General features: G+C 41.7%; 15 protein-coding genes and 1 long non-coding RNA gene across 49 annotated transcripts; 5 read left to right on the top strand and 11 right to left on the bottom strand.

The window, feature by feature from the left end:
- Positions 1–2,329: 2,329 nt before the first annotated feature.
- mapk8ip3 (mitogen-activated protein kinase 8 interacting protein 3) lies at positions 2,330–34,399 on the top strand. Of its 24 annotated transcripts, none has more exons than XM_082529913.1 (34): positions 2,330–3,345; positions 7,524–7,644; positions 8,392–8,462; positions 10,226–10,317; positions 12,091–12,114; positions 13,697–13,799; positions 14,552–14,780; positions 14,908–15,010; positions 15,222–15,340; positions 16,142–16,153; positions 16,668–16,685; positions 18,735–18,792; positions 19,024–19,176; positions 19,482–19,539; positions 20,264–20,415; positions 20,720–20,776; positions 20,866–21,036; positions 21,452–21,611; positions 22,915–22,965; positions 24,263–24,352; positions 25,663–25,815; positions 27,036–27,201; positions 27,350–27,547; positions 27,632–27,815; positions 27,971–28,090; positions 28,373–28,453; positions 28,575–28,642; positions 29,131–29,279; positions 29,404–29,575; positions 29,675–29,788; positions 31,185–31,223; positions 31,665–31,829; positions 32,179–32,325; positions 33,216–34,399. In XM_082529913.1, exons 1-34 carry the CDS (start codon positions 3,040–3,042, stop codon positions 33,344–33,346), a joined length of 4,035 nt encoding a protein of 1,344 aa, XP_082386039.1. In that variant the 5' UTR covers positions 2,330–3,039; the 3' UTR covers positions 33,347–34,399. The 24 variants fall into 24 exon arrangements, with proteins under 24 accessions (XP_082386039.1, XP_082386056.1, XP_082386061.1 ...); XM_082529930.1 differs by having other exon boundaries at positions 29,407–29,575; XM_082529935.1 differs by having other exon boundaries at positions 21,485–21,611.
- A 63-nt stretch (positions 34,400–34,462) lies between these two features.
- Positions 34,463–41,171, bottom strand: nme3 (NME/NM23 nucleoside diphosphate kinase 3). Of its 4 annotated transcripts, none has more exons than XM_082531472.1 (5): positions 41,012–41,171; positions 39,095–39,225; positions 38,893–38,994; positions 38,675–38,779; positions 34,463–35,239 (listed from the first exon to the last, which is right to left on the bottom strand). In XM_082531472.1, the coding sequence occupies exons 1-5, from the start codon at positions 41,055–41,057 to the stop codon at positions 35,093–35,095; spliced, it is 531 nt and encodes a 176-aa protein (XP_082387598.1). In that variant the 5' UTR covers positions 41,058–41,171; the 3' UTR covers positions 34,463–35,092. The 4 variants fall into 4 exon arrangements, with proteins under 4 accessions (XP_082387598.1, XP_082387599.1, XP_082387600.1 ...); XM_082531473.1 differs by having other exon boundaries at positions 38,667–38,779; XM_082531474.1 differs by lacking the exon at positions 41,012–41,171 and adding an exon at positions 40,535–40,866.
- A 3,773-nt stretch (positions 41,172–44,944) lies between these two features.
- mrps34 (mitochondrial ribosomal protein S34) lies at positions 44,945–46,433 on the bottom strand. The gene is made up of 4 exons (XM_082531476.1): positions 46,325–46,433; positions 45,733–46,100; positions 45,600–45,642; positions 44,945–45,423 (listed from the first exon to the last, which is right to left on the bottom strand). Exons 2-4 carry the CDS (start codon positions 46,048–46,050, stop codon positions 45,125–45,127), a joined length of 660 nt encoding a protein of 219 aa, XP_082387602.1. The 5' UTR covers positions 46,051–46,100; positions 46,325–46,433; the 3' UTR covers positions 44,945–45,124.
- A 1,079-nt stretch (positions 46,434–47,512) lies between these two features.
- On the bottom strand, positions 47,513–54,923 carry spsb3a (splA/ryanodine receptor domain and SOCS box containing 3a). Its single transcript, XM_082529455.1, has 7 exons — positions 54,671–54,923; positions 53,726–53,935; positions 52,196–52,379; positions 51,925–52,112; positions 51,726–51,828; positions 51,510–51,635; positions 47,513–50,937 (listed from the first exon to the last, which is right to left on the bottom strand). The coding sequence occupies exons 2-7, from the start codon at positions 53,849–53,851 to the stop codon at positions 50,546–50,548; spliced, it is 1,119 nt and encodes a 372-aa protein (XP_082385581.1). The 5' UTR covers positions 53,852–53,935; positions 54,671–54,923; the 3' UTR covers positions 47,513–50,545.
- Positions 54,924–56,351: 1,428 nt separating this feature from the next.
- On the bottom strand, positions 56,352–61,306 carry atp6v0ca (ATPase H+ transporting V0 subunit ca). The gene is made up of 3 exons (XM_082530284.1): positions 61,050–61,306; positions 58,201–58,384; positions 56,352–57,514 (listed from the first exon to the last, which is right to left on the bottom strand). Exons 1-3 carry the CDS (start codon positions 61,123–61,125, stop codon positions 57,310–57,312), a joined length of 465 nt encoding a protein of 154 aa, XP_082386410.1. The 5' UTR covers positions 61,126–61,306; the 3' UTR covers positions 56,352–57,309.
- A 2,772-nt stretch (positions 61,307–64,078) lies between these two features.
- On the top strand, positions 64,079–67,063 carry LOC309704216. Of its 3 annotated transcripts, XR_014276171.1 has the most exons (6): positions 64,087–64,126; positions 64,248–64,379; positions 64,796–64,859; positions 65,218–65,370; positions 65,735–65,825; positions 66,429–67,063. It is a non-coding gene; the product is annotated as an uncharacterized lncRNA (long non-coding RNA). The 3 variants fall into 3 exon arrangements; XR_014276169.1 differs by having other exon boundaries at positions 64,079–64,379; XR_014276170.1 differs by having other exon boundaries at positions 64,079–64,379; positions 64,824–64,859.
- A 2,287-nt stretch (positions 67,064–69,350) lies between these two features.
- On the bottom strand, positions 69,351–73,875 carry ypel3 (yippee-like 3). Of its 2 annotated transcripts, XM_082531063.1 has the most exons (6): positions 73,595–73,875; positions 73,415–73,476; positions 71,957–72,075; positions 71,763–71,806; positions 71,137–71,245; positions 69,351–70,469 (listed from the first exon to the last, which is right to left on the bottom strand). In XM_082531063.1, the coding sequence occupies exons 3-6, from the start codon at positions 72,071–72,073 to the stop codon at positions 70,380–70,382; spliced, it is 360 nt and encodes a 119-aa protein (XP_082387189.1). In that variant the 5' UTR covers positions 72,074–72,075; positions 73,415–73,476; positions 73,595–73,875; the 3' UTR covers positions 69,351–70,379. The 2 variants fall into 2 exon arrangements, with proteins under 2 accessions (XP_082387189.1, XP_082387188.1); XM_082531062.1 differs by having other exon boundaries at positions 73,415–73,871.
- A 1,676-nt stretch (positions 73,876–75,551) lies between these two features.
- Positions 75,552–84,230, bottom strand: gdpd3a (glycerophosphodiester phosphodiesterase domain containing 3a). The gene is made up of 10 exons (XM_082529241.1): positions 83,781–84,230; positions 83,179–83,221; positions 82,838–82,973; positions 80,923–80,968; positions 79,991–80,109; positions 79,543–79,632; positions 79,182–79,315; positions 78,571–78,630; positions 78,305–78,356; positions 75,552–76,045 (listed from the first exon to the last, which is right to left on the bottom strand). The coding sequence occupies exons 1-10, from the start codon at positions 83,935–83,937 to the stop codon at positions 75,917–75,919; spliced, it is 966 nt and encodes a 321-aa protein (XP_082385367.1). The 5' UTR covers positions 83,938–84,230; the 3' UTR covers positions 75,552–75,916.
- Positions 84,231–86,086: 1,856 nt separating this feature from the next.
- On the bottom strand, positions 86,087–98,994 carry mapk3 (mitogen-activated protein kinase 3). The gene is made up of 9 exons (XM_082530366.1): positions 98,501–98,994; positions 97,121–97,303; positions 95,104–95,293; positions 93,541–93,657; positions 93,309–93,423; positions 93,089–93,220; positions 91,197–91,306; positions 90,596–90,731; positions 86,087–89,253 (listed from the first exon to the last, which is right to left on the bottom strand). Exons 1-8 carry the CDS (start codon positions 98,698–98,700, stop codon positions 90,603–90,605), a joined length of 1,176 nt encoding a protein of 391 aa, XP_082386492.1. The 5' UTR covers positions 98,701–98,994; the 3' UTR covers positions 86,087–89,253; positions 90,596–90,602.
- A 1,534-nt stretch (positions 98,995–100,528) lies between these two features.
- On the top strand, positions 100,529–105,800 carry nudt9 (nudix (nucleoside diphosphate linked moiety X)-type motif 9). The gene is made up of 8 exons (XM_082530877.1): positions 100,529–100,698; positions 101,125–101,400; positions 101,516–101,602; positions 101,786–101,872; positions 102,086–102,197; positions 102,368–102,514; positions 102,630–102,714; positions 103,621–105,800. Exons 1-8 carry the CDS (start codon positions 100,601–100,603, stop codon positions 103,764–103,766), a joined length of 1,038 nt encoding a protein of 345 aa, XP_082387003.1. The 5' UTR covers positions 100,529–100,600; the 3' UTR covers positions 103,767–105,800.
- A 1,641-nt stretch (positions 105,801–107,441) lies between these two features.
- Positions 107,442–113,766, top strand: LOC309704211 (uncharacterized protein). Its single transcript, XM_082529257.1, has 12 exons — positions 107,442–107,720; positions 108,405–108,516; positions 109,401–109,494; positions 109,746–109,800; positions 110,015–110,155; positions 110,565–110,725; positions 111,569–111,667; positions 111,795–111,940; positions 112,279–112,450; positions 112,533–112,645; positions 112,776–112,860; positions 113,067–113,766. Exons 1-12 carry the CDS (start codon positions 107,603–107,605, stop codon positions 113,124–113,126), a joined length of 1,356 nt encoding a protein of 451 aa, XP_082385383.1. The 5' UTR covers positions 107,442–107,602; the 3' UTR covers positions 113,127–113,766.
- Positions 113,767–115,531: 1,765 nt separating this feature from the next.
- On the top strand, positions 115,532–126,205 carry rabep2 (rabaptin, RAB GTPase binding effector protein 2). 2 transcript variants are annotated; one of them, XM_082530810.1, is made up of 12 exons: positions 115,535–115,864; positions 119,170–119,325; positions 119,712–119,794; positions 119,867–120,217; positions 120,388–120,483; positions 122,394–122,492; positions 122,810–122,923; positions 123,362–123,440; positions 123,552–123,563; positions 123,643–123,797; positions 123,964–124,080; positions 124,837–126,205. In XM_082530810.1, the coding sequence occupies exons 1-12, from the start codon at positions 115,816–115,818 to the stop codon at positions 124,939–124,941; spliced, it is 1,416 nt and encodes a 471-aa protein (XP_082386936.1). In that variant the 5' UTR covers positions 115,535–115,815; the 3' UTR covers positions 124,942–126,205. The 2 variants fall into 2 exon arrangements, with proteins under 2 accessions (XP_082386935.1, XP_082386936.1); XM_082530809.1 differs by having other exon boundaries at positions 115,532–115,864; positions 123,362–123,563.
- An 829-nt stretch (positions 126,206–127,034) lies between these two features.
- Positions 127,035–147,085, bottom strand: atp2a1 (ATPase sarcoplasmic/endoplasmic reticulum Ca2+ transporting 1). Of its 2 annotated transcripts, XM_082530808.1 has the most exons (26): positions 146,936–147,085; positions 146,707–146,843; positions 145,704–145,721; positions 145,182–145,264; positions 142,087–142,191; positions 139,836–139,974; positions 139,160–139,240; positions 138,984–139,069; positions 135,935–136,090; positions 135,663–135,804; positions 134,339–134,505; positions 134,161–134,249; positions 133,976–134,078; positions 133,753–133,884; positions 132,465–132,590; positions 132,123–132,341; positions 131,892–132,003; positions 131,574–131,797; positions 131,255–131,475; positions 130,941–131,143; positions 130,701–130,786; positions 130,399–130,532; positions 129,043–129,160; positions 128,708–128,825; positions 128,179–128,226; positions 127,035–127,328 (listed from the first exon to the last, which is right to left on the bottom strand). In XM_082530808.1, the coding sequence occupies exons 2-25, from the start codon at positions 146,822–146,824 to the stop codon at positions 128,222–128,224; spliced, it is 2,985 nt and encodes a 994-aa protein (XP_082386934.1). In that variant the 5' UTR covers positions 146,825–146,843; positions 146,936–147,085; the 3' UTR covers positions 127,035–127,328; positions 128,179–128,221. The 2 variants fall into 2 exon arrangements, with proteins under 2 accessions (XP_082386934.1, XP_082386933.1); XM_082530807.1 differs by lacking the exon at positions 128,179–128,226.
- A 15,584-nt stretch (positions 147,086–162,669) lies between these two features.
- nherf1b (NHERF family PDZ scaffold protein 1b) lies at positions 162,670–193,302 on the bottom strand. Its single transcript, XM_082531240.1, has 7 exons — positions 193,234–193,302; positions 191,988–193,072; positions 174,719–174,895; positions 168,732–168,885; positions 166,792–166,835; positions 164,005–164,124; positions 162,670–163,915 (listed from the first exon to the last, which is right to left on the bottom strand). Exons 2-7 carry the CDS (start codon positions 192,669–192,671, stop codon positions 163,778–163,780), a joined length of 1,317 nt encoding a protein of 438 aa, XP_082387366.1. The 5' UTR covers positions 192,672–193,072; positions 193,234–193,302; the 3' UTR covers positions 162,670–163,777.
- Positions 193,303–195,430: 2,128 nt separating this feature from the next.
- Positions 195,431–217,327, bottom strand: LOC309705310 (ras-related protein Rab-37). 2 transcript variants are annotated; one of them, XM_082531050.1, is made up of 10 exons: positions 217,172–217,327; positions 212,490–212,600; positions 204,690–204,800; positions 202,200–202,241; positions 200,495–200,561; positions 200,303–200,355; positions 199,825–199,890; positions 199,028–199,084; positions 198,870–198,946; positions 195,431–196,133 (listed from the first exon to the last, which is right to left on the bottom strand). In XM_082531050.1, the coding sequence occupies exons 1-10, from the start codon at positions 217,310–217,312 to the stop codon at positions 196,031–196,033; spliced, it is 828 nt and encodes a 275-aa protein (XP_082387176.1). In that variant the 5' UTR covers positions 217,313–217,327; the 3' UTR covers positions 195,431–196,030. The 2 variants fall into 2 exon arrangements, with proteins under 2 accessions (XP_082387176.1, XP_082387175.1); XM_082531049.1 differs by lacking the exons at positions 212,490–212,600; positions 217,172–217,327 and adding an exon at positions 205,757–206,442.
- Positions 217,328–217,876: 549 nt separating this feature from the next.
- On the bottom strand, positions 217,877–234,662 carry xylt2 (xylosyltransferase II). 2 transcript variants are annotated; one of them, XM_082529435.1, is made up of 11 exons: positions 234,454–234,662; positions 229,716–230,211; positions 228,800–228,975; positions 227,201–227,403; positions 225,647–225,727; positions 225,085–225,301; positions 224,524–224,700; positions 223,835–224,091; positions 223,540–223,735; positions 221,702–222,035; positions 217,877–220,328 (listed from the first exon to the last, which is right to left on the bottom strand). In XM_082529435.1, the coding sequence occupies exons 1-11, from the start codon at positions 234,583–234,585 to the stop codon at positions 220,009–220,011; spliced, it is 2,589 nt and encodes an 862-aa protein (XP_082385561.1). In that variant the 5' UTR covers positions 234,586–234,662; the 3' UTR covers positions 217,877–220,008. The 2 variants fall into 2 exon arrangements, with proteins under 2 accessions (XP_082385561.1, XP_082385560.1); XM_082529434.1 differs by having other exon boundaries at positions 217,877–220,331; positions 234,454–234,661.
- Positions 234,663–235,964: the final 1,302 nt, after the last annotated feature.

The following is a 235,964-nucleotide window of genomic DNA, read 5'->3' on the forward strand; positions in this document are numbered from 1 at the left end:
ATGCAAATACATAGGGCAGCAACTGGGGGACCCCAAAGTGCAAGCCCACCCTCAGTATATTGGGGTCTGGAATAAAACTAGAATTAATTAAAAATGTGTAATTAATTATTTAAAAATAGAAATACAGAGCATTTTAAACTAAGTAAATGTATATTTTAATTACTTATTTATATATCTAGTGAACTATTTCCTGACATATTCAGTTATTTTGCTACTTATCAGCAGCAGTGCTGTGCATCCTGCAAATTTCGTTATCGAGTCAATTAAGAGCAGTATTGCAGATACCGATACTTTTAACCTATAAAGGGAGCTTATGTAGGGGAGAGCAGTGTGTTATTATTTATGAGCTGAATCATCGTACATTTGCCAAGTTCAGAACACATTTTCATGAACACCAACACAACAATGTTGTAAGATTAACAATCCACAGTAATATACTAGTTAACACAGTTTTCTTGTGTATTGATACTGTGGATTTTTAGAGACCTGAAATGTAAATGTGCTGTCTTTAAAGGAGTTTGGGTCAGCTTCTGTTGTGTAAGTTTGTTATAGGCTATAAAGACTTGGAATGAAAATATTTTTAATAAAAACAAGCTTTTAAAAATGCACAGTTCAGTGGGATATAGTGGGATTAGATTGGCTGTGTCTCGGTGTAATCTGTAGTCCTGCGACAGACTGGCGGTCTGTCATTGTGCAATTGCAGAATAAATGTATGGATGGATGGACAATGGGATACATGCTGAACTTTGAGGATAGAAACAAAGTATCAATCCAGTTGTGTTCGTATTGATCCAATTATGAAACCATAGATCATATTAAAGGGTTAGAACCTTCCCAGGAGTGTCCAGCCTACTAAAATTACTCCAAGAGTGCAGCAATGACTCATCCAGGAGGCCACAAAAGAACCAGAACAACATCTAAAGAACTGCAGGTCAGTGTTCATGATTCAACAATCAGGTAGAGACTGGGCAAAAATGGCATCCATGGGAGAGTTCAAGGAGAAAACCAAGGTCCCAAAGGCCCTCTCACATTTACCAAAAACATCTTGATGATCCCCAAGACTCTTGGGAAAGGCACTGACATTATAAATTCACTTGTATATAAAATATAAACAGGGTAGAGGTTTTGGGAAGGAGAAAAGTAGTCACACAAAACCAAAAAGATCTCTGTGTCAAGCTGTAAACGTGTTTATTTCTGCTTTACAGTTGCACATTTTAACATGAGAGTCTATGGAGAGACAGACTCAAGTGGCCATTAGAGGAACTGCAGGTCTTGGCACAATAACTCACAGTTATTCATCATTTCATACAGACCGATCAGCTCCCTGAGATGAGCTCGGATCCAGTGAGGTACTGACATAGGATGTGAGCGTCTGTCATATGTTGCCCGCTTTCGGCTCATCCTATTGGCTCGTTCCTCGAGCTCCTCCAGCTGTTTTGAGCTGCTGCAGAAGGCCACTGCCATTGAGGGAACACTTTTGCCACAGTTGTACACACACAAAAAGATTCTAGGTCTGACCAATGTCGCAGCCATAGGCAAAAAGATGACAGTCAATAAAATTCTAAAAGGTAATTTATTAACACAATGATCAAAAAGTAAAAGATAAAACAGTCCAGTGTCCAATTTGCCTGTGAAGTAAAAACACACAGTCCAAGGCCAGAGCCAGCTATGCCACAAAGCCAGGTGATCACTCTGGCCTCTGCAACTCAGCTGCCTTTAGGCTGCGGCATATAATTGGCCCTGGCCTGCACAGAGACACAAAGTAACATGTTTCATGTCTCTCTGTGCAAAATGGGTTCAAAAACATAAACAACTGTGGTATACTGTTTGTCCGTGATTTGTGGCAGGATCAGCCTGATATTATTTGTGTCCCACTGTAACTTTACTGTATAAAGAGCTAAGATCTCCAAAATGTCTGTAGTCATTGGTCAGGAGTAGTTTATAAGAAGTATTTGTGAACTAAAAATCAAGAATGTGGGATACTGTTTGTACGTGATTTGGACAGCCCAGCGCGTGCTCCCGACGCAGGGGGAACTAATTCTGTTGGGGAGACCTACCTTGGCACTTGTGCAGGTGAAGCCAAAAGCAAGATAAGATATGCCTCATCATATTTTCTAGTATTTGGCTTGGAAGGAAGTTAGTTTGGAAACATATTTGCTTCATCTTCTGCTTTGCGTTTGTGTGGAAGCCCTGTCAAAAACCTGCCCATTATATGCTAGCACTCTGCTCTAACCTATGCAGCTTATTGTGAAATTTTGCAGCCAACTTCCGGTTTTGCCTCGCTGACTTGACGCACTGCCTCTGCTTGCTCTATGCAGACGGTGTGACGTCAGCCAGAGTCGGTCAGCTGGCTCCTCCATCTGAGCAGCACAGAGAGCCTCTCCCACAGGGAGACATCACCAAAAAACGCCCGAGTCTGGCCAGCAGCATCGGCGGCCTGCCGGAAGAGGAAAAGATATGGATAAAACGAGACTATAGTGGGGGATCGGCCATCGGCGATTATCGGGAAGACTAACTAGAATATTTATTTACCTATTTATTAATTATTTATTTTCCCTGCCAGCAATGGCTGGGGTCCATGGCTGCGGCTGCTGAGAGGCAGGTGCAATACCATCGACGAAGGCGTTTCGCTTCTCGGCATGGACGATCTACAGGCTGGCCCAGTGCCCATCCACAGCGCCCAGGATCTGATGCTTTCTGCCGGAGGACAGGGATAACAGGGCCGCGACTGGAGGAGATAGCCCGTAACTGGCTGGAGGAGCGGGAGGAGGAGGAGGAGGGGGTCTATTCATATCAGTTTATTAGAACCGATATTTTCAGCAGGGGAATCAAGGTTATGCGCACACAACAGTCTGCCTCCGTTCTGTAAACCTGCTGCAAAATGGCATGACTGTTCTCCTTTTTGAAGGCAGACTGTGATTGAATGTGCCCCTTCCCCCGTGCTGAGCGCATTCAAAAGCGGTGACACCCTCGCCTTTTAGGAGGGCCTGAAAAACTGTTGAGAGGAGGCGCAGCTTCATCTGGACCACAGCTGCCAAGATGATGGAGCTGCAGATAGACGAGGTGGTCTACCAGGACGACTACGGCTCCGGCTCCGTGATGTCGGAGCGGGTGTCGGGCCTGGCAAACAGCATCTACCGGGAGTTCGAGCGGCTGATACACAGCTACGATGAGGAGGTGGTGAAGGAGCTGATGCCGCTTGTGGTAAACGTCCTGGAAAACCTCGACGCGGTGCTGACGGAGAACCAGGAGCACGAGGTGGAGCTGGAGCTGCTGAAGGAGGACAACGAGCAGCTCATCACCCAGTATGAGAGGGAGAAAGCGCTGCGCAAGCAGGCGGAGGAGGTGCGTTAAAAGAGCTCCCCACACAGCACCACCGGCCACCGCAGGCCCGTCATTATCATCACTTCCAGCCGTCCTGTTCTGTAGGCACATGTGACTCATGTTTAGGCCCGTGACAGGGATTGCTAAACGTATTATTAGTGTCAATGCACTGCAGTCACTCGTAAACACACTGCTTACATTACTTAGGGATATTTAAATCAGTATAGAGACACCACTGGAAGTTTCTTTTTCTTTTAAAGAGGGTCAACCAGGTAAACAACAGGGACGTTTCCGGGATTTCTGAAATCAGGGGGCCCAGGGATGGGCAGACCAAGGCAGGGGTGCACAGCAATGTTGAAAACACTAGGCACAATTATCATAATTATCAATTACGAGTCCACATGCAGATGGTGTTATTATAAAGGTAAACCATTGTTTTGGTTTAAAACAATGTTTTTGCAACATGATAAATAAGTATTTAGATACTTTAGGTGAGTAAAAGTTGTAATCCTGCATCCAAATATGGGTTTATGGCAGAATCCTAAGCATTGCATTACCGGATCATAGTTATTGGTCCATTTATATCTTTATCACTTTAATCTTACGACTGGAGACAATTTTAATCATGTTAATCATGTTGCTACGGGGAGTTTTATGAATAATGTTAATAATAATAATAATATAGATTTTTAGATCCATAGATTTAAATTTTAAAATCTGCTAAATTAGAGTAAATTAAATGGTATGGAGTACAAGGATAATAACTGTACTGAAAATATAGTGAAGTGGAAATAGAAACCAGGAAAACTTCAGTAACATACTTGAGTAAATGTGCTACAAGTAATACACCATCACTCATTATACTCCAGCTCGCATCTGTACTGTAAGAACTGTCTGAGACAATCATATTTCTGGGGGTGGGCAGTGCCACCCTGTGCCCCCCTTCTGACCTTTGAAGTTAAGCACATGCATTGAAACAAAAGACATCTTACAGTTTTACCCTCGTTGTCTGTTTATCAACATCAGATTCTTTATGAAATGAAGTTAAAATCTAACATCGATTAATTCTGTTACTACAAGTTTTCCAAATATTGCTGTTTAACTTTAAAGTTAAAGTTAATAGCTTTGTCACTATTACAGATTTTTATTATCACTTTTTTCCTGCCAGTACTCCAGCTAACCGTTAACAGTGCTGCTACCACCATCATCACACATGGAATTTTAAGTGCTCCTTTCTTAAACTTTAACACAACACAGCAGAAGTATATGCAAATATAACACAAACACAGTATGCAAACACAAAGTGAGGGAGGACATGTTAGCAGGACATGCATGAAGATAAAGGCACAGTCAGCGTGACTCTCTGTGTGGGCGTTTGCACTCGAAAACAGTGAAAGAACAGGAACACAAACAACAAAAAGTGTGTTTCAATACGGGGCTATTAAATTACAGACTGAACTCCACCTGCAGCCACTTTTATCTCCTCTGTTTTTACCTGAGTGGTGTCATAACAGCAGTGAGATCCTGCAGGCAGACATCATAAAGCAACTTTAATCCTCCTCCCATCCAAAGAGGCCTCAGAGTATCACTGGCAGCCTTGCTGGTGTCAGCTTAGCTCAGCTTTTAGCCCACTTTGTCATCTGCTCTCCCCAGCGCCGTCCCCTCTGTTAGTTATCTAGTTTGTTTTCACTTTAAGCTGCCTTGTATTTAAGCTTCGGTTTAATATCATTACAGACTGAAAATGCTTATTGTGAAAATGAGATTTTGTAGGGCCAGTACTTGAAAATGAACATGTGCTGCAGGTTAAAGTAGGTGCTGAGCCATCAGTCGTGCCTCTGCAGAAACTGAAAAGGAAAACTGTAACAACAATGCATGCCTTTACATGCTATTTATATGTGTGCCAAAAACCCCCAAAACACTGTATAGAACTCAGATCTTCTCTTTGTCGTCAGCAGGGACTCTTTTCTTGCCTAGATTTTTGTCACGCACATGCAAATCTCTCTTTGCACTTCTGGCACAAGCTGTCTCGAAGACATTGCATATTTAAGATTTGAAGTTTTGTGCAGGGCTGCCCACACTTTTGCACAAACTTGTACTTGTTTGATGACCTTAGATGACAAATAAACAGACAGTTTTCTCCATCACTGGGGTGCAGAGGGGGATGGGATGATGTGCAAATGGGTAGAAGTCACAGGAAATCAATAGCACACAGAGCTCACTGGGGGAGTCTGGGACTGTAATCTGATTTGTGCTCATGAGAAGCAGAGAGAGAGTGAGAATAACAAAAGCAGAGAGAAAGAAACAGACTGAGGGTTTTATGAAGCTACGGCAGAGGCGAGGCAGCCCAGGCCAGATCGGAAAGAGTCTAAGGATAATAAGAGGAAAAAGAAGCAAACAGAGTCTGAGGAAAACAATAATGCCTCCTCCTGCAAGACATGGACAACAACAAGCAGAAAAGGCAGCTCACATTACAAAGTTATTAGAGCTAATGGTAAACAAAGACAACAGCCGCATCTTTTTACTCATGAAGCGTTCGACCGAGATACCCACAAGCACAAATTTAACCATTTTGTAGCATCTCCTGCTAAAACATCCTGTGTTTGTCTCCAGCCATCTTTTCCCCATCTCTCTTAATGTGATTTACATACAAAGGATTAACGAGCTATGCTCCACATGTTATCTTAACCTCTAGATTTTATAATAATTTCAAAGATTTCAGATTTTCCTCTGCTCCTCCTAATGCTGTTGTGACTTCACACCCTCCTCAGATATCACTCAGATATAACTCCTCAGATATCAGTGTGGTCACAGTTGAGCGTGTGACCACACTGCAGTCACACTTAGAGTCAGTTTGTCAGGAAAGCTCCTTAGTTTCACTTGTCACACATCGCAGGATTGCTTAATGAGAATTATTCCGACTGGACCGCGCAAACGTTCATTCCTACGCTGTGTCACGTTACCTGTCTGAGTGCTGTTCGCACAGTTTAAAGTTATTTATGAGAATGCACCGTGTTTTTCTTGCTTCTGTAGTTACACCAGTGCACACTGCAAGCTGTGCCTCACTAACACTGCATTTTAATGGAAAGCGATGTGCCTTTACTTGCACGGGTTTAGGAGCCTCGTGCAGATAAAGGCATGGGGGATAGAGGGATGGACTTGAAGGGCACCTTCCCAGTCTGAGGGGGGCAGGACGAAAGATATTGCTGTGTTTTGTTTCAGCGAAAAACAAAGACATCTAGTGTGTCACAAAGACAGTGTTTTGATGCGTAAACTCGGTCGTTTATCATTGAATCTATAGTATGTTAATGCTGTGGATGTTCAGCAGTGACAAGGCTGGAGGTTCGCTCTTCCTGCACCATGAGTACAGTGCAAAAACTGCAGCAGCTACAAGAATGCTGCAGCAATCACTCTGCAATTTCTCCAAGAATTTCACATTCTCCTTCTGCTAAAGCTGCAAGGAGACCACAGCATTAGTGTTGTTTACTGTGCTGCATGGGTCAGGGTGTGTTTTGCCACATTTTCGGTAACTCATTAAACTTGGTTAAATTCTTTAGTGACCTTTTCCCTGTAGCCGTGGAGATATTTCTACATGTGTCAATGACAAGTGTTGTTCATTCCCTGCAATTAATGCTTTAGGTACAGCATCAGCACTGGTTGTATTTTCAGAGTGCTGTTGTGTTGCAGTGCTTGCTATTTTGTGTAGCGTGTATCTGCTGCACGTTGGTGTTTCCAAGGTCTGTCTGCAGTCAGAGGATTACCGTATTAAGACTTTGTGGACTTGCGGAAAAAAGGACGTCATTGTGAGCAGCTTTATTTAAAAAAATGGAACAGGCAGCATGGCGGGGGGAGTAGGCAGCTCTGTGTTTCTGCCTGTATTGTGAGATAAATCTATTACAGACAAACTGTGAAATACTTTTACCATAATACACAGATACTACTGGCACATATAACCACATGTAAAGTGAGTTCAGTTTTCATTTTTTGACATGTGCACAAAAGCCCCGATGTATCCTGAAAACACACTGCTCTGAAGCTGATATGAACAATTATGTAATTCATAGACAATATGAAGTAAAATGATATGCTGTTTCCCTTCATATGAATTATAACAAAAATGCAAATTTTATGTGACCTTTCGCTTTTAGAGTCTGTAAATTAATTTCTCAGTCTATTTTTTTCTCTTGTTTGCCTTTTATCAGAAATTTATTGAATTTGAGGATTCGCTGGAGGCCGAGAAGAAGGACCTGCAGATACAGGTGGAGTTTTTGGAGCTACAGGGGAAACAGCTGGAGCTGAAGGCAAAGAACTATTCTGACCAGAGTGAGTGCATAGATGTCATGTTATATGCAGTGCATGTAGGACACCTGGCTCAAAGGGTGACCCTTATACCGAAGGTTGTACTGCTTACTGCAGGGTCCTGGGTTTGAGTCCGCCCCAGGCTGTCCTCTGAAGGTCATCGTGCTCCCGCTTTTCTCCACTGCCTTCCTGTCTACACTACACTGTCCTGTCTAATAGAATATGCTGTACATGTGGCTGCTGAGGCTCATTCAAAACACTGGAAATAGTGTTTAACAGCTGTGTGTGTGTGTAAGAAGGAGGACAGCAGGAGAGATAACACAGAGGCTCCAGGATACATTTCCACTGTAGTTTTGAAGGGAAGGCAGAAAGAGAAGTAGACACGCTCAGGATGTATTTTTAGACTTTGGTTGATTTTGAAATGAAACACTGATTTTCTTTGCTGTACATTATAAATACAGGCATCCAGTTAGCTTTGGGATTTATTTATTTGTATGTTTGCGGGGATCCACTGTACCCTTAATGTTTCTTTGTTTCTCCCCCAATGATTACTATATTAAATAGTGCAGCAATTTAAATACAAGCAGGCAAACATAAATTTGCAATCATTTCAATTTCATAACTTTGCACTCCTACTATGCAATCCAAAATGATACTTCATGTCCATTTAATTGGTGAAAGGTTATAAAGTGAGCTGGACGTCACTGCTGTTTAAATGTACTTTTGTTCTTGTTGCTGCTGAAGTTGATGTTGTGTCCGTCTGCTTCACAGTCACTCGGCTGGAAGAGCGAGAGTCAGACATGAAGAAAGAGTACAACGCTCTGCATCAGCGCCACACTGAGGTGAGCAAACCTTGGGCCCTCCTGTGAAATCACAAGAGTTAGATATTCTGCTGAACACCTACTCTTTTCTTTTTGATTTCTAGCTAGGATTTATTACACATTAGGCCCCATATCGGCATAATCCACCAAACATGCTCACAGTCATTTCAAATATTCATGATACTAAGCTTGAATGATACAGCCATCATGAGCGATGTTTCAGTAAAAGAAGCAGAATGGTGTTTTTTTGTTTTCTACAACTCAGAGTATCTAAATATGTGTGATATATGTGAAGTATTCAAAGCACTTTTGACCCCCATCAGTCTGGTTATCCATTAATTCACAAAACACAGTGTGTAGTAGATTATAGGTCAATCATGAAATAACTCTAATCTTTTATATTGTCAATGTATTTATTTAAAGAGGACGATGTGGTTCAACATACACTATATTGCCCAAAGTATTTGCTCATCTGTCTTCGCACGCATTTGAACTTGAGTAACATCCTGTTCTTAATCAATAGGGTTTAATATGATGTTGGCCCACCCTTTGCAGCTATAACAGGTTCACCTCTTCTGGGAAGAAGACTTCCACAAGTTTAGGAGTGTTTATGGGAATTTTTGACCATTGTTCCCGAAGCACATTTGTGAGTTCAGACACTGACAAGGTCTGGCTCACAATCTCCGCTCTAATTCATCCCAAAGATTTTCTGTTGAGTTGAGGTCAGGACTCTGTGCATCCTAGTTGAGTTCTTCCACACCTAACTTCCTCATCTACAACTTTATGGAGCTTGCTTTGTGCAATGGTGCACAGTCATGTTGGACCATCTGGGACCCAAAACTGTTCCCTTAAAGTCGTTAGCATGAAGTTGGCCAAAATGTCTTGGTATGCTGAAGCATTAAGAGTTCGTTTCACTGGAACTAAGGGCCTGAGCCCAACTCCTGAAAAACATCCCCACACCTTTATCCTCACTCCACCAAGGTTTACGCTTGGTACAGTGCAGTCAGACAAGTACCGTTGTCCTGGCAACCACCAAACCAAGACTCATCCATTGAATTGTCAGACAGTGAAGCGTGATTCGTCACTTCGGCTTGGATGCAGCTGTTTTCATGGAACTGTTAAACTCTCCACACATTGCTCTGAGCTAATCTGAAGGCCACATGAAGTCTGGAGTTCTTTAACGATTGAATCTGCAGAAAGTTGGCGACCTCTGCACACTATCCGCCTCTGCATCGGCTGACCCTGCTCTCAGTTCCTGTCATTCCCAATCGCTTCCACTTTGTTATAATACCACTAACAGCTGACTGTGGAATATTTAGTAGTGAGGAAATTTCATGTGTGAACAGGTGGCATCCTATCACAGTACCACGCTGGATTTTACTGAGCCCGTGAGAACGACAGATTCTTTCACAAATATTTGTAGAAGCAGCCTGCATGCCTGGGTGCTTGATTTTTATACACCTGTGAACATGGAAGTGATTGGAACACCTGAATTCAACAGTCTGGAAGGTTGACTGAATACTTAGCATTAGCACTATAGCATGCTACCAATATGGAGCATGAAACTGACATTTATAGCTATTGCTAATTTTTAACTCTTATTCCTTGCTGGGCTTTTACATTCATAATGCACAACATTCAGTTACATAACACCACAAGATACTATAAGCAAAAGTACAATAAATAAATAAATAGTGTAAAATATAGTGTAAGAAAGATAGATATTGCCCTGCTCTCCGGTTGTTCTCAAAACGATTTTTTGTTCTTGATTTCTTGGATCACAGATGATCCAGACGTACGTCGAGCACATAGAGCGGTCCAAAATGCAGCAGGCGGGGAGTAACAGCCAATCAGAAGGCACCGGCTGTGGACGATCGTGAGTGTTTTGTTTTTTCTTTCATTTATATTCTGTGTGTGTGTAATTGTCTGTTTCTGTGGATCTGAACTATCATGTTTTGCACAGATCTATCAGGCTTTTCGTGTTGCAGCACATTTCTTGTGTTGAAGCCGGCGCCGTTTGTCATCAGCCACACTGAACAGCTGCCGTGTCCCGCTAACAGAGAGGAGAGGCGATGTGCAAACAGACACAACAGTCATTATAAACCTCTGTGGAAAATAATTAGAAAAACGAAGGAAGTTTGACTTTAATGTGCCAGCTTGTTGTGTTGAGCCAGGGCCAATCCCATGGGCTCGACAGCTAGAAGAGGAGCGGGACATCTGGTGTAGCTGCCTACCTAGGCTCCAGATTAGTCACTTTTAGCAATATGTCCACTAACTCATAAAATACCCACAGTGAAAGGCATGCAAGAAGTTTGCTCCAGACTTCTGATACTGTAAATAATCAATTGAGTAAATGATGAGCATGCTTTCAGCAGTACCTATCTTTTAGTTTTAGTTTCGATTTTTTTAGCCTATTTTTCCTGTAAAAGGTGTCAAACTGTGAGATTCTTGCATGCAGGTTCTCTTGAAGTCTACCGAAAGACTGTGACCGACTATGTTTAGGTTACAGATGACCATAAAAGTCGTAGCAAAACCTTCAGCTTGCGGTTTTTCTTCTTTCTTTTTTTAAACAGTGATATATTTGCAGGTTTTTAATTGAATCCATTTGTCCTTCTACGAGTGGATGTCCAATGTCAGTGGCTGCAAAATGAATCCAAAACATTATTGATTCAACCCCGAACAGTTGCAGAGATGGTCTCATGGTGATAATCTGCACCCTTTTTTCCCCCTTTCCTTTTTTGGCATTTGCAAAGTTTTGATGCAACTTTGTGTTAAGTATGCAGGAAAGATTTCCCTTCAATAACTTCCCTGTGATGATTATATCTGTGCTCCAGAGTCTCCTAAATCTTGTTGAAGGGTTGAAGTGAGAGAAGGGTTTGATTTGTAATTGTTCCAGTAAGTTTTCTTTTTCTTTCTGAACTAAACAAAACCTCCAGTATTGTCACTAGCTGCCATTTCTCCGAGGCTCTGATTGAGTTTGCTGTATTTTTGTTGACTTTTCGTCCTTTTTGGACATCAATTACTTTAATCGTCTTGCTGCCATTAAGCTGCTGGGACAGGACTTTGCTTCCGCTGGCCTTTCTTAACCATGACTGTGAACAAGCCAGAGCCCCAAAAAACTGAGACACTAGAAAAAGTTAAACACCAAAAAGTTAAAACACCAGATTTTAAACGTTAAAGAGAATATTTCATCTTCACCTCAGCTCATTTTTTCCTCACTAAGTAATGCAGTTACAGAACTTTTGACCAGTCGTGCTCAAAGCTTTCCATGCCACTGTGTATCGTGTATCTCTAAAGTCAATTCGGCTACAGCGTCTAATGAAATGCATCTCAATCCTGCAAGTCTTCATCAACTGTGCTTATTACTGGAGAATGCATGAGGACAGTGTTATAGGTGGTTATGGGAGTCCTGCTGGGGTGTTCAGAATTAATAAAGTGAACATTTGATTATCCGAAGCAGTTTTAAAGACAAGACAGTGAAGATGTGCAGAAAAAACGAAACAAACTGTAGTTTAACTAAATGTGTAAAAGTGCGTGTTTGTTTGTGCGGTGTTATGCGTCATGGCATGTTCCTGTCTCCTGTCCTTCTCTAATCAGTGTCTGTCTTGTCTGTCTTGCTGGCTTGCTCTCTGTGCTGCTGTTTGCACAGTCAACGACACACATGGAGGAAAAGGTAAATCCAACATGATTCCTCGACTGCCTCGCTCCGCTTCCCTCGAGTCTGAATTAAAAATATCCCTCCCCTTATATTTGCTGCGCTTCCACACTTTATGGATGAAAGTATTCCCTAATGCACTTAATTTGCTAGTTACCGATGCTTTAAACATCTATTTATTATGTTGGATGCATCAGTGATGTTGTACTTCAATCTTAAATTAAGGACTAAGGAATGGATCAAGGGTCATGTTAAGCATATTTTCCCGATATCTCCCCCTACCTTCTCCTCTTTCTCCCTCATGTGTTTCTGCCAGTCAGTTTGTCCCCCGTCTGTCTGTCTGCCTGTCCTGCTTGTCTTTTGCTTTGTTATATATAATTTTAAACATCAGGATCTGAGGTTGTTTTTTCTTTGGATGCTTTTTGTTGGGATTAGTGAGATCAATGCTGTCATGTCTGGGCAGTAATTGTGATGTTTAAACCAAAGGTTAGTGTAGCTTCACACAAACACATGGTGCAGCTAGTCTGGACATTTCCAAAGGCAGCAACAAAGCCATAGCACATCTAAAACTCATTAGTTTACATGTACGGGGTTAAATCTATAAAAAAGCCAAGTGTTAAACCATCAGTCTGTTGTTTTAGCAGTTTTTGGAGGTCATGATGTGGAGCCTCTGCTGCTAGCTAAAACAGTTGGTGGATCTTTTTGCCTGTGGACTGAAACAAAATAGCACTCTAAGCTAAGCTAACTGACAGCTTCACCTTTATTGTACAGAGACAGCAACAAAGAGTCATGAATGAGAGTGTGAGTGACTGTCTATAGCGGGGGTGTCAAACATAAGATACCGGGGCCAGAATTGGCCCAACAAAAACTCCAGTCTGGCCCATTGGATACAAACTGTGGAGGGGGGAAAGATTTTGGACTAACTATACATTCATAGAGCTTTTTGTAGGGCTTTTCCTACTGATAAAGACCTCCCCAAATGCCATTCATACTATTCTAAAGCAGACAAGTAAGAGTTAAGCTATTAAAAGACAGAAACGTGTTAGCGCGGTTAGCTTGTTAATGCGTTGACGCTGTCCAGCCCCATGCACGGGGCGATCCGCGGTAACTCGTTAACGGAGATTTGCCGCGTTAATGCAGTCATGGCGTTAACGCCATTTTAAAGAGATTAACGCTGACAGCACTAGTTTTTTGTTTTTTTCAATGTTAATGATAGAAAAGCATTTATGTTTAGGCATTTTAGCATTTCATCCTGTAGAAAAACTGAATTGAACTGTTGAAGTGCACTTCTTTTTCCTATATTTAAGATATCTCTGGATTTTTAAAGGTGCAGTAAAAAGGCTTTAAATTGACAAAGGGTTGAGTTTTCAATAGTATGATCAAAGTGAATTGCATGTGGCCACGGTGTAAAGTGAGTTTGACATTCTTGGGCTATAGTTTAACCCAGGCACAGACTTAAAAAACTGGTTTTGCTTTGCATTATATGCCTGCCAGAGTGAGCTCCAGCACCCCGGGGGGGAAGGGCACTGAATATGATACACTGAAATAACCAAGAGGCAGTCTCACCTAATCTCCACCACCTCTGTGTCTCCTCCTCCAGCAGCAAAGCAGAGCGCCCACCATCGTTGAGCCTGTACCCTGATGGCATGGTACGTGGGGGACTCGGGGGGGCTAGGATGATTCCCGGGAAAGACATCTGGCAGGTCAGCGAGCTCGGCCACTCTACCTTCAGCTCTGCCTACCAGGTGGGACAGAAAATGGCCCTGTCCTCCTCCCTCGGCCATAACAGCAGCCTGGGGAGTGGAAAGGGGGAGAGGCTGGCATTACTGCTGCCGGCCACACCCACACGGACCACCTCCCCTCCCACGCCTGCTTGTGTCACTTTTGAGGAAATTAATTTTGCATTGGAAATCTCAGTTGTTGTTTTTTAATCTAATTAGTTAGGTATAAACGATATGTTGACCCAAGCAAGCAGGGACCGCCGTTAGATGTTTGTTTTTGGCTTCATGCAGTTTTTTCTTGTGTCCTTATTTTACTGTGGCGTTGTGAAGCTGCTTTTTGTGTCGTGTTTTAGTTTACGCTTTTACGCAAAGTTTAAGCTCATGTTTATTAATGTTCATATAAACTGACAGCATACAGTGCTTCATATGTTATCCAAGGAAACCCCATTTCCTTGAACTCAGTCTGAAACACACAATTTAGAATTTTAATATACTCAATACAATTTAAATGACTCAGCATAATTTTTTTTATCCACAAGAGTCTAATGTGTTTTGCCTTACATATTTAGCCCCGTCACTTTACCTATTTGTTATCTAAGATAAATGTTTAAACCCATTCCCAAAATAAAACAGCAGAAAATTCCCAACTTTACAATCAGTGAGCAAAGTAAGAGACATCCCCGGCCTTCTTTCATTGCACGATGCTCATATAATGTCATTTGTGTCTCACCAAGGAGGACGGATCAGAGTCGGACTCGGTGGCGGCCACACCCAGCAGCACAGGAAGTAAGTCCAACACACCCACCTCCTCTGTCCCGTCCGCCACAGTCACCCCCATCAACGAGAGCTTCCACGGGCACGACTTTGACGTCACGCGGCCTGGAAACCGCAGGAAAAGCGCTAAGCGTCTCAGCCGGAATATGGAGGTGCAGGTTTCCCAGGAAACCAGGAATGTCAGCATCGGTAAGAGGATGTCACTGAGCGTGTCCTCACTTCAGAGGTTTGAAGTTACGCTGCATAAAATGTCAGTAGATTGCAGAGTTGCTCACAAAACGTTCAGACAGCCACACTCGGTACTCTGCTCTTCCAGGTATGGGAAGCAGCGACGAGTGGTCGGAGTTTCAGGAGCTCATCGATTCTACACCAGAGCTGGATATGTGTCTGGACCCCCGTATTTATGGAGGAGGAAACAGGTACAAGCAACAGTGTAGCTGCTTTAAGCACACAGTGTAAAAGGATATCAACATCCATGTTTTCCTGTCAAAACAAAGACAGAAACAGGTCTAGAAATCCTTTAGGTGGTCAGAGCTTTGATGGATTAGTCCTGCGTGTCAACAGCATTATATTATATATTTATTAAATAAATAAATATATGAAAAATAAATGTGTTTTCATGTGTTTCAGCCCCTCCCAGGGCATAGTTAACGAGGCCTTCGGCATCAACACAGACTCTCTCTACCACGAGATCAAAGACGCCAAGTCGGACATCATTGGGGATGTGGATGCAGGTGCTGAGCTGCTGGGTAAGAACAGGATTCTGGTTTCAGTATGTTTTGATGTATTCATTATTGACACCCTAATCCAAGAGCCCCAAAGCCTGAAAGATAAATCATTTTCCCATGAAAGTGCAATGCTGGTCAGCAGCACATGATTTACTTCAGAGGAGATACTTGAAAACAAATAAAAGCGCCATCTTTACCTCGTCCTCCCAGGGTGACTTTTACTATAAGCTAACAGGCCAATATGCCATGTTATTGCACTCTAAATAGAGAAAATAAGGGCAGATGCATGTGCTGTGTGCGCGTGTTACACAGAGCCAGCATTTGTATTTTCTTTGCACTGCAGGCTCCGAGCTCCATGCGAGGCTGTGCGAATCTGCCGCTGCACTAACTTTACATTCTTTGTCTTGCATGGGGCGCTGCAGCGCACGTCTGCATCACCACACAGTCATCCTAAAAAACACACAATCTCACACATCCATGCACTTTTTCTTTCATTGTTTGTCTTTGTTATACTTTGCTCTTGTTTTTACAGCAGTTTTAGGGGCAGAGGAACAGTAAATGGAGCAGATTTGAACAGATGTTTTTGTCACTTATGTTCACATTACTCAGTTTAGATGCCCACTATCGCACACACCCCGTTTTGGGCTTATTCACACTGGGAGATTCTGGGAGATTTTGTGTATCAGTATTGACTCACTATCCCTGAGTTTTATGTTACAGAAGCAGGAAGCGCACTCTGACCCCGTCTCCTTGTCCATCTGTTAACCTCTCACCCATTTCCTTTTTTCCCCTTTTATGTGCTTCTGCCGGTGACACCCATAGGCGAGTTCTCAGGTGTGTATCTGAACACACGTTGGTTGGTATTGTTTTCTCTTAACTCTCTCAACTCCTCTCTACTTTCCAAAATCCACTTTTAAAAGTAGATGCTAATCAGTGGATATAATTGATAACAAAGTAACTTTGGAGTTATTGTGATGCTATGCTAGTAGATGACAAGTGTCAATTAGCAAGCAGTGCAGTGGTTTAGTTCCAGTCCTTTGAGGTAGCGGTGAAGTAGCAGTTAATATTTTATTTTTATAATATTTTATTACTAGAAGCCATCCCTGTTTAATTTTCAGTGAGGATTTCAGTGGTGGGTCCTTTCAGTGGGTCTTTCTAATAGATTTGATGATATAAAGGTCAGATTGTCCTTTGGTTCTGTAGCCATGCCTAAAAACCAAATCAATAAATGCTTATCAGCGTCTTCTCTCCTCTCTTCCCGTTCTTCCTTTTCTTTTTTCCATCTCTAATCTTCACCCTTTCCTCTTTTCTCTCGTCTCCTTTTCTTCTCTCCTTGTTTTGCTTCCAGTCCCTGATGATTTCTTAGGTAAGGCGCCCCATGCCTGCGCTCACATTTGCTTTAGCTTTCACATCCCTCTGTTTGTTTATGTTATGTGGCTTCTTATTTATATTTTCTGTCATTTTTTTTATTCCTCATATGCCTGAAATGTTATCATCCTTCGGTAATTGCAGTAAATCTTTCGGACATTATAGAACATTAAAATAATCCAGTGTTAAAGAGATGTTGCAGAGCTCTTATTCAAACAAATACTAAATGTATATATAGTGGAAGATATAATAACAAAAGAGAGTCAGGCAATGATAACAAATTAAGAAATGCATGAGCTCAAAAGCGGTCATGTGATAAAGAAAGTTTTCATATGACTGTGTGCAGTTCAAGAACTATGTGATTCAATCACCCTGTGATTCAGTGGGAATTAAGAGGGTCAGTAGCTGCCAAGCAAATGCACTTGACTAACTGATCATCGGCGAATGTGAGCACCTCCATCAAAGCAGAGGTTTTGGCAGTTTGCTGGTCTGGAGGAACGCTAAGGAGGAAAGACATCAGCGATGATCTTCGAGGAGTAAATGTTGATGCCCAACAATCTGGGAAAGGTTAAAAGGTCATTTCCAAACAACTTAATTCTACAGTGAGAAAGATGAAAACATTCAAGACAGATGCCAATCTTCCCATGAGTGAATGTCTCAGGAAATTCTATAGGCGTCTATAGGCATGTTAAATGTTACTGATAATGACAGTACAATTAGAAAAAGACTGAACAAGTATGGAGATACTTTCTCATATTGCACAGCACCAACAACTCATACCAGCTGTCAAGCACGGTGGTGGAGGGGTGATGTTTTGGGCTTGTTTCTCAGCCTGGACACCTTAAAGTCATTGAGTCAACCAAAATATTCTACAGTCAAGTGTGAAGCATCTGTCAGACGGCTCAAACTGGGTCATGGCACAGTGATTCCAAGCGCAGCAGCAAATCTATAACAGAATGGCTGAAAAAGTAAAGAATGAAGGTGTTGCAATGAACCAGTCCAGTCCAGACTCAAGGTTTTGACTGAAATGCTGTGGTGGGACCATAAGAGAGCTGTGCATAAACAAATGCTCACAAATTTCGATGACCTGAAGCAACATTGTAAAAAAGAGTAGGCCAGACTGTCATACAGAAACCAATTAATTCAAGTTATTGCTGTTAAAGGTTTTTCTACTGAATCATGGGGTCTGCTTAGTTTTTTCACAGGTCTGCATCGAATGATGTGAAAACTTTCTTTTTATTTCTTCAGGATGAAATTCTTTAATTAATTTGAGCTCATTTTAAATTTGCTGTCAGAAGTGTTAAAACATGACATCCTGATACTGAGGAGTTATTTTTCCATCCCTGCAGTGACATCACACACCACAACATAAACTTACACTTTTAATCCAGCGTATAATATAATCCACTAAATGTAACACCTATAAAGACCCATTGGCGTTTTTGTTTTGCTTGTTTTTGATGCGTTCTCATGTCTCAGAGTTTCTCTGAGTCGATGTGAGCTTTGCTTTTGCTTTTGCTTCCATGTTTGGGTTTTTTTGGAGGGGGGGGTTTTCAGTTCAGTTTGGGCAATAACGTCGATAAATAGAATTGAATTTTCAACACGATGACATGTTTATGCATGATAACGCTAATACTATAATCATTAAAAGATGAACCCTGAATTTTAAAAATTTTGCAACTAGTTTGGATTTTGTGTTTAAGGTGAAAATAACCTACTTTACTCTGTCTACATTCAAGACATAAATGATAAGAGCAATGAGTTATTTTTAAGATTTCTCAGTATGTTTCCAACATTTTACAGATAAGTTCTTTGTTAGCTTGACTTCTCCTTGTTGTGAATAGTAGAACTTCAATCATTAATAACTTATTAAACCTCTTATATGAAAACTCATCCTTTGTCCCACACTTACTTTGGTTTGCCTTGAAAGCAGCGTTAACACATAAATGGTTTTCTCATCAATCAGTCGATTGAATAGATCGGCTTATAAATAAATTATGATTTTTGTTGTGGGGGAGTAACAGTGATGTGAATGTGATTGTTTCAGGGATGAGCAAGGAGTGGGAGAACATGCTGGCAGAGAACAAACAGCTCTTACAGACCAAGTAAGAGACTCGGTGAAGCCTAATATGCGCCTGATGATGCTAACGTCACACCCTTTCTGCATTTCATTCAAAGGAAACGCTGAAAGATTTGTTTTTAGTATTGAGACACTTGATCATGGTTACCTCCTGTTTTCTTATACAACATGTTCTTAGACCAAAACCCTACATGTGAATGTGAAATTGCAGCTGGTAGTTTCCCACTATATCCCCTTTCTGTCCTTTGCTTGGCAGAAATGCTCTAAATATTGTCAAAAATGACCTTATTGCCAAAGTGGACGAGCTGTCGGGGGAGAGGGAGGTACTGAGGGAGGAGCTGGAGGCGGTGAGACAGTCAAAGAACAAGGTGGATGCCAGAATCAAGGAACTCGAAGAAGAACTCAAGAGGTAAAAAATAGCAACGAATGTTTGAGTCCTTGCACAGACGCAGGATGCTGTGCTTGCTTTTGTGTAATTTAGACTTTAATAGGTTTTTTCACATGACACCCACCTTTAAGATCATCAGTAAAACAATCAAATCAACCCGCAGCAACATAAATGATTAAAATGATCTTAATGAGACATGCCGACATCTAACTGTTCTATTTCTGTTAGCTAATAAGCATCTTTAGCACTTTATTGAGTTCAAATGTTATTGTTTAGTAGTTGCTTTGGAGGAGTATGTAATCTGTGTTTTTGTTTGTTGGCTGCAGGTTGCGAGCAGAGGCTCTGGGGGCTTCTCGGGACTCCAAGGATGAAGTTGGTGATGATGTGAGTAGAACTGTGCCTGCCTCAGGCTGAACTACTGATGCGTTCATGTCTCTATACAAATATGAGAAGCAGAATAGAAAGTCTTCAGTTAGCTTTCAGACTGAAATGTCTAGTATTGGTTTGGACATCTTATCCTCTCAGATCTGTCTCATTACTTTGTGGCACAGATTCACCAAAGTGCTGGGAACATTCCTTAGAGATTTTGCTCCATATTGAAGTGACAACATCACACAGTTGCTGCAGATTTGTCGGCTGCACCACCAGCACCAGCGTTACCCAGGATGGATCCATGCTTTCATGTTGTTTACACCAAATTCTAACCCCACCATCCAAATGTTTCAGGACAAATTGACACAGTGGACCAGTCAAAGTTTTTCCAATAGTAGCACACGTAGGCTTTTCTGCTCTACTCGAGTACTCTGTACAACAATCCTCATTCACCCATATATACAAGCACTTTTTGAAGTACTGTTCCTATCACCTTCTCTTTTTTGGACCATTCTCTGTAAAACTTGGAGATGATCATGTGAGAAAATCCCAGTAGATCACCGCTTTCTCAAATACAGCAACGCGATTGGTTGAATAGATATTTGTGTTAACAACCAGTTGATTGGGTGTACCTAATAAAGTGGCCAGTGCATGCATATGCCACAGGCTAGTTTTAGGCTGATGTAGAGAGGGATTTCCAAATTAACACCAGGTCTCTGTTCTTTCATGTGACCAGTTTTCATCGCCGATGCAAGACGGCGACATGACAATGACCCAGCGGCGGCGATTTACCCGGATGGAGATGGCCCGGGTGCTGATGGAGAGAAACCAGTACAAAGAGAGACTGATGGAGCTGCAGGAGGCCGTACGGTGGACAGAGATGATCAGGTAGACTTGAGAGAACAGGAAGTGAAATGCTTCTGGGCTTAAAGTCAACACAGAGTTTTCCTTAAATGTGAACCCATATTCTGTGTCAGTATCTTGTTGTTCTGAGGTGGTTTTTCTGAGTGGCATCATATTTTTTACGGCATTTTTAACTGTTTTTATTCAATTTTTGTCATTTTCTTATACTTTCCAGTTGTTTTCACTTCATGTGCCCTATTTATAATGTTAAAAGTGTTATATTATAGTACTATAAATAACTTTTATAAGTAGTCTTATTATTTTAATTTCATCTCTCTTTCCCCCTCAGAGCATCCCGTGAGAATCCTCCCATCCAAGAGAAGAAGAAGTCTACCATCTGGCAATTGTGAGATTCTGCTTTTAATCAGCTTTCTATAGTGATATAAAAGAAAAAGAAATATCCTAAGCAAATTTCTCTTTCTGTCCATCTTCTAGCTTCGCACGTCTCTTCAGCTCATCATCCAGCCCGCCGCCCGTCAAGCGGCCGTTCTGCAACGTCAACATCCATTACAAATCTCCCTCACCGGCCGGTTTCCCTCAGAGACGCAGCCACACCATGTGTCAGATCTCCACCTCCAACCGTACCCTGGAGTTCTTCCCTGAAGAGTGAGCGGCGGCTGAACTTCCCCACATCACGCATCACTCTAAACTCCCACACTTGTCTGCTAAACAGCTCGCTGCTCGCTCGCTTGTGGCCACTCAGACCTCTTTTATTTCCCCTTAAACGCAGTTTTTTGACCACAAATGTTTGTCTGGTAAAGACACAAAAGCCACAAAAACACCAACCTCCCAATCACACAGACACAGAGGCCTCCAATTTTCTTCTTTTATGTCTTAAAACACTAAACTGCACGTTACTTTTAGTCATTTTAGAAGATTGCTTGGCGGTAGTTATTGCACTTGCTTTTACTTGCCTTCTCTTCTTCATCTCTCTTCTCTTTGTCTCCTGCTGCTGGCTGGCCAGGCTGCTAACGCTTCGCTTTTTTCTTCTCTTCCCTTCCCTGCCTCCCGCTTCTTCCAGACTGGCCAGTAACGGTGTTGCGTCTCTCCTCAGTGACTCGGCGATGTTGGCCCGCCGAGAGCAACGCCGTGAACAGTACCGGCAGGTTCGTGAGCACGTGCGCCGTGATGACGGCATCATGCAGACCTGCGGCTGGAGCGTGCCATCTCGATTCAAACAGGTACCCAGAGTGCTGCCTGTGCGAACGAGAAAACACACATGAGGAGAAACATAAGATTTTAACAAAGCATTGACTGGCAAGAGGGTGAATACTTAAGTGCGTTCAAAATAATTTTTAAAAATCTTTTGTAAAGTTGTGAAAAACTCCAGGTTCCACATTATCTCCATATTAAATGAGAGTGCCAATTACTTGGGTTTGAATGAATTTCTTAGTAGTTCTCAATTACGTTTGCTACTAAAAGTTCAGTAAAACCAATATTCAAAATCCCAGAAGTTTGATTCTGTTCATCTGGACGCAGCGTCTTTAGTCGGAGAAACGTTTTGTCACTTGGATGTGTGAACAGAATCAACTTTCTGGGATCCTTACCTGGATGACTGATGACTGAGCATGCATCAAGACAGTCTATGAAGTCATTTCTGAACCTTTGAACAGCTACTGGATCTTATTTAAAACTATACATGCCTCTTTTTTTAATGCTAATTCTTATATGTGAAAGTTGAGGGCATTGAGCATTATTCTGCAGCACACTGTCAGTGAGAGAAGATTTCATTCAGTGATTTTAAATTTGCTTACCCAAGCTTCAAAGTGAAATTATCACTAGTTGGCCCTGCGGGGCATTTGTATAAACAGGAAATAAAAGTACGCAAAAGCCAGTGAGAACATGTGGTCTTTTTGAAGTTTGTCTGCTAATGCATGCAGAGCTGTTTAAAGTTACCCAACAGAAGTAAACGAGACGGTTGGAAATATTTTCAGCTGTGGTTTAAACGCATTTGGTACTTTAGTGAGCATTTGCTTGACATGCTGGACAGCATGACTGACTCTGAACTAGCTAACAAACTTCCTGTTTACTGACATGATGGAAAAATATCTGATCACTGGATATTTCCTCTTTTTAGGGCCACACTCTGTAAACCTTAGAGTTGGTTGTGTGGGAAAATCCCAGTAGATCATCAATTTGTGAAACACTCAGATCAGCTCGTCTGTCTAAATGCATAAATGTACAAAGATCCCGCCATGTGGAAACAGGTGTACCTAATAAAGTGGCCAGTGAGAGTATCAGGATATACATAATTGTTAGAGGAATCCGTTTATTCTGGGTTCTGGCTTTTATGAGGTTTGCTGATTTTAAAACTGATCAGCACGGAGACGAGCCGACAACCCTCAGTGTTTGATTTTAAGCTCGCAGCATAGAAGCGTGCTTTCAATTTCGGCCAGCGGACTTTAAGGTTGGCTCTGTGCAGCTTGAAGGCCAGAGTGCAGAAGGTGCTGGTAGGCAGGTGGCTCTAACTCTGGTCTCCCACAGACTGGTGGTCAGACGGACAGCGCTCAGGACAGCCCGCTGAAGAGGCAGCAGGCAAGTGAGACCGACAGAGTGCCAGCATGCGCCTTTATGGCTCCCTCTCCCTTTTAACCTTCCAACCAAAGCTCTGACCCCTAGACAGCAGCGGACAGCTAATAGCAGAGGAAAGACGTGCAGATGCTTAAGGAAGACTTTTATTTTGAGCACTTCAAGTGAAGGCTTTTAACAAAAAGACTATTCTGTGAGGAAAAGGTTGCCACTGTACAGTACATTCACTGTTCCTCTGGAAATGCATGAATAGTTTTGTTTTTCAGCATGATGCAAATCAGAAAAGGCTGTATTTCGAAAACATACATGTGTTACACACCTTGCTCTTTGATGAAGGCCTTCCTGTGGAGTTTATTCCATCTGATCTCCTCTCCCTCTGCTAGTGGTGTTGCAACCTTTTAACCTCTAACCTCTGTCTGTCTCAACCTGCCCTACTTAACATATGGATGTTACTCCTGTGCATTATCTCAATATCTTAAAGGAAAAATCCACTTGGAAAAATACTCACAGTCACCAAGTCATTAGGCAGAGTTTTGTCAACCCGAGATGTTTAGATGTCTCATTTTACTCCTTTTGCTAACAGAATTCTATCAATATATTACGATTTTTCAAGTAGAGCTACAAATGTTAGCAGCCGTGTAAAGATTATACTTCGGTTAGAGAGCTGCACTGTTTTGCACCTGTGTATATTTACTGTGCCAGTCATTTCACCTCCTTATAAAGGTGCTTTAACTAAGTGGTAAAATGCTTTTACCCTAAAATTATGTGTCTCACCTCATGCATAATGCACACGCTCTCTGGGGACAGCCCTGCGGCATCCTGGGAAAAACAGGGAACTGAAAAAGGAGTTGAGATTGTGTTAGCCCCCTGTAATGCCAAGTGTTTTATTTTATACATTAGATTTTTTAGACATCTACATCATCATTGTGATTTTTTTTAACAAACTTTGAGAAATAAATTGCACAAAAATGCCAGATGTAGCAAGATTTATACAACTTAAAAGTCATGTATGCAAACTGATATTTCATATATTTTAAAAAAAATTCTATAGGTTAAAAAAAACCTCCCATTTTTAAAAAATGTAAATTGTGTGGCAATTATTTCATGGTTCAGGCTTTACAGGGTTGCAGATAGGAGAGAAGCAGTGGAGTTTTCCTTTAATGCTTGCTGTGTATGTGCTGTTTACAGCACATTCACATACTGGGAATGTTTTCATTTTCTTCAGTGTCCAGTAAAACTGGAGACCAGATGATAATTCACTGCTTTTGCTTTTCTGCTGACAAATTCCCACCTGTGCTTTTAGACAACCAACGAGAAAGAGGATAACCGCATGAAGAATGTCCCCGTCCCAGTTTACTGTCGCCCTCTGGTGGAGAAGGATCCCAACAGGAAGGTGGGAGAAAATCAGGAGGGATGAGGGTTTTCTGTGAAAAAACAAAAACACCTCAGATCTGTCGTTAAATGTCTTTTTGTTTAGGTTTTGTAGAATTATTACCACTAACCATGTGACATTAACTTGCCTGCCATTTCGGACATATGGCAACCATGGTGAATAAGACCCCAGTCACACGGGCCCTGAGACTGCTCTGTGACCATCTGGCAACCATTTGTAAAGGAACAATGATTGTTGGTTGCTGGAGGTTGATGGCATTCTTGGGGAAAGTTATTTTCTAGTGACTTGCCCATGAAGCACACAGGTCACACAAACCAAGAATAGACTTTTCAGTAAAGGAGATCTCGAGACATGTTGTATCCCGTAATTAACCGTTTGTAATGATCAATACTGGGGGGAAAAAAACTTCAAATGTCAAAGTCTAGCTGTGCAAAAGCAGAAAGTGGACTCCAGAGACATAATGTGAACTTAAAATCAACTTTTAATGCTGATCATTCAGAGGAATAACAAAAAACTTCAGAAACTAGGTAAGTATTTGAGTTGAACAGAAGGCAGAGAGACACACAGCTATGGTGGAGGACACGACAAAGAGCTGAGGAAAACTGAGGACTTAAATACACACGAGGTAAAAGAGAGAGCGGAAACAGCCGGGGGGAAATAAAACACAGGTGAACAGAATCTAACTAAGGAGATGAGAGACTAGCAAAACTAAACAGGAAACATAAACACTGACACTCAGAATAGGACATATGAGCATTAAACAGACATCATCTAAGGAAGAACCGAGAACTAAGAAAGAATATAACAGAACTAGGAAATAATATTGTACATAATAGACATCTAAGACTCAAAAGAACACATCATGAACTCCACATCACTCAAAAGCCTGGCTCATGACCCAAAGTCACATGACTATACAGATTATTTTGCCCTGAAAACATTTGTTTGTGTTTCTTTTCTGCTATCTCACTGCAAGCGACATTTTCATGAGGATCTGGTGACAGCTGGTGTTCAGTCACTGCTAATCAAATATGATCAGCCCACACTCACAGAGTCATCATAAAGCACTTGAGCTGAATGTCTCTGTGCTAAACTCTGTTATTTAGCTATAAATAATTATTCTATCTGAAGGCGACATTATAAGACCCAAATTATGACTCTTGCACCGGGAGCCACATTAAGCCTCCAAATCATTTTTAAAAAGGTCACTATTGCAGGCATCTGCTTGCTTTTAGAAAACACATATATTAATATAATATGTATATATGTATTTATTATGCCTGTGTGTCTGTGTGTGCACATGTGTGTAGCTGTGGTGTGCAGCAGGAGTGGATTTGACAGGATGGAGAGTCAGCAGCCAGGAGACATCAGAGAAAGCACCAGCGTGCAGCACCGACCCTCTGCACGCTGAGGAGGACGGAGCTGATAAGAAGAAGAACCACACGTCTCCCGAGAAGAGGAAGGTGATTACAGCTCGCTTTCAAAACAGGCATTCATGTTGGCTAACGCAGAACATTATAAGTTAATATGTGCAAGAATTATCCTCAGTCGATTAGAGTATGTCTAAAAATACTTCTGCTGGTGCTGGTTTCACTCACCGAGTAGACAAGGGTGCAAATGTGCAGTGAGGCCATTTACTGGATGTCTTTCGCCACGTTTCCTGTCTTCTTGTCTAAAAAAAAATCTTTAGATGCATTTAACGGCTCAAAACGATTCTAGATAGCATACACGAGTCATGGCTGTGTGCAAATTAAATCTGCTTAGAAGGATTAAGTGAAGATCTGTCCAGGAGCCATTGTAGGAGCAGGCTGAGTTATCCAAATACTAATGAATGGTGCTTCGGTGCTTCCTTTACTGACCCATCGATTATGAAACAAAAAGAAATAAAAGCATCTCAAAGCCTCAGATCTGGCCCACTGCTCAGCTTTGGAAAATGTGGAAAACTATTTAACTTGGGTCTTTTAACTGTTTTACATCTTTTTCTACTGATACAGACCTGAGACCATAAGTACTTAAGTAATACAAAAACAGTTAAATGACAGAAAAGTTCCTATTTTTTCACCGCATGCTATAGAAATATTTGTGTTTTTTACAATAAGTTAAAAAAAGGGTGGTGTATGCGACTCACATCCCTGTCCTAAGGGCTTCTTAGAGCACTGAGACAATGGGCACATGTGCTGCTGTTTGGAAACAAGCCACACCTCCTCTTCGGGGTGGAGAGGACTTTCCCCCTTTGAACACCTACTTGGTGTAACTGAGTGATTTCTATCATATTTCATCTCTGCTGTATTTGAAGAATCCAAATCTGTTCTAATTATCATTAAGGGTCCAGGGGCGGTCGTCACATGTCGTCTTTACGAGAGTTAAACCAGAGCTTGTTGTTTCATGTTGCTACTCTAGGAAAATGTGTAACGCAGCTGGTCGGCAATGAAGTGATATTTTCTGCTGGGTTTTCCATGTTTATCTAATGTGCAGAGTAGAGAAGGAAAGTGTCTAAGATGCCATTTTTGTTGTCAGGTATTGAGACGTAGTTTAACAACAGCAGGTCCACATTATCCACATCTCACTTCTGTGAGATTTCCTCGTCACGTTTTCCACAATAATCAGGGAGCAGTGATCATTTAAAGACATCTGTGCTCTTTCTCTTTGTCATCTTTGTCTCCTCTTTCCTTTGCTCCCTCAGTCAAAGGAGCTCCAGGAAACAGACACAATGAGCAGTCGAGTGTGGATCCTCACCAGCACCCACTCTGCCAGCAAGGTGGTCATCATCGATGCCAACCAGCCCGGCTCACTGGTTGACCAGTTCAATGTCTGCAATGCCCATGTACTCTGCATCTCCAGCGTGCCAGGTGAGAGTGGAAGTGCTGCTTTGTTAGATGTTCGAACATGTGACTGCCTTCAACTTCTTGTTGCTTTGCGGTAAATGTTGGGTTTCTTGCATTTTCATATGTTAAAGTGCGTCTGTGTGTCTGTCTGTGGGTGTGTGCCTGTGCACAGCTGCCAGCGAGAACGACTATCCAGCCGGAGAGATCGTGTTGGATCCAGGTGAAGGTGGAGCAGGGGGAGGAGAGGACACCGGCAGCGTGGAGGGCATGTTGGCCGGCATCACTCTAGTCGGCTGCGCCACCAACTGCAGCGTTGCACGTAGCAACTGTTCCTCTCGCACAGATACGCCAATTATGGACAAAGGACAAGGTGGGCGCATGATAGATACTCCTTCACTCATGTACTTTTAAGGAAAGTGAGAGGTGTGGATGTCATAGTGTCATTTTGCTTTAGCTCCCATTGCTCCACCGATGAATGGGAAGATTCACCCAGCCCAATCAGCCGAGGAAGCCACGGAGGCCACAGAAGTTCCCGAGTCAACGGCCAGCAACACAGAAATGAGATCTGGACCTCCGGGACCGTTTACTGAGCACGTCTTCACTGATCCTCAGCCTCGTCCAGCAGATGCCTCTGATAGGTAGGAGGTCAAAGTCTGACAAGTCCTCAGGATTGTCTAGGATAAATTAAATAGCACGTTATCAGACAAGGGAAGGAAACAGTTACTGTAAGCATGCCATCAAAAGTGGATCAACTTCCCTGTTTGGAACCTGAAACTCTGAATTTTCCACACAGGAGCTCAGGCCAGTCCAAGGAGGAAACATCACACCCTCCAGAGTCAGAGGATGGAGGTGATGAGACCAAAAACTACACCAGCGTGGCCCCCACCATGTGGCTCGGGGCCCAGAATGGCTGGTGAGTCACTCACAACGTCTGCTGAAGCCTCACAGTGTCCACTATCACAGCAGTTTATGGCGTTTTTCAGCATTTTTAACCCTGAGTCATTAGAGTCATTAGAGTCAACTAGAGTAAGTTAAAGCTTAAATCAACATTTGATGGATGCTTTTTGATAAACATAACAGCTTTACAGTTACTTTATCCTTATCCTTGTGCCTTCCAGCTAAAACACACATAAATCTTGTGCATCTTATAGTTTCTGTGAGCTCGGGAGTAACCTGATTCTGTTTTTCCTTCCAGGCTTTATGTCCACTCAGCTGTGGGAAACTGGAAGAAGTGTCTCCACTCCATCAAACTTAAAGACTCAGTGCTCAGTCTGGTGTAAGAAGAAGAAAAAGACATCAATGCATCTCTTATTTTTATATATAGTTTTAAGCAGAGTCGAGGATTTTATTTTTATGAGTTTCAGTTTGTCCAGTGATCTCCATCCTTGTAATTGCAGGCATGTGAAAGGCCGCGTGCTGGTTGCCCTCGCCGATGGGACACTCGCGATATTCCACAGATCGGAGGGTAATCGAACTTTAACAGAGACACCAGACGTTAGTCTGTTAGGGGAAGTTATGGTTGCAGGTGGAATTGGAGCGTTGCCACCAGTTCAATGTGCGTGCACAGTCAAAATCAAAGATAGAGAAAGCAGTCGATAAATGACTCCAGTAATATGACACAAAAGGCACAAAAATGCACATTAGAAAGGAATGTAGGGATGATTTCATTTATATGTATGTTTATTTACCTTTGTATTAATTCTTCCATATATTGATTTTATATAAATAAATAGCCTCAACCCACAGTATTATTGTTAGCTAGGTTAGCTCGGCAGCTCAGGTCTTGAGAAATCTCTTGTCTGAGATTCATCAGTTGTCTAACAGGCTGTGATTCAAAGTGTTTCCAGAGGACAGTTACAGGGACAGTCCCTTTATTTACCTCATTTAATGAAGCAGAGATGTGCAAAAACTCACAGAAACACATTTAGCTAATGTGTGTGTTTCTGTCATCAGATGGCCAGTGGGATTTGTCCAACTACCACCTCATGGACCTCGGCCGACCTCATCACTCCATCCGCTGCATGGCCGTCGTCCACGATAAAGTGTGGTGCGGCTACAAGAACAAGATCCACGTCATTCAGCCAAAGAGCATGCAGATAGAGGTGAGGCACGAGCCCGCTGTCGCATCGCTGTGCTGAAGAAACGTCTGCAGCTTCAGTCCTGCAAACGTGTTGTTTTTAGTTGTAATAATATAATAAACACCACTAAATCCTTTCTGTTTGGCAGAAGTCCTTCGATGCCCACCCTCGGAGGGAGAGTCAGGTACGGCAGCTAGCCTGGATCGGTGATGGAGTCTGGGTGTCGATCCGACTGGATTCAACCTTGCGTCTCTATCATGCGCACACGCACCAGCACCTCCAGGATGTAGACATAGAGCCATACGTCAGCAAGATGCTGGGTGAGTTTATCTTAGTTTATTTTGTGAAGTGTGACGTTTCACTTTTGGAGTTGCATGTGATCTGTGCAGCATCCCACTCACTCTGGTTGTGTCTTGTAGGTACCGGCAAGCTGGGATTCTCTTTTGTGCGAATCACAGCGCTTCTGATTGGTGGAAATCGTCTTTGGGTCGGGACTGGAAACGGTGTCATCATCTCCATCCCACTGACAGAGAGTATGAGTCTTTTTTCTTTATTTTTTGGTGCCTAAAGGATCAAAGGTGATTATTTGTCATAAATACTTGAAGTTTTAGGTGGTTTACACAGCAGAATATCTGGATAACCTGTCAGCAAATGTTTGTTACATTTGATGCACGGGACCAGGCTCCCAAAGGATACAGATACAGGTGTACAGTTCATAAAGTTGGCTTTATTTTACCCTCCAAAATGTTAAAAGGTAAATCAAAAACACAACAGCACTTTACAAAATAAAAGAAGAACTTATAAACTGACCAAATGGGCACAACTTGACTTATATTACTCATGGAGCAAGCCATTATAAACACAAAGGGAGGTAATAACCACACTCACTACAAAGAAACCCTGCCCAAGCTATCAAAGCAGATGTTTAATGCACTTGTTAGGCATCTCCATGCAAACCAGCTCCACCCTCAGCTATAAGCAGTATCAAATATTTATGTAGTCACTATGACCTCACCCACTGCTTTTAAACTGCATTTTTAAAATTCAACTTTTAAAGTTTGTTTGTTTTTTTTTTTTTAACCTGATGAGGTTGAAGTGATGGAGTCCTAATTTATCAGCTTCCCCATGGTGTAACACAGACACCCATACTGGATAATTAAACACTAGGACTTTAACTCACCAAAACCTCTGCAATGATCTGAACCACACAGACATGAGTTCAATAATCCATTAGAAAGGGACACTTCCCAATCAATCACACATAACACCATGATCATAATCATCAAAATATACTTTATTTACTTTATAATGAAATTGATTTTGCAAGTTTTAAGTTAAGGACAGCCTCGTGAGATGATGATTTTAAGTAGCAGAATTCCTAAAGTCTGACTTGCATGCGCTCCACAATCTGTGTCCTTTTCAATCATGCTGCTACAATTGGTGGTAAGTGGCTCCTAGAGGAAATGCAGTTTCTGGTCTGAGCTAGTTCTTTTTGTAATAAACAGGCAGGACTGGAGCAGCACAGAGGTTACGCAAAAGACAGAGGAAAAAAGAGTGTAAATGAAATTTAGATGACAGTGAACGAAGACAAACAAACTGAATGTGTGCTGAATCTGAAGCTCAGCAGGTAGGACTACAGTAAACTTAACATGAACCCAATCTTGTCAAATGTCCTCCGTAAAGGAAATTCATTAGGTGGCCGAATTTGGCTCATTTGTCCACACAAACACTCTCCGCTACCGCAGCACTCTCTATCAGTCTCTTTAGTTTCCTTCTTCTTCTCCCCATCAGCTCCCCAACTTTCTCCACCTTCTGTTTTTCTTTGCTTCCCTCTGTGGTTTCACCCCTTTCACAAACTCTCCGTCGTAACTGTTACTGTTGCTGTGCTCTTTCTCCCGCTCTCCCTCCACTCTCCTCTGCCTCCCGTAGCGGTGGTCCTTCACCGAGGACAGCTCCTGGGTTTGAGGGGTAAGTGGGAGCGCTCCTAACCTCCTTTTCACCCGGTCGAGCCTCCGTGTCTCCTGATACAACATGTCACTTGCTGTTAAACTTTGTCTGCTATGTGCTTGTTCTGGGTACGTGTCCAGCTCTTTGAGCAGTGCAACAGTTTAGCTGAAGGTCACAGAGTACACTGTGTGCAAGGATTTCACAGTTTGCTGAACTTTAAAAGCAGCTTTTTACTTGGGATTTGTTTTGCATGTCTATGATTTGTTTATTTTTATGCGTAACAAATCCATTGCATGCAGCGGGCGTCTTTTAGCGAGCTGAGATTTTTTTTTCAAAAATCCTTTGTTTTCAGTTGATCTGTGGAAAGTTAATTTTTATTTGATGATGTCATGCTACCGAATGTGATTTGTTCACAAACACGTGTTACTCGTGTACTCTTACCCTTTACGCTCTCTCTATCAGCCAATAAGGTGTCACCTACATCTTCTGGCGGGGTGATCCATGTGTACGGCGACGATGGCTCTGAGAAGAGCAGCGGCAGCTTCATCCCCTACTGCTCAATGGCACAGGCCCAACTCTGTTTCCATGGACACCGTGATGCTGTCAAGTTCTTCGTCTCTGTGCCGGGTAGGCCTGAATCTCTGCCTGAATCTCTGCTCCCTTTAATTCTGAATTTTAAATGGACTGTGCACTAATAGGCATGTTTAAATTTACACGTCTTGCCTTAAATGTTAAAAGACACATATGTAGACATCACAAATCTGTGATAATACTGTTCCATCGCTCCCAAAATGTTAGTGACTATTTATTATCTAAGCTCTGCTTCTTTCCAAACCTTTCTGATATATTAATCTGACGTTAAAGAAAGATTGTGTTTTGTTACTTTGTGAAGGTGTCATCAGTGACACTTTCAATACGTAAATGTCATTTTCAGTAACATCTTTCTTTCCTGTTTTTCTTTTTCTTTTGGCGACAGGCAATGTCCTGGCTACCCTAAATGGCAGTGTGTTGGACAGTCCATCAGAAGGACAGGGCTCCACCGCTCCCACAGAGACGGAGGCGCAGAGTGTTCAGAACGTGTTGGTGCTGAGTGGAGGCGAGGGTTACATCGACTTCCGCATAGGTGAGCATTCAAACCTGTCCTGAAACCAGTGCGTATATCCGATACTGCATATTTTGGTATCGATCTGATATCGAGTAAATACAGTATTGCCGATACTAATACCGATATTCATACTTTTAACTTATTCAGTTCAATTCAGTTTTATTTACTTAGCACCAAATCACAACAACAGTTTCCTCAAGGCACTTTATATTGTAAGGTAAGTACCCAACACTAATAAAGGTACAACTTTTAAAGCCAGCTTATGTAGGAGAGGGCTAATAAATCACTGTGGTTTTTACTTTCCACAGTAATAATTAACACAACAAAACACACGTTTTATGTTTTTTTTCCATTTTCACAAACTAAATTATCGATCCTGTGGCACTAGTATCGGTCCAATACCAATAAAAGCATTGGTACTTGTGTTTCTGATACCTGGATTGAACCACTCACCCCTAGCAGCCATGGTTTTTTAATTTGAGAAGTTGGAACTTTTTCCGTTTGGTCCTGTAATGGTCTTGGACTTGGATGGTTCATTAGCAAGTAATGAGTAATTAGTTAATTAAAGGTTAAAGAAACCTACTGGAATAGGACATGCCTTTTATAATCCATGTCACCAGCATAGTTATGTACTTTCTCATGCCTGCTTCTTTACCACAGCATCCAGGTAAGTTGGTTAAGTGTAAATAACAGCAGACGGTCTTTGTTTTTGCTTGAACAGCAAAGCTGATTAGCTGTCTGAAAGAGCAACGTGAGTGTATTTAGACTCATGAAAAGTACAATAGTATCACATCAAATTATGATGAATGAAACAGTTTCAAAAAGTACACAAAATGCTTGTAACTATTTGAGCACAAAGTTTGCTTTCATGTTTTCATGGCTCTGCTTTGTTTTTTCTTTCTTCTCAGGCGATGGAGAGGATGATGAGACGGAGGAAGGAGAAAATGGTGGTGGTGGGGCTTCGCAGAACAAACCTACTTTGTGCAAAGCTGAGCGGAGCCACATCATCGTCTGGCAGGTGTCTTATGTACCCGAGTGACACCTGAGATCTGCTTTAACACCTCACGCATCCACCCATCTCCTTAACGAGATCTCTTCTCCTGCCCAGAAGCTTTCAGCCACCCAAACCTTGTAATTTTCCCCCGGTCATGTAAAAGTCCCCCCTTTGGCTCTAAAACGACCATTAAAGCCGTGTATCGTCCCTTGTAACTATTATACCCCCTCCTGTCCCAGACCTTAAAACCTAGAAACCTGCCTGCCATCCTGTTTCTGTCCCACGCAGGGCATTGTAATGATTCATGAGCTTTGTAACCCAGCCTCATAACTACCTCCCTTCTCTGTATCAACCTTATATTCACCCTGTAAGCACACTGTATCTCTTCCTATATTTACCTCAATTGTCCTGCATCTGCCCCAGAGTTATTCCTCATCTTCCTCCATTTAGTTAATCATCAGTGAAAACTCCACCTCATTTTAAAGCAAAGCCCCAAAATGCACAAAAATAAGGAAAAAGAACAGCAGCAGCAGGAAAGGCAACACCGGCATGTAGACATCAGTCCTACCAACGGCCATCTGGCAGACCATTAACAATCAGGGACTCTGCTTTATGCATCTACATATTCTTAGACGGTGTGCGAGGAAGCAGAAAGCTGAGGCCTCGGTTTAAGGTCAAAGTTCACACAAAAGTGTGGCGTTCAAGTCAGGATGAGCATACACGGAACAAATAGGAAGTCAAATTACTTAATTTCCAACCCCCTGCAGAAGCCTGGGTTCTCCCAGCTGCTGATTAAAACATGTTGCTTCACATGTCACAATGAGTCGCCTCCATAAGAGTCCTGATGGGGCTCTAAGGTCAGATTGTGTCCACATACAAAAGGAGTTCCACTGTGTCGAGGGTTCAGTCCAGATCTCATCTCTCTCATTTCTCTGCCTGGCTGTTGATGGGACGGTGAACAGTGGCGTGTTGTCATCGTATGTACAGGGAGTTGTGTAAATCTCCACTGAAACCCATCCTCTTTGTTCAGTATGGAAATTCTCGCATTGATCTCCATCTCTGTGTATTAAATATTAAACATATGTGTGCTCAGAACAATTAACCCGGGTTTGTGTCGTCTGTGTGTGTGTGTCTCACTTCACAACAAGAAGAACATTTTAAAAAGTATGTTAGGTTTATTCTTTTTTTTTTTTGGACAGTGGTAAAATAAAGCTTCTTAACAGCCAATAAAAGCATAAACGTGACCAATCAGGTAAACATTATTTAGTGCAGCATCACTTTAACAGGCTATATGCATTTGGGGAGCTGGAAAGTTTACATTCAAGTACTTTTACATGATCTTTGTACTTGGAAAGTACAAGAAGCTGAACATGTGTGCAAGGCAAAGACAATGTGTTGGTAAACTGCTCCCGTTTAGTTAGAAGTGCCAAAATAAAATATAAAAAAACATTCATCTATGGGACACGCTTCATATAAACATTACATGTTTGTACCATACATGAACTGCTTACATCAGTGCCTCTCAAACTCGTTCTGAGTTTTACTTTTTAATATTGTGGACTGAAAAAACAAGCAAAAGCTGGAAAGAAAGCAGAAGCCAGGTTATTGCTCACTTAGTGCATTTTGCTTGGTAGTGTCGTCTCACCTCCCTTAAGATATAAAATAATGTATGAAAAAGATGAAATACAGGACGGCAGAGATGAGCTTTCAAGTATCTACAAACTACTAAAGCCAAACAGTTCATCTGAGGTATGACGTGATCCACCTTATATGATAAAAACAAAAAAATGTTTACGATCGGACAGTGTTCGTGCAGAAAGTCAGTTGTAGAGCCAGCGGCTGCTGCTGCTCTCCCAGCGGTGAAGCTCGCTCTGACGAAACCACAGAGAGATTTCCTTCTGCGCGCTCTCCACAGAGTCGCTGCCGTGGATCACGTTTCTGCCAACAAACATTTAAAGAACACTGAGACTCGAAATACCATCTGCCCCAAACACAAACTGAGTCATTCATTAATAATAAGCAGGGGTCTGAGGGACAATTCACCTGTTTGTCCTCATCATTGACTTTATTTTTCCAAATAAAGACTTTTTGAAGTTGATGACATCTCAAAAAGTCTGATTTAAGATGTTTACAGTAATTCAATTCAGCTTTATTTATATAGGACCAATTGACAACAACAGGTCATTTTATTTTGCAAAGCAAAGGCCCAACAATCACATGTTCCCTTATGAAAACGAGAGAAAAGGGAAACGGAGCGCACAGGGAAACAAGGACAAAACAGGAGCTTTGTGAGAGGGACGACAAAACTATGACATGCACAGTGTTGGGGAGTAACGGAATACATGTACCGCCGTTACGTATTTAAAATACAAAATATGAGTAACTGTATTCCGTTACAGTTACCGTTTAAACAGGTGGTATTCAGAATACAGTTACTTTGTTGAAATAAATGGATTACACTGCGGTACTTTCCTGTTTCATTTTGTCGCGGGTCAGGACTGTTTGGGTTTTGTTTGACAGCTACGTTCTGTTGTTCCAGGCGGCAGGGTTACGGTTGCCATGGTTACAGGGCGACGCTCTCTCTCTCTCTCTGTGACTGTGTGTTTCCTGGGTGAGAGAGCGCCTTTTCGTTGTTGTTGTTGTTGTTGTGCTAAGCTAACAGGCAGAATGCTACAAGCATAGCTCTAAAGAATGTAGCATCATGGGCAGTGTAGTCCGTGTTGCAGGGAGAATGGACTGCCATACACGTTATGTGTCTGTGAGCGCGAGGAGGGAGAAAAAGGGGAGTGGAAAGGTACGAGTTGTCATCGAGGAAAAACGGGAGCTGGAAGCATGTAAATATAATAATAACCACTTCAGCCAATAAGAGTGCCTGACGAGCCCAGTTGTAAGTAAGCTATTAGGACTCGACTGTACACCGTGTTCGTGTTTTCCTCCGAAAACAATAAGTTCCGTTGGAGCAGTCTTTCAACGCCTCTCTCTGTCTCTCGCAAGAATTGTTGACCCACACAACAAAGTAGAGCTATTTTTCGGCTATGAGCTGACAGGGACCCCGCCGTATTAGTCAGAGGTCCCTTTACTACAGTTCGGAGTCGCGGACCTTCAGTAATAGTAATAAATCACACAGCAATAGTACATTCACGTTGTTGTAAAAAGCACGATAATATATTAAGTAATCCAAAGTATTCAGAATACGTTACTGTCATTGAGTAACGTAACGGAATACGTTACAGAATACATTTTGGGGCATGTATTCTGTATTCTGTAACGGAATACATTTTAAAAGTAACCTTCCCAACACTGGACATGCAGTAGTGAAAAGAGGTGAGTGGAGAAGAAGTTCTCAGTGCATTATGGGAAGTCCTGCAGAAGTCTGAGCCTATAACAAGGGAGGATTCAGGGTCACCTGATCCAGCGTGAACTATAATTTTAACAAAAAGGAAGGCTTAAAGCCTGATGTTATATCAGCGCTTATGCGTCGGCGTTGTCTGAGTGGCGACTATCTTTCTGAGCATGAATAGAAGTGACCGTGTGATGATGTTGTGTCAGTAAGCAAGCCACCAATGAGGAAGGTATACTGGCACCTAGAGCTGGGCGATAGAACGATAACGATATGTATCGCGATATAACTTTTTCTCGATAGAAAAATTAAACTATTGCGATAGACCTCGCAGAGCCGAACCAATCACAGCCGCAGCGTCACGTCACGTGACTTGTTACGTACAGCACAAGTGCCAAGCCGCACATGTGTATTTGTTTGGGAAGCAGCCAGCCACCATACCGCCCGGGTAATGGAGGAAATGAGTGTGCCGACTAGAAAAATCAACCGAGCGTGACCAAAGAGAAAACAGATGATGGTTCCAATGCCGGAGAGATTGTCGAACGGAAGAGCCATAGAAGTTCCGTAGTGTGAAGGTATTTCGGCTATTTCAAGTCTGACAAAAAACAGAGTAGCGTGCACTGTAAATTGTGCCGAAAGCAAGTCTGGAAATACAATAAACTGGTGCATGTTCAGGCTACGTCCACACGTACCCGGGTATTTTTGAAAACGCAGATCTTTCTATGCGTTTGCACCTTTCGTCCACACGTAAACGGCGTTTTTGGTCACTGAAAACGAAGATTTTTAAAAACTCCGGCCAGGGTGGATATTTTTGAAAACTCAGTTTTTGCATTTACGTGTGGACTAGAAAAGGAGAGATTGAGAATTTCCTTTTAGTTCTCAGTTTATTTGATATTGACAAAAGTTAGTCAGTTTTGTCTGTTCTTCTGTAAAACAAACTAAGATTTATTTTTAGAATTAATATTTTGTTTCTAAGTGGAATTGACAATTTAGTCTGTTTCGTTTGTTCTATTTTGAAACTTAAACGCTTTAGCGGCTGCCTTTTGTGTAGTTTGCAATATTTGCCTTTATTTATCTGAAAAAGTCTCATGTTCCTTAAGTACATCTACCCTGTTGAACTTATTATGGGAAATAAATATTTAAATAAAAACAAGCTGCTAATTATTTCACATTTTACTTGTGAGCAACGGCACATTTAAATCTTACAAATATAGTTATTTGGCTTATATCGTGATAGATATCGTTATCGCCTGAAATGAAAAAAACATATCGTGATATGAAAAAATCTTATATCGCCCAGCTCTACTGGCACCCTTAGGATAATAAGGTCCTTTGACATGTTAGCTGTCGGGGCAGCTGCTGCAGCTGCACAGTCAACAGTAGTACCAGCAACAACTAATAACAAGCTCTCGCAGTCACAGGAGGCTGTTGTTGCTAGCACCAGCAGTGCAGAAGTGCAGGAGGAGGGACAGCAGTCCCAACAACAGAGGGAGAAAGAGACAGAGGAAGGTGTAATTAAGGACTCATGTAAAATGAAAGGCTATATAGAGGCTTTCTAGTCTCTGCCAGTGCTCTCAATGCCACATTCGGGATCAACTGCAGGCTTTTCAGGGAGCTTTTAGGACATCCTGATGGTAAGAAATTACAACAGTCTAGCTGTAACAAGTAGTTTTTGAATATCACTCTGAGACAGCATGTTTAAAATGTGAATGGCAGCACCTATCTTGATCAAAAAAGACTCAAAGGTTCCTCACAGACTTACTAGAGGCCATGCAGAACATGTTTCTAAGATTGTTAGCTCCAAAAAAAGCATGAAAGCTTAAAATTTCAATAATTACCATGTATATTGATTAACTAATCATTTGAACTCTGCAATTAATATCAGCAAACTGTCAGTGACAGTTTTTGCCTCTGTGTACCATCACAATGATACAAATCAATTGAGACATTCAGCTTGAATTGAAATAAATAAAAATGCATGGCATAAAAATCTAATTCTCCTTTAAGTAGAGTGAAATCGCTCACCTGCCCACCTCCACACTCAAATCTCCCCGGATGGTTCCAGGCAGCGAGTCTGCAGGGTTGGTCTCTCCCAACATCTTCCGTGCAGTCTTGACCACATCCAAGCCCTGCCACACCTGGAGGAGCACAGAGAGGTACACTACAGCACATCTGTAATCTGAGTGACCCCACAAGCTACTGCGAAAACCTCAGCGTGGAACAATGTGCGCATCACGTCGAGGAGTCTCACCATCGCAACAACTGGTCCCGAGCTCATGTAGGTTACGAGTCCACCGAAGAAGGGCCTGCTCCTCAGGTCCCAGTAGTGTTCCCTAAGAAGCTCCTCTGAGGCCTGGTATACAAACACACACACGACAGATTAATGGATAATACCGTGGTTCATGGGTCACAGATCAAAATATTTTGGAAACACGCAGCTGCTCCAGGCATACCTGCACAAGTTTCAGCCCCACCAGTTTGAAGCCTTTCTTCTCAAAACGACGCACGATTTCGCCCACCAGTCTCCGCTGCACGCCATCTGGTTTTACGGCAACGAAGGTGCGTTCATTCACCCCAGTCCAGCCTAGAGTTGAATAAAACTTGCTTACACTTGAGCTTAAATGAGCAATACAATTACAATTATTCTGCTTGTAGCCACTGCACTCTGCGCATAGACACATTAAAGGGGGCCTGTTGTGCATTTCCTTATTTTATGTCACATATGTACCGTTACAGTGTTGGCTGCTCACATCAAAGCCGGTCAAAATATCAAAGAATGACATCAGCGTGGGCCACATTTGTCCCAGAGATCTCTCAATATAAGAAAAGGAAGTGTGATGGCAACAGTACAGCCCAGTTTTCTCACTGTTGTAGTTAATGAAAGAAAGCTGTCAGCACAACTCTTTGGGCTTAAACTGGAAGAAGTTAATGTGTAAAATTACGGAAAAGGTTCTCATAGCTTGTTGGCCGAACTGTCCTGTAAATATAAGGAGGAAACTTTTTGTTAATTCACAGTAAATACAGTATTTTGTGCATTTATTTGGTAGCACTATATAATGATGTTACACAGATTGGCATTATTAAGGTATTAGCAAGTGCTGAACTCATCATTTACAAAGCATTACTCCTCCTCAGTATGCAATTTTTAAATACAGACATTTTATTATTATGACCATGATTATGATTATTGTTAGCAGTGATAGTAATACAAGGTGAAACAGTAACAGCTGAATAAACATCTGTATTTATAAAACACATGCGAAAGAGGAGTAAAGATATAAATGATGAATTAAACTTTACTAATGCTTAATAGTGGGACATTATTATAAAGTGCTACCACTTATTTTACTGTGGAAACAAAAAACCAGAAATATTTCTGGGGGGGTTTGTGGGGGAGGTCTTAAATACAGTTAAGAGCCCCAAATTTATGTTTATTTATTGCCGGGTGATTCTGGTCCCTGGAGCCTTATGTTTGGCACCCCTGGTTTAAACCTCTTGTTTCCACAGGGATGAACTGAATGGCTACACCCAGATCAGTAAAACGTCTACAATGAATATTTGGAACTGTTAATCGTGCAGACCCCAACAATAGAAATACAGAGTTGAAAATAAGCACAGAAAGCCCCTTTTAAAACTTCGCAAGCAAAAGTGCACACGTCTGAAAGCACTAGGTGCATTTGCTGTTTTAACCACACTACGTCTTGATGCATGCTCAATCATCCAGATAAGTAAATGCCAAAAGGTTGATTCTGTTCATCTGCACGTAGCGTTGTCAGTGGGAGAGACGTTTCGTCACTCATCCACACTACATTTCCCACACCGTGGAGGCCTGTGGAGGATCAAACCTAACGCCCCTAACGCTCAGCTGCTCGTGCCACAAACCTCGCGCTTACAACTTTCTGGGTGTTCCTCACAAAATTCTTCGATTCTCGCGTGTTTAGCCACCAAATCCTCGAGCTCGGACCGGTCTGGCTGTCCCCTCTTTCTCGGCCCCATTGCAAAGCTCTTCCTGCAGCAGCCAATCAGCGCACACACGCGCTATTAATAGGATGATGAATCAACTTTTCTCACGCTGAGGACGACACATGGACCACGCGGCTCTCAGCATAGATTAGTTAACAAGCTGGCCACACTGCAGTATCACCCACGGTCACAGAAAAACTAACCACTAGTCAGTCCGAGTTTCTTCTGTCAAACTAAAGTTAGTAAAGGCAACACAACACCACTGCTGTACCGGTTAACTGTGCCGCTGCCTGCAGCTAGCCGAGGCATCTGTCCGGAGGGTTTCCTGGGAGAAAATGATCCTGTGAAAGTCAGACTGGAGGCCCGTGAGTGACAGAGGAGCAGATACAAGCACGTTTATTACCAACCTGACTGAAAGATCTGAGCAAATATGGACAGAAATAAGCAGATCATTGTCGTCAGCGGACGGGGATCAATGTCGGGTACGATAAAGAGGAGGAAAGAAGGATGCGCGTGCACGTAGCTTAAACGCGGGCTCACGAGGAGCGGCTGAAACTGCAAATCATGTGGCGCAAACGACCAATGGTATGCCGCTCCCAAAATTTGCTCCATCTGATACCAAGTGCCGATACTTTCAACCAATGAAGGTAGCTTATGGAGGGGAGAGCAGCATATCATGACTGCAACATCGCTGTGCTTAATCTGAATACTTTTAATGACAACGAAATGATGTGATTTTTGCTTTCCACTGTTAAAAAGTATCCCTTCATAGTATACTGTTAGCTGAATTCTACTGATATACTCTAAATATAAGTTGCAGTAATTCATGCAGTTTGGTAGCAAAAATCTAATAAGGCATTGCAGTGCAAGCTCAATGTAATTAATCAGTTCAAAGTAGTTTAGTGTTGCTGCAGCAGTCCAGGATGACACTGAACAGATGGCCATGCACGGGTCAGACTATGGGAAGTATCCCTCCTGTCTGTTAAAAACGAAATACATCATCAGTTTGTGCAGCTGGTTTGAAAGCATGGCCCTGCTTGAAAAGGGCCACAGCCCTTGCCAAACAAACAGAATGGTAATGTGTTTGAGGGTATTGTGTGCTCACCATGAGCTGTTCTTGTGTGTGACAAGTTCATTGATCGTGCACAGAGAGTCTCTCCTGTTTGGCATTTGCAGTCTAAGACAAATATTTGTGCGCTTTTATAACTGTAGCTACATTCCTTTATAAACTGACAGGCAGTTCACATGTTCTGCTCCCAGCCCTGATGATACCAGTGCCAAAGTTGTTATCCATACTATCAATTTTGCCAGAGTGAGATGTAGAATAAATACAAATAAGTAAGTAAGTAAAATTTTATTTATATAGCACCTTTCTAGACAGAGAATCACAAGTGCTGCACATAGGATAACAAGTCATAAAACAGGCAAAAATTAACCAAAAGCAATTTTAAAAGGTGAGTTTTGAGTTGTTAAATGTTGGTTTTACATCAAATGACTTCTTTATTGTAACTTTGTGAATGCGATAAGAGTTTGAGTGTAAAAAGTGTGGAGGACAAGGATAGTCAGGCACATCAAGAACATCAAAGCATTTAGGGATTTAATCTTTAATTGTGCAATAAAATGCATATTAGTACATTCATTTACATTATTTATATAGAAATTAATATAACAATTCATTATTAGATAATTTAATGGGCAATAAGAAGAAGAATGAATGAATGAATGAATGAATAAAACATTTTCAGATTCAGAAAACCTTTTTTTTTACCCTTGTTTAAAAAAGGAAAATAAGTAAATTAATTCAAAAATCAAATCACAAATATAAATTATTTCTGACATTTAAAGTGGTGATTCCACAAATTGATTCTTTCATTCATGTTAATACTGAACCAGCAGCATCATGACTGGTTTAGACTTCTGCTGTGGATCTTTGTAGAGTTTAACCTAAACAAGCAGCTGACGTCATTCTTAGCATTTATGCTTGTGCAGGTAAATTATGTGTTCATTACTTTGTGGTTGTGTCCTGGTGTTTTATATGTGGTGCCAAACACAACAGATACATGCTGACATTAACATAAACATAAAAATGTGTCAAATGGAACTAAATTCAGTATTAGCATATACATTTTGAGCTGACATAATCTATATGAAAAAATCCCTAAGGGGTTCATGTATAGCATCCCCAGCTAAAGCTCTACAGCAACATGCAAATAAATGCAGTACAGAGTGAGGTGGAAAATCAAAATATTTGTTTATATCTCATCATCCTGTTTCTTGTCAGGCATGTGGAAAACGTTTCCATCAGGCTGCATCACCCAGCTGATGTCTACAAGCTACAACTACAAGCTGTCCTGACAGCACAAAATCTTCTGTCTGTTTATGTCACAGGTGTTGTAAATGGCCAAATTGTACAATAAGATAGTTGTTGAATGATTATGGTGTGGTTAATGTTTTTTACTACACATCACTGCATCTTACATTAATTTCTGAAGAGTGATAGTCCACAGTATTAGCACGAAACAAAAAGACATCAAAGCCATCGCTTTACTACACCATATGTGCAGTAGTCCACGTTAATTTTGTGTTTGCCAGTTTGCGCTTCACACGAAATTCAGTTGTTCTGCATTGAAGTAGAAACAAGCACTTTGTCAGTATCTGTGTATGCAAAGGTTGTGCTTTCCTATAATGTTATTTTCTGTGAACGACGTCTGTTGTTCTTAAACTGGAAATGTTAACTTTGTTTGTACAACACTATTAAAAACACAAAGTTACAGAGTGCTTCACAGTTTTAAAAACCACATGATAAATATACATGTTCAAACAAAGAGACACATAATCGACCACACAGTCAGACATTCATTCCAACATAAATGCAGACGCACAAACGATCCATGGGCAAAGATAAAGGAAGAAACATTTGGGGAAAGCTAACCTATAATTTATTTTTTTTTTGCAATATTCTGAAGTGAAAATATGATGATAACAGGGTTATGAATAATATGTTTGAGATATGTAAAAAGAAATGAATTATGTATGGAGCAGTAATTCATAATGGTGTGTTGTTATCATTTTAATTTAAAAAAAATTACCTTTTTTGGCCTTTTTGCAAAATAATTTTGTTTCTGTGTGCAAAATAGAATAATATAAGCATCCAAAATAAGACTGTGATGTTTAGAAAATCTGTGTTAAAAAATTTGTATAGTTTAACATTATTTGGGAGATACTTTTTTTCTTTCTTTTTGTAAATGAAATTTAATAGGGGGACTAATATTTCTGTCCTCATTTGTATATAAAATGTAATTAAACAGAACAGCAACACACATTGATGGAGTTGCCCATGGTGAGGCAGCAGGCTGGGGTGGGGGTCGTAGCTTGCTGCCTGATTGACAGGCTTCACCTATTTACCCAATAACGGGGAGAAACACAGACTGTATATGGAAGATGGACACCACCTTAATATCACCTATTTTTTTAAGCTGTGCATTTTTACGGCTCTTTAAGGTGTTTTGCAAACAGGTGTGATGACAGATGGGTAGCTTATGGAAAAATTGTGTTGCACAATTATGATTCAAATTTTCAGATTATCTTGAAATTTTAAATTAGGTATCTCAGCATTTCAACTTTCTTTGTTGAAATTGTTTTTCTAACTAGAGGAGTGTGCCGCCAGCTGGCCATTATACTCATGTAAGACACTGATGTGACTTTTCACACCCAGGAGCTGTACTGACCCCAATCTCCACATTGTTCTCACTTTGGTCCCCAGCAATAGATATGCACATTTTTAAGCAGATCAGATGAATAGTTGTTGAGATAGTTGATGAACAGATGCCTTCATTTATTATTTATGTCTGAATCTGACCAGTGGTACGACACTCTACACTGGATTAAGATCCTTTTCATTAAAATGTACTTTTAATATCCTGGCAAAGGTTTGCCTTCTTAAAACACAAATCATAGGAAATGCAATAAACCAGCAGAATGGCAGCAGTATACTAAAAACTACCAGTGACTCCATGTTTAACATAATTTGCGAAGTGACTATGTAGGTTAGCTTGGTAGCACATGCAGCTTTGGGGTCAAATGTTGAAAAACACTGTATGAACTGCAACATCATGCACATGTCCCCTTCAGTCATTTTAATTGTATTATTATACAAGAAAATGACTAAAGGCTACTGTTTACTTTTATACTCTGATAAAGCAGCTGGGCTTTTTTTTTTTAAGTTCTCAGATCTTAACCAGAATATATCCAAGTCAAAGTTACAAGTTTGCAGTGGACTGTGATGTGATGCAGCTGTAATTACCTGCACATAGAAACAACAGAAATAACTTAAAAGGGGCTACATTTCATCTCAAATTTAATATTCAGCATACAACAATAACACACACACGCACAAGGGCCTGCATCAGACCCACAGAGAAGTATTCTGAGTGGAAGATTCAGCCAGATATTGAGAAGCATTTGTCAACAATGATCTAGTCCAAAAATATCCAGGATCGGTAAACATTCAAGTGAGGCCATTACACCGCAGTCCCCTCTTTCCTCTGTCGCTCTTGTTCCTGCGTGTGGAAATAGTCTTTGTTAAGTAGAACATCCCTCTTTAAAGGCAGGACGGGCTCCTCTGCCGCTCTGCTGCCTCCTACTTTCTTCTGTTGTGCCAGCAGCATTGCGCGGAGCAGGGGAGGGTAGGCGACGTATCGGACGGGCGGCTCGGGCAGAGGCTCAAAGTCCTTAAACTGCTGCTCCATGTGTTTGGGAATCAGGCGCCAGTCATGGTACATCACCTTGTCCATCTCTTTGACCTCGCTCTCCTTTTTCCCTGCAAACGATAGTTTGTTTGGAGAATATTTACCAAATCACACATTTCAGGCAACACAGGTATTCATAAAATACTGATTAAAAATGGCTGTTACAGTAAAAACAAATAAGACAACACAGGCTACAATGACCATAAACAGTGATATTATTATTATTAATAGATAAAACTAATCTTACCTTTATAAGTGAGGATGCCCCACGCTTTGCCGTGATCCATGTTCTACAAAACACAAGGAATAGTTTCCATTCCTTTAGTAACAGGAATCTCCCTTTTATCTAGCATAACAGTGTGCAGGCTCCATGCTCTCACCTCGGATGTGTAGTCCACCTTGACCTTGGTGATCTGCCAGTAGCTGGGCTCGGAGTGGTCCTCCAGCCAGGATTTGCGGGTGAAGAGTCGGCCCACTCCGAACAGCCTCATCCCGGCCAGCAAGGAGAAGAGGCGGCTCTCCCTGCGGACGTCCTGCCATGCTAACACCGGCAGCATCTTCCCCGTGAAGGGCCGTTTCATTGTCTCGTAGTCCAAGGCGTACTTCTGGGACTCCCGGGGCCGGGACTTGAGCTCTCTGTACGCCCGAATCTTCCGAGCCATCTCCGCGATGAGGCGAAGTCTCTTTTTCTTCACCATAACTGCGGTGTCTTCCTCACAGCTACGATAGACACGGGTCAGCGATTATCCTGAAAAATAAAAATAAATCATGTCATAGCTGATCTTGAATTATGTCTTTGACCTGTTAGAGTAACTAAATAAAAATGCAATCAAATGGAGAGCATCCTGTTAGCCGGTGTTCCCGGCTCCGTGCTAAATAACACCAGTTATAAGTCGTTCCAAACATTTGTTACCCATAGCAGTGAGCTACTATCGAAAGTGTTTAAAATCATTAAATATCTACATTAAATACCTGAAAACTCCCCAGAAGAGAACTGCCGCTACTTGACCTCCGCAAGCAAGGTGCAGAGCTTCCGACGCGCTCTTGGTCCGGGCATAAAATGGTCCGTGGGAACAGCCAGCGTGCTTTTGTTCCGTGTAAGGAGAAGTTCCGTCTTCATAAAAAATAATTTAAAAAAAATTAAGAAATGAAAAATTATCATTTTATAAGAGAGCTTAGATTAGCCAATAAAACGTATGCCAGGCAATCACACACGAACACAGTAAATACAAAGTATTTTAAAAGCAAAACCACCAATTAATGTGTTTTTAAGATGCAGTGGGTTTACTCAGTTTCCAAACAAATCCGTTTCATTTAAGTAACTTTATGTATTAATTTATTTGTTATAAATATCGATATTCCTTCCTTCTTATCTCAATAATTCACCGTTTAGTCCCCCTCTATGGAGGACCACAAGAGCCACTAGCCCGTCTGTCTTAGTCCAATTTTGCTTGCTGTATGTCCTTTTCCTTAAACCAAACGCAAAGAAAACTTACAGGCAGTTGAAATGAATGACAGGCGAAAACATATTTTGTGAGTCATTTTCAAAATTAAACCCCCCAAAAGAAAAGAAACTTCTTTTCAACTATATGTAATATTAATTGTTAAGCTTTCTTTATTAATGTGCATTTATAATAATCAATAATCAATATTCTGAAATGCAAATGCATTTAGGCATGTAGACAGAGACCTGCTCAAGTTTAAAGTGAGCATCAACAAAGGTGATTTAAGTGACTCTGAACTTTGGTTCTTAGTGTCAGAGGGGGGAGCTTTGAACATTTCAGAAAATACTCGTCTGCTGAGATTTCTCCAGTCACCACAGAGCACCTTTAGGATGTTAAATGTTGAATCTACGCCACGATGAACTAAGTAGTTCTGCAGGCAACAGAGGGCCAAACTTGGGACCACTAAGGTGTACCTAACAAAGTGTCTGTGAGTGCAGATTAACACCAGACAGTAAACAAAGGACTTATCGTCATTACTAAAGAACACAGGAGGATGGGGAAGATGAGTGTGCTGTGAGAAATGAGACACAAACAGCAACGAGTCGCTGTCAGCTGCAGAAACATTCACAACAAAAACCCGACCTCTTTAACAAGCGCCCAATTGGCCAGCAAAAAACGAATTTGCTGCTACTAAATGAACGAATGGAGCCCATGCTGCATATTTAGCATTCATTTTATTTTCAGCTGAAAATCATGCTGATACAGAGAAAGGCAAGTGAAGGCCCTCACATACAGTATTAATAATATGACACAGTATAGAAGAAACACTTAGAATTTACAGTAAAACAGTAAGAAAAAAGTGCTTTGATGCATCAATGTGAAGACAAATTCATCTGCTGGACCACAATTAACTTCCTGGTGGTTACATTACTCTATATGGAGGACGAGGCGGCTGAAAGACTCAACTAGATGATCTGTGGCTCGTGAGTGATGAGCATGGTCCTCTGGTACTATCCCTGCTGCTCCATAATGACTCCCTAACCTCACCCACTGCCTCAGAGAATGCTTGTGTTGCATAGTACCTTAGGTATTTGTATCACTGTACTGAAACCAGGAACTTTGAGGACATCAGAAACGGGTGTCTGACCTCTGGGCAAAACACTAATGTTTCATTATTATGGTTTGCGACTACAGAGAATCTATTTACATATCTGACCCACATGTCTCACCGTACCCCAGGCTGTCATTCATGAACACTCAAATACTCATCAAGTACTCTCAGCTTCTCTATACTGAAAAACATTTATATACAAAAGTGTTTGTATATATTAGGGCAAGCTGCAAAACACAGCTGCAGCATGCATGTTTACTCTTTTATGGTACGTCCCAGCCATCAACAGTATAAAAGATGGACTAAGTGTCTCAGGTCTGAACAGAAGCCACCAGGGGGCGATACCTGTGGTTCCTAAAAGACTTCTGGTCCCATAGTAATCTCTGGGGAAATGCGCCCCCTGCTGAGAGATCTGTAAACACTTTGCTGCAATAGATTTAATGTTCTAAAGAGCATTAAATCTATTTTGTAAATTTGACTCCTTCCACAGTGCTTAGCAAATTTCTCAGATCACCTCCCAGTGAAAGGTTTACGCCACAGCTGCCCTAAATTATCAGTACTCAGGATTACCAAAATCCTAATGATTGGATTTTTTTAGAATATTTACTGTTTTATTTTTAAAAAATCAGAAAAAAATAGCAAAGCACATAATTAATTTTTAACAATATGCCAAATTACAGTTATTTAAGCTTTAGTGGTTGAATATTATGGTTGACTTTTTTATGACTGGTGGTCTGGTAAATTTGTTAAGCACTGCATGTGTAAGAAAGGTGGACATGCTCACATGCGCTTTTATAGTCAACTCCACCTCCTTCTCATTGCACTGGATACCAAAATGCCAAGACGGCAACAGCAGAAATTCTTGGTGACATCTTTTTTTTTTTACCATTTATGGTCCCAGGAGATTATTGAAACATAACCTTTTCTAAAAGGTATAATGTCCCAATAATCGATGAATCAATCAAAACATGGCTACAGTCAGGTTTTTGGGCAGTGATGCAGTTTAGGTGATGTTGCTCCGTCCACTGCCTGAGTGGAAAATAAGATGTAGGCGAAGACATCTCAGGCCCATCCGTGTTACTTTTAAATGGTAAATGGCCTGTATTTGTATAGCGCTTTACTAGTCCCTAAGGACCCCAAAGCGCTTTACACATTCAGTCATCCACCCATTCACACACTGGTGATGGCAGCTACATTGTAGCCACAGCCACCCTGGGGCGCACTGACTGAGGCGAGGCTGCCGGACACTGGCGCCACCAGGCCCTCTGACCACCACCAGTAGGCAACGGGTGAAGTGTCTCGCCCAAGGACACAACGACCGAGACTGTCGGAGCTCAAACCGGCAACCTTCCAATTACAAGACGAACTGCCAACTCTTGAGCCACGATCGCCATTGAAAATGAGAGAAAAAAAGGATATTAAGTCTCTTGATACGTCTACACTTCAGTCACAGCTTGACTGCTTCACTTCAGATCGACTGTGGTGGTGAACAGAGCCAAAACAATCCTTTTCACAGACTCCCCGACCTCACTGTGCATGGTCTCAGTCTCAATGGTCATTGTAGCAGTAGTAGCACTGAGTCTGTCACAATGATGACACCTTTAGCCATATAAACCCATATTTGGACAAAGTGAACCGTATTCATATTAAACACATAGTGTGGGAGCCGATTACACAGCAGGAGGATGGATATCTTTCTGTACACAATTTCATATTTCCTATTTTCTGCTCATCCACTGCACTGAGTGGATTTAAAACACAGAGCTTGAACTTAATTCGGGGCCAGAAAAGCTGCTTTGACAAAGACTTTTTTTTAAACAGACATACCAAAATAATAGCTTGATGATGGATCTAGAAAGAAAGAAACTTTGACTTTTAAAACATAAAAAGTAACAGCAATGAAAAAGTTAAAATATCAGCATTAAAAGGCTACACTAAATAATGCACACAGCTTTTTAGAAGGAAAAAAAAAGCTGGAAGCTAGATGGATGATGTCTCCGTGAATGTAGCATATAACAGATATTTTTCAAGAAATGACGATTATCTGATGTGTCGTGAGAGGTGCATGCTTTGCTCAAACGTTATCGCTTTTTTTTAAGGCTAAAAGCTGCAAAGTGCACTCAGGTTCATTTACTGTTAACTTTTAGCATTTAAGGAGCGAACAGTAGTTACAAAATATAGAATATCAGCTGATTCTGAGCAACATAGGAGAAACTTGCAGATGCCATTGAAACAAGTAACAAAGTCCTCTGATAACTCACTGACAACATTTAAAATGAGAAAAACAGACATTAAATGCAGGATACGGGATGAAAATACAGAAAATTTCTATACAGTATCTGTTTTTTTTTAACCCTCCCCATATTGATGACCACCACATCCACCCATAACAAAATAACATGGTATATTTTCACCTTTTACTGAAGCTGGCTTTAATACTCGACATGTGATGAGCATGAAGAATGGCATGAGAGAAGATCACAGTTTTCCACCGACGTTTAGTTCCCTCCGCTCGACCGCCCTCGTTACTTTCTCCAGACGACACTAATAAAGAAAGCTTGAGGCAGTTCAGTAACACTACATCAGATGCCAAAGGACACTAATGTCTGCCAGGGAGGTAGGATGCGAGTCGCCCAGTCATGTCCAGCGGCATCTCTTCCTCTGACAGGCCTCCGGATCGGACGAACAACCCTCTGAGTCGCTCTCAGAGGAGGACGGTCCTGCCAAGGCGGGGACAGGCAAACGTGAGGACTGCTCAGCCCCATCTGGGGTTTCTTCCATTGTGCCGCAGTTAAGACTGAGCACCCAACCCAGTTTGTTGTGGAGCAAATGACGCAGGCCAGGTGGTAGGGGCAACACATCTAGGATGTCTATACAGTCTGGCACCAGCTGGCGAAGACGAGCACAGCACAGGTACAGCAGGGAGGTGGGTGCAGAGCAGGATCTGATGACCTTCATGCTGCTCTTTGCCGCTGTGGAGCACGCCATTGGATAAAACTTCTTATTCTGCAGCTCTGTAGCAGCAACTCCTGGATCAAGACAGGCGAGAAACCTGTATTATTGAGTTTCAGGAGCACACTGCAGTTCACATTCTTGTAAGATATTACAAGGTCTCCACTAAACAGCATCTGTTTCTTATGATTATAAAAACTCTTTCGCCTTTGCATACAGTTGACCTATTAGGGCTGAGTCACACAGGCTTACAAGCTGGTCCACAACACACTGGGAACCTGCAGTTAAAATGGAAAAAGGCTTATGAACTTATAGTGGTTGCTGGAGGTTGCCACCAGTTGCTAGGTGAAACTGGCTGCAAAGATTGGTCACCAAAAACCTCCTTATAATTGCTTTGGTTTCTAGCATTTTCAACTTTTCACACTTTCACTACCTCTTGGAAAGTAGTTGGTGAGTTTTTGCAGATAAATCTGCATCGTCTGTGCAAACTACAGGCAAAGGAAGCAATCTGCTATCAAATAAAGCAATTGCAAGGATGTTTGTGGTTCCAAGCCGTTTGCTGCTCATTTTGTAGACCTGTGTGACCAGGGACAAATCAGAAATAAATTAGTATTTATGTAATCTAATCAGTAGAAAATTTTCCACAAACCTATGCACTTTCGATTTTTGAAGAATGTAAGTGTGCCGTGCCACGTGTCCAAATGAACTCCAATGATGGAACCTTGACCAAAACGTGAGGAGAAGTTCATTTTGTCTCCTTTATGATGCAACAACCCTGGAAAATGAACAAAACCAATGATGTCTAAAATATAAAAACCCTTTTGAGCAACTACCGTTATATCAGGGGCACTTGTGTTTAAGTTACCAGTGTAAGAAAGCCCCCAGCTGTCTGCATCTTTTCCCAGCAGGCTGCAGAAGGTATGTCTGTATTTGTCCAGATTGACATCAGATGTACCGATACCAACCATCTGTGCAGAAATAAACATTTAGGCACAAATAAACATTTCTTCTGCTTCTAGGACAATTTTTGGTGACTGTAAGGAAAATACGAAGTCGAGCTTTACCATGTCTGTTCCATACACTGGGGACGTCATCTTAATTTCCCAGAAGTGCTGCCCGTCTGCAAGCTCCTTGGAGCCACGGATTGCAGCTGTACCACAGCTGTATTCAGAGTGGAAGTTCACTTTGCGATTTTCGCAGCTCAGTAATGTTGCCGTTGATCGGCTGTTGGCATCCCAAACCCAATCAAAATCTGAAACATAACGAGTCATTTATTAAATAATAATGAGCATAAAAAAAGATGATGTACTGTGTCATGCCCCAGCTGTCATGTACCTTGGTCATCCTCTCCACAGTGGCAGTCTTTAACCTGGAGAAAGCCTCGCAGACGAGGGTTGTAGCTGGTCTCTGCCTGGGAATCACAACCACAGTAGGACTCTCCGGTGACGGGTACTGCGCTGGGGACCGGTGGGACCATCACTGCTGAAAAGTCTCCCTCAGAGTCTGAATCACTTGCGTACTTTGGAGCAACAACGAAGAAATAAAAAGAGCAAAATGAACTGTCTGCAGTGTTATTTATGCACAGACTTCACTGTCAGCCTACGAAAAAATGCTAAATGGGGATGCTGCATTGGAGGAGGCAAACAATGCTTTCCATCAATATCCTTTCAGCATAGAAACATCTAGAGTAGGGGTGGGCGGTATAAACGGTATACGGTAGAAACTATATAAATTTGGCCAACGGTAGAGATTTTGACTATACCGCTCTACCGTGATAGCGCATGTTGATGGTGTCATCAAGCTGCACCTGTTTTGGTCGAAAGCATTGCAGCGGCTGCAAACAACATCATCTGCAAATTATGCTGGGTGATAGTAATAGCAAAGAGATGAAGCACTTTCCGTACCATTGATTCATTAATGCTGAATTCTCTCGCAGCTGCTCTATTCCCATGTTGTTGCAGTATATTAATGACTAACCTTGTGGATGGATTATCTCAGTTGTTCTCCTGACTGAAGTTTGGTCCGTTTATAGCATCCTGCCATGCAATTGCATTTGTCCCTAACCAGCAGAAACCCTCATGTTAACGTTTATCGAGCGGAAAAAAGTTAGTCCTTCAGCTTCACTGTGCTAATGTTATGCTAACATAGCTGTTTTGCTAGCGATCACGTAGCACATCATTATATACCAGCTAGCTCAACTTCAGTAACCCTACAAACGTCACTGCTGTTTAGTTTTCGGTCTTCATTTATGTTGGAAGTGATAGCAGAGCTGTACATCTTAATTTTTTCAGAAATCTCTCAGTCAGAACATGGCATATCATGTTTAGGTGGAAACTAGCGAGCTAACTTCCTGCTAACTTCTAACTCAGTTGAATTTAATAAATTTTAAGTTTTCATGGATGCCTGGATGTTAAACTTAATTGTTACACCTGGTAAAGCAGCAACACTGATCATTTTATTAAAGATTATTAAAGAATTTAGACAGTTTTTAACTCTCAGTGATGTTGCAGTGTTCGTTTGACTTTGGGACCTGAAGAAGATGGAGTTTTGGAGCCAGATTACTCCGCAAGGTAGCCGTAATGCTCCAGCAATCCATCAAGCCTACCAAAGTCGTACTAAAACATTTTTGACAGATTTCTGCGCCATGTACCACATAAAATCGTTTCGAGGTCAGTAAGCGCAACCAGAATTCATACAAAAGGCGCACTGTCGATTTTTGAGAAAATTAAAGGATTTTAAGTGTGCCTCATAGTGTACAAAATACGTTATACAGAAGAAAAGAATATATCGCGATATATATCGTTACCACACATGTTTCAAATTATACCGTAATATGGATTTTAGGCCATATCGCCCAGCCCTAACCTCAAGGCGATCATAGTTCCATTCTTCACTCTCAGAAGCCAACACAAGGGCCCGGGCATCAGCATCCCTCCGTATGCCTCCCCACACATATCTCCATGCACGACTGTTCCTGCTTCTCCTGGACATGGCAGCAGAGTCTCACTGTAGGAAGAACCTGCCAGTCTGCTGAGGTTTAGTCCAGATGTTGGAAGAACAGCATCAGTCCAGCTGCTGAAAGACAACAATGCAATATGATTATCTTGAAAAAAACAAAAAAACAAGAACTCACATTAACTGAGCTGCTTTTAGTACTGAACGACAGAGGCGTGCATCTGTCTGCAGACCCCGTGTGACGTATAATGTGTATTATTCATATATCCTGGCTTGTCTGTATGGCAACATTTCCTACACCACGCATTTGTAGTACTATATTTTAAATTAATCCTGCAACCCGACCTCGAATCTCATGTTTAATATATGTTATTTAAGACATTTCAGAAAGCATTTTCAGAGCAGCATTAGCCGTATCCCACTGAAACATCCCCTCTACATCGGCTAACGCTTACACACATCACCATTAGCATAGGCTAACTTTGTCCACAAATAAATTATATCACAAGTAAAAATTATTACCCCCTTGTTTATGTAGGAGACTATTTTTCACAAATAGCAATTTTTTTAAACTAACTAACACAAACAGCTAAAGCTAGCTACGTGGCTAGCCAGCAGAGCCGCGCATGTATGAACATGTTAGCTGGTAATAACAAGGTCAGAAGCACTTTACTGGTTATTATCGATACGTATTTACATTGCAACACGGGAAATACATCTAAGGCACATAAGGTCGCAATTTATCTGATGACATGCATCAAGAAATCGGTCAAACCTGTTTAGGCTAGCTAGTTAGCTTTCGTTAGCTAACGCTTCTACCATTGCTGAAAAATAAAAGCGAGACGTTCTTATTACCTGACTGTTGGTCACATTCAGTTTCTACATAAAAACCGCTAAACCCGCAAAGACGTCGTCCCTTGAGTGTCTCGTATTACAAGCTAGTTCAGACAAGACAGCGCGCCGGGCTTCTGTTTTCCATGACCTACTTTTCATGAGTGCGACCGTAAACAATAACAGGCAGGCTGAGGAGGAGCTGCGGCGCAGGAAGTTTTCTGCACACATGACAGACTCCTGTCATCATCTCAGCAGCCAGGAGTGACTGGAGTCATTATACTCAGCCGTAAAAACAGCTATCCACCGCAGTGGAGAACATTTAGGGCATTAACGTGGTAAAATACTGCAAATTTTGGTATCGATCCGACACCAAGTAAATAGAAGGCCCTTATTGCCGATACCAATAACGCCCATAAAGCCAGCTGAAGGCGAATGCATTGTGTCATGATTTATTGGATGAATTATCACTGATTTGCACATTTTGAACAATAAATCACAAGTTTTTAACTTTCTACAACTTATTTACTTATTTGACACAACAAAACACACATTTCAGGTTTTCACATATTTTGAAACTGGGTTTTTTGGAGACTCTGAGTGTAAATGTGCCCGCTTAAAGGACTCTGAGTCAGCCTCTGTTAATGGACTTTATAGGTTATAAATTAAATAGATGTGACAGTCAATACAAAAAGGTTCTGACATTTTTCATGGTGCATGCTTGAGACATGTGCTACATACTGAACTTAGAGGATAGAAACAAACTATTGATCTAATCTGCTAGTATTGATCAATACCAATATCAGTGCTGGTATTGATACAGTCAATAGGATCACTATTTATTCTCGGACTTCATTAAATTAGCTTTGCGTGATAGAAGTTGAACATAATCCTTATTTATTTAATGTTGGGCCTCATCTCAGCTGCTTAGCAAATCCACTGGACTAATAAAGTGTCCGGCTGACTCACTGGACACTTTATTAGAAACCCCCTGTCACCTGCAGAACAGACTTAATTGTTCATGGCATAGATTTTGTCAACAGTCCTCCATATATCCCATATTGACTTGGCAATATCACAGAGTTGTTTGCAGATTTGTTGTGAATCTTCTATTCCACCACCTCCCAAAAGTGCTCTATATGATTGAGGTGACTGTGGAGTTCATTTGAATATAATTATTTCAGTATCACGTAAAAAACCACAAAAAAAACCCCACAAAAAAAACAAAACAGTTTGAGATTATTTGAGCTTAGTGACATAACATCCTGCTGGAGTCTCAGCAGTGCTCAGGTAGGTGTTTTACATGATGCTCAGTTATTACCAAAGGCCTGAAGTGTGCCAATAAAATATCGCCCACATCATTACACCATTAGCAGCAGCCTGAATTGTTGATACAATGCAGGATAGATCCATGCATTCATGTTATTTATGCCAAATTCTGATATTACCACCTGAATGTCAAGACTCGTGAGACCAGGTAATGTTACGGACCAGACAGACATTCTTTCTAAAGACCAAAAGTAAATAACTACTTTTATCAATATAAGAACGTGTAGCTGAAACTGTTTGGGGTAAAAATACCCAACATATTGGCCAGTTTTAGATTGCATTTAAATGTTTAGGTATCCGCTGTCTGCTTTCCTTTTGCAGTGTTTGGACATTTCATTAACAGATACACTTTAAAAATAAATACTGGACAGTGAGATTCTGGAGGAGGTTGAGTTTTATTTGGAAATCTGACAGGCATGGCTGAACAGTGAGCGCTCACCTTCAACAAAATAAAACAAATCAAGACAGCAGCACTACAGGTAAACGATACAAGTGTCTGAGGACGTCATATTAAACATAAATCCACTTGCATACATTATGTACTCAGATCATTCACGCACACGCACACACACTGTCAACTCCATATGAACATGTGGACATCCTCCATTAATATTCACACTACATCCAGAGGAATTCCAAGCACTTATAACAATTACCCACAGTGCAATTAATCTAACTATACACAGATAATTTATATATTTTTTATGTATATAGGGTATTCAATAAACAGTACTCCATTTAGATAGCTTCAAAATCTTCATAACTGTCCATAAATAGTGAAAAAAAAAAGTTTCAAAAATGGTCCCAGAAAAGAACATGAAAAAATAAAATACTGGTGTTCACGATATCTTCAGCAGTCTTAAACAGAGGTTGACAATATAAACCACAACAAAAAACAAAGAAACAAATAAATAAATAAATGAATACATAAATAAACCAAAGGAGGGGAATGGGCAGAGGGGGGTAAATGTTGATACTCACACTCACAGCACAGACTGGTTACTACATTTACTGGGGGGCAGGGGGGCTCTGGATCACTGTACAGTTTAAGATCAGACAATAAATCAGGCAGACTGTCCACACATCATCCCACAACACACAGTACATGTTCATGCCCGTTCTGTACGCACAAGACCTGACACAACTGGATGGCTTTAAACAATATGGATAGAAACCTATCTGAGGACAGAGCTATCAAAGTCGAACGCCAATGTGTTTCTGTCGCCATCCCATCCTGTCAGACCCACCGGCTGTAATGGAAGTAGGTGAAAATCTCCTATTTGTTCTTGCTGCTCTGATGTGGAATGAATGAGATGGTGGCATGATGGAGACACTTATTTTGTAGATAGGATGAGGGCCACAATGAGCCCGTAAAGACCCAGCACCTCGGCAAAGATCAGGATCAGGATCATGCCCACGAACAGCCGAGGCTGCTGAGCGGTCCCTCTCACGCCGGCGTCACCCACGATGCCGATGGCGAACCCGGCCGCCAGGCCGCTCAGGCCAACGCTCAGACCGGCACCGAGATGCAGGAAACTCCTGTTGAAGAGAAGCAGTAGAAAATACTTGTTTTGTGAAGTTAGGAGCATTCACAGCCTGGTTCTGCCACAGGTTTCTTCTGTTAAAAGGGAGTTTTTCCCCTTCCCTCTGTTGCCAAGTGCTTGCTCGTGGCAGTTTGATTGTTGGGGTTTTCTCTGTATTATTGTAGGGTCTTCACCTTAGAATATAAAGGGCCTTGAGGCGACTGTTTTGTGATTTGGTGCTATAGAATTGAACTGAAACATCTTTTTTGTCCATAGGTTAGAAATACTCAGTGAGTTTTATATGTAGCATCAAGTTGTGCACTGAAACTATGTTCACTCCTCTCTCTTGTTCCTCCTTTTAAACTTGCATGAAAAAATATGAAAGAGGGTGCAGAGATGAGCAGTTTCACTCTACATGTTTTTGTTGTTGTATTTGCTGCTTTTTAGCAATTCTAACCAAAGGTCTGAATAAAAGCGCTGAATTCTGAAAAGAACAAGCCCAGTTTCAAATCTGCAATCTTTCTATGCATTATTAATAACTGGACTACATCAAATTGCTCAACAAGTCTTCACAGAAAGTGGCATGTTAAGGACTTGAATGACACGTTAGACACAGACAATGAAATTCAGATTGTTATTTTACTGTAGCATCACTATATGACAAACAAACAAAGATCCTTATGTATGAGAAGTTTAGCTTACTTGTAAAGAGAGACTCTCTCAGATATGTTGTTCGCTATCAGCACAGCCACCACCAGCCCGTAGATGGCAATGATACCTGCCATGACTACAGGAATGATAGACTTCATGATGAGCTCTGGCCGCATCACAGACATGGCAGCGATGCCTGTGCCGCTCTTTGCCGTCCCATACGCTGCTCCTAACGCTGAGAAAGAGAGACGATAAATCTGCGTTAATGAAGCAAAGCTCTGAGCTTTATCTTCTGAGGCACGTTGCAGAGAGGATGAGAAATTCGACTGACAGTTCTCTCTTGCATTTCACCTACTTTTTAGCTTTCCTCACAAACCATCTCAGAAAAACTGCATGGAAAATGTTATAAGTTGTTAGACTGTGAAGTCTCGCTACGCAACACAACACCGCCCACTTCACTACGTTATGACTCTGTTCATGACTAATAATGCCACCGATGGGCGCTCGTCCAGCAATTTTGCCCTCCGCTCTGCTGTCACCTCGCATTTCACTGATGCCCGCTCGGCTCGTCACACTGCCATGAATGCTGCACACACCAAAATATTACTGTGAACACAGTAAACGTTCATTTGCACAGTGCAAATGAAGACCAGAAAAGTGAGCAGCATCATCTAAAAATTATGCTTACTTGTGATGATTGAGAGGTGATAAATGGGCTGTAACTATTGACAGAGCTGTTCTGTATTTTAATAGGTTGTATCTTTAAACTAAAGGGGATTTATGCGTATATTTATTCTGTGCTCAGTATGATTTTTACAATCCCATCACATGCACTTAAACAGCTGCATGAACATTATTATTAAATACAGAGTGGGTGACTTGCAGGTCAGCCCCTCTGATCAGAAGGCGGCAGAGGTTCTGCCACAGAGCGGTGGCGTTCACATTTCAAATGTTTTTAATCCAGTGCATTCAGGCGCTGTTCTTCAACACCTGGAGTGCGCAGATCGGTGCTGGGCAATTCCTCATCATTACATGTGACTTTGCTGGCTGCCGTGTTCACAGCATGTCTGCAAAGACGACTCGCTCAGTGGGGTGGATGAATAAATAATAATGGTACAATAGCACACAGCTTTCCTCACTTCCCACTTGCTTGGCTGTGCAGTCACATTTACAGGCAATGGACCTCTCTGTAATATCCACACGCCTTTTGCAGTGAGATGTGTTGGATATGACGAGGGTGTTCAGCTACACAGGTGAACCATTTTCTTAAAAGTAACACCGGGGCTTCGTGTCTATAAATCGTGGACTGGATAAACAAAGAACAATCATACATCTCAAGTTGGCATTTTACTGAGTGTGACAGTAATCAAACTCAAATAATGAAGCTGTATGAAGGGGCTCCTAAATGCCTGTGGTGTGTAAAATGATGGGTTACTGAAGTGCAACCAATGCACAGTTTGTGCTGAAGTTAGAGGACACCCAAGGTTATTTTTTCCTCCCAAAACACTTAAATATTTTAAGGGTCACTGAGAAAGAGCTAATATTAAACTTGATGTCAGGCTCATTAAACCGAGTTGTGATTAAAAGCAGGCCAAAAAGCATCAAAGGTTGAAGAGCTAATATTTATAAGAAATATTATTTAATTAATAATTTTCCCCATACTGCTCCAAGTTGTCTTTACGCAGCCTGCAGAAAACGTGAAAGCCTAAAAGAGAGCAAAGGTCACACAGGTATGCACAACTTAAGCAGCAGGCACACCTCAATGTGTGAGGAAGTCTGTAAACTAATTTAGATTAGGTGTTGGCCACGACTTCACCAGTCCACATTCATGTTGTTGCCTTCTGAATGTCAATGTAAAATTCAATGCTTACATCAGGAATTAAAACAGGCTGATCATGCTTAAAATGATCCTTTTGGTGGGGTGATTATGAACATAAGCAGGATTTGTTTGCATACAGTTAAGGTAAAGAGAGTGTTACTATACATAACAGGGGTGTATCCTTTCTCCTGCTATTTTTGGATATAACAACCCCCCCCCCCCCCAATTTAAAAATCAGAGTCCCGAAAACCCTATTTGGTGGGTGAGATTTTTTTTTTTTTTTTCTTTAAATACGTCCACACATCCAGGGCCAAACAACACAGTTTGAATGCTACAGCCATTTCTGGGCTAATGTTAAATATATGTTGCTGTTTCATCAGTGCAAAAACCAGTCTGTCACGAACACAGTCGCTTGCATCAGCAAGAATTACCATCACTTGATTGGCTTAACTTGGCCAAAAAAATGTCTCCCACCAAGAGCACACTGTGAACCTTTCGGTGGGTGTGCTCCACACTGCACGACAGGCGGTGCAAATGAATGGGTGGGTTTCCCCCTCTTAATTTCTCCAGTTGATCTTTAGGCCTCCGATGCTGCCTCCCCTCCTGTAACACAGGAGCTCATTTAAACCAATAAAACCTCGGCAACCTTTAGCGAGGATGCCATGTTTCCTCCATCAAGATCTCTGGCCTTCCCGTTTCCGTGAAATAACCCCATTATGGCAGATTACAGATGGCCTGACCAGGTCAGCTGCCACCTCCGTTGATGGGTGTGCGTCACCAACCAGCAGCAACCGGGACACATAGTTACAGCCTGGCTCACGCAGAGGGAGGCAGCCTGCAAGAGCAAGGTGAGGACAGCGGCTTGATGTCGATGGAATCCCTCCCCCTTGCCTCTCCTTCGCAACGCATCCCCTGGCAGGTGTGCGAGTCGAGAAAGCGCCGGGGATTCTCTACGCTCAAACCCTGCCGCTGGTTGATCTCTAACATCACCCACGAACTCAACACCTGGCCGAGCTAACCAGCCGTTAGCGTTATGACAGCGAAAACGAGGATGCCAAGATGAAGAAGCTGGTGTAGTTACCGCTGAAGACCATGGCCGCAGAGGCACCCATCACGGCGAAGAAAGGCGAGTACTCGGGGCTCTCCTCAGAAGACATTCTCGCACTTTTTCCTCAGGGCGATACGGCTACGGAGCAGACGGACTTCTCGTCAGGGTTTCCCCTATCCCACCTTGGGCTTCCGGGCAACTTAGAACACTAGGAGGGGGCGACAACGTAGCGGACAGCAAAAGGACCGGTGTAGAAGAGGGGAAAATGGCGAAACGGAAAAAGTCACGTGGCCAACCACCCAGGAAGGTTCCATTTAGAGATTTTCCCGGGGGGTAAGGGAGTGGGGTGCTCGACACAAACAGACACTAATATAATATAACCAATAATACAACTGCTGATTAATACATACACATTGAAACATATTACATAATAAAATATCGTTTGTAAATTCAAGGCAATTGAAAGTGAATTTCAAATTGATTGTATGTCACATAATGCATTTATTACTACAACATGCTATATGAGTTTTTTTGCCCCGTCCATGAAATATGGTACGCTCTGCTGCTGCTGCTGCTGCAAGCTGCACTGACTGCGGTTGAAACGCTAGTCGTCACTGCAAGCTGGCGTATTAACTATTAGGTTTAAAATAAACAGCAGACTCCACCAAAAGCGGCGTCTGCACCCTATAATTTAAAAATACAACAACAAATAAACAGCTTAATGTGGACACAGCGAGAAAACACAGTAACCCTGAGTCCATATTAACCATTAACGCCATCCATCCATCCTCCAGCACAGGAGCCTACAGGGCATGTCTGTGGTGTGCTGTTTTCTGCAGGGCAATACCTTTCAGGGACATTTGGATTTAAAATAAGAGCAGAAACTCTTTGGAAGACCAAATATCAAATAACTACTCAAGAAACTAAGCAAAGCTTAAAGATGCACCCCGGAGTCGTCATTTCAAGGTGACACCAACATGAAAATGGGTGTTTCTTATATCAGCTAAAGGGGTCTTCCACCCCAAAATATAGACTTACTCAAACTTTGATTTTAGTCATCTTTAAATTTGATCAGATCCTGATTAAATGTATGTTTGCTGTGATTAAAGAGAGATTGTTCTGCAAAATATTTTGTTACTTTGCCATGATGAATAATAAAGTTTGAGCCAAATCAAATCAGCTTAATCACAGTAGCTTGTTTTACTGATTTTACTGCTGTATTCCACTGAAGGGTCAGAGATGAATCTGTGTCGATCACTAGTAAATGTTCACATATTTGAAGCTGAGTTTAAATCCTCATGAATTTCATTCTCTTGAAAGCCATAAGTGTTCTAAAAGCAAGGCATTAAAATTCTCTTCTGACACTTTTGGTTCAACCTTTTTATAAAAACACATTCATCGGTTTAAATGGTGGAACATTTTTAACTCATGGTGTTACATTTTGATTTCCTTCTCATCTAAAAGAGATGTATGACTCAAGCAGCATTCAGCACCAGCTAAAATTCCTTTTAGATACCGTTTGTAAGTTAATTTGCTAAAACAAACAAATAAATAGAAAAAAAAAAAAAAGGAGTAGTGCACATCTTGTAAAGCTGTCAATCCAGCACCTTCCAGCTCCACCCCGACTTTGCTAGGTAGATTTAACGTATTTAGTCTCCCAAAGGATGTATTTTATTTCCTGTATTATTTCCAGATAGGCGAGTGGATTCATATGTGGGCTTACCTCCCACTGCACAGCTTTTCTTTATGGAAACTTGTATGATGCAGTATAACTGAAAATTCAGGAGATCCGTGAATTTGTTCACTTTTCTCACATGAATCAAATTACAAAACACTCACAGGCATGAAAAGGTGAACACATAGCAGCTGAAATTGTACTGCACACACATGACTGTCAGCAGCCTCTCCAGCAAAGGATTAGCTGTTGGAGCCCATTCATGTGACACGTGTGTGTTTAACATATGATCACCGCCTCTTTACATTTTTATTCTCTTTAGGGAAATGTGATCTCCCTGGCAGGTCCAATGCTAGCTCACTGATAGAGTAGATTTCATTTTAATGCTTATTTGTGTAGTCCATCAGGGCTTTTGTACACAATCATTAATCACACAGTTTGTGTCTTAAATTGAGTTCATCTGCTCATTTGTATTCTGTTTTGAGATGTGCAGGTAAACAGTGTGTTACCGCAGCAATTACTCCACTTAATTAGCCCACAGACATGTGTAAATGTCTACAAATATTTTTAGGTATTCTACATCCTTTATGGAATAGATGTCTGAATTCTGCAGCAAAACAATTCAAATTTAAAAATTTTAAACTACAAAACCAGTTGTGTCCACAAATTGATTTATTGCAGAGTTATAACATGCCTTAAAGGTTAGAAGTTAAAGGCACTTAAATACAGTGATGATGCTCTTAGAAATACTTCGTATCATTGTGTTTCTTTATGAATCCCCCTTGCACAAAGGTTAGTGAATAAATCCAGCTGATATTTTATGTCACCAGCTCTCATAGAGGTATATTTTTGGTTTTTTGAGACAGGCGCAGGTTGTTCCAAACACCTCTGTGAGCTCGCCACAGTTCTGCTGTGGATTTACTGTATCCGCGTCTTCTGTGTCTTCATGTAATCCCAGAGATCAGGGCTCTGTGGAGGCCAAGCCATCTGTTGCTGGATGAAGCTACTTGTTCCTCCTCACAGCTGAACACAGTGCTTTATGCCTCTGGCTGTATTTTTGGACTCGCTGTCATGCTGTAAAATAAATCTGGGTCTGATCGGATGGCACTGAAATGAGAGCGGTAAGAATTAAAGGTGATAAAATCTCTGCACAGCACTGGTGTCTAAACATAACTACACTACAGCACCACCTGCTGGCTGACTTCCAGCACCATCTGTTGGCACAGAGTCGGATTTGTTACACAGACGGCGAGAGCTCCGCTGACATGCGTAAAAAGACATTTTCTTAAAAAGCTGCTGTTATGTCATAAAAATGCAGCCACATCTGAACGTTTTCTGAACACAAAGGAATTTGAGCCGTAAATAAAGGCAACACAACTATTATCAGCATCACTAATACACTGAAAAAAAGGGACTGGCCATCTCTTGGATTTATGTAAGCATCTTGCATGTATTTAACACAATTGCCTCATGTTTTAAAGTTAAATGTAACTATATAGTGTAAAAACTACATGATATGCAGAAAGGGTGTATTAAATTGTTCATATCATGTTCAGGTGAAGTAAGTCAATAAGATAGCAACGTTAAATCTCGTGAAACCACGCGTGATTTCATCTCGCGGGCTTTGGATCGTGGTTTAAAAAAGGCATCCATCTCAGTCAAGTCGAGCAGCCAACTCTACGTTTTTGGTATGTCTTGATTTTTTGAATTAATATTTACCATATTTCAGACAAATGTAGTTAAACGTCTAGAGTGTCGCCATGTAACATGCTAAAAAAGAGCCGTTAGCTTATTTGCTGTTTTATCTGTTGTCAAAGAATTGGCGCTTTTTCATTTGAATTTGTCTTTGGCACAAGAGCCGTAATATCACATTAAACCTAATTACGAGGCACTCATAACATAATTTGGTTTTCTGTGTGAATAGATTTGCCAACTGACTCTTCAGTTACATTGTGTATTTACTGCACCATGGTGTTAGTGAGATTTTGGACATTGAACAGCTTTAGCTAATATCATCAGCGGCATTATGCTAGCTTACATCCCTACCCCTCCTGCCCTCACCTGCTGTCCTTTTGTTTTTGTTTTTTTTTTGCTGCACATTGAGAGACGACCTCTATTCTGCATTTCACCAGGAGTCAGCTGATGGATTGTGGGTTCAAGGTGTTATGGTAAGAAAGTATATTCTATTTTCGTTTCTGTAACTTAATTATAATAGGTTTTTTATAATTATTAGGTGCATGCATACTCACCCTATTAATACAACTGAGAAATCCAAAATCTGCCATAGGTTTAACTTATACCTGTATGTATTGCCAGAAAGGTGATTACTGGACTCGCATTAATGCACACTTGAACTGAAATGAGGTTGTAACTTGTGGGTTCTTGGGTTGCAAATCAGAAACAAACATCTTTGGATTTTTTTTAATCCCATAAGATCTGGAAACACAGTTTTTATTCAACAAAACATTACTGATTAACCAAGCACAGTGCCTGCTGTTATTTCAAAATAATTTTATGTCATTTCAGATAAAATGCAGCATTCCAGTGCATCCCAACCATGCCTTTACAGTCAAGGTTTCTGACGGAGCTGAGTTTCTCTCTGACAGTCTGCTGAAAGTGTTTGCAAAGTGATCGGGGGAACAGGGCACAAAGCTAAAGGATGTAGCTGCCATTATGACAGTAAGAACTTTAAAATTCTTTAACTACAAAGTGTATATGTATTGCATTAGGTCAGTAAAATTTTTATGCTACATCCATTGAAACAGTCAACTATTACCTGTGAGTAATGATTCCACTAAAAGGATGCCATAATTTTCGTCATGCATTTACTGGCCCACTGAGAAAAATTTATCTTTTTTTAAAAATAAATGTTCTGGAAACTATATATCCATAAAGTTGATGTCAAACAGGAACTTTTGATATTGCTTTGTAGATGCTGGTGTTGCATGTTGACTGGTTTAAAAAGTCAAGAGTTTTTGTCTGGGATCATTTTCTTCTGTGCTACTGAAAAGTTCACAAATCTCTGTTTTCTTTGTTATAATAGTCAAGGATGACATTAATGCTCGGAGTCCCTCATCAAAGTGCTCCGCATCTGTGTGAAAGACAATTGCAACATCTTGGTGCAGGAGTTCATGGTGAGTGTTTTATGAGTAGATTGTGGATTTGCAACCTTTAAAAATGCATTTAGTTATCCACTTGATCCTCATTGGACTGGTTAGGACCAGTAGTCCTCTTTAATAATTTGAAGTTCACATGAGGCCTGGTAGTGAACTCGGCCGCCGGCCCTTGAGGCCCCACCCCCACCCCTGTATTAGGGGTCACATCAGTGTGAAAAAACTTTAAATTTGTCATTCTAATGAACAAAGGAAAATCCCACCAGTATTTACATTAGCTTTTGTTTGAAAAAAAAAAAAAAAAGACCAACTGACCAACAGCTAACCAAATTGTGGGGCTGAAAGTCTAAATTCTAACATCTTCTGAGTGACATAGCCTGGATTTCTGATGGGCCGGTGTCTTTCTAACAAAAACTAATGTAAAGCATTTGAAATTATTATGTTTTTCACCCTCTCTTAGAAACTCTGTTAGACCATGAATGGCAGCATGGCAGGCCACTCTTTGGCTATAGCTATTTACTATGTTGCTTGCATTGGTTTAAATTACTCTAACATTAGAACTGGTAGATTCAAAAGAGATGAGTTTAAAAAGGAATCTTAAAGAAATGTTTTGTGTTTAACCAGGACTTGCCTGAGGCCACTGCACAGATTGAGAAAACCACAATGAACATCTGTCTCCAGAGATGCGCCAGGCAATGACTTTTCTGATGTTGTTCTTCAAGATCTGGATAACGTGACCTTTGCAGTAGCCATGCTGTTTGGACCTTTTTTATTCCTTCAACATGAGTTACCCATCACAACTCTGCTACACTTTTGAGGTGATTCAATGGGTGGTAATGGAGTTGGATGCAACTCAGCTCTCAAGAAAAGCTCACAACTAAGACAAAACTGCTCCTGCAACGAAGCTCACTGTTATGCATGTGAGGTGACCAGCTCTAGGTGAGAGGACATTTAAATCTCACACTTGTTCTGCTGCATTTTTGAAGCTCAATTCCAGGAACGGATCGCAGGGTTCATTTTTATATACTCTGCAACTGCCATGAGGACGAGCCGTTTTTTGTTGTTGTTTGTTTTTCCTTTTGCTCTGTACAAGTTCTCTGTCTGTTTGGCAGCATTTTTAAATTTCTCTTTGTATTTTTTCTTTCTTTTACTAGTGAAGAGATGTAGCGTGAACAGTTATACAGTCTAAATATCCCATATGGGTCGTGTGAAATGGTATTTTCAGTTTCATTCAGTTGAAGTAAAGAACGTTGAATATTTCTAAGTGTGCTGTTTTGAACCAAGATGTCACAGTATGATCAGTGCTGTAATTTTTGACAGTCACTGTATCAATGTTATTTTTGCGTCTCTTGAATAAAGTTTTTGACCTGCAAGTGCTAATTTCTTTAGTTATTGGGGTAAAATGGGTAGTGTTAATAGGAAGGTGTTTGCCAATTCAGTAACCTAATTTAATGTTAATGGAAACTAACATTACCTCAAATTGTTTAGTTATAATTGTTGTTTAACTGAATCTTGATGTCAGAGGCCTTAAATAGAATGTTTTGTATTGTTCTTTCCCAACATTTTTCAAAAGAAACAGTCTAATTTCTTTGCTGCGATTGATTCCAGAGAACACGGAAGAACTGACATTATTTAACTGTTGATTTATATAGATTCAGTAGAGGAGTAATGTCAGTTTAATTCTTTACCTACTGCAGTGAAATTAGACATGTTGTTTTGAAAGGTTACTGGTGGATGCCAGCAACCATCTTGGAAGAGAACAATACAATCTGTTATAAGGCCTCCATTTGAAAATTGTGTATTTGATACTAGAATATAATAGCAAAATGTAATTTGAAGATAACATGTAGTATTTAAGTGACCAAGTAGTATTGGGTAAAAGTTATTGAATCGTGTTGGGATAACGTGAGAAAATTGTGAAGGATTAAAATATTCCAAGAGCTCAAATTACTTCATCAAAACATGTTTAAGTCACATTTTATCAACACAAATTGCACAGGTTTATTGAACATGAATAAATTGTGTTAATTTAACTCAATGGTTTAAGTTGCTGCCAAAGCAAAACATCTGTGTGCAACAAATGTCCACCATTGAATTAAGTAAATCCAACAACATATTTTTTTCAGTGTAGGTGCAACTATTTAAAGTCTTTTAAATTTGCATTTTCATTTTAATATCACTATTTATGAAATTAAAGTAATGAAAACTGTTGACTTATTATTTACAAAAATGTAGTTTTAAAGCTATGCAGGCCAATCTGAGTCCTACCTGTTTTTATGCAAATAAATCAGATTTAAAGTGATCTGCTTTGATAATAAGCCTGCTGGAAAACCTATTCTCCTGTCCATAAATGGTGCAACATTTGTTTGTGGGTTAAGCAGCAGAGATGAGTATGTGAGCTGGACCAATAAAAAGCCTGCTAAATCTTCTCTGCCAATGCCAAACAGCTCATTCTGCTACTGACTCTGGTTTGGTGTTATTTATTGGATTGGATGATTGAAGTCTGAAGGAACAAAACATGTTAGCAATTTATTAATTTAACAAGCGGGGGAAGAAGTATTAACTGGCAAAAGAGTCTGGCACCTCCTCCCCATGCTGGTCACAAACTGCTGTGGGATGGCATCCCATTCTTCAAGCAGCATTCGTCAGAAGTCAGCCAGTGTGGTTGTGCCAGACCAGACCTTAGATTGGCTGTGTGCAGTCTGTTCCAGGTTGTCTGGGTAAACAGCCATCGGCCAGATCATTTTGCAAACCTTGACTGGACACCTGCTTGAAGTTGTCCTATAGCATAGCTCTATCCAGATCAGTCAAACATGCCATGGTTGGAGCAGACACCAACTGACTGCTGTAGCAGGGTCCCCGCTCACAGTTGCTCCTAATCAAACAGCAATGAGCCACCTGCAGTACCAGAAGCTCAATAGCAGAAAAAGCTGTTTGGCTTTGACGAGAAGATTTGACTATTTTATAATGGGAACAACTCACAAATGTGGCACCATTTAAGGGGCAATAAACAGGCTTGCAAACAATATAAGATTTATTGCAGAGCATTGTTACAAAGAAATAATGGAGCAAACACAAATTTACTTACTTTTTATGCCAAAGTTTGTAAAGAACCACTTATGGAGATGATAAATAAATCAGGTTTGTTCTTAAAGCCACAGGGAGGCACTAGAGATGGATCAAAGAGTCACGAGCTACTCAGTGTAAACTAATCCCTGGTGATTAAAAAAAGGACTGATCTGTCTCTCGCTACCATCAATAATATAAAATGACACCGATACAAGATGTGTGACCTACAGAATATGCCTAAGTGAGTACTTTAATTCTTCCTTTTTATTAGTTTCCCACCAAAACAGACAATCAAAAGCTACTTTTACCTTTGGCTGTTTTATGAATTTGGCCCTCACACTTTTGTGTTGTCTCAGCACTTTGAACAGAAACTTTCTCAGGCTGTGTTTTGTCTGGATTTGACCACAAAGAAGAAATAAGCTTGATGAGAAAATCAGAAGCGAGATAAGATGAAACACCACAGCACAAACAAAAGTCTTACTGGCATACTGTATTTTAATGAAATATCAGGTTAAAATAAAAAACACTTTAATGAAAGAAGCAGACATTAAAAAAAAAAAAAAAAAAAAAAATCACCATAAATATGCTACATTACCCAAATCACACTCTGCTCTAGCACAATCTAGGAAATCTAAGGGCTGCTTTAGTGTTAGGTCACAAACATATGAAGGATCCGCATTAAGAGTGAAGATATCCCGAATGTGCAGTGGAAAATCTAAATGTGAATCAACTCCAGATCAATGCTTCTCAACACTATCCAGCTTAAGACTTATGAGCAAACACTGCACTCATACACATTCCCACCCAAACGCACACTAAAAGGTAGACCTTCAAGCGGAAGACTTACCCCAGATTATGAATTACAAGATGTTTGTGGGCTTTTTAGGCAAAATATGAACAAGTTTTACTAATCTTAAAAACATTAACTCATAAAAAAAAAAGCCCATCCCGCTTCTCTAAGCGTTCCCATACCCTCACATCAAAAAAGAAGGGATCTCTGGATTAAACAAGCCTAAATAATTCACTCAGTTTGGGTCATTTACATCTAAATATGCACCTTAAAGTCAAAAGGAAAACCCAAATACCTGCATCCAGTGTTTAAGATCAGATAATTTGACTTGCACCGGCCTGCCCACCACGGGGCGAGGCCGTTTCAGTGGTTTAATCGCTAATAGGCGTGCTCAAAATGTAACACCAACTGGTGCCCCGTGTGACTACATCTCCAAGTTCTCACGCGCAAACCCCGCACTCATTCAATCCATGTCCTCCTGCACAACTAGCACTTAGGACAGCATTATCAGCAAATGTGTTGTCGTGCTTGCTGGAAAAAAAAGGAAACAAAACACGAAGAACAGATAAAGATAAGGCATCACATGCTATTCTTGGCAAAGCTGTATGAAGTGAAAGTGTGGCACAGCGATGGCTCGAACGTGGGATGAAGAAGCTACACTGGAACCGTTTTCGCAACTTGTGAAAAAGTCATGACGAAAGACGAAGATTTCCCTCTCAGTCCCAACCGTTGTCCTTTATCATGTGGGACAGCTCGATGATGTACTTCCCCTCCTTGTACTTCTGACTCAGTTCAAAGGCCTGTTCCTGCAGGAGGAAGGTGAAAGGAGTTGTTAGAAAGAGAGAAAAAGTTAGATGACAGATGAAAGAAAGCTGTAGCTGACATGATGTCTGATTAGTGGACAACTAATCTGACATCTTGCTACTTCTTAGAGTGACTTTTAGCAAAGCCCAACCCCAAGTGAAAACACTGCACAAACAAACAGTAAGAGTTTGTCAATCAGAGTGAAGCCACACCCCGAAACATACCCCACTTTGCCGTTTACTCCTAATGGAGATAATAATTCACTAAATGAACAGCATGTTGTCTTAATGAAGGCTTTAAAACAGCGACAGAGACCATAAAGTCATCAGGGAAAAGTTTACAGAAGTAATAAATCAAGAGAGAAAACGGGTCATTTTCTCATGTATTTCTTTACAATTTTTGCAGTTCATGCATTAATGCAGACAGTGACATTCACATAACAATCACTGGAAAGTCCAGATGTTCTTGATTACATCATTTCTTTGTTGTTTTTGTGCACATTCTGCGTCTTACAAAAATGTCCCAATTGATTTGTGCGATATGTATAAAATTCGTCATGGCACCAGAAAAGTGTGTGTGGACGTCTCAGTGAATTAAAAAACAAAAAGCCTTTAAGTGATTTAAAGATGAATAATCCTGCACTGTATTTGCTGGAGGACATATACGTACATATTTCCAGCCCAACGTGGTGTGACAGTTTTCGCAGTAGATGTCGGCCACAGCATGAAGTCCCGTGAGCAGCAGTCTCTCCTCAGCAGGGCCGCAGCCGACATTGACCCTGAAGACAAAAGCATGGACACACTGTGATTAAACTGTTCTCTTCAGTAATCACTCAAGGACAGCCTCTCCTGCACAGCTACAACCTCCTTTAGGAGAAAATGTTAATGAAACCCTACTATTCAAAAAGGGCTGCACCTGAACAAATTAAGATTTAAACTGAGTGGAGCTAGTAGGTTAATATTTAAGACGCAAACAGTGTGTACTCCTGACCCACTAACCCCGGAAGAACGTGAGCTCACACACCTTCAAAATCCAAACTAGAGCAAATCAAGTTGTCCGTTCAGTGTGGTTTGATCAAACAAGCGCGATACTAGAAATGTGTTTTCACCGAGAAATAGACTTTTTATAAAACGATTTGCGTGAAAAAATAACATTTTTGCACAAAGTGGCTTTAAAGTTGTTGTGAATACAAGTGAGATGTGAAAAACAACAACAGTTCCCTCTTCTGTCTACAGGAGAAGTGAGACTGGAAACCGAAAACAGGAAAAACCTGCTTTTTAATAGTTGATACTTACACAGAGTTGAAGAGGTAGGCTCGGCCCTGGCTGCCTTGGAAAGACTAGGAGACAGGGAGGAAAAATATAAATTAGAGACAGACTGCAAACCCAACCCTGATATGTCTCAGATGCAACTTTCTAAAATAACCATGAAGCAAATGTGCATGGCATCTGACATGATTATCAACAAAAAAGACAAGCGGCATACAGACCTTGGAGATAAGATCGTCATGATTGGCCAGATGGGCGCGACAGTGCACACAGCTGTAACGGCGGTGGCAGGAGTCCAGATACGCCTGGAACGTCTTGGCTTTTGTCAGCTTCACCATGTCTGAGCAGGACCAAAAACAGAGAGAGACGAGGTTTTTTTATTATTGTTTGTATGATGGGTTAGCGATCTTGGCACACAGTTCTTCCATCTGACTAACCATAAACAGGATGATTTCTTTCTCATTTGAATTAACCTTAGCCCCATCACAAGACTATAAAGCTTCACCCTAACGCAATGTGACACAAAGGTTATTAAAGTTAAGCCAAACTAAAAACCAAAAGCAGGACGTTCCTTCCATCTTCTGTCAGACTGTGTGCAATAGTCTATATTCCATCTTGCTGTTAACCATTGCACTATGCAATGTCTCATGCCATATATATTTCTATATGCACAGTGCACATTTTTCTCTATTGTTGTAGAGTATTATTAATAAAGGTTATGTTATAATGCTGAATCTACTTATTTTGTTCCTGTTCTATTCATTTTGCTGCTATAATAATGTAATAACGTGAATTTTTCAGTTGGGGGTAAAAGTCTATCTTATAAAAAGCCCATTGTCAACACAACCAGCCTGATGAGGTGTTTTGTATTAAGACTTAGGATGCCTACATGACTTTCAACTGCCTTCACAAAGTGCTACTACTGTAATCTCTTCAACCAGGCCCCTGATAAGTAGCCCCAGTATTATAATAACTACAAAGAAAACTAAACTAAAATTGAGCACTGTCAAACTGCAATGAGGCTGGACCCAGAGAAAATCTGTTAATCACCTGATCAGATGTGGTCCAGAAAAATCTATGACCAAAGTCCTACTATTATACACCAAGTGAAAATTGAAAGTCAGCACTATAAAGGTGTGACTTACTCCCTCAAGCCTTTGCATTAGTATTTAACAATTTGGAGTTTGTAACTAACAGTTTGAGCTATCTAACATCAAGGTTTTAAGGTCATTCATCCTTAATGAATGAAAGCTATCTGGGTTGGACTCTTTGTCAGCTTCAATCATGCATCTTCTTTTCAATGATTAAATGTATGATGGCAGAGGGTGACTTTACAAGGTATGGATGCATTGTTAGCTGAGACTAGTCAAAAATAACAGGTTAGTTAACCAGGCAGCTTGCTTCCTGGTTTCTAATAGTTGGCACAAATAACCCTTGCTTAGATAAATGCAGCAGTTAACCCAAATTCAAGGACTGTACAGGCACTGTCAGTCTACCAGTCAACGTAAACGGACTGATGGTGCATCTGCCAGCTGCAGGAGTATATCGGGCCACTAGCTCTGCTTTGACCTAGCTTAGTGTGTTAGCTAGCCCGCTAGCTCCGCACTGTCAACACACAACAGCAGCGGCAGCAGCGCAGATGCGCATTGCAGGACATTTCTCGGTGTCCGTCCACTCACCTAAAAACACCGAAGCTCCCCACAGTCTAGACAGCGGACTGGTGTGGCCGGCAGCTGAAAAACTTCAGGTAAAAGGCAGAAAAACGGTCAGTTTGGTGAGAAACGATCGACCACGCGTTGGCGGTTCGGACACACAAAAAAGGACAGACAGCTCTGGCTGTTGAAGCGGAGCCCGTTTACCCGCGTCTCTCTTTTGTTTTTTGAACCAGAACCAGCGCTCAAAGTTCCGAAACGACCTTCTTTAAAAGTGGAGCTGGACGCCGACAAAGCTGGCAGGCTGACAAGGAGCGAAAGCAGCGACCTCGGCGGGAGGGAAAATGCGATTTGTTTATGAAAACACGCATAGGAGGAAGTCTGGGTAGTGCAAAACAAATCCCCGCTGACCAATCAGAGCCTCCGAGTGACGTTAGAATGTGGGTCAACCAATCAGATTCCATCTTACCGGGGCCTTTTATGGCTATCGATTTGATTGCTGTTTGGTAGCGTTTCATAAATGCTGAAAGTGTGTTATTATCTCCGGCCTGTCGGACTGGGATTAAAAATAATTTCAAAAACGAGCATAGTGCTTCTGTAGAGATCAGACCAATAAGAGCAAGAACAACATGCTAACCTGCTACTGTGACAGTTTCCAGGAGTTCTTGGAATATGAGCCTGAGGGAAGGGTTTTATTTGTTGTGGTTTCTTGACTGCTCCTTTGCCTTTCTTGTGTGTGTGTGTGTGTGTGTGTGTGTGTGTGTGTGTATTTTTATGACACACAGGCAGGCGGTCTATTACACTGATCTCTAGTTTAGTTTTGAAACGTTTGGTTATAATTCCTGCAGTTTCCTTGCTTTGTGGTACAGCAACATGTAACATTAAATGTTGATCAATGACCTAGGCCTAGGGTGAGCAGATCCCAACAAACTAAATGTAGGGCATATGTGGCATTTGTGTGGGAGAAAGTGGGACATGTCAGCAATGATGACTTAAAAATAAAAACAAACAAACAATAAACTAGGCACGTACAGGCTAATTGAACAATATTTCAAACTGTCTTGCTAAGCAAATACAGTAAAGATAAAGGGAAACTGAAGTTTGTTCTTATAGTCATGCATATGGAAAGTCTTTATGTACTTTCACTGTGATTTCTGCATTTTGGGGCCTTCAGTTTGAATCTATCCATAGATTTGCATAGCTTTCTTTTGCCACATCTGAAAAGTTCAGCAATTTTATTTAATTATAACACATATATTGTGTCACTTCACACCACATTATTCAGAATATACTGGAACTTCATTTTCTTCTTCAAGTGTGCAACTTGTTGACTTGTAGCTTTCCCTGATGATTATGGCGTTAAACTGGCTAAGCTTCTTCTCACTATAATAAAAGGCCTACCGTTCGCACTGGCTTAAAACCAGAGTTTAGAAAAGTGCAAAGTGCACAGTGTTTTAGTCCCGTGTCCCTACCATCACTTCCAACCAGCCATGGTGGATGACTGCCCCTCCTTGAGTCTGGTTCTGTTTTGAGGTTTTTTCCTGTTAAAAGGGAGTTTTTCCTTCCCACTCTCACCAAGTGCTTGCTCATACTGGGTTGCTTGATTGTTGTGGCTTTCTCTGTATTGTTGTAGGGTCTCTACCTTACATGTAAAGTTCCTTGAGGCAACTTTCGTTGTGATTTGATGCTATATAAATAAAACTGAGTTGATTTGCATGTCCTCCCGAACCAGTCAAAATATGGGAAATTGTCTCAAGTGTCTCAATACTACCAAGACATCTTATTTTATTGCTACTTTGCTCTCGGTGCCTACTGTTATTATTTTTTTGCATAAATCCAGGTATATCCCATTAACTTGATCGTCGCCAACCTACGCAGAAAAATACCCTCTTTGTTTCACCAACAAACTGGTTGATTATTATCACGACCGGGTGGCTGGACTTTGACCATAGTTGCTTGGGAAAACAAGGACACAGGTGAGGTTTACAGCATGTGTACACTCTCTACAGTCTCTTTTAGGTCAAGAAAATCGGTCAAAGAGATTCGCACTATGCTGCCTAGATTGCTCCGTAACACACTGTACTGTATTCATGTTTGTACTGCCAGTAATTACCTTGTAATCTTCTAATGGCCCAAAAGAATATAAAAGCCAAAATGCAAGTGATTTATTCATAATCATTTATTTCTCAAGCCCTATCTTAAAAGTGGCAGAAAGTAACATTAGAGACATTCAAAATAAAGTCACATTTAATCAGATATACAGTCCAGCTAGTTAAATATTCACTCGTTAGATGTGCTGCAGACCAAATCAATGCCGTGGTTTGTTTGTGGGTGGAGGCTGTAGAGACGATCCCATGACAAACAAGTCATTCCGTCAGCAGCGATTAAAGGTCAGCACTGAAGAGATTAATGATAGTTGTGTTCCCACTGCATGGCGATTATTATGTAGACCAAAGATTCTTCAACAAATGTTGCATTAGCCGTTTTTATCAGTGTCATTGTTGCCATCATGTGATGGTGTGCTTGGATTCAGTCCTGACTTCTGTTTTTGCAGAAGTAGCTGGACAGAAGAGTTGGATAGTCACTCATCACTCCAGTGGCTCCTACTTCTAATGCCGCCTCTATGTCTTCTTCTGTGTTGCAAACAAATAAATGCACCTGCAATTGCAACAGTTATCTTCAGTTAAAAACTGACATTTCACTGCTTTGTTTTTCCTTGTATGGCAGCAGAAAATCTGAAGCACCATGGGACAGTTGTTCAGGCTACAGTGTAGATAAATAACCATTACAAAATGATATTGATAATCAATGCAATGGCAACAAAAGTGTCACATTCATCTTGATTAGAATAATATGTATCCTAGGAAACAGAGAAAACAAGGGAAAAAATTTTCATGGAGCATGTTGCAAAGCTAATCTTATTAGCCGAACGAGCCGGTTAACAGGTGAGCACCGAGACTCACTGGCTATTTTGTTAGGGACACCTGTTCAGCTGCTCGTGGACACAAATATCTAATCAGCCAGTCGAATGGCTGCCTGTAGACGTGGTCAAAATGACCTGCAGAAGTTCAAACCGAGCTTCAGAGTGGGGAAGAAATGTGATTGAAATGACTTTGAAAGTGGCTGTTGGTGCCAAACGGCTGGTATGAGTCTTAAAAAAAAAAAAAAGAATAAACTGCTGATCTACTGGGATTTTCCCACAGAACCATATCCAGGCTTTACAAAGGATGGTCCAAGGAAGAAAATACCCAGTGAGCTGTAGTTCTCTGGTCAGAGGAGAGTGGCCAGGCTGCTTTGCTGACAGGAAGGTAACTGTAACTCAACCATTCCTTAAAACCAAGGCATGCAGAGGAGCATTTGTGAATACAAATAAAAAATGTTGAACCTTGAAGCAGATGGGCTACAGAAGCAGAGGACCACACTGGGTGCCATTCATGTCAGCTACAACCAGGAAACTGAAGCTACAGTTCCCACAGACTCACCAAAATTTGACAACAGAAGACGTTACCTGGTCTTATGAATATTGAATTCTGCAAGATTTGCAAGATTTAGATGATGAATTTGGTATAAACATCATGAAAATGAGCCCACCTTGTATCAACGGTTTGGTCATGGTGAGGGGGATATTTTTTGGCACACTTTAGGCATTTTAGTACCAACTGACCATCAGATAAACACCACAGTCTACCCAAGTATTGTTGCTGACCATGTCCATCCCTTTATGACCAGCGTACCCATCCTTTGGTTCACTAGTTCTTTCCAGCAGGATAATACACCAAGTCACAAAGCTCAACTCATCTTAAACTGGTTTCTTTAACACGACAATGAGTTCATTGTACTTAAATAAACTCCAAGGTTAACAGATCTCAATCCAACAGAGCACCTTTGGGATGTGGTGGAACAGGTGATTCACATTACTGATGTGCAGCTGACAAATCTGCGGCAACTGTGTGATGCCATCATGTCAATATGGACCAAAATATCTGGAGAATGTTTTCAGCACCTTGTTGAATCTGTGCCATGAAGAATTAAGGCAGTTTTGAAGGCAAAAGGACACAAACCTGGTAGTCGGCACCAATTACCTACTAAAGAGTCTAGTGAGGGAATATCAGTAGGACTGATTAGGACATTCAGTGGACTGATAAGCTGTAAATCGTGTGGACATGTTACTGAATCACTGATTAAAATACTTGGATTTTAACATGCCCACAAATTCTCCCCAAAACACTAAAAAACAACATGTAGATGATATAGAAAGAAACATTTCCTGGTTGCTACTTTGGCATTATTTAAAAAAGTGTTGAAATACAACAAGGACAAAATATAAATATCACATAGCTTAAAGAGTGTTACTTTCTCCAGCTATTGAGTGGAGTCATGTCCTGACAACAGGGTTGATCTCATCACATCAGGATAGAGATGATGCATTCAGGACACTCATAGTGGTTGTGTGAGGTCAACTATTTGTCATGCTGAAGTGCTTTCTGTGTTAGATCATAACCTGTTGAGTTTGAATAGCATCATGCAGCTGACCATGCAGTGACTAGTAGGAGAAAAATCAAATCCATTGACTTTAACAGGAATTATATTTTGGGGATTCCCTGTTCATCTTTTCATGGAAGACACAAGAGCAAAGTAAAAGGTGAAGCAAAACTGTTCCAGGAAAGTTTCTGAGCACACTTGTGGTCCCTGCACTGTTTCTATCTAAATGAGAATGAGCAAACAAAACTCTGATAAGACAAAGAGCCTTTGACAAGGTAAACAAACATTTGTGATATTTTTCATATTTGCCTCTCAGTATTTAGCGTTTTATTTTACTCTGATATGTTTATATTCCACAGTTCTGGCTTTCTTTGCATTTCTTTAACTCTTCTTTCAAGCACAGTGCTGTAAACACTTAGAAATGTGATTTCGTACCTGAATTCCACGGGCAGCGAGGTGCCTAAAAAGACTCTTCCTCATAGTTATTCTGCAATGACAGCATGAAAGAAGCAAATTTAAAATAAAACACAAACTGCACACTGTGCTTAAAATGCTAGATTTAAGCTAGCAGTGTAAACAATCTTTCAGTGTAGTGAGGACTGAATGTTTTGTCGATTTTTGGCATTTATAATTTAGATTTCAAGACCAATAAATAAGTGAGTAGGAACAACTACCATAGTCCTTTTTAATACTTCTCTTACTTTTCTATCAAACACACAACGAGCTTGTTCCTCAGGAGAGCTTCATCGGGAATGAATGTCCTTCAGCGCACACAGAGACAGAGTAAGACACAGTTACACTTTTATGAAATAAAAGTATCTGAGAGAATAAAAACCAAGAGGTCGCAGAAAAAGGCTTACAACTACATGATTAAATTGTCATTGCACAGAGAAACTTTCAGTGCTCCCAGAGTTTTATAAATAAAAGTAAATCATAAATCTGAATGTGTTTAACAGAAATGTATGAACCACAGCTGAACAAGCAGAACATAAACATTCACAACTACAACCCCCCCCCCAAAGTAAACGGTCAGAATTTAAAACCAAAGGGAAAATTGCTGGTTTTTCCCCCAAATAAGGCAACACAGACCCAGAGCCTGTACCATACTTAAACCAGTCATGCTTAGCTGTTATTCACCATCATCATTCAAATTCTCATTTTGAACCAGGAAAAATGTTAATGGGCTCCAGACACAGTGAGCATAGATAGCAAGAACATGAAGCGTCACCGTCTTAACAGAAAAAGGACTGTGCATGCACATGAATGGACACAGTTTACTCAGCATGCACTGAACACACTCCTGCAGTCACACCTGTTGAAGATGCGCATTAGGTAGAACTGCAGCAAACTCTCTCCTATTGGCACAAAGGGCAGCAGCCCCGTGTAGAAGAGAAGTAGAAGCAGCAGGCCTCGGCTCATAGTGAAACTGTACGGCATGGAGCCGTTCTACGTGGAAGGAGAGAAAAGAGACACAGACATGCTGGGTGACAACACTGGTACAGAGGTGGTGTTTATGAATCATGCTGAAAACCATACTGAAAAGCTAAGGAAACCCTGTAACGCCATCATATAGCTTCATTTCATGCATTTCCTGCATGCAATTAAAATGTTATAATGAGTAAAGTGTGTTAATGCTATACAGGTAACTCATCTCCTCCAGCTGGTTAATGTACCATTTTCCAGCATTGCTTCATGATCGTGGAGTCTGCGGAAGCCCACACAGTGATCCCCTCCCTGTTGTAGCGTTTAACCAGATCAGACACCTAAAAACATAAAATCAAGTGGGAAACAAATATTAGCATTCAGGACATGATGACACGAAGGTGTAAGAGTGCAAGTGGTGCAGCAGACACAGCAATCACAGAGGCTGCTGTGCTAGACTTGGGCAGTAAACTGTGGACACTGTTTATAAGGTGGACAACATATTTAGAATTGCACAGGAAAAGCTCCCTAGCCTTGTAGTTAGAAAATCACTCATAATTTGTCCACCTTGACTGGAATTTAGACAATGTATCCACCTCAAAGAGGCCTGATTCAATCCTGAAAAGCTGAAGCTTTTTCATATATCAGGAAATTGTGGTAGAAGTTTGGTGTTGGTTTTTCGGGGCGATTAACGTGTACCCTTTTAATGAGCTCGTGGTTGTTCTCTTTGATCTCAATGCTGATCGGCATCTCAGGGAACTTCTTGAACACATCCTCCAGCAGAGCAAACTTCCTGTCCTTGCCAGTGCTGTAACGGCCTAAAGAAAAGGAGGGGTGAAAAGTAAAGTCACATTAGATGCATGAGCATATCAGAAAGAAATTAACTTGTTATGGCAGTTGACTGTGGTGCACCACACTGCTTTACTCATCTGGGATCTGTCTGCTGCTTTTATCACTCTTTTAATATAGTACCTGCGTTTCAGGTTTGCTTTTATATTAGTTTCATCTGTGTCTACACGTGTTCTGATAATCTGTGCAGTCAGCTATAGTGATGCTAAGAAACGGTGTTCCACAAGGTTTCATTGTTGGCCTCCTGCTGTTTCTAACCGATCGCTTATGATTTGGCTATGTAATTAACAAATACAGTGTGAGCTATGATTTCTTTGCAGATAATTGTATTTCTCCTTATGGCAATAACTTTTACAGTGAATTAAACAATAAATTGCAAGAAAATTGCTGGATGTAGCACATATGATACAAAGTAATATTTATTAATTTTATTTTTAATTAGAAGTTTCATAGTCTGGCAATTATTTAATGATTCAGGCTTTAAGGTTACTCCTCAGAGTCCCTCTAATTTTGCCCCCCTCTCTTGGATATGAATTCAGTATCACTAGCCAACTCTGATCCAGAGTATTAATACTGATGTCCTGCTGGAGGAAATTGGGGAAGCTCATTTTTTTTTATTCTGTCACTTTTAAACAGTAGTTGTTTGATTGTTTTGTCTATACATTTTTCAACATACAGTGTTTGATTTATGATTATGATGATGATTATTGTTATAGATGCATTTCTTCTTCAAATGTCTTTTCATTAAAAATGAACAATTAGATATAACAGGAGGAACTCACCTTCATAAAATGTTACCTCCAGTCTCTCCTTATACAAAGGCAAATCCTAAAAGTTTTAAAACAGAGTTGAACAGAGAGATATAAGGTGAATTTACTATGATGTGATTAAGGTGAAAAGAATTTGTGTACGCCATCGGATATTCTTAGTATTGTTGTCCCAGCTGAGTTGGTACATGCAACAAAGCCGGATGCAAACATTCACTTGATGGTAATCTGATGCTTGAACAAACTCTTACTGAGAAATTACAGCTTTGTTTCCGAGGAAACCTCAAGAGTAATGCAAGCAGCGTGCCCTTTTTGAAGATTATGGTGAATTTAAAAGAATTAAAAGATGCCTCCATGCAGCTCTGTAAGTAATGTTGCTACAGTAAATAAGTGTGCTGTTAAATCTGGATGGAAAAACATGTAATAACATGTAAACCCCCATGTAAAGCCCCGTAGCTCACAGTAGCATTACAACCGAATCTGGCAGTCTCATGTGAGCTTAAGGAACTACCAGATTGTTTGGAAGTGAAAACTGACTTTTAAGCAGTTATTCTGCATTTTACAATAAAACTAAATTGAACTCTAGAGCAGCGGTCCCCAACCCCCGGGCCTCGGACCGGTACCGGTCTGTGAGTCGTTTGGTACCGGGCCGCGAGAGTTGAGGCTCAGGTGTGAAATGTATGGTTTTCAGGGTTTTTATCGGTTTTCAGCGTTATTTTGTTATCGTTTTTATCGTTAACTCGGTTTTCCTGGGTCTTTTCACGTGTGTTATGAATAAATCTTTTTTCGGTACCGTTAGTTTTATTTTGTTTTATTATCCGCGACACCTTAAATATTGTCGGGCATAAACCGGTCCGTGGCGCAAAAAAGGTTGGAGACCGCTGCTCTAGAGTATTATACACTCACACTTGTTCAGCTTCCCATAAATGCAAATATCTAATCGGCCAATCACATGGCAGCAATTACATTTAGGTATGCGGACATGGCCAAGACATCCTGTTGAAGTTCAAACTGAGCATCAGGGTGGGGGGGATTTAAGTAGGTAAAAGTACCTTGTTAATGTCAGAAATCAGAGGAGAATAGCATAGCTGCTTCAAGATGAGGCAACAATAAGTGAAATATCCCCGTGTAACAACCAAATTATGAAGAACAGCATTTCTAAACATGTCAAAACTTGAAGCAGGTGGTCTTTAGCAGTAGAAGACCACATCAAGTACCACTTCTGTTAGCTAAGAAAAGGAAACTGAGACTAATATTGCACAAGTTCAATAAAATTGGACAATAGAAGACTGGAAAAAATGTTGTCTGGTGTGAATCTTGATGTTTTTCTGTGCCATTTGAATGTTAGGATCAGAATTATGGTGTAAATAACATGATCCCATCTTGTGCAAGTGTCAGACATTTTCTTAGCACACTTTGGGGCCAAGAAAATATCTTACCCGTGTATTGTTGCTGACATGTCCATCCCTTTATGAACTGTGTACCTATCTTTTCATAACTGATTCCAGCAGGATAGCACACCATGTCACAAAGCTCAAACATCTAGAAAACAAAAATTGAGTTCCCTGTACTCAAATGGCCTCGCTAGATCCCAATCCAATCGAGCACATTTGGGATGTGGTGGAACAGGAGGTTCATTTATATACAGGCAACAAATCTGCAGTAACTGTCTCATGTCATCATGTCAACATGAACTAAAATCCCTGAGTACTGTATCCAGCACCTTGTTGAATCTGTGCCACAAAAAATTGTATATTTGAGACGTAGTGCTCAAGATAAAACTCACATAGTCTCCTCATGTGTAACAATGAATGTAACAAAGCTCATCTATGAAACAGAAACAGAGCAGGTGTCTCTGAAAGATTACCACTTCTTGTCTCAGTACGGCCTTGTGACCTTTGCCCCAGTCTAGCAGGATCCGGCTTCTTACCTGCAGATTGAGCGAGGAGATTGTGACATCATGGCCAGTCTGCCTCAGCAAATTCTCATCATGTGATACCACCACAAAGCCATCATGTGTCAAATGACAATCCATCTCCAGCATCTCAGTGCCCTGCTCCGCCGCACTGACAACAGAGAAAAGATACGAATAATTAAAATGATGACTCCACCGTTTGTCAGGGGTGTGTGCGTCACTTTCACATTTTTAGCAATACACCTTTTTTGGGAATAGGGAGGGTCGGGGGTGTGGTGTCTAAAAAGTCTGCCATCATGTAAAAATTGATGCATTCTTCTTTCACAGCACTTCAAAGAGGGCAGTGTGGTACTTACTGTGTGAATGCCTCCATGGTGCTCTCTATCCTCTCTCCAGATGCTAAAATTCATAGAAATTATGCCAGTAGTCAGAAAATACGAAGTACTCAAAATGTCTCAGAGAGCTGCTAAACTGGTCCTACTAAACATTACAGCAAATCACATCATCAGTTAGAATTGCACATTAACTTTTCAGCTTGAGCTTCGTGGTAGAACAGAAAAAAGTATCTGCACAGTAAAATAAGATTTAGATATAAAAAACAGGCCTTTTGTTCAAAGACTTCATCTTTAAAGCAGTAAGAAAAATCAGGGGCACCCCATGGGAAAGCTTCATACATAAGGCTTTAACCCACAGGACTAAAATCTGCAGCTGCTGAAAGAAATTAGCATTTAAAATGTTGGAAAGTGAAGCAAAAGCATTCTATAACATTCAATAGCATCAGTGTTTTGGGCTTCTCTCCAGTTAAATTACTGACTGACATGCAGCTGCTTTACAGATGGACTTAAGGCAGATTAAAACTCAGACCTCAGGGCTCAGAGACTGCATGCCAAGCCCAGTCCGGTGAGCACTTCCACACATCATGTTCTTTGAGTCCCACACATTGACTGCAGATCCTTACCTCCTCTGTGTGCGATCTTTTTGCAGTAGAAAGCAGGGCGTTTCTTCCTGTGGAGAATCTGTGGGTTCTTTAGCAGGTAAACCGAGGTGAGGGTGTATCCTCCCAACACTGGGAGGAAAAAATATAAAAAGTTGATCATCCTTTCCTGCATGCACATTCAGCGAGTCCCTGAGAGAGTCTCTGCAAGATCTCACAGTTCAGGTTGACCAGAAGCACCAGCAAAAGAAAAAAAACTTGCTCAGCAAGACAATCTCAAAATGACAACTCGATTTCTCCCTCCAATCACAAGTGGCCAGACCCAAAAACTTTTCTGAAGAACCAGCAGCTTGTTGTGGGAAGATAAGAAAAAAATCCAGACAGACTGGTACGACAGAGAAAAAAGTCCCACCCCTGAATTTCAGTCTTACTCTTAGCAGGTACAGCTGAACCCTCAGAGCTGTAAAAGTCAGTTAATGAAGCACCAGCTCACAACCCCACAGGGCTCTCGCTCTGGCCTCTCCCCTTCCAGTGGTAATGCTGTTTTTATGCTTTTGTTCAGGTTTATATCATACCTGTACCTCTGTCTTGCAACACCTTTCTAATGATTACTTTTATTCTGCTACACAGCTGGAGTATTGCTAATATAATACAGAATATCCTAAAACAGCATATGACTACAAATTACCTGCCAGATGAGTGCAATTAGCCATCTATTGCTTTTTCCAGATGTAATGTGCTGCTGGGCTTAAACACAAGCTGATAACTTAGGAAACAAATGCATCGCAGGCAGCGTGGCAAGTTTCTTATCTTGTATTTGACAAAGGGGATGTGGAATGTAGAGTAGGTAAACTTTGCTTTGACCAGGCCAGAAATATGAAAACCATCTATCTGCAAGCAGTGCTCACCACAACATGCCACGTACAGTCCAAAGTCAGCAGGATAAGCAGCAGCATATTGTTCAACTTGAATGGCAAAGCTGGAATGTGACAAACAATTGTGTGACAGGCCGAGCCTGCAGTGATGTGTTACAACAAGCCTGGTTTTCATGAGAACAGAGAAATCCATTCACTGCAGGGCAAATCAGAGCTTCCAGCATTTTCCTACATTTACAGGTGTCTCGTTTTGACGTGCAAATCGCACAGAAGACAGATCACACCCCACGGTTTGCCACTTTTCTGTTTTCCTGCTGTCACACGTGGTAGAGATATATAGAGACATACATGTGTGCATATTAAACTTACAGTCATGCTGAGACATGATATGAAGGAGGATGTGAAAGCTCAAAGGCAGATCAGTGTTACAGCTCCTTTTACACTGCTCAAAAACATTAAAGGAACACTTTGAAAACACATCAGATCTCAATGGGGAAAATATGTTGATATCGACATGGAAATGAAAACACAGAGCTCCATTCAAAGATACTCCCAAAATCAAAGTGGGGGGGGGGAAAAAAAAAAAAAAAAAAAAAAAATAGATGTGGCAGGCTAGTCCATTTTGCCAAAATTTTATTCACTCCTGATTGGTTAAGGACCTTCTACAGCCCTGTCCAGCTCTCAGAGTAACTGTCTGTCTCCTGGGATCTCCTCCGTTCTCTTGAGACTGTGCTAGGAGACATTCTAACCTTCTAGCAATGGTACGTTTTGATATGCAATCCCCATCCCATGCCATGGTAGGGTCCAGGTATCGCCTCATGCTACCTGTAGTGACCCAAGTCAAATGAAAAAACAAAACTAGTGAAAAACAACAACAAGCAGAACAGATGAGGGGAAAAATGTCAGTGGCCTCTACCTGTAAAACAGTGCCTATTTAAGAGGGTGTCTCATTGTTGCCCCTCTGCTGCACCTGCTGATAATTTCATTAACACCAAAGCAGCCGAAACCAATTAACAACCCCCCTCTGCTACTTAAATGTCCAGATCAATCTCCCACAGGTTCTACTGACATGATGCTATACTCTGATTAGCAGTGTACTTGGATTCATCACATAAAAATCCACAAGAAATGGCACAAGAAAAGTCTTGATTATGGAGTTCCACAAGGTTCTGTGGTAGAACCCATAATTTTCACATTATACACACACACAAAATACGGACCACTATTTATAAACCATTACTGGACATTGGTAACCTTTCCCCCACCCTGTAGTTCGACATGTCTTCTTGCCTTGCACTGTTGTCAAAGTGCTTCCTCAAAGGTTACAATATTGGCGATGAATTTCAATATTAAACCTATAAAACTAAATAATATTGACCTTTGAATATAAAGTATCTTTTGATGTTTTTATTAGCTAATAAAAAAACAAAAAGAGAAAACGAGACCACATCACAATTTCAACAGTATCAGGAAATTTTATTCAATTGTATGTATATAACGTGTTTTTGTTAATCGTTTAATTCATAATACCCATAGAATATACAGACTATAACCCTCAACAACTCATATCTCTTTGACAGTCTACTTATATGTTCTTTTAAAATAATTCCTTATAAGATCTTGTAAGGGAAAAAAAAACAAAAAAAACCACAAACAAAACAAACCAAGTTTCCTGACTGAAAACACTGTCAATAATAATCACGCCCATAAAAGAAATAGGAAAAATACAAATTAAAAACATACTAATTAAAAAACAAAAAACAAACAAAAAAAAACAAAAGAAAAAAAACCCTCCAAAAAAACAAAACAAAAACAAACAACAACACCCAACTATAACTCCCTTTTATGTTAAAAAGAACAAAACAAAACAAAACAAAAAAAAACCTACCCCAAACAATATCTCACCAATATAACAACAATAGCAATAATAAGACGACCCATTTAAAATCAATATCTGGAAACAGGCCCTGTGACAGATGGGCCTTTAAACTTGTGTGAATGTAGATGGTGTGTTTAAGTGCAACTTTTCATAAACACACAGATACACCCCCTAAGATAGAGAGTGAGGGGGAGTGTCTGTGTGTGTCAGGAGGATAGCAAAACATGGACCTCTTGGGTTGTTCTCATGATTAACCAGTGAGATGTTTGATTTGATGGCTGAACCACAAAAAAAAGAAAAACAAAGCAACAACAACAAAAACAAAAAACAAAATAAAATAAGAGGGGCAGCCCAAATGTACATATGAAACAAAACATCTGCATGACAGTCATCTCAAAGATCTGAAACTACAGGTAACTGCAGGGAGACGGCCCAGGCGGCAAAGAAACAAGTTCCATCTCTCACACACGCACATGACGAGAGGAGTCTTGGCTTTACGTTACTGATGAGCAGATACACAAACACTTGTACATAGACGAATCACCGCAGACCATCCATGAGTCTGAAAACACGCAACACTTTAAACTTAAAGCTCAACAAGCAGGATGCTAGACAGGGCGGGGAAGGGAAAACAAAACGGGGGCAAGGCTGGAGAGACAAAGTGCAGACGTGCTGATTGAGTCGCGTGATTGGAGCGAGTTTCTCCCTCGTCCATGATGTGGGCGAGACGGACACATGGCTACCAGAGAAGGGAGGCGGAAAGCGGCAGCGGTGGCGCGCAGTGTTCACCAATTCAGCTGTGGGTAAGCAGAAAAGAGGCGGGTACATTTACAAAAAAAAAAAAAAGCAAGGAGTGGAAGGCAGCCCTTTGAGAAAAGCACGGTGAGAGTCGGGTGGCTGAACAACCAGAATGAGCATTACCACATGCACCAAAAAGCCTCACACTGATCCCAGAGTGCTGGCTATGGCTTCAGAGAGCGACACAAATCTGATGTTTGCTGCAAAAAAAACAAACAAAAAAAAAAACAAAGCACAAAACACGAGGCGCAGGTGCATCTGTTAGCATCACTGCTCTGCATGAGAGGGATGACCCAGTGCATGGGTTGGTCTGTTTCTGGAGGGGGAGGGACATCCTATACTGTTCTCAGGTATGTGATCTACCAAACAACAGTTAATACAGTCACATCCAGAGCAAAGACAGGAGGGAGCAGACACCAAACAGATGCAAGGACATAGCTAAGGGAAAACACTCTGGAGAAACCAGAAAAGGAAGCTGGGAAAATTACACACAGGCCCCCCCAAAAAACACACACAAAAAACAACCCAGTAAGGAGTAACTGGAAATATAATATATACAGCACAACCATAGAGCGATGATGGGTGCTTGGCTGTGCGCTGAGCCGACAATTGGTTTCAACAGGAGTCGTAAAAAACAGAAACCCAAAAACAGGTAGTCATTGCCACGTGCAATCAGCTCTCACATTAACCAAAAGCAGGTTTTACTAGTTTCCTAGTAGGAATTTTAATGAGCTTGCTCTCGTCTCCCCGGTGGCTTAAGGTGAGGAGATCCCACTCTGTATTAACGGGTGGCTAGATTTGAGTCTTCGCTCGCAGTTAGGCCTCAATGACAGGCACCCCGGGTCAAACAAAACCAGACCCCATTTTCTAGGATGCATGTTCACCAAAATGGTTACAGAAAATAAGACTGAGAGCGTGTTCAGCGACCCCACCGTTTTACATTTAATAAAGGAAAACGTTTCAACTCAGTTAGGCTGATGGTTTACGTGCAGTTCTCCTAGAGTGGCGATAATTTGGGCGTTTTTGACCCAGCACAAAGCACCATGGGCGTTAGTATGAACGCTATGACTGCACAAACACATAATAAGAGAAACTATTTTTATGCTTTTAGCCCAAGTCATGCACGGCCTCCTGGATACAACCGACTGTCCACATATAAGAAGGAGGGAAAAGTCTGCCTGCTCTTTTATTATTCCCATGTTGCTTGCCAGCCAAGTCCCTTGCATGTCTCGGCCACTTTGGTAAGTTTTCAGGAATGCATGCATTCATATGAACATCATACACTTTTATAAGAAAAAGACCGATAACAAATGAAATCCTGCCAACATGCCAGTAAAAACATCGGTTTGTTTCAAAATCAAGTGTTCAGAAAAAGAAAAAAAAACAACAACCCTTAAACAATGTTGTACAAACAAAAACTGCAACAAGCACAATTAAAAAAAGAAAAGAAAAAACAAGTTTTTTTTGTATGTACATACACACCCGATTTAACATACCCCGTTCTTTTAGCCCTCAGTTTTACAAGGTCGTAATTTACATGGATCATGACAAGAAAGTTATGGTGTTGGTTAATACAGTAGTACGTGTGTATACATGAGAGGAGGCTACACAAAGAGGAGAAACAGGAGAAGCTCAGACAGGTTAGCGACATGAAAGAAAAGGTTTGATGAGGAGGAAAGGGACAGCGTGTTGCTGTAGATGAGGCATAAAAATGGAGAAAGAAAGAAAAAAAGAACTAAAACAGTACGACAGACCCTACCATCCCACCCAAGCACAGAAATCAAATTTAAACTTAGCTCTCTCTTTGCAGTAGAAATGGAAAGATTAGCAATTTAATGCTTGTATTTCTTGGTTTTATCTTTTTGTTGGTTTCTTGATGATGCGTTTTTCTTTTATTTTTAGCAAGTTGTTCCGAGCCTCTGCGCTTCTTTGTCACTCCTCAGGACTAAAGAAAAAAAAGAAAAAGAAACAGAAGACTTTAATAATGACATCATTTAATCCTATTATTAGAATCCTGCCAAGTAACATTTGACCACCGATTCCATGCAGGACGTAGTGCAGCTGAAACCAAATGTGACCTAATATGTAGAATAAAACGGTCAAGGAAAGACGTTTTTCAGTGGACACTTGCACTCACCGGCCACTTTGTTGTTAGGTACATCTGCTTATTAACACAAATATCTACCCATCAAATCACATGACAGCAGGTAAGGGCTGAGCTACTGGGATTTTCCCACAAAACAATCTCTAAAGTTTACAGAGAATGGTCTGAAAGAGAGAAAATGTCTAATGAGCAGCAGTTTTCTGGGTGAATATCCCTTATTGATGTCGGAGGAGAATAGCCAGACTGCTTCAAATTGATTGGAAGGCAACAGTAACTCAAGTAACCACGCCTTACAAGACGGATATGCAGAAGAGCGTCTCTTTAATTTCCTGGTAAGAAGAGGAACCTGAGGCTTAAAAAACAAAAAAACAACAACAGTTTTCAGTTCAGCTGTGACATTTGGTAGGGTAAGAATTTAAGGTAAACTACATAAAAGCACAGATCCTTCTTGCCTCATATCATAGTTGAGGCTTGTGGTGATACTGTAACGCACAATGTCAAAAACCTCAAACTGTACTCAAAGTTAAATCTTCATCAAACGGGAGATTCACATCATGGATGTGCAGCCGACAAATCAGCAACTACTTTGTGAGGTCCTGTCAATGTATACCAAAATTCCCCAATCTGGAAGCAAACTGCTTCTGTACATTTACTGTAGTTTTTTAGATCTGTAACAAGTTTGCACTCTAGGCTGTGGCTTGTCTAAGTGTCTGCATGAGCAGCACTTGACTCCACTGACATCTAGTGGATGCACACCACAACTAAATCTATCCAGAGCTCTTACAGCTTGTTGACTAGATCTGAAAAATCTCACTTTCCTGATTTTCTTTGGCTTATCTCAGCCTGATCTGAAAGGATTTCTCAATGCAAGGCATGTTTGTAATCATCACTAAGATGGTGCGAGATTAGCTCAAGCAATACCAAAACCCCCACTGATTTTAGCCTCAAATAATGCAGAAAAGACTTCAAACTAGAAAGACTAGCTCAAGCTGTAGCTGTGTAGTCCAATGAGGTGAGGAAGAAAGATTTCCAAAAGAACTTAATGTAGAGGTGTTATGAAAAAGTACTAAATCTAGCTAATGTGGGGAAAAGTGTGTGTCTTCTTCCATAATATACTTTGTGTTTTTAACCTTGTGTTGCTGCTTTGAGTTTGGGTGCAAAGAAAGCAGCCTTTTTTGTGTACCTGTGTCTCAAGAGCGAACCGGCGGCTGGTAGTTGTCCTGGAAACGGGCCGTTTCCTCAAAGATCAGCTCCTTCAGCCTCTCTTTGGGAAGGTCGTCCAGTTCCATGGTGAAAGTGAAGGGCTCCTCTGCGACAGGCTGCACGTTTCACACACACACACGCACAGACAGCAGCAGAATGTTACGAGTCATTTCGTGAAAACGCTGCTCTGCATTTGCAAAGTGAGAAGCGCAGTGTGGTGGTGGCTTGCATGAGTTTCACACTGTTGCGACACCACACACCATAACCACGATTATTACACTTACACAAAGCAGCAGTAATCTCACAGGTAAAATAAAGTCTACAGTACAATGAACATGTGTTTACTGCACTGAATCTCTTATAGTTACACAACCTGAGAGGAAACTTAATACTTAATCCAAACACTGCTAAGAGGCTTCACAGCACAGTCCAATATAGCTGCAAATCAAATCAAATCTTAGCTTACGGTAGAAAAATGGCTAAACCCAGCTTCCTTATGTAGCTTGTATGTTGTGTAAAACTCTTTACCACACAAATTTAACACTTTGTGCATTTTGCACATAACAAAGATTGTATTTTACCTCATCTGAAGGATCGTAGTACTGCTCCAGGTAAGGGTGAGCCAGGGCCTCCTCGACGGTGATGCGCTTGATGGGGTTAAAGGTCAACATGCGGCCCAGCAGATCGAGAGCTGCATTAAAGTCACAAGGAGCTTAGTTAGTTCACTCGCCAGGTTATGCAAAAATATAACCTACAGCTTTTCTTTAATTTTCACCCGATAACTGATGACCCGAGCAAACATCACGTGAAACATTTCCAGAAGTTTGATGCGTTTCAGTTTCCAACAGTTTCTTAAATCCTGCCACTCACTCAGAACACACAAACACACAAAATGAGCCATTTTTTAAATATTAGTTGAGACAAATGCATTATAATAATATGGCAATTTCTCTATCCAATATATCACAGCTTATTTAAAGGCGTTGGTGCAGGTTTTTATCATGTGAATCATTTCCTGATGCTGCTGTTTGCTAATTGGTCGCTAACAGGAAATCTCTGTTGCTCACAGCAATCCTGATTTACAGCTGATCTCATTTACATAGACATCTGTTGAAGTGAGGTCACACCCCTGTGCCCTAATAAAGTGTGTACCTTAGAGGCAACTTTCTCCTGACTGGCTGCAAACAATTAACTATTTTAGTGTTTTATGAGCATTAATATAGGATCCTAAAACAGAACACCTGTTTGTATTTGTATACGCCAAGACTGCAAATAAACCACATCAATCGCGTTGGAGTCTGCCTTGTTTTCGGACACTTAAACGTGACAGACTGTGCAGCTGAAACGATAATAACAAACAAAACCTTATTTTAAACATTAATTTATTTGTCGTGTCTTCAACCTCTTTTCCTATGGAACAGTTTTATCTCGGTTTGTAAAAATTCAGCACCACCCTCTTCATCTGAAGGTGCATGGAAAACTCCGGGGTTAACTTGGATACGCATGTCGGTTGAAACTGAAATTTTAGTTCAGTGGCGGCAGCAAGTTGGCAGTTTGCTGGTAGTGCGTGGGCTGCCCATCTACCTGTAGAGAACATCTGCTGTCAGTGGAGGCAGCATACAAAATATGTGGTAGAACAGGCCTGAGGGTTATTCTTACTGGTGCTGCTGGTACAACAGCCAGCCAAGGGGAAGAGAGAAGTTCTAACCCACAAAAAACTGAAGTGAAACAGTGTTACAAACAATGAAATGTTTCCACTGCACAGTGCTTTCCATGCTGCATTTTATGATTTTTGATGATTTCTCTACGCTTATCCCATGCCTCGACAACCCTTTTGTCAAACAATCAGCATTCGACTAACACATAGGTCTTCCCCGACCAGCTACGTGCAGCTGGGATGTTGGAGCACATTTATGGTGGGTGCAAACCCCCCCTCTCTCTCTCTCAATCCATACGCAAACAAAACAGTTTGCGCAAGATCATAAATTAGGCATCGACCTAGTAGCAGACATAAGTTAATCAGATAATAGAAAGACAACCTGGCTATGCTGAACTTGATTTGAAGTACAGGGCTCAGGAAATAGTCTGCCCTAGATGCACTCGCACCAATGAAAACACAGTTAGGTGAGGAAGCTGCCTGAGGCGGCATAAAAAACAACTGATTACTAGTTCAAGATTTTTTTTCTAGATCAGTAAAAACTGTGGGGAACCTTAGCTCATTTGATAATCAAAACTATATCCAGAGAAGAAAACTCAGCAGCTGTGAAATCATGGGGAAATTACCAGTTATATTCTCACATGGGCCTAATCGAGCATGACTTAGTGTCATAAAGAAAGTACGCTTTCTTGTACATTTCTGTTGGGTAACGTCTTGATAAAGTCAGTGAAACACTGCATCTTTAGCAATGCTGAAGTATATAAATGTCCACTCCTTGCTAGTATTCAGGACTGCAAATAAACCATGCCACAGTACCTTTAGGGTCTGCCTTGTAGAACAGCTTTTCCCACGGGATCTTGGGTTTTTCAGGCAGGGACTGCAAGTAGTTCCTCGCCTTCAAGTTAATAATGCAGTTCAGATCTTCTTGAGATGGAGAGCCAAGAATGCCTGTAAAAAAAAAACAAGGAGACTCAAGACGGCTGCTCATTAACATCACTGATCTCTAATGTGGAAATAAGAGAGAAGTATGTCTCACCCAGTATGTGGTTGAGTTGGTCCAAGTAGTGTTTCCCAGGGAAGATGGGTTTGTTGGACAACATCTCAGCCAGGATGCAGCCCACCGACCAGATGTCAATGGACTTTGAGTAGCCCTGAGACACAAACACACGCACTTAGCCCAACTGTGATTTTTATCTTTTATTTATCGAAAACTAAATAAATTAAAAAGGAAAAAAAAAAAAACCCTCATCAGTTACCCACAGTCTTACCTTGGAGTTGAGCATGATTTCTGGAGCCCTGTACCAACGAGTAGCCACATACTCAGTCAAAAAACCAGTGTGGTCGTGCTCTGGGTCGGCTATCCGCGCCAGGCCAAAGTCACAGATCTGACAACAACACAGAGGGTCAGAGGTCAAAAACAGCAGTCTGCCAGCTGGCCCAGAACAAAACTCCAGAGTGTCTGAAAGTAGTGAAGCATGTTCAGAAAGTTATTTTAGATTTAGATGTAGTTTTCTTCTCTGTTTAATATGCATGCAACACAGTTATTTTAAATGATTTTGGTCTTGTTATATGGAAACGTACAGTAAGTAACATTGTTGGGAAACAGATCCAGTATATAGCTGCAGGAACATTCGTTTAGATGCATTTATTCCTCTGGAAGGGAAGGCTTCAGAAAACCACAGCAACACGAGCTGCCTTTGTTCCTTACTCCTCCCACATGATCCAACTAATCCAGGGATTGATGGCTGAAGGTTCATAGTTCACCCGGACTACTCTAAGGCTGTGCAACATTGAAACAAATGGCTCAAAATAACAACAAAAAAAAAAAAAAAAAAAAAAAAAGATTGGAGATGAGATTTTGTTTGCCTTGTATTCAAGTTTTACTGTTTTTTTTTTTTTTAATTATTTTTCATCACTTTTTATGCACTTTCTTACAAAATCTTTATGATTCCTTAAAAGATAAGATATTCCTATCATTTATCTGTAATTCCCAATACACTCGCAGAAACACCGTTTACACTGTGTGGTTGCATCCTTACTTACTTTAGACACCATGAGAGGTGTTTTTAGGATCGTTTTCAGGATTGTTTTCTGCCATAAAATAAGAAGCATGAGCTAGAGAGCCTAGTCATTTCATACTAAAATTCATTGAAAGTGCAAAATTTGACTGAAGCCAGCTGAGGTGAACACTTGTCATTCTCATCAGATGTGCTGCGGTGCGTTTCAGAAGCTTCCAGGTAGATGTTCTCTGCTTAGCTAAAAATATGTGCCCGGTCTATTTCTGACAAGCGCCGCATCACACCGCACAGAGCCGATTGAGCAGGAAGGAAAGTAAGAGAGAAGAATGGCCTTGGGCATCTGGTCAGTTTTCAAAATAAAACACCCGGATGTGGTCCGAAGCCGTGGCCAGGATGGACCAAAACCACACTGCAGCTGGGAAGCGACACAGCCGTCAATTAAGCTCTAAATACAGCATACATTACAAGGCCCAAAGACTGTATCATTAAAACAGTAGCAACCTGGTTTTCCTGGCAGAGCCTTCAAACATTCCTTCGAAGTTTTTTTTTTAATCTTCTTGAGAGCTGGCTGATGTAACCGCTGTTGCCCACAATGCTACTTTTATGTTTAATTACATGGAAATAAATGGCCTAAATGCCACATAACACTGACTTTGCAGCACATAAATGTCAAATGACCAGATTTACACTCAGAGCCTTCATATGCTGTATCAAGTATGTAAAATCCACTATCCCACACCAAGGGGAGGGAAAAAAAATAAATAAATTGTTGTCGTTTTAAATGGTGATTGCGGCATGCACATGTGAGCTAACCTTGAGGTCGCAGGTGGTGTTGATGAGCAGGTTGGAGGGCTTGAGATCCCGGTGCAGCACGTTGGCGGAGTGAATGTACTTGAGGCCTCGCAGGATCTGGTAGAGGAAGTAGCAGACGTGGTCGTTGCTTAGCCTTTGGCTCTTCAGTAGCTTGTACAGGTCGGTCTCCATCAGGGTCTGCACAATGTAGCTAGAAGGATGCACGGGTCAAGGAGGACAACAACAGCTAGTATCTACTGATGCTGGAGGATAGGAACACTTCGTGGATGCTTTCTGCAGCTAAATATGGTTCAAATCCAGTGAAAATCGGCTGAAGCCTTTTTCGTAAACCTTTCAGGTCAGGAGTCATTTTGTTGTGCAAATCAAACAACAGAAAACCTAAATGACTACAGACTCTAGCAGGAGTGTACATAGCCCAAAAGAGCCTACAGGTGGCTTTACCAAATTTAGAATATCCATTATACTTCGGTATCCTTTTGCAGCACTGCATAAATACATATTTCAATCATTCAACTGTTCTAGATCCAGATCAGCAAGTATTGCAAGTATTAACAGTAGGTTTATAGAGGAAAGTCTGACAGGTAGATGTGCGCACAGTCCTGGTTGATTTAAAAAACGCTCCTAAATGATCACAACTGTTACAGTTTGTGATAAAGACAAAAATTGTTTTGGAAAGAAAAGAAGACGAGTTTTACAGCAATATTCGCTGCATCATTGTGACACAAACCATTTGCTATCTGAACACAGACAGAAAAATAGTTCAAACTAGATTTTTATGACAAGTGCTTAATATTACTGTGACTACACGACCATTTTAGAGAACATTTAAATGGTTCCTGAGTCCAAAATGAGTCCACTTAGGCTGAATGACACTTGTTAAAGGGTTAAGAGGCCCACAGTGCACGGTGCACTAACCAGCTGAGCTACACACAGAAAGTAGTAACTAAATGATGATGCCATCAGCGGACAGATTTGATTATCCTTAGCAAACTCAGTCAAGTTTTCACGAGTTCATATAAACACTACGTGACTAAGTAAAGCAAACCAAGCAGATAAAACAACAGGATACACAAAAAATGCGACTCATGCATTTCCTTTCCGTTTCTCAGAAGACAATGCAACTGTTCTCAGTCAGTGCCGAGTTCCGAAGATGCTCGCTACTGCCCAATGTGGCTGAATAACAGAGATCTTAGCAATGATTCAGCAGCTCAAGCCGTTTGAGTAAAGTGGTCAAATGACTGACTCTCGAGGCCATTTGATGAAAATGTTTCGCTCTGTGAAGCAAATCTGATATTATAGATTTGATTGATCTCTACCAGCCACAGCATTAATGTTTCCAGGTTTCCTTTCTTAACCCATCCTACTGACTTTAACTCTATGCACACACAGAGCAAGTAAAAGATGGATTAATAATTTGTGTTTGCTCGTCTGGTCTAAATTCACCACAAGCCACACAATTTTAATAACTGTGCAGTCACAGCTGACTTATCCGAGCCACAAGCTTAGAGAGAAAAACCAGAGGTGGTTGAAGTTCTGCGAGAGTCACAAATGTTACAGGTGAGGGCTAAACCTGTACTTGAGCCCCACCCCCCAAAAACATCTGTAATCAAACAGCCCTACTTTGTCTTTTTAAACACACAAACCTGCAGTTGACTTCAGCATCTGTACCATCATGATGCTGCATGACTTCTTCATTGGCTAAATCCAGTAAAGAATAGTGTGCTACAGTGCGTTTGCATAATAAACTCGCAAATTTCATATTAGTCATTGTTCTCAGCATCTTAAAGATGGCTCACTTCCTTCACAGTAAAAATTTGATCTCACATATTCCCTGAAACAACAACAACCTCGCAGAACTTGCTTCAGGTATTAAACTCTGTTTAGAGTTTATGGACTCTTGAGACAGTTTTAATGTAACCATGTTCTTGTCTCTCCTTTAGTAACATCTCAATCTCAGTGTGACTGCCTGCTTGATTTTTTTAACCATAAATTAACACGTATGGAAAAAGCAGGATACACATCCTTCATGTTGTCGAGCTGCTGTGCCCTGATGATGTCGTTGATGCCGATGATGTTCTCATGGTGGAAACGCAGCAGGATCTTGATTTCCCTCAGCGTGCGCTGGCAGTACGTCTGGTGCTCGAATGGGCTGATTTTCTTGATGGCTACGCGCTGGTTTGTCAAGTTGTCCAGAGCAGAGCTGGGAAGAGGCACAGGACAGGGGTCAGATTACACACTGCATAGATACGGTATTACAAACTGGGCTGACACTGAGCTCCATAAGGGTGCTTCAAACTGTCACTACTAACAACAAGCAATGGGGCTTTTTTTTGGCTGTAATATGTTGAGAAGCACTGTAGCTGTAGGCCGGAGTGTGGGCGCAGTGTCAGCACGATGGAGATGTAGGATGCACGAGGAGCAGGCAGGGCTGGAAAAAAAGGTGAGGATGGTTTCTTTCTTGTGGTGAGTTTTGCATTAAAAAAAGACACTCATCTTTATCAGGAACACTAAGTGAAAGATCATTCTTGGGTTGCACAACACACTGAAATATTGCGAGGATGTATGTAAGTTTTGGAGCTTTCGCATGTTTAACAGACACTCCAAGACCACTTGGATCGCTGTCAGTGTGCCAAACAGTTATTGCTGTCAATGTTTACAAACAGGGAAAGCAGCAGCAGCAAAGTCACGTGACCACGATGGCACAAACAATATAGCACTATGCTATCAGAGCTGGCAGAGAGCCGCACGGTGTGTGCGCCCTGCTGAGGTGGGATGTGTGGGCCCAACATCCATCTCGCTGCTGTGCCATCTGATTGTTCATGAGGCCGAGCTGTGAACGCAGCGACATGACACTGATAATCAAACGCATCTAACATGGTTGGACACGTCCACACGGAAAGGTGCAGCTCTCATACGTCGATAACACGAGGGAGAGGCCTCGGCAAGGCTCACAAATGTCACTCGCATCCTCCGCAGCAGCTCTGTCAGAATTAAAACAGAGATCGGAGCGATTTTGAGGCTGGTTCCGGACGTGGCTACAGCGATAACCAACTTTCCTCTGCGGTCAAACGCCGCCTGCAGAAGAAGATCTGATTGCAGTAGCAAACTACGTCCTGCGCAAACACTCCCCAAATCTTGTTTCCTGTAAAGCTCATAGCCACGCCTGTGGCTGTTCGGCTAACCCGAGTCACCGTAAAGCTAGGCTGCTCAAGAGGTTCAACAGTGTCTTAAGTGCCAATCATCGTGACTGAACACACATTAACTCGACCCCGCTTGTAGAATACAGCCGCTAAAGCGAGCTGGCTCACAGTGTTTGCTAATAAACACATTATGTTAGCTAGCGCGTTCGCTTCGCGCTACGGTAGCCCGACAAGAGATGACAAGCGCTACTACTCACCACACCATTCCGTAAGCACCCTCCCCGATGTACGACAGGTTCGTATAGCGGGGGCCCACGTCAAAAATCTGTCCTTTCACGGACTCGGCTGGAGTCCTGGGCACCGGAGCTACGGGCGGTGCATCGGGCGCAACAGGCGCAGCAGCAGCGCTGTCGGAGGCTTCGGCCGCGACCGCCGCAGTGCTGCTTGTATCCGCCATTCTTCCTCTCCAAACCGCTCCGAGACTGTCAGGGAGTGTCACTAGGCCCCGCCGCCGCTTTCAGCTGCTCTTTAACGGCCGTCTGAGGCTTTAATCGTGCGGACTGTGTGACTGACGGGGCGCAGCAACTGGGCCCTCTCTACTACTGGAGCGTAAATGGATTTCGTGCGCGAGCGGGGATTTGGTCTCAGCAGTCAGCGTAAATGCGCGTGCAAGAGTTGCGTTAGATTTAACTAAAAGGATGGTTCCGTTGGGCGGCAGCGTGTCATTTGGCACCAAACGAAAGGCACCGCCTACTCCGCTGCTGTAGTGAGACAAAACAAGCGGCCATACAAGAATTAAACTTGCAGCAGCCGCGAGTGGGCGTGCCGAAATATGTTGCATGCTGGCTGTTATGGAAAACAAATTAAATAGTTTCTGATGAATTTGAACTTTGGCTTGTTTTGTTTTTTTGTATATTAAATATTTTAGAACAATAAAAATAGTTTTAAATGGTGGTTTGAACACGCCGTGGCAGGATAATGTCACAGGAGAGGCTTTTTTGTTTACATGTACACAGACTTTATTGTATGTCAGGTTTATTACATAAGGCATCACATTATTATTTATACATTACAACAGCAATAATACTACCAGTATATAGCTGGCAACTACTGTTGGTAAATATCAAACATCATTTAAACATATACAAGTGTTAGTGTCAGGATGTTTCTTCTTCCATATACACCAGAATAATAATAATAATAATAATAATAATAATAATAATAATAATAATAATAATAATAATAATAATAATAAAATACAGCATAAAATAATCTATCTATCTATCTATCTATCTATCTATCTATCTATCTATCTATCTATCTATCTATCCATCTATCTATCTATCTATCATAAACATATGTCTCTTTCAAGTACTGTTGCTGCAGTGAGAGTACTAACTGAGATGGGGAAAAGAGATCATATTTCTCCCATGGAGTTGCTGCTCTTCATTGGCCCCCGGTTAAATCCAGAATTGAATTTAAAACTCGTCTACTCACATACAACCACTTATATAGTCAGGCCCCATCATATCGTGCATAGGACCACATTATCCTAACAGAGCACTTTGCTTGCAGACTCTAGGCTTAATTGTGGTTCCAAGAGTATTTACAAGTAGAATAGGAGGCAGAGCCCCAGGATTCTCTCTTCTGTGGAACCAGGACCCAATTTGGATTTGGGAGACAGACACCATATCTACTTCCAAAATTAGACCTAAAAGCCTTCCTTTTTGTTAAAACTTATAGAGCTGGATCACGTGACCCTGAACCACCCCTTAGTTACGCTAAGCTGCATTGTGCTATTGAATTTACTCATCAGTGATTATTAAACCTTGGCTGTGTTGGTTCTCTTCTCTTTCCCTTCACCACCCGGTCGATCTGGTCCTCCCCGAGCCTGACTCTACAGGAGGTTTCTTTCTGTTGAAAGCGAATTTTCCCTACTCACTGTCACCAAGTGCTCACCCAGAGAAGGTCATCAGGTTGTTGTTTGGTCAAACTGACTCCCTTCTCTAATTTTTCTCTTTCCGCGTTTTTAACAATTTACCGACACTTACACGGAAATGTTTTCTAAAAGCTTACAAACGTTCGCACATTATGCAGATATCGATCAAAACATTAAAAAACAACAACACTATTTTCATTTATTTTTTTATGTTGCACTAAGCTATACATGTCAAATACAGGACATTCATTTACCTGTCGGTCATCTTTTTTTTTTAAATCAACTTTAAATGGCCGATCACTATGGAAACGAGCGCCACCGTCGTAGGCGCACCCCTTTGCGGACGTCACCTTGCAGGGCGTTGCACTTCCTGGTTTCCGTTGTGTTGTACTTTCTAGGCTACTGATTGATTGGAGGAATGATACATTTACCCCTGCGGCGACACTTGGTCGGACCGATTCGTTTAGCGTTTACTCTTCTCGGACTCCCGCATACCGTCTGGACCTCCGGAGTAAGGTATGGACGGGAACATTACTTATAAGCCTTTACCTTGAAGCTATCAAGCTAATAAGCGTAGGGAAATATAAAGTCTGACTGAATAGTGCTCACCAGGTAATTTTAGTACTGTACAGTGGCTTGGGTTATATGCACAATCCAATTTATTCACAATGGATATCAAAATAGATGTTAATATGCACGAGATTATAGACATGACCACTGAAGATCAGCTATACAGAATGATCACTGTACAGATTTCAACACGGCAGAAGCAGCTGTGTAACAGCAGCTGTAATCCCGCTGCCCTGCACTGATTAACGGCCTACTCCTATGTGCGTGTGACAGAAGATATTTCTTGTCATCATTGAGGGGCAATGGCATTTTCATAATGTGGAGAGAAAGGAGTGCATGTGGAGTACTTACATTATCTTCTCTCTCCTTTAGGCCTGCTATTTCCTGCCCTTCTTCTTACCCCTTCCCAACCAGTAAAACCATCAGCGCTGACAACACTAGTTACTGCCGCCGGCACTCGACCATGCCATCTTCAGTAGGGCCTCATGTAAAGTCCAGATGCCCACAGTATCCAGGGTCCAATATCAAGCGCTTGTCTGTGCCTGATGACAAGGTGGACTGGACTCAGAAGTGGCCCGAGTATAATCCAGTCAGCTACACGGCCCCTTCAGTTTTAAATAACCCAGCCTGGGCGGATCCTGATATTGGGTGAGCAACAAATAGCACCTTTAATGCTTATCAAGTACATTCTGGTAGCGCCATGCGAGTAATGTAATCTGATCTATGAAGCATTATAGATTTTTTTTCTACACTTGTTTTGTAGCTCCTCTCCAAAGTTTAACACTGTGGATGGTGCTGTGGACAGGACGAGCTTTGAGGGAAGCTATAAAGTGGAAAATGGAAAACCGCTGTAAGTTATACCTCTAAGATGGTTTTTCCGATATTTAATAAAACATCCAGTTTAGTAGAATTTGCCCTGGTAACTGCAGTGTTAGCAAACCTTTCACACTGCAGAGCTGTTTCATTAGCTGTTATTGTTAAAGGCATTGCTTACAAGTCTCAAAACTCCATATAAAAAATTTTACTCCCATAGAAATCCTTGTGGACGCACAGGGTTGGCAGGCAGAGGGTTGCTAGGACGATGGGGACCCAACCATGCAGCAGATCCAATAGTCACCAGGTACCTATTCTTTTGCTTTACACAGTGCAATTATCCACACTCACATACCGCGCATGAATAATTTAAAAGTGGAAATCTCAGTGCACATTAGTGCCAAGTAATTTGATATCCATCTGAAAGCTGACTTCAACTGAAACAGTTTCATATCATAGCTAAAAGTCGATGAATTCAAAGACAACCGGTTGCATTTATGCACATTTCACCATCTGACAGATGGAAGGTAGATGTCAAAGGGGCAAAGATTCACCACTCAGTCTCCCAAAAGCCTGTTCTGCAGTTTGTGTCTATCAAGAGGAAGGACTGTGGGGAGTGGGCCATTCCTGGGGTAAGTGTTTTTTATGTTTCTTCTGTCTATACAGGGGCGTCCCGCCATTCTTGCTTGCCATATGGTGTCTACAAAAATGCTGTAGGGCAGCAAAAACAAGATTTCATTGTCGTGGAAGGGAGGGGTTTGGAGATATGTAAGAAGTTATAGTCCTGTTGTTGTTTTTGCAGGGCATGGTAGATCCAGGCGAGCAGGTTTCTCTCACACTGCAGCGGGAGTTCTCAGAAGAAGCATTGAACTCGCTCTCGAGTTCCCCAGCAGAGAGAGCGGAAATCCATCAGCGCATCACCAATCTCTTCAAATCGTCAGGATTTATGGTTCGTAAAGTGGCTTATGTGTTTGCTGCCATATTTGAATCACCAGGTGGGTCTGTCAGGTCAACTATCAGGCTTTTTCTCTGAGGGCTGACAGCTTGTGATCTTTCTCCTTCAGGTCTATAAGGGCTATGTCGATGATCCCAGAAACACTGACAATTCCTGGATGGAGACGGTTGCTGTCAACTTTCACGATGACTTAGGTATCATTAATTATGAGGAATGCTATTCCTTCTTTTTTCTTTCACCTCTGCTTGTCAGCATTTTTCTAGCGTTTTAAAAAAGTTGATGAATGTATATGAATATAAAACACTGGACCGTAATACTGTATATAAAAGATGAATGTGGCCACTTTTAATGTCACACATTGGTTCGTTAAGTCGTGTTTTGAAGATTCATCCTCAAGATTTTGGCGGTCACTGTCTTGGTTTCCTGACCCTCACACACTGCATATTCAAAAAGTATCAACCTGTCAGTCACAATGTGGCGCAAAGACCTAAAACAACCTAAAACGTCTTTTTGAGTCGCCCCCTGCTGTATATTAGAAAAAAAGAAATGGAGGTTTTAAAGCACTTCCAGATTGGATTTAAGACTTGGTAGTTGGTGGCGCCCAGTGTTGGGTGTAATATGTTACTTAAAACTACAATGACATTAGATTTTTCAGTAATACAACAATTAAAGAACGTGTTACTCCATTAAATTCAGTAATTATATTTAATTTTCAATTATTATTACTCACATTATTTGAGGAGTGAAGTTATGGAGATTAGTTTTGTTTTTATTGCACAAAAGGACAAGAGGATGTTGGTAAAGTTGCAAGAATCTGCACATACATCATGCTGATGCTAAGCTAGTGAAAAAGCCAGAGTTATGTTAAAATTGAGTGAATGCTGACCCCAGCCCAGCAGTCAGACAGTCAGACCCTGAACTTCAACAGTGATGATCAGTCAGCACTGTAGCCTCCATTTCTATCTGTACATGTTTGTAAAGTAGGATCGCTGAAGTCTTCTTGAGGTGGTTTCCATCTTCGTTGTGTGTTACCAGCTTTGTGTTCATATGTAAACACAAGAAAAGATCATACCAAACAAATCTCTTTGTTTTTACATCAGGTAACAGCGTGAGCGAGCTGCCACTGGAAGCTGGTGATGACGCCGGACAGGTCCAGTGGGTTGACCTTGACTCATCTTTCCCCCTTTATGCGAACCACTCCCATTTCCTGGAGATTGTTGCCAAAGAGAGGAAAGCGCACTGGTAGCCAAAAACGAATGAATGCTTTAAGAGAGAAGGAAACTTAAAAGCCTTACAGCCCCTTGGTGTGGTGAGAGGGCTCATCAACTGAAGTAGCATGGCATTTTATGTGAGCCTACTTACACTGATTGATGTACAAAACCCTAACACATATTAATTTATATTAAAACTCCCAAAGATGTACTCTGCAGTTTAAAAGAGATAGCCTGCTAAGCATGCTGTTTGATATACTAAAAGAGAACTATTGTACATTTAGATTAAACCCTTTGACTGACTGCTTCCAAGATAGTAAAAATAAGCCTGTAAGAACAAGAGGAAGCACAGATTATGCTAATGTATTCAATGCTAACAAGTATCACATTAACCAAACACAATGATCTCCCGAACATAACAGTACTACTAAATTAATGGAAGGGGAGAAATCAGAATAAAGAAGTGGAATCTGGCTTTGATCTTTACATGTGAAAAGGATATGATGATGGTGATGCGCAGGAGCAGACATGGTTTCGAGTGGCAACAGACGGTGGATGTAAAACAGCATTTTGCAATCAGCAGGCTGCCTTTCCAAATGTACACATCAAAACGTGTCATCTCACAGGTCGGGATACTTATCAGGGAGGCAGTGATGAATTATGCATGAAAGATCTTGAAATCTGTGTGAGACAAACACTAACACCTCTGTTATTTAAAGGTACTGCAGAATGGAGGGTCCCAAAATGAATCGAATAAATACATAATTAATTATGTCAATAATGGGTTCAAATTGGAAATGCGTTAATTGTTTTTATTACATGTTTTAAATGAAACTCTATTTTGAATGATTATTTTGTAATAAGTTTATTATTTTCAATTTCAAATAATTAATGACAAATGTCAATAATTATTTATTCATCTATTTAGCTCATTCTTTTTGGCACTCATGTCCTCTATTCTCAACAACCAAAAATAATTATTTATAAAATCCCGTTAGGAGTGGCAGCTGCTTTGTCTTCAGATTGATTTTCCAGATAAGATAAGATAAGATAAGATAAGACTTTATTGATCCCACAACGGGGAAATTTTTGCGTTACCTCAGCTCAGGTACAGATATATGAAGGAAATACAAAAATACAATTAAGTACAATCAATGGAAAAAAAGTAAGATAATACACTATATACAATGGTAGCATACACAGTATGTGATTATGGATATAGTTGGAAATATGGAAGACATAAACTATATAGCTTGGAAGGTCATGGAAGGTCCATTATGCATGAAGTGGTGACCGTGGATGTTCACAGTGTCCAGTGACTTATGACATCATGATTGAGGAGTTATAGAGTCTAACTGCTGTTGGGATGAATGATCTACGAAAGCGCTCCTCCCTTATTTTACAAGGTATTGTCAGGCCTGACCGTGACTAAACTGGTGAGGACATCAGTTGGGCTTATCAAGCATTAACCTTAATCAAATTAGGGCCCCAAGAGTTCCAGGAGGCACCACAAATCCTATAAAACTATTTTATTTGCTCTCCGACCACAATGTCACCCATGTAAGGGCCAATTCTGCTGTTTAAATTTCACTTCAGTAAGCATATGATGCACTATAGCCCTAAAATTATGGGCTGGATGACAGCTTTTTGGCAGTAAAATTCTGCACAAACACTTTAATTATTGGTATCATTAATTGCTCGTCTTAAAGCTTTACAGGTTCTGTAAAGTATTTTTTTAATATAAGGTGTAATGTGAAAATTAACAGGGGTTTACTTATGAAACTTGCACTGATTAAAATTATTATTATTTTTCAAATGTTTGTCTGCATAACTTAAAAATGTACATTGTTGTGAAATCGTGAGTTCAATTGTATGGGTTTCCTCATTAAATATGCACCATTATAAAGTAGTTACTGTGTGCGCAACGTCAGCTGGTTTCAGCTCACACAGTCACACCAGAAACAGTTTCCTTATATGTTTTTGTTTGTGCCATTGAGAGCTACACCAATGTTTCATGTGTACTTTGCATTCTATTCATGTGAAAATAAATTCCCACATATATTAAACAAGTTAAATGTGTTTGCCTCACACTGTGTTGCTGTGTGCACTCTATGTTGTATGCGCAGTGATCCCTTTTTCCACCAGCATAGTAGTGCAGGCCCTCACAGCTTCTAGTGGTTAGTACAAACTGATGTTCCAACCATTTTATTAAGCACGTATCCAATTCAGGGGTGGAGCTAGAGCTTAAACCTATAGCCAAATAATGACTCCAATTCTAAAAAACATGGGATGCTGTATAAAATGTAAATAATAACAGAATGCAATGATTTGCAAATCTTATAAACCTGTATTTCATTCACTGTAGAACAGAGAAAACATATCAACGCATCATTTTATTGTTTCATGTAAAATATTGGCTCATTTTGAATTTGATGGCAGCAACATGCCTCTAAAGAAGATAGGGCAACAAAAAGACTGGAAAAGTAAGAGGAACTAAAAAGAAGCAACTGGAGGAACATTTTGCATTTAGGTTGAGTGACAACAGGTTGTGATTGGATATAAAAAGACTGTATTAAGAAAAACATCTTAAAGTTTCACCAATCTATATAAAAACTGCATCTACAAAATTAAGGAGTAATTTAAGAAAAAATGTTCTTCAATGTAAAATTGTGCATTCTTTAATACTGTATCATTGACAGTACATGATATCATCGGAAGATTTTGAAAATCTGGAGAAATCTCTGTGTGCAAGGGACAAGGCCAAAAATCAATATTGGTTGCCTGTGATTTTCAGGCCCTCAGTGCACTAGATTTAAAACAGATATAATTCTTGAATAATTCTTGAATGAAACGGGCTCAGGAACTCGTTCAGAAAGAAATCATCGTCTGTGAACACGGTTCACCAGACTATCCAAAAATTTAGGTTAAAGCTAAAAAGAAGCCATATATGAACATGATCCAGAAATACTGCCTTTTTCTTTGGGCCAATTCTCACTTAAAATGGACTGGGCCAAAGTGGAAAACGCCTTCTGTGTTCGGACTAATTACAGTTTAAAATTCACTTTGAAAACATGGAAACTACATCATTTGGACTAAAAGTAGTAGCTGTACCATCTGGCTTGTAAACAGCACTCAGTTCAAGAGTATATAATTGCTGACAGCTTTCACACTGGAAAGGTCGCATACAGTTTTTTAGAGTAACATGTACTCCCACTCCCACTCAGATGATATCCTTTTCAGAGAAGACCTTGCATAGTTCAGCAAGACAATGCTTTGATTTAATCCAAGGAACTTCTTGGTGTGAGTCGACAGTGTTTTTAAAAATCCAACCAAAATGTCTGGACCACAAATACACTAACATGTCTGCATTAATTTGCACAGAGCCCCACAAAATAGGGATCAGGTATCCTTAAAAGTCTTTTTCTGCTATTACTAACATGATGCTTACAAATTATTTTTACATTCAAGGTGCAGCATGTGTGAACGTAAATGTCCTTGGCTTTGAAATACTCGTTTACTTATGTTTTTAAAATTGCAGATATAACTTGCTGTGATTTTAAACACAAGGGAATCTAGTTTAATTATTAAAGTTTCCCTAATGAAATGTTGTGTTTATTAAAAAACAGCTCTACATATCCAATATGTCTGTCTAACCAGGAAATGTTTGGCGCTTCCCCTCAGACATATTCCAAACTTCATTACCCATAATCCCGTGCAACAAAAGCCGCCCAAGCTGACGACGTGGCCAAGGCACAGACCGGGGCGATTCAAACGAGGCAGACAGGCTTTGTTTGTAGCTAGCTCATTGAGGTGGAATTCATATGCTTGCTGAAGTTTGTGTGAATCTTTTAATTCATCACTGAGTGTAACGATGTCCGGGAAAATCAAGAGCCGAAGTGCTGCAAACTCAGACTCGATAACCGGCGGTGTGTCCTGCGATGAGCGCATCTTGCGGGATTGTCATGAACTGTACACGGATCCTGACAGCGGTGAGTTGGCTGACGTACAACTCGTGGAACTGACAGCATCTCACCTGACGCCTGCACCTTTCACCTGTTTGATATTAAAGTTGATAAAACAAACTCTTTGCTGCACCGCGGGGTAGCTAGCTAACTTTGTACATAACGTTAGCCTTTCCCAAAGCACGGGGAGCTAACCGTTAGCTGAGTTAGCTAGTGAGGATTTTATATTTGCTGACGATGCGACTGTCAACATTAATGCTGGTTAAATCAGTCACCCACTGATGTGACACTCTGTTTGTTATTAATAAGTCAGTTGCATAGTTGTAATGTAACTTCTAATATAGGTTTACAAGGCACACTTCTGGATCTGGATCTATCTCCAGTATTGGCAGCACAGGGTTATCCTGTATATTGAGAACGTGTGCAACATTTCAGCACCAGATCTGCCAGTTGACTCATACATCTCGCTGATATATCTCAAAGATAATGACGAGACAAAATGCCAAGTGAAAAAATGGGAATGATGAGAGAAAGAAGACTATCACCTAGCGAAATGGCTTCCTTTGAGTAGTTGAGAACTTTGATATTGTCCTTTACATGCCAAATGTCACTTATCATTTAGATCTGCTCATCCCAACACAGCACCATGATTTTTCTCCTTTCCTACAGAAGCTAATAAACCATCTGTGTCCTACTCTCTGTTATATTCAGGGTTGATCACAGTGGCCGAATCGGTTAGTGTGAAGTTGCTGCCGCCCAGAAAAAAGATCACAGTGCTGCTGATGGGGAACCACTCTGCTGGGAAAAGCTCCTTCATCAATTGGTAAATATATACTATGGATAAATATTTGCACAAGTGCAAATAGGTGGCAGATTATTAACCACTTATCCAACTGACAAAGTAATGGAAATCTGGTGTCTGGGATGAGGAGACTTCTGTGTTAAATCTATGCCGTAGGTACGCGTAACCGCAAAATCCTTCCGCAACCCTACACCTTCAGGACTCATAGATGTTAGCAATTTCCTGGAAGGAGATTGTCCCAACCATTAAAATAGATATTAGGGAATGTGAAAAAATGGAGGAACTTGACGGGCAAATATGTTTAAAACTGAAAATTGGAAGTAGGACTCAGGAGGGACAAAGTCTCAGGTGTTTCTGTTGTGGCATCCACTGCATATAAAACACCGGGACACAACCGCATAACCTAATATAAAGCATTGCAATCATTACCAATTGTAATGACAGCAATGGATTGCAGAAGTTTTAATCAGCTGTTAGAGGGAACCTGGTGTTCATCCTATTTCTTTCCTGATGGGGATGTTGTGCTTCATGATAACCATGTGCCCATGTATCGGTGCACAACTCAGAGTAAACTCAGTGCCAAGGAACAGGCACTGGAGGCCCTCATCAGACTAAAACCTGACCAAGGTGCCTGTTGGCTTTCCTTTAATTTGTTGCCCAGTTGCACAGCAGTCAGACTGAATAAAGCGCATGTGTGTATCCTCTGAAATTACCAGTATTTAAAGAGTTACAATTACTTCTAAATGTTCTCGGATCTTCATTTGACTCACGTCTGAATCTGAGTTGACTAAATTATCCTGTCCATCTTTATCAGTGTCTTTAGCATTCAGTTGCGCCCATCATTCTGGTTTTTATACACTATTCAGATTAGCAATAATCAAGATCTTTCTGTTCTTATTGTTCAGGTACGTGGAAGAGCACATCCAGCGCACTGGAGTAGCAATTGAGACCCAAGGCTTTAGCTTTGTTACAAGTGGACGCAAGAGAGAGTCTCTCACAGTAAGTGCTGCAGTCCATTTTCTGTTTTTGAGACAGGGCTATGGGTGTTTTCAAAAGGCACGTCTCATTCCCACCGTGAGCCATTTCATCTTTAAAATGTCAGCTGTCTGCTCCTCGTAACAGTGATTTATTACTGTGGACTAAAATGAGTTCGTCTTTTGTGGTTTCAATGTTCTTGGAGTACCTGATGTCCTTTTTTGCAAACTATCTGTGACAGATCTACTTCTGCTTTATTTATTTATTTATTTTAGGGAAACGCCACCCTTCATCTGTATCCACACTTCAAACCTCTGCAGGAGTTTAAAGGTGAGAGATTTAATATGCCCAGAGATTTGCTATGGACAGTGTTTTGGCAGTTTGCCGTTTTATTGGAATTCATTTAAAATGATTTGTATGTACCAACAAACAAACAAAAAATGATTAAAGCGCCCAGTTGAATAGGAAGAGAAAACCTTTTAGAGTAGTAGTTCTTATTAATGCTAGGCACTCACTGTAACTGTGTTTCTGAATTCTTCCCCAGGTGTCTCAGAGTACTTGAGCACAGAGATCTGCACGTCTCGACAGAAACGGTTCAGCTTGGTGACGTTTGTTGATTCGCCAGGCTTGGTGGACGGCGATATGAAGTATCCGTTTGACGTGGACGAGGTCATCCTGTGGCTGGGTGGGTTTCTGCTGTTGTCTTGTGGTAGTTTTAAGCAATCTTCTTTTGGTAATGCAGAAGGAGAGCGGTAGCTCTGTGAAACCAAAGATACCTGAAACAAACAAAACTAAAAGCACACTCAATTTGGAGTCATTTAGATGCTTGTGGGCCTCTCCATTATAATGAATGATCAGTCAAGTTTTTATCTCTTCATTAGTACTTTTAATTTACCCTAGTGAGCTTTGTGAGTCAGCTTTGCGTGCTTCGACACATCTTTAAGCAGTTTAAGTTCTTAGTTTGACTAAATAACAGGGAAATAGAAAGAAATTCCACACTTGTTGGGATTACGACCCAGTTTATAATGCGATGAGAATAAATCCACAGGGTTTCCTCAGTAGTAAATAATGCCCCTTTTCACTGTCGCTCTCAGGTGATCTTTGTGACCTAATTCTGGTCTTCTTTGACCCCATGGGTCAGGCTCTGTGCAAGCGCACCCTCAACATTGTGGAGAGCCTGAATGAAAAGCATGGAGACCGGCTGCGGTTTTACCTGAGCAAGGCTGACGAGGCCGGAGGAGAGTCGGACAGACAGGTACGTATACTAGCAGCAGCTTCTGTAGGAGAGTCAACGCTTTGAACAAACAAAGTTACATCATTCTCTTTGTATTAGATAATTCCTTCCCACACTCTGCAGTGCAGTTTCTAAGTATGCTGACCCGGTGTGTTTTGCCAGTCTAGTGAATAAAAAAAACAACAACAAAAAACCCCCAAAACCTGCACTGGGTATGGAAAAATGATTGAGTGATGCTTTTGCTCATTAATCTTGCATTGAAGAACACCCCTCTGATTACTTTCAGGTTATTTTCTGTGTCACAAAGGTGGCTCCCTGTTCTGGAGCCTGGTTTAAAACTGTCTGAAGTGCCACATTTTCTTTCACCAAGGGATTTCTGTGAGTGCGACACAGATTCCCTGCCAAAGGGAACTGTTGTATATACGCAGCCTGTTGAGCCGTATCTTACCAAAGTTTGTTAATATCCATCAATACATTCATCCATCCACAGAAAAGGAAACTGATAAATGTTTTTGTGGTTGATCCTCATATGCTGCAAAGTCTGTTTTACGCTGATGAAATTGTAGCTAATAGAGCACAGATTTCAGACTTGATGAGTATATTTGTAATTTCTAATTTCATTTCGATCTGTCCATAAACTAAAGGGATTTCCTAATTTGCAGTAAGATAATACTTGTTTAAACACGACATTGTGCAGTCACAGTATTCATGAGTAAGTGAATGGTGCATTTCTAACTTTGTTTGCATGACTAAATAACAGAAAAGCACCACATACAGTCGATAATCTCCCTATCAGTAGCAGAAAAATTGCATCTTTGTTCTGTCTCCTCCTGACTCCTGTGTCTTTTGTTACTGCTCTCTCAGAGGGTGATGATGCAGATTGTCCAGGAGCTCTGCAAGCGGCCCGGACTCAACAAGTGTGGGTTTGACATGCCCACCATCTACATTCCTAATCCAAATAAGGTAAAAGTGATTCTTTCATCTCATCTTTCTGCCTTCCTTACTCTTTCTACACACACACAATTCACCAGTTGTTATAGACTACTGTTTAGAAGAAAAACAATCCTCCTGTTTGTCTTCCTGCTGTCAGCCAAGCCGCTGCGTCAACCAGATTGAGGAGGTTTGTCGCACCATCGAGAAAACTATCAACCAGACGGTCCAAAACACGCTCAACTCTCTGGAGAGGGACTGTGAGCTCATTGTTGAGGCTATCGCAGACAAGCTCAGTAACGACAGGTAACACAGAGGAGACACTCACTTTGTAATTCACACTGCACTGACCACCTCCTCTGAAAGGCTACTTTCACCTGCTCCCTTATTCACAAGGTATTGCCACAGCAGGAGGTTCCTGACACTGTTTTTCTTGCACACGGTGCCCTTTTGGCCAATAATTTTAACATCGATTTAAGAGTTTGTGCGTTCACGCCTTTTAATAGCCATACATTGACCTTGAATTAAAGTGTAACCATAAAGATTGACGGGAATCCTTCAGTAGGAGTGCTCAGAGGAACGTGTGAGTCATATTTTTGTTTGGAATTGCCTTCGGAGAATAACCTGACCATCTGTTCACGCAGGCAGACCACTGTTGAGAACCGACGCGCACGCTGCAAGAGCTGCTTCCTGACTCTGCTGGGTTTCAGCGTCCCTCTGGCTCTGATGGCGTTTCTGCTGCTGGGCGCTCTGTCCCAGGACCTGCTGGAGGCGGCTCTGGGCCGAGAGGGTACAGAGGCGCTCTCCCTCTACCTGGTCAGTGGCCAAGCACGCTCGTCATTCATAGTTGAAACTGTTGCATATGGTCTTCACATAAGGCTGCTCTTGTGTCGTGCAGACGCCCGCGGTGAAAGTATTTGACTCCCTGTCTGTGGAGCAGCGGCTTTATGGCTGCGCTGGGCTGGTGCTTCTGTCCTTCCTCCTGCTCATTATTGCACGCTTCATCTTCAGGTAGGAAGTTTCGCAGTGTCATCACAGCCTTTTAGACGTTTTCATCCATCAGTACCCGAGGCACTTGCATGTCCTCATGTTATTTGTTCACTGCGAACCTCATCACACTTCTCCCTTTGATTCTTTGCAGAACTCAACCCACTCTATCGACCAAACAGAAAAGGCAGCTGCAGGAGAAGCTGGAGTACGTGCAGGAGGTGGTCAAGACCAAAAAGGTAGTGTGTATGTGTGCGGATAGGGATGCACTGATCAGATATCAGTTTGCTGACCGCTCCAACCACACTAAGCCTAAGCAAAGAAATCTGTACGGGTGCCAGAACTGAAAAAAGTTGGATCTTTGCATCCCTGTATGAGTGTGACTGCTTCTGCTGGCATGAAGTGGATTATTTTGGGATTTTAATGGTTGATTCTCTTCCTGTAGAAAAAGCTGTATGAAGACTACCTACGCCAGAGCGTCAGCGATCACGACATGGGCTTGTAGAGACGCATGCATGCAGATATCCCCACTGTCACGAAGGACTAGACGATCACTTTTCCAAGATTCCACACCAGCCGCCGTGCTCTGCAGACCTCTTGGTGGTGAACCATCCAAGTTCTGGTGCTGTGAACTGTAAAGCCACTTTACCCATTTAGATGATGTTATCTCTGTTATATTAAAAAAAGCTGTTAAACCACACACTACCTGCAGATGAAATGAGCTTTTGTTACTGATGACTTCTTTGTAAACATTTTATATACACATATCGGTGCCTCTTCTCTGAAATGATTTCAGGCTTATACCACTTTAAGATATTTAAACATTTCCAAACTATTTATAATATTTCTGTATGAGACCTAAAGCGCTGTTTTGTGTGCGTCACTTTCTATGAGCTACTGTTTCTGAGGACCTTTACCAGAGTTTTTTACAGTGCTTGTGACTCGTTAATGAATCCATTTCCCATCATGAATGTCTGCAGGTTGTGTAGGTTGGCTCATATGTAGAATATCCAGATGTCTGCACGCATCTTGATGCTGCAGTAAGAAGTGTTACCTGTGACCAATCAAACCTTTTGTATTTTCTTTCTACATTGTGAACATGTTTTAAACTTGAATAAATAAAAAAGCAATGTTCAATACATTAATGGATTATACTTTTTTTTACTTTTTCTTCTTAAGCGTAAGGTTTAAGGATTTTATGTAATATTGTGACATGTTAGTGTTTTAAAGCTTTTTTCCTTGTGAACTTGAAGTTTGGACACAGATGATCTCTGTTTACAGTCCCAGTTTCTATTGAATGGAAGTCAGGATATGATGTCGTGTCTCGGTTTTGAATGTTTTGTTTTTGTAAGAACCTGTGAACAACAGTGCCAGTTATAAAACATCATCGCAACAAAACTACATCAGGATTCCAGATAAATACACCATAGACTTGTGTGGTATCAGCATTTTAAGTGGTTTCCAGCTTGTTTTTCTAGTATTTCTTTTTTTTTTTTTTAATAAAAGCAAAAACAGGAAACTACCACGGGATATTTCCTGTTCAGTTATGCTTTTGGTACCCAAAGGAAACAGGTGCTAGGAGACCAGAGTGCAAAGTTTTGCTCAGAAAATGTAATTTCCTCTTTTTAAAAGGTTAACCATTGGTTTGACCTGTGAATGCCACTTCGTCAGTGTAAAATAGTTTCTTGCAATCGTATGAATGCCTCATGATCTAACGGTGAATATGTTTTTGTTGCTTCCTGACATAATGTATGTCAATAAGTACATTGTAAGCCTTTCAAAAGAAGTCTAGTGTTACCATTTTGGGTCGTAGTCTTATTCTTTCGGTTGTTCCCTTTAGGCCTGCCTCCTCATCCTACCCCTAGTATCTTCCTCCTCAGTTACGCCAACCCCCTGCATATTGCTTCTTTCCTTCTGTCAAAAATCACCCTGACACATCTCCACCCACTCCACCCTGCCTGCACTTCTTCACTTCTCTCCTGTACTGTCAGCTGCTTTGGATGGTTGACCCCACGTATTAAAAATCATCCACCATCACTACAGTATCTCTGCTCCTCACAGCTTCATCGCTACACCACGTTAAAAAAGTATTTGCTCCCCTTTCTGATTTTTTTCTTCATATTTGTGACATTTAAAGGTTTCAGATCATTAAAATCAGATCAATCAGAAAATAAAACAGCTGAGGAAGAAAATCGTTGATATCTGTCAGTCTGGAAAGACCCAAAGACTTCTGGGAAAATATTCTGTGGACTAACGAGTTGAAAGTTGAACTTTTCTAGAAGGTTTGAGTCCTGATGGATTTGTGTAAAACTGACAGAGTATTTCATCGAAGCTGTGGCGTATTTGGTTATGGAGCAGGACTACAGTGTATTTACCAATACAGGTGTAAACCAAAAGTATTCGATTTTTTTTTAATTCGCCTACAAAGATCAGCAATCACCTGTTTATTTTCATTTCACTCATTTGAGTCTTTTCTGTAAGCACACCTGGTTTTTTGGTTTGACTTTGGTTAACTAACATTACCAGTATCCCTCCAGCAGAGGGTATACTTATTTTGTATAAACTCTGATTCATGTTTACAGTCACACTTACTTTGTATTTTTTCCTATTTCTACATAAAATGAATCAGATACTCCCACGGTGGCTTTTGCAGCTAAAAAAATACATTTTTGTGAGATTAAAAGGAGCATTTAATCACCTCCAAATAAAGTTGTCTAAGTCAGTTTGTTAAGACAATAAAGAGATAATAATCTTAATTAATATAATAAGTAATCTGTGTTTGATGATATTCTTGCATATGGACTGAAATGTGGATCAAGCTATGGTTCACTGATCTCCAGGGTCATAAGCCCGGGCATATCAGGATGTACAGTAAAATCTCCAGGGAGGAAGCAGCAGTAATAAAACTCAAACCTGAGCACCACGACATCTTGATATTAATGCGCATTTAAAAAAACCATCCGAACTAACAGACTAAACACTGGAGGCAAACAGGGACAGGCATCTATGCACAGGAAGGAGGTTGACGTGTTTTCCGCAGGCTTAGACCGGGGAAAGTTGTTTCCTGAAGTTGACGCTGTGCTTATCATTTCCACACTCAAGTCCTGCTGCTTGCACAAAAATGATCAAGACGGATTTACCACTGTTTTGATTAGCTTTTCTTCCCCCCTCCCCTGATATCCCTTCCTCTTCTGATGATGGAGCTGCCAGACGAGAAGATGAGCTCCAAGAATGAAGACACAGGTAATTAAAAAACAAACAAAACTTTAATTTGCTTCACAGCTAGCTACTATCACCACATTCACCATCAGGGTAAGCTACGAGGCGACACTGGCCGCTTTTCCGCTTTAAACGTAGTTAAGTATTCATTTTAACTTGTTGCTTGTCTTCAGCCGGAACCTGCTGTTGTTGAAGGGGCGCTGGGGAACGTAGCCGGGAGACGGCCTGTTAGCATTACTGCCCATAGAAATGAACGGACGATGCTAACCGCTGGCTAGCTCTGTATTAACGTTTACTTTTCTCCTCGAAAAAAGAGGGAAAGTGGGTTTTAATGTTGTTTAGTTACCACTTCAATCATACACATTGGTGTTATTGCAGCATTAGGGCTAAAACCACTAGGTAATTTATGACAAATGGTAAATATAACAATGATTATAGCACTGAAAATGTAACTGAAAGTAAAAGAAGCCTTCATTAGCTGGCATTTTGTTAAAGTAGTCGTATTATCCAGTGCACACAATGTCACTGAAATATTATTACTTGCATTAAAGCATGAGTTTACCTTTCAGGTGATTTAATAAATAGTAGGAGGCAGCAGTGCACAGGCTGTTTTGCATTACAAAGTCACATAGATGTGGTGATGAACAGCGTGCGTGCCCTTGGAAAGGGCGTCGTGCGGAATGAAGTTCACATGAATGTACACCCATCTCCTGGTGTCCTTGAATGCAGCATTTGAGTAAGTTTACAAATCACCTTGTAGGTGTAGGGTAAGTAGTAAAGGTCAGTGCAACAAGTGCTTGCTGTAAATTTCTCAAGCAGCACAGGTGTCCTACAAATAACTGTAACCTGTATGAGATTGTCTAAAAGTAGCAAAGTATAAAGTTTCACTCGTCCCTTTTCCAATGGTGCTGTAAGTTACTGCAAATTTCGGTATCGATCCCAATACCAAGTAAGTACAGGGCCAGGAGTGATACTTTTAATTTATAAAGGAAGCTAATGTAGAGGGGAGGAATGTGTTGAGGTATATTTTTTTCATCCTCCCTCCTTTCAAATAAAAAATATACTGTAAACTGAAGCTGTCTTAGAGATTGTAGAGAAATGCTGCTCATTTTTTTTAAAGTTATTAAATAAATACTTTTTAGGTTTGAGTTCCTGTGTGTGAAAGTGAGCAAGTTGTAGAAAGCAATTTAATACAAATAAAAGAATAAATGGTTAGACTGAAAGCTAAACTAATCAGTGATGTGGTCCAAGCCAGCCCCTTGGTCAAATCAGATGTTTTGTTGTTGATTTTATGTAAAAAGCCTGCAGCAAGACACTTTAAACATGTGTCTTCCTTCAGATGTTAATGCAAATATTTCATGAACTTAAATATACTGGTGTTTAGTACTGGAGTTTAGGTCTTTTACTGAGTACAACCACTTTGATTTCACAGATTTTACAGGTTACAGAAGGAGCCAAGTCCTGTAATTTTCAGACAATTTCAAGTTCTGAGATATTTTTAGGCTCAAACTATAGATTTCCAATAATGTGTAAGTCAGATATCTCTGCTGACTAGTTACTGTGGCCAGTTGGTTTTCACTTTCAGTTCCCTGATGGACTGAATGATTCGAATTCCAAATCTGTGCAGTGTTTCCTGTGTACTTCCACCCTATGCTGAACAGTTGTCAAAATACCCTTTTCATAAAATGCTTCTGCTTTTTTTTTTTGTTTGTTTCTTCAGACATTTGACCAAAGAGATAAGGTTTAACCCAATAGGTCCGGAGCAGCTGTGTCCAAATGACTCCAGCTTATGGAGATTTTTTGCATACTTCGGACATTGGCTTTTGTGACCGCGTCATAGATAAGGCTTCCTTTCCTCTTCCAGACCATGTTTTTCAGCTCTGTGTAGCAACAGTACAGCATAACCCACCCCTGTGTCAGCGAAACCTTCCTGGAAGTCATTATAGTCACGTCGAAGCTTTTCCTAATTAATAATAGTTGTCTGCATGAGATCGATCATCATTTACAGTTTTTTAAAATTTACAACAGCCAAAAAATGTCCATAAAATAACTAAGTGAAAACAAAGAATAGAACTTATTAGGGCTGTTGGCATTAACGCGTTAACGGTGACAGCGCTAGAGCTTATCGATCAAATGATTGATTTTTGTGTGCTCGAGCTTTAGCTTATTACACCTGCGTTCATATAGCATTTTCTAAATGCCCATGCTTTTAGGACTAGATTCCAGAAAAACCAGAGAAACAAAAATAATTGAATAAATTCATAATTAAATTATGAAATTAAAAGATAAACAGCAGACCAAACAAATAGTGCATGAGCACACTCAGTTTTTGATTTGTTTACAACCTGATTTGTTTACAACAAGCAATCCTATTTGAGCTTTTGACCTAAATCAATTGAGCATGGATCAAGACATTATGAAACATGTAGTTTAAATGAATAGTCCATCAGCCGTTTCCTAACAAGGTTATTGTAGTTAATAAAGCTGAACAGAATACTCAAACTAGGAGGGGGAAAGCATTTTAGTCACTATAGATACGGAAATGTGGTCACATTTGTCTACACAAGCAAACTTGAAGGGTTGGGTACAGGGATGTTTATATTGTATGACTGTTTGTTTTGTGTGTGTATCCTCATGCACCTAGTAGCCCATGTTTGTTGAGTGTTAACACAAAGGTTAGAGCACACTTTATCAGTTCCTAATGACGCTACTTGACTTATTTTAATCTGTGGTGACTCAGCTGAAGGTTAATGAGCTCATGATTATCTGATATTATGTTAAAAAGCTGGTGTCTAGACTTTTGCACATCCTGTAAATTCTGCTTATTTTTCAGGATAATAAAAAAATGACTGAGTTAAGTTTATTATTTGCTAGCTGAAAGAGAAATATTCATTTCATTTCATTATTTTTTTTTTAACCTCAGGTTTTGATTCAGAAAAATCAAAATTTCTAACTTATCTCAAATCTTTGCGTAAAGGTGTATCTCCAAATTTGAGATTTGAGCCCTGACATCCAACTGCTAAAACAGATTTTCTTCTGTTCAGAAAAGCGAAAGTATATAACTGTAATTTGACATGTTGATAAAAAATAATTGTTTTTAAATTTTTGTGAAACGGTAAGCTTGAAATTATGATTGATAACAACAATAATTATACTTTCAGTTAAAAGCTCAAACATATAATCCATTTCATTGGACTAACCGTTACAGAAACAAACTGTTTTAGGGCAGCTGTTGCACAGACCTTTCATTGGCTGGTGATCTAATAAATTTGTTTAGCTCTAACTTAATAAAGGAAAAGCACAAAAATGTGATGTCCTGTCATTTTCAGAGACGAGCCTGCAGGCCCAGCTAGCAGACTGCAGAGCACAGGTCGAACACTGGCAGGGTGTGGCGACGATCTGTGAGCTGAGCAAACAGGAGGAACTGGCAGAGCTGCAAAAACAATGCGATCAAGAGATCCAGTCACTGCAGGAGGCTCTCAGAGGTCAGTGATTGTTGTGCGTTGGCCTGGCCTGGATTTCTTTGTGTGCACGGTGCAAAATATTGCATAAGCACAAAAGCCCAGTTTTTCCTTCGTCTTTTTTTAATCAAATCTCCAAAAAACTAAAACTGGACATCGTGGGTTTCCCATATAAATTTTTGAACAAGTTTAAATGTAGTTTCTGGCACTAATATTTATTCAGTAATTTGCTCCAAGGTAGAGCCAATAGCTTTAAGAAATATTGGACAAAAGTAGCGCAAATGGATGTATTTTTATGAATTTCTTTTTTTGAGTGTGATGAAAAACAGATTTTGTAATCGTGTTAATGTCCCAATAGATGAAAGCTGAACTCGCAGATTATCATTATGTGTTGTCACTTGTGTTTTCAGAGACAGCAGCTCAGTACGAGGCCAGGATAGCTGTTCTGCAGTCTCAACCTGTAGAGTGGAAGAGATCCAGTGGACCCCACATGGTCAGTGTGTGCCCGTGTTGCTTTTCCTCCAGGTGTCTTGGGCTCCCTTCATGTGATTTTTATACTTGTTAGATCAGTGGAAGGAAGGGAAGGGTGGATGCCGAACACGCGTCAGTCGTCAACAGTCTGACTGAGGACGAATCGGCGCCATCGACGCACAGCCATCCACCAGAGCTGGAGGCGGTGCCGGAGGGAGAAGGTGCTGCACTTACAACAGAAGGATATTTTTCACTAAGGAACTGTGACTCAGCCTCGTTGTCCTCTTTCTCCTTGGACACGCCGTCGCTGCCCAGAAAACACCACGCTCAGGACGACACTGACTCGCTGGTCTCCACGGGTACTTTGGTGCCTGAAGCCATTTACCTGCCACCAGCTGGCCACCGGCTGGTCACACACAGTGACTGGGACGCGCTCAATGCTCAGGTTTGGATTTAACCGTTTTTTAAATTATTCTGCATATTTGTTGCGCTACTTCTTCAAAAAGCCCCCTAAAATGCTGTGTAACAGCTCCAATGTGAGCAGATTTAATGTCTAAGTAGCTTCCAGTCAGCACCTGTGGTCTAATGACTTTGCATTGTGGCTTTTTCGGTCAGTTGTCAGAGCTGCGAGGGGAAGTGAGTCGCCTGCAGGCAGAGAAGGAGGAGCTGGAGAGAGAACTGGATACCCAGAGCAACCACACGCACAAACAGGTACAGGAACACGCTCTGACTGTGTGTGTCTGTATGTATGTACATATCTATATGCAGTGTTGGGACTAACGCGTTATTAAGTAACGCGTTACAGTAACTACGTTATTATTGTGGTAACGAGCACGGTAACTAGTTATTATGCCAAAATCAGGAACGCGTTAGTCGTTACTGGGATTTAGATAGGCTCGTTACTCGTTACTTCGTGTGGTGGCTATCGCGGAGCTTCCACAGATTCAGTAACATTAGCAAGTGGTGGAAGCCAGCAGGTGGATGAAGGAAAGGGGAGGCAGAAGGAAAAGAGACCCGAGGCGGCCGCCGGTCCAAGTGTGAACTGAACTTCAGGTAAGAAGTTATGACCTGCAGTCTCTCTGGGTCAGAAATGAACCAAGTTTAGGTGGAGTTTATTTGTTGTGCTGACTTTTTCCGTACTGCGTGCTAGCTAGCATGACAGAGTTTCTATACAGCTGGGTGGTGCTATGAAGTTAATGATGTTGAACTTTATTTTGTTCATAAGTTATTAGAGTTGCCAACCGTCCCGTCTGGTATTCAGAGAAAATATTACGCGTTTCTTATTGAGGTGAAAAGGAACAGTGTGTCCCCTAATTCAGCTACAATGAAAAAGGCACAAAGCTGGAGTTATTCTGTGTTTACGCTGCACAGCTGCCTCTTCTTCTCTCATCCTCTGCCCCCTCCCTCTCCCGTTTTACTTCAATCATGAAAACTGATCAGTGATCAGCTGATCGGCTCTCTTGTTTGTTTATCGCTCACTTTGCGCCGAAAGAGGAAACCAGCGGATGTCGCGCTAAACAACAGCAGCACGTTTAAGCTTGATCAGCTGTTGTTAGAATTTATTTAATATTAATTTCTAGTATCAGCTGATGTTTGCTGGAGCCACAGCTGCAAAAAAGCTGCTGGTCATGATATGGTTTGGTTATCTGGTGAGAGGGAAACATGAAGATGAAACCAGGAGATGTCCTTACTGAATCATCAGAGCTGTGATGGAGAAACAGGTTTACCTTTTAGGTGACATGAATGAGTTGAAGGGAAGTTATGAACTGTTTCTGAGAGACAAATAACCCCAGGATCCTTTTTTAGGTAGCTGACAGCTGGTAACTGTGCAGGGGCAGGTCTAGCAAAGTGTTGCCAGGGGGCAAGGTAGGGCATTAACAGGGAAAGGGGGGCACAAAGAAATACTTTTCTTTCTTATTCTCATTTAAAATGTCTAGCTTTTAAAAAATAATTATCTGAATCTTACAACAAACGATTGATAGATTGATGCATATATACCATCAAAACAGTGTACATCACTGTCACAGCAGTGTTTGTTTTCATTCAAAGGCTTTATGATTTTTCCTATAATGGTGGGCCGGTCTCTAGTCAAAATACCCGGGACGATTTTCTGTCCCAGTCCAGCCCTGTATGCAGCTCATCTGCAGTCTGGTGTTACCTACATCTTCCTATTCAGAAGGCAGAATTTCCGAGTTCTGAGTACAATCGAAAGCACCACGACTGCAGTTTTTGTGTTGGATGTAAAAGGCGCACATGACGCTGTGACGTAGGCTAGAATCATGGCAGCAGTCAATGATGGTCCAGGCGTGGGATTTCTCTCGTGGAAATATGCACATTATCTTTTCCTTTCTGTTGGTAGGTGGCACAGTGCACCTGTGGCAAGTAAGCAAGCTAGAAGACTGGCAAAGTTATGGAAGAAACACATTAACAAGAGAATTCTGAGTCAAACCAAAGTTACTTTCCCTAGTAACTAGTTACTTTGAAAGTAACGAGTAACTTGAAGTAACTGAGTTACTTTTGAGAAAAGTAACTAGTAATGTAACTAAGTTACTATTTTAAAGTAACTTACCCAACACTGTCTATATGTGCATTAACGAGTGTATGTATATGTGTGATCTTAGGTATCAACGCTCCAGTCTCAGGTCCAGGCTTCAGAGTCTCTCCTCCAGGATTTGCAGAAATCTTTCAGCCAGTCACAGAATGCAGTCCAGAGCCGGCTGGTGAGTAACATGAAACACTCAAACAACATATAGTGAGCTGTAGATTTGCTGTTAGGTTGGTTTGGTCAACTTTTAACAGACCCAGGCGAGTTTTTTCCCTTTGTTTACAGTATTACACACTCAGCTACATATTTACTAAACAGAAATTAACTGGCAGCGTTCATTTCCATAAACAACTCAAGTGTACGATGACTCAATCATCCATCACACTCTAGACTCCAGTGCTTGTTTGTACCATTATCCATGAAGCGATGTGAATGTTATTAGGATGGCAGGTTCCAACTTACATTTGTTTGTTTGCTTTGCTTTTGGTCCAGGCGGAGTTGTCCCTTTCTCAGAGGAAGATGTGCAATGAGCTTTCCAGACTGAAAGGAGAAGAGGTTGAGGAGGATGTACCAGACACTGGCTCATCCTTCTCAGCAGCACTACATGTACAGTCTTTGAGTTTTTATTGCTTAGTTTGCTGCAGCAAGCAACACTTGAAACTCGATGATGTTTTTATTTTTAAACGTGAAATTCAGCACAGACAGTGAAATATTTTTAGGACGTTTATGGCATTTTACACACTCTCGAGAAGCTTGTCTGTCTGTTTGGAGTTCCTCTTTGTGAAGTAGTGGCTTTCCTTATTTAGAGTAGTTGTGGCAGATCAGTGGAAATATTTCAGACCTCTCACTTTCACTTCCGGCATTTTAAGATTGTAGAGAGAAGTTTAATTTTCTGGCAGAATAATAACTGTGTTTTTTAATGTGTATAATTAGCAGAGGTGGTGGTCAGGTTGTATGTGTGCTAGCCCGTATGCATTAAGACGTTTAATGTTTGCTTTTTGATGGCGTCAGTGTGACTTCATTTTTTAAAACTCTAACCTGCAGGGGGCGCACTGTGAAGAGCGCCTTCGCATTGAGATAGTCAACCTGAGGGAGCAGCTGGACACACGGACAGAGGAGAGCGGTCTGTGGATTATTTTATTACCTGTTGAATCTGCTGTGTTGCCTTTCTTGTACTTAAAGTTTTTTTTCCATTCTCCATCTGCTTCCTTCTACTTGAAACTGATGTCATCAGAAGTTTTAGAGGGTGAGTGACCAGCTTATAGCTTTAAATTAGTAGGTATTTGTATTTGTATTTTATTATACGTATTTTTTTTAATGTGCAGTGCAGTTTTCCAGTCTGAAGACCGAGACAGAGAAGATCCACGCTCAGAGGGAGCAGTTGCAGGCTGAGCTGCTGGCGTGCCGCACTGAACTGGAAGCCCTCCGGGTGGCGCTCTCTCATGTGCAAAGCACCAACAAGATCCTCAGCAGTGAGAAAGTAATTGCAGCCTGCTTTTAGATCTATAAGCTTTGTTGTTCTTTTGGTGGTTTGTTTTCATTTTCAGCATTCACCATTAGGAGCTTCCTTTTTTTTTTTTAAGTTGAGAAATATTAAAGTCAAACAAACAGGGATTTCATGTAACTGTTATTTCTGTGTTTGTCAGGCAACTCTGAACCAGCAGTGTCTGGAACTGCGGAGCCAGGTGATCAGCCTGCGCTCTCAGGTCGACACCAGCCAGGCTGTGCAGCGAGACTTCGTTGAGCTCTCCCAGTCACTGCAGGTAAGAAACAACCATCAGTGGTCAGCTTAATCTGCCAGGATCAGTTGGGGAGGGAGACGGGACAAAAAAACCACACTGTGGCGGAGAACCAGAGATGAATAATGACTAATGATTACATGCAGAGATGTGTATAAACGGAGCGTGAAAAAGGTGAGTGAAGAAGAAACACTGTGCACAGTGCATCATGGGAAGCCCCCAGCAGCCTAGAAATTTTGCAGCAAAACTAAAAGAATGCTGAGAGTCACCTGATCCAGCCCTAACTGTATGTAGAGATGATTTAAAATCAATTCTGGATTTAACAGTGAGCCAATGAAGAGAAGCCAGTTTGGGCGAAGGACTCCCTTTCTAGTTCCGTTCAGTACTTTTGCTGCAGTGTTTTGGATCAGTCATAGCCTTTTCAGGATGTTTTTAAAGGACATCCTGATAATAATGAATTACAGTAGTCCAGCCTTGAAGTAATAAATGCATAAACTAGTTTTTCAGCGTCACTCTGGGACAAGATGTTTCTAGTTTTAGAGATATTGTACAGATGCACGAAAGCAGTGTTACATATTTGTTTAATAAGCGCACTGAAGGACATCCTGGTCAAAAAGTGCTTCGTCACAGTGTAACCGGAGGCTGATGAATTATCTGGTTAGACACCATGTTTCTGTGGTGATCTGTCTTATCTAAGAATAACAGGAAAACTGTTTACATCAGGATGCTGCACATCATCGACTTGCTGATTTTTATCTGCCTACTTATCTCCCCTTTAAGGTGAAGCTGGAGTTAATTCGGCAGGCAGAGAGTCTGGAGCAAGTCAAGGAAATCCTGGAAGAGGGACATGGTGAAGATAACTCCCCACCTGTGGATACCCCTTGAAATGCATTGGAACCAAAGAGATGAAACATCCCAAGAGTGACCAAGAAAGCTAACCATGGCTACATGAAACACAGAAGATCTGATGGAGTGACTGCTGGAACGATGCTGCTAGCACTCATGCTGCGACACTGGAAATACTCCTAAACGGAAACATTAGGTCTCGGGGAGGTTGGATTGGTGTCAATGAAGGAAAGTGGTGCTTAATGACCAAAGCAAAGTCTTCTCACACTCGCTCATGGTTTTTCTTTTTTTCCTTATGCCTAGTAACACATTTATTCCTGTACAAAGACATTTGTAAATATTCTGTGTTTGTATATCTGACACGACTCCAGTAAAACACTCAGGGGTCCAACACTATCAGTAATTAATATGCAACTTATCAATATTTTTGCATCTCTGTGAATAAGGACCTCTCTTGGCAGTGGATCGGGTGCAATAATGAACTGACGCCACTAAATCTGCAGCATTTAGATGTGACTTTTAATACTTATAAGGATGAATTTGCTCAGCGTTAACATTCCTGTTTTCACTAAAACCATATTAGCTTTTAGACTCAACATTCTGGGTTTTATGATTAGGAGAGTGTCAGTAAAGAAATATTAACGTGTAACTTTGACCATTTTATTTGGTGCGACTGCACATTAGAAACTGATGGCAGGTTGTCACATCTTTTACATTTAAGTTTATAATTAAATCATGTGGTTGAGTTTCTTAACCCTTGGCTTCAGAGCAAGTTTACTGGAAACTGAATGATGCATATCAGCTTGTTACACAGTGTAACTGCACACAATGCAGTAGGTTAGGATTTAAAATGTGATTTTAATGTATTTGGAAGTTGTTGCTGCTCTTGAAATTGAAGCTAAACCTTCATCTCTACAGGAAAATCCCAGATACTCCAACAAAGATCAGATAATACTGTGACTTGTTTTATTGTATTAATGACAGCACAGCCAGAGTCACAGCCCAGTCTCTATCCTACACTTACACTTAATCAGATAACTATGTAAACCATCTGTGTATTTTAAAACTGTGGAGTATTACCTGACAATGATTACACTTCCTTGAACTGGATATTTAGTTACTCGAACATCCTGGCTGTGCCGGAAGCCCTTTGCTCCTAAATGTTAAGTCAGCAGGTTTCCCAGATTGATGCCACCCTGTTGTCTTTTAAACACTGACCACATTATTATTTCTGTTGTGCTTTATAACAACCTGTGCAAAAAATAAATGTCGCCACTGGGAAGCGAGGCATGTCCTAAAGCTACCAGAGTGCTTGGCTGTCTGTACCTTTTACATCGCGGGCCACATACAGCCCACTTAGATCTTACTGCAAGTGTGCCGGACCAGTGTGAAGACTTTTAACTACACATTTATTCCCTGAGATATCTTAAGATTCTTTTCAATTCTATTTTATTTATATAGCACTGAGTCACGACAACGTATTAAGTAAAGTGCAATTTTAAGAAATGCTGCTGTAGTCAAACAGATCTCTGAGCTTAGATTTTTAGAAATAAAAGTACAAAATTACAAGAAAACATTGATAGCTCATTGCTCAGACTGTCCTGTAATTATAAATCCGAAATCCATCCATCTTATTCTACTTATTCCGAACTGGGTCGTAGGAACGGCAGCCTAAGCAGAGAAGGCCAGACCTCCCTCTTCCCAGTGACCTCCAGGCTCATCCATTCATTCAGTCCCTATGAAGGGAACCAAATCGAGGACATCAATGTAGCCAGCCCAACATAGGGTTACCGGAGACCATTCTGAAGTGTACTTTGACGGTGGGAGGTCTTTACCAGCAGGAGAAGCTGTAAAACTTGTGAAAATACAGTTAAAAGTCCAGAATTCACACCGTCTTTCACCTTCTCCAAAGCTGTGCTCTAGGCTGGATTGGAGTCATGTGGAACCTGAATTCTGCATATTTTGCAGGGGAATGAAGTGGCAGATCTCAGTAAATAATATAGAGGGAGTATTTTTGTAATGATCCAAAGTCTGCTCAAAATGGGTGAAATAGCCCTTTAAAGCCATAATCTTGTGTTGCTTGTCTATTAAGAGTAATATTTCAAAAAAGATGGTATTCAGAAAACTGACGGTTACTTTAATACACATCTTTATTCTTTAAGAATAAAATCAACACAATAGTTTTAATAATTCTTTCACTATATATTATTTTCAGTACATACACAGACAAAAATAGTTTTCAGCTTTTTTTCGGTGTATCATCAGATGGCTTATATGTTTGTATTCGTGCCACTCGGGGTTTTTGATCAAGTGACATGTTGCACGCTCTCATTCAGTTGGAGCGCTCAGCCTTTCTCTCCATCCTCTGTGTCTCGGTGCCTCTCTGCTTCAGCCACTCTCCGCTTCTCTTCACCTCTAGACTTTGCCTGGAGGGACCAAACAAAGGCTTGTTTGGTATAATGTAAAGGCATCGGGGATAAATGGGTGTATTTAAAGTTTTTAAAAAAAGGCCAATGGTTGAAGCTAGCTCGAGGTCAAAAGTTGGACATTGTGAGAAATAAGGCAATTTGCTTTGTTTCCTGGAGTAAACTAAAATCCAGCAGTTAACTCTTGCACATATGTTCTGTGGATTAATGGAGACTGTTTAATGGTTTTAAAGGAAAGCTTGTAGCGGGGTCTTTTCTGCTTAAGGGCAAGAAAATTGCTGTCGTAGTTATGTTTAAGTTTGAGTGTAGATGAAATAGGATTGAGCCAGAATTACTGTTTCTCACGCAAACCGTCTGCCTGTGATCTCTGATGATGCACATATGTGCGCTTAATTTTCTCACAGTGCACTGCTTTATTCCTCAAATATCCAACTTGCTTTTTAGCTTGTGTGTAAGCAATAACCAAAAACTAACCTTTCTTTTTAAAAATCACAACAACGAGGACTGATCTGAGAAGTATTCAGTATAATGCTTTAATGTTCGCATTATGCTTTACCTTTTTAGCATAAATGCAAAAAACTCTGATTGCAGGAGAATGCACGGTCAGAGCATGCCACATGTGCTAATCTGAATTTTACTATTTTTTTTTGTGTTAATCTAAAAGCTACTTAAAGCCATACGTTTAGCTTGCAGCGACAGCTTCCAGCTGTAAACACAAATCATGCATTAAAATTTGATTTCATTGCAAATGCAGCTTCACTCTGGGTCCACAGACATTAGTCCAGAAAGTCTTTTAAGTCTTGCAAGATGCAGCGTGCTTAAACCTTTAGCTGGAGTCAGAGGGGAGTACCTTGTTTTGTTACAGGGGTATGGAGGAGGAGGGGGGAAGAGGTTTAGGCTGGATTGTCAGAAAGGGAACAGTGAAGAAGGGCATCCAAGGAGAAGAAGATTAGGTAAAAGTCATCAGAGGAAATAGAGATTAGAGGGAAAAGGGTGGGAGACATCGCCATGGATTAAAAAAAAAAAAAAGGGAACAGGTTAAATGTTAAAATACATTTAATTGGGAGGAAAATTATTCTGCAACCATCACTCCTAATTTCACTTTTGTTCATTAAAAAGGGAAAATACAGGAGAATGTAGCTATTCCCAGTTTCTGGCTACAGTGTGTTGCAGCATCATGTTTATGTTTCATTCATAGATTTAATCTGATCTGCAGTAATTAATGTGCAACATGATCATTTTTAAATTACAAACAGCTGTCCCGTGAGACTAATACTGGGCATTTCCTGGATCATGAATCATGAATATTTCCAAATATTTGTTACCCTGCGTGTAAAGGAGGCAGAAAAATGGAACAGCGTTTGTCAAGCAGGTCTTACCGTCCAGATATGTGCGAGCCACAAATTTAAGAAGCTCATCGAGAAGGATGACTGGGATGGAAAGCTTCAGCACGATCATCCACTGCTCCACGTTCAAGTGAGTGAGCTTGAAGATCATCTGTGAATCAGCAGTGGCATGTTAAAACTACTGAACGCCACTAAGCTGGAGCTTATTTATCTGTCAAACCTGAAATACATGTGTTTCTTCTTCAGTGCTGTAGTTTCTCTCAGTTATATGTGCAACTAGCATTTAAGGAATGAAACTGGGAGAGAGGAAATGTGTGTGTAGAGATATAAATGGAGATGTGTGCTGTGTTGCATGAGGCCAGACTCACGGGCAGGGGGTCAATGTAGATGATCATGAAGTGAAGGGACATGGAGAGGCTCATGGCAGCCACCAACCAGACGTTGCTCCAGGGGGGCATGCGCACCAGAGACTGGTTCTCAGACAAGCTGGTGTAGAGGGAGCAGGGACGTGGGGGAGGATAGGAGGAAGGCAGAGCGGATGGGGTACGTTAATGCAGACTGAAAATGTAAAAGGGCATGAAAAAGTGTATGTGTGGAGGTGACTGCATAGTAATGTGTTTGCAAAGTGCTTCATTGTCTCCTTATTATAACTATGGGAGCTACGACACAGCTTTCATGTTTGGAAAAGGTCAAAATGAATGAAGCCTTTATTTGTCACTTGCAGTTGCCTGCAGCGAAATTGGACCTTTTCCAAAATGAAAACGTCAGCTTCTATTTTTCCTTTTTAAAGTGGACCTCATTTGAATTTTACCTCTGTTCGTGACAGTTTAGTCAGTGCTCAATCCTTTAAGAGTAGCTGATGGAAATATTTTTATATACACTAAAAATGGAAAAGAGTTGACTGAAGATTTAATTTGACCTCACTGTCTTTTTTTAAATATTTGTTACAGTTACATGTTTCAGATCATCAAACAAATTTTAATATTATACAAAGATAACCTGAATAAATACTGCAGGACTCCCTTTCCCGCAGTTCTTTAGATGTTGTTCTGGGTCATTATTTCACTCTTGCAGTAATTTTAGTAGGCTGGTCACTCCGGAAAAGGTTCATAATAAATTTTCTTTATTTGTAGATAATGGCACTCACTACTACTCAGCTACCATAAATTATCGTAACTTATTCGGATAGCCACACTGTTTTTATCATTTGGATCAATTTGCACATAATCTGTGCACCACCACAGTGGGTTTAAGCCCAAACAAACAATCCTGACATTTAAAATGATGGTAGTTTGTCAGTTTAATTTTGAGCATCTGTAAATAGGAGATTATATATAATTCAAGAAGAAGAAGAAACTTTTAAGCGCCTTTATTTCCAAGGGGGTTGCCACAGCAGATAACTTATAGCTTATTTGATCAGTCAGATTTTTACGTCGGATACCCTCTGAGGGATTTGTATCTTCTCCTGGGATTGAACCGGGGATCTTTTGCTTGTTGGATGAATGAATAATTAATGCCACATTTTTGTGCTTGAATTAAAACTGAACATCTTCACTTCAATAACATCCAAACTATTTGGTTTGGAATCCACTGTTATGGTTACAAAGGCAAAACTACAAAATGTCCAAACATTTAATGAACTGGTGGCACATTTGACTACATCATAGTTTTCAGGTGGATCCGATGCACCCACAATGCCTTTTGGGTTCACAGTGTAGTCAAACCTGTTCAGAGCGTTGCACATCTCAATGGTGACCAGTACAGACAGAGCCATGGTCATTGGTGGAGCAGACTCAAATACCTCACAGTGGACACCATCAAAGTCTTCGTTGTCCTCACTGCACTGCATGAAGTGAGACTGATGGAGAGAAACAAACATAAATTGCCTTTTTTTAAATTTATTTCAGCAGCGCTTTTGAAAGAGGCTGAGATGGTTCTTTATGTTTGAAAAGTTTGAAATTTTACACAAGGAGTCCCAGGAGTATTTTAGAAGAAAAGTTCTCAAATAAGATGATTTGATACTAACCAGCTGGTGGAAGGTGACCATTGGACCATCATCACTGTACAAGAACCACCAGGCAGCTGCTGCCACTGTTGCAGCTCCAACATAGCCTGGAAGAAGTATTACAAAACATATGCCCATGAAAACTATGAGTCTACATTTAAAGTCTTGAAGATGATTGGTGTGTTATGCCATGTTGCGATAAATCCTTGAAAAACTCTACTGAAGGAAGCTGCTGGTCGTGTCTGCAGTATCAGTATGTACCTCCAATGGCCAGATATCTAAAGAAGAGCCAGCCAGAGATGAGGGGCTCTTTGGGGGAGCGGGGGGGTTTGCCCATGATGTCCAGGTCAGGCGGGTTGAAGCCCAGTGCGGTGGCAGGCAGACCGTCAGTCACGAGGTTGACCCAAAGAAGCTGGACGGGGATCAGAGCCTCAGGAAGACCGAGTGCAGCAGTCAGGAAGATACTGAAGAGGTGAAAAAAACAGAAGTCAAGCCTAGTTTTAAGTTCTTTCTTATGCAGGACAAGAACTCACGTTGAACTTAAGTGTCAGTTAAGTGAAGCGTAATGCGCTCACCAGACGACCTCGCCCACATTCGAGGAGATGAGGTAGCGGATGAACTGCTTCATGTTGTTGTAAATGGCTCTGCCCTCCTCAACAGCAGACACAATGGAAGAGAAGTTGTCGTCAGCCAGGACCATCTCAGAGGCAGACTTGGCAACGGCAGTGCCAGAGCCCATGGCGATGCCAATCTCCGCCTTCTTCAAGGCGGGGGCATCGTTCACTCCATCACCAGTCTGGGTGATGGGTCGAGGTGAAATGGGAGGAACAGCATATTTAACCTGTCACATCAAGCACAATAAACTCATCAAAGGTTCATTTCTTTTCTCCTCACCATGGCTGTAATCTCATCAAAGCCTTGTAGGAACTCCACAATCTTAGACTTGTGTGCTGGTTCAACTCTGGCGAAGCAGCAAGCCTTTCGAACGGCCTTCTTCTGGTCATATGGAGCGAGGTCATCAAACTCACGGCCGGTGAAGGCCTTGCCTGTGACATCCTCATCCTCAGTGAAGATGCCAATGCGGCGGCAGATGGCCACAGCCGTACCTTTGTTGTCACCTGGAGTGGTCGGGTTGGGGGACAGAAAAGGTCAATCTTTGCTCGATTTCTTTTAAAATTAGACTGCTGATCTGCATCTGATATGTATACTGACCAGTGATCATGATGACACGGATACCGGCGGCCCTGCACAACTCAATGGAGCTCATGACTTCTTTCCGAGGAGGGTCAAGCATACCAACGCAGCCAACAAAGGTCAGGTCCGTCTGGGGATAAGAAAGAAAGGTTTGAGCTATGTCTGAGCTACAGCTGAGCAAGAAATGAAATGCTCAAGTCTTCCATTAGGGACTACAGTGACTTCATGTTTTTGTTTTCACTCTCCAACCTCGTAGTCTGCAAACTTTGTTGAGTCCTCCAAGTTCATCTCCTCCTTCCTCAGAGGTGTGTCACATGTGGCCAGGGCCAAACAGCGGAGGGTGTCGCGTCCGGTGCCCCATTCCTTGATGACTGACATGATGTGGTCTTTCACCGGGCCAGTCAGCGGTACACGGTTAGTACCCACACGAACATAAGTGCAGCGGTCAATAACTCCCTCTGGAGCACCCTGAAGACAGGAAATGCAATCATTCGTTTGTGATTCTTAAACATCAAATTGTCTCTTTTGGAGCTTTTTCAGAACAACTTTTTCAAGTATTATTTTCATCTTTGGCTGATGTTCCACGCTCACTTTGACAAACATCTTGTTTCCCACAGGTGCTTTGGCCGACTTAGCAGGACAGCAGTAGACTGACATAGACTTTCTGTCTCTGGAGAACTCCAGGGTGAACTCCTTTCTCATCAGATGCTTGATAACCTGTCAGAAAGTGAAGGGAGGAAGGTGAACTGGAGAAACCTCAAACCAGGCCCTGCATATTACACATAAACATTTTAAATATTGCACCTGCCATACAGTTGTTGCTTTTTTTCTTTTTTTTTGACTATCTGGGAGCTTTTATGTATCAGAATATAATAAAAAGTTAACTGGTCCCAATCCTAAAATGATTTAAGCTCAAAGTCAGATGAAAAACAACACAGCGCTTAGTGTCATTATCTGTGTCACTTTTACGTAGTGTCATTATAATAAAACCTAAGCCAAAAATAACTGTGGGTACTCTTTCATCCTTTCTGAGGTCTGGACTTCGAATAGATAACTGTAACACCTTGATTCTGTTCTCTTTAAGTCTTTCTCTTGTTGATTTGCTGCAGTGCTTGAGGTCATTGTCCCGTTGCACATCCCAGTCAATCTTTAGCTGTGACATTTGACTTTAGAATACTTTGGTACACAGAAAGTTCATGGTCAACTCAGTGACTACGAGGTGCCCAGGTGCTATGCCTGCAAAATGAGCCAAAATCATAACTCCTCCACCATGGTGCTGACAGTTGGTTTGAGGTCTTTGAGCTGATATGCTGTGTTTAGTTTTCAGCAGATGTGATGCTGTGCATTACAGCCAGACTTCTCCACAGTGGTCTCATATGTTCAGAGGACATTGTTCCAGAAGTCCAAATCCACTATTCTCAAGATCATTGCCGATGTGTTTCCTACTTGAAAATTTGTAAAGACACGCCTCAATGCTCCAAAACTGCCAAAACTGCTGCTTTTAAAGAGGTGCTCACATTTCCTGATGATCAGTTAATCAGGTGCATTTGATTAGCAGCACCTGGCTGTCCCTGACCATCTTGATTCCTATGGAAGCAGTAAGGGTATGCTTAGTTATTCACATACTGCTTCTGCATTTTGGCTGAATTTTTATTATCCTGCTAAGGCCCAGACATCATCATACTTTAAGTTGATATGGGAAACTTGTTAGCTCATTTATGTGTTCATATTTCATGCTGCAACATGGCAAACCAATATATTTAATTTCAATATTGACTCACTTTTTTTTTACTTTTAAAGCAAATGTCATGTAGGTTAGTAGGCTGACTCTATAAAGAGTAACTTGCTACATACTGTATCAGATATTTGACAGACTTACGGAACAGCAAGCGTTTGCCCTCTCCACCTTGGACAGGCTGCGCACTTCAGTGTTGAACACATTCATCTTCTCCACCAAACAGCACAGGGCCGTCTCAGTGGCCTCACCCACCTTCTCATAAATGCCCTTGGACTGCATCAACGAGACAAGGAGTTCATTAAAAATTGCTAAGTGCATTGTAATAAGGCTGTTCAGCGGAAGCATAAACTCCTCCTCCACAGACCTCGTTGTAGTCCAGAGAAGAATCATTGCACAGTGCGCAAATAGTTGCCAGCTCAACCAATCCGTCATACTGTCCGCACTTCACAAACGCACCATTCTTTGTTCTGGTCAAAAGAGACACAACTCGTTAGTTTTGTTTGGTTTTTAGGCCGTTTATGGCAGTCGCGTGCTGATTCTGTCTCTTACACGTCTCCCTCTGGGGTGTACTTTGAGCCCGAAATGTCAAACTGACAGAGGGAAACGCTGTCGCCTTCAACTTTATCGATGACGAACATCTGCGTGGAAACATGGCAAAAAACGACATTTTATCAGATCTCCTTTTATTTGAATGCAAACGTGCGAAGGCTTATTTGTGTGTACCCACCTTGGTCACACACATCTGGTTGGTGGTGAGGGTGCCGGTCTTATCGGAGCAGATGACCGAGGTGCAGCCCAGGGTCTCCACAGAAGGCAGGCTTCTGACGATGGCGTTCTTCTTGGCCATACGACGTGTTCCCAGCGCAAGGCAAGTGGTGATGACAGCAGGCAGGCCTGTGACGAGAAGTGGGAGAGCTTAATCAGAGAAGCCCTGAACAAATTGAGCTGCTTTAAAACAAGAACGAGTTGAATGCTGGACAAAACTTGATTGAACTTTAGAGATGAGGACAAATGTTGGATTAAAAAACAGCTGGACTTCAGGGATTCTGCCACTTGGCAGGGTGACAACAGTGGGGGTCCCTGCACAGCCCTTAACACATCAGCTGGACCGCATCCAGAATACTGTGCTCTCCAATGCTACTCCTAAGGGAAGGGCTGGTATGAGTCATTCAGCACTCCGGCACATGGAGGGTGATCTGTGTTCACATTCTTGGCAAAAACAATGGTGTGGTCAAGGTCTGGAGATTGTCCAGTTTAGTGACATTATCGCAGCATCTATGTGTGCATATTATGTTGTTCTTTTGGCATCATCAGGTTGTGCTCTCCAGTTAACTTTGGCACAATTTACAGCTGACTGATGGGGAGAATGTCCCCATCATCAAAATGAGAATGTTCTTGCCTCACAAAGAAGATGGTATATGAAAGTTCAAATGTTTTACTAAGAGCTGAATTCAAGGAGGTTTTGTCTACACAAACTTTAATCTCACATTTTTATTTGCAGTTTAATAAAACTAGTGTGCAAATCAGAGATGTACTGGTCATCAGCTGCTTTCTGAGGAATACACCTGTTTCTGTCAGTTCTAATCTGGTCCTTAACTTTGAAAACTCAGCTTAAGAGGCTCATGGAGAGTCTCCAAAGCCTTCTGCACTGTCTGCTGGATAGGGAGTGGCAAGAACCGGCAATAGCCAAGGCAGCTTTATTTGGAAGGTTGTTAGTGTCTGATTCAGGGTCCTATTTCCAACCATTAAGATTGAACAACGCACTGGACTTTAAAGGGTTGGTAATTTGGAAATTTCCATACAATAAAAACTGAACTGAAATGAGCAAACTTGCTCTGAAAACTAATACATACTGATACATACATACGTTACGACGTCTTAATAAGAAGAACATGAATGAAGGTGTCTTATTTATTCCTTTTCACATGCAAAAAAGATTACTTAACAAAAACACTTTTGAACAGACTGGAAGCAGCATCGCAGATGAGCTACAGGACGTGAATGTTTCATGTGGTTGAGCAATCAAATAGAAGTTAATCCCGGGGGCTTACCTTCAGGAATAGCAGCCACAGCCAAAGCCACAGCAATCTTGAAATAATAGATAGCGCCGCGGATCCAGGAGCCTCCATGGACGGGGTCATTGAAATGACCGATGTTGATTATCCACACGGCCACACAAATCAGGGAGATGACCTGCAGGACAAGCAGCAATAGGGGGACGTGTATGACATTAGTTGTAATTTTCAGTCTCAAGCCAGCAATATTAAAATGTTTAAGACATGACATGAAATTAACTGTTGCAGACACTGCCCGTCTCACCCACCTTTGAGAGCTGCTCTCCAAACTCGTCCAGTTTCTGCTGCAGAGGGGTCTTCTCCTGCTCGGTGGCAGCCATCTGGTCGCGAATCTTGCCGATCTCGGTAGAGACACCAGTCGCAACAGCAATGCCAATGGCTTTACCGGCAGCAATGTTGGTGCCCTGAACAGAGATTCGAAAGAGAGTGACATGACTACTGGAAAGATGGATGGAAAATCTGGACCTGAAATACACAACTATGAGGCTGCCAGTGAACTCAGAAGTGATGACTGAAGGGTTAAACATAATGAGTGTGGTAACATTTTGTTTTGACACTACTCATCCTCATCATGAGGTCAAATATTTATTCTTTATTATAATTTGGTTTATTAATAACTTCAAAAGTGCAAATGATTTTTTTAACAACCTAAAATGAATTTTGTGTAGTGTTAATTACAAAGGGTACTTATCTTAACACAATCAGTTGGTGAATATATAAACAATACCATATAATTGCTAATGCTAATGCTAATGCAGAAATGCCTTAAACCTAGGGGGACTACTATGAGAAAACGGCGCTGCTGCTCACTTGATTGGTGACCTTTGTTAACATTTTCTTGATGAGTTAATGGTCTCAATCTGCGGGTTGCTTGTTCAGTATAATGTAGCAAAGAAAAGTACGGTCCCATTCATAATAAAATAGACAACTACGCAGGCTATGTTCTTTGTTCCCCACTCAATAACCCTTTGTTATTCTGCATTTAGTTTACCAGATATTCAGCAGAGTGTCCAGCTTTTCTGGTAACTAAATTTACTTTTACTTTTATTTTTATTTTTGCGGGGGTTTTTTTTCAGTTTGTAAAACTAGCATCCAAATAATTCTGAAAATGATTACCATATCCATGTTGCTAAACAAGCTAGCAGTACACCAGGGGTGGGCAATTCCAGGCCTCAAGGTCCGGTGTCCTGCAGGTTTTAGATCTCACCTTGAGTCAACACACCTGAATCACATGATTAGTTCGTTACCAGGCCTCTGGAGAACTTCAGGACATGTTGAGGAGCTAATTTAGCCATTTAAATCAGCTGTGTTGGTTCAAGGACACGTCTAAAACCTGCAGGGACACCGGCCCTCGAGGCCTGGAGTTGCCCACCCCTGCAGTACACTGTAGCAATGTGTATTTATTGGTTCTACAGTCTCTTATAGATGAGAGTACATCCAATATCGGTAGATAGATATCTATAGAAGCTTCATGACAGCAATTAACAAACCTGCACATGTTTTTTGATTGATGTTCTACATATAATTTTTGATACAACCACTGGCTATGAAGGAAAAATATGTATTTCCCCAGTGATTGCTAGGGTTATGGTTGCGAGCAGATTGCAGTGATTACTTGTAGTTTGCATGGAAGACACCAACTTGTCTGCAAACACTTGCTAACTAGCTGAACGGTAGTGAAACTTGAGAAACTGCAATGCAAATCGGACTATCTGCATTCAAAGTAAATGTTGTACCTCAGTGCTGCAGCCAACATTTTTTGAAAAGGCGCAACTTTTACACTGAAAGCAAATGGTCTCCACTTCTAATTTGTGTTACACTTTTCAGTTTCACTGCCGCTCAGAGTAAAGTCAGTGCAAACTATGAGCCTCTGTAGAAATCTGCTAGTGACCAAGAAGGGAAGGAAGTTACAAGGAAGTTTTGTATGGAGTATTCTCTGACCAGTTTTCACCAATGGGTTTTTGTGACTTTTCTATACTTTTTCCCCATCAAAAAATCAAAATACATTGCACAATACCTTTCAAAGTAACAAAATGCAAACAATATGTTTTGATGTAGCAAATATTACGCAAATTAACCTCCTAGGACCTGGCGTCCGCATATGTGGACATCACATTTTGGGTTATTTAGACTAAAATACTTAATTTTGTTCTACATGGGCCTGATATCCACTTACGAGGACATTATACTGCTACTGTTCTATCAAAATTTGAAATGATATCCTCATATGTAGCTCTTATTATTCTTAAAAACAAAAATAAGGTAAAAAAAAAAAGGGATAATTCTTTGTTATTACATTCGTCAGGCCCCAATATGCCCAAATATCAAAGAGAAATTAAAAATGCATGTCGTGGAAGAGTTTGGGTCTTAGGAGGTTAAAATTAATATATACAAATTAATATTGCATTTAAAAAAATTGCCACAAAGTTAAATAAACACTCAGTTGTGCTGGAAATTTGAATTTTCTGACAATTATTTCAGGGTTCAGGCTTTAAAGGATTAACAATCAATTTCAAGGCAACTGGCCTCAACCTACACATTTTCCTTAGCGGCCAGGAGTTGCTCAGTTTCTAGAGTGGACTCAAGTGACTATGTCCATTTTTTATATATAGCCAGCATGCTACCAGACTGATATTAGCTTGGTATTTTCTACAATGGCTGTATTTGAACAATTGTTAAATATAGTCTCTGGTAAAGTGTGTTAGCTAAAGTATAGCAGTGTATCAGTTTCTGTCACTTATAGTCATGAACCATGTTAGTGAATAAAGGATCTAATGCTACTGTAGTGATGTAATAAAATAACATCTTTACAAAAAGAAAATCTAAAGAAAATGTTTATCTTCCATTTATGATAGAGCAATAGACAGTGATTGGAAATTACCTTAAGTTTGGGACAGTTTTTGATGCAGACTCAGTATCAAGACCCCTGCAGGTGTTGAATTAACTGAATCAGCAATTAATTTAATTACGTAGGTTCTTTTTTTTATTCTGAAATGTCAGAACTGGCTCACTAAGTAAGAGTTAATTGCTTAATACTTTTAAGCAGCACAGATCACGAAGTCAGCATGACGGTGATAATGAAGTGCCACCTGTGCTGACATCCAAAATGACGTCCAAAATTTCTCATCATTACACCTATGGTTTTCCCAACAATGACATGCAAAATGTCTGCTGTAATGGTTATTTTCATGGAATAATGAGGTCGAATTGGAAGTTAAATCAGTCAGCAGGTGGGTTTTGAGACGCCCGATGGAAATATAAAGGTCAAGGAGAGGAGAAAGCAGGAAAAAGACTCACAGAGAACAACATGTTCTTCTTGTCCTGGTTGACGGCTCGGGGGTCTGGAACTGGATCTGTGTGCTTGATCACGCTGACAGACTCACCTGCAGAGATGAGCGGTCAGGGAAGGCGACGGAAATTAGAAAAATTAATTAATTCATTTATTTATTCTTTGTCTGCGACAAAACACATACCAGTAAGAATGGACTGGTCCACACGCAGGGTTGTAGATTTGATGGAGATGATCCTGATATCAGCTGGCACTTTGTCACCAACTAGTGTTCACGTAACAAACACATACACAAAAGCAGGCCCTTCATTAACGTTTGTTTCTTTAGTGATTTATTGGTTTGGCAGTATTACAGTGCAAAGACAATCTGACTGCAGTGTTACAGCTGGCTGGAGGAGGTGGGGAGGAAGGGGGGCTGGTTTTAGCACTCTGGATGGATAGTGTTGTTGTTGAAAACCGATACCACAGTAAGAGTCAGAGGGAGAGGGAGACCTTGGGGAGATCATGAAATGAAAAGAACAGGTGTACAGCAAACAGAGGGGAGAGACAGAGGAGTGAGTGCTTATACTCAAGCTTATTCCTTCACTCACCCCCCAACTCCTTTTTCTCTGTCACTGCCTTATAAGGGGCCATGTTGATTTTGAAGGACAGTCTTGTATTCACACACTTGCAAAGTTGAGAAGTTCAGATTTCAAACACTTGAATTTAAATGACACATTACAGACAAGGTTTTGGAATTCGACTAGAACAAGCTTATGTGTAGACTGCTTTGGGGAGTTAATCTCATCTTAATTCTGATCACATTTATGGATTTTCAGTGGCTAGATGGGCTTTGAATAAATGCAGCAGATAAAGCTTACCAGAGACCTCCACTACATCACCAGGAACGATCTCCCTGGCCTTGATTCTCTGCACGCTCTTCCTGTCTGCCCTATAAACTTTCCCCATTTCAGGCTCGTACTCCTTCAGGGCCTCGATGGCGCTCTCTGCATTGCGCTCCTGTTTCAAACGTGCACACAGAGCAAACACATAATCATTCCGGCTCCTTGATGTTCGAGTCCTTTGCATGATAGTTGTCACATGTGACATGTTAAAGGTCAGTTTTTAGATAGATAAAAAGGCTTTAATCAAAAGATCATTATTTTAAAAAGATGCTCAGTACATTTTTTTAAATGACCTGAATAGAAATGTATTTAAATATAATATATTTTGATAGGATAACAAAAAAAAGCTTAACAAAGTCTTCAGGCAAAGTGTCCTTGGCAAGTTGCCCCAATGCATGAATGAAACAGGGTAAGTGTTTGGGTGTGCGTTAGATAATGTGTCCAGAATGGGAAATTGTGGAGTTATTTAGTCAAAGAAGAGCTTGGTGTGCATGTGTCCACATCACCTTGTTGGTACAAAAATACTATTTTATGCCATTGAAACTGCGTTATCATATTTTTTACAGATAAAACTTAAGAAACGGGACCGTATGATGTGTGATGTGTCGGGCTGCTAGTAACAAAGTGACAGTTAAAAATTGGTTCACCTCTTGAGGTAGGTGCATAACAAAATAAAAAAAAAATCATCCCTGAAAATGGTCACGTACAAGGACAGGACTGAAAATTATTGTAAAAGCAAAATAAATTTCAAAGAAAAAAATTAAAAGACCTTCGAAAGCACAGAGAACTGTTGCTTTAAAACATTTTAAGAAAGTCTGGCATCTTAGAAGCAAAATATAAATGAGAGGTAGCTCTAAAGTTGGGTAAAAATAAGTGAATGAATTAAAAAAATATCCTGTATTTTCTGTATGTGTTTGATTTTATGTACATTCCTAAAGCAAAAGTTGTCTTTGTTGCCTTTGTTGTAGTCCCACATTTTCAGCCCTGGTTTTCCTGTTTCCTGTGCCTGTTATTAAAAGAAACTCACACAGGCGTCAGTGAATTCAAATCCCAAAACCTTTTGGTATGAGGTTACAGTGCTAACTACTGCACCACTGAGCCATAATAAATATTAATGAATGTCACTATATGTTGTAATGTTTGAGGGCAGAATGCACAGATTTTGTTTTATTCTAGGACAACATACTAATAAAAACAAGCGCTTTTAGCCTTTTTTTCATAGTTTTTTTGAGCACCCAAAGTTGCTGTGGCAGATAATCATCAGGCACTGGCATTAGTAATGAGGGATAAGGTTGCTGATACCAGTGACTGATTGATGGTTGAAGGCATTGTTGTCCATTATCATGAGGTTTTCCTGATGTTTGTATTTTATTAAAGTCCATCAGCTTAAATAATCAAATTTAAAGAGAGGTTGTGCAACCATAATTTTGCAGGACTTGTGCTGCAGCAGGTTGAAGTCCTTAAATTCAACATGACGAACAAGAAACGACTGTGAGCTTTTCGAAGTCGTTTCTTGTTCGTCATGTTGAATTATTTCCCAGTAAAAGCAGACGGCGCAGAGAAGTCAGACAGCCTGATGTCAGGCTGTGGTTTCTTCCAAGGTTGCCCCCGACTGCCTCAAAGTGTAAAGCCCAACTTATGCCAGCTGCCCTCCCTCTCTCCATTCTCCTCCTCATCCCCCATGTGTGAATCCTTGTGCATAGTTTCCAAATGACTGCCGCAGGGTTGATATGAACCTCTCAACCATACACGCACAAAACGCAAGCCTGCGGTAACGTGATCGTCCCTCTGTATTTTTACTGAGGATTGCAAAGTGTGGATTGTAACGCAGCAGTTTGGCCCTTCGAAGCAGGAACGGGACCCGGTCCGTGGCCTCCCTCCACGCGCCCTGTTGGCTTAACCTTTCACCTTTTCACCTCCTGTTTACGTCATGCCTCTCTTTCTGGCTTTGCTTGATCTTTGAGATCTAAGGAGTGTGTGTGCTCTCTGTAAAGGACACAAGGCCTGAGCAGGCCGCCGATGTGCGTGATTTATCGGGCGTGACTGTTTCTAAGTATAAGAGTCTATTTAGGTGTGTGTATGTGGGCAAAAGACAGTATTCAGGAGCAGGTATGTGGCCTTGGGATTGCAGTTGTTTCTGAATATGTGTGTGTGTGTGTGTGTGTGTGTGTGTGTGTGTGTGTGTGTGTGTGTGTGTGTGTGTGTGTATTTATGCGCGCTCACTGACCTGCCACACTCCAACAACAGCATTCGCGATGAGGATGAGGAGGATGACAAAGGGCTCGACAAAAGCAGTCACAGTTTCTTCTCCTTCCTCAAACCAAGCCAGCACCTGAGACAGTCACACACAGACAGAGTCCAAAGTTGAAGGAGTTGTTGTTTAAAATTAGATGATGAGACACTGAAGTTGTCAAAATGAAACCCTTAAAATTCTAATTATGATGAAACTTTATTTCTAAAAAAACAAAAAATCCCTAAAATTTCCTTGAGGAACAGTTGACTAGCAGATCTTACGCTCAAAATCCAGGGATCACAATGGCAGAATAGTAAACTCTCATAATTGACCCTTAAATTACAACAAATATTTAGCATTTGTACTTAATAAATTAGTTAATTGAATCTATTTTTTTTTCTTTCTCAATCACTGTTCAAACATAAATTTTAAAGGAGTGTACAGGAAAGAAGTATCTCCCTTTTTTGCAAAATACATGGGACAATTAACCTACTTCATTATATGGCCCACGCCACAACAAATACAGTGTACTTACAATGTAAGATGGGGAAGTGAATTAATTCCAAAAAACAGTATAATTTCTCCCCACAACGTAGGTACTACTAAAAATTACTTATACATGACTTAAAGTTACTATCACCATAATAATTTGCAATAACCTGACTTTTTAACCCCCATTTTTAGTGTGCCTCTCATTTGTAGGTCAGTATAATTATACTGCAATTTCTAAGAAAATATTTAATTACAAGGGAATTACATGCTTAATCATTGGCCACATTATAATGTGTTACCAAAAATATACAATATCTGTAAAAAACAAACAAACTCTAAGACAGTTTTCTTTTTCTTTTACAGAGGTGCCCGTTCATCACGCCGACACTTTCCTCTCGAGTTAAAATGATACATTGTTACTATCGCTAAGCCCGTGATACAGAAGTGTCTTTACGTTTGTTGTGCACCTGTCGCTCAGGGTGAGAGTATTATCTTTTACTGCTGAGTAGCATAAACATAAACATATATTTGTCACGGCTCGGAGCTATTTCTGCACCGCTGTAGGATCAAATGACATTATTCTTTGTCACTGTTGCGCCGTACACTATCCTATGTGTGAAGTTCTCCACATGTGACTCTTCTAAACCTATATTCGCGCACGTGTGCGCCCCTGTGAGCGGGAGCTACACGTTACTGATGCTGGTGTGTTTCGGAAAGGCCTCGTGTTGACACTGACACAGATTAGTTGCAGGCCACCGGAGCACGGACCCAAGCGGAGAGAAAAGAGTAAAGCCCTCCCATCCTTCCTTTGTAGCATTTAGCATTTAGCTCAGCATCACAGTCTTCCTTGTTTTCCATTCGCCTGCTTTTCAGCTCACATGTTTTCTCACCCCCCCCCCCCCCCTTTTTTTTTTAAAGTAGGCTTGATTGCTTGCTCTCTCCAGTCTGTCTTCACTGTGCTTCTCTTCAAAGACACAATCGATCTCCAGACTGAGCGTCAGGGCCTGTCAACACCTTGCAGTGGTCAAGCATTCCTGTGTGTATGAATAGGATGACCATGTATTTGCAGTATTTAGTGTTCTCTCTTTTAGAAACCATATATGACTCTGAATCTATTGCGCTCATTTGTCATTGTAACAGACAATGCCATTGTGCAATCCAATCCCCAGCCCCCCGCCCTCGTCTCTGTCTCTCACTCTCTCCTGCTGCAAGCAATCCCTCGTTCCTTCCATCCCTGACCTTTGTCTAAGGATATAGTTTCTCGTCCTGGCTTGAGACTTTCTTAAAATAAAGGTCCTGCCATGCACATGCACTGCCACTCTCTTTTCGTCTTTCTCTTGTTCTCTCGCTATTTCACACGCAGCATGTCAGGCCTTCTAAGGCTATAGTGACAGCTGTAGAGGGAGCCCTGAGTGGAGCAATCGAAGATTAAAACAATGTGAAGAACCTAGTCGCCTTCATAAAGCTGCACTGGCGAGAGCAACAAGGAGGGGAGAGGGATTCTTCGTGTCAGTGAGAATGGCACTAAAGGTAATCTAATAACGTGATGATACGAATGATGTTTTGTCAGCTGAAGTGTGTGTGTGTGTTTGGTAAAGAGTCAAAAGACATGCAGCCCCAGATCCCAGACAAGCCCCCAATTATGTAAGAACGACGTTCATAAACAGTAACATAAAATTAAGACCTGAAAGGCAACAAAACAGGGGTGTTTGACTTCAGTTGCCACATATTCTTAAGTTTAAATTAGAGGTGGAGTCATCCACATGAGCATGGTTAGCTCTAGCTGCAAAAAAATGTTAACATCTTGACATAACTCTGGGATATATTCAGCACTGGTAAACGAGAGAAAATGTACCCTAAGGATTGCTATACTGCTACACTCTGTTTCTCACAGTGTAAAGGAAATACGCCCACAAATCTGGCAGAGTTCAAGAATGTTTCAGGCCTTCTCAGGTGTGAGCACCAAACGGACACTCTTGGACTTTTAGTGTTCGGCTTCTGGGAACTGCAGAGCGTTGTAACACAACTCAACACTGACTACTGCTGCTGTAGGACAACGAATGCTAACTAGACTTTCTAACTGCTCAACCTCAGCTTAATGCTAAATAACCCATCAAACACGTGATCTGCCAGATATCTAAAACTTGAATTCCTGGGAGAAAATTTTCATATTTTGAGGCAAATTGGAAAATTATGCAAAAGAGTGAAAAGAAAACTAATTAAACACATGGTGTCTGAAGTATAGGAAGAGATTAGAGAATCTACTACATGTGGTGTCCATCACTGAAATTACAAACACAACTTTTACAAGTACTGCTGAGAATATATCCTGTTCATTAATTCATTGTGTTAGCTAGTCTTCCTCTGCTTTGTCCATTTCCTTTTGAATGGATCTGGTGTTAGTAAATGTAAGACAGGGATGGAAGGGGCACCTCTGCACAAATAGAAAAATACATCTTTTCACTACAAGATAATAAAGAATGATTTTTGAACTTGTGCAAGCTCCTTGCATTGAACACTTCATGAATATTACATAAGTAGGTGCTTTGCATTGGATAAATGGATGGTCGCACAGGGGGTTGCATCATGAAACTCACAAAAGAGATGCAGGCTGCCAGTAGAAGGATTCTGACCAACAGGTCCTCGAACTGCTCCACCACCAACTCCCAGATACTTTTGCCTGATAAACACATTCAAATAAATAGACATAGCCCATCTATTAAATCAAATTCAATGTTGATACAGTGTTAAGAATTCCTGTTATTATACATGTAAGTCTGATAAACAAACCGGATTAAATGGAAAAGGCAGTGACTGTGATTTAGGTGAAAACACATATTTGATTAATGATGGCTGACTCTTTGTTTTAATATCCTCCCACCACTTTGGGCTGCTCCAAACCCAGCAGCAAAGACTGTTGCTGCTTTAGTTTGAGTTCATTGCACAACAGATGTGGATACAATCCATTAGTTTCTGTGGTGTATATACATCATTGCTAGACTGGAGTCAGTAACAAGTGATAAACACACACACAAGGGAGCAGTCATGACAGGAAGTGAAAGGAACAGCTGGGATGTTAAAGGAAGCATGCAGGTGTGTAATGTTTCGGGTTGGCTCACCTTCCTCTGCTGGCAGCTCTGTTGGTGATGAGAGACAGAGAACATTAGTAAAGCACAGCACTTACTACATTCGTTCTGATATTTGCAGAGTGAAACATGCAGCCAGGTCAATCGATTTGACCATAAAACCATCAAGTACAAAATACACAGTATAAAGGAAGCATTACATTGCACAATTTACACTTTCTTCACCAAACTGAGGCCCTGCTCCAACAAACAATAACACTTTACTCCAAAATGCATTCTCAAAAAACATGATTCCTCTTCATTTTACTGAATGTAGGACTTTTTCCCCCCCAGTGAATTAAATGTGAAGCAGAGGTAGGAATATTCATGATTTTCCAGTTCCTGTTATTTGAACCCTTAAGCCAAGCAGTAATGTGGGTACAGTTACATTCATGCCTATGCTTTCCCTGCTGTGATAAGCAAGAAAAAAAGGCCTCTGATGCTTTCTTTATAAAGCTCAATGAGACTGTAAAAACTCAGCGAACTCCATCTGCTGAGACAAAAGTAAATATCTTGACTTTGAGTCAAAAAGGGACTTTCGTGCGCTCAGTTTCAAAATACAAACAAATTACCCTCAATCTAAACTAAAACCAGTAGCAGTTGTCAGGAACTTGACACCCTGAGGCACCTGCTCCACAAACATAACTCCTGCTTTGTGTCAGTCGGATAGTTTCCCTTAATTAGACCAGCATCACAAAGTCACACACAGCTTTGAAACCGACACTGCCACTACTTGTCCTCCTTCACCTTCCCCTCCCATTTCCCTCAGTGTCTCTACTCCTGCCATTTTATCTTGTTAACCTCCAAGGTACTCCGTATGTATGCCGCCTCTCATTCAAGCTAAATCTGATGCATGTGCTCCTGGACCTTCCCATCATGTCATTCACCATCATTTTCTACTGCTCTTTATTTCCACTCTGTATCAAAGGCTTCATCTAAGTGCTCCATCCATCCATCCATCCATCAAGCCACCCATCCATCTTTTTGTTTCCCTCACCGTTGTAGCCATACTTTTCCAGGCTCTTCTTAACCTGCTCAGGTGACAGCCCGGTGTCCTCAGTGACGCCAAAGTAGGCCAGAACGTCTTCCGACTCTTTGGTGTGTGCGTTCTCCATCCTCACTTAAACGGAGAGGCTTCGAGACAAAAGGGATAGAAAAAAAATGGAGAGAAATTACAGCTGGCCAAACACTGAAACGTAAAACAAATGATGCGGAATTCTACCCACCACTTTCTTGAAGAGTGGGATTAGGATTAAAAACTGGCAACCCCCTGTGCGTTCACACTTTCTCTCTCTTTGCCCCCTCTCTCTCTCTCTCTCTCTCTGGGCTGTTGCTCTCCTCTAGGAGCCCTGGACCGACAGAAAGTGCAACCCTGCAAACTGTCCTCAAAAGTTTTATAGCGATGAAAAAGTTGCCCCATTGGTGCTTGTCCACCATGCACCCCCCTCTCATTGGATGAGAACGTCACAAATAGGTGGGCATGGATGGCCCCCGTGGTAAAGAATAGGCAGGGGGGGAGGGGGGGAGGTGGAGGGGGTAGAGGGCAGCAACTGCAGAGGGGTCCCAGCATGCTGGAAATAAGATGTGCATAAGAGAACATGCATGGTTAGCATGGAGAGGCAACATAAAGACTGTCTGAATGGACACTGGTGGGCACGTGTATGTCCACATGTCTGTAGACACAGGTGGACACTTGTTCACTCAGTGAATGAACAAAGAAACGTAAAAGACACTGAGAGATGTCGACTGTTCAGCAGTGGAAACATATTTTGAGTACCTGATTTTTAAGCAGTTCCCAACTTTCAGATTTGGACTGCTTGGAGGCCCCTTGACTTGTTTCATTTGTGTTGAAAATTTTCATCTTCTTAAACTTCTCAGCTGAGAAATTATTAAGTGGAGGAGATGAGACTGAAAACTAAAACTGAATGGTCATGCATCCCACCCTTCAAATAAAGCTCACAGGCATGTGTACGTCTTCTACCATCACGAGATCACCTAAAGCAAACTGATGCAAAGCGGTAAAATATCCAGTGGTTTGATGAATCAGAATCTTAGGTTGCTGATGGATATTTCAGAGTTCATGTTCTGTGTTAATACAGAGGCGCACCTGTTGATACATTTAATTAATTATTTAATCAATTGTGGCTTTTCAATATGCCTGCTCTGCACTATTTTAAATATAGGTTTCTACAGTTTGGTAATCAATATATTTTTATTGTCATTTTACACAGCCAACATTTTTTTTTAACTGGGCTAGATAATAAAGTTAAACCCATGTGTTTATGGAGAGTGTCACCTTTTCTTTTACTTTTACCTCTGTAAGGTAATCTAGGTGTGATTGAAGTGAAAACCTTCAACTTTAATTCAAGGGTTTTAACAAAATACGACATTTACTTAGGAGTTATGGCCACTTTGGTACACAGTACACAGTTTACTATTATCAGAGGCTCAAAGGAAACTGCTGCTGTACTGCTGTTACATGTAACATTTTAATGAATTAAAATGTTTTACATGAAATGAATTGATATTTTATTAACTGTGTATATATTTAACTATTATTTCCATTTGTAATTAACTGATGATATATTTAATTAATTATTTAATCAGATGTTTATTTCATTTCGCTGTTGTAATAATATGAATTTTAAAAATGTGGGACTAATGAAGGTTATCTTGTCTTGTCTTGAGCAGTTATGACAACTCAAGTGGAGCAATTTGAAGAAACACTCCTTGAATGCGGTGAAGATTAATTCTTTTTTAATAAAACAAATGTACTTGTGGACTGACTCAGAAAGCAGAGGAATGACTTTTATAGTTTTATGATGAATTTCCATCCATCCATCCATCCATCCCTCCATCCCTCCCTCCATCCCTCCCTCCATCCATCCATCCATCCATCCATCCATCCATCCATCCATCCATCCCTATATCCCTCCCTCCCTCCCTCCCTCCATCCCTCCCTCCCTCCCTCCCTCCATCCATCCATCCATCCATCCATGCATCCATCCATGCATCCATCCATCCATCCATCCCTCCCTCCCTCCCTCCATCCATCCATCCATCCATCCATCCCTCCCTCCCTCCCTCCCTCCCTCCATCCATCCATCCATCCATCCCTCCCTCCCTCCCTCCCTCCATCCATCCATCCATCCATCCATCCATCCATCCATCCATCCCTCCATCCCTCCCTCCATCCATGCATCCATCTATCCATCCATCCCTCCCTCCCTCCCTCCCTCCCTCCATCCATCCATCCATCCATCCATCCATCCATCCATCCCTCCCTCCCTCCCTCCATCCATCCATCCATCCATCCATCCATCCATCCATCCCTCCCTCCCTCCATCCAGTGCTTTTCCAATTCAGAGTTGCAGTGGGTGCTGGAGCCTATCCCAGCTGTTATAGGGCGAGAGCTGGGATACACCCTAGGCAGCACGGCAGTCTATTACAGGTGACTCCACTTTATATTTTTAAATCTATTGTAATGTTTCACTATGAATCACCCCATTCTCCACCTTCCCTCCTGTCGTATTACAGCACTCCGAACCACAGAGCACGACACAGGGGCTTGTTTTTGGTTTATGTGTGAGGTCAGAAATGGTCATTCTAGGGGGGGCAGGTGCCATATTTGAGTCCAGTGCTCAGTTCTTATAATACATCCACGGTCCCAACTGGTCTGGTCTCGGTTACCTTGTCGTCACATATATCACATGACAAAGCAACAGGTGTGAAAATGCATGTGCATGCCCATGCTGAAAACATAATGCACGGCCAAGTGTAAACAGACGGGAACCCTGCTGGGACCTGTTATCAGCTGCAAATTGACTTACAAGTCTTTAAAACCAGCAATGGCAAAAAAAAAACGTTTTGGCAATTAGAGGCTGCAGAAATAACCTGTTAACACACCACGGGCTTCATGTTTCTTTTTAGGCCGATACGACCAGGCTTTTAACAAAAAGGTTGCTTCTGTGTTTCAAGACACCTGATATGGTAGAAAATTCCTTAGATCCTGTACTATTACATATTATTACACCGCCTGCACATGAGTAATAAACACTTCATGAATGTCAGACTGAAAGATGCTCCGTGTTTGGTCTCAACCACCTGTAAAGGGAAAATTTTTTTCTCTTTCTTTGATAAATATGAATATTTGGCCCTATTTACGGCCTTGTGTTTGCATAAAGAAAAAGAACTACCAAACACAAACAAACACAGTGGGGATACATCAGTGTATAAGCTATGTTTCAGTGTGCTATGAATCCCATTTGTCCATTATGGTCTCCTGCACCGGCCGTATTCGCAGCTCTGTAAGAAAGAGCACTCCGTTTTCTAAGAAACATTTGTCCTCTGGTTCTTAGGCTGAAGGTCAATAACATCCATAGTTAAATAGAGGCACACTAGATTCAGTTTAGCTTTAATTCACAGTGTTTTTTATTTATTTATTTATTTATTTATTTTACTTTGGTAATGTTATATCATTTTGATTTTTTATTGCTGTGCAGCACTTTGGTTAATGTCTGCAGTGTTTAAATGTGCTATAGAAATAAACTGACTGGACCAAATTTGATCTATTTGGGCTCTTTGATGTTTTTAGGGGAGAATAACTGACCGATGCTTCTGAAAATGAAAGTGTACAGTTAAGTTGAACAGCTAAACAGTTCAACAATAAGATGAATGGTCATTTTTCCATTTTAAAGTCCAACATTCATAATTATGAAAATCCAAGAACTAAATAAAAATATCATTTAGGCTTAAGTTTTCAGATCATACTTTCATCTGAGTAGCAAGAGATGGTTTCGACATACGCAGAGGAGAGAGAGATGCTGAAGATGGAGCTGCCAAGCAGGAGGAAAAGAGGAAGATCACAGAGAAGATACACAGATGTAGTGAAGGAGGACAGGCAGAGAGTTGGTGTGCCTGAGGAGGATGCTAGGGATAGGGTGAGCTGGAGGCAGCGAAGGAACCCTTAAAGGAAGCAGCCAGAAGAAGAAGCAGAAGACATTCAGCGGACTATAATGAAATTACCTGCTTGTAATTTATATGGTCAGAAATGAAGGATTCACACATTAATGCTGTTTTAAACACTCTTGTAAAATGTTTCACAGGTTCTAAAAACATGTAGATACTTGTTGTTGTATAATAACTTCTTCGTAGTCTTAAGATAACAAAGGTCATTATTGTGAACTCAGATGTGGCCACCCACTCTCATAAGTCATACTCATGCAATACTCCCCTACTTCCTCTTAACTCCCATCTCTCTAATCTTTACCATCTTTTTTCTCTTTCTAACCCTACATTTACAATCAGTCTTGCATCTGTCTATTTCCATCTCCCCTGCAGGCTGCGGTCTGTGTTGGAAACCCTCCTTTGTGTGCTACACTTGTAACCCTCGATGCTGTTGTGGGCCCGGCTGTAGCAGTGCAAAGCTCAAGGTGGCTCACTGACATTTAGCTCAATCTCCCCCAGGGATCAGATTACTGCGCCTCGATCTAAACACTGTGCTCTAATACTAATAAAACACAGCGGTGATAATGCTGCACCGCCTGCGGAGAGGCACACACGCACACACTTGTGTGTGCTTGAACAATGAGAATGGGATTTCTAGAAGACACGTTTAAGATCATTACGTGGAAAGAATGATTAGGCGTGTTTCATGCGTGTAAAATCTTTTTACCCGGCTGTGTTTGTGATGAGATTTTAATTAGAAAGAACATTTTTACTGCAGAGACAGATTACGCAATTTGTTGAGCTATTTTTGGATAACGACTCAACTTGATTACACAAGCACAACTCAGTGGTGTAAATGTAAAATGCAAGCTTTTCTTCCTATTATTTTTTTAAAATAAGATTGAACAATAAGATTTACTTTGGTTGAGTTCACGCTTTCAAGGTGCAAGCACCTACGGGGTTTGAGTGGCACGACTGTTGACTTAAGGATATTTAAGTCCTGCAGCATCACGGACAAACAGGAGGGGCACAGTTCTTCTAAAACAGAATGTCCTTCACTGTCGACCCTTCAGTGCTCCATAGTCTGTTAAAAATCTCACCCCGAGACCTCTGCTGTTATCTCATTTAGCTAAAACAACATTTTAAATATGAAGGTAGTCAAAATGTAAGAGTATAATGATAAAATCAACATTGTATTCATTTAGCAAAAGTTTGCAAATCATGTTACGAGTGTCTGTGATAAAGAAATATAATCAAATCCTCGTGTTTGATGCGCTAGATGCAGTAAATTTGATTTGAGTGCTGTACACCCTGGTGCTAAAGTCATTGTTCAGTGATTCGCAGGTCATACAATATCACGAATATACTGCATTAATACACACTTTGATGCAGAAAACTTCAGAGTGGCTCAAATACCAATTGGTGGGTTGATGGTTCACCCCCCATCTCCTCGGGTCAGCATGTTAAAGTATCCTTGGGCAATATACAGTTGCCCCTGATTGTGTGTGTGTGAATGTTAGATAAGATGCTTTGGTATTGAAAATACTTGTATGAATGTGTGTGTGATTGAGTGTTTGAGGGCTTTGATAAAAAGTGCTTTGAATCCTCTTTAAAAAATTTCATTTTCCTCTCTTAAACATCTGTTTTATTAGCTTGTTTGTTTGTCCTTTCACCTGAAACAGTTACGTGCTTAATGATTTGTAGCTGGGACCGGTACAGTTTAGGTCGTGATGTAACAAGTGTGTGTGAGAGCTCGTTGGCAGGCGGCTCGGTGTGGGAGATGGGCACGTCAGGGCTGCCTGCCTGCATGTGGCTGCTCATCACCATGATACATACAGGAAGCACCAGGGAGGGAGGATGATGAGGGCCAAAAGTAGCAGCAGCAGCAGCAGCAGCAGAGTGTTGTACGTTTGTGTGTGTAGGTACTGCATCGTATTATTAGCTGAGGAAGGGCAGCTGTGGTTTGAAGTGCCTCACTGTAACTGTACCTATAGCAGCAGTTGTGCTGCTCTGGTATAAATAGTGCAGTGGGCATGTGGGCAGGCGGCTGTGACACAATGGCAGAAATTCGGTGTTCTTTCGAAGAGATTTGAGAATGCGACATCTTGCAAGCGAAAATCCCCCGCTCTAGATACTACACTGGAGCTTGAAGGTTGACTCAAGGTGGAGATGAGCGTGAAGCACTTTTTTATGCATTATGTTATTAAATTAATCTGGTAATATTCACTCTTACACCTGTGTAGAAATGGAGATGATGCGGAAAGAAACCAAGCAAATCAAATATTGCAGTGCTGCCTAAAGAACACAAAACGTAGCACCTTTTATAGCGCAGTAATTTGGGATTTTAATAGTTTTTCTTTACGCGTTACACACATAACGCGTCGTTCTCACACAGCTATGGAAGCTTTTTTCCACCACTGAAAAAAATCACCACATCCAATTTTGGGTTATTGTCTCAAAATTTGAAATCGCTAACAAAAACATCCGACAAAGAACCCAAATCTGAAATTGTGAGACATTAAGGAGAAATTTCGATATAATAACCAATAACATCTAAAATCAATTTTTACAACATTTTCAGCTCGTCGATCTCCAACGTTTGAACTTTAGCTTTATATATCAAATACTTTCCACACCTTGAAATCTGAGGCTGTTTGTTTCAAAATGACTCTCCCAAAAACTATTAAAGATAAAAGCCTAAAAAAATTAACTGGTCTTCCTTTACCATCAAAGTGAATCAGACTCTGTCACTTTCAGGCCTTTTGTTCACACAATGAGATCTGAGGCAATGTCTGTTTTGTATGTATCTGCCCCAAATGACAGACACTTGAAAACATCAGATAGTGTATATCAAACACTTTTGATATAGCTTCACATATCAAAGTGTTTGATATATGAAGCTATAATAACAGAAACCAGCCCACTGAGTGAACAATGGGCTGTGAGGTCAGTTCCTTGATCATTAATATGCCAATTGTCATGACCATTGAGCATGCATCAAGACACATGAAGTAAAAATTCCACAGCATTCATGATATATGTCTAAACGTTATCATTTTGGACCAAATTCTTATGTAAATTGGAAATGTTTGAGCAGGTACTTCATGCTGATTCGATTTTTTCTCCAGTGGCAGAAACAAGCATCCATGCACAGGATTTTAGGACTTTAACCCAACTTTCCCAGGTGTAAGGCCCTCTGTAATTCATTGCACTATTCCAAGTCTCAATTTTTGTATTTTCACTCATTTTACTTTTTTCTGCATGTGGAGCGAAGTGACCTGTAAGTGCGGGAGCCCTGTTTGCTTTATGATAAGAGTAACACTTTACGATCTCTGGAATGAGGCACAAAACTAGAGACATACCAATGCTATTGTAAAATTAAAATAAAGACAACAACAGACACAATGTTGATTTATTTTTTTAAGCTGCTTCAGCTAAATAAATCAATAACTTGCCCTTCCAAGGCATCGCTAATTTGGCCTAAAATGATAGTTTTTTAATAATTTTTTGGGCCAAACAGTAATCCCGGAGCAGCTGGTCAACGCTTTGTCCAAATTCAAACCAAACAGTGATATCATTTAGAAGACCGACCGCTGTATCCCAGTTCATGATTGTGAATTTGCTTCAAACTCCTGGCATCTCAATAATCTCCAGTCTGTGATTCCTTCCCTCTCCTGCATCCACTTCCTAACTCCTCTGCCACGTGCCCCGAAACCTGTCCCTGGAAGTAACTCAGCTTCAGGCGCTCTCTTAACTGAGTGTGTCCCTGAGAACGTAAAGTGTGGACGCTCTCCAGGCTCTCGTGTTGCTCTCTTATGTCACCAAATCTCCGAGTGAGCCCCTCGTCCTCCCACCTCTTTAGTCCAGGGAGAGAAGGAGCCACTTCCTTCTCAGAAGATCTGTTTGGACTTTGCAGTGAAGCCACATAAACACACACAACCAGACACACTCTCCACTGTGCCTCCAAGATCTGGTTGTGATTTGTTTACAGAGGCCACTCCACTCTTGCATTAGATTTATGGCATCAATTAATAGCTCGGTAGCAGCTATTGCTCTGCTTGTATTACACTTTCAAATCTCCATGACTTATGATTTGATACATCTTCTTACAGCTTGTTTACAACAAATGTAAATTTGATTAAGTCAGAACGGGCAGTGATGCTCTCAGATAACTACAGGATAGTCCATCAGCTCCTCAATCACACAGGGTGAGGCCTTCACTTTGAAGAGAAGCGCTGTTCACACTTACAGTCGTATTTTAAAATGTAATCAAGATGCCTGGGATTTTCAGCGTAACGCGGCTGTAACACTGAGGTGGCGTTTTTATTAAGCAGTTTTCCTTGTGAAAGTAAGAAAGTGCACTTTCCCCCACGAAGATGACCTCTGTGATTTTAGTGGCCATTTTTGACGACTTTTAGCTGATTTAACCACAATTTGAATAGTTTCTGGGTTTTTCCAAGGGTGGCTGCATAGGCAGAGGCCGCCCTCACTAACCTGGCCTAAAATAAGACAAAAACCAATAAGAAAAGAGCTGAAAGGGCTATCCCCGAATGATCAATAGTATCTGAAAAGTGCATAATCAATTAATTACATCGTGATTTTGCCTTCATGTTAAAAAAAAAGGAAAATATTATAATGAATAAGTGCAGTGAAGCAAAAACGTGGGGAAAAATAAATAAATAAATAATCTATAGAACTGCTTTCTACTTCTCAGTTAATAACAAAGAAATGTTTATCAAATTACTGCTGTTATTATTTTCTTTAATGAGTATGAAGACTTTAAATATTATATCTTAATTTGTGTTTTTTCTACCAGAAGAAGAGAAGAATTTTCTGAATGGGCCTCGGAGCTGTGACTTCAGCTCACGCTGCAACAAACAGAAAATGCTTATGCTAATGAGACAATGAGCACATGTGCCCATTGTGTGCCCGTTGGAGCAGTCTGACATTCTTGGAGCTTGGGAGTATATTTAACCCTGTGGCTCCCCGGCCAGGATGGCCCCTCCATATACGGCCCTGAGTGCGGGCAGGCCGAGAATGTCTGTGTGCAAAGGGTTGGAGGAACGGCGGCGATGACAGGGTGACGGATGAGATTTGAGCAAAGATGGAGGGAGCCCGCTGTGAAGGAGCCGAGAAGGAGAGCGAGGACAACAGAGCACGGCGGTGTACAGAGTTTAACACTCTCTGCTCATTTTTTATTGAATACCTGTGGCAGACTCATTGTTTCTGCAGAAACAGGGAGAAAGCCACTACGCTGAAGAGTCCTACTGTTTTTTTATTTAATAAAAAATAATAGAATGCACAGACCGCACATTACATGCACTCCCTTAACTATGAAACAAAGACAATCCTGAAAAATGTGTGAAAGAAGCTGTTTGAAGGATGGATGCAGACTGTGATACACATAATACCCCCCAAATGAAACAACAGGCGTGTGAGAGAAGGTATAAATGTGACCTTGCAGACACAAGTGTCAACTTTTCTGAGCATGTCACAGTATGTTCAAGTGTGAGTGAGGCAGGCAGACAGACAGAGTGTATGGTATGCACTGGACAAGTGTGCGCACCAAGATGCAATTGCGAGTGCACAAACAAGCGTGTGTGTGTGACAGGTGTTTAGCTGGAATGGTGCTAAGCTTTAAGTACTCTCCCAACCCAAGCCCTATTCCTGGTGTACACAGACACACAGCCACAAAGACACAGGCACAGACACACACACTCTATTAAACTATTCATCAGTTGCACATTATTTTAACTATCCCTGGAAAACAGTCCAGTATGTATAGTATTTTTGTTGAGCTTTGTCTTGTTTATAATCCAACTAACACGATGAAGCTGATCTCTCTCAATCATCCAAGTGAGCTAACACAAATGGGACAATTTCAGTTTCAATATTTCTTGAATGTCTCACAGAAATTCTTTGAATTTGGCATAAAGGATGAACTTCTTAAGTCACCATCGTCTTATCAATCAGGTTTCGGAGATATTTCAATAATTCATACAGTAACAGTAATTACGAAAAAAGATCAGAGATGTGAAAAATTAAGAGCACCCTTACTGTTTCCATGGGAATTAAGAGGGTCAGGGACAGCCAGGTGCTGCTAATCAAATGCACCTGATTAACTGATCATCAGGAAACGCGAGCACCTCTATAAAAGCAGCAGTTTTGGAGAATTCAGGTGTGTTTTAACAAAATTTCAAGGAGGAAAAACATCAGCAATGATCTTGAGAACAGCAGATTTGGCTGCACGTTAATCTGGGATGATTATAAAGCCACTTGTAAATAAACTGAACAACAGTACAATTAGAAAAACACTGAACGAGTATGGCTTGTTAGGAAGCGTTGACAGAAGAAAGCCTCTTCTCTCTAAAAGGAACATAGGGGCTCAGTTTAGGTTAGGATTTGGGTTTGTTGTTTAGCCACAGGATCTTGCAGTCTTTGAGTCAACCGTGAACTTCTCTGTATCCCAAAGTATCCTAGAATCAAATGTGAGGATATCTGTCCGACAGCTAAACTTACTTGTTTATGCCTCACACCCCTCTTGGGATATAAGCAGTCGACAGAAGTCCTCCAAAGTGCTCAGTCTTGAGCCACGACCTTAATCTGAGGCCAAGTGTATCCCAATTTCTCGGTATCCTTTTGGTGGTCTCTCCACTGTGTATGCTTTGGCCTGCTTCCATGTCAGGGTTTGTCTGGTAATCTTGTTGCCTCATTCCTCAGCTTATGTCCTATCCTTTGCCATCTACTTCTTTCTATCTCATCCACCACAGGTACTTGTTTTGGTTTTCCCAGAGGTAGTGATTGCAGATCTTGTACATTTTTCTTAGGCAGCTATTGATGATCTTAGAGATTCTGCACCACAGAGCAACACTGATTTCACACTGGAGCTGAAGATGATCCTCTCGGTGTGTTGCCGACATCTAAAGCTTGACTAAAATTGTGTTGCGCATCAGGACAATGACCCAAAGCACAGCAGCAAATTTATGGCAGAATGGCTGAAAAATAAAAGAATCAGGCTGTTGCAATGACCCGTCAAACTGACTGAAATGTTGCGGTACGACAATTAAAACCATTGACTGCAAACCTCACTGATATAAAGTAATGCTGTGAAGCAGAGTGGACCAACATTCCTCCACAATGATGTGAGAATTTATGCATGGGTTGGTGCTTTTCCACTTTTCTTTACTCTATTTGAGCTCTCAAAGCACTTCCTTGCTACAAGCTTCACTCACACACACATTTATACAAGAGCCTTTTTCTATGCCTAAGCACTTTTAACTTAACATTCACACGTGTGCTTTGGTAACAAGGGGTTATGTATCTTCTCCAAGAAGAGGAGCTAGAGACTGAACCAGATTGGTAGATGACCTGCTCTACCTCCTGAGCTACATCCACATAGAAAAGTTTACCTCAAGGCAGTTCTTTTCTGTGATAGTCATCCCAGTTTCAGGAGGATACAGCGTCAAACATTAAAAGTAATCTGGACGTGGGCTTTTAAGCCTATCTGCATGTCACTTGTCTACTGCTCTCATACACCTCAAAGAAATTAAAAGACAGACGACAAATTAAATCAGAACTTTCTCACACGTGGTTTCTTGTCAGCGGTGAACTGCGGCTTATTTACTGTACATGCAGTCAGCACCGGGGAATAGCTGAATGCAGGATCACTGGATGTCGGTGCCGAGGCCTCTAAATCACCTGCAGTATGCGTGGAGCTCAATTACCGCACTGGTGATTGAATCAAAAGAGCCCAGTGATGAAAGATGAGCCAAGTAAATAATATGAGCGTCCCTCTGGAACAGCTCACGATGATGAACAAAATCATAATAATAATAAAACACGTGCCATATTTAAGCATTTTGCAAAATAACTTTTGTTTTTAAAAAAGTGAAACAGGTTATAGGGTCGTTAATAATCTGCATTATTAAGGATGTAATTGACAGTGCAAGGGGTCACCACTACAAAGGACTGCAAAAATAGTTAGCTGAACAGCAGGTCCCATTTCTCCAGAGCCAGTTGACAACACTTCCTATTAATAGTGAGGATTGTCCTTGGGTATTTTTATAAAAGGAGTGTGAGTGTGCGTGCATGAGGAAAGTAAGGCAGAAGGGGATGAGGCTTTCTCGGAGAAGACAGATAGGAAAAAGCTCGTATTACAGCAGCCTTACGCACCGCTCTGCTAATGCGTCAGACTTCGCTCATCCCAAAACCTCCTCCTCCTCCATCTTCCTCCACACAGCTAATGTCACTTATTCCATGTAGCTTACTTTTTATCTGTAATTTTCTCCACTGTACTCTCTCTTACACACACACTAAATCCGAGTCTATTTTTAGTGTGCTGTGGGGTTTGAAGGTAGAGTTGTGTTGACCCCTTGTCTCACCCCAGCTCCAGGCCTTACAAGGACCCTCTGGAGGACACGGTTGTCTAGCAACCAGCCTGTGTTTGCACCTAAGCTGTGAAGGTCCACCGCTCAACCCACACCTGCCCTTCATCATCTTAATTATCGCCACCCCCCATTCGTCTTCATATCATCGTCGTTATCTTTATCGCGGTGTGCTAATACAGGAAGAGCGGCGTAAAAGATGTGCTATTATTTCACCGGTTGTTGTGCGGAAATCGGAGAGTTTACAGCTGGCAGCTGGCTTGTAATGATCGCCCGAGGCGCTTGAACGTTTTATGCGCCAGCTGTAAAGATGCATGTAGTGCTCTCTAGTGAAATTAAAATGTGCTGGCTGTGAAAAAAGGCAGCATCACGAGAAGAAGATAAATTCTTCCAAACACTCTGCTCAGCTCACACTCTGCCTGCAGTACTGCACAATAAACCTCCATGCTTGCATCAGATGTAAGATGCTGCAAATTTTCGTATTGACAAATATTGTCGATACTTTAACTTACAAAGGTTGCTAATGTAAAGGAGAGCAGTGCGTCATGATTTATGAGATGAATCATCATCACTTTGCAGTTTCTGAACACAATTAACCACTAAGTCAAGGTGCTTTTTATTTTCCATAATAATTTGTTAACACAATAAAACACACCTCTCAGCTTTTTTTTGGGAGGGATTTGTGAACTTTGCTTCTGTTGTTTAAATGTACTGTACAGTATAAATAAAATGGACCTGACAGTCAACACAAAAAGCTTCAGACATTTTTTATTGCATGTCTGAAGTATATTTTTTTCATTTCCACAAAAAACAACAAAAAAACCCATAATTAACACAACTCACCGGGCAACATACTGAACTATGGGGACAGAAAAAAGTATCAATCCTGTTGCACAAGTACTGATCTGATACCAGGCTTGATATCAATACTATTGATATCTGGATCTATCCGCCCACCTCTAATGCCTGCACTAACCTCAAGACAACATGAACACCAACAGGTTACGCAGCCTTCAGATGCTGGCTTGTAAAATATAAAACATGGATTATAGGAGTGCGGTACACTCAGTTCTTTCCTAGTCCTCGGACTCAACCAGAAGTAACAAAAGACAAGTTATTTATCCGACGCTGCTATTTAGGAACTGAGCGTCTGCGTTTCAGTGCTTCTGGTGCATCTTTGGACAGAGGTGGCAAAACTACACACGGGTGTCAATTAGGTACAAATACAGATACTCTAGAAAGGGTGTCTGTACATTGATTCAGTACTCTATCAAATAAAGGTGAAATTCCTTTAAACAAATATCGTAGCAAAAGTTGAAGTCAAGATTTGACCTTCTTACTCAAGTAAAAATGAAAAAGTAAAACCTCTGAAATGTACTCAGAGTAAAAAGTAGCCGATTGGAGGAGATTCTTACCAGCTATTTTGTACAAAGCTCACTGAAACTCACTGTTAATGTAAATATAAAATGATACTAAAAGAATAGAAATTTTTTTAAGTTCCATTCTGATTCTAATGAAAACACTCAGCTTCCAACATGGTTATTTAGAATACCAGCAGAGGAAAACAAAGGCAGCTAAAAAACAACAAAACAAATTAAAAACAGCTCTATTTGCTGTTGCATACATTATAGATGGGTGACTTACACTGGGTTTTTTCAGGTGGGGGTCCCACAGCAGCATTAACAGTCCTGAATGTTCATTTCGACTACAGCAGAAAGTTTCTGGTGCCAAAAATCCGTTTTATAACTATTATAAACTTAGCATTAGTAAGAAAAATCCACTGTTTTTGTTGAGAGTGCTATAAAAGATTTGTTTTAAGGTAAACTAGAAACTGCTTACACGTGTATCTGCTTACTGTTTAATATATTATCCTTTGTTTGTTTAATTGACACATACACCAGTCTACGTGCTAATGCTAAGTTAAGCACCTGCTGGCTGCAGTTTCATACAGCGCTATAACTGTCCTCCACTCTCAACACTCACAAATAAAGCGCTCTCTTATTACGATTAGTGTAAACTTTAGCATCAGAGTGGATATCAGATGTCCTTAAATTTAAATTCCTAATTTTTGTTTGCACAATAAAGCTATTTAGTTGCCCCCAAAGGTGAAAGAGTTCCTTAATAGAAAGTTTCACAAACATTATGTGGGTACTCAAAGTATTTCTAGTTAATACGAGCAGAATTCATACTGTCGCTGTAACAATCACCCTTCTGTTTAATCTTAATAGGCAATTATAACAAACATCATCATTATTATTATGTATCTTTACCGAGTCATCATTTTACCTAATTTCACCCTCCATCAGTGTCATGAAGTCCAATTAGGTTAATTGAACCCTAGAGACAGAAAGTGTACAGCTCGGGGTGTGACAGTGAGATGTGATAATGATGGTGGGGTTATAAAGGAAGAGCAGAAAGGTCGAGGCCATTAGTAAGAGACAGCTGCTGGAGACACAGTGACATGATGGAGGGTAGACGAGTGGCTCGGACACCACTCTGCTGTCCCGACTTGTAGGCTATAAAAATCTCAGAAAACTTTATCTGAGGAAATGAGGACACTGAAAGCGTCACACGTATATTTAAAATTGTGTTGTATTTTATTTATGTATTTTTAAAATATGAGTCTTTCTGATTAAATGCCAAAGGCTTGTTTATTCACATTGTACACATGCAATTTTATCTCTACCAGAGTGTACATGTTTATGCAGATGACACTATTTTATATGTTGCTGACTCCTCCATTGATCTAGCTGCTGGGGTTTCAGTATTATATAAACAGTTTACCAGTTATAGATGTTTTACACACAATTTTACAAACACTCTCTGGTTCCTAGAGTATTTAAAAATGGTATGCGAGGAACCAGCTTCCAGTTTGGATTCAGGAGACAGACGCTAGCTCTACTTTTAAGATTAGGCTTCAAACTTTTCTTGTTGCTAAAACATCTAGTTAGGGCTGGATCAGGTGACCCTGAATCCTCCCTTAGTAATGCTGCAATAGGTTCAGGCTGCTGGGGGATTCCCATGATGCATTGAGTGTTTCTTCTTCAGTCACCTTTCTCACTCACTATGTGTTAATAGACCCTCTGCACTGAATCATACTTGTTATTAAACTCTGTCTCTCTTCCACAGCATGTCTGTTGTCCTGTCTTCCTTCTCTTATCCCAAATGGTTTGCGGCAGATGGCCCCGCCCCTCCCTGAGCCTGGTTCTACTGGAGGTTTCTTCCTGTTAAAAGGGAGTTTTTCCTTCTCACCATCGCCAAAGTGCTTGCTCATAGGGTGTCATATGATTGTAGGGTTTACCTTACAATATAAAGTGCCTTGAGGTGACTGTTGTTGTTCATTCAAAGTGTTGAATTTGTTGAAATTCAACGCTCCTACTGATGAAGTAAGACTTCATCATTAGACTGAAACCCCCCCAAAATGAACCCTTAAATCAAGGAGAGAAAATTCTTTCAGCAAATGAAAACGAAACCAAGATGATCTTTTACCAGACGATGTGGAGGGGGAAGTAGGAGAGAAACGGCTGATTCAAAGTATACCATAACATGGTGGCGGCATCGTTGTGGCCTGCTGGAGGTCGAGGTCCCAGTCTCCGGCGTTTATTCACTCACACACTCTCTCACACACACACAGTGTATAGTACTTTTATTTATTCTCAAAGACCAGGATAACGCTGAGATGATCGACGCATTACAGAATAGAAATCTCTTACTGCTTACACAAACTACAAAAACTCTTCATATAATTCAGTCATTAAAATGATAGCCTTTATCAATACTGGACAAATGCATATAGTTTAAAAGACACGCAGCCACTCCCCTCTTATGAACATCATCCAAATCCTACACAATTATAGCTCTTTACACAGAAATAAGTAAAAAAACAAAACAAAAAAAAAACCTCACAATTTCTAATTTCCAATAAAAATATTCAGTATGCTAAAAATGTGAACTGTGTGAGCAGTCATTCACAGTAACAATAATGGTTATACGGGCGGTATAAGTTACACTAATAATATGCTGCAGTTCACATTTTATAAAAGATAACGCGGGTATCGTTGAGTGGCAGGACGACACTGTAGCAAAGGGTTAAAGTTGAGTTCGTTACGGTGTGGATTTAAGTCATATGCGTAAAAAATATACATGATATATGATGTATGTACATATATTATAATAGAACACACTTCAAAATACAGCGATTTCCAGTTTTAAAAGGCATCAGTAAGCATTTCCCAAAATGTAAGAAATAATTAGAGAAGAAAGAGCTCTATGGTGATATCCGCTAAAAGAAAAGAAATCCAGTGAAATTAAGGACATGAAAAGCAGTTCAACTCTGTCTACTGCCAGAGGTTTGCTCCCGAAAACAGAGAGAAATGTATTGATTGTCGCGCTGTTTTATCAGAAGACACTTCAGTGTTTTAAACATTAGTATAAACTTTTAAAAGGCGGATAAGGAATCTTAGCGCTCCTTCTTGGATCCACACAAGCTCAGAAAAACCTACGCCCGCATACACACATGGCCATGGTTGCACATGCAGTTCTCTCTCATTGGCATATGCACTTTTCTTGGTAGTAGGACATTTTATAGCATAATATCTGGGTTATAATAGCATGAAGAGCATAATAAAAGGAATAATTTACCCAAAGGCTGGAACTTTTCTTTAAGATAATAATAATAATTTTTAAAAAATCTGTCTGATTGCTTTGTGTGTGTGTGTGTGTGTCTCAGGTGAGGCCCTATAGGTTGCTGAAGAGTTCGTTTTTCTTGGTCCAGTCCATGGGCGGGGCTCTCTTGTTGGAGCGTTTCTGGTGGGCGAGCTCTTTGACCTGCTGCAGCGTCAGGTTCAGAGCCGGGATGGTGTCTGTGATTGCTCCCTGTTGAAAGAAAAGCAAGCGAGTAAGAAAACCAGGGAAACTCTAACAAGAGTGAGTGCTGCACTCTGTGTTGTCTTGTGTGGCGTTACCTCAGGCGGGGTGTTCGCGGGCGGGGTTGTGAGCGAGGCGTTAGACGAGGCATTGGACGGGGAGGGGCTGACGGACACCTTCGAATCCCTCGTTGCTTCTTTCGCCACGTTGCCGTTCACCTGCAAACACAAATGCCAGTGAGCATCACTGATGAAGATTTGTAAAATTCCAACTTTTTCCCAACATTCCTGTCAATACCAAACCTCTCCACCAGGAGGCAGCATTGGATTAGTTATTTTTTCCCTTATTAAGAAAAAAGGTACTTTCCGCCTATGAATGACAAACAGGTTGCAGGTTTTTCCAAGACGATTTTCACACATCAAAAATGTTTCATAAAAACAACTAAATACACTTCACAGCTCTGAGGTCCCTTCTTACTGTTAAATGTGTTCAATTTAGTGACACACACAAGATGCTTTTAATACTTCTGGAAATATCTGAGGGCAAAAAGTGTTATCTAATCAGTAAAAGCTCAAAGTTAATCTTTGTTTTGATAAGAGTGGTGACAGGTGAAATCTGAGAAATTCTTCCTGGTTAAAGCTTTCAACGCTCCCTCATTTTTCCAGCAGCGTGCAGGAGTTTAAACCCTAACCTTTCCTGCAGTGTAACAGGAAGAATCAGCACTAAGCCTGTAAATCCTGACTGCATTTAGGTTTTTTAGGCCACTAAAAATATCTTTCACCTCCGTGACGATTTCTCTCTGACCTCTTGCTCCCACGCCCCCCCTCCCTCTCAGCTCTTCGACCTTTTGTTACGCAACAATACGTGGAACATGCAACTTCACCGCAGCACATGTAGATCCTGACTGGCGGGAAGTCCGGGGTCAGGCTTCACTTTGAGCATTTTTGGACAAAGGCCCAAAGTGAAAGGCTGCCGCTTTTAAACACAGTAGCTGCTTTCAGTTTGTGCTCTTCATCCGAACCCGGCCATTATCTCAAGTCATCGCCTGATTTACATAAAAGTCTAAGGTATTCACACGGGAACGAAAGACTCGGTTACTTGAGAGGCCCTCAGAAAGCATTCCTGTGACGCAGCCCCCCCCCCCACACACACACACACACAAATTTGCTGGAATACTGAAACCACTCATTTATACAGCGGCAAGATCTTTTCTCCGTATTATTGTAGGATCTTTACCTTACAATGAGAAGCCCAACAATCAGACAACCCTTTGAGCAAACACCTGGCAACAGTAGGGAGGAAGAACTCCCTTTCTAAACAGGAAGAAACCAGAACCAGGCTCAGTGAGGGGCAGCCATCTGCCACGACCAGGTGGGGCAGATGGGATGTTTACATGACAAAAGAAATGATGTGAAAAGGAGCCAGAGATAGTAGTTCAGTAAAGCAAGTTGCTGATTAGCTTAGCTTAGCGTAAACACTGAAATCGGGGGAAAAAAACACCTATCCTGATCTACAGCTGGCAGATCTGGTTTCCTTTAGAGAAAGTCAGGTTAAATGTCTCAACCCAGCAGCAATAAAGCTAATGCCAGAGGTTGAAGCTGGTGCCACCACCCGCTGTAGCGTTTGCCCAGAGAGGTTTTCTATAAAGTGAGAGTAGTTGGTCTGTTTTCAGTGGCTGGAGCAGAAAGACTGGCTCCAAAGAGAATTTTAAGATTTTGCAGAGCTGGCTTGCAAAACCAGTCTTCATAGCGCATGCTCACTCAGATGACACGATGCCCAGCTATCTATGTTTAATAACGTCTTTAATTTCTGAACTTTTGAATATATATAAATATATATAGAATATTTAATATAACATATATACGTATATGTACACACACACACAGTATAAATGGCATTTAAGGTGTCTTGATTGCTTCTCATAACATGAAATGCCACAATCCACCTTAACAGTTGGTACCTGCTAGCTATGTTCAATGGCACCGTGACTTCAAATTTCCTTTATTATTCGTCACAACAGGATTTGAAATTTTTAAACAATAAAAGTTAAAAGACTAAGAACAATGTTCATATTTCCTGCTTCCCATTTCTTATTCCTTGTGGTGGCGCTTAATTACTTTTGATCCGAGGCCGCTCTGTTAAAGATACCATTTATAAAAGACTCAACATTTCCTGTTTCCACTTCAAATTAAAAGCTCTCCAGTGTTTCAGTGGACAGAAACTGTGCGCCTGTGAGGAGTTTGAAAGTTCTTCCTCCTCCTGTGTCATATGTGGGTGGTGTAGATGTTAGATAAATATAAGGCAGGTACAACAAAGAGCTGTGTGAGTAAGCAAACGTGGCTTTCGGTGTAAAGCATAACGTTTTTTCCTGCGGTAACAAAGTGAGTAACGGATTTCTCGTCTAACTGGGAGTGTGTTCGCTCGCCTCCTGCTGTAAACGTCGACTGTTGTGTCTCAGCGGCATTACACCCAAATCCTCCGGCGGGATTTGCAGGAAGCTGCGACATTCTCCACGCCTCAGCCCAAAGTGCGTAGGGAAAAATCCTATTGTCGGATTTTTCTTTTTTACATTACTCTGTCAAACTTTTGCAAATAATTTCAAGTTAATGGCTGACTGGGTGGAGTTTTCTACAGGAACTACACACACAATTACAGGAAAGTGCGATTAATAACTCATTTCAGCAGCCTATCGATTCTCTCGTGTGGCGCAGCACTCCAAAACAAAAGCTGAATGCTGCTTTCCTTGCCTGGCCTTGGCCCGCTGGGTTAAGCAGCACATGAAGAGCAACAGAGGATTTAAAGCAGGAGCACTTCTTGTTTTTGAGTCTGAAAAAAAGACCTTTCCCTGCTAAAGCAAACCTCTAAGTGCTTCTGGTGGGTCTTACCTTCTCCTCCATCCCTCCGTTAACGATGGGCTCTGGCAGCGGACCTGTCAAAAACAAAATGAAGCAACTATTAGTCATCAGCATCAGCTCTCAGGCTCCCTGCCGTGGCACTGTCATGATACCTTCTGTCCTTCAGAGCTCCACTTTCCTAGATCAAGAGTTCCTCTTAAGCTCAACTTTCATCTCGCCAGCACCTGCTCTAGATCATCTATAATTCACCAGTGGGCCATCTCTTCGATGAGATGGTCCTCCTCCGATCAGCTATCTTTCAAAAAGCTCAAGTCAAAAATTTTCCCCATGTTTATTTATTTTTCCCACAAACAAACAAACACATTCCCATCTCTCACCCTTACCTTCCATCCCTCCCTCGGTTTCTCTGCACAGCCAAGAATTGCCTTTTTGTTATTGTAGCTTCTATCAGCTGCTCCTTCAGAGCTAATCTGAGATTTGAGCCCTCAGGTCTTTGCTGTGTGTGAGCGTGTTTGCACCCCTGAGTCTGAATGGAGCCTCTCCAAGTCCTAATACAGATCCAGCTCCAGGCTGAGAGGCCACTTGGAGCTGGCACCTTGGAAACCAAACAAAAGGTGCTGGCCAGCAGGGCTGCAGAGTGTGTGTGTGTGTGCGTGTGAGAAAGAGTGTGAGAGAGTGTGTGAGCGCTGACACGGAGAGTCGGTGTAGGCAGGTGCCCTCTGAGTGGGCAGCATGTGAAGAGAAGTGCAGGCAGTTACCTGGGAAACACCTCACTGGAATGTTTCTCCTGTAGAGCGCTATTATTTTAATCCTGCACTAGGTCTGACTGCAATAAACCAACTACGATTATTTAAGCATTGTGCTAATGTACAAATTTGCCCCTTTATGCTTTTACTCAAGTTCATTTTACAAAGAAACTCAAATAATCATGAGACGTTTAATACAAACATCAAGTACAAAATATATTTAAGTAATAAAACAATCATTTAGGTCATTTTTAGCATAAATATCAAAGACTTGTTTTGGTTTCTCCCTCTTAAATTAAAGTTTTCCTTTTTTGCTGTGATGCACGAAAGTAATCCGAGTATCGTTTGGATTTTGAATCTAGTCAGACTAAACAGAATCTGAAACAAGCTTTGCTTCTACTAAACTAGATGATGTACATTAATCTATAGCAGGTTTGTTGTATATACCAGCAGCTCAGGACCTGGCAACTCAGGACCTTGGCCCTGACAGCTGACCCCCTCCCCACTGAGCGTGCCCAGGCTTTTGCCATGCCAACAGCTGGTGGCATCATGTTAATATGGGGGGGAACTCCTGTGGCAGAGTGGCACTCAGACGCTGCACCACAGCCAGCCACACACCCACACAGAGGACCAGCTGTTGCACCATGGAGGGACCCCGAGTCACAGGCTATGCTAGTGCTCCCCCTGGGGGCTGTGGTGGGTACACCCAGTCCTGAGAAAAGTTAGAAAGTCTTCGAGCAAGGAATTAGAGGCATCTCTCGTGCCTGTAATTATATTTAAATATTATTGCTATTACTCCTCTGATTAAAGACAAAATGTGCTGACTTTTTTTTGGGTGGGGAGGGTCAAACTATCCACTTGTGGTTTATTTAAGTTGCTGTGTAATAATAAACTTTAGAAGAGAGACTTCAGCATTAAAGCCTTCAGTTTTTTTAGATAAGGGTGATGTTTTCAGATCAAAAACATGGGGGGGGAGATATCAGGAAGTGGCTTAGCATCTCTGTCTCTCTGTGATCCTTGGCAAAAGAATAAAGACAGAAAGAAACGAGCGAAGAGAGGAAAAAAAAAAAAAACGGGGTTTTAATGTGCTGCTTGTTTGGGAAGACGGAAGGAGAAGGCTTGTGTCCATAACATGTCTGATAAAGCAGCTAAATGCACTCATTTGCTCCACCCCTTCTGCACAACTTGTAAAGCCTCACAATGAGCATGAAATTGTGCTCTCACCAGTCAGGTGCTCAGAGGTGGGGGTGACCCGGCACCTCTTGAAGAAGGCGTCTGTTTCGGGGTCCACCACCAGCAGCCGGGTCTCGTGCCCGCCGGCTTTAATGGCAGCAACAACATCTGAATGAGTCTTACCCTCCACCGACATACTGTTCACCTGAAGAAGACAAAAAGAGGAAAAAAGACAGAGAGAGACATTAGACATGAATGAGATATTTAAACTTTGCAAAACCGTCTGCAAACCCTTCAAAACATGACCAAAAAAAGTCCTCATTGTTGCTTTTCGTGGTTGTCCATCTTCATTCCCACACAGAAGTGAACAAACTTCATCACTGTCAGGAATTTTTTTTTTTTCCTGTATATTATCAGTTTGTTTGCCAAAGGCTCCAGGGCAGGAAATCCTGTGTGTCCACACACAATTGCACACGCACAGACTTAACAAAGAATCCTGAAACTTTCCATTATCTCTCATATATATGTCTGTATACATTTATAAACTCTGTTTCCTACGTCACTGTGACAGTTGCCCTTTAAGTCTGGTATAAGTGTCACGTGTCTCCCAGAAGACCAGCTGACTCCTCTGGTGTAAAATCTCTATGGGAAAGCATGTGAAATATGAAGGGTGTGTGTGTGTGTTTAGGTCACAGGGTGGATCTGCACGTCAAAGCCAGTCCTACAGAGGAAGCCGGACAATAGCTGCTCAGCCAGTAACAGCAGTAACAATGGCTGTCGGCTCCTCACAAAGCCCCGGACCTCAGTGGGTGGTGTGGCTGTCTGGGGCACCTCTCAGGGACTGGAAGCCCCTCTAAAGACTCCCAGCAGACCCTGTAGTCCTTTGAATCCTTCTCTCCTTTATAAATTCTATTCACTTTCAAAGGGAGAGGAGGCGTCCTTCACGTCAGAAGACGATTCTTTGCTCTGATTACGTTTTTAAGTACTGCACAGAAAGAGTCCGTTCACTCGGACCAGATGTTTGTTTGTTTTTCCTGCTTGTCATCAATTTTTTTTATTTATATATTTATATATATATACATACACACACACACTAGGGGTGCAACGATACACAAAATTCACGGTTCGATACTTTGGTGTCACGGTTCGATATTTTTTCGATACAAAAAAATGTTCATGCCTTTTTAATTTGTCATTTATTAAAATTATAAATATATATTTTAACTCAAAAGTACAGTTTTTAAATTTAACCCTAACCCTTGTGCGCGTTTTTTATTTTGACAGCGAATGCGCACCTGCGGACCACTTATGTGCAGCCCTGGTTATTTAGCTCGTCATATTGCAGCCACAGAAATTATTTTGTCCATGAAACCATAAAGCTGCACTTTCTTTTTGCCTTATAGTCTGATTTGTCATAACTTCTCCGTTTTGTGGTAAGCTTTTCTTTGGCTGTCACTTCTTCACCCTGACCTGTCTTATTTGGCTCAGCAGAACTGAAATATAAATCCTGCTGCTTTTACACGCGCACTCACATAAGCTCAGCGATTCTCTGCGCGATCAACCTCTCACATGTTTAAGCTTGCTGCGGGAGATTTCACTTGTCATGTTTGCATAGTAAGCTAACGATTAATAAGACGATGTCAGAGGAATTGGTGCACAAATTATCATCACTCACAGATCAGTACTGTCGCTCTCTATACACAGTTCGCAAGATTGCAAAGTGAAAGCAAAAAAACAAGCGCAAATTCAAACACGATTTCAATATGTCACATATTGACAGTGGCTCACCGATGCCAATGACATAATTACCCAGCTACATTTCTGAAAGAATGCAAAAGCATTGACATATATTTTTCCTACAATAGCACGACAGGCAGGGAAGAGAAAGATTTTGGTAGCCCGACTGAAAAAATCGCTAGCTCCGGGACATCGGGCTAGCGATATTGCAAGCCCTGTATCTGATTGAGGAATCATGCATCTTTGGAAAAGAGAGTTTATTACAGAGAAATGGCTCTTTCCAAAATAAAAGCTATACTATCCGCTTCTTCTGGGCTATATTCTCAGCAGCATAAGGAGAATCATGTGCTAACAGCTGTCTAAATGACTCGGCTAAAGTTAGTAGCATGCTTGTTGTTTTTGTCTTTGCACTAGGATGATGTCGGTGTAAATGTGCAGTCATATTCGTTGTGTTCCCACTAGTGCTTTCAGGTTAATCTCGTTGAAATGACCTTAACGCCACAACATGGCAAATCTCTGTTAACGAGCTACCGCCGATCGCTCCGTTAACGAGCTAACTGCGCTAACACACTAGTTCCCACCCATGTAATTGAGCATTGCATGGCACATCCAACATACTGTTTTACTTTAGTCCATGACTCACTTACCTTCAGGGTCATATGTCACATGAAAACCAAAATAATTCCAAACGCCAGATCTGAATGAGGGTCAATTTGCCTGTTGCAAGGAGAGCTTAACTTCTGTCTCGCTAGCTTGCCCTGCGCTCTTCCTTCTGACTATGCTGTCTGTGTGGAGCGCTCAGTGGATCTGCGCTCGACAGTGCAGCCTAGGCGGAGTAGTCGAACACAGATTCACTGAGCGCTCCACACAGACAGCATCGTCAGAAGGAAAATTGATAAAATAAATTACAAATGTTGTATTGTTCGATACATATGCCTACCGAACTGAAAGCACTGTATCGAACGGTTCAATATCGATACGAATATCGTTGCACCCCAAATAAATAAATAATTAAAAAAAAAATGTTTTTATATATATATATATATATATATATATATATATATATATATATATATATATATATATATATATATATATATATATATATATATATATATATATATGTATGAAGTACCCTCAGAAGGTCTGCTAGATGATGTTAATGCAGCACTACGGGCAATACCTACAACCACGATTACCGACACTAACAAGCTGATCTACAATACGGCAGCAGTGATCAGTGAGATGCTTGGCTACAAGTTGAACAGCCACAAGGGGCAGTACCCTCCATGGAGAAGGAGGCTAGAGGGCAAGATCAAAGTAGCACGGAGGGAGGTTAGCCAACTAACGGAGTTGCAGAAAGGTGCGACAAATAAGGTGCCTAAGAAATACAGCAAGTTGTCCATACCTGAGGCCTTGGAAACTGCCAAGCAAAGACTCACAGCCTTGGCCAGCCGCTTGAGGAGGTACACCAGAGAGATAGAAGGCAGGAGAATAAACCAGCTGTTCTCCACAGAACCAGCAAAGGTGTACTCTCAGTGGCAAGGGAACAATAAGAGAACAGCACCACCAAGGCTGGAGACGGAGCAATACTGGAAGAGCATATGGGAGAAGGATGCAACCCATAACGGCAATGCTCAGTGGCTAGAGGATCTGAGGGCAGACCACAGCGACCTCCCTGAACAGGGTCCAGTAACCATCACAGTGGCAGATATCCAAGAAAGGGTCTCCAGTATGAAGAGTTGGACAGCACCAGGGCCCGACATGGTTCACGCCTACTGGCTGAAGAAGCTGACTGCACTCCACGAGCGTCTGGCAGCACAAATGAACCAGCTGCTAGTTAACGAAAGACACCCGGAATGGCTAACTGAAGGCCGGACGGTCCTGATCCCCAAGGACCCCAAGAAGGGACCGGTCCCCTCCAACTACCGACCAATAACCTGCCTCAGTACTACATGGAAGCTCCTGTCAGGCATCATATCGGCTAAGATGAACAGGCACATGGGTCAATACATGAGCGGGACACAGAAAGGAATTGGCAAGAATACCAGAGGTGCAAAACACCAGCTACTGGTAGACAGAACAATCAGCCGAGACTGCAAGACCAGACTGACCAACCTGTGCACTGCCTGGATTGATTACAAGAAGGCCTATGACTCAATGCCCCACAGCTGGATACTGGAATGCCTAGAATTGTACAAGATCAATGGGACCCTAAGAGCCTTCATCAGGAACTCAATGGGGATGTGGCGTACAACACTAGAGGCCAACTCCAAGCCCATAGCACAAGTTACCATCAAGTGCGGGATCTACCAAGGAGATGCTCTGTCCCCACTGCTGTTCTGCATAGGCCTGAACCCCCTCAGTGAGATCACAAAGAGAGGGAAGGTAGTCAGAACTGAGGGGATTGAACTACCAGAAGGCAACATTGCAGACATAGAGGACAGTTACAAGTACCTGGGGATCCCGCAGGCAAATGGGAACCATGAAGAGGCCGCTAGAAAGGCTGCAACCACCAAGTACCTGCAGAGGGTCAGGCAAGTCCTGAGGAGTCAGCTGAATGGTAAGAACAAGATCCGGGCCATCAACACATACGCCCTGCCCGTGATCAGGTACCCTGCTGGGGTAATAAGCTGGCCAAAGGAGGAGATAGAAGCCACTGACATAAAGACAAGAAAGCTCCTGACCATGCATGGAGGGTTTCACCCCAGAGACGAGGAACCATCATGGAAGGACAGGCCCCTGCACGGTATGTACCACCGGCAGATAGAGGAGGTGGCTGATATCCAGAAATCCTACCAGTGGCTGGACAAAGCTGGACTGAAAGACAGCACAGAGGCACTAATCATGGCAGCACAAGAACAAGCTCTGAGTACAAGATCCATAGAGGCTGGGGTCTATCACACCAGGCAAGACCCCAGGTGCAGGCTGTGTAAAGATGCCCCAGAGACTATCCAGCACATAACAGCAGGGTGCAAGATGCTAGCAGGCAAGGCATACATGGAACGCCATAACCAAGTGGCCGGCATAGTGTACAGGAACATCTGTGCCGAGTATAACCTAGAAGTCCCGAGGTCAAAATGGGAGATGCCCCCAAGGGTGGTGGAGAATGACCGAGCTAAGATCCTGTGGGACTTCCAGATACAGACGGACAAAATGGTGGTGGCTAACCAACCGGACATAGTGGTGGTAGACAAACAGAAGAAGACGGCCGTAGTGATCGATGTAGCGGTTCCCAATGACAGCAATATCAGGAAGAAGGAACACGAGAAGCTGGAGAAATACCAAGGGCTCAGAGAAGAGCTCGAGAGGATGTGGAGGGTGAAGGTAACGGTGGTCCCCGTGGTAATCGGAGCACTAGGTGCGGTGACTCCCAAGCTAGGCGAGTGGCTCCAGCAGATCCCGGGAACAACATCGGAGATCTCTGTCCAGAAGAGCGCAGTCCTGGGAACAGCTAAGATACTGCGCAGGACCCTCAAGCTCCCAGGCCTCTGGTAGAGGACCCGAGCTTGAAGGAAGGAAGGAAGGAAGGAAGGAAGGAAGGAAGGAAGGAAGGAAGGAAGGAAGGAAGGAAGGAAGGAAGGATGGATAGATGGATAGATGGATAGATGGATAGATAGATAGATGGATAGATAGATAGATGGATAGATATATACTGTAGGCAATTCGTTTGTGAAATTTCTTCCCTCCTAGATATTTCGCGATAAGCTGTAAGTGGTAATACTGCATAGTGGATGTGTTTAGAAACCACAGCAGTGAGTAAAGGTCACATAGGCTCTGGTGGCTCAATAATTGCATAGTTTAAACCCTCCTGACATTAACATCAGCACAAAAAACTGTACTGGGAGCTTCATGGCAAGGGTTTCCACAGCTGAGCAGGCAAAGAGGAAAATGATACTTACAAAGATTGCAACACATATGACAAACATCTTAAATATAAATGAGATAACTTGAATTATTGAATGTGAACAAAGGTCTCCATCTCCAACCAGGCTTTAGGTGAGGCCTGATTACAAGCTACACAATTATTCTCTATTTTTATCCAACTACAAAGAAAAACAGTGGAGGCTGTATAGAGCGGAAGTATGGCAGACTAATCAGGATACAATGCAGGGATATTTTTAGGGAGCTTGAAAGGCTCATAATAAGCTGCTTCTCATGAATAATGAAGCACTTTGTAACTATTTGGCACCTCTTTCAAAAATTTTAAACTTTTCAAACTAGTCAGATAATGTTTTTTGTTCCTAGTAGATAAAAATGTTTTAGGTTACTGAGATCCAGCCCGCACGCTCTCACTTTACCTCTACGATCCTGTCTTTGGGCAGCAGGCCTGCCCTTTCTGCTGGAGAGTCTTCATCCACAGCTCTGATGTACTGTCCCGGCCGCGCCCGCTCACTGTGCAGGTTGAAGCCATATCCGCTGGTGCCTCGCTGGATCACGCAGAGACGTGGCCGCAGTTCAGCGCGCACCTCTTGCTCCTGCAGGGAGAGACATCGGATGTAAACAACATGTATGTGACATGCACAGGGTATAGCAACATGTTTATAAAAATACCTCCACCGTGGGTGTCTGTTCAGCAAGAACAAGAGGCACAAAGATCACAGAGAGCTCCAGTGAGTCGTTAACCATGAATATAGAGCCCAGGTTGAACATGCAGCTGCCTGCTGCATGCTGCTTTGTTGTCCGCTGTGTTTTTGATAATCGAGAGTAAACTACAGCCGCTGTTTCAGCCCACGTGACTCTGTTTGCTCAACAGGAAGGAAAAGGGTCTCGGAGGCATGTGATTGGAGGTCTGCTGGGAAGGTTTTTCGAGAAAAACCGAGAGAGGCAGGGGGGTGGCTCTAAGGAAGGGACCGGTTCCGGTCCACAACCTAACTCATTTCGGGGTCTGCAGGACAATGGAAGCTGGGTGTTGACCTCTGACCGCCTCCCCTCTCTCCCATGTCCTGTCCTGTTTCTGGGATGGCAGGAAGAGTTAGAGCCATATTGTCATTCAGGGGAAAAAAACAAAAACCTGGAGCTCGGTCCCAGAACCTCCCTTCCGCTGTATGGATGAAGCAGTTTCTTTATTTAGCAAAAAGAGAACTTTAAAGGCTTTGTCATCAAAGAGGTCAAAACAGCAACATACAGGAGCACTGGTCAGGGTAATCTTTGTCACCGTGACCAAATCTGACCCGACACTCCCTCCACATCAGAGCGGCTGTGCTGTGCTCCCCTGCCCTTGATCAACTGTACACTGGAAGACAATGAGCCAGCTCCATAAATAAAAATCAGGTATGAATGACTCGCTTTTCTGCAGGAAGTTCTTGCAGAGGCCTTATTGATTAAAATCCCTTTTAAACATCGCTGAACAGTGGACATGATAATAACCGAGGCAGTCTGACTCAACAGTTCCTGTCGTAATAAAACTCCACAACAGAACCGAATGACTTCACTGCATTATATAAACCAATCCTCCGCCACCCCGGCATAAAGCGCCTGAAAAAAGAGAAAATCGATTTTCCAGGTGGGAAACATGTTTCATGTCAAGAGACACATGTTTCCTATTAAAACCTAAAGGGAAAAAAAAAAAAAAAAAAAAAGGAACTGAATGCATGTAAATTATATACAAAATAGAGGAATTAAAAAGGAAACTATGAACACTGGTGGCTCCAAAACAAGGAACTTCCACATCCTAGAAATCACGTGATCCGACAGCAAACCTCCTGCACCGCACTCGTGTTCATCAGCACAGGACCTTTGCCCACTTCAGGGAAACAGGCGACGAGTACAACAAAGACTTAATGCATCGTCTGAAAAATGAGTTTCATTTGAGGGGGGAGTAATGCATAAAGATGCTCTGCCTCCTGCGAGCTGTTTGTGTACTGAAGCAGAAAAAGGTTCATTTCTGCAGAATTATACCATTTATATTACAGCGCCACATCTGCCTTGAAAGCACAGCTTAAACTATTAGGGGGAAATGTTCCCTTTTTATTTCCATCATAACATTAGATGAGAAGATTAAGAGAATCTTGTATGCATGTGAGCTGTAAGAGTTTACGATCATAAATAGAAACAACAATTGGAGCTCAAACTCAATATTTACCACCGGCGTTCCACGTTAAACTAATAGTCTGGCAGTTAGACCCAAACATACATATTTATCATTTGCTTTCCACTCCATTAGTAATCGTTTTGTATACACGTTAAAGGATAATGTTCACTTGAATAATGCAAGAAACTGTCCTCCACAGGATGTGTCTACACTGAGCAACCAAGATACAAGATAGTGCAACAAAAACAGGATACGTCACACCACGCACAGAGTTGCAGATACAGAACGATGTCTTGATTGTGAAGGCACTTCTGTAAACTGCGCTGTCTGTTCTCATCAGTGATGCAGACCGGCCATCTTTGTCTCTTTCGAGAGCCCCATCGTGCAGCAGAACGTGCACGCTACCGATCAAATGTGCTCCCGATAAGAGCAACAGTTTCATCACGCTGCGAACCAATTGCACAAAAAAATTTTTGCGCATTGCTTAACCTTTATCTTCTGGAGTTACACCCAAGCTAAAAGGAAAAGGGAGCCCTCCCTTGCAAGTCCTATAAATTTAACAGAGGCTTTTAAAAGTAGAGACTAAAGGGAAAATTGGAGACCGTGTCTGAATTGGTGGCTCGGCGTTTCTTATTACTGACCTTCCCTCATTCTGAAATCCTGAATAAGAACTCTATGCACTGTTCTTCTGTGCGGTGGTAGAGAGAGGCTTTATCTGTATAAAAAGGCTGGCTCTCACCACAAATGTGATTACAAGTTATCATCTACTGGATGTAAGAGCTCTGAGTCTGTGTGATCCACAGTCACTCAGTTCACCATGTGCCATTTAAAAGAAAAAAAAAAACAAACCCAAAAGTGGGTGAAAATATCGAGTGTCATTCAGACACATCGAAGCGTCAGATGGGCCTGAATCTCATCATCTGGTGCTCTGGCTGACATTAGCAGTTCCTGCTTAGGGAAGAGAGGGTGAGAGAGTCTCTGGCAGGAACAACAAGGGAGGATTTGTATCAGAGAGGAGTGGAGGGCCGAGGAATCTCCACGCGGGTCTGAAATCTGTGGAATCTGCTGAACACACACGAGCCAGGAGGACAACTGAAGATGCCAAGTGTGTGTGTGTGTGTGTGTTTATGCTGCTGCTACGCTTTACTCATATTACTTGTTATCAGTTTCACTACTGATAAAAATCTGATGATCGGTTACAAAATGAGGTGCAGATACGTTGGGCCCACAGGACTTAACATTCATGGCATGTTGTGTAAACTCCCTCACTCTCTCATACCGCTGCTCTTCCTGGTATAACCAACTGAAACTCGTGGTTAAATCAGAGTGATATGCTGAACTGTGAAGTTGTGTCTTCCCCTTCCGGCAGACTCGCTCTTGGCCTGAGCTCAGCTTAGATTAGGAACATCTGTGTAAAACTTTACTCGGATTAGGGCACTTCCCAGTCCAAGCGCATAATATGTGGTAGGAAAAATAAATTAATCCAATCAAAGAGGTGTCAGACATAAAGCCTGCTGGCCAGAATTGGCCCTGTAAAGACTCCAATCTGGCCCACTGCACGGCTTTAGAAAAATGTGAAAGCTGGGATTAATTGAGGACTTTTAACTGTATTTTCACAACTTTAACAGCTTTGCCTACTGTTACAGACCTCCTCCATGACCATTCATACTAAACCAAAGTAAATAAGTAATAGATAAAGAATTAGATGACAGAGAAATTACTGTTTTCTTTTTTACCGTCTACTAGAAAAAGCTTCCAGTAGATGGTGGCATTTCTGTGAATTAACAAACAATTTGTGTTATACCGTAATTACAGGACAGTCTAGCTTTCAGATCTTTCTCTGTAATTTTACATTTGTTTCTTATAACTGAGCCCAAAGTGCTGTAAATGATAGTAGTAAGTGATTACTTTCATTTACTACAGCAGTTTTTCTTTATGAAGTACAGTTTCAAAGGTTCTGAGATGTACTGTTGAAATTGCATTTTTTCCTTATATCAAGATATCTCAGGTTCAAGTTCTTTACACTAAAGGAATGGAGAGTTTCACTATTACAGCCCATTTAAGTAACCTCCATGACAGGAAAATAATGCCTAAGTAAAACAGTCGCTCCAAAAACAAGTCAATCCCAATATACTGAAATGTTAAAACACCCAGTTTCACAGAAAAATCCTCATTTTCAGCTCAAGTGAATAAAAAAAGCAAAACAAAAAGCAAAAGTACTCAGCCTCCTAGTTTTCACAGCTGATGTCCCTGTCGTGACTTTTAAACCTGTTTACACTGAAGTATTAATGGGAGTGTGACAGGTTCATGTCCAGGGTTTGGTTGCACCATCACACAGTGGATGGTGTTTTCTTGTTCAGCATAAAGCTGTACATGCCTGTGTGGGTTCTCTACAGTAATCTGACTACACCCACCCCCACCACACTCCAAAGACATGTATGCTAGGCTAAATGATGGTTGTTAGCCCTGTGATAGACTGGCGACCTGTCCCATGTCCAGAGTGGACCTTTATCGTCTCTATCGTCCTGTGCGGGCAGGGTGCCATCACATCAAGGTTAAGAAAAAGAAAAAGAAAAGAAAAAAAGGATTAGGAGGCATCATGGTAGCCGTCTTTCATATACAGTCTTTGATTAAATCTTTTTCACCTGTTACTTTACAGTCAAGTTTTTCTGTTGTGTAAACAACTTCTCTTTGGATAAAAAAAAAAAAAGAAGAAAAAGTTTGTCTCAAGATGAACACACACTCTCCAAGTGACACACACTTTCCCTTCAAGGAGAGAAGTGCCGAACAGGAAATGTTGACACATCTTTCCTCAGTATGCTTCCCCCTGTGCTGCCTTTACTTCTCAGAATGAAACAGAAATGCTACCAGGATGTGCCGCCGTATGCTAATAAATGAAACCGCTTTCATTAAAATGCCCAGAAGAGCCAGTCTGACCTCGTGCTATCTGTGTAGAAGCAACTGGCTGCAGATCCAAACTCTTCAGTCTGCAGTCACGTGTTCCTATGTTCATGTATGATGGCTATGTGGCAATGCAGGCAACTGTGCTTATCCACTGCATCAGTTTGTCACCTGCAGTGTGCACACAGCATAGAAATCAGGAATCATGGAAAAGCTGCACACATATAGGAAGGCTGTGGAAACCATTTCAATAAAAGCCTAATTTTTCTTGTTTGTTTGTCTTTTACTTTATACTTTTACCTGTGCTGAAAAAAGAAGGAAGAAAGGAGGGCAAATAGGAAAACCTGACAAACATGCTAAGTTTGTACAACACAGAGGTGGGACTGATAAATCCCATGATACCAGGGTTATTCACAGCAGCTGTGACGTCGTATTGTGATTTCCAGCAATAAAACACTGACATAATTTCTGATAAGCGATCGAACTGACCATAAGCTGACTTTTAAACGTGATAAAATAACACGTTACTTCACAGAATCTAGTAGTTATTAAACCACTTGTAGCCGCTGTTACTGAAGCAGCATCAACACTCGGTTAAGTAACACTGGGCAGTCCGCACAAAGCCAAACCATTTTTTGTTAGTAGGAAGGTAGTTGAGTAATATTTGTTTGCATCTAGAGAAATCTCTATTGAAAAAAAAAGAAAGAAAAAATAAAACCTGCTTCCCAGCTGCTGCCGGCTGGTTTTCACTCTCACACACCTTCTTCCGGGCGACTCGTGTGTGCGAGTGAGCAGCTTCTATCTTGCTTTGAATACCAATAACTCCGAGACAATACGAGGTCCTATTTTAATATTCCAAAACCACACTTCTGAGTCACACGGCTGCCTCACAACGCAGCAGCTTTTAGAGGTTTCTTATTGAGCTTTTTTAACAGATCCCCCAACCCAGATTTGTGTGGCCCTCTTTAAGACTTGTTTCTGTCTTTCCTCAGGAAGCTGTGATAACCATGAGATAAGGCATGATGGCAAAGTTCAACTCACAGGCCTCTGAGTGAACAACAGGCAGCATTTAAAAAAAAAAAACAACAAAAAAAAGAAAATCACATGGGGAGGAGATGATGCTGAAAATGAAGCTCTCTTATCTATAAGTTTTATTTAGATATGAAGGAAACTTAAACTGGCACACGAGACAAGGGATGAAACTGCAAACTACCGCAGCAATCTTATGGTTTCGTGCTCATATTTCTGTAGAAGCAAACGTTATATTCGATGTTAGCTGACGTTAAGTAGGCAATAGTTACGTACTCAAGCAGCTTAAAAAAAAAAAAAATGACACAAACTGCAGTTCCTTTAATGGCCACTTAAATCCGGCTTAAAACCCCAAAGTTTAAGGTAGAAATAAAAAAAGTTTATAGCCACTGTTTTGCTATCTGAAAGTAATTTTTCACCATAATAATAAAAAAAAAGTATATGAAAAGCGCACTTCACTCATATAAAATTAACTCTTTAAAGGTCACTCGCTGGAGCAGTGTGTTATTGGAGGACATTGTACAAGACCAACAAAAGTCTTATAAACTCCTTGTTATGATTCAAATCGAGCCCTATAATGGGTTTAGGTAAGGGATGACTCACAGGATGACATATACAGTATCACTTTTTGCTGTAATTCTAGTCAGTGTGACAGTAGTGGCTTTAGAGCCCTTTCAATGCTACTATCTTACAAATATTATTGATTGTTGTGACGTTAATAGAGTGCTCACGAGAAGTGTGTGTGTTTTTATGAATGAGGTTTTCATGTTATATTATGCCCCAGTCACACAGGCCGACTAGTTAGTGCCTGGTAACCTTCAATCACTAGGAAAAAAATTAGTATTCCCTGTCTGGCGTTTGCTAGAGTTTAGGTGAAACTGGTTGGAAAGGGGGTGCTGCACCACAAGATGATGATTGCTTATGGTCACCCGTAGCTTGCACGGATGTTGCCGACACTCAGCTAGCCACTGAGCGGTAGTCAAACTTGAAAAAGTGAAATGGAAACGGCACTTTTTCAAGCCAAGTTAGTATCTTCCATGGAAACTACAGGTGACCGCAGCATCCTGCTAGTGATCAAGCCAATCACGTTTACCAAGAGGCACTTTATACCTCTTCGCAACCAATTTCATGCCATGACTGCCAGCAACTTTCAGCAGCCACTCAACTAGTCAGGGAATAAATATTATTCCTTAGTAACCATTGGTTGCCAAGTAGTTGCCAATCAGTTTCTAGGACTGTCTAAGCAATGCACTCCTACAGTTCGTGGATGTTCCTTGCTAACCAAGCTTCTTAGCATTAGCCGACACCTTAGCATTCCACCCTCCAGTCCAAATATGGTCGACCTCTTGCTTCAAAACAACAAACAAATAAAAAAAAGCCTGTGAAGCTATAAATCTGCGGTTTGCCTCTGCTACGGTCAGCATATTGTAAAGATGAGTGCGATGGGAACGACATTAGTTTTACAGTGCGTAGCCATAAAAACAAAGCACTGGACAAACAGGAATGTTTACCTGATGATGACATTGGAATAAAAGTCAGGGGACCATCAGAGTCATAACGATTCAACTACTCTTCTTTTTTTGTTTCACATACCCAGGACAACCAAAAAAAAAAAAAAAAAAAAAAAGAAACCCTTCATGTTGAAATTTCCTATTACATAAACTGTTCTCCTACCCAAGCAGCTGCTGTCGACTGCTGACGACATCCAATAAAACTCAAGTCCTGCAAATCATCAACTGCAACCTGTCACACTCAGATGGGCTCTGAATGCAGATGTCATTTAAAGCGGTCACTCTTTCATCTTTTTGCCGATTGCTTCATACCCCCTGTCGTTTTACTAAGAGTGGGGGAAGCTCTCCCATGAGTTTGGCCTCTTTGATCAGCATAACTAATAAGCACTAAAATGACACGCTGCCAGGCATCGTGGTTACACAGTGACGCGACAAACTGCTGACCTCCCGGCTCCTTGTGATTGCCATGTGTAGTTTCTAACAGATTAACAGCCTCAAGGGCAGACTTAATTAATGTTTGATGCAAACCTGGTTCCTTTTTAACCACGGCACAAGTTTTGCCCTCTTGAGTGTATGGAGCGCACCACTCTCTCAGGCGGGATAGGGGTGTTGGGTTTCAAGCTGGATCATTAAACCAGCTGGGAGGCAAGCGGAGAGCTGAACAAAGCACCCTACTGTCCCCCCCACTTCCATTTGAGGATGGGACAAACTAGCTGTACAAAAGATAGCAAAGAAAGGTTTTACAGAGGGTTCCCGTTACGATGAACTCTTTGGGGGAAGTCCTGAACACAGAACGGTAATGTCAGTCAACACAGCAGGGGTACACGCACTGATAAGATACCAGAGGGGCCTAGACTTCACTTCAGCGTCTTTGAAAATGTTAAAGTGAAGGTTCTGGCTTTGCTCGAGAGGTTTTTGTTGTTCGTCCACCCTTCAGTCCTCAGTTTTAAACTCACAGTTGCATCAAAACAGCCAGATGGTTTGTTCCATCGCAAATCAACACGGTTTTATCTCCTCAGCCAGTCTTCCTGTCCTTGACCCTCCACCCCTGCGGACCTGAGTGCCGCACGAGCCCAACAAACCAAGTCTGACCTCTCACGTACAAATACGCACACATACACAGCAGTTGATGTGGTTATAAGAAAATGCACCAAGAGGAAGGGAGGAGTAAATATAGAACATGAAAAAGGTGTCAGAGGGCTTTGCTTTTAAATTTGGCTCTCACAAAGCAGAACATGCAGATGTGAGTCGAAGCCATACGATGATGAAATCACCTTATATGGTACATATTGACGACAGCCTGCTAGGGAAAATATTTTGAACTTCATTCTCTCATCTCGTGTATTCAGTGTATTGTACTTTTGCACACTACTATACAGTCTCACATACAAAAGTCTCAAACCACCACTAATCTCTTTTTATTTTGCTGTAGGGAAATGGGAAATAGGTCCAGTGATTTATTGAAACATGCGCAAACACAACGAGTTTGAAGGTCAACATTTGGCATGACCACCTCTGTTCTTCAACACAAACTCTCTCGTGCAGTTTTGTCATTTTTTAAGCAGTCGTCAGAAATATTTCTCCAAGCTTTTTGAAGAACATTCAAGAAACAGGACATTTTTCCTTTTTCTTAAAGACATGACTTTTAGATGATGTTCTAGGTCTGCCAATTCTTTTTGTTTTGTTGTGTCCTTCTCCAGTGTCCACTTTCCTCAGATTTTTCAAGCACACAATGCACACCCTGCTGAGATATGCCAGGTTTGCAGCTAGGAGCTCTCTTGGAATCACCTCATTGGTGCTAAAATGCTATTTTAAGCCCGTGAAAGTGTGTTATCTTTGATATACATATCAATCGTAGATTGAGCTAAAGAAATGGGAACAAATGATGTGTTTGTGTTACACTTGAATAATGCACAGGTTGTTGTTAAGTGGCTTAATAAATAAATGAATAAATACAACAACAAAAAAAAAATATATATACACACACACACACACACACACACACACACACACACAAGTCTGAAAATGGTCAGGTACAAGGACTGGACTGAAAATGAGTGAAAAAGCATCCAATGTATGAAAAACAAAACAAAACAACAAAACCTTTGAAAGACCTTCAGAAAGCCTGCAGAGCTACTGCTCAAGGCCACATAAAAAAGTAAAGAAGAAATTCTGGCTCATTGTTATCACTCAAAACATGCCAAGGGGCTGCGTCACATTATTAAAGCCACACTTAGTTAAGAAAAGCAATCTTCTAAATGCATTTCTCTCCCCTCTTGTCTCTCCCTGACAAGTAAATGTAAGCAAACTTTAAAATTAGCCCAGGAAGGGCTGTCTCTCGTCAGAGCTGCACAGGAAAGGTCTATTGTATTTTTGTCATGTGTGCTAGCCACAGAAACACTATCACCATCATCATCACAAGTAACCAAAATTGACTTTGAGCCTAAAATGTGAAAAACGGTTCAGAAAATTGGAGCCAACTTCTTAAGATGACCTCACCAACAAGATATATTTAGGATTTTATTAATGAAAAAGACAGCGTGAGATTGTTTAAATGGATATTTGTGCTGCTTAAGTGTATTAACGCTCTCTGAGGGTGGCGAGGGTGGAGAGGACCTTGTGCTTTGGGAAGGGGGGTTATTTCAGGGTGCACAACGAGTCATTTCCCCCCCGCCCCCGGCAGGGCGCGGCGCCTCGGCTCATTGTCCGGCCGGGGTGGTGAACCTTCGGCAGAATGGAGAGCGAAATGGAATGTGACATTGTAGAGTCTCCATCCAGTATCCCACGGGACCCAATCGCCAGGCAGCGACCAAACCACCCACACACCCGCGCAGTAAGGGTTCAGGTTCCACCCCTGACCTGGGCCACAGTGGCCTTGGCTGTCGGGGACAGTGGCGTCGTTGTTTGGCTGGTGTCACAAAGGTTTCAGTGAAACAGAGCGCCGTTAATTGCGTGATACACTGACGCCACTGATTATTTATTACCTCCACGATCAATACAACAGTGTGCTGCTGATCCAACTTGACTGCAGACGCTTACACCGGAGTGCTGCCTGACAGTTTTTTCCTTTTACCAGTTCATGATTATCTGACATTTAAACAATGGGGTATATGAACATGTGCTGGCATTAAGAAAGCTAATGCTCATTTACCCTGATGGCCTGTGCGTTAAAAAAACGAAACCGTGGCAATTTCCCAGGTTGAGGAGTACCGACGGGGCCTTTGTTGCACGCCCTCCAATCGCTGCTCTCTACCATCATTTCCTTTCCTTGGGCTGCTGTTTGCTTTCCTCGCCTCACTCTTAAACAGATATTGCAACAAACTGCAATGTGACTGCCTTGCAAAACATTCCTGATACTCTCGTCATCTTGGGCAGCATTATGTGATAAAATACTTTCGAGTTTAATACGATTCCCACCCTTAAATTACACAAAAACAGCGTCTCAAATGAAAGCTTCCTGATAATAGATGAGTGGGTAAAGTGTGCTCAGTGGTAGCGCCCAGCAGCGGTTACTAAAACACTAAATGGATCCATATTGCCATTTTTGGTTATTTGCTTTAACAGTTTTACTTAACATTATAGAGGCAATTAACCAAGATATTAATACTAGAGTGCATAAATCTGCAGTTCCTTGAATGACCACTGGAGCTCAGCTGCGAAATAAGAGTCGGAAAACATAGAAAGTATGTTTGGTTTTTTTTGCTGTCTGTCTTAAATAAAAAGCTTAAAACGATCAGTTACTCAACTCCCTTAGTTATGCGCTGCAATAGGCTTAAACTGCTGGCGGCTTTCTTTTTAACTCCCTATGTGTTTATATAGGACTCTGCATTTAATCATTACAGTGGAACCCTGACTTACGAAATTAATTCGTTCCCGAGCAGCAATCGCGCCTTTTGAGTGAATGATAGGCTATGGGCTAGTTGCTAACTGCAACAACAATACCTCGTTCAAGTGGAACAGCGAAGCGCAAGTACGAAAGCCAAGGGGGTTGTCACATGATTCGGAAGGCATTGTGGGTATTGTGGGCTCAGCCAATCAGAACCAGCGGATTTCGTTACGCGGGCATTTTGCCGTAACAGGGGCAGAAATATTGCCGTTAAGTGCCTTCGTAATTTGAATTTTTCGTTAAATGGGGTATTCGTAAGTCGGGGTTCCACTGTAGTTATTTCTATTAATTATTTATTATTACTGGCTCTCTTCCACAGTGTGTCTTTTTTCCTTTCTTCCTCCCATCACCTCAGATGGCCCCGCCCCTCCCTTAGCCTGGTTCTGCTGGAGGGTTCTTCCTGTTAAAAGGGAGTTTTTCCTTCCCACTGTCGCCAAAGTGCTTGGTCACAGGTGTTTATTGTTGGTGTTTTATCTGTATTATTCCAAGGTCTTTACCTTACAATATAAAGCAATATGAGGCGACTGTTGTTATGATTTGGAGCCATACAAATACAACTGAAGTGAACTGGATTGACTAGATTTGACTCAATGGCTCCTTGGCAACTGCCTGATACAATTCTGTGGAGTGTGGGTCATTTATCTTTATGTAGCTGCTACAGACGACCATAACAGGTCATGAATGTTTCTGCTGCTGTGTCCACATTATTAATGATTTGTTGATATTGCACTTCTAGTTTCGCATAAACAAACACGCAGCGGGAAAGTCGTTAGGCTCACAAATACAGAGATCTCCGAGATGAAACATGATGAAGCGCATGACATCCTCCGCCCCACATATCTAGCAAACAAAAGGGCAGAGAAGGGTGACTCCCGAACTTTCTCACACATGGGCGTGAAAAACCAGCTTGCGCACACACATGAAAGCACCCACACAGAACAAATAGAAACGCAAAGACATGCCCGGGCGCATGAGCAAACGTCAGTCGGTCAGAATGAATCACGGAGAATATCTGATCCTGTCAGACAAACACAATGACGCGCAATTCATTGGCCAAACACAGCCTTGAACAATACCTGGCTTTGTCACAATGATAATCAGACTGACTAACATACAACTTATCAGCTGGACGCACTGTTTACTTAGAACCACAACTCAGTGTCCACCCCTGGGAGATCCCTATTCATCTGGGCTGCATTAGCACTCGTAATGTTGCATGCATTTGCCCTTTTCACTGCCGAGCAATGGTGAGATTGCTTCCCCAGCATTTAGACCACAGTTTACTCTGCACTAAGCTGCTAAGAGTCTTCTTGCTGCCCACGAGGAGGGGGGGGTTTGGGTGGACAGAGGATCACGATGACGAGGTGGTAGAATCTCTCACCAACAACAATGACAGGAAACCAGCACAAACTTCCCAGGAACTGAGCACAGGCCAAGACTCCACTAGACGCCCGCAAGCAGCCAGAATCACAGCCCTAACTACGCTGGCTCAAAGAGCCAGTGTAGGTGTGGCCGTTTCAGCCTCAACTGCATGACAAACGATCACAGCAAGCTGACTACTGATCTATTAAGAGGAAGTTAAATTTACCCAGCATCTGCCTCTGAAGGCGTTACATCACATGTCAGCGAATGAAAGACAAATCACGTCTTTTAAATGAGTATATACAAATCAAAAAACCCTTAGTGGAAGTTCTGCTGCTGAGGGCGGAAGCGAGAGTTTCGTGTCTTTGCTGAAAAAAATCTATTAAAAAAAAGAGCTATGCAAATCCAGCACTGCAGGCCACACAGATTAAGTCCTCCCACACAACATGTTATCCTGAGAACTGTGCTTTCTATGTACGGACTGCATTAAAAAAAACAACACGTATGTTCACGAAAGGTCTTTAATGAGCAGGTTTTATATGAAAGTTCAGATTAGAGGAGAGAGAAGTGACAAACAGCCAGCACATTAATAGACGAGTCCCTCAATTTAGGCTCCTGCAGTCTGCGTGGTTTCTGTCGGCTGTACTTGCACACACACACACACTTTCCTCTGTATACAATCTCAACTAGGTTCAGTCAATTACATCCGACACTAGCGGTCCTGCCTCTCCCTCTAATTAGTGTTTAAAGTCGGGCTTAAGCAAGCAGCAAGCAGTCAAGTCCTCAAAATATCCCACTCCCACACTCTCTCTCCCTGCAGTCCACGTTAGATAAACATCATCTTAAAACACATTCTTAAAAAAGAAAATCTCATTTTCCCACAGCTCATGATTGTATTCCAGTGAGTAGGAAAAATGACTAAGAACATCAAATTGTCAAAAATACAGCAGGTGCTAATAAATCTTTGTGTTGACTGAGCAAATAACTGGCTGATAGTTTCAGCTCCAGTTTTGATGGCATGTTATACAAACACCTCAATCGCTCAAACTCCGCCAGAAAAAATACACTCATCCCCACAAGTCTTGCAGCAAAAGCTCAGAGAAGAGCGTATCGGGCACACTTCACTGACTTCCACAATAGCAGGGTAAAAGTTTTACTGCCCGGTAAACAAAACGACGACCTTTGGAACGGCTGATGTGTTTTGCTCTCCCCCCCCCCGTGTGTTTTGTTCGCCGCTGACGACAGCGGCAGAGCTGATCACTTCGACCTTCATCTCTGCTCATCCAGTTTTTCACACCTCGCTTTCTCACTCTCGCCTACCTCCATCCTCGCACATATATATACACACGCACCAACTTCACACAAACTGCACACAAGCACCATCAGTGTAACCATGGAAACCAGGGCTCCTCAGCTTCCGGGGAGGGCGTTGTTCTTCGAACCCTCTTTTGTGTCGCTTCAAAGATGAAGCCAGACAGGCGGAGTGTCCGTGTGGCCGCTAAACCAACACTGTGTTTTTCAAGGCTGTGTGTGTGTGTGTGTGTGTGTGTGTGTGTGTGTGTTATTGGCTTGGCAACGGGATTCGAGACAGGAATGCCGGACAGGATGTAGGAAGAAAATTCCAGAAACAGTAAAGTCAATGCCAAAAACACCCTGAGGGTGCCTGTGAATGCAACGTAGAAGCAAGCAGACTTTAAACAGCATCCCTCAAGTCCAATTTACACTCGCATACTCTCTACTGTGTCCCCAAGTTACTTCCTCAACCTGTGGTTTGTGCCTTTACACAAAAACAGAAATTCCCAGCTAGGCTCCCTACTCACTCCAGATCCTCCGTATGTTAAACTCTGGGAGACAGCTGGAATAAAAGATCCGAGTGGTGAGAATGAATTTGTTAGGAGTGCTGTCGTTTGTTTCCCGCTGGTTTGCGTGCCAGCGTGCACCGCACTGCCACAGCTCCATTAGGCCATCTGTGGAGACTATCGAGAGTAAACACAGGAACAATCGCTGTATATTCCTAGGACAAACAACATAACTGAGCAGTGCTCGAGTGCTGTGCACAAGCGTAGGCTGTTGCTATTTTCATGTGAGGGAAAAAAAAAAAAGAAGCTTAAATAAATACCAGAAACATGTTTCCAGAAAAGTCCTGCATGCTCTGGGTATGTGAATGCTGTCATTATACTGCGGGTACAAGAGAAAAAGTTTATATACATACACATGCATTATGATAAATGCAACACTGTGTCAAATGAGCATGAGCGTCAGATTTTTGAGAACAGATGACTAATTTCACTGATTTCATCTAGACAACCGATCGCTTTATGCTCCACTTGGTTTTGTTGCTGCATCTCTTCGGGTTTACTAAGCAGTGTAACTGGACGGCTCTTCTCGTGAAGGCATTTTTACTCATTTACAGAAAAACATGAGCCATCTATAATCAAAATAACATGGTTACCAGATCAGGTTACATATTTTTCCTCTGGTTTTGAGTGCTGTTAATCAGTAAAACAGGTTTTTTTTTTTTTTAATCACGTAAAAGAAGAAATCTGGCCTTGACGCAAAAGTTATCTTTTATAGCAAAACCTTTCCCGAAGACTAACAGTGCTCCATTCTCATAGCGCTTGAATTAAGTGTGGCATTTGATATAGCAGGCCATAAAGTTTGGTTTGTGAGGCTGCAGCATTGGGATGCAGTGATTTAGCTCATATCTGACCAACTGAATTGGTTTTTTGTTTACACTGGTGACTCTGGAGTCCTTACGGGTCTATTATGGGGCCCATCCTTCTTTCATCCCTTCATTACGTTGATGACAAACCGCTCTATCAACCAATCAAGTCCACAGACTCAACAAACCTCTCTGAACTGAACAACTGTCTAATAAACACCAAGAAATGGACATGAATGCAAATATTATTGACTTTCAACTCAGATAACAGAAATTCTTACTGTTGGTCCAGACAAGTTGTATCCAAGCATCACCATACTACATCAGGTTTAATGGCTCCACTTTAATTTTTGCATTTTAAGTTTATTCCAATTTATTCTTTACTCGAGATTCTTTGTTGAATTTTTCGTTTGTTTATTATGTGTTTTTTAGAAACTGTTTATCACTGGTTCTGATAAGTATTATACAAATAAAGTTTATCATCATCATAATTTACCAACAAAAGACAGGTGGAGCTAGCTAAACTTGCAGTCCACATGCAGTTGGCATCTTCTCACACTGTCACAGCTTCGTCCCTCTGCAGGGCAATATGGTTGGCAAGTGAAGTTTGTTAGCAAGAAACTAGTTCCTACATGAAACTGCTGACAACAGAGTCTGGATTTTTTGCTTTTTTGTTTTGTTTTTGAGTAACCAGGTCATGATTCCTGAAAACAAGCATTTCTGGTTAGTTTCTGAATTTGTTTTTGGTTCCATAAGGTGGAAAAAGAGGCAGACATCGGTACAGCTGTGGCCAACTCACAGCAAAACAACCTAATTTCAGTTTGCAGCGTCATCGCCTGTTTGTTTTATCTTTTAACACCTGTGAAGGAAAAAGAAAGAAGCCGTCTCGCAATTAAGTGTTAATGGAAACATCTTCCAATTAATCAGCACTTAACACTTCACCCGCAGAAGATGATGATTATTATATTAAGGAAAAAATGAAAGCTTAGCCGGTCCCTCTCTGTCTCTTTGCGATGGCTGCTGGCTATTATGACCCTTCTTTCCACCTACAGTTAAGTACGGAGGATGAGCACCGCACACAGATGCAAACAGCCTCAGGGATAAACGTCCGAGACGCTGCAGCGAGGGACACAGATGTTCCAGACTGCAGGGACCCTCGTCCTCTTGAGTGCTTACACTCGGGAAACAACAAGTGGCTGACGCAGATTGAGAACATGTCCCTAATTTTTAAAGAGAAAAAGATCAAAGGGTGAAAAAAAGGCACTTAGTGGGCTTCATTTTGTTTCATTTTTTTTTTTAAAAGGGGAGTGGGAACTAAACTATTTCCTGGTGATTGTTGTGGATGGCTCACAAATGTAAGTCATTTGTTTTTTGTGGTTTTCTACATTGAGGGTACATTTTTTCCTTTTTTTAAACTGCTCAGCTTCAATGTGTCACTGTCCTCACATTTTCAAGTAAATTCTCTTTAACGCCAGAAAACAAAAAGATGATCAGATTGGTACGAATATCGATCGTTGGTATTGGTATCGTAGCAAAGCTGAAAGGTTTGTTTTTTTGTGTTAGATAACACAACAAAATGAATTGTAGAAAGTAAACATCACAGTGATTTAGTGGTCATGAAATGTCTTCAGACTGATGATGATTCATCTCATGACACACTGCTCTACCCTACATAAGCTGCCTTTATAGCTTAAAAATATTGGCATTGGCAATATAAGTCCTGTATCTCTCAGCACTGTGAAAAACATTAGGAAATCAGTTATTTGGGAGAAGAAAGGCACAGTTTGAGGCCCTGTTTTCGTGATCTCAAGCCTTTCACCCACAGCAAATGCCCTGCCAGCAAAGCCTGCCCACAACCTGGCAACACGTGGATGCAGCTGACACAGAGCACCTATTATCTGCATGAAACAGTACCTGGGTAAAAGCAGGGAGCTTTGATGCAGTTATCAGCACTTATATCTAAGTGCCATCATTGGCATAGGCATAGATTGTGGGTGGGGATGCTTGGAATAAAACCACAGAAAGAGGGGCTTTTATTTTGAAATGTTATGGGGGAAAGTTTTGATCTGTGGGAAACCTGGTGCCTGATTTTATAGTGAAACATTTGCACAACGCAGAAATGGCAAAACTTGGTGCACGAAAATTCTCGTGAAATGCGGGAATTTACCAGTTTCATGTGTCTCACCTTCTCAGAGCTGATGCTCAGCTTCTTCTCCACGTGTCCGTGGATTTGCCCGTTAGTCTCTGGGATCGGCGTGGACTCTCTGGGCGTCTCTTCAGGTGTCTCCTCTGGTGTCGTCTCCTCAGGTGTCGTCTCCTCTGGTGTCTCCTCCTGCTTCACCTCCTCCACCACCTCTTCTTCTCGCGGCTCATCTCCGTTTTCTGTCCCGTTCACTTCTCCATCCTCCTGCTTCTCCTCCACCACTACCTCGTCCTCCTCAGTCTTCTCCTCCTCCTCCTCCTTTTCCACCACTACCACCTCCTCCACTTCTTCCTCCTCGAAGGGTAGGGGGACCCCGTCGGTGACAAAAGCTTTCAGGCACTTCAAGTTGTGCTTCTTCAGCAGCTGCTCCGTGTCCGGGTCCACCACTATGAGCTCCAGCCAGCCCACGGTGGCTCGTATCCGGGACACGACCTGCTGGTGGCTCTCGTTCTCCACGTCCTCCCCGTTCACGTACACCAGCCGGTCGCCGGCACGGAGCCCGGAGGTCTCTGCCGGGCTGTCGGGCTCCACTAACCGGATGAACTGGCCCGTCTTACCTTTCTCCCCGTGGAGGTGAAAACCGTAGCCGTTGTCCCCCTTCTCCAGCGTGCACAGCCGGGGGCGCAGATACTGGCTTTTGCTCGGCATGTTCGGCTTCACTCGCATTCACGCTGCTGCTGCTGCTCAACCTGTTGCTGGTTCACTGTGGAAATAACTAGAAAGCCTCCTCAGGATGCTGCCGAGGAAGATTATGTGTGAATGAGAGGAACCCTCTTAAAAAATTAAAAAACACCCACCCCCCGCCCTGCTGTGGAGACCAGTCCGTGAGAAACGCTGCTGCTTTGCTTCTTCCTAATGTGCTCTTTGCAGCGGAGGTGGTCTAAATCCTGAGCGAAGCCCCTGCTCCTGTGCGCACTGAAGGTCCTGACCCGGGGACTGGGCTGAGGCCGATTAAACTCAATCAGCAGACGCTCCCTTTCAGTGTTGCTGCACAAAACAAGTGGAAAAGCCACTCAGGAAGAGGGAGGTGCGTTCACTGAACGGCCCAGCTGGCAGCTTCATGCAAACTAGGGGCCAGTGGAGGAGCAAATACAAATCGAAGCGCGATGATTTCCGAAAAACAAGAAGAAGAAGAATTTGAGGAAAACAATACATATAAAAAACACACACAGAGTAATCCTGGGGATTTTAAAATCTGAATCAATTAATTCTTAGTTTTAGCTTTTACCTTTCTGAAGTCACAGGTAAAACATTTGTTTGTCATTAGCATATTCACTCCACACGCTGCTGTAGAAACAGTCATTCCACTAAGGTAGGGGTGGAGCCCATAAATTATGAACTTTTAACTGGATTTTCTTCAGTTTTACAGCTTTTGCTAAATTCATACTACATCAAAGTAATTAAGTAATAGAGGAACAATTAAATCACTGAAAAGTTCCTGTAGAAATTTGTTTGGTCATTGAGCAACTAAATTAATTTTTTCAACTTATTTTCTTTATTTTTTCCAAAGAATCATGCTGACACATTTAATTATTTTTAAATTTGCTTTTAAGTATTTCTATTTTTAATTATTTCTTTATTGTGTTGACAAATCAATACATACTGTTGAAATCACTTTTTTTTTTCTTATATTAGGATATTTCAGGTATTGAATGTTCAGTTAAACTTCTTTACATTGAAGTAGAGGGAGTTTTACTGGTCTGACCCACTTAACATCACATGGGCTGTGTGTGGCCCACACTGAGATGAGTTTGATGTCCCTGCAGGATACCGTATACTGTTTTTAATGAGTGTTTGGGGGGTTGATAAAGACTTGCGACCTCAAATTAGTAACCAGACAAGACCTAGTTATGACTTTCTGACTCACCAGATCGGACTTAAGGGGACTTTCCTTTGGCAGACTCAAATAATGAAGTCTGCATATGTGCAGATAGTCCTAGAGAGCAAAGATTGCTCTAAATGCTCAGCTTCAAATATTTTGTTTCCTGCTTTTGTCTCTGTATGACGTCAAAGAGAGTGAATGTACTCCGTATGGTCATCTCATGCACACTGCTCTGTCTGTGAGCACAGATGCCCCACCCACCTGCTGTTTGCGAGGGGCAACCAATCCAAAGAAAGTTAAGTCATGCTAAAGTACCCGAGTGGAATCCAGTAAAAACAGGTGAAGCTGGAGATGACCGTGATTTAAATGATCAATGTGAACAAACTGGGCATTTTAGGAGCCCTGCATCGACTTTCAAGTACTCCTAAAGTCCAACTTCTGGCTATGCGATCGTCTGTCAACAATAATCAGCATCAGTTTTCAACTCCACTGTCACCCCAAACTCATCTCAGAGATATAAGTGACATGGCAGTGAAAATAAATCCTGACAGGAAGCTGCTCAGCTAAAACCTCGGGCAGGATTTGACTTCTTAGCTGAGAATGCTGCCAGCCCTGATAAGAGGACAGACGCAGAAGCTCTCAGCAGTATGCTGACCACGTGCAGCAGTGGGTTCAAGTTGGTGATGGAAAGTCGCTCAAATAATGCACTTTTATTTCCACAAGAAAGGACCGAAAGCCTCAGTGGGTCTGCTAAGTGAGTCATACTGTAGATGGATGTGAGCCGCCTTCAGGTGTACAGTGAATCACGACTGTGTTCTTAAGTATTTCATGTCTTCTCGCATCACCCCAGTGCACTAGTCCATCTAACCTGTGCAACCACATAGATCCTGAGCATCCTTTCGCAAAAAGCTTGCCTACATACAGTAACATCATAAAACACACTCACAAATCCACAGTTATTAACATGTGTACAGTTATCTACCTGATTGATAAAACACTTTATTTTCTCTAGCTGTGCATGTTGGAGAATAAACAGGGCAGCTGCTGCCACACAGTGGCTCATTAACTGCAGCACATCTTGCCGTTTGTCAGCAACTCCCACTCAAGCACACACACACACACACACACACACACACACACACACACACACACACACACACACACACACACACACACACAGAAACGCAGACGAGCCAGACTTCAATAAAGCAGCAGCACGTACATTACAAAATATATATATATTTTTATAGATCGTATGACAACAAAGCACTTTTTCATGGCACTTTGTGATCACCGTGACAACCTCTCAAGAGAGGACAAATGTGACACAGAGCAAGTCTGACGAGCAAACGTTCATAATGAGCAAAGAACAGCGTACAAAGAAAAGTGATGCACAAATACAGCTTCGCTACAGGCTACACACACCGACATCCACCACCGAAGGGGACACGACAATAGTTGTGTGAGGGGGAGTGCTGTTGCTGTGTGTGAGTGGTGCATGTGGAGGGAACAGTGGAAATAATCCCACTGTCTATAGTTACACATACAGTACTCGGGATGGCGTGTCACTGGCCCTGAATTGAATGTACAGACAGACACAGAGTGGGTAAACGCCCTCCAAACGTTGGCTTTATTCTATCTAACAGCAGTACAGATGTGAACAGATGGGATCATTTTAGCTACAATCTCATCGTGAGACTCAGACTCACTTAAAGATTTAAAAGACTGTAAGGCCAAAAAAGGATTCTGTTCACAGCCTGATATAACTGGGATTAAACAAGCTCAGAGTTGTGCAGCAATGAAATGCTATATCCACGCTGGCAATCGCCGGCACCAGCGGTTGTTTAACCTGTTCATTCGTCCCATCCCTGCAGATGGATATAGCATTTCAGTCCGCAACTTCTGACTGGTAGCTTTGATACAACTGTCACCACAAAAAAACCCACAAATATCTCTACACGTGACATAAAAGGTAGAAATTCACATTTCAAATAGGGGATGGCAACCAATCCAGATTCACTTTCATTCAGCCGAAAGCTCGGTGGAGCGAAGACGAGGACGTCTGCTTCTCAGGTTTTGGTGCAGGGATTGGCTTTCATAAGAGAGACCAGCCTTTTTTTTTTCTTTTCTTTTTTTTAAACTTTCCCTCCCTCCACATTTCTTTATCTGTATGTGTCTCTCGCTGCCAGATTATCAGCATCAGCTACGGGCCACAACAGCCAGTCTTGTGCTTCTGAGACTCGATGTAGTCGTGTATCTGGAACTTGGGCTCATTTGGCTGCTGCGTCGCTCTGTGCTTCAGCTCCCTGATAGAGAAAGAGAGAGATGCAGGAAGTTAGATGCAGAGGTGGCGGATGTGTGGGATGGAGCACAGACAGGCTGAGCAAATAAAGAATATGAGAAACGAAGAGAAACGTATCAGGATCTCCGTGTTCTGAGATTTTATCAGAATGCCTCAGGCGTGCTATCATTTAATCTGACATCCACTTAAGACTGCCATCACATCAGCATTACAAATCACCGGCATTAGTTTCATTTGCAGGTCTGGAAGCACACGTTATAAGCCGTCATTGCAGACTTCATGTGAACCTTTTGTAGATTTGCTTCCAGTCAGTAACTCATTAAAATACAGCAATCACACACTTATTATTTAGAGTCCAGAGGAAGCCTGACATGCAAAAAGTCTCATACTAATAATAATTATAGACAACAGGAGCAAACAACAAACTAAACAAAAACCAGTGGTTTGCAGTAGTTGAAGAGGAAGGCTTGATTGCATCAATTTAAAGTCTGAGACAGAGAAGAAAAAAACAACAACCACATAACCGAGAGGAGAACATCAGAGTAAACAACAGAGGTCAGGCGTATGCATGGAGCGGATAACAACCCTCATGTGAAATCTCACCGTTCATTATTCCACAAGCATGACCCGAGCTGAAGAGAATTCATTAGTTTGTTACCTTTGTGGACCGAGCACAAAAACATGCAGAATTTAGTGCAATTTATATTCAGTTCGTACTGCAAAGGGTTCTGTCTTTAAAAGGAGAATAGCTTTTGAAGTCTAACATACGAGATGTCATCAGCGATGATTTACCCTGCGACTTCATTTTTTATTCAGAAAAGAGAAGTAAGCCAAATGTTGATTGTGTTTGCAAGGCCAGCATTGGTCGTCCAGCTTTCATGGCCACTAATGATCCTCAACATCAAATCTGGGCCTGTTTTCTTTGTTTTCTTCTCTTTTCTTAGTTTTTGCAAGTTTGAGGTCGGTGGTGAAATTGACAAATAGGCTACTTCCAGGCAAGTGGTGGAAGTGGTGCAGAGGCACACAAGAAGGGGTATAGTTGCAAAATTTAAAGGTATGGTGTGTAAAATCTCACCACTAGATTTCAGTAAGTTCCAGATTGCAGTCAATTGAAGTCTGTTTTCTTACCCCTTCCAATTAAGTGCATATTCCTAGCTACGGTGGCCCCTGTGGGACAAACACCTCTGGCTGGTGTTTATCTGTAGTGAGTGTGTTTACCTCAGGTGTCAATATGCTGGGTGTCCACGTGCATTTACTCTGGTAGCTGTAAAACTTTGTGAAAGGGGTCTGATGCAAGCGAGTGAGTCACTAAAGCTCACTGCTGTCTGATGACAGCAAAACTGAGGTGAGTTTTTGAGGATATCCTGAACTTTTCTGTCTGTAGGCGTTTCTGTTAGCTGCTGTTAGCGAAACAGTCTTCGAAGTGGATCTAACAGTGTCGGCTTTGGACACCCTGACAGACGTTACACATTAATCAGTGTATATTTATGAATACAACATTCTCTTTGTTCCATTAAATAAGCTAAAAAATGACTCATTTTTTTATTTAGGTAATCAAAAGTGTTATCTACAGACTCCCCACATGGCAAAATGAATGAAACAGCTATGAGACCCAGAAATAAAATGTATGACTGATAAACTATAGCTACAAAAGTAAAAACTTTACAATAACTAGATCTACCTTTTTTTGCTGATATGTATATTCTGTGCAGTGTCTTTTTAGTTTACTTTTTAGACTGAGTACAAGGTCGTTTTTTAAATAAACCTTTAGTCCATTCTGAGATCAGAATACAACACTAAATACACTAGAAGGCTAAAAGTGTATTGATGCTCAGATATCCTACCCATATGTGGCCATTAAAGATGTTATTCTAAAACTATGGACATTAATAAGCTATTACATGAGCATAGACTCTTCTGGGAATCGATCCCATTAGAGTTTATAAACTGGCTGAAAGGATTCAAATTCAGCCACAAATACCACTGTAGTCTATGATCCAGTTTATCCCAAAGCTACTGGATGAGGTTATGGTTAAACTCACCCCACAACGGCAGCATATTGTTTAAAAAATTAAATGTTGTGGGATTTCTTTTTCCCATATTGCAAACACCCTGTTCCAAAAAAGACAAAGAGCAGCAGACCAAAAGTATTCAAAACATGCATCTCATGCTCATAACTGCAACAGAACTCTGACTTGGTATGTCCAAAACTCCCCATCACCCATTTAATTTATTTGTTGGCTTTGCATTATTTTCTTCTTGGGTTAGGGTTAGTGATCAGTGATTATTTTAGTCAGATTATATTTTTCTTTTAACTGGAAATTAGGTGGAGTTTAGGCTTTTTTACGCATAGTGGGGGAAAATAAAACACAATTATAATATTAACATTAGCATTCGATCATACATCTCTTAAACCTGCATTATTTGCTGCTTTTAAGACTTGAGGATAGCCCGAAAAATTTAAAAAAGAATAACATAATTACCCTACTATGCTACCATGGCAACAAAACTGCCTGTTATCACATTAGGCAGACATATTGGTGCTTTACCTGGTAAGATGATGCTATGTGCATGCTGACAGCCAACTAAATCTTCAAAGCCACATTCTATAAAACCAAAAATTATCAGCTGACCTACACCGAAGTGGGTTCTTCGCTTCGGTCAACTAATTTCCATTACATAATGTAATCTCATCCATTGTGTACACATAGGTATTGATTACAGGAGGTTTAAAACTTACTTTCCTATAGCTTGAAAAGCCAGGTCCACATTGACTCCGGTCTTGGCACTGGTCTCCATGAATGGTACTCCATATTCCTGAGATGGAAAAAACATTAGAAGAGTAAAGACTCTCCTCTGCTGTGGAGAACATAACCACTTGAAAATGTCACGCATTACCTTGGCCAGCTTCTCCCCGTCCTCCGTCTTCACGACCCTCTCTGCAGCCATGTCTGACTGTAAGACAGCAAACGGAAAAACAAGTCATCACAGTGTAGGTGACGGGTCACAGATTCACCATGCCATCCGCTACATCTCGTCAGCCGGCACGTCCTGTCTCTTATCTGGCAGCCGGGCCGCCAGCTGGTGAGCCAGATCTCCTTCAGACTGGTGAAATGTCAGAATCTCCACCTCCAGCAGAAGACCGATGCCACCAGTCCCGCTGCTTTCACAGCAAACAATCTGAGCTGCTGCTACGTGACATCTAAGACCCTTGAGACGAGTGAGTTTTCTCTGAGCCACCAGAGGGAGCTTTTAGATATATTAGCAATGACTGCTGTTGCAGTGAGACAGGAAAATGTCTCTTTTCATCACCAGAAGCGCTTTGCAGGAAATATTCAATGCATCGGCCGCTTGAAGCAAAGCAACAGCAGTTTAGTGAGGCACTGTTTTTGGATGAATGTATCCTTAATAGTCATGATGATGGAATAACACCGGATGATGGATGAAAGCGACAAATTTGAAAACAGGCCGTCTCTGTGTGCACAGGTGTGCACATTAAAAGCACACAAATCAGAGGAGACACACAGCAACACGATCAGGACATCAATTTGTGCGCTTGTAAACGTTATGTTAAGAGATTAAGAGTTTGCATTCGTGCATGTGTGACAAAATGTGACAACGGCGTGTTAAAATTGTGCAAAGGACTTGTTATGCTCCTAATCTTTTATGTAACACTAAACGGAAGCTATGCTCACCTTGTTGCCGAGCAACATGATGACCACATCCTTCTGGGCATGCTCGTGTATTTCAGTCAGCCAAGCCTTCAAAAGTAGAAAAGATAGACAGTCAGAGGAGGAGGAGGATATTGGTCAATTAAAAAAAAAAGAAGAAGCAAACACCACCAGATGAAGCAAGCGCTCTGCTGTTCCTCCTGAGCAGTGCGTTATTACCACCCTCCAATCAATCATGGCGTCACTGAGTCACTCTTGTCCTTGAATGTTTTTATTGCTTTTCATTATTGAAACTGTGTAACCAAGCAAATGATAACATCTTGTCATTCTAAAGAGAGAAGACGCTACGGGCCCCCGCAGTACTTTGCATGTAAATAGAGTTTAACGTTCAGCTTGAGGGGGCTTGGGAGCAGGAAGTGAAAATAAACACAGAGCAGAGAGGAGCAATGAGAGGCAGAGGCAGCGAAAGCACTAGGGGGAAAGTAATCTGAGAAAGTCTTACCCTGATGTTGTCAAATGATGGCTTGCTGGTGATATCATAAAGCAGGAGTAACGCTGTGAGAAAGGAAACATTTTAAAAAGGGCTACTCTTTCATAGATGAACACACACACTGCTTTGCTTCATTACCTACTCTAGACCTTCCCCCACACGGAGAGCATGAGGAAGTAAAATACATAAAAATGCAAAGGTTACCTTGGGCATCTCTGTAGTAGGCGTGCGTTACACTGCGGAATCTCTCTTGGCCGGCTGTATCCCAGATCTGGGTAACAAAGCACACAGATACATGGTATGCAAACACTGGTGTGCATCCTGATCCACCCTCACGAAATACAAGACAGCTTGTTGTCAGCAGCACGCACTGCGAGCGATAATACCTCTCCACAAAGCTCTAACGCAGTAAAGCGTGAAGATTTGATTCAAATCCAGAATCTGAGTAGTTGAAGTTAGAAGTTAAAGCTTGCTGATAAAGCTAAACTTTGTATTTTTGTAGCTTTTTGCTCACTGGTCACTTCATTAGGTACACCTTGCTATTACTGGATTGGACCCTCAGATCTGCCTCAATTCATGAAGGTGCTGCAAATATTCCTCAGAAGTTTGGATTCATGTTGACATGATAGCATCACACAGTTGCTGCAGATTTGTCGGCTGCATGTCATTGATGTGAGTCTCCCCTTCCACCACATCCCAAAGGTGCTCGGTTGGATTGAGATCTGGTGATTGTGGAGGCCGCTGCACTACAGTCCAGCCCATCTGGCACCAACAAACATACCACGTTCAAAGTCACTTTTAAGCATCTATCTTCCACATTCTGATGCTCGATTTGAGCATGTCGCCCTAACCAACTCTACATGCCTAAATGTTGCTGCCATGTGATTGGATGATTACATATTTGCGTTACAAGAGCAGCTGAACAGGTGTACCTAATGAAGCGGCCCGGGAATATAATTATAATAAATGACCAGCTTGGCCATTTAGCTCATTGTCTTGCAAAATTACTGGCTCTAGTAGAGAAACTGCTAAATTAGTTGGCCTAGTGTAGCAGCTGTTTTCTTGAATACATCCTTAAATAAATCCTGCATTTTTACTATATTTGACTATATTCTAGGCATTTCTCAGCATTTAGTTCAATATCAAATGAAATTAATTTAGTTGTTTGTATATAGACATGTGGTGTTTCTGTTAATTCAGCATGTTGGCAGGTTGTAGGGCTGCTTCTGAACTTCCTGAGCTACTATGTAGGTTAAAATATAATATTAAGCTATATGCTTTTTTTAAAAACCCCAGTGTTTCCAAAACACAAATCAAAGAGCGAAGCACGTCACAAATGATTTGTAATGTCAAATAAATGGTATGAGGAAATGTTGAATACATCCTATCCACCTGCTACAATTCATCCAGCCCCTTTGAAGTCTCTGAACCTTTCTGAGACTTTAGATTTTCTGCTGTAACTCATTACGTCTATTTTGGGATTAATCACAGGATTTTTTTCCCCTAATGTATAATGCTTGCAAAAGAAGAGAGGCTAAGATAGCAGAGGCATCTAAATCTGTTGCCTGCCACTCAGTGTTGAATGAACAGGTCATAATGATAGACTGCCATGTTTTGGGGGACTGTGTGCCAACAGCATGCTGTCGGAATAAAACCCCAAATCCCTTTTTACTAACACAATATCTTTAACTGGATATCTTTAACAGTGGTTAAAATCACAGATTTCATTTAAATGGAGAAATCACTTTTTCTTTTCCAGGTAATTTTGGATTCTCTATCATCTCCCACCCTGGATGAACTGAGGTGAACCTAAAGCTGAGGCCATTAAAGCTGCTTGAGGGATGAAAGAGGAGCTGTCATGCGATGAGGTGAAATGCAGGCAGACATCGACAAGGTGCAACGCTCTCACCTGTAGCTTGACTTTCAGGTTGTCGACATCCACCACTTTATTCTAAGAAAACAAGGAGAGTCTGCGTGAGACAAGTCACCATATGTTTAGAGACTGGAGTGCTGCGGAAATGGCACAGAAATGAATGACGAACATCACAGCGGACCAAAAAAGCTCATGGACTCAGCGTGTGACAAAAAGAAACAAGGCGACTAAAAGTGGATTTGAATGCTGGCAGGGAAAGTAATTTGCAACACCCACACAACAGCGAGGTCTTTGGGATAAGAGACTTAATTACACAACAGTGAGAAAGAGGACTGGCAGCAGAACAACGGACTCCCCCGTTAATTTCCTGCCGCCCTGTAGGGGTGCCCTCTGATTTCCTGTTTTTAAAAAAGAAAAGAAAAGATCTGTCTAAAATAGTTTAGGCGACCCGGCTAAAAAAAATAGTGCTGTGATTAAGATGCTGCAAATTTTGGTACTGATCCGATAACGAGTAAATACAGGGCCATTATTGCAGATACCAGTTCCAGTATCGATACTTTTAACCCATAAAGACAGGAGGTGAGAGCAGCGTGTCATGATTTATGACATCAGTCTGGGAACACATTTTAATGAACGCTAATGAGTTTTGTTTTCCACAATAATAGATTGATACAACAAAACACACATTTTACACTTTCATCTATGTGAAATCTGTGAATATAGTGCATGCTTGAAGTTGGAGGTTTATATATATATATATATATATATATATATATATATATATATATATAAATTAATTTTTAAATAAAATTCAGAGGTTTTAATACTGAACTGAGGCTAGAAACAAAATATGGATATATCGATCCTGTTGCACTAGTATCGATCCAATACCAGTACCAACATTCGTATCGATACTATCGATGTTTGGATGATCTGGCCACCTTCGCTAAAACAAACAACAACAAAAAAAGACTACAGATTTTTGAAATCTGTAGAAAATCTGTTGAAAACAGATTTTTGGGAAGGGTGCAAAAGAGGAGCAAACAACAAGAGTTCTGCAGTGCGTTGCATCATGGGGGTAAAGGGAGAGTTTGAGGGGGGTTTTCATGCCACCGTGACCTGCAGGACGAAACCAGGTCATATGCATATTTCAAGCATGTACTGCAAAAACCACCACGACACGAAGGAAGTGACTCGCGAGTGCACTTCCTTAATCAGTCTGAAACTTCATATCAGTGACAGGTCATCTCAAACGCTCCCTGCCTTTCCTGCAAAAGCACGGAAGTACGCACGTCAAAAAGAAAAAGAAAAAAGACAGAAAAACATAACACAAACGCCGCACAGAAACACAAATAACGAAACCTCTATGACGTGTGCAAGGCTGTCACTGGCAGCAACGAGCTGCCACCTGCTGAATCGTCTGCTTTTGGCGGAATGGACATGGTTCAACCCCTGCATTAGTTGCCATGGGTTTCCATTTTCTCCCCCCACAAAATTATGACGTGAGAGGAGCCCGCATGCTGAGTAACTGCTACAAGGAAGCATGCCGAAAATAGACCGGCCATGTTACAAGCTACAACAACACACTGCCTGTCTGCCTGTGCATGCGTATGAGACAACCTTTTCACCTTTCTCCCAAATGTGACAGCAAAAGGTGACTCTCTGCCAGGCCCTCAGTCTGACACTACAAACGAATGCAAGTGTTGATCGGTGTTGATGCATTTTATGAATTGGCTGCAGCACTTGTTGCTGAGCGAGGGGAGGCAGAGTGAGAGATGCTGATGCGTCGTGTACCTGTCAGACATCCATTACGCTCCTTCGTGTCTGCACCTCCATCCAGAGAAGACAATACATCACTTTGGCTAATGCAGCACAATTTCCTCCTCGAACCACCCCCACCCACCTACCCATCCAACCCCCTACTTGACTTGCCATTAGTGAGAGTGCTTTGCTCTGATTGGAGGATAACTCGGATGCTGAGGGTGAGCCTGTCCACTCGGTCCGAGCAGCACATTTGCCCATTTGCATCAAATCCAGCACTGTGTGGGTTGTGTGTGTGTGCGCGCACACGAGGTGTGTGTGAATAAGAGCTCGTCTGTCAGCATGGTGACTCCTCCAGGACTGAGCTGAGCTGCAGCCAATCTTTCCAGGAGACAGGGACGTGGGCAGGCATCTGCCAAGACATTTATGAAGCAGTCCGCAGCCTAACAGCACAAGTGGTCTGTGAACTCCACTGATAATTTTTTGTACATTTGGTGCTATCAACGCAGAATGACGAAGTGTTCCTCGCAGAAACTGCAGGGTGATAATTGGGTCGATGTCGCTCGTTAACAGACAGATTACTGTTGTTTTTGTTGCTTTGCGGATAGTATTAGGTTGTTTTTGCACACGTAAGTTATTGCTTCATATGATTAACAAGAATACTGACACACACACACACACACACCCACACACACACGGAAAGGCTCATAGAGAAATTGAGCATCATTATGGTTTATTGGGTGACTTCTACAGAATCTCTCTCACCCTAAAGTCTATTCCAACGGTGGCTATAAAGTTGCCTCCCAGAAATGCCCCATCTTTGAAGCGCACCAAGAGGCATGTCTTCCCCACGGCCGAATCTCCCAGCAACATCACCTAGAGCAAACCCACCACCAAAGAAGAAGAAGAGGGGACAACAGGTTACAGCTGATCAAAACAAACAAACAAAACAAAAACCCATTGACACAAAAATAAACCGACAGATGTGCGTTGCATTAAACACACTGCATGAACATTTCACAGCTGGAATCATACAGTTTGACACCCACGACCACGCTGTGCAGTATATCATGTATCAAGCCACAGTACACTACAGTGTTGACTTAGCCGCCACCAGGATGTGACACTTTGCAAGTACTGGGGGGGTTAAGATGTGATCAGCCAACTCTGTAATTTTACTCTCGTCATTTTTTTTTTCATTTTCTTTCCAGCAGGCACCCCTTTCCAATCAATATAATTACAACAACGGGGGTGCGTAATTGTACAATCAATCCAGCAGCATGAAGGTGAAAATATTACGCATTGCTTACACCGAGTCATGGCTGCTTCAATAAAAGAAAAAGCACGCCATGCAAATGCGCACGGGCTAACAGAGTTGCACTTGAATGCAAGTTTTGCTGCCGTCTCTGTGAGTTGATGGAACAGTGTGAAAAACCTGGGCGGCTCTCATTCAGCAGAAGCTGTGAGGAGCAACAAGTACACCCTCTGCAAACATCTGGGCGGACGAGGATTTAGAGCCTCCTCAAAGAAAGGCTTATTCAGCACCAAACCGGGTGGATGACTTGTCTGCTATGCTGTCATTATGCAAACTGTAAAAAAAATAATGGCCTGCTAAAAGGCAGAGCCTTCAGATTGCATTTCTTTTCTCTCTCTCGCTTGTGATCACCAGTGAGCGCTGCACATGTGAAAAGTCAATAGTCGTGTCGCTGCTGCTGAAGGTACACCCAGCTGTCACAGTGCAATAAATGTACACACCTGTTCCAACTGTAGCACCACAAAAAAGGCAAAACAAGCCCCCCCGAACACAGACACAACAAGACGGAAATACACACCTTGAAGGCAATATCGTAATACTCGTTAATAGACGCGCATCTCTCCAAGACATATTTTGATGTGCCGTTTTTTGCCTGCTTCTCCGTCAACGATGCCTTTCTCGTGGACATCGCAGTGCCAAGGGAAAGAGCGCAGGCTAAAGAGCCTTCCCCCCTTCCAAAATTAAAAATTAAAAACCCCAAACAGTTCCGATCTCCGAAGGTGTCCAAGAAAACAAAACAAAAACAAAAAACAGGAAGAAAGACGCGGAAAGAGCCTCCAGCGAGATCTCCGCCAACTCAGTCCCAGTGTCCGCCAACCTCCACCTCTGCTCGCATACTGCGTGTGGCCACGAAAGGATCACCTTCCCAAGTGAAGAAAGGAGGAGAAAAAAATCACACCTCAACTCGCGCACTGTGAGAAGACGCGGAAGAAGACGGTCAAAACTTAAACATCAGCTGCAGCGGCGCCATCCAGCAGTCAAGGAGAAGGCAGTGATGACAAGCAGGCGGAAACATTAGTGTGATTGTTCAGAGCAGAGCGGTGCATCGTGGCGTGGGCAGATCATTAACTGAGCAGCTATGCGAGGACGTCGACGGCGGCTCCGCGGACGATGGTGTGTCTTTCACGCTGACATTGGAGCCGCGGGGGTCAGACGCGCTGACGGCTGACTCATCTGCCACAGGTGGTGGTGCTCGATCGAGAGGATCACCCCCCCCCCCCCGCCACACCCCACTCCATCCACACGCACACGCACAGGTGAGAGGTGGACGGACTACTAGTTTAAAGATCCACAAATCATACTTGGCTGTTCATTTACACCATCAACATCCCTGCGCACACACCAAAACCTAATATGTGCCCAATTTTTACAAACATTCTTTTTTTGTTATCCTGGGACATTCTATCGAGTCTTGTTAAACTGGTTTGAGTCTTTTGTTATTCTTGCGCCTTCTTGATCGACCAGTTGTCCTCCCAGTTTCCAGCTACAGCAGCAGACAGTGTTTGTCTCCACCTGCCGTTCGGAGAGGAGACTCTCCGCGCTCAGACGGGACTAAAGGCGGCACGGTCACAGATCATTTATGTTACGTAACTGACATGCGATCTGCCGCTCACACATATGAGCTCATGAGTCCCCGTCAGCGGCAGCAGCGTCTCCCCCTCTTGCATTAACATAATGAGAAAACATGGAGCTGGGCATGTCGTGGTTTTGTGGTTGGCATCCTAGCCGTCTGTGTCCGCATTTGTTTCCTGTTTTACTTCCGAGTTTCTTTTTAAAATGGAGATTTAATTCATTTTGGGGGGGGAAGCGACCCCAATCTTCGTGGCTGCGTGTGATCCTTTGTTAAATCATGAGTTAACTGTGGTTAACCACATTGTTTTTTCTTGGAGAGCTGAAAGCCACACCCAGGCCTGATTACTGCCAGACATGTTGGATAAAGAAATCAATGAAACAGAAGCTGTCTGACAAACTGAAGCAGGCTAAAAGATTTCAAAACGCAATATGTCTGTCTGGTTTGTCAGTCATCCAGGTCACAGGACTCTAAGGAGCTTGGAAAGAAAAGCAAAAAGTCCAGTCACTTTCCTTTCCAGGCTCCTTAGATGATGCAACAGATTTCTAAAAGGAACAGCTGAAAAACAAAGTCACTGACATGTATCAGTCTGTAAAGGGTTACAAAGATATTTCTAAGGCTTTGGGACTCCAGTGAACCACAAAGGGGGAAAACTTATATTGAATCTTCCCATAAATTTCTTGCCAACAAAAACGGACTGCAGGAGCGCATCAGCGATTCATTCAGGTCACAAAGAACCCAGAACAACATCTAAAGAACTGCAGGCCTCATTTGCCTCAGTTAAATTCAGAGTTCATGATTCAACAATACAAAAGCGACTGGGATCTATGGAGAAAACCACTGCTGACCAAAAAAACACAAAGTTAAACAACTTGTTGCAAATGTTGGAACAATGAATTCTGCTCTCTACTAGAAAATCCTGAAGGATATTTTCTGACCATGAGTTTGTCCCCTGAAGCTGAAAGGCCCTTGAGTTCTGGAGCAAGACAATGATGTCTTAAATGTCTTAAAATGTCTTAAAAACATCAAAATTAAGCTTTTGGATTGGCCTAGTCAAAGTCATGACCTTAAATAGGCTGTTCGTGCTTGAAAACCCTCCAGTGTGGCTGAATTAAAACAAATCTGGGCCAAAATTCCTTCTATTGTGTGAAAGATTCACTGTCAGTTATCACAAACACTTGATTGCAGTTCTTAAGAGTGGCACAGCCAGTTATTAGGTTTAGAGGGCAATTACTTTTTCACACAAGGCCAGGTAAGTTTGGATAACTTTTTTTCCCCCTCCACCAATTAAATCACCATTAAAAAAAAAACTTGTTTGATGATCTGAAACATTTAAGTTTGGCAAATGTACAAAAAAAGCTAAGAAATCAGGTAGGTGGCAAATACTTTCACAGCTCTGTGCAAGTCTTCTTTTTTTTTTTTTTACCTCGTGCCACTTTTGTCGTGTTGCTTTATTTGCTCAGTTATAGTAATTTAAATCAAACCTGCACAGTTCTCATCAAAGAACTCGCGTCTCTCACTCTCAACAAATTACTCCACGTGGAAAAAACACTCACTAACTGACATGACGGAGCCGTGTCAGAGCAGCACGTTGGAGGTGCAGCTGAGGAAAATGAGTCAATTTAACATTTCAGATCGTATCAGATAAACTGTCAGTTACCAGTTCCTGCGTGCCCGTTTTTCCCCCCGGTTCACTGCTTTACGGCTTATGAAGAGAAGACATGTCTAAAATATCTGAACGCAGAGACTGAAAAAGCTTTAAATCTCAATTTGTTCCGGCCAGCTCAGCACAACTGCCTGAATTTCCACCTTGCTGATCATCTCAGCCAGGTCCTTTCAAAGTGTCGCCTGCAGACACCCAATGAAAGGCACTTTTTGCACACCCTGTCTCACCCCTGACTTTAATCCAGCACACTTACGCTTCCAGGAGATTTATTTATTTATCTATTTATTTTTGTAGTGCATCTTTCTGCAGGGCGTTTGAACCTTAGATCATACATTTCTGCAAACTTATGCAAATGTGCAATGCCAAAGCCAGTTTTCTACTTTCCCGCAGATTTTCCCCCTCCTTTGCGCTGCACTAATGGCAATGACACAAAGCCAAAGTTATCATCAGTGTGGCAACAAGGGGGAAAAAATCCACCAGACTAAGCCATGCATGCCTCCTGTTTGTCTCTTTTGGCCTTCACTTGTCACCCAGCCTGACCCTCAGCCACAAATAAAAAAAAAATAATAATAATGTCACAAAGCATCAAATCAGTCTTGTTGGAAGCATCTTTGCAACAAACATCCAGCAGCAAATAGCCTGCACGCCTCAGCATCCATCGCTTGTGCTCTCCTGATAGTAATTTCAATTGTAGCATTGGCATCATTGACTATAATCCTTAACCCCTGCAGTGTGGTAAGGATTATAATGAATGCAGTGATAAAATGCAACATTGGTGCACTGGAGAAGCGCCGCTGATTCACGCTGACATTGGAGCCGCGGGGTCAGACGCGCTGACGGCTGACTCATCTGCCACAGGTGGTGGTGCTCGATCGAGAGGATCACCCCCCCCCCCCCGCCACACCCCACTCCATCCACACGCACACGCACAGGTGAGAGGTGGACGGACTACTAGTTTAAAGATCCACAAATCATACTTGGCTGTTCATTTACACCACCATCAACATCCCTGCGCACACACCAAAACCTAATATGTGCCCAATTTTTACAAACATCTTTTTTTGTTATCCTGGGACATTCTATCGAGTCTTGTTAAACTGGTTTGAGTCTTTTGTTATTCTTGCGCCTTCTTGATCGACCAGTTGTCCTCCCAGTTTCCAGCTACAGCAGCAGACAGTGTTTGTCTCCACCTGCCGTTCGGAGAGGAGACTCTCCGCGCTCAGACGGGACTAAAGGCGGCACGGTCACAGATCATTTATGTTACGTAACTGACATGCGATCTGCCGCTCACACATATGAGCTCATGAGTCCCCGTCAGCGGCAGCAGCGTCTCCCCCTCTTGCATTAACATAATTAGAAAACATGGAGCTGGGCATGTCGTGGTTTTGTGGTTGGCATCCTAGCCGTCTGTGTCCGCATTTGTTTCCTGTTTTACTTCCGAGTTTCTTTTTAAAATGGAGATTTAATTCATTTTTTTGGGGGGGGGGGAAAGCGACCCCAATCTTCGTGGCTGCGTGTGATCCTTTGTTAAATCATGAGTTAACTGTGGTTAACCACATTGTTTTTTCTTGGAGAGCTGAAAGCCACACCCAGGCCTGATTACTGCCAGACATGTTGGATAAAGAAATCAATGAAACAGAAGCTGTCTGACAAACTGAAGCAGGCTAAAAGATTTCAAAACGCAATATGTCTGTCTGGTTTGTCAGTCATCCAGGTCACAGGACTCTAAGGAGCTTGGAAAGAAAAGCAAAAAGTCCAGTCACTTTCTTTTCCAGGCTCCTTAGATGATGCAACAGATTTCTAAAAGGAACAGCTGAAAAACAAAGTCACTGACATGTATCAGTCTGTAAAGGGTTACAAAGATATTTCTAAGGCTTTGGGACTCCAGTGAACCACAAAGGGGGAAAACTTATATTGAATCTTCCCATAAATTTCTTGCCAACAAAAACGGACTGCAGGAGCGCATCAGCGATTCATTCAGGTCACAAAGAACCCAGAACAACATCTAAAGAACTGCAGGCCTCATTTGCCTCAGTTAAATTCAGAGTTCATGATTCAACAATACAAAAGCGACTGGGATCTATGGAGAAAACCACTGCTGACCAAAAAAACACAAAGTTAAACAACTTGTTGCAAATGTTGGAACAATGAATTCTGCTCTCTACTAGAAAATCCTGAAGGATATTTTCTGACCATGAGTTTGTCCCCTGAAGCTGAAAGGCCCTTGAGTTCTGGAGCAAGACAATGATGTCTTAAATGTCTTAAAATGTCTTAAAAACATCAAAATTAAGCTTTTGGATTGGCCTAGTCAAAGTCATGACCTTAAATAGGCTGTTTGTGCTTGAAAACCCTCCAGTGTGGCTGAATTAAAACAAATCTGGGCCAAAATTCCTTCTATTGTGTGAAAGATTCACTGTCAGTTATCACAAACACTTGATTGCAGTTCTTGCTACTAAGAGTGGCACAGCCAGTTATTAGGTTTAGAGGGCAATTACTTTTTCACACAAGGCCAGGTAAGTTTGGATAACTTTTTTTCCCCCTCCACCAATTAAATCACCATTAAAAAAAAAACTTGTTTGATGATCTGAAACATTTAAGTTTGGCAAATGTACAAAAAAAGCTAAGAAATCAGGTAGGTGGCAAATACTTTCACAGCTCTGTGCAAGTCTTCTTTTTTTTTTTTTACCTCGTGCCACTTTTGTCGTGTTGCTTTATTTGCTCAGTTATAGTAATTTAAATCAAACCTGCACAGTTCTCATCAAAGAACTCGCGTCTCTCACTCTCAACAAATTACTCCACGTGGAAAAAACACTCACTAACTGACATGACGGAGCCGTGTCAGAGCAGCACGTTGGAGGTGCAGCTGAGGAAAATGAGTCAATTTAACATTTCAGATCGTATCAGATAAACTGTCAGTTACCAGTTCCTGCGTGCCCGTTTCCCCCCCCGGTTCACTGCTTTACGGCTTATGAAGAGAAGACATGTCTAAAATATCTGAACGCAGAGACTGAAAAAGCTTTAAATCTCAATTTGTTCCGGCCAGCTCAGCACAACTGCCTGAATTTCCACCTTGCTGATCATCTCAGCCAGGTCCTTTCAAAGTGTCGCCTGCAGACACCCAATGAAAGGCACTTTTTGCACACCCTGTCTCACCCCTGACTTTAATCCAGCACACTTATGCTTCCAGAAGATTTATTTATTTATCTATTTATTTTTGTAGTGCATCTTTCTGCAGGGCGTTTGAACCTTAGATCATACATTTCTGCAAACTTATGCAAATGTGCAATGCCAAAGCCAGTTTTCTACTTTCCCGCAGATTTTCCCCCTCCTTTGCGCTGCACTAATGGCAATGACACAAAGCCAAAGTTATCATCAGTGTGGCAACAAGGGGGAAAAAATCCACCAGACTAAGCCATGCATGCCTCCTGTTTGTCTCTTTTGGCCTTCACTTGTCACCCAGCCTGACCCTCAGCCACAAAAAAAAAAAAAAAAAAAATGTCACAAAGCATCAAATCAGTCTTGTTGGAAGCATCTTTGCAACAAACATCCAGCAGCAAATAGCCTGCACGCCTCAGCATCCATCGCTTGTGCTCTCCTGATAGTAATTTCAATTGTAGCATTGGCATCATTGACTATAATCCTTAACCCCTGCAGTGTGGTAAGGATTATAATGAATGCAGTGATAAAATGCAACATTGGTGCACTGGAGAAGCGCCACTGATTCACGTCGCACTTCACTGACACATACCGAAGGAGTCAAACACTCCCCAGCACCCAAACAGAGAAGATTTGCTTCGCAGCAAATGTCACGACTTTAGTGCAAACAGCCCATCACGGTGACATCTCCCTCAACACTCGGGTGAAGTCAGCGGCTTAATGAGGTGGGAGGAGGAGGGAGAGAAAGCATACACATATATACACACACACAGACACACGGGCGAGCAAGGCAGAAGTATGAGTGAGCCAGAACAAAGAGTGGGTGGGGTGAGCGGTGGACATGAAAAGTGGACTCACCGTGAAGCCGATGCCCACGGTGGAGGTGAAGGACCCTGCGATGAACTTGCCCTGGTCAAACTGAACCAGCAGGGAGGTCTTGCCCACTCCGCTGTCCCCCACCAGGATGGTCTGCAGACAGATTTACAGAGAAACAGAGGCAACATCATGCAGGCTTCAGCGCTGCAGCTTCTTCTTGTCGCCTGAGGCCCTGCGCTGTGTGGGCACAGGCGGTGTAGGACAATGCGTGTGTTCATAGGCTGCTCAGTGTGGAGCTCTGTGCTCCATGATGCTGTGTGACAGCCGGAGCTGGGAGTCAATAACAGCAAAAAGAGGGAAGCACAATGGGCACCGGTGAAGCGGGAATGTAATCGGGTTATGTGTGCGAGATCCGTGCTCACGTCTCAGACTGATGCCTCACATCTGCTCCTGTACCCTTATGGTGCCACTATCTCTCTGTTACTCCCATTTTTCTCTTAGACATCACAGATTCACTTCAGTTCTAACTGTTAACCTAAGTACAGCTCATCAAAGTAAAGAGCTTTGGATACAGAGGTGTTAACCAACAGGTAACACTTTATAATACAGCCCGTGACTAAAGGTGTAATTACCCTGTAATTACATGGTATTTTAGTGTATTTTATTTGAAACTACAATATAATTATATTTACCTACAAATACTTACAGGTAGCTACACTAGAATAAAGGGGTAAAAGGTCAGGTGTTTACATGAAATAAAGAAATGACTATGCTGTGAGTACATTTAAGTTGTGTATAACTCATTTTAAGTAGTGTGCAATGTGCCAAAATAATTTGATTAACTTTAAGTATTGCATACCTACGGAAATTTCACAGGAAACAAACTATTCTTTCAGTAAAGTGTTGAATAATATATTAATTTTGTGGAAAAATAAAGTGTATTTCCCCATCTTACATTGTAACTACACTGTACTTTTCAGGGTGCAGGTCATATTATGGAGTGGCTTAACTTTGGCTCTCTAATAGGTCACACACATTTATTTTCACTTTAAGCTGGTCAGGGAGAACAGTCTTTGTCACATTTGTAGTATACATAAAAGGACTGTTGAGTAATAAAACATCGATCACGTACATTAACCTAACGGATATTCAGGTGAGATGAATGCACTTCATAATACAGCCCGTGCCCTGAAAAGTACAGCATATTTAGGATGTAAGATGGGGAAATAATTTGGTTTTCTTGCTAAATTACCATGAAATTGCACTTAAATGTACTCACAGCATAGTAATATCTTTTTGTGTAAAAGCCAGACTTGTTATCCCCTTATTCTAGTTCATCTAACTTTAAGTATTTGTAGGTAAATATAATTACATCATAATTTCAAATAAAATACGTTGAAATTTCTTGTGTTCATGCGCCGCTTTATAAAGTGTCACCAACTAATTTTAGTTCAGGCAAGTTACAGTTTAGCAAAACAACTTCTTAGCATCAGGTTAGGATATCTTAAAAATAAGTGGAATCTATTAATTTTCTTCTGCTTTTCCAAATTAGAGTTTGGAGTCTATCCCAGCTAACCTGTCCATCACAGGGATTACACAAACAGACAACCATCCATTCAAACTGCATACAGAAAGGCCCCAGGCTGGATTTGAACCCAGGACTCAACATCAATTATCCCCCCCCACTGCATCGTGTTACATATGCATTACAGATTACAGTGGATCTATAGAAACACCACAAAAATGTCACATGTGGAGGTTTTAAATCTAAATATATTCTAAGGTTCTGGGCAGCAGAGTCATCATAGTTTTGTATTTTTTCATATTTTTGAACTTTTATTTCATATTGACCTGCTAGTTTTAGTTCGGTTTAGTTTCAGTTATTTTTTGATTGTTTGTTTTAGTTCATTGGTTCAAAATCTTTAGTTTTAGTTTAGTTTTTATTACCTTCAGTGTGAGTTCTAGTCTTTTTAGGTGTTGTTGTATATTGTAAATCATACTAGAGGTAAGATTTATTAAAATCAGTGCAGGTATTACAATAAAAACACATATTTTAAAAGCAGTGGACTCACAAGCTGTAATATAAATATGTTTTTATTTATAAAATCTTGTTTCCCATTTAGTTTCAGTTTAGTTTTAGTTAACTATAACAACCTTGATGTGTAATACTACCATCATCTCACCAGGAAGATACAGCAGGTAAAATAAGAACTGAACACGTCAGCGGTTTTCTAAGTAAATCTATTTCTAAAGCTGCCGTTGAAATGAAATTCTCACAGTCTTAACAACCCATCCAATCCACGCATGCAAAGAAATCAAACCACAGATGTCCATAAATTATGTGTAATAGTTTGCTCTTTTAAATTTTACTATTTCTTTGCAACATAATGTTGATTTTAAAAAAAAAATGCTTCGGCAGCAGTTTCACCAGAAGCTCAGGTGGGAAGCACAACTCGTTAACACAGTAGAGATTCCCAAAGAGAGAGCCAGGGCCCCCTGATGGCCTTCCAAGGTACTGCAGGTGAGCCAACGTAATCTCTCTTGTAATTTGATTAGAGTGAAGATTTAATATTTGGGTGGAAGGATTTTCAGGGTGTTGGCTTTGAGAATAGCTCAATTACCACATTAGGGTCCTACAGGGGACACGTTTCTTTGGAACAAAAACATTTTGGTGGTAATACTGCAGTTTTACTTGATTTGTTATTTTACTGCCAGCTTAATTTAACTGAAAAGATCTCACACAAACATACTTTAAGATGTCATGCAGGTGTGAAATGTTCTTGTACACGTTTCAGACCGAGAATTTGACGCACGCACAAAAGCAAGACGCAGCGCCACAGAAACGGCCGCTGGCTCTGTTTGCTGAGGGTCATCCATCACCCCAGCTGCCATCTGACTTGCCACCGCAGCTCTGGCAACAACTGGCCTTGTCGCCATGGTTATTGTCTCCCTGGCTTCTAGAGTACCCAGCCTTGAGGTCCTTGGCAGCAGATGCTTGCCTTCTTTATTGACATTACTCACCCCACCGCCTCTCCATACACAGAAGTCCTCCTCACCCTCCTCCTCCTCCAGCAGGCCAGGCTCCACCGCCTGCTTCTTATCTGCAGTGTCAAGGAGCTCAGATAGAGTGCAGCGTGACAGCAGGCAGCCTCTGTACTCCTCACTTTAAACACCGATATTCATGTTCTGCACATTCAATTTGCTTCCCACATTAAAAATCTAACAAGGTGACATGCAAGCCGAACATCTGAGGCTACGTGGCTCCCTCGCTCTCCAGCGTGCTTCCTTTTGATGGAAACTCCGGAGCAGGATGCTTTTAGTCTGCAATAGCAGATATAACATAAAGTGTTTGCTTGCATCCCTTTCAAAGAGAGAGCAGGTATGAGCACCTGAAGTAGAAACAATGCAGACCAGGTTAGATGTAGTGTGCGGCCCCCTCGGAAACCATCAGATTACTATTTCATACCACCTACATGAAATTTTGATGTCAGCATGCTGGCAGCATTTTCAGGACTGACGCTGGAGACGAGAGCAGCCATGAAACAGAAGTCAAAGCACAGGAGACTGGTGGTGTGGATGTTATAAAGCGGGAGGTGGGGGGGTAACTACAGCTTTTTCAGAGACCTGTCTGAACCCTGACACTGAGGAGACCCAGGACAGCTTTAGAGGCCAGCAGAATCCCACATACGTTTCGGCATATTTGGTGCTTTTGCCGGAGCCAAATTTGACATTTTGTCAAACTAGTTGTGACAGCGTTGCTACACTGCAGAGGTCTTTCCATGATGAGATTAAAATTCGAGCTCAAACTGAACATCCAAAAGAGAGAGCACATCACCCCACGTTCCTTCTGGTAAAACGCTGAAAAGACTGCAGGTTTTTGCTTTTACAGTGCATATTTTATTTTCTACTTTCTCGCCAAAGCAGTTTCTTGTCACACGTTTTCATGTAGGACTTCAACATTTACTGGATATTTAAAGAGTTGAGAGCCAACTGGCTCAGTGCAGCCTGCAAACAAAATTGGAACCATCAGTATGTAGTATGTGCTGGGGCTGCTGGCAGGCTAGAACTCGGCAAAACAGCAAATGCATCCATGAATTCAATTAGTGAGGAAGCAGGAGCTTGTTCTTGGCTTACCATAATAAATACTTGTTTCACACATATCCAGTAATGGAATTACGGAGCATTCAGAGCGATTAAACCATTAGACTATCTGCAAGAAATGCCCACAATCGGAGACAATAAACAGGATTTCACTTGCTTTGTCTTTAGTTAAAACTGTGCAGCTCCTGTGATTGTGACAAAGTCCAGAAGTTATCCTGCTGACTAACGCGAAATTGGTGGTGAACATTAAGTGATGTGCTCTTTACAGTTCTTAGACAGCGCTTTTAGTTTTTTAATTTTATCCAACATGTCGCATTCATCCATTCACACTCATAAATCATGACACACTGCACTCCCATAACCCCCTAGTACTACAGGGAGGTTATATTGGGTGGCATTAGATCACTGAGCTATTAGATTATTGTTGGGTACAGATGTTTCCAGAAAATGACACAGAAGGAGTCACTGTGGAAAGAATAGTTAATTATTTAAAAAAGCACATCCTTTTGAAAGTTAATTTAAAAGTAAATTAAGATTTTATATTTTTTTCTGTGGTAATCTGTAATTTCACTTTGTATATTGTTAGTTTCCCCGCATCATTTTTAATATAGTTACATAAATACCTTGTGTGTTAGTTCTTCATTATAAGGGTAGGTGATGGCCGTGGGCGTCTGTCCATCCTCTGTGGATGACATGTACGCGCTGTCCGAGGAAACCATCTTCCCCCGCTCATTCATCCTGTGCGTATCCCAGCTGTCGTCCATCCACTTTCTATTAAATAGTAATTATCAGCTCCTAACCAAAAAGCAGGTGAAGTCCTAGAGGTGAACTAAACGTTTATGCTTCCTCTCCATCCTTTTTATCGCCCTGTCTTAATTCCTCCACCCCACCTTCTCTGCATGTCTCCTTCACCCCTGGATGGTTTATATCACCATGCTACGATGTATAATTATGTTGAAACTAAATATTTAAAAGAAGGAGTTTTGGTCAGAGATGATAACGGAAGTGTAGCTTATACAGTATTCATGATGCAAGTCATGTTGAGCTTTTTAACAAGGAAGGGAAAAGGAAGTGTTCAGCGCCCCGGAGAGAGAGCCTCATAAATATCTCCCATCGTGTTCTTGTAAGAGGGAAAACCCCTCGAAATGTAGCGGAAAGGTTCATTTAAGACTTTCAAATAAGAAGCATTTCCTCTCTATTTCCACCTGATTCAAAGGCATGTTAAGAATGAAAATAAGGAAACATCTTAATTTTTTTTGTTTTTGTTTTATTGAGTCAGTCAGATCTGTCCTATGAGCTTTTTCCAGATAAGAGCTCTGGATGACTCACCAGCCGGGCTGCTGCATATCACAGCGGCACGGAGGGAGACCTCAACTTCCCACCCACCAAAAACAATAAAGGTCTGTATCAAATGATGCTGAACAGCTGGACAAATGTAACACGATTGGAGAGCAGCTCTAATAGTTTAGAGTGCTGAGAGATAAACAGACAACAAACATAATTCCTCCCAAACAGGATAGAAAAATAACATCTGTCACACCCATTCATCTGCTCCCTTATCCCAATAAAACTGGGGCTTCACTGAAGCAACTGTACTGATCGAGGTAAACAAGGTCACTTAAAACTCACACGGTGGCCAACTGTTACTTAACAAACACGTAACGTTGGAGTAAAAAAGAAATCAAACAAACCAAATCACAGACATGGGTTTCACTATCATCTGAAAAGGCATTGATTGCACATCTGTGGAAGCTTTCATCCCGTAGTAAACAATTCAGCTTTGTGACATAAAGGCATCTTAGAGTCTCGATCACACTGAAACAAATGGACGATACACTCGTGACCACTCTGGGTCGGTGGACTCAAAAAGAAAAACAAAACAAACAAAGAAAACATACAAAATTCAAAAAGTTGAAATTAAATTCACCGTAACAAATTAAATGTGAACGTGTCGTGACAATACTGCATACAAACAGATACACGGCAGGTGTGTGATCTAAAAATCTTGCATTTAAGAGAACTTTGACATTTTGGAGAACTGTGTAAGCTTGCTTACTCTGCAGAGAGAAGACTGACAACACGTGAGTCGTTAGTGTTATGGTGGGGTTATACGTCCTATACCTTGGTTGACACATGACACGGAGTAGCCAGGGTACAGACACGAGGGCCTTACAGGTCCCGACAGGTAAAACAGAATGAATTCTCTTCCACTGACATTGTTGTTTAAAAAACAAACAAAAACAAACAAACAGCTGCGTTTCAGACGTAGAGTGTCTTGGCTTTTGCCCGCTTCTTCCTATTTCCAGCCTACATGCTGAGCTAACATATAAACAGAGTGGTTTCAATTCTCCCAGTGGGCCGAGAGTAATCTGAATAAACGTTATTTTTACCCACATTTCCTTCAGCTCAGTAGAGTCGCTTTAGCAGAGTGGATAAGAAACAGGTCAAACAGCGGAAGTAAAAGTCCTGACTTAAGGTCCACAGTCTGTTGTTCTGGAGCTTTCATGCACACTGCACATCCTTCCTTTTCAGTTAAAGACGTATTACAAAGATGATCTCAGGGAAACTGTGAATGCATCCTCGCTATCTGCACCAGCAGTCCAGGCACTTCCTTAGACCAGACGTTTAGCTCAGAGCCTTTTTTTGCAACAACAGAAAATTTAACCCAATTTAGCAGCTAGTTCTGCGAATTAACAAACAAAATGTGAAAAAATGACACAAATAATATATTAAAAAGAAAAAGCACAAGACTCCTAAGGATACACAAGAACCCCACTCTCTTTACTACTCTTCCTTCTCTGTGTTACAGTCCAAAAATTTTATGCGTCTGTGCAACAGGGAGTGGCAGTTTGTTCCTATTGTAAAAAAGAAAGAAAGAAATGACCTTAACCGTTACCTTCTAATCTTCACATTGTAACCTAGTGACCTCTGTGTAAAACCAAAGTCTTACAGTAAAGTGCACTTCATCTATCTGTTCCTTAATGCTTACATAATAATGCTTCAAAATAAGCACAATAACATGATTCACAGGTTTGATTCTCCCTCGAAAAGAAGACGGAGCACGGCACTGAGCCTGTTGATTCTACCGAAGTGCAGGAAAACTGTGCACCTGAACACTTCTTAAAGAAACTCCGGCACAGACGGATCATGACCGCAAACCTGTGCGACAGCTTAAATAACACGTTACACCCGGCATCCGTGTACCCATTCAGTAAGCGGTGCTACAAGACTAGGCGCTTGCAGTTTCCTATGTGCAAATTTCCAGCAGTCATGCTCTTGTCTTTCAAGCCTGTATTACTGTGGCGCTGAGAAAGACGCGGCTCCTCGGTGGAGGAAGATTCCTTATCGTTGCTTATGTGCCCTTGAGCTCTTAGCCGACCTCGGAGACGTCCTGGTTCACACAGGTCTCCTAGCAGTCTCCGGTTTTCTCCGCACGTCTGCAGTCTCTCTTCTCTGAGGGCTACCTGATCCGCCCATCGCTTTTCACTGGGCCCATATCAGATTTAGGGTCTGGGGACAATGGGCTCCAGGCAGTCTTGGAACAAGACCCCAAAGCTGGGCATGAGGAAGTCTGTGTTGCACACAAGTCGCCGATAACCCAGAAGGACTCAACAGAAGTGTCCACCCATGCATCAAGGGCCTGGCCCACCAACTGGGCATTACGCTGGGCCACCTGCATGGCAGGTTCTTGGGGAGGCAGTTTAAGCACTGAGCTCAGCTGCTGGAAGCTCTGCTCCAGGTACAAGTTCCCTGGAGGTCCTGCATGAAGCCAGCTGTCCTCTTCTAGAACAGAAGGAGAGAAAAAAATCAGAAGAAGATGACATGAGTGTCTGAAAAATCCACCAAAGTTTTCAGATTTGAATGATCAAGCACTAATGTACGCCCGGGGACATTCTGCATGTTTTTATTCCCAATAAATCCAAAGCAAAGATTAAGACTAACAATGAACACCATCAACTGTGCAGTCTGACATAGCCGATGCCATGTTTGCCCAGGTAGGCATGGTCATTGATTACAGAACACACCAGCATTGTAGTTTATTTACTGTAGCTGATGAAGCTTGTAGGCAACACCAAACTTCTGTGTGTGTGCGTGTGAGAGAGAGAGAGTAGTTTTGGGCACTTTAAGGGGTGCGTCTACTTCTTAAAACCTTTATATTGCCATTTGTTTTCCAAATAAAGCATGCTGGAAACAGAAATCAAAGGTGAAAATCATATTTTTTAAGTTGATGTAATAATATTGGTTTAAAATAGTGGAAAGTAGAGAATTTAATAGCCAACATTAGTTTCTTGCCGATATATCAGCATGGACTGGTATGATAAATGAGTTTTAAAAAATAAATTAAATAAATAAAGGGGCAGGAAAACACCCAATAAATAGCGTTATGAGTGCTGACATCGTTTACCTAAAAACACATATTTGAATATTAGGAAATTGGTTTTAATAATGTGAAAACAAAACAAAAATATAATGTCCTGAAAAATACTTTCAGCACAGCATGCTTTTTTGGTGACTGGCTTTATTCACCAATAGCAATCAGTATTAGAAAAGCTTCTGTCATTAAACCTGCATGCTCTCTTTTCCATAGAGTACTGATTGGGACAGCTATTTAAAAGTGGTACTGTAAAACTAGCAAGGCCTCCTTCTTCTCTACCATCTTCAGCTGCATCGTCTTCCAATTGGGCCTCAGGGATTCTTAAGATGTTTGCGGACATAAACAAAAACTTGCTGTTACTGTTAACCATTTGCAGTCACAAAAATTGACCTGAAAGGGTCAGACAAACTATAAAGAAGCAAAAATAAATGCATTCACCTGATACCCATCCACTTACATTTACCAATTACAGCAGACTGAACAACAGTATGGCTTTAACTTCTGTGTGAACCAAATGTGTGAAAGCCTGAAATGGTGTGTCACAAAATGTTGGAATGACATGACTGAAAACATTTGAAGTTCAAGACTTTTAAAGGGCACAGAGACGCCCTGTGATCGCGACAGACAGGACTGAACAAGTATTTAGGGAAAATGTAGTGCTTGACTGATTTGGTGTTTCATCATGTGATTCTGTCACAGAAAGTGAAATAAAGAAAAACATCAGCCTTATCTTTTCAAATTAAAAATGAAAATAAAGAGCTATAAATACATGTCTCACCTTTGCGTAGCGGCTCCTTGTTATTAAAAGTTAACGGCATGACAAGAAAGTGAACTTCTGCCACACGCTCCCATTGTTTTAACACCCGTACCGTCCAGGTGCCCGGCCGCAGGGGGTGCTGCAGTGGCGGTTTGTAGTGTGTGTACTCTGCATCCAAATCCACTGTAATGTCATAAGATGCCGCCACCACCAAAGCCGGGTCGACCCACACAATAGTGGCGGTGAGATTCGGACCACGTGCCCACTTCTGGACTGCCAGAGGTTCATCCAAAGGGCCGATCACCCCACCGAAGTTACGGAAGATCCTCTCTTTGGGATCCCACTCTGTGCCGATCTTAGGATAACAAAAAAAGTCATTTTTAAAAAATATTTTTAAAAATTTATGTGACATATGTTACGTCCCTCTGCAGCCCCTAATCATCTCAATGGTGCTAATTGGCCACACCTAGTCAGGTGTGGATAAAAGCATACCTTAGGCAAGCTTCCTGGGGGAGCTCACTTGCCTTTGCGGCACTAGCCATTTTAGCCAACCTGCTGTGCATTTTAGGATTTAAAACCTCTTCTCACTAACACTCTGGTATTCATCTCCTTTTTTATGTTGCGGCTTTGAGCCAGGTTGTAACATAAGTGGGGGCTCATCCGGGATCTTCGGACATTTTTGTGGAGACTGAATATCAGTTTTTTGTATTGCTTTTAAGTGGGTGAGTGAAGGTGTTCACTGTGATTGAGCTACGTCCCTTTAGTAAGTGTGTTTCAGCTGGGTGGCTGTGCTGCCCTTCCATCGAAGCACTTGTTTGTTGTTTTAGTTTATTGTGTTTGGTGGTTATCCTGGGTGGGGGTACAGAGTTTGGTAGGAGACTATATCTCTGGTCTGCTGCCTGCTCTCGAGTTGGCGTTTAAAGTTGCCTCGAGTCCGGTACACCACTGAAGACTAGACAGGTAAACTTTTATTGTTTTTAGCATCTTAGGTTGGGAGTTGTGCATAGTAAATCAGTGGCAGCAAACTTGGCAGGAGGTTTGAGACCATTCAATAATTATGGTCTTGTGCCTGAGGCAGGTAGGCCGTTTTTAAGTTGGCATAATGTATACTGTGTGTGTCAGTGTTGATGGATGCTAATGAGATCCTTGTGAGGTGAGTGCTTTGTGCTGTGACCTTTAGTGTTGTGGTAAATATGGCTACTTTTGTTGGATTTCTTGTGAGTGTTGTTGGCCAGGTGATGGCAATAACACTGAGGGGTGCTGAGCAACCCTTGATGTGATCGTTGTGTGGCCATAGCTCTCCGTTTTGTGGGTGGTCACTAGTATGCTTGCTTTACTGAACCTTGTGGATTAAAGCCTTATGTTACAACCCGGCTCAAAGCCGCAACATAAAAAAGGAGATGAATACCAGAGTGTTAGTGAGAAGAGGTTTTAAATCCTAAAATGCACAGCAGGTTGGCTAAAACAGCTGGTGCCACCAAGGCAAAGGCAAGTGAGCTCCCCCAGGAAGCTTGCCTAAGGTATGCTTTTATCCACACCTGACTAGGTGTGGCCAATTAGCACCAGCTGAAAACATTGAGATGATTAGGGGCTGCAGAGGGATGTAACACATAATACAACAACACTGACAACACTACAAAAGAGACCCACTCCTTTCTGTCTGAAGAAGGTGAGTGAATATTCATTTCTTCCAGTATTAACATACTTTTTGTTAAACTAATTAAACTTCAGTTTAGCTTTTGTCAGATCACGCCTGATACAGCCACCCTAATTTTTAGATATCAGCTAGAAAATCTTCCTCATGTTGCAGTTGTCTTGATCTTGAAAGTTTGTACAAAAAAACCCTAAAGAGTGCTTACTTCCAGATTCTTGAGCCTTTCAAATTCTTTAAGGTTCTTCTCAAGGACGAGTGTAGCCTGAGGAACTGCCCACATCTCCAAAGTCTCCCTGGCCTTTGACTCCACTGCCTGGACTTCTTGGCGAACCAGGTACCCTTGGAAACGGTCATCATAAAAGTATACATGCACAGATAGAGGGACGCCTACTGGTTCAAACCTGGGAGAAAAAAAAATAGATAAATTAAACATGACAAAGAAAATAGCTTATGTGCTGTGTTAGTGACAATAACAAAGCAAAGCAGAACAGACTCTCCACCTGCAGGCCTTCACGTTGCTCTGAGCAGTCACCAAACTCTTCAGGCCCAGGCGAAAGAATGACAAGTACGCCGTGAGAGCCACGTCACTGAGAGAGCCCACGCCATCCAGCTGCTCAAACAGGCTCTCCCAATATGCCTTGATAGCAACAGTTCCTGGAGCATACTGGCCATACAGGTGAGTGTCCAGGATGTCTATGGCCTCCTGGTTCACCGAGGACTCAAACTTGCGGGCAAAGAATGTTGGACGGGTCAGTTGCTGTGGATGAGGAAGAGAAAATAGCAAAAACATATTTGACAAAGAATTAGAATTTAGTTAAAGTCAGTTTGATTTAGCATTAAATAAAGCCCTTCTTCTGGAAAGTATCTGCAGTTCTGCCCTTGTGCTTATTCAAAACCACCGGACTCTGTTGACAAAAACAGTGATTTCCCATCTTACAGAAACAGGGCTCATTAGTCTACTTTGTGTGCCTTTCCTTGCTTGCAGTCAGAACTAACCCCAAAGAACTCCAGGAGCCAGATAATAATACAAACTAATTGATTGAGGAAAGAAATATTTAAAATGTTTTTAAATATAACCTAGTGCTAGCAAAGTGTACCTAACAAAGTGGCCACTGAGTGTATATGGCTTCTGTCTATATCACCCAGCCCTGTTTTTTTGTTTTAAAGTGGCATCCTCTGTTGAACTCACCTGGATTCGAACGAGGTCTTGTGGTTTAAAATCATTGGGAGAGCAGCCACACCAGTCAACAATGTGCTTGTACTGACATTTACAGCCCAGCTTACGGTTCCAGTTGGTGACGCGCAGGTTATTGTCCACCAGGGTGTCACACATGAGACTGTTCCCGAGCACTGTGTGGAAGAAAGACTGGGAAGAAAGGATAGGAGTAGGTACGTTATTTCTTCACTGTGTGAGAAAACAGTGTGGCCAAGTGTTGTGTCCAAATTAAGCTTGTGTAAACCATCAAATATACCTATGAACTGTTTCTAACCACACTCTAAATTACAAAAAGGTCACAGCTCTATAGCGGTGAACAGACAACTCTTCTGAGACCACACTACACAGATAAAATATAGCGAAGCCTCCTCATCTTGCACTTCTGCTGCACGCTGTGCCAGAAAGCTTAAAGTATTACATTATCTCTGCTGCTAGGCTCTTCTGACTTGGCAGGGGACAATGAGCCTGAGACAGGCTTCTATATGAAACTGTCTCAACAACGGGAGATAAACAGACTGCCTACAGCTCGCTTACCTCAGCAGGAAGCAGAGCGTAGGAATAGAACTGCTTCAGCCCCGACACAAGCTCGTCCTGGGAGTTGATGACGTACTCCACAAAACGGCGGGTGAGTGCAAACCAATCGGAGCCGCCTGAGACCTCCAGGCCTTCGGGGATGTTGCGCTCGCCTAGACGCCACATGTGGTTGTCACACTCGTGGAAGAGACGGTCAAGGCCCTGCTTCTTAATAAACCTGGAACACAGGACACAGCTGAAAATGATGGGTGGAAGAGACACGGGTGAAGGTATTTGCACCATTCATCGCAGTAAATGATAAAGAACTGTAACACTGCATTAAATAATGGATCTGACAGAGCTCTCTGCTCCCCAGCTCATCTGTATCTGCAGCAATATTTAAATACACTTCTATTTGCTGAGAATTTATAGAGCAACTTTTTGTGATTTCATTCATTAACATTGTTCAGTTACAGTTTTTCTGTAGTATTAAAAGGTGTGTCAAATGTAATTTATTATAAGTCAAAATGCCATCCCGATGTCAGTATTTGCAGACTGTGCTGCCTTTATGTAGCAAACTCACCGGGCATTCTCTCTCCCATGGGACTTGAGAAAGTTCTTATCTCTGTGCAGCGACAGGAAAGCCACCAGTTCATCATTGGTCCTGCAGGAGGGCATTATGGTGAGAATTGAAAGGTGTTACAGGAAAAATGATTCTGTTTCTTTACCTTCTTTTAAATGTGCAAGCATGCCCTTTTGTCTATGGTTAGATTAGTTTAGAATTATCTTTTTAGACTTTCTCAGCAAAGACATACTGTTTTGGGACATATTGTTTTATCTCTCACAGCTTTCTCCCAGCTCTCTGCTGACGAGACTAGCGCCACATATGGAGTTGTTTATTTTATCTGTTTTGTATTTTCTTATCCTGTTCTCACTGTCTTTCCTATAAAAAGTGCCCAGCCTCTGTACACGTTGTGAGTTGTTCTGAACAGCTTACCCGTGTGCACGTTAAAGCATAAAAAGTGATCTTGTCTCATTGTGTCTTTATTTCTCCTGGGTCTTTTACAGAGTTTTCCCCCAACAGGAGGAAAGGTTATGTTGAAGCAGGAGACCAAAAAAAGGGCCATCTACAGGGTTCTTTAGACTGTGTTATGAGTATTGTGCTAGCTGAAATAAACTACTCTGGACACAGCACAGAAAACATTGTCTTTCTGTGCTGTGTCCAAGCAAGCCTTTTCCCCTTGAGATGGTTCAGGTGGACTAACAGCTGCTTTGTTAGGGGTTCAAAGCTGCCCCAGAAACAAGCCAGCCAAAACTGATTCATGCCCAAAATAATTCATTTGAAGCTGCCACTAGATTCTCTTATCTGCCAACTGTTAAGTTTCTTTGTAATGTTGCTGTAAAAAGCGCCGTAATTGTAGGTGCAGTTTTGCAAAAGGGAAAGAGGCATTCAAAAATAATGAAAAATGGCTCAAGATACAAACTTTGAGGGAATACAACAAACACAAAGTAGGTTAAAGAGGTAGTGCACACTAAAATGCTTTTTTTAATTTTTAGCTCTAAAATAAACTTCACTGTGACAGAGTGAAAATGGCTCAAGACACCCTTTTCTGTTTGGGATTATGAAAGATAAGTGGTGTAACCAGCTGTTAAGTTTCTTTTGTTTTAACATGGCGGTTCAATGATTTTGACAGGAGCAGAAGCAACACCATGCTGCAATGTTTCACTACACACCCACACGTCTCAGCACTGCTTTTGATGGCAGGACACTGAACTGATAGCAAGAGGGCGAGAGAGAGTCAAAGACAGCTTTGGGCATTACTAGGGCTTCAGGTAAAAGCTTGAATTTATACAGTTTATGACCATCCTGATCTCCCATGACCCTCTGTGGCAGACGTTCATTGACAATCTGTCTAATCCTCTTTTTTTCCACTTGGCCTGAGATTCACTGAGCAACTCCTGCCTCACATATCTATGTCCCCTCTTCAGTAACCCATCTAAACTCAAAGCATCTTTTTTTAATCTTGCACTGCATGGATTTAGGCTCAAATGTGGGAGTGAATGTACACCTTAGGTAAAGTGCAACAAAGATTAGCTGTTGAGTTTATTTCTATGTATATATGTGTGTGTGACCAACCTAGTTGGAAAGTCTGTGGCACTAAGATTGATGAAAAAATCCCACTTCCAGTCCAGCATGGAGAGCAGATCCTGCATGCTGCGTAGGTAGGCTTTGAGAAGGCTGGCTCCTCCCCAGATGGTGACCATGCGCCATGGCGTGGCTCTCACATTTGGGTACTGCTGGGCTATCTGCAGGACCTCCCGATGCATGTAGCCAGACCGCTGTCAGAGTTTTAAAACCAAAAGTCAGTTAAAGAGTTAAATGAGGAGAGGCTGCTTCTGAAACAAAAGCATAATCTACTTTTAGCTTTGTTCTCACAGAGCTGCAGCTGCCACTGTGCCAAGACCATCACACAAAACTGGCTCCTGTTGAAAGAGAATTTGATCTGTGCTCTGTGCTGTGGGTCATAATGACGATAGAGGAAGAATCAAAATTAGTTTCTGTTGCTGGCTGTTCCTCCTTTAGGTGACTGCAGGTGAGACAAAAATAAATGAACTGAGCTTAAAAGATAATCTGGAACAAACCACAGTGCGGGGATTAAAGGAAGAAATAGAGGCTGCTGAGCTGCCAAGCTTTATGCAGCGGTATTAAAAATTGAGTGAGTGAACATGTGACCACTGCAAGTGTCTAAAATATGCAAGAAACCAACAACTGAAGGTTCAACAATTCTTTTTATTATTTCTACTTGGAACTTAAACTGATTAATTATAACCTAATTAACAAGGGGCCTGTTCACAAATAAGGAGAGCTAATAAACGTTGTGAAGCAATAAATGGGCAGTTTAGGGAGACACAGACACTTCGAAAGTGACTGTTTGGGGACACAAAGTCCAATTGTGTTTAGCAAAGCATGAATAAAGGGTATCGATTCTGTCTTGTATATTTAAAAGAGGACATAAAGATTGTATGAAAAGGGTATACAGTTTTTTTGCAGAAATTAGAAAATAGGAGAACGAATGGTCAAAGAGTAGTCTGAACTCAGTACTCGCCTTTAAACAGGAGAAGAAGAGGACAGGATAAGAGAGAGCAGAGCAGTTGGCAGACATTTTCTAGGACAAACCTGACCTGTTTTACAGCCTCATCTCTCAAACAGGCTTTTGCCTCTGAGATGGATGAGGTTAGGCAAGCAAAGTATCTAAGACTGTCTGTGGTGTGATTGTCCTACTGACGTCTTATCCATCATTGCCTCCGGTGAGCTGCTCTGCCGTCCCTTGGCAGCAGAACAGAGCAACTCCCTACGTCTCCACAACCTTTCCGGCAACAAAGGTGCACTGAGAACAGGCACCTGTTTCTCTGCTGTCTCTGCTGAACGCACCTGAGGTCCCTGCCTCAGTACCAGCCGTGCATTTGTCTTTTGCCTTCCGGCTGCACATGACAGCAGACCTTTCCTCCACTAAATCCAGCCCCTAAGAATAACCACACTTTGCTCTATCCAGGCTAATCCCCTTTACTACACTGTGAGACCCGTGGGATAAATTTAACCTTCATAATGCAAATAAGATCTAACTGGGAAAAGCATCTGTGAGTGCACCAAACACATACTGTTTAATATAATATTTAAGCACCAAAAATAATACTGTCTAAAGAGACTGCATGGCAGTTGAAGCTCTGTAATTACCTTATCCACATGGATGTAGTAATAGTGGTCACGGTGATAAATGGCTTTGATGAGACGTTTGAGCTGCCGTACAGCACGGCCGTGGACCATCAGAACGAAAGCCACTCTGACGGGGTTCTCCACTTCGGATAGGCTGTCTTCCAGCTCACCAACAGCCTGAACTGGGTGTGACACACCTGTCCCAATAGGACAGACAAATATGACTCAGTAGGCTTGGGGGCACCTCTAAGCTAGCTGTTTAACAGGCACTATTAATGGATTGAAAGAGATTTAATTTTACCATGTTACATATCTGAAGTATTCAAAATCTAAAAGGGTTTTCTATTACTTTCCTTTTTGACAAAGCGTCCAACTCAGCAACACTGCAAGCTGCATTTACAGTAATGGCACAACTGAGCCAGAGGCGTGGGTTGAGTCTTTTGGCCCTGTGCAACCCCTGCATTATACTGCAGTTGCAAACAAGTTCCCTAAATGTGGCTATACAATCAGAGACATTTGACGATCTATAATGTATAACCCTAAAACTAAGCATAGCAATGGGCAAAAGATGGAAAGATTCTTCTGAGTTAAGGACATGAAACAGCTATTTGTTGCTGTTTATCATAGTGGGTCAAATCTTTTTGTTTTTAGTATTTGAATTTAGTACATTTTTAATTATGTACCAAAGAAAACTGTAACAGCTACAAAATTGTTAGACTGAAAAATAACAAAATCTATAAAACAAAATTATCCTATAACTGTCAAGGAAATTTGGCAACAAAGAATGTCTAGACTGAAAATGCACTGGTGAGTAAAAATTACAGTAAATGTCAAAAAGTGTCATTTTGTTCATTTTTTACATTCATCTCCTTTCACGTTGAAGTTTGTAGACTACACGTGATTATAAATACTCATGCAAACTTTAGCGGGTTCTCACCAAGCTGAGGGCAGAACTGAGGGAGTGACTCTGGCATGAGCTGCCCGGCCTGATGCTGGCACACGATGTTGGCGATCTCCTGTCTGCACTGCTGTGACGCGGCGCGGTGCAGAGCAGACAGCGCATCCTTTCCTATGATATCACATTTAGGCACAAAGTCACTGTTGGGGGCTTGGTGCGCCCCGTCCACGCTGCCTGGCTCTCCTGGTATGGCAGCAGCAGGTAACTTGCCTGCCCCGTCTGGGCGGATCTCACTAAGGTTACGGCTGCTGGAGAGATCGTGGGGGACTACACCATCTACTCCAACCCCTGTCATTCCCCGTTCCTGGGGGGTCTTCAGCCTGATGTTGGGCTTCCCTCCACGGCGGCTGCTCCCTCTCCTCAGTGCACTGGCACCATTGCTTCCCTTGTTTCTCCCCGACAATGAATTCTGTGCGTTGTCTTTCTTGGGGTCCTGGTTGTCGTGGTCAGGCAGCTTAGACTGTCTTAGTTTTCTCTGAGGAAAGAGAGAGAGCAGAGACATATTTTAAATCCTGCTCTGTTGCCAGTCATTCCATAAGGTTATCTTGGACAACCACTACTGAGAGGAGGCGTTATTTCTTTGGAGTCATAATGAATCATAATGAATCCACAGAAATGACACATAAGGTAAACAAAGACCTCGACTAGGGCAGCAGTAGACAGATCCCCAGAGGGAAGGATGTGTTTACTTGCTTTTGTTTTTTTCATTCTGCCGATCTGGGTTATTTTTAGCTGAGCCTCTGCCTTTTTATGGAGCTAATCTGCAAAAAGTGGACAGTCACACAGGATTCCAGTGATTCACTGTACCGACCTGAGTTTCCTCCCTCTGGCCGAAATCACAGGCAGGAAAAATGCACACACATGCAAGTAGGTCACATGTTTACAGCCCCTTCATACACACATTAAGAAGTGACAATGTGGCAAATTTACTTGCACTTTAGTGCTAAAATTATCTCAAAGAGCTCAGGGGGATTTTGTGACAAATTAACAACAATATTCTATCATTTTAGTTTATTATAATAAAAAAAAATCAGTAAAGCACTAACTTTGATAGTGTTTGACTGTAACCTCTTAAAAATCAAACCAGGGCTTGAGAGCTTCCTTAAAATGTCAAGATAAGACCTTCTTATAAATGCTTTGACATAATAAAATCAGTGAAGTGTCCCACTGCTGCAGTCTCTGGCCGTAAAATCTCTAAATGTTAAGTCCACCCAGTGTTTGTCATATAGTTATACTTTTGTGAAAATGTCAACATAAAAGGGAAAGATCAGCTTTGGGGCAGGTGCAGAGCTGCCCGTTTTCCCCAGCAGGAAAATTATGTAAACACTAATGAAAGCTAGAAAGGTCTCTTTCCTCAAGTGCAAAAAACAAAACAAAAGAATGCATCATAGAGAATAGTGTGTTATCATCTAAACTGATGTTGTATCAAAATGAAAGAGGACCCAGTTTAAGTTTTACATCTAAGGCTCGGTTTCAAAGCAAAAGCTTTGAGTGAATCAGTCTCACTAGAGTAGAAATCACACCTCAAAAAATAAAGGCAGAGGACTTTTTTGGAGGGAAAGACACTCACACGCACACAGTTTAAGCCATTTTAAATCTTCTAGCCAAATAACATCATAGTTTTGGCACACTAAATTACTGGTTCATATAAAAAGTCCCTTCAAAATATTCATTTGGAGAAGAGAAAGAAGAGCGAGTGGGTGAGAGTGTTCTGCCTCTGTCAGAAGTTATGGTAAAACGTGGGCCCGCTCATTCGCCTCACACCGCTGGCACCCCGACAGCCCAGAGATTGTGGGAACAGAAGATGGACCGGGCCTGTGCGGTGGGACGAGGAGCCAGATAATACATGGCCAACACACCAGCTGCCAACCAATAAAGCAAAGTCAGCTACTGGCTGCCAACTGCAGTCTCAAATCCAATACAGTAAGAGGGATTGTGAAGTAAACTTACACAGCAGTCAGTGCAGTGCAAACCTACTGGAAAATGCTTATATACATTTAAGGAACCTTGCCATCTTTCTGAGAAATTATGACACCATACATGTCAACTCATCAAGAAAGCTTTGCTTCCTTTAATCGGTGTAAGAGCGGGTACTTTAGTTACATCTTTATGTCAATTTCACAACACTCAAAGGCCAAACTAAACACAACCTCAGCTTCTGTGGAAGTGCTGGGAGGAAATCTGTGGTCTGACCAGCTGCACGACACTAACTCAGAATAGGCCTTAGAGAGTGACTACCCATGTTGCCTTACTTAACAAAGATTTATCCTTTTTTGTTGCCATTTCTGACCTTTTCATAAACCAAATTGTATTTGATGCAAAACGCCACAGCTGCAAAATGTGGCATTAATACGGCATAAATATGTAAAAATGCCAACAAAAACTTTTTGTTCTGAAAATCAAATTCCTGTAAAATTCAATTAAATAAAAAAAGAATAATAATAAAAACATTAATGGCATGATAACAACAAGCATGATTGCCAGAAAACATTCATAAGAAAGCTTAGTTTTCAGCTGCCAGCTGACATGTTTTTTGTGCAGAAAGCCAAGCACGCAGCACGGGCTAACATTTCAATTTTCCTTATCACTTGTGTTCACAGCTTTTAATTAACACCATCATGTCAAAAAAAAAATGTATTGATTCAAAGGCAAGCCAGTCAGCCTCTTCACTTTCCAATTAAAGTCGAGTGAAACCATATCAGCGTTGCCATCTGCTGAAGCGTGAAGCTGCAGCAGCAGCGAGCACTCAGCTCTGCAGGAGAACCCGGGCGTGCAGAGGGTGATACGAGGATGACAAGCGTCATGTCTTCTTCTGTCCTCGCAATCCTTTCGCTCTTCTGCCCAAGGGATTTAATATAACGCATGTGACCGTGTTCACACATGCACTGCCAGACGCTGATTAGAGCAGATGCAAGATAAGGCAGAGATCGCTGAGCACGGGGAGACCGTTCAGAGGTGAAGTGATGATTAATGTGCACGCTCAAGTCAGAAATTTGATTCTGCATCTGCGAGAGTGCAAACATGCAGAGACCAAATGCTGACATTTGCATAGATGTCTGCCAACATAGCTGCATATAGAGCTGACATTTGTGCTGAGTGGTAGTGCCACAACTTCAGGGCCCAAAGATTAAAAACAGTCAATAAATAAATCTGATTAACAGTGAAGCAAACAACCAGTGCAGCTCTTTTCCCATCCACCTGCACACCTTTTAACTTTAAGACCATTATGCTTTCACCTGAGACACTCAACAGCAACCCCCGAGGTGCAGTTGAGCTTCTATAAAGCAGTGTGCACTTCTGCTCATTTAGAAACACAGAAGAGCTGCATTTAAACACAGAAACCACAGCCCTGCACACATTTCTCTTATCTTTGCTGAGGCATGTTTAAGCATGAATACAACTGGTGAAACAGCAAACAGAAACAGGTGATGAAAGCCGGAGCCTCTCTCAAAATCACTTCAGCAAGAAAAGTTGACTCACTTGCTGCATTTAAAGGAAATGATTTATTTATTTAGTCTAACATCACCATCTGACCGATTAGCTCATGGTTTAAACTGAAGTGGTCAGCAGCAAATCATTTCCTTGGCAAACAGAGGCTACTGTCCGCAGAGTAATGACCCATCTTTTTCCCTTTCTCTGAAGGAACAGCCAAACATCTTTCCCTCCCCTCCCACTCGGCCACTGTTACATCTGTTGCCTGCCTTAAACCTTGCCAGGCACAGAACTTCAATCTATCCACATTGGAAAAAATTACACCACCACATTGCTTGATACATCACAATAGTGTGCTGGCAGGGCTCCCACCTCAGTTTTCAGTGTGCATTCCTGTGGCTCCATCATCACTGGTGTGTCTCAAAAAATGAGTCCTGTACACGCATGGTTCACCTATCTATGTTAACAGCTCAGGTTACCTGACTTAGAGGGAGAACTGGAACAGAAACTGCCTCAAGGTAGCGCACTCCAGGTGTGCCAGGGAGACCCAGGGAAAAAAATTCCCACACAAGACTTGGCTACTGTCGAAGAAACGGTTTCAGTGGTATGTAGGAGAGGCAGCTCTCTGCTGAACTTTTTGGTATGACTCAAAGCTAATTGAAAGTCACAGAACAGCCACAAGCACATCACAATCCACAGGTTGATATAAATAAGTAGGAAACATAAAACAAAAGAGATCCAAGTCATCCTGGAACTACTACATGAAGGCGGTCCTGCTCACACTGATGAAGTGTTTGGGATCAATGAATCACCAGTCTGTTCTCATGCTCCCTCAAACTTACATTACTTCATAGCATACTATTCGTCTTAGATATTCCCCTCAGTCTGTTTTTCATCACATTTTAACAACGCCATGGTTTCCAAAAGAAATAAACATGAGCGGTGGTACCCAAGCTCACCGCTGTTCCTTAAACAAGTTAACTACCACTTAACTACTCCTCTGGTTTCATGGCTGTGACAGTCTAGTAACGAATACTTTCTCACCAGGTAGTGTGGTCAATGAGAGACTGAGGAACAGACAGACACGCAGGCAAGTAGGTAGGTAGGAGGGCTGGACAGGGCTGGTCCGTTGTGCTGAAATGTTTGGGAGCAGCGCTCTTCCCCAACTGCTAACAGCTAACATCAGCTATAACTCACAGGGGGCTAAGTGCTAACGGCTAGCTCTACAATTAAACCAAAGCGAATAGCTGTCACGCCAAATACACCCGGAGGATCGGTTCCTCACCTCTGCCTCGCCTTCTTCCAGACTTCTCAGACTCCATACCACAAGCCCTTGAATCAGGAGGATAGTTAATGCGGCGGCAATCGCTAGTTTATATCGTCGGAGCAGCTTCTGCACTCGAACGCTGGCCACCATTTTTCCGACTCCGGTTGACTGGGAGCGCGTGCAGGGCTCATTCTGAGCGGCGCGCCCACGCGGGGTCGCTCAACATCCCGGTTTGCTGGAAAAAGTTATAAAGACGATTAGAACTGCTTATAATAATAATTAGTATTTATTTATTTGACTGTATTTTATAGCGTTCACTCACATTAGTTTTTTATATTTCCAATGACCTGAAATAAAAATAAATAAGTAAACGTTCTTTTTTAATTCATTTTCTATTTTCTTATTTCTTCAACATCAGTGTAATGGTATCAGAAACAAAATAAAAGAATAAATAAAAATATGCATTATATTTTCCTTCAACTTCCAGGTACAGACATAACATGACACTGACAGGTGACATATTAAAGGAAAATCTAACATACACTACACTTCATAGCATCTTCAGTTAGCATTGAGATTCAAGTTTCAGGAGGTCAGCCTTTACATTGGAGCTCAGTTTCCCCCCAAAACATGGTCCCTCATTTGGTGCTTTGATTCAGAACTGAATCCACCGTAGGTGTTCATTTGGGTTGAGTTACTGCAAAACCATAAGTCAGACATTTACATCCCCAACAGGTCCCAGAGCTCATATGACCCCCCCCCCCCCCCTTTTTTTTAAACTTTGTTACATAAGTGCGTTGTAAAAATGTTATATTTAATGAAATCTGGCAAATCTGATGAGGTGCACGGTGATATTTTCTTGAAAGTGTGATATAAACAACATTTTACTTTACTTTTATAAGTAAAAGTAAGCCAAGTCAGTCAGGATGAGGGCATTGTTCTCCTGAAAGAGAGACCGCTCCCTTAAGGATAGCAGTGTTTCATCATAGAACAAAGGTAATTAGGCAGAAAAGCTGTGTATTGATTTGCAGTCACCCTTCCCTCCAAGGTGGCGACGAGACCCGCAGCATAACAAAGGCATCAGATCACCTTCAGCGTTATGGGTCAGGATTTTACTTGAATTAGGCATTTTTTAATTTTCTGTACTGATTAGGCCTGCCTATCAACACCCATTCATATGCATTTACATAAATAGTAAAATTCAATACGTGGTATAACACCCCCCCCCCCCCCCCCCCAAGAAAAACACACAACAACAACAACAGACAAACAAACAAACAACAACAACAACAACAACAACAAAATGCCACAAAATATCAGTTAAGAAAACGAATTCAGAAAATTACTTCATTATAAAATGATACACTAAACTGTATGTTTACGGATTTGTTATTTATGTATTTATTACTGTGTAAAATACGCTGACTCGAATGAATACTTATTACTTAAAAAGCTTGCTGGAGTTTGGCTTTTCCAAGTTTTAGTTACTTCCCTCTCCCTGTAAGGATGGCCAGTATGCAAAACTAATT

The sequence above is a fragment of the Aulonocara stuartgranti genome, assembly GCF_965226115.1.
Source record: "Aulonocara stuartgranti genome assembly, chromosome: 4".
In the NCBI taxonomy this organism is placed as follows: domain Eukaryota; kingdom Metazoa; phylum Chordata; class Actinopteri; order Cichliformes; family Cichlidae; genus Aulonocara; species Aulonocara stuartgranti.

Excerpts from the sequence above, each read along its gene's own strand:
- mapk8ip3 (XM_082529913.1), top strand. The coding sequence starts at position 3,040 with ATGATGGAGCTGCAGATAGACGAGGTGGTCTACCAGGACGACTACGGC. Across the intron at positions 14,781-14,907 it reads AACCAGGAATGTCAGCATCG|GTATGGGAAGCAGCGACGAG; the intron begins GTAAGAGGATGT and ends CTGCTCTTCCAG. Across the intron at positions 21,037-21,451 it reads CTGGAGTTCTTCCCTGAAGA|ACTGGCCAGTAACGGTGTTG; the intron begins GTGAGCGGCGGC and ends CGCTTCTTCCAG.
- nme3 (XM_082531474.1), bottom strand. The coding sequence starts at position 40,637 with ATGGGGCCGAGAAAGAGGGGACAGCCAGACCGGTCCGAGCTCGAGGAT. Across the intron at positions 39,226-40,534 it reads TGAGGAACACCCAGAAAGTT|GCTGGACTGGGGTGAATGAA; the intron begins GTAAGCGCGAGG and ends ATTCAACTCTAG. Across the intron at positions 38,780-38,892 it reads CGGGACCAGTTGTTGCGATG|GTGTGGCAGGGCTTGGATGT; the intron begins GTGAGACTCCTC and ends GTGCTCCTCCAG.
- mrps34 (XM_082531476.1), bottom strand. The coding sequence starts at position 46,050 with ATGGTGAAGAAAAAGAGACTTCGCCTCATCGCGGAGATGGCTCGGAAG. Across the intron at positions 45,643-45,732 it reads AGGTGGACTACACATCCGAG|AACATGGATCACGGCAAAGC; the intron begins GTGAGAGCATGG and ends TGTGTTTTGTAG. Across the intron at positions 45,424-45,599 it reads GGGCATCCTCACTTATAAAG|GGAAAAAGGAGAGCGAGGTC; the intron begins GTAAGATTAGTT and ends TATCGTTTGCAG.
- spsb3a (XM_082529455.1), bottom strand. The coding sequence starts at position 53,851 with ATGTCCAGGAGAAGCAGGAACAGTCGTGCATGGAGATATGTGTGGGGA. Across the intron at positions 51,829-51,924 it reads CAGTGTATGGAACAGACATG|ATGGTTGGTATCGGTACATC; the intron begins GTAAAGCTCGAC and ends ATTTCTGCACAG. Across the intron at positions 50,938-51,509 it reads CAAAAATCGAAAGTGCATAG|GAGTTGCTGCTACAGAGCTG; the intron begins GTTTGTGGAAAA and ends GTCTTGATCCAG.
- atp6v0ca (XM_082530284.1), bottom strand. The coding sequence starts at position 61,125 with ATGTCTTCTGAGGAGAGCCCCGAGTACTCGCCTTTCTTCGCCGTGATG. Across the intron at positions 58,385-61,049 it reads TGCGGCCATGGTCTTCAGCG|CGTTAGGAGCAGCGTATGGG; the intron begins GTAACTACACCA and ends TCTCTTTCTCAG. Across the intron at positions 57,515-58,200 it reads GAGAGAGTCTCTCTTTACAA|GAGTTTCCTGCATCTCGGTG; the intron begins GTAAGCTAAACT and ends TCTCTTCAACAG.
- ypel3 (XM_082531063.1), bottom strand. The coding sequence starts at position 72,073 with ATGGTGAAGCTGACAAAAGCCAAGACGTTCCAGGCGTATCTGGACTCC. Across the intron at positions 71,807-71,956 it reads ATGACGATCTTATCTCCAAG|TCTTTCCAAGGCAGCCAGGG; the intron begins GTCTGTATGCCG and ends CCTGTCTCCTAG. Across the intron at positions 70,470-71,136 it reads CCACGTTGGGCTGGAAATAT|GAACAGGCCTTTGAACTGAG; the intron begins GTACGTATATGT and ends TTCCTCCTGCAG.
- gdpd3a (XM_082529241.1), bottom strand. The coding sequence starts at position 83,937 with ATGTGCATGCAGGAAAGGATGATCAACTTTTTATATTTTTTCCTCCCA. Across the intron at positions 82,974-83,178 it reads ACCATGGAGGCATTCACACA|TGCGGCGGAGCAGGGCACTG; the intron begins GTAAGTACCACA and ends CTCTGTTGTCAG. Across the intron at positions 78,357-78,570 it reads GTTGTGTGTTTGATAGAAAA|AATAACTATGAGGAAGAGTC; the intron begins GTAAGAGAAGTA and ends CTGTCATTGCAG.
- mapk3 (XM_082530366.1), bottom strand. The coding sequence starts at position 98,700 with ATGGCGGATACAAGCAGCACTGCGGCGGTCGCGGCCGAAGCCTCCGAC. Across the intron at positions 97,304-98,500 it reads GGTGCTTACGGAATGGTGTG|CTCTGCTCTGGACAACTTGA; the intron begins GTGAGTAGTAGC and ends GCCTCTTCCCAG. Across the intron at positions 90,732-91,196 it reads ACTACGATCCTTCAGATGAG|CCTGTCGCAGAGGAGCCCTT; the intron begins GTAAAATACAAT and ends TGAAACGTGCAG.
- nudt9 (XM_082530877.1), top strand. The coding sequence starts at position 100,601 with ATGATACATTTACCCCTGCGGCGACACTTGGTCGGACCGATTCGTTTA. Across the intron at positions 100,699-101,124 it reads GTCTGGACCTCCGGAGTAAG|GCCTGCTATTTCCTGCCCTT; the intron begins GTATGGACGGGA and ends TCTCTCCTTTAG. Across the intron at positions 102,515-102,629 it reads TCAAATCGTCAGGATTTATG|GTCTATAAGGGCTATGTCGA; the intron begins GTTCGTAAAGTG and ends TTTCTCCTTCAG.
- LOC309704211 (XM_082529257.1), top strand. The coding sequence starts at position 107,603 with ATGTCCGGGAAAATCAAGAGCCGAAGTGCTGCAAACTCAGACTCGATA. Across the intron at positions 109,495-109,745 it reads GCAAGAGAGAGTCTCTCACA|GGAAACGCCACCCTTCATCT; the intron begins GTAAGTGCTGCA and ends TATTTATTTTAG. Across the intron at positions 109,801-110,014 it reads ACCTCTGCAGGAGTTTAAAG|GTGTCTCAGAGTACTTGAGC; the intron begins GTGAGAGATTTA and ends ATTCTTCCCCAG.
- rabep2 (XM_082530809.1), top strand. The coding sequence starts at position 115,816 with ATGATGGAGCTGCCAGACGAGAAGATGAGCTCCAAGAATGAAGACACA. Across the intron at positions 119,795-119,866 it reads GATCCAGTGGACCCCACATG|ATCAGTGGAAGGAAGGGAAG; the intron begins GTCAGTGTGTGC and ends TATACTTGTTAG. Across the intron at positions 124,081-124,836 it reads AGCTCTCCCAGTCACTGCAG|GTGAAGCTGGAGTTAATTCG; the intron begins GTAAGAAACAAC and ends CTCCCCTTTAAG.
- atp2a1 (XM_082530807.1), bottom strand. The coding sequence starts at position 146,824 with ATGGAGAACGCACACACCAAAGAGTCGGAAGACGTTCTGGCCTACTTT. Across the intron at positions 132,342-132,464 it reads GAAACAAGATGTTTGTCAAA|GGTGCTCCAGAGGGAGTTAT; the intron begins GTGAGCGTGGAA and ends TCCTGTCTTCAG. Across the intron at positions 129,161-130,398 it reads ATGTGCAACGCTCTGAACAG|CTTGTCTGAGAACCAGTCTC; the intron begins GTTTGACTACAC and ends CCTCTACACCAG.
- nherf1b (XM_082531240.1), bottom strand. The coding sequence starts at position 192,671 with ATGCGAGTGAAGCCGAACATGCCGAGCAAAAGCCAGTATCTGCGCCCC. Across the intron at positions 168,886-174,718 it reads CCAAAGACAGGATCGTAGAG|GTGAACAGTATGTCGGTGGA; the intron begins GTAAAGTGAGAG and ends TGTCTTCTTCAG. Across the intron at positions 166,836-168,731 it reads CACCTCTGAGCACCTGACTG|GTCCGCTGCCAGAGCCCATC; the intron begins GTGAGAGCACAA and ends TGTTTTTGACAG.
- LOC309705310 (XM_082531050.1), bottom strand. The coding sequence starts at position 217,312 with ATGGACGACAGCTGGGATACGCACAGGATGAATGAGCGGGGGAAGATG. Across the intron at positions 212,601-217,171 it reads ATGAAGAACTAACACACAAG|ACCATCCTGGTGGGGGACAG; the intron begins GTATTTATGTAA and ends ATCTGTCTGCAG. Across the intron at positions 199,891-200,302 it reads CATCATTTGACAACATCAGG|GCTTGGCTGACTGAAATACA; the intron begins GTAAGACTTTCT and ends CTACTTTTGAAG.
- xylt2 (XM_082529434.1), bottom strand. The coding sequence starts at position 234,585 with ATGGTGGCCAGCGTTCGAGTGCAGAAGCTGCTCCGACGATATAAACTA. Across the intron at positions 224,092-224,523 it reads AAGACCTCGTTCGAATCCAG|CAACTGACCCGTCCAACATT; the intron begins GTGAGTTCAACA and ends CCTCATCCACAG. Across the intron at positions 222,036-223,539 it reads AAAGGCTCAAGAATCTGGAA|ATCGGCACAGAGTGGGATCC; the intron begins GTAAGCACTCTT and ends TGTTATCCTAAG.